The sequence below is a fragment of the Lagopus muta genome, chromosome 3 (assembly GCF_023343835.1).
Source record: "Lagopus muta isolate bLagMut1 chromosome 3, bLagMut1 primary, whole genome shotgun sequence".
Taxonomy (NCBI): Eukaryota; Metazoa; Chordata; class Aves; order Galliformes; family Phasianidae; genus Lagopus; species Lagopus muta.
Window position 1 is genome coordinate 4060169 of NC_064435.1, and position 288358 is coordinate 4348526.

The 288358-nt window shown below is 43.4% G+C and overlaps 3 protein-coding genes across 6 annotated transcripts; 2 read left to right on the forward strand and 1 right to left on the reverse strand.

The window, feature by feature from the left end:
* Positions 1–23858: 23858 nt before the first annotated feature.
* Positions 23859–46635, forward strand: GPR20 (G protein-coupled receptor 20). The gene is made up of 2 exons (XM_048939398.1): positions 23859–23948; positions 45165–46635. Exon 2 carries the CDS (start codon positions 45180–45182, stop codon positions 46245–46247), a length of 1068 nt encoding a protein of 355 aa, XP_048795355.1. The 5' UTR covers positions 23859–23948; positions 45165–45179; the 3' UTR covers positions 46248–46635.
* A 47353-nt stretch (positions 46636–93988) lies between these two features.
* Positions 93989–180376, forward strand: SLC45A4 (solute carrier family 45 member 4). Of its 4 annotated transcripts, XM_048940424.1 has the most exons (9): positions 114702–114874; positions 143703–144320; positions 164984–165172; positions 167558–167737; positions 170903–171978; positions 172077–172176; positions 173167–173378; positions 174071–174473; positions 175413–180376. In XM_048940424.1, the coding sequence occupies exons 2-8, from the start codon at positions 144077–144079 to the stop codon at positions 174431–174433; spliced, it is 2364 nt and encodes a 787-aa protein (XP_048796381.1). In that variant the 5' UTR covers positions 114702–114874; positions 143703–144076; the 3' UTR covers positions 174434–174473; positions 175413–180376. The 4 variants fall into 4 exon arrangements, with proteins under 4 accessions (XP_048796379.1, XP_048796381.1, XP_048796378.1 ...); XM_048940422.1 differs by lacking the exon at positions 114702–114874 and adding an exon at positions 93989–94224 and having other exon boundaries at positions 174071–180376; XM_048940421.1 differs by having other exon boundaries at positions 174071–180376.
* Positions 180377–183943: 3567 nt separating this feature from the next.
* Positions 183944–222859, reverse strand: DENND3 (DENN domain containing 3). The gene is made up of 23 exons (XM_048940395.1): positions 222686–222859; positions 217315–217591; positions 216489–216604; positions 215866–216005; positions 209752–209863; positions 208078–208197; positions 207335–207553; positions 205861–205982; positions 205524–205679; positions 202241–202337; positions 198941–199044; positions 198440–198621; positions 197294–197815; positions 195953–196215; positions 194748–194918; positions 193645–193774; positions 193146–193253; positions 191483–191622; positions 190146–190306; positions 188646–188779; positions 187524–187639; positions 187257–187394; positions 183944–185410 (listed from the first exon to the last, which is right to left on the reverse strand). Exons 1-23 carry the CDS (start codon positions 222767–222769, stop codon positions 185210–185212), a joined length of 3813 nt encoding a protein of 1270 aa, XP_048796352.1. The 5' UTR covers positions 222770–222859; the 3' UTR covers positions 183944–185209.
* Between the last annotated feature and the right edge of the window lie 65499 nt (positions 222860–288358).

Sequence of the window (288358 nt, forward strand, 5' to 3'; positions counted from 1 at the left end):
GGGAAACGGCTGGAAACTGCAGCATAGGAAGTTCCGCACAAACATGCGCAAGAACTTCTTTACAGTGAGGTGACGGAGCACTGGAACAGGCTGCCCAGGGAGGTGGTGGAGTCTCCTTCTCTGGAGATGTTCAAGACCTGCCTGGATGCCTACCTGTGTGACCTGCTGTAGGGAACCTGCTTTGGCAGGGGGGTTGGACTCGATGATCTCCGGAGGTCCCTTCCAACCCCTACAATTCTGTGATCCTGTGATTCTGTGATTCTGTGAACACACAAAGAAAAGTGAGTGCTGGAGGTGTGGGATTTGGGTATTAGTTCAACACACCACTTTGCTCTGATGCCCAGTTGCCTAGGTGAGGGAACAGAGCCCAGGCTCCAAGGTAAGCCTTCCAGGAAAGGATGCTGGAGTCTCTAGCTCTGGACAGTTCACTTGATGAAACGTCCTGAATTGTATTAATCACTGGTGAGGCTGCATCTTGAGTACACTTCTTAGTTTTGGGCCACTCACTACAAGAAAGACACTGAAACCCTGGAGTGTGCCCAAGGAAGGGCAGTGAAGCTGTGAAAAGTCTTGGGCACAAATCTTATGAGAAGCAACTGAGGGAACTGGGATTGTGTAGTCTGGAGAAAACTCTGGGAATACCTTATCAGTGGAGGTAGAGGTTGGCCTCTTTTCCCAGGTAACAATGATAGGGGGAGAGGTAATGGCCTCAAGTTGTGCCAGGGGATGTTAGGAAAGATTTATTTTCAGAATGAGTGATAATGCATTGGACTCACCATCCCCGTAGGTGATCAAGAAAGGAGTAGATATGGCACTGGGGGACATGGTTTAGTGGGCATGGTGGGGGTGAATCAACAATTGAACCGGATGATCTTAAAGGTCTTTTCCAACGTCCATGATTCTATGGTTCCGCAAAAATCCTGGTCTGCTCAGCAGCCTTCACACTAATCAGCAGAGAAATGTGGCAAGAACCAAGCAGACATGCACTGGTTCTACTTTGGCAGGAGTTTACCAGCCCAGCTTGGCCTGCTGGCTTGTTAGCACCATATGATACTCCACTGTATGGAGAGTAAATCTCAGCTGACGCATAACGATAATCACTCTTCATTTTCCTTCCTCTTCAGCTAATACGTATTTAGCCTGGTGGCACTGAAATGGTTTCCCATCTTGTGCAGTTGCAAACCTGGAAATCATACAGAAAAAAAATAGCACACAATAGTCTCCAATAGACTTGGAGATATAAATGTGTTCTTGGTGACATATGAATCTTTTTTCTTTATTTTCCCCTGGTGTTTGACAGCCTTCAAGGGGAAAGAGGAAGAAATATTTTTTTAAGTGGAAAGAGCAAGACAGGTGCAACACGAGTTCTTGTTTTACTGAGCTGTAGCTGTCAGGAGAAGTTGTAGGGTATTGAATTCTCTGGCATTTCTCTCCAGCTCTCTTGTATAAATAAAATTAGTCTGAACCATCAAGCAAAGGCTTTGTGTCCTAGGGAACTTTGCGTTTCTTTAGAGTACTCTTCACAGGGAAGGAATGCAGCTCCAGAGCTGGACAATTTGCTTTATACCATCCTTCTGGTTGACGTGACTGTGGATAAACAAAGTAACTCTGGAGCCAATAGTGAAAAAAGGGCAAATTCTTCTTTGAACAGTTGCACCACTAACTCATCTGCACTGAGGCTTCCTGCCAAACTCCTGTCCAGCTTACCAGTGGGCTCTTTAGAAAGTGGAAAAGACCCTGAAATGCCCACAGAGACCTAGCTCATCATCAACACTGTCACAAGACTCCCACTCCGTTGTTCTCAATAGGGCAGAAAAATCCCAAGACAATTGTACTTTAGGCCAGCTCTCATCATCCCTCACCATGCAAAGTGACAAATCTATATGATGGATCAGAAGTGGAGGCTAAGAATAGTAATGCTATACTGAATAATGAACGAATGTTGTGTTTTCTTATGGATTTGTCTGAGCGGAATGAAAAAGGATTAAATAGTTTGTATTCCATCTCCATCCTCCTGATTGAGCGGCCTAAAATGTAGTACAGACTGAGATTTCTAGATTAAAACATAGAAAGCTAGCTGCTCCCATGTAAGCTTAATATCTCAGGGTATTAACAACTCAGAGTATTAATTTGATATCAACACATCCCCTTCACCAATAAGCATTCAGACATGTTCTTTCTATGCATGTCTTCTAGGCATTTGAGAGCTATTTTTTAACTAATTCCTAAGTGGCCTTACTTGCAATGGTGGAACCTCCATTCATGCCCTGATCATCATGTTTGTTACAGGTTTCTTGGTCCTAGAAGGCTACATTTGAATGTTAGCCTCACATCTATGTTCAAAAAGAATGATATCAAGAGAGGAGTGAGTGGCCAGGCTGCCTAGCTACATCTGAGCCCATGGTCAGCATATCCTCAGTGCTATTGCATCTACATTTGATGTAGATGTCTCTACAGTGTCAGTTCCTTCAACATGGAGGGCGAGATGAAAACAAAAGATAATCGCATCCTTTTTTTCCACTCAAATAAAGCTTTCCTCGACTCCATCCAAAATGCTTTAGTTCCCCAAGCTATGTGTACACCAGTGTGTCTGGACACATCACACATCCCATGGGACTAGCAGGAGAACAAGCTGGGTGAGTCAGCATCCTGCCTTCACAAGTGGACGCCCAAGTAAGAACATGGGCTTAGGAAAAATACATAACAATATTTCCTTAAAACACTTCTCAGCATTCATCAGCCTGTGGGCTGGGAATTTCCCAGGTAAGAAGAGGGATTTCTGCACGTGAAATTTTCTTACAGCTTTTTCCAATTCGTTTATGAGCCTTCAGGTTGACAACATCCTGCAGCCAGGATCTCCACAGTTTTATGATGATATGTGAACAACCACCTGCTTGTTTTCTTCTTTGGTATCTTCTTCTGATGTCACCAAGTTCTTACACGGCAGAGTTTGTGAAGTCTCATCCCTGTTCTCCTTCACTGTGCTACTTGGGAGTAATATTGACGTATTTCCCCTCATTCTTGCTTTCCAGCCTAAGAAGTCCTAAAATTTGGCAACACTGGCACTTCTTGCCCCATCCCTGGAAGTGTTCAAGGCCGTGTTGGATGGGGCCCACGGGAGCCTGATCTAGTGGGTGGCAACCCTGCCCACGGCAGGGAGGTTGGAACTAGATGATCGTTAAGTTCCCTTCCACCACAAGCCATTGTGTGATTCTATGATTCTTTCCAGAGAAGGTCAGCAGAGGGAGCTGACGGTCCAAGCCTTTTCGGCAGCTCGTCTGTGCATTTCAGTTTCTAACAGTCTAAATATAAAACAATGCCCATTGTTTCTTCCAGCTGCATGTCTGCAAGATTCAAGAGAACACAATCAAATATCCAATTAAGGCAATGCACTCAAAAGGAAGAATAGCAGTACTTAGGAGTATGCTTTATTTTGAACAAAGGCAAATTTCAGGGCTTGTCATAAAAACAAGAGAATGAGATAGGCAAGACCCAAAATCCTGGTTCAGAATGACCCTTCGATCACTGCATGTTTTGGGGAAGTTTGGATTAACCTGAAAAATTAAAGAATGAAACAGCAGACAAGGATGCAATAGAGTTGACCATGGGAATGTAATGGGGTTGGGAACAAGAATGCAGTGGGGTTGAGGAAGGGGATATCATGGAGTTGGAGATGGGGATGTCATAGGGTTAGGCACAAGGATGCTCTGGCATTGGGGGTGGGATGCAATGAGGTTGAGAACAAGGATGGAATGTCTTGCCTTGAATATAAGATTGTGAGGACCTGCAGGAAGACAGCTTGTCTTTTGATTGAAACTGCTTTTAATTCTCGGAGAGGTCATCTGAGCTGGGAGTATTCCTTGCATTGGTGGTTAGAGAAAACTCCAGCTGACATGACCTGGACTTTACAACATTTTAGACTTGCCACATATTCTGCTAAGAGGAAAAAAAAAATAATCTAAAATTACCTCAGTTTCCCATGTGTTTCCCAGATTCTAGGGCATGTTTTCCCAACAGTTTTTCTTCACTGTGAGCAAATTTTGTCTTAGGGTGGACATCAGCTGGAGTACTGCATCCACATGTGGACCCCACAGTACAGGAGAGACATGGAGCTGTTGGAGCACATCCAGAGGAGGGCCATAAAAATGATCCAAGAAATGGATCCTCCAAGGACAGGCTGAGAGAGCTGGGGCTGTTCATCCTGGAGAAGGAAGGTTCCAGGAGACCAGAGAGTGATCTTTCAGTATATAAGGGGGGCTAAAATAAAGAAGGGGACAGACTTTAGCAAAAGCTGTTCTGATAGGACAAGGGTGCATTAAAAAGAGCATGGCCAGCAGGTCGAGGGAGGTGATCCTCCCCCTCTACTCTGCCCTGGTAAGGCCTCATCTGGAGTACTGCGTCCAGTTCTGGGCTCCCCAGTACAAAAAAGACAGGGATCTCTTGGAAAGAGTCCAGCGGAGGGCCACGAAGATGGTGAGGGGCCTGGAGCATCACTCCTATGAAGAAAGGCTGAGTGAACTGGGTCTGTTCAGCCTTGAGAAAAGAAGACTGAGAGGGGACCTGATCCAGGTCTATAAATATCTAAGGTGTGGGGGGCAGAATGGCGAGGCCGGACTCTTTTCAGTGGTGAGTGGAGACAGGACAAGGGGAAACGGCTGGAAACTGGAGCATAGGAAGTTCCGCACAAATGTGTGCAAGAACTTCTTTACGGTGAGGTGACGGAGCACTGGAACAGGCTGCCCAGGGAGGTGGTGGAGTCTCCTTCTCTGGAGATGTTCAAGACCTGCCTGGATGCCTACCTGTGCGACCTACTGTAGGGAACCTGCTTTGGCAGGGGGGTTGGACTCGATGATCTCTGGAGGTCCCTTCCAACCCCTACAATTCTGTGATTCTGTGATTCTGTGACAAGGGCAACTGGTTTCAAACTACAAGAGGGCAAATTTAGGTTGGATATAAGGGAAAAGATAATGATGCAATGGAATAGGTTATATAGAGAGGTACTGGAGACATTCAAAGTCAGTCTGGACCAGGCTCTCAGCAACCTGATCTTACTGTAGGTGTTTCTATTCATTGCAGGGAAGTTGGACTACCTGGTCTTCAAGGTACCCTTCCAACTCAAACAATTATATAATTCTATGACTCTGTAACTCAGCATCTGGTGGAGATTGCCCCATGACATGTGATGAGATTTTCATAGGGTCTACCATGAGAGTCAGAGCACAGAAAGCATTGGCTGCAAGTCCTGAGCTCCCCCCGTGTCCCCAGGCTGAGCCCTGGGCTCTGCGGGAAGCAGAATGCAGGAGGAGACCCAGGGCCTGACAGCTTCCAGTCCTCCGGAAACTTCAGGGAAATGAAAAAAAAAAGTCTGCTTTGGGTCTGCTTTGGGTCTGCTTTGGAGCCAAACCAGCTCATAAGGAAGAAATAAAATAAAATAAAAAAATAGAAATAAAAAATCCTTGATGACATTTCCCGCTAACCGGAAAGCCTGCTTTCTTTTCCAGCAAACTCTCACTCCCCCATCACCTCTGGTTCTGGCGTTCCCCAAGATGCACATGCTTTGGCTGGGTTTTATTTAATCCTCAATACTGAGGAGCCTCGCTTCTTGTTTCTGGCAGCTGGATTCCACCACTGGGTAATTCTGTGGCTAAACTGTTTAAATAATGTTAATGGCTTTACAAATTCACTTTCAAAACAGCCCGAAGTGTAAAGCCAGCACAGCTGAAGCAGCATGCTGGAGCTTAGGCATGTTTAGATAAGAGTGGGTGCAGTGTAAGCTGTCAGAGAGCTCCATGCAAACTATTCACAAGCCAAGAACCGGGTACTTCTGTCTATTAGATATATCTCCTGCACTGCAATGGAGTAGGTGCTTACTGCATCAGGGCAGGGTTTGATAGCCAGCACAACTTGGAGGCTTTGGAGTTTAGTGGTTTTGTTTTTCTTGGCAGCACACTCCCACTCTGTGACAGGTGCCACTGAAGGAAAAAATAGCATCTCCAGTGGCATTTTCTTCAGGTTTTTGAAACAGCAATAAGTAAGAAAAGGGAAAAGGGAAAAGGGAAAAAGGAAAAGGGGAAAGGGGAAAGGGAAAAGGGAAAAGGGAAAAAGGAAAAGGGAAGAGGGAAAAGGGAAAAGGGAAAAGGGAAAAGGGAAAAGGGAAAAGGGAAAAGGGAAAAGGGAAAGGGAAAAGGGAAGAGGGGAAAGGGAAAAGGGAAAAGGGGAAAGGGGAAAGGGAAAAGGGGAAAGCGGAAAGGGGAATTGGGAAGGGGAAGGGGAAGGGGAAAAGAGAGGGAGAGGGAGAGGGAGAGGAAAGGGAAAGGGAAAGGGAAAGGGAAAGGGAAAGGGAAAGGGAAAGGGAAAGGGAAAGGGAAAGGGAAAGGGAAAGGGAAAGGGAAAGGGAAAGGGAAAGGGAAAGGGAAAGGGAAAGAAAAAGAGGAAGAAAAAGAGGAAGAAAAAGAGGAAGAAAAAGAAGAAGAAAAAGAAAAAAAGGAAAAGGAAATGAAAATATGAGACTTCACAGAGGATACTGATTGTATGGTAAAACTTCAGAATTTAACGTGGGGTGAATATATGTTCCTTTATTTGAAGCAAAAATGGCAGCTGTCTGGAGCCATGCCATACCCTTAGCTTTTAGCCAGGATCTGCTCCAGCTAGGTTGATGAGGTTGAGAAATGCTGCTGGAGGGCAAGACTTGGCTACCCCAAATCTGCATTTCCACACCCAGACCCTTTCTGGATTGAACAGAGAAACTATCAGAGAACATCAGAGCTCCCTGTGTGTAACTGTATTTGCATATCTACGACTCCCTGGTGCCTGCATAGGCTTTGTGTCCACCACGCAGGTCATGCTGTCATCGTGGTAGTCATAACAGTATCGCTTAGGATTATCTGTGCCTCTCAGCAGCCCAGATTTCACAAGGGTCACACTGCTTTCACGTAATTGCAGTTGTGCTCAATAATCTCCCTTGGACAAATTAAAATAGGGTCAGGAGATGCTTGTGTTTTGATTTACATCAGGATAAATCAACAGTTCTGCCCTAGTGGTTGTCTGTGTACCAGCAAAGAAAAAGTGAGATAAGGTCAGTACAGACCTACAGAGATTTAATGTGTGTCAGCATAGCACAACTCAGCATTACGTGTTTAGGAAACCAAACAAATTCAAAAGAAAAATTAAGTGCATATTTCAGCAGTGTGGATGATAAACCACTGAAACAAGCCAGTACGGGAAGGGGTGAATTCAGTACTTTGTGATGCCTTCAAATCAAATGGTTCCTCCCAAAATTGTTTTGGGCAATTTAGTGAGCGATGATGTAAAACCTTGAAGCTGCTGAAGCCAGAAAGCCTGCCAGTGACTTTGAAGGTTTACAGCTTGGTTTTAGCTTTGATGAATGGGAAGGATCAAACAGGAAACAGGGTTTGGAAAGGGCCAGTTTTTGGTCAACACAGAAGGAAAACCAGTCATATGATATAGTGGTGTTTGTGGGGATTGCATAGTAGATGTTGGCCAATGAAGGATTTGAGGCCATGAGGTCAGGACTGGATGAAATGGGATCTCAAAGATGGTGTGTGTATAAAGGACAGGAAGGAAACGGCATCCATCCCTAGCGCTATTCCACATGGTATTTTGTGCCTGGCCCAGCAGTGACCTGGGACATGTCTAGCGCACGATGATGGACCTACGACAACATGTTGCCTGAGGTGGTCCTAGCCCATAACCTCCAGACGTCATGGGAAATTATCTTCAAGATATGAACCAGTCATTTTATCCAGCTTCTCCAGTCTAAACACATAGCCCTGCCTTCCCAAAGACAAGTGCCACTTTTTCACATTTGGACAGGTGGGCACAGGTATGCTAAAGCAACCCTAGAACCTCAGCTTCAAGTGCTGCATCATCCATTACCATAGACAACCTAAGCCACAAATATCATCAGTGTTGACAAATAGTTTCCTCCAGGCTAGACGGAAGGACTCTGACAGCTTCCCACAGGAGAAAGTTGAGAATGCCCAACCACAAAACATTAGACCTCACATTCCAGAGCATCGAAATAGGATTATGGGATCACTCTGGCTGGAAAGGACCTCAAAGCAGGCTCAGCTATGGGTATCAACACAGACTGCTGAGGGCTGAATCCAGTTTTCTCTCCCAGGATGGAGACTGGGCAACAAGGAGTGTTAGAGTCACACTGCCCAAAGTATGAGATGAATGATGGAGCAGGATTATGATTGCAGAAGCCAGACACAGCCTGCCAGCCTTCCTTCAGCTCATTCCAAGAGCCATAGATCCCATCTAGGGGGTGCAAGAGGTTTGCTCTTTCCCCATCCTCATTCCTCATCTCCTTGCAGACTCCCTCAAGCCACAGGAGCCCAAAAGCCCCTCATATTACTCCAGCTCTCTTGCATAAGTGCCCTGTGGTCGTTCCCCAGCTCACTGCCCTGCCGTGATTCATGGCTCCTCTCTTGCTCTTCCTTATATGGGAACTTTGCATTTCCTCACATTTCCTGCACTGGGAAAGCCAAGGCTGAAAAGTGCCTTTTTATATTTTCCGCTGCCAACCCCTTGCCTAGAGACAGTTCACATCCCACTGTGCCCCACGACACCCCCCCATGCAGGAATAGTTCTTTAAGGTTCCCCCATCCCACACCATATCCTGCCACCTGAGCCATCATAGATGCTTCAACTCTCAGAGCAAGGTGCCCAGCAGCACATCCAAATGGCTTTTGGAGAACCCACAGCCTTTCTGTGTCTCTATTTTAATTACACTTTCTCTTCAAGCATTGAAGGGAGCACTACTCAGCACTGAGAAATGTGGCAGCTTATTCTCTCTTTTTCCAACCTATTTTCCAGGTGGCTGAGAGACTGTAAAGTCAGAGCAGGGAGGAACATGGGGAGAGATGGACAGATGCCCATTTTCTTATGAAACCAGGCTAAAAATAGGGTGAGATTGGCCCTTGGAAGCCACGCGGTTCATCCTTTTGTGCTGATGTGGGACCACTTCTACGAAAGCAATTGCAACACAAACTATTTTAAGCCCACTCCAGTTCCTCCCACAGTAAGCATGCTAGATTTGCCCCCACTGCTTGCTCCCTTGTGTTATGGGCCATCATCAATCTGCAGAGCATTTCCCCATCCCTACACAGCAGCTGCCTGCACTCATAAGATTTCGTGGAGGTCATATGGCCTCATCTTCCTCTTTCTGCTCGTGTTTCCAAAAAATTTGTCAGAAACACAAATTCTGGTCTAGCTGTAGATGTATGTCTCTGTGCATTGCATGGAAGTTGGACTAGGTGACCTTCAAGTGTCCCTTCCAACTCAAACGATTCTATACTTCTATGATAATACTCAGGGCTGCAAGCTCTTGCACCTGGTCCACGTCAGCCACTGAAGCAGCACATCCCTCCTTAAGTGTTTTTTAAAAATAATGGACCTAAGTTTGTATTTAGTCCAACTCTTTCATTACAGTTAATTTCTGCCTCTTGACTTCATGACTGTTTTCTACAGCTCCCTAGACTTCCTGAGGAGGTGCTTCCCTGCAGTGAAAGCCATCTGCTCAATCCCCCGCACCAGATACATCCAGGTTTCCCCAGCTTTCTTGTTCTGCTATATGTGAAATGTTCCCATATCCAGGACAGACAAATCGAACCTGATGACCCACCGAGAAGAGATTCTGCAACCTTCTCCAACTCACATGGGCCACATCCCTGGGAAATGCCATCCCTTATGCTATATGCTTTGCACTGCTTATGTTCTTCATGGGAAGATTTTGATCTGTAACAATAATTTGTTTCCTCTTTAGCCCTTTCCCACTCAACAATTTCCAGTCCTCACTGAAGCATCCAGCTTAATAACTGTCTTTTTGCAGCCAGGGAAACTGAGAGATAGCAGAGGGAATGGTGTTGTAAGGAAGGCAATGCCCAGAAAAATTCATCTGGCTGGTGAAAAGAGCACAGAGAGTAAAATTCTCATGGGACAGAAAAGTCTGTGGAAGAGAGAAGAGGTGTTGCAGAGCTTCAGACACTCCAGTTCTGCCCAAGCAACTGATTCTCCTGAATATAAAGACTTAAATAAAGGAACACAAAGTGATAAACAAGTGTGGAGTAGGACAGAGCTGGACAGAAATTCAGGAGGAGCAAAAAGGAAAACAGATAGGAGATGAGAAGAGCATCCAAGCAAGCATGAACAGAAGCCCAGCAGGATGATGGTCAGTTGAACAGTTGCCCTTTAGCTCCCTGTGCAAGGCTGAGCACCACCTTTCCCTTCCCTTCCCTTCCCTTCCCTTCCCTTCCCTTCCCTTCCCTTCCCTTCCCTTCCCTTCCCTTCCCTTCCCTTCCCTTCCCTTCCCTTCCCTTCCCTTCCCTTCCCTTCCCTTCCCTTCCCTTCCCTTCCCTTCCCTTCCCTTCCCTTCCCTTCCCTTCCCTTCCCTTCCCTTCCCTTCCCTTCCCTTCCCTTCCCTTCCCTTCCCTTCCCTTCCCTTCCCTTCCCTTCCCTCAGAACTATAGGATCACAGAATGGCTGAGGTTGGCAGGGGTCCATCTGGTCCAACCCCTGCTCAAGCAGGGACATGCAGAGCATTGTGCTCAGTACCACATCCAGGAAGCTCCTCTCCAAGGAGGAGGTTTGTGAGCAAAAAAGTGTCAGGGAGTTATTGTAAATATTGCAAAGGGAAGAAAAGACTGAGCAAAGTTAAAATGGATCCTGCAACTTTCTGATCCAAAGGGTGAAATAAGCTGTTTGTTATTATTTATTCTTCATCCCTTTCTGTTTTACTGTCTCCAGCATTTTCCTCTGCTTTGTCTAAGTGTAGCTTTGGGTTGTTCTCAGCCCAACCGCTATCCCTTGGATGAGCCTTCCTCCCTCTCTATATAAAGCCAGCTTGTCCAGACCTCTGGGGACTGCCAAGGGCTGGAAGAGGCTGCAGAAATCCCCATGGTCCTTGTTGCAGAGTTGAGTTCCTGGAAGGAAGGGGCAGGGGTTAATTGGGGTGATTCAGAGATTTATCTGTGAAACCCTAGCTGTCATTTCAGATCCAACATTCCATGCTGCCTCCCTGCTTCTCCTTTTCCATGTCCCTGGCTGGTGAACAAAGAGAAGGTAACACATACTCTCCAGGGGCTTGGGTGATCATTCCTTTTGCTGCTTACATTTAACAGCCACATGTTCCCATTGATGACTTCTGTTCCTTCCCAGTATGATCGCATCTCTCTGCATAGGAAGTTCAGCTGCTCTAAGTAACAAGCTATGCTGCTTCTTCCATATGGGAAGGATCGGAAGCAGCTTAAGTGGAGGTTTCAAAATGCAGTTTGAAAGAATGGGCTGAAACTAGATCTCAGTTTGGAACCACCATGAAAACATCAGCTCTGGTTCCGACAAGCTGAAAGTTTGAATTGAGTTGCCTTCCAGGATTTTTCAGGCTGGAAAAGAAAAAAAAAAAAAAAAAGATGAGCAATAGGAGAGATGACAAGAGATTTATATAACCACAAAAAGCAGAGAAATGGTAAGCACAGTCTGACTTTTCATGGCCTATTTAATGCAGGAACAAAGCCTTTAATCAAACCAACACGAGGAAGCTGCAAAGCAAACACAAGACTGTTCCTCTTGTAATGTGTGGTCAAACTGTAAAATTCCTTGCCACAGGATTCTGTGGGTGCTAAAAGCTGCAGAAGCCAACAGGACAGCAGGTCATGGAGAGAAATCCACTGGGATTCCCTAAATATGTGAAACACATTTAGCTCCAAAAAAACTTCAGTGCACAAGTATTGGAGGCAGGGAGAGTACTTGAACAAAAAGCATCATGAGTATATGGCATGTATATGTAGAGACTATAAAGCTTTAACTCCTCTCTCGATTCCCAGTTCAGACAGACCCTATCCTGTAATACAAACGTAAGTGAAGGGAAAATCCCCATTCACCACCACCACTGTTTCCCTGAAATGGTCAAGTCCTAATTTCTACTCATACATGATCTATAGAATTATGGAATCATTAAGGTTGTATAAGACCTCTAAGATCATCCAGCCCAACTATTGACCCAGCATCACCATGTCCACTAAACCATGTCCCTCAGTACCACATTTTCCAGGGACAGTGATTCCACCTCTTCCCTTGGCAGATGAAGATCCTACATGTGATAAGACATCTTTTTGGTGTTTCACCACCAGACTCCCAGCACCTTTGGCTGTCCTTAATGTTGCCTTGATCATGGCAAATGGTCTGCAAAGGGACTGCAAAGTTCCCTTCTGACCTGAATTATCTAATCACCCTGTGATCCTTGGTGTTTATTTGTAGCCATTGTTGGATCCCTCCATCACTTCCTTGGCTGTAGATTGGTCTAGCCCCACAGGGCTGAACACACAACAGTGCAACACAGTGTTTTGGTGTGATCAAATTACAAGCATGATCTGTAAGTCTGTCCTTACATCAGCTGTATAGACCACATTCATAGAATTATAAAATTGTTGGAATTGGAAGGGACCTTTAAAGGTTGTCCCACTGCCCTGTAACAAATAGGGACATCTACAGCTAGGTCACTGAGCCCCATTCAGCCTGACTTGAATGTCTCCAGGGACGGGGTATCCACCATATCTTCGGGCAATCTGTCTGTCCCCTTCTTTTTATAGACTCCCTTTAGATACTGAAAGGCTGCTGTCAGGTCTCCCCAGAGCCTTCCTTCTTCAGACTGAAGAGCCACAGATCTCTTAGCCTGTCCTCGAAGGGGAGACGTTCCATTTCTTGGATCATTTTTGTGGCCCTCTTCTGGACGTGCTCTAACAGGTCTCCTGTACTGAGGACTCCACATCTGGACACAGGTACTCCAGTTGAGATTTCATCAGAATAGAGGGGCAGGGTCACCTCCCCTGATCTGCTGGCTTCTTTTGATGCAGCCCAAGATACACCTGGCTTTCTGGGCTACAAGGGCACATTCACGTCCCTGAGATGCCACTCTTTAAAGTAAATAAATAAAAAATGATCAAAACAGGCTCAAGACATTGGTGACATCAGGGTCCTCTGCAAGGTGTGTTGAAATGGTGACTTAAGGAACTCCCCACTTTTCATCATTGCCCATAGCTGTCTGGACACACAGGAAAACAATAACATTTTCCAACTGATCCAACCCAGCTGCTGATGCTCCCAAGCCTCACAATCATTCAACATCGATAAAATACTCCATTCCCTTGAATGTGTCTTGCAAGCTCAGTCTTGCCTTGAGGGAATTGCAGCACAACTCAGCTTTAACCAAAATAAACCGTTCTGGCACGAGTTCCTGTTTTTCAAGATACGGCTTTAAAATATACTCAGGAGCAATTTTTCCCCTTCCTTGCTCTTACAGACAGCATGGGCTCAGCTGTATAAGATTCAAAGATTGTCACCTCCAACACCATAGTGTCCCCAGAGCACCCATCTATTTATTTTCTCATGAGAGACACTTCCGTAGCCAATGGAGATTTATAAGTTGAAAACAGACAAGATTTTCCATGGCCTGTAAACTTGTGGAAAAATCAGAGGAACAAAGACAGCTCGGGGCTTCGGAGCTGTAAAACAACACTCAGCTCATGTGATTTTAAATGCTTCGGACTTTATATCAATATTGTTCTTCCATCAGGGAGTGTAGGAAGAGGGACTCATCAGCAAGAGAAGTCTTTCAGAAACAACAGAACCACAGGCCTGGGTAATCCCTGTGAATACAAACAAAGCTGGATCATAGGCTGTATGTACCAAATGAAATGGGGCAAACTTTATTCCCAAGGGGATATCAGAGTGGTCACAGATGTACTTTGGAAATTCCCCAAGTGCATCCTTTCATCGTCTTCTCTTTTCTCTTTCTCGGAGGAACAGAGCTCTGAGTACTATAACCCAAATTGCACCTCCCACTCCGCTTCTCCTGTTATTTTAACTTTAGGCACAGCAATCCTTTGAAAAAGTGCCCTGTTCCCACTGCCTGGGAGCTATGGGAAAAAGCTATCTTGGTCCTATCAGGAATGTGCCTCGCCTCTGCCCTGTGGTTGTGCTGCCTTCAGAGAAATTGGTGTCGCAAAGCAGCACAGAAGGACAGGCCACGACTTTCCCTCGGAAAAGGTGGGAATGACTGGGGATAAGTGGATCATGTTGTTCTGTCCCTTTGCTTTTCAGAGCTGGAGAACAGTTTGAGAGGGCTGGGTGTTATTTTTTTTTCCTGTTTCTTTGGGATGGGAATGTTTTAGAGATGCAGAAAATTTAGAACAACGGAACACAGGACTTCAGAAAACCCATGACGTGTGGAGCAGATGGAGATCAGCTGAGATGCTGGACAGCTGGAAACCTTCATCACCAACTGAATTAAGACCTCTCTTACTTGTCTCTTCTGCCTTGCTCTCCAGAGGCTACAAGGGAGCTCAGACACCCGGTACACAAGGAGATGTGGATATGGAGACTTCTGCATGCCTGGGTTTCCATCCATCATCAAATCCCATTCTGGAGCCAGTGAGATGAATTCCCACCAACGCAGACAAAGGTTTTGAAGAGAATCAGGACTATGGGTATTACACAGTAAGAGCTGAGTGAGGATTAGCAGGTTTTGTAACTTAAGTTTGCTGTGGAACCTAGCTGACACAGCTTCTGTGAAGTTCATCTCTATATCCACAGACCCTTCAAAAGTGAAAGAACTTAAGCCAAAAAAGAGGAGTCCAGTGAGCAAATATCAACCCCATGATGTGACATCTAGTACTTGCCTTTCAGGCAGGAGGGATTTTAAACTAGAGGATATTACATATTGAAAAGATATATCCAGCATGTTCAAAATAGGTCCCCTACCCATGGAAAATGAGAATATCCTGCACTAGACAGAGCTACAGGGAGTGACCAGGAAGGATGTGGTGAGTCATCAGGACATCAGTTCTCAGAGGAAGATTCTTCACAGAATGGACCCAAATTTAATTTCAGTTTCTAAGCCACTGTTTTGCTCTACCTGTGCTAATGCTGTCTGTCCTACAGCATCTACCATCTCCAGCCATTCAACTACTCAGTAGGTCTCATGCCATTCGACTTAACCCAGTGTAACTAACTGGGGATGGCAGATTTAATATCCCCTGTCAGAAGCTACAGGAGATCTATGGGATTAAGAATCAGTCAGCCAAGCAATATTCCTGAAGGCATCTCAAATGCTACTAAATGCATATTTAGCACCCTGACAGTGCTTGACCAGCCAAACTGTGTCTGATTGGCTTCTCATAGCCTCAAATACAACTACTCCATTTGATCTGGAGTCCACAGCAAAATTTTCATTGATCTCAAAGGAGAGGGCAATAAGTCATCGACTTTGGTGGTAGAGAAGGCACAGTCAGGTGATGAGGAGGGGAATCACAAAAAACAATTTACCCAAAATTCTCCTGAGCCATCGCCATGACCTGCTTCACATCAGCCTCCTCCTCAAGCATATGGGCTCCTATCTGTGAGTGAAACTTCCATGGTAATTGCTTTTGGCACCTGGTGTACAGCCCCCAAATACCACCAGCTGTGCAAAACACATTTGGCTCCAGTCCAGTAACATGAGGCCCCATAGGAAGAGTTCTTTCTTTTTGTTCACTTTAGTACTTTGGAAAATGTTATCAGTATTCTTGCTTCAGGCCAGAGCAAACTGATGGATAGGGAAAGAAGGCAGCATGCTGTGCTCTGGGCAGAGAAGATGAATTTATCATTGTAAGGCAGAAGAGATGTGTGATTCAGGACTGGATAGTCACTTGCCCTCTGCAGAAATCCACTTCCTATGCGTGATATGAAAGGTTTCACACTTTTCTACATTGTCTTGCCACTCTGGGAGATGCCTTCAGGCTTCCCAAGCAGCCCAACTCCACAACACAAGGACACCATAGAAAGCAAAGCAAGCAGTGAGTCAGGCAGGTGGTATGCTGCAGTAAATACACTGGCCACAGCTCAAAACCTGGCCAAAAAATGGTCTCAGTTCCTCCCACCTTTTGCCCATTTGAGGGACAATCCCACTTCTACACAGGTTCTGTGCATCCAGCACACGGCTTTTCACACCTGGTTTCAGGATGAAGATTTCCAGGGATCTTCCTTTTTCTGAAAATCTCCAGCTTTGTGCTGCCATGTCCCCATCCTCCTGCTGAGGGCAAGCAGAAAATTCTTCATAATTCCCATTGGTTCTGTTACCTGTTGCATGCTAGCTGACTCTTTGGAAACACAAAAGAAACTGCACAAAGGATGGTCTTTTGGTCTCCTATGGTCTCTGCCTTTCCAAAGGGAAGATGCATTTAGGTATAGCCCAAATTGATATGATTTTACCTACTTATGATTCTACCAACCACATCCCCCATAGATGCTCATCTCTTGGGCAGTAGATTCATCTCTTCACATGGTCATGCCTCCAGGAGTTGCCAAGGAGTATCTTGTTGATTCACCTAACAGATTCACTTATTAAACTGCCATAGGCAAGCATCATGGGTGTGGTCATAGCTTTTAAGATCAGGAATATCTTAGAAGGAGATTTAGGAGTTCTGAATGGGTAATTAACTGAAACTAAGAACAAAACTGAGCTGAATGTCTCTTCAAATAACCTTTTCCAAATACTGTGGTGTCAGAGGAGCCCTAATTAGAAGAGAGAAGACACAAAACCCAGGTCATGGCAAATATAGTCTAAATGAGAGGACAAGTTTGTCATTTGAACCCACACAAAGTGACCTCAAGTAACCTTGGAAGACCCCAGAACCACATGCCAGTTCTGAGAGCAGCACACAGCATACACACAACTCACATTTGTTCATCAATACTTGATATGGTTTTGCCTCAGAGCTGTGCTGGCAGCCAAAGATAATTAACAACATAATTTTCCCATTAATCTGTGACCCTCACAGCCCCTGGGTGCATGAAAGCAAAACAATGTGTTGCTGAGATCTACCCATGTCCCTCCTTTTTACAGTCACTTGTTATTTGCCAAAATCTCCAAAAGCCACCAATAAGAACAAATCAATAACAAGCCTGTAGTCACTTCCAGGAATGAAATGTGTGCCAACTCATAGGAAACTCTTAAAGGAAAGATATTGGCCTCATTGCTCAAACACACAGAAAGGCTTTATAGAGTGTGGACTGACATGCTGTAAAGTATATCAATAAACTAGCAGTTCCTTAAACATTTTACTGCTTCATTCTGTGTCAATACATCTTTTTTATGGGCCTGAGGCTGAAGGTAGACTTGATGAGTACCACCAGCTATGTATGTAGGTGGAGGGGGCTTAGCACTTTCTATTTAGAGGGCACCAACCAGGCTTACACCACACAGCCTTATAATAAGCTAGTACAGCAGGGCAGCTGGGGATGTTAGAGGTCATGTACACACCAGAAAATAAACATTTTTCTGAGCTAAGGAGAGTAAATCAAGGGACTACATCCTTACCAACAACTGAGTGTAGTTCTGTGGTCATATTCAGCCATTGTGAGCTCATGTTGCAGCAAGGACCAATTCTGTTTCACTCACGGGGGTGAAATCCCAACATGGGATTAAGAGATGTTCTATTTGTCAAAGACCCTTGCATATCACTTCTTTGAGTCATTTCCCAGGCATCCACTCCAATTTTTGTGCACTGTAAACACGGCACGAGAAATATGCAGCTGGTCAAGAGGGGAGGATGCATTTACTATAGAATTGTGACCAACACAGATGAAAACAACTGGACCTCCTTCACAGGTGAACCGCTCATCCAGAGACAGCAGAAGCTATTTCAGAGAGGCCACAGCCCTCTGTTCCCACCCAGCTCTTGTAGCTCAGCTCAAAAGCCAGTGAAAATGGGTTCTGCCAAATTTTCTCAGGGGTATGTGGCCTCCAGTCTGGAGAATGGTCAGCTGGAATAGACGACTTACAAAATCATAGAATCATAGAATAACCAAGGTTAGAAAAGACCTCCAAGATCATCCAGTCCAACTGTTCATCTATCACCAATATTTTCTCACTAAACCCTGTTCCTCAGTACAACATATAAGTGTTTCTTGAACAGCTCCAGGAATGGTGACTCAACCACCTCCCTGGGCAGCCCATTCCAGTGTTTTTGATACTACCATCAGAACTTCTTGAGCTTCTCTGTTCATATCTTTATTTGCCCCATGCCAGAGCAGACATGAACAAAAAGCACATTTTCATCCACTTTTAGGCTGTTCTGCATCTTCAGAGGAAACTTCATGTAATTCAGTATCAGGTTTAAAAGTAAATTTATCTCTACGAGCTCATCACTTGCACCTGAATCATAGCACATTAATAGTTTGGCCTATTTATACAAAAGCTTGACAGACCATTTTAAATTGTATTCAGAGCTAGATTAGAAAGATTATTTTGCAAGGCAGATTTCTGGAACCCTTATCTGGATGTAGACAAGGTCTCTCTTTAGACAGACCTCGAGATGGTGTTGATCATTCTTTTGGGTCTCTTCCTACTTGGGATATTCTTTCATTTAGGCCTTGACTTTTTTTTTTTTTTTTTTTAACAAATAGTTTGGGGAAATTTGTTTATTCAAAATTCTTCAGAAGCCAAAGAAAAGCTTCTAAAAGTCATGTAAATACATATGAAGTTTCATAACAGTTCATATATTCATGTCCCAGTACATGATACATAGACTGTAGATCCATATTATCTGGATATCTGGTCCTACATAAAAGTTGAGGTACAGAAGTGCAGAACTTCCATCAGTCTCATCAGGAGTAGAATTATCCCCAAAAGATTAACTCCTTTGATTGCATCATTAAAGTTCAAATTGTTTACATTTTTATTCCTCAAAAAGTTGAGATTTACACTGCCTGGGAGACTACCTAATACTAACAGGCTGACTTAGAACCAATAACATCCAAACTTTTCTTACATTAGCTCCACTACTTTACATAAAACAACTGTTATTTTCTTTCCAAACATCCCAGCTCATTCCTGCCACAAATCTTTTAGTTCACTTCACCCATAGAGCACGCTTGCCAAGGGACAGCAAGGACCCTTTCAGTGAGGGCAGGACTGGTAGGGCTTGAGTCAGTGGTGCTGGAAATTAAAAGCAATAGCTATTTTTTCCCTTTTTTCTGTTCTGGGATAAACAAATACCCCTAATGTCAAAGTTTAGCATTTATTACATAGCTATATAGTAAATGCATTTCACTTGTCAAACTCACTCTAACTAGCCAAGATGCAAGTGCATAAATAGCCAGCTTTGCAAGAAGGTGGTGTTCCCATAGTGCACAGCTTATGCTCACTCTTCATCTCAACACCCGACCAGCTGATGCTGGCATTGCTGCTTTGCTGCAGGGCACCTATTCCATGGCATTGCAAGGGTGGGAGCCTGTAGTTCCCTCAAGAACCCAATATTCTCCGTTAAAGATTAAACCATGGAAAATTCCAAAGAACCAGATCATCTGCTGTTTGCAAATCAGGCTGTTAGTTATAAGTTTACTTCTCTGTCCACTTGAACTAGGACCTATATGAGTTGTCCTGTTGACTAATGGAAAGTTATATGTCTTAAGGGCTCTGAAGGTTGGACCACTGAGCCTTAAAACTGTTGTGCTGTGCCAGTTTATGTGAAACACTTTGGGCAGTACAGAATGTTGTTGTTGTTGTTTTATTTTTAATCTTAACTTTAACAAGAATAGAAGAGCAAGATGATGGAAGAAATGTAGCAATGATATTTGAAATGAGCATGGAATTATACACAGGACAGAGCTACCAGAAATAGCTCTGCTTAAATATATATATATATATTAAATAACAGATTTTATTGGTGTTGGAAGGGTGATTTCTCAGAGCACTGTTTACAGAGACAAGCAAAGCTACAGAGGAAACATGTGTTCCTACATGGGAGACCAGGCTCTCCATGATATATGCGTTTAGAAAGTGGCACTCCTATGTTCAGTTATCAAAAATCTTTTGTAGATCTAAATGAAAAACTCCTAAAGATCTGCTCAGATTGCATGCACAGTACGTGACTTTTGTTATTTTGAGTCATGGAAGGTAAATATGCAGATCAGATGCAATCTGATACTTCATTTGGGCACTGAGAAAGAGAAAAAATCCAGGTACAAACTGCTGCGTGTTCATTTTGTAAGTACAATCCTTGATATGGTTTCACCTTTTTCCTAGGTCCAGGATGCCACCTAAATTTCCACAAAATGTGAAAGGAGGGAAAGAAAAAGCAAGTAGGGTAGTGAGCATGGCCTGAGTTCCCTCCATGGTTGCATTAAACTTCCTTTCACAGAGATCTGATAAATGTAAAGCAAAGTAAGTGGAGCCTCTGAGCACAACCTTCAGATCTGGTGAAAATGCACTGAGACAAATAATCACAAACCCGCCATTATGCCTTTATGAGCCACTGTTTTCCTTACCGATACATATCAGCTCTGATACACAAAAAGCTGCTTTTGCAAAGCAAGAGGAAAAAGAACACCTCTGGAAATCACAGTGAGGCATGGCGTAGGTTAGAGTATCATGGGTGCACTGTGAGAGCTCAAGTGTCATTTGAGCAGCTTTACGGACAGCATCCAAACATCTTTACGTACAAGTTTGTTCACTGTCTGATTCAGCTCACCCAGCTTGGGAGAGGGCTGAGATCCTTCTCATCCAGCACCAGGACTCAGTTCAGTTGTTCACTCAAGACACTGAGTTGGTAACTCGAGACACTGAAGTAGCTCAAAGCCCACCTACACTGGCTAGATCTGAAGTGACTGGAGCCAGTCTTTTTCTTTAGAGCCTGAAGACAACTGGTTATGCCTTGAATCTACTGTGTTCTCACATCCGGTCTGTTCATCAGATCTACCTCAAAAAGCCTATCAAAAGCCTATGGGTGAGAGTCAGATATCAGGGCAACAAAGGGAGCTCAGGTGTTACCATTACCCAATTATCTAGGACTGCCTTGGCTTTTCATTTAATTTCAGAGTTGAATATATATGGCTTTTAAGTTCCTTCAGCCAGGCATACTCTGTGTACTGGCTGATAGACCATACTCCCCAGACATCTCTGAGAGCTCTGGCCAGGATGACACAATTCTCTTTCAACTCAACACCTTCAGGATTAGAAGGTCTTCCTGAAGAACCCTTCATAGCCTTCAAAAGCTGTAGAAGACTGAAAAACTATAAAAATCCCTGCCAGGTAGGTAAATGGAGGGTTAATATTCTATCCATTTTGGAGGTTATCACCAAATTGGGACTCCTGCCCAGGAGTGATGGTTTATGGGCATAGCTCCACTATGAGGATCTCTTCAGAGTTAGTTTGTCTACCTTCTTTTGTTCAGGAAGTCCATGTGTAGTAAAAATCTATAAATAAGCTGATAGGTCTGGAGACAGAATGAAAAACAGCCACTGCAGGATTATTTAATGTATAGACAAACACATGTTCACTTGATCTGCCACGTAAACCTCAACTGTTCAAGTTTATCATTCACTGCCAAAAATGCCATTACAGCAGCTTGAGATTTCAAAGACAGTTTTATTCCTGTTTCTGACTGACCTTTGTATGGATTTTTTAACTTGGAAAAAAAAAAGAAAAAAATTTATGTGCTCTGAAATGGAGCTTAGAAGGTTTAACACATTTCTAAGTATAGACATGGTGATTTATGAGGACCACTTTTTCTGGTTTTTATAAGACTCTGTCTTTCTTCAGCAATGAACAATGTATTGGTTGTGACAAGAACACCGGGATTCTTTAAGACTTTAATATTATTTATGCTGTACAGTGTGTGATCCAATGGCCAAGAAACAGGACATATTATTCAACTCTGCCATAGATGTGCTGAACAACTCACAAGCTTTCCCTTTATATGTCTCTTATTCTCTGTAGTCATGATACACCATGGCACAAATTTATTTTCTCACTGTTTTCAAAGAGACCTGTACAACTTAGTCATTCTGGTGGTACCAGCTGATACTTACTTTTCAAAAATTCTCTGCAAGGTTTGACTACTACAGTTTCCAAGGGTTGACCAGTCCAATTGCAGTGATATAACCATATGGTTGAAGCTGTTATGATTGCTCATGCTTGCATTCATTCAGACTAATCCCAGCACCCGTTCCTGAGAGATTACAAGGAATGGTTTGCATCAAGGTATTGTATAGATGGCCAAAAAAAGGACGACAGACCAGTTGTGTTAAGAGCTGGACAAGTGCATCATAGAAAGGTAATCCAAAAACCAGGAAGACTACAGGGTTAAGTGTGGTTGTGCAATGGCACAGAGCCAAGCTTCACCCTTACATGTGTCTCTAACATCCAAGTGCTCGAGCATTTGCATCACACCACCCAAGTGAATAAGTATTCATGAATTTAACAAAAAACTATCAGCATTAAAGGCAAGAAAGCTTTATGTTGGAATTCCTGGAATTTGCTTGGCCACACACAAAAAATCTGGCTCCACTCCCAGGCAGAAAGAAGTCCTGAACATAGGTATGTTTAATTTGCTGTGAATAATCCAATAGTAGAGATCCTGTTCTTACGACCCAATTTCTGCTGGTATTCTCCAGATCTCTCATAAGCACTTGTGCCATGCACACCCCACACACATGTCCATGCACATGTCCACTGCACAGAGTGGGAGGAAGGATGTGCTCACCATACATCAAAAATCACAAGGTAAGTCTGAGCAGGATCTCCACAGAAGATGAGTGCTCTCCAAACTTATGAGGATCAGGTGCTTGAATCTGAATACAACAAAAAAGACGTACAGTGTAAAATGCTGTTTTGCATGCATATATAGATACATTCAAGTGTACAATCATCTACGACTTAATGACTCATGAAGCCTACATCTTTAGGGCCATCCTTTGTGATGGTCAAAGAGATTCAAACCTGTACCTCTTCTTCCCTTGGAGATAAGCACACAAACTTTGCCTGAGCACACAAAGATGGCTGCTGTGTTCATGTGGTATTGTGCAAGGGCCCAGAGCTCTCTCACTCCTTCTGACATCCTTCCTTCCCTCTCCCTTGAACCCAGCACAAACAGTTACTGAAGCTGGGAGAAGGCAGGACTCGTACTCCCTGGTGCAAGTAATAAACAAGTCTTTGTACAGATGCAGGATTCATGCCTCCAGCATCCCCTTATCCAGATTATCTATACATAGGTTCAACTTTCTTCTGTCATTCTATCTTAAACATCCCAAACAGGCTCAAGCAGTGGGCCCAGGAAAACCCATGAATTACAACAAAACCAAAGTACAAGGTCTTGCACCTGGGTCATGGCAAATTCCACTATCAGTACAAGCTGGGGGATGTAAAAGTGTATCCTGGGCTGCATCAAAAGAAGCGTAGCCAGCAGGCCAAAGGAGGTGAACCTCTCTACTCTGAGCTAGCAAGGCCTCACCTGGAGTACTGTGTCCAGATGTGGAGGGCTCAGTACAGGAGAGATGTGGACTTTCTCTCTGAGGATAAGCTAAGAGAGCTGGGACTGTTCAGCCTTTCAATCTCTGAAAGGGTCTATAAGAAGGAAGAAGAACAACTCTTCAGCAAGGTCTGCTGTGACAGGATATGGGGAAATTATTTCAATCTAAAGGAGGGAAGATTTAGATTGGATGCCAGGAAAAAAATTTTTACAATTAGGGTGATGATGCCCTGGTACTGGTTGCCCATAGAGGTGGTGGAAGCTCCACCCCTGGAGACATGATCCAACTGTAGGTGTCCCTATTCATTGCAGGGGAGTTGGACTAGATGGCCTTTAATGGTGCCCTGCAACTCAAATGATTCTATGATTCTATGCCTTCATCACGAAAACTCACCTCCAGTTCATCTTCACTCCTCTCCCTTCCCCACTCCTCCCCTTCACTCTGAAGACATCCTTTGACCAAAACAAGCTGCGGAGGCTAGGAAAGACACTGACGTCAATGTAAAAGTAAACCCAAGAGGTCTGGTTCCTGTATTGCTGTGCTGGGCTGAGTGCTGGAGAGCAAGTGCGCTCTCGCTCGGTCGAGGAATCCAGGAGCAGGCTCTGGGATCAGCAGCTGAGCTTTCTCATCCAAGCTATGTAAGTACCAGCGGGAATGTGCAGAAAGGGGGAGAGGGAGGGAGATTTACCAGCTGCAGCTCAGGAAGGCAGCGTGCTGCAATCCTGGCTGGACTGAGAGTTTGGAGGCATGAAGATTGGGATGGGAGCTCTGGAAAGCTGGGTTGAGAGCAAAGCACACGGGTTTGGGTGCAAGTGGGAACTGGATGAGGAGCATCTCCTGGGGAGCATCTCTTGCACCGGGTGCTGCATCTCATCAAGGGAAATGGTGCTTCTCATTATTGAACTCATCCATTTGGATGCCAGATTTGTACTGTTGTGAGAATGCACACTTGATATGCATGAAGCAGGCTGCAGACAAAACTGTCTGAATGATTCCATATGAAAAATTGAGTATTTCTGGTGTATCTCCATATCCTGACTACCTCTATCAAGCCCAGCAACATACGCATATACATGTTTCAGGTGACCCTGCATAGAGACACAGAGCTAGAAACAAAGCCCTTACACTCAGGACATGAAAAAGTGCTCTGAAAGGGCTCAAAATTATTTATGACTGAGAGCTAGGAAGCAGAAAACTTTCACCATGGAAATGGTAAAAAAGCACCCTTACTTTGGCTTCTCTTGAATGGGGAAAGCGATTGGTGCGTGAGATGAATGGTCAGCAAGCACAGCTGGCCGAGATGTGTCTGCCTGCAGTATATCATAAAGAGAGCATCTCCTGTCATTTACACAAACTATAGTCAGTGGCAGTGTGATGAATTAGAAATGCAGCTCTTTGGACTCGTTTCAGCTATGTTTTGGTAACACGAGGTGCTTTCTCTTCTAACATTTCTCACGTGCCAGAACCAATTTCTCTTTTTCAGCAAAAAGCCATTCCTTTTCCTGAAATGGCAGCTCCTTCAGCACAGCTGAAACTTCCCCATTCAGAAGCAAAAGGCAGCAGGCTTGCAAGTTCAATCCCTATTAATTATGCCTGACAGTCCCAATTGAAAACCACTGGTGCAAATGCCTCCATCACCCATGATTAGATGCAAAGGCTGCATCTCAGCTCATGATGCAATCCCTTTCCTGAGACAGCAGAAAGCTGGGTAGCCATGGAACAGAGGAGGCAGCAATGCCCACCATCTATATGGCACAGCATCCACAGGCACGAGGGAGGGATTGCCTTGGGTGGGAGCCTCTTTACTACGAAATAAGCTCTTCTATCTCCTTTGCATGTAGAGATGTCTGTCAACACACAAATAGGAAAGTAAATCCTATTCTTCCCCCTCTCTTCCTACAAGGATATGTGGCCAGTTAAAGTATTAATTAATTAATAATTTCAGCACGTTTTGCTTAGCTCCATTTAAGCCTCCTTTGCCTTCTCCACAGTGTGTCGAGATAAAAGAAAACAGAGAGAGTCATCTCTTCCCTCCCTTGCGTGCACCCTACAAGTTTTCCTTCCCTTGTTTTGAAAAAGGAGGTAAAGGCCAAGGAAGGAATTGTACATGAAACACCTCTCATGGCATGATCTCCCACAAGCAGCTCAAGCAGAATGGGGGAGGCTGCTGAGCAGAGCAATAAATCCCACCCTGCGCACATACAGTGCTTTTGTGGTTCTACTCCCTGCTATGCACATGAGGATGTGCCCTGGAGATGATGCAATTCATGCATGGCTCTCCTCCCACTATATGCCCCTTCATGGGGAAAGATCCGATCCTGCGCTCCAGCTTGTCAGAAGGGACTCTGGCTATCTGTGTTTTAATGAGCTGGAGACACGTAAACAGGGATTTTTATCAGGCAGGTACTCAGCACATTAGGAGAAACCTCACCCTTTAAAGGAGATGTGAGTCCCTGCATCTAAAAATGAAGACAGCCAAATTCCTGAACCCTTGTTAAATCAGGAGGCAGAACTCCCTGATGGGAGCATCGCAAACGCATAAAGTGCATATTGCTTGGACTTTCCTTTACACCAGGTACTGTCATAGGAGGTTCCTATGCATGCCCAGTTGTTAGGTTTAAAAGGAGGTGAAACCATTTATCACCTCAATGTGTATCTCAGTAAATATCCTTTAACATCTAGAGCAAAATCTACAGACCCCCCTGAGGAACACCTGCTGTTTCTTAGCAAGCCCTCCTGTAAATACTGTAAACATTCGAAGGATCTTGCCACCTCTTCGTGCTTTCTCATTCAACTCCCCTCCATTTTTCACACCTGTGTTTTAATTTATAGCACTTAACTCAAAACAACCAAGGATTCCCGTGAGAAAATCCTATTCATTGGTTAGTAGAGAAACTCTTCCCTTCCAGGAGGTCACAGCAGAGTCCAGCCAAGATTGATCAAACCCAGAGGTGGAAGAAAATGGGCTGACATGAAAGGTGAATCGTGGAAACTGAGAGACGAAGCTGTGGGTGAGCTGATCTGCGACACCCAAAGAAAAGATGTCAGCTGTCAGGATGACATTAACCAGGGAAACTGCCGTTAAATCTCATCATGATATTTACTAAGATCAACATGCCATTTATATCTAGACACAGAGGAACTGGATTTTTTATTACTTCTTACACATAATCCATAAAAGATGTGCAACTCATCTGTCAGTCTCAAAAGTGCCATCAGAGCCATTATCATACAACAGAAAGGGTGATGACGTCTGCACCCATACAAAAAGATTTGCTATCAAATGTCCCCTTTTCTTCACAGCTCCAGCTGCCTGCTGTATAAATATCTGCCAGAAAAAAAAAAAAAAAAAAAATGGGGCTCTATGAAATGCCCCTGAAGCTAACAAGCTGGAATATGGCTCTTGTTGACAGCACACCATCAACTGTATGTGCTGAGGTTGTCAGCTCTGTGATGGGGATGGTGGGAATCCATCACAGATCTCAGAGGTCTTTTCCAACATTTATGATTCTATGATTCTCTCTGGGATGCCCGCAGAGATGGATTCGGGTCTCTTTCGGGGGCTGCCCCATAGAGAAGCTGTCACAAGTAGGTTTTGGTCTTGGGGATGGAGATGGGGATGCTGTGAGGGTTTGCTGAAGTTCTCTGATTCATCCAGAGCATCTACAAATACCTCTATCTGAGTACCTTGTTCATAGAACCCTAGAATCATAGAATCATTAAGCCTGGAAAAGAACTGTAAGATCATATTGCCCAACCATCAGTTCAGCACCACCATGACACAGCTAGGCATTAGCAAGGTTAAACAACACAGAGCTCTGAGCATGCAGATCCCATACAGAGACCACAGCAAGTATTTGGAGCCCATCAGGGTCCTCTTGGAGCAATGATCCCAGAAGGACAGAGCAAAATGGGCACCTGGGCACAGCAGAAGGGAACACTAAGGTCCTCATCAGGCAGGATGCAGAGGGAAATCTGGGTGGTCACACAGAGATGCAATCCCTCAGCTAGCAGGCTGTTTTTTTGCCTTGGTTGAATATGCCAAGCAATATATCTGCAGGAAAAATCCAGGCTGTCAAGGCATGTTACACTGTCTTCAGCAACCAGTTATGTGGATAAATTGATTGTCATTAGAGTGATCAAGCAGCACAGCAAACAAGCTATCAGGAACAAGGCAGGCCATTCTTCACACAGCAGGCTCAAGGTTTCCCGCAGCTTTGATAAAATATACAGAAAATCATCTCCAGGCTGCACTGGTGTTAGGGACAGACTTGTGAGAGCTGAAAGAAGTTGGCAAAGGATAGACATTTCCAATAGGCTGATAACTCCACATCTGTGCAGGGTAAGCTGAACAGACGCTTGCAAGGCTGGGTCATAAGACCCTCATTATAAAAAGCATTAGGTTGGAAGGGACCTAAAAGATCATCTAGTTGTCATCCACAACTTTTCTTGGTCATGGTGGAAGGCTGAACAGGGCAGGTTTGCATGAAACAAGATTGCATAAAGAAGCATGCTGTTCCCAAGATACTCCTTCTCCTGCCACTCACAGATAAGTTCAGCATTGCTGGAAGAGAATCACAGAATCATAGAAACATAGAATATCCCAAGTTGGAAGGGACTCCATCATCCAACTCAAAGAAGTGAGTATGCTTTGCATATCTCAGCCACAAGGATTGAGGTCACTCAATTGTCATATCCTGCTGCAAGGAAATGCAGAGCTCGCTCTGACCAGCAGCCACCCCAGAGGATGCCCAGGACTGAAATAGCAAGGAGCAGACGTCAGGAGCCACTCACTGTTGGGACAGGGAGAGGAAGGGGAGCAGTGCTGCCTCTGGCCCCTGCTAGATTAGGGTTGTCTCATACCAGGGCTGCTCACCTCCCACTCACTGCAGTACTAAATTCACCCAAAGAATCAGAGCTACTAGGACACCAGCAGCAATAAATCCCAACTGTATGATTACTTGTGAGCTGCTTACCTAGGAAAGTGCATGATTATTTTACACGTGCTGATTTATTAATACACTCAGGATGGCTCGAGCCACTTGTTCTTGCCCAAGGCAGCTCTGCTCTGGAGCTCAGCATCTTGACTCACAGTGTTGGGACTGATATATGGCTGGCTGCGATCAGATGGCATATCTAAAAATACAGAGCCTGCAGTCTATTTTTCTTGGAAAATGGAAAGACACCCAAAGAAGCAGAGCCCAGTTTAGCAACCAAAGTAGGCTGGATTTTTTGTTTTAAAGAAGTCAGTGGAATTTGCCCAAAGGAAGGTGGATTGTATTACAGCCGTGGGATTAAAGTCTGCCTCCAGCACTGTGAGGTGATCCTACAGCTACCTAGACTTCTGCTGTCCTCTAAGGAAAGCTGCCCTAGGAGACACAAGCAGAAGTTGTCACAGAATCATGGAATCATAGAATCATAAAATGGCTGAGGATGCACTCGATCCCATCACCTATGTCACTGATAAAGATGTCAAAGAGTACTGATCCCAAGACAGACATCTGAGGGACCACTCATGACTGACCTCCATCTGGGCATAGACTCATTGACCACAGCCCTCTGGCTGAAGCAATCCAACCAATTCCTTATCCACCAAGTAGTCCACTCTTCAAATCCATCTGTCTCTGATTTAGAGATAAGGATGTGGTGTCGGATCAGGTCAAAGGCCTTGCACAAGCCCAGGTAGATGACATCAGTTTGACCCTAACCCAAGGAGATCTCTAGTTTTGGACCATCAGGATCTGGAACAGTCACTGAGTACATACCCATATTAATGAACTAAGCCTAATCCCTAGGAGCAGTACTTGCCTGCAGCAATGGAACTTCTGATTCCAAACTGCTGAAAACACAAAGAAAAATGCCCCCTGCAAAATAACAAAAACGAGAAAATGTACCAGCTCCTTCCAGAGGCAGCAATTTTAAGAATTGCTTGTAACCAGGCAGCAGAAACAGGGCTGCTTTTTGTTGTTTTTTTTTTTCTCTTGTTTTTTGTTTGTTGGTTGGTTTTTCATTTTTTCAAATGGGGCTCTTTCCTTTCTCCATGTTTCTATAGAGTTTTTCATCACTGTGGAATTTCCTATGATAATCTGCCAGATTTATGCTGCCCTGTTCCAGATCAGAACATTGCTGAGCTCTGTGTACATCTAACAAAAGCCAGCCCTGCCGTGAGCCTTCACAATCTCTACAAACCAGGCAAACAAAGGAGATGGGAGAGAAGGATTAGCATGCTCAGTTTGCAGAGAGAGAGCAGAGGCTATGTGATTTTCTCTAAAGCCATTTGAGGAGCATGGAGCCAAAAAGCAGATTTTCTGAGTTGGCGTCCTTCCTTGTGGTTGCTGTGACTCTGTATGGCATCAGGGTGTGTGTAAAGCTACATCTTGCTTGTATGGCGAAGAACCCCAGTGTTGAACAGATGGTCCTGGAAGCATCTCGCTGCTCTTTGCCAGGTCTGCTAAATCAGAGCAGGTGGAGGTAGCAGATTGGTCCCCTAAGGTCCCTGCTGCTTGCTTGCTGTGTCTGTGAACGTCCTTTCTGTCCACAGTACCCCACCTCTACAGCCTCATCTTGTGCTCACAAAATCACAGAATCACAGTATGGTTGAAACTGGAAGGGAACTCTAAGTCCATGTGGTCCAACCCCTGCTCAAGCAGGAGCACCTTCAGAAGAGAGCCCAGGACCACATCCAGGTAGCTTTTGGAAATCTCCAAGGATGCAAACCCCACAACCTGTCTGGATAACCCATTCCTTTGCTCAATTTGAGTTTTTCTGGTTCAGCCCTATCACACTGTGCTTCTCACCACTCCAAACACAAGAGTTGAGCACTGAGAGATACTCAGGGGCAGCCCTCAAGCTATTTCCCAGTGCAGGTATCCCTAATTTCCTACCGATTCCTGCTAGGAAAAAGCAACTCCATAGGGCCCAACCTCCTCAAGCACGTGTGCCCGAGAAATGCCAAAGCCCTGGCTGCCTGTGTAGCATTCCCCTCCAAGCACCAACATGCCTGTGTACCCAGTGACAAACAAATCCAGCAGGAATTACTTTGCTGGGAATGGGGTGAGGTTGTGATGCTGGACATCGTGTTCTTGGCAATTAGGCTTTGAAAAAAATAGCTGGAAGAAAAAAAATTCAAAAAGCAAGAAGTGGCTGCTGGCCAGAGGTGGGCTGGGGGGACACAAAGGTAGGAGTGGGACACTGTAAGGGATCCCAACTGGGTTGGATAGCAAGGGTTTGTTGAGACATGACATGCCTTGCTGGGCTGCCAAAGGGTCTCTCCAACTTATTTTGTTGATTAATTGATTGAGGATCCATGCTGGAAACCTCACTGGTGTGAACAAGGGAGAGAAATGCAGGGGGAGGCAATGGTCAGAAAACTCAATTCCTAAAAATGCAGCAGGCAGGCAGGAAACTGGCTCTTGCACTCTTTCTCTCCCATGCTTGACTCACCCAACAAGTGGCTCCTCTGAGAACCACTTGTCCTTCCCTGTTCCTCATCAAACAGACAAATCACAGCTGGATCCCATCAGCAGGAGCCCCCCATATGGCAACTGTCTGATCTCCCTCCCTGCCTAAAGACGCAGATGGAAGCCTGTTCAGTGGCAGGGCCATGGATAATGGTCCCTCTGACCTTTGCAATTCCCTGCAGATGGTAAGTGGGTTCTGGGAAGTGGCTGGATCTTGGAGTAGTGCCTTGGCATGGGAAACTGACTGCTCTTTGCTGAGCCTCTTGTGTCAGGTAGGTACAGCTGCCCCTACAAACTGTGGTTATAGGGCCAGCTGGGTTGTTTTTATAGCTCAACACAATCTCTGTTTCTCATGCTGAGAGTCATGCTATCAGCCCTGGGATGCTGAGCATGGCCAGGGGAAGCAGTTGGATGCTTTCTTTCTCTGGGCAGAGAAGGGCAGATGGTTGTGTTTTTCTGCTCCTTTTGTGCTTTTGTCCCCAGGCATTGCAGGAGAGGTACAAGTGCTGGGAGACAAAGGTTGTCTCTTCCCTATGGGTTTTGTCTAGAGTTCAGTGCAAAGAGCTCTTATCTTTCCCTACAGCCCTTCCAGCTACCACTTTAGGCTTAACTATCATGAACATTTCAGAGCTCAGATTCCAAGGGGATCTCTGATCTTCCAAACAGCCCTACACAGCATGCCTCAATTGCTATATCCAAGAATAGCAAAGAACGGCCTCTCAACAGCCCAGAAGCTAAAGGCACATCTCCCTCTGCTAGGCTTCAAAGAAAAAAATGCCATGAGCCCAAAGCTGGCTACCAACAATTTTGAATCCAGCTGTCATTAAGGTTGGAAAGGACCTCTAAGATCATTCTAGTCCAATCATTAACCTGTCATCACCACGCCTACTAACCGTGAGACTCAGTGCCAAATCTGCCCTTTTCTTTAATGCTTCCAGGGATGATGACTCCACCACTTCCCTGGGCAGCCTGTTCCAATGCATTACTGCTCTCGAGAATAACTTTTTCCTAATATCAAACCTGAACCTCTGCTAACATGTTTCCTAATGAAGGGGAAAGATTCTTGAGTGTTTCAAGTGGGCTTCCCATGGATTCTGCTAAAGTGTGCATGGAAAACCCCGATCCACACACTTGCCACAACTCCTTTTACTAAGCACCAGTTTGTGAGTTATGAAGAGGAGGGATTTTTCTCTTTCTGCATTGGTGATGGAGCAAGAATAAGGGAAGGGCACAGACTCCACCTGATCCCCTGTGCAATTCCATTTACCTTCTGATCCTGCTGTGTTTCCAACCCTTGTGCACAGAGTCAGAGCAGGGAATAGGATGAAGAGTCAGGTGTTCCTCCTGGTCCCTCTCACCCCCACCAAATCTGTGTAGCTACAAGTTGTTCCCACCAAATAGCTGCTTCTCTCCCCCCTTCTCATGTTAGTAAATGTTAGGGCAGGTGCTGTCATCCATCTGCCAGGAGCTTGGCACCTGTTAGACCCTGTTCTGCTCCATTATACTCTGCAGCAGGGCTGGGACAGAAGCCAGTGTTTTGTTCCTTGTCCTTTGACAATGTTCCCACACTGCTGTCCAAGGCTTTTCTTCCAGGGGAAAGGAACACACGTCTCACTCGTTAATGGTAAGGAAGCATGATGGGGTTAGCTGGGCCCCTTTGAAATGAAGGACATTCCTACACATTTTTTAGGAGTTTCAGTGTCTGCAGATTTTACCTAACCCAAATGCTATGTGGAGCTTTCTTGGCAATTGCCCTCTGTGAAAGGTGACTCCTTTCTACCCTTGGACCATCTGTGGGAATCAAACCAGTTCTCTGAGTCTTCAGTTCTGCATCTGATTCATAGCATCTCACAACAGCCATTTAGGCTGTAGTGAATTAAGAATCTTGTGTTCAGAGCTTGTGTTCAGCACATACCATAGGGATATACATGAGTGTTTTCCAGGGATTATTAAGGGCTCCGGGTATTCTGGGACAGATTAATTAGAGGGAAGAGCTGTTGTGGAGGGTAAAAGGAATGTCGACTCTCTTCCATGCAATTGACTTTTCCTGCTGTGATAACGGATTCACTCACATGGCAGGGAACAGACCGCATCCACTGTTGCCTCTTCATCAACCCTGCATCTATGAGCTGGGCAACCTTTCCTGCAAGCAGACTTGTGAAGATATGCTAAAGTTTGTGACCTTGGCCATTTCCTTGGCCACTTTCCTTTCTGATTCTTCTGCTGCCTGATAGAAGAGCAAGACAGTGGACAAACATTTCAGGAACATTTGTGTTGGTGGGAAAATCAGAAAATGTTCAATGGAGGTTGTGTATGGGCATGTGAGTTCATGTTCTTTGAAGTAGCTAATTAAAAGAGGATTCCCAGATAGATTAGATCCCATACTTCTTGGGCTCTCCGTATAGTGAGGATCCTATACTTCACTGTCCTCCATGACCACAGGTGAGGGCTCCTCAACTTTTGGAGCTCTGATTCTGCCAGGTCTGGGTTCAGGACCTTCTTGGGTAGAAGGTTCTCCTTCACCACTGGAAAATGAATTTCTAAGGATCTATTCAGTAAAATAGAGAGTAAATTCAACTTGACAAAAATAGGCATGTTCAGATACAAGTCTTGTTTGGGTCCTTACAGAGTTGGTCAACAGAAATATCTTGAGAGCTGATCCTGCCCATCTTGGCAGTTCAAAAATTCATCATACTGAGCCCAGTCTCAATCTTGAAGGGTAACTTGGCTCTGCTTTTTGAATACGACTGGAAAAGAATTCCCTTCTCCTGATAAAAACAGAGAAGATACCTCCCAGGGTGATGAATGGTATCAACTTCGTGATCCCCTCTTCCAGAGCTGCCTAGCCTCCTGCTTTGATATTCTGTGCTTTTAAATGGAGCCCCCCCGTCTCATCTCTATTTTATATGCTAATATTAATGGATTAGGAGGAATTATTATGGGCCAGCAGCAGCTTTCCTGTCCTGACCATTATTCCTTCTCCAACATGCTCATTTTAGCTGGTAAGTGCCGTCTTCCACTTACAACCACAAGACACCCACTGCAGTATTTAATATTGTTGCATATTCAGCCAGCAAGCTTGAAAATTTTCCACTTATTAAAGCTTTCCTTTTTTTTTTTTTTTCCTACCTTCCTTCTCCCCTTGGGAGCATCATAAAATCTGAAAAGAGAGACGATAGAAACTTCATCGGCTACAATTGCAACTCCTCCTGAAGTCAAGTGTGGGAACAGTGTCTGGGACAAAGTGTGGCCCAGAACCCGGATGTGCCTTCTCCACCTTAACAGCAGCATTTGCTTCCCAATATGGCATGTTCTGCTCTATCTCAGGCACAACTTGAAACTTTGCAGCTGTTGCCACTGTAAGTCTAGCTCTAAATTCGGCAAGGAGAGAGAGGCTGAGATAGTGGGGGAGTGCAGGCCACTCATTATCCCATGCACAAGGGATGGGAATAAAGCTCACATGCATTACACAGGAGAACAAATACAAACTAGTCCTCGTATAAGAATGACCAGGCACATGGACAGAGTATAGGTATCAATAACTCATTCTGGAGAAAGGTCTCCTTTCTTTTTACAGTCTTGTATTTGTACATCCAGAGAGCTCATCCTTAAGCATAACAGTTTTGTTAGCAGATTGGGGAAAACATAAATGTTTGTCACCACAGACAATAAGAACAATAGGGTCAAACAAACAAGTGGGTTCTTTTTCATTCTTCCCCTTGATAAATCCCCAAGAATGAAGGAAGTGAAAGCAAGTTTATTATCTAGAGATGACTCATGGAGGCCTTACAATCACACTCCCTTTCCAAATCATAAGAAAGTGAAAAGCAGATGAGATCCAAGGCACGTGGCTGAGCTGGAGGATAGTTGTGAAAGGCTGGATGTCTGGATCAGTGTGCACAGATGATCAAGCAGGATGTTCCTGAAACTGGAGGAAGAATCTGCTGCTCGTTGTGAGGAAACTCAAAATAGGAAATCAATAAAATATCCTGACAAAAAAGATCAGCTCAGCTTTTCTGGGAAAGATTCAAGGGTGAAAAACTAATTCCAGAAAATGAGGTCAACCTTCTCTAATATCCATAGCTACTGTTTGTGCTCCAGTGAGACACATGTGTGGAGTCTACCTCTCCTCTATTTATGGATTTGGCCTCTTGACCTGGAATTCGATGCCTCTCAGTTGATCCTGTTGTGTTGTTATGGGCCATATCCTGCATGTTTATTGTGTTGGCATCAGTGTTGTCTTTATCTAAATTAGCAAGGAAAAAAAACAGTTCAGAGCTGACACTAAAATCCTATCCATTCTCTCTGTCCTCTTAAATAACTAAATTTGCAATAATGTCTCTATTTTTTTCTGTCCTTTTTCCCAGGAGGGATCTCCAAATCTACTGCAAAGCTTCCTGGAAATAACATCTATGTAGGCCCCCTTAGATCCCTACCCCACCGAATATGGCTTTTTTGGTATCCTATTTAGACAGAAAAGCATCATCTTATGAGAGGGACTTTGGGGGCTTTAAGAGATCCGAGTCCTTACAGTACTGGTCAACAGGGACATCTTTAAAGAAGGTCCTTTACCTCGAGCCCATCTCAGCATAGTGATACTTTGCTATACTGTGCCTGGTTTCATACAATCACAGAGTGTCTGAGGTGAAAGGGATCCATAAGGATCATTGAGTCCAACTCCTGTCTCCATACTGCAGCCAGGGGTGTAAAAACACACAACTCTCTGCTATGATAACTACAATGATTCTACCACTAGTATGGAAGGGAAGGATGAGGATGGAAGAATGTGTTGGGGGTCTTCGTGGTGGAACCTCAACTCATCTACACTCAGCGGCTTCAATGTAGTCCATGGGCAGAGATGATCAACATCTCTTTGTAATGACTGGAGCCAGTAGTCATCAAAATATGTAAGGTCACACTTCATCTCCCCCTGCCAGGTCCTTTGTCATTGTCTGGACAGCTTGGTCCAAAGTGGCATTTGATTCTTTCTGAAAATACTGGGGACTTCTGTCCAATCCCAGATCATATAGAGAAGATGAAAAGAGAAGTATTTTTCTCCTGTGACATTGCTGTGGCCTTGAGCTGATAGTGTTCTCAGTAAGGAGATTTAATTCCCACAGAGACATAGGAAAATAGACCTGGGGAGGGGGCAGGTGGTGCAGCAACACCAATATTAGTTCAGTAGAGATGTTCACTGTGAGCAAGGCTGGAGCTCCCTTTAGTGTTTCCAACACTTCATAAATTTCAGAGAGATTTCAGGGCAAGGAGCCAGATGTTTCAGGAGAAATTCTGAACGCTAAAGACAAGTGGAAATTTTTTTTTTTTTTGGAGTGTGTATTTTTTCCCATTAGTTGCAAAGCTATATTTAGAAGAGAAGGGGGGAGAGAGAGAGAGAGAGACAGAGAGAGAGAGAGATAAGGCATTTCTTCATATTCTGTAGTCACTCCAGTTCTGCTTGTAGGAACAGATGTCTCTTTCCTGGGGCGATAGCATTCAGGTCCACAAGGAAACTTTCTTACCAGCAGCTCTTCAAACATAGAAGGGAGATCCGGCCAGAGGTAAGTCAGTCCTGGTGGAGGAATATATCAGAAGGATTGCAGCAGCAGATGCTTTGGGACAGTGGTCAAAGTGGTACAGGGGAGCATGATGTGGAAGAGGTAACAGTAAGGGGACAGGAGGGAGTCACTGAAGACCTGAGCCCAAACTTAGAATGGAAAGCATGGCTATCATGGAGCCCTGGAAGGTGGAATGGCACCTTGTCGAACACATGGAAGATGTCCATGGTTCTGTACTTGCTGCAGGTGTGGAAATTCACCAGGAGGTGCCCATTGGGACAGCGGGGCTGCAAGGAGGTTTCTGCATTGTGAGTTTTTCTGTTCTGGGGTTTGAGGGCAGTGCAATGCTATTTGTTTGTTCCCCAAGGAGATGGGGGTGATGAAAGATGTGTGAAGATGCTGACTTTCCCCCGGTGAAAAATACTATGCCAGCTCTTGTGAGGAGTGGGGTGATTTCTTGTTTGAGTATGTATTCTTTGACATGGTTTAGTGGACATAGTGGTGATGAGTTGACAGTTGGACTAGATGATCTTAGTGGTCTTTTTCAACCTCAGTGATTCTGATTCTATGATTCTATAATGACCTGTATGCAGGCTTCTGAAGCCAGAAAAGGAGACAGTGTATTGCTGGGAACAAGGTTGCCGGGGCTGGGGTTGTTTTATCTCTGGCTGTGCTGATTCTCATCCTAAGGAAAAGCAGATTCTCTCCAAGATCCTTAACAACACCTCTTAAGAAATGCTTTAATAGTAATACACCTGCTAACACCTCAACTTTTTCCAGGTTAATCTGTTTAATCCAAAACTCGCAAATCCCCAAAGGCACAGGGGCTTTCTATCTGCACAGTGCAGTGACTAAAGTGCCTAACGTGGGAAACCATAGCAACCAGCCTCCAAAAGGGTTAAGATCTGGTAATCTACCCTGGGATGCCTCCCTGCTCAATCCCCCTGGTTCCCACCTGCATTTGTATCACCTCCATTACCAGTGCTCTCTGGGGATTGAGCCCGGCTTTCTTGTGTTCTGGACCATACAGAGTCCCAGGTACTGCCTGACAGCAAAACTTCACCGCTGCTCTTCCCACACTGTCCTGCTCAGGCTTCTTGGCAAGGGATGGAGCCAGCAGACAGCTAAAAGCAGAAAGAGGGAAACGTGCTCACAGACAACTAAATTTGCAATTAAGAATTTCCTTTTCAAAAAGCAAGCAGCAACACACAGGCCTGATGTTGCTCGGTTTTAACTCCTGCAATGCTTTTGCACTTGTCTGTGAAGTTTTTCTGTGTGCCAATGTAGTAATTCTCACTGCAGGGTTCTCCTCGTGCACAGCCACAATCATTTTTATTCCAAACTGACATTTCTAGCACTGCGCCCCAGGCACCCTTGAAAGGCTAGATGGATTACTGTAATCCCCAAAAACTCAAATACATTTCTCTTGTAATGTTACAACCTCCCAAGAAGACAGGCACAATTCCATTTCTACTGGCTAGCCCTATGAAACTCCAATTCCATGAGTTTCTTTCCACATTTAGCTTTGAACCACTAAAAACCACTAGTAATTTTTTTTTTTCCAACAAGAATGTACTTTCCCTTCATATTACACCGATCCACAAAGGAGAGAGAGGGATACAAGAAGAAAGTCATGCTCTGATTTCTCTTAGATTCTAACGTGGAGACGTAGATGACAGATGGCACTTGGTACTAGTCCTGGCAGGCTATGAGATCACAGAATTATAGAATGGCCTGGGTTGAAAAGGACCACAATGATCATCTAGTTCAAACACCCTAGCTATGTGCAGGGTTGCCAACCACCAGACCAGGCTGCCCAGAGCCTTGAAATGCTAACATGATTTGTAGAGAATTCACCAGTACATTTAGGAATTCCATCACTCCAAGGCCAGGATCTGGTAGAGTAGAAAAGCAAGACACGGAAAATGCTACAGAATCTATAAGTCATTGTAGACATCTAAATGTTTCAGGAGGGACTTTATAACACAGTGAGACAGAAACAAGCAAGTGGAGGTGTAAATCCTCTATTAGCATTCCTAAGGTGATCCATACAAGCAAGCTTCATCTAAATGTGCTGAAGGACCTCTGGGTGCCCACTGTGAATGGTGCACATTAGTGGGTACAGAGAGGCAGACATACGACCTGCAACCTGTGCATACAATCCCACGTCTTTGTTCACTTTATACATACATCTAGGCTCCTTCTTTCAAAGACTGTGACATTACTGTGCAAAGGGACATAGAGGAGTTTTAAGCTCTGAAGAAATCTGCCAGCACATTAATTGCTTGCTCTGTGTACCTTTGGGAGCTTCCTCCCATATTTTTCATGCATGCTCAGGACAGGGTTGAAAGACGACCATGCAGCAGTTTTTGGATTTAAAATAGATTGTCTCTGGGGTGTCATGGACTGGTGATCCATCAGCTGGTGTTAAACAGCCAACTTAAGCCCAAATGCAGAGAGCAGACAGTTCAAGCCAAGCAACATCCCTCCCGGTCATTTTGCTCCATGAAGAAGAGGAATGCAGTTTGGAGGGTTACATTCCCCTTCTTCTAAGTGGAAGGGATCTTTCATGGACTTGGATGACCTGTTGGACTAAATTATTGCATAGCCACCCACAGGCTATTACTCATCCCCAGCCAAACCTGGAAGTTGGATTCTTTGTGCACAGAGGACCTGATTGTGACATTGGGTTTCCTAGAGAGCATGGAGTACACCTGTGTGCACAAAGCATTCAACAATGAACAAGGTGGGGTAGAAATCAAATTACAACTCATGGCAACACCCAAAGCAGTGTCTTGGGATGGAGAACCACATGCAGCCTCACTGGCACCATCAGACAGGAGGAAAATGGTTTAAAAGCAACATCAACCCCCAAACCAACATTGCATTTATCCCCCCAATACACATCCTTAGGCTGTGATTGCTTACATGGCCTGAAGGACAGCATCCAGACATTCCTTGGGACTGGACGTTTAAGTTTCTCCTTTGCCCAGATGGGATATCTGATTCTCAAACAAAACTAGAAAAATGTAAAAGTTTGGGTTGGTGGGTGTTAATCCCTCTTGCTGGCATGAGAAGTGTATTTACACCTTCCTCTAGGCTCCAGGCAAAGGCAGGAATTTAGCTCATGGTTCTTCTAACCATGGGACAAGGTGGGACATGCCGACCATCATGGTCTTCAGGCAGTTACCATCTATCCCCAGCTAGGCTGGTTCTGCCAGAAGTAACATATTATTTGGTATAAATCTGAAATTATTTAATGTTAGGCAAATAATGAAGAGAGCCAAGTTCTTTCTTTGAAAAGAAGACATCCAACATGTTTGCAGTGTTGCAATGCATTGAGACTGTGTAGGGAAGATCTAAATAAAAAAATGCGTTGAGGAAAGTTTTAGTAAACTTTTTGCAGGTTCATAATAGAGGAAACAAGGATAATCTGGGCTTGTTCAGTACTTATCTGTGTGTTTGTCAGCTCTGGCTTCCTGTGGCTTCCCAATGTTTTCCAATTTCTTGGCTAATTTATACCAAAAATTGGCAGAAGGAAAAGATCACCTTAATTTTCAGGAAATTAGGCAGAAATAAAGGATAAATCCAAACAAGTTCTGGAGCCAAGGAAAGAGTTGGAACGTAAGTCCTCATTAATACAACCAGATGTCCACATGGGGATAAGCTATTAATAACCATCTAAACCAGGGTAAAACATTGATCCAATGTTTTGATCAAGACACTGAATCATAAAAAGCCAGGTGTCATTTTGTCTGGCACCCACCATGTCAGATCTGTGTTTTGAGTATCCAAAACACCTGTTTGTTCCACTGCACTGCAGGAGAAGGAATAATCCTACCCTGGACTGAATCTGACAGTTTTCAACTGCAGTTCCCCCCAGTCAGGTGTTTCACATACTTTGTCTAGCCACCCTTAGTCCTGGAAGCTTCTAGCAGACATCATGTCCTGGAATCAAATGAGAGCATGAAGGTGTTCCAAGGGGTGGAGCACCTCTACTATGAAGATAGGCTGAAGGAACTGGACTTGTTCAGCCTGTAATAGAGAAGTCTGCAGGGAGACCTCATCTAGCCTTCCAATATTTAAAGGGAATTTACAAACTTGAGATAAATCAACTTCTTACACAGCTAGATAGTGATAGGACAAGGGGGAATGGTTTTAAAGTAAAGGAGTGGAGATGTGGATTAGATGTTAGGGGGAAGTTTTTACTGAGACAGTGGTGAGGTGCTGGTACAGTTTGCCCAGAGGGGCTGTGGATGCTCTGTCCCTGGAGGTGTTTAAGGCCAGGTTGGATGGGGCCCTGCACAACCTGATATAGTACTTGATCTAGTGATTGGGAAACCTGCCTTCGACAGAGGGGTTGGAACCTGATGACCCTTGAGGTCCCTTCCAACCCAAGCCATTCTACAATTCTGTGTTGCCCTCAAATATGGGGTCCTCCCTACCCTGGGAATAGCCCCATTTCTGCTTTGCAGTGGCATAATTCTCCACCCATACATAGCTCCCTTCTTACAGATGGGAACCTATCCCCTCTATCAGCTGGATTTGTTCCCCTTCTCTCCCTTTCTCTTTCTCCTTCAGTTCCCACGATCAGCAAACCCACCCTCCCCAGGCTGACAGAATGAGCTCTACTACATATAGGGCCAGTCCTCAACATGTAGAAAAACACCATATTTGGCCAGTTTGAGCCAGAGTTGAGTGAGAGCTTGCCAGGAGAATCATACAATTTAAACCGAAAGAGAGTAAGTTTAACCCTTCATTTATAAACAGGATGATAAATCACCTATGGAACTTTAAACACGGAGAGACTGCAAAACTAAACACAAGCTGCCTCCATGCCAGGCAGCAGAGCAAGGTTAGCAGACAGGACAGGGTGAGGGGGACAGGGAGATGAGAGAGGAGCCAGTTTGTCAGGTCAGATGTTCAGATTCAGGACAGGGAGATGAGAAAAGTTGAAGCTGTTTATACTAAATAACACTTATGAATGTCCTTTTCATCTTCCCAACCCAGTGCATGTCTCTTTTGTTCTCCTTCTGTGTGCAGAGATCCTATCAGTACGCACAATAAATAAACCTTTTGGAGAGTGCTCAGGACAAAGCTCAGTTGCCTGATCTGGCTTTTCTTTTCTATCCCATTACTCGAATTGCTGAGCTCAACCCAAAAGTACCATGGGTCAAGGAAGAAACTCCAGCTGACTTCAGCAAGCAGAGGGTGAAGCATAAGGCTAATACAGAGCTAAAAGTTGGGTGGAATGAAATACGAGATGGCCAAGGATATCCTCTAGGGGCAAGACGTAGCACTGAGTTGCCCATGCTAAAAGAACAAGTGGGATTCCAAGCATCAAAAGAAGAGATCACAGGCCCTGGTTTCAGCACAGTGACCATCTGTTTCCTATTTGGCCCAAGAACGATGGAATTGGTTGTGTCATGCAATGATAAGAAAGCATTTCAGAGCAAGTCCCTGTCTCCCAGTGCTGAGCAGGAACCTTTATCAAAACGAGGGAAACCAGCTCAACCTCCAGTCGCCCTCCCTCCCTATATCCCACTTCTACCCAGATGCCTGCTGTACTTTTAAGGAAATGCTACCCACAGCCTCTGAGCCAGACAGACAAAACCCAGCCTGAGAGGTATAGTATAACAGCATAGGTCAACTGGAGCATTCATACGGCGCTCAGAAGGGTACATGTTTACCAATCACAGCTTTTGCACACTACCAGCTCCATAAAACAGCATTTCCATTGAAACCTGGGGAAATGAGGAGTGAATTAGGCATGAAGAAAGCCCAGCTCCAATTCCCCTAGAGATTTTAGTCAGAGGGGTAGCACAAGGGCTGTTAATTCTGCAAGAAAAGGTGACTAGTTCATGAGCTCATGCTACAGCTGCAAGCCATAAATAGTGAGACCATAGCAAAACAGAGGTTTTCAGAGGCTGCAAAGCTTCTCACGACCTTCGCTGACTGCTCCATGGTTATGCATAGCTGAACTGACTCACTTTAACACCTGCATTAGTATTTCTGATAACAGAGAGAGACCTAGTTGGGGTAATTTTTGGACTCAGAAATGAGGGGAGTGAGGCAAAATTGGAAGGCTTTGGGAATGTTTGTCTCTCCTTGCACACGAGGTCAGCGTGCCTTTCTGTGCCTTGTTTAGCCTGCTGCAAAATGGGGCCATGTACCTTTGTCAAGTGCTTGGAGACCCATAATGGAAAAATACTTAGTAGCTGTTAACCAAGGGTTTGGTCTAGCTCCATCTCATTAAAAGCACTCAGAGGAATGTTGTTGCTTTGCCAGTCCAGCTCTCCATGCTTTCTGCTCGTGAGCCATGTAATAGGAGCAGTCCCACAAACTAAAAGGACATTTACCCAAACATTCATCAGAAACAATCTGATGAGAGGAAGACTTTTCCCCCTACAGCCCCAGAACAGTTTTACCATAGCTTGTATGAAAATCTTCAGAATTACTTAAATTTGTCAGCATTTCTTTCACGTTGTTGCTTGTATTGTGAGCCCAAACAGGGCAGCAGTAGAGTAGGAAGAGACACCAGCTCTAACATAGATCCTCCATTACAATGATAAAGTGCTTCCTGTTATTTGTTGGGTGATTGTAGTATTTGGAGTTTATTTCATTGCACATGGGATTCGGGGGAAGAGGGAACTTTTAAACCAGCACACTGTGTATGACAAGGATTGGACAGCGATCACAGGTGATACTTTCCTACTAGTCTAAAATGCTCTGCATACCTCACAAGTATTATGAGGATGAGACGCATTTGAATGCAGTTCAAGTTACTTGGAATAGCAAAGATAAATATCAGGTGTTCCTGATAACAGATCTGAGAGTGAAGAAATACTTTCTGTAAGAGGCAAGCTACCAAGAAGACATAAAATCAGAGAAAAAAGCCAATGCCTTACTATTACAATGGGATGAAGTGCCCTATAGACCACATGAGTTAAAAACCTCAAGGGTCTGCTAAGGGATGAGATAGCGATTTTTAATTCTCCCCTTGCTCACCTCTGTCTGTATGAACACAGATATACAAGCTCATGCCACATTCAAGAAGCAAAAATGTCTGTATTTCCTGGTTTGCACAGTGCAGTGCCTTCCACGGTGCTCCCCTTGACGTCATCTGCAAATGGAAACTTGGGAGCAGATCCAGGCATCTGCTCATTTCAGTTTGTTTTTGTAATTAAAGAGCCACACAAACAAACAGAGTAGATCAAATAGTGAGAATATTAGAAAATCATTTTAAAGTGATGCTAGCATTCTGCATCTTCCCCATGGGTGTTCCGCAGATGCCACACTTTGCAACTCCACTACCTTCAGTCAGCCTTGGGTCCCATTTTTCCTATTATTCCCTAACAGCATCCTTGGCACAAAATGTGAGACTTTCCCTGAGGAGTAGGCAGGGAAATACCATACAGATAAACCACAGTTGCGCTATGGCATCCCGTGAGGACTCTTGATCTTAAGGGTTGACAATTTATCAAACTTTAAAACCTTCTCCAAGCTGAGAAGGAGCAGAAGAGCACCCATTGTTTGGCAACTCAGTCCTGTACAGAAGCCTGTTTAGCAACATCCTATGACCCTATCACCAGCACAGGCTCAGAACTGCTCTGCTGGAAAAGACCTGGGCATCCTTGGCTGTGAGAAAAGCTATCAAGTATTGTGTTTTTACTGCAAACAAAGGGAAGCGAAGACAGGCTGAGAGACCTGGGACTGTTCAGCCTGAAGAAAAGAAAACTGAGTAGGGATCTCATCAATGAAATATATTCAAAGGGCAGGATGGATGCAGCCAGATTCTTTTCAGTGGTGCCCAGTAACAGAAAACAGGGCACAAACTGGAACATAAGAAGTTCCACATGAAAATGAGGAAAAAACTTCATGCAAGTGCTGGAAGATGTGTTTGCAGCTCCTTGTCTACCAGCCCTTTTGCACTTGGCTCTTTGGTAGCAAGGATTTCAAACCCTCATAACTCAAATCTTTCAGCATTAGTCTCTGCTGATTCAAGCTGATTTTTTTAACCTCACAGTCCTGTTCAGCTTCTTTTGAGATATTCCAGACATTTTTCAACCATTTATTTTTATTGAAACCAGCCAAGTCTCTGTATATATTGAGCTTTTTTTTTCTTTTTTTTTTTTATCTTCTAATATACAAATCAGTTTAAAATAGTGTGTAGGTCAGGAATGATTTGCAAATTAAACTGTCAAATCCTGGCAGGAATAGTGGCTGACACCCTTAGTTGAAATCTCCCAGCTGCTGTTGCTGTGAGTATAGATACCTAGAAAATGCCACACAATTTGCATGTGTTTTCCTGGAAAAAGCCATCCTTTGATTTTAGGAAAGCTTCACAATTCCTGAAAATGCTGCTGTGCACAGCTCTCTATGGGATCACCTGGCCAAGGGAAGGGATGCAATATTCTAGGAGTGAGATGATGGGGCTGTGGTTCTACCAATGACCATTTTCCATGTGGCTGACCCAAGCATGACCCACACACCTCGATTTTCCCTTCTCCTCTCTGCTCCCTTTGGCATAGCTTACTTCTTTGTCCTTGCACAGTTCTTAAAATCACTTTTAAACAGGAGCAACTTGAGGTGCAGATTGTACATTACCTCCAAAACTCCCATCTGGAACCACCAAACTAGAATTGTTATAAAAGCAGATATTTTCCTAGCAGTGAGGGACAATCCCAGCCTGCCACTTCATATATTGACAGTTAAGATGCCTATCGAGTACAGCAGTACATATAACTACTGAGGCTGGTTAAAATGTTCTTATATGACAAAATTCTGAGCTCTGCAGTGTGACATACACATCAGTATATCCCTGTATCTTTTCTTCCAGATTGCTGGAAAGCCAATGACCATGCCGACATCCTCCACCCAAGTGTCAGATCTTGACCATACCAACTCTACCCAGCAACCCAACTCCAGCATCTACATGTTCTCCAAGTTCATCCACCCTGACAGAGAATTGTACAAACAATTTTACAGCCTATGGATTGCACTGATAGTTGTCAATGCTATTATCTTCTTGGTGGGTGTTGTGCTGAACAGCTTGGCATTGTATGTGTTCTGCTTCCGTACTAAGACAAAAACCACCTCTGTTATTTACACCATCAACTTGATTGTTACCGATCTCTTGGTAGGCTTCTCCTTACCCATACGGATCATCATGTTCTATACTGCAGAGGACTGCCTGAATTGCTCCTTTGTTCACATCTTTGGCTACTTTGTCAACATGTACTGTAGCATCCTCTTCTTGACGTGCATCTGTGTTGACCGCTACCTGGCTATTGTACAGGTGCAAGCCTCACGAAAATGGAGGAATCCCACCTGTGCCAAGGGGATCTGTGTCTTCATTTGGATCTTTGCAACTGTAGTGACTTTCTCCATCCTCATCATGGCAATACAGTTTGCCCAGTGCTGCATCTCTGAGATTCTGGTCCTGATGGTCTGCGAGTACTTCTTCCCCCTCATCATAATCATCTTCTTCACCACCAGGATTATGTGTGCTCTGTCCAAGCCCAGCCTCATGCACCAGAGTCGGGAGAGGAGAATGAAGGCTGTGCAGCTCCTTGTCACCGTCCTCATCATCTTCATGATCTGCTTCACTCCTTTCCACGTGCAACAGGTAGCGATCTCCATCAATCCAGACATGTCCCACAATGTCAACGTTCTTGTCTACCATGTGACAGTGACTCTGAGTAGTCTCAACAGCTGCATGGACCCTATTGTCTACTGCTTTGTCACCAACAACTTCCAGTCAACCATGAAAAATATCTTCAGGAAAACCGAACCAGAGCAAACTACTGTGGACATCCTGGGTATGAACAAGAACACCAAGGGTTCCAATGCAATCATCACCTTCTCAAACACAATAGGAGGCCCTGTGAGCTTGCCGTCTCCAAGCAATGTCCAGATCTAACCCACTTCTGATGGGACGTGCTGCAGTAAACCAGTGTGATGATGCTGGAACCTTGGTAGGGTGCATGGTACCATTGTCTGACACCTTTGTTCTTTAGGGAGACTTTCAGAATGACAGTGGTGGAATTTATTCCTCAAAAACATTGTGGTCTGTTTGGAAAATTGAACTTACAGTGCTTTTATTACCAATACAAAAGAAGGTTTATTAATTACTGTTGCCCGCAGGAATGTTTTCTTTGTATTTTAATACAGACATTTTGCTAACAACAAATTCCATATTGTGGTTTTCTTTTCCTCTTTGACATTGTAATGCAACACTACTATGATGACTTAGAAAGCAGTAAATCCCTCTGTTTTCTATGAAAGCTTTCAGGCCTTGGATGTGTACTTAGGAGTGAAGGATAAGAGTCATGTTTCCAGGGATACCCACGACTTAAGATGCCAAAGGGATGAGACAGAAAGTATTGTAACACACGTATCACCAGCATCCACTCTGTTGTTTCTGAAAAGGTTGGAGCTTTTACAGGGTAGAGATTGTGAAGTCAAGCAGTACTATCTCCTCTATTTAAGCATAAGAGAAAAAATATTTGTGGGTATGTATGTTTTCATACACATTGTCTGGGTTTGGGGAAAGATTAAAGATATGTTCCACCATAATTTGGATCACTAAATCCCCTGAACTGCAGATGAGCTTACAAAGAGCTGTGAAAATGAATGTGCTTTCCAGCAAACTCTGCTGTTCGGCTCTCTCTCCCTGAAAAACAGCCAAGATGAAAAGCAGAACCAGACTATAATGCTATACTATCCTTGTCTGAGTTTTCTTCCTGTCACATTGCGAAATCAGGGCTTTCAGTCCTAATTCCCACCATCAGTTCATCCACTCAGTCATTCAAATGCTGATGTTTCCAGGGATAGAAAAACAATCTATCTCAAGCACCTAAGTCAAAATTCACCCCAGAACAAAGTCCCTAAAATGATTTAAGAACTATGTTTGGAAGATATGTAAGGATAATGATGCCAGGAGAGTCTGTCCACAACAGTGGGTACATGTCCTAGTTTGGACTGCAACAATTAAGCAATGCAAAAATAAAAAAAATCATTGAAGAAAAAGTGCATAACATGCAGCACAAATGGCAGTAACAATTGTTACTGCTCCATTTCTCCTCATCCATTATCATTCAGGACAGTAGGCTTTGTTGGTCTAAGCTGGGCTGGAATATTCAACTTCTCCCAGGTCCAACCATGGGACAGCCACCTTCACTTCACCAAGTGAACCAAAATGCAACCAATGCTTAAAAATATTTCCTGTGACTACATCTATGTTCCCCTTACTCTGTTTCCTTGACCAACACAAAGGTAATAAACAGTCAACACGACTGCAATACAGGGATCTGTCCAGAGATGAGCATAGGTGGTCTGCAGGACCGCTGTGTGCCCCAGGCAGTGGAATTCATGGAGTGTGATCTAGGTCATAAAATCAGAGACCTCCTCATTGCCTACATCTCCAGGGATACAAGAGGAGCCCAGACACTGCCTACACATGAAACACTTCCACGTGTGTGTCTTAATTGTCTATCAGAGTCCCTGGGGAAGGATTTAGCTGCCACTAGACCAGCGCCTAGTGCCATGGTAGGCACGATAGCATGTCCTCACTATAGACCCTGCTACACAAGGCTGTGGTTCTCCCGCAAGTCCTGCACTGTGCCAATAGCCTCAGTATCCCAGAGTATTCCCAGCCACAGACTCTTCTGCTTGAATAGCTGAGTCCTGTGTCCGAAATAAAAGTATGCATCTATACCCTACAAATGGGCAGTGTTCAGTCAGCTGCAGGGCTCCCCTCGAAGACCAGCATAACACTGACAGCTGCAACTGGACCGTTAACTCAGGCTCTTGTGGATCATGGAGCACAGAAGAGTGCTGTGGATGTGATTTATCTGGATTTCTCCTCAGTAATACCACAGACTCAATGCCATTACTTTGAATATATATTTTTTTCATTCCTAGAAGTTGGGATGACAGCCACCAACACTGTGGAACTACCTTTTGGGAATGTAAGACTTATCTTCATTATTGCTCCCCTTTCATGGCTATGAACCTAGCCCTAACCCTAACCCTAGACATGACCATGGTGAGCATTTGCAGAGTCTAGTTCTACTGTTTTCCTTTCACCTAATCTATTTCCTTACTCATTTGCAAATTATTAACTCTGATAAGGTGCCTAGCAGCCAAGGCCAGCCTCTTGGCAAATCTCTGTCAAATGATGCATCAGCACCCAGAACAGTCTCCCTTCTTGGTCAGAATACCAAATTCACATTTTTGCCACTATTTTTCACCAGCCCCTCATTTGGAGAAAATATACTGTGCCTCAAAGCTCTGCACTTCCATGTAGATCCCAAAAGTCATGCCCACCAACACACAACATGCTCACAGACATTTACAGCTAGCTCATTTGTAATGAAAATGTGTCTCTTGTATAAAGAGTTGTTAACAGTACTGTCTTTTGCCTTGACTGTTTCAGAGAGGAAGGAGCTAAAGTGCAGGCTCAGTGCATAGCTTATTTTAGTTTCTTTGTTCCAACAAGCTGCAGTTTTACACCTCCATTTAATTTGCTATCTACAGTGTTATTGCCATATACAGAAATGCTTTAATATCTTTCTTGGTGCAGTTATTCATTTGAGGCCAGTACAAAACCTCTAAGATCATTTGCTTAGATTTTTAAGTTCCTAAATAGTGTCTCAACTGAATCTCTCTGCTGTATACTTAACTGGTAGTTGTCTATATTCCCTTTACTGTCAGTATATTATTCACTCTTCATACAACCAATCTGAGATTGAACCGTTCTCTTTACTTGGCGATGTTTACTGCTTTATCCAGATTTCAATGCTCCTTTTTCCATTTTCTCCCAACTTCAAAGAAGGATCAGGTCCTTTATCGAGAATATAGTCTCCAAAAACTGGCAAGCTGCTAAATCTTTCACAAACTTGCCTATTTTTTTCAGTGACATTTTGTGCTATCTTTTTTTATCCATATTGTTTACAAGTGACATTTTTTTCTCAGGGTGCTTAACTTCTAATTGCTTAACTTCTGCCCTATTTAAAGCCATCCATTTATGCTCAGGGTGTAATGTTGAAAATCAGTACCAAAAAAGTCGGTCATCATCAGAAATAAACTTCCAATGGAAGTTTTGTTGGGCATTTTCACCTGCCAATTCCCATTGCTGCTGAAGATTCCCATTGCTGCCAAAGACTCTCTCAGTTCTCCTCATTTCTGGAGACAGGGACCAAGTCTCTTGCCCTTTACCTGCTCCACCTCTGCGCTCAGGTATCATCTTGGGTTGCCTCCTAGTGATGAGGTTGCCCAGAGAGGTTGTGGAGTCTCCTCCATGAGACCTTCAAAATCCATCTGGATGGGATCCTGCGCACCCTGCCATAGGTGTTCCTGCTTGATCAGGGCTTGGACCAGATGGATCCAGAGTTTCCTTCTAACCTCAACACATTCTGTGATCACAGACAGTCATTGCATTAGTCCTGTTCCTACCCCAACCTGACTTTTCTCTGATGTGAACAGCACAATTAAAGCTGCATGCAATACAGTAGGGAAGCCTCCATGGGCAACGAGTAACTCCACAGACCATTAAATTGACACTGAGGATGCTAAGGAAGAGTACCTACAAAGCAGCTTTGCAGGGCAGGCTTATATGCTGATTTAAAGATTTAGATGCCAAATTCCCAAGGAGTTTGAATAAAATCAGGTACTTATCTGCCTTTGAGGATCCCAGTCATTAGCCAAAGGCTGAAATATTAATAGGAATGAATGAGTATCACATAGCACACAATCACTGCCAAGTCCCTGGTAGACAGAATACAGTGTTCCCTAAAGAGCTTAACTGCAACAAAAGAGCTCTAGTAAGAAGCCCTGCCCTTTCAGGAGAATTAGAGCATTCATTGCCCTTTGATGTACTTTGGTGCTCTTTCACATCTAAAGTTCTGTAACGTGAATTAGAATATCTTCTTCTACCAGCAGCCAGAGGGTAGCAAAGAAATATCATTGAAAATCTCACATGTATTTCTTGGGATGTCTGTAAAGAGGAAGAGATATAGAATAGCCAGCCCTCTATCATACTGCAAATACGGCTGAACCCAGCAAAGAGTAAAATTTTCTATTTTGTGTCACTCCACACATGGGGTTATTGGCCAGACTGTCTTCCTCCTGGGCTCTGAGCAAGCTCTGTCCGCAGTCCACTACCATGTTGATAGCTGCAAAGTGGAAACAGCACAATGATGCTCTTCCTTCCTCCTCATCCCTTTGGGTTTTGCTTCCCCTCAGACGTGCTTAGGGCAGGGGAAGATAATGAAAACTTTACAGAGGAACCACAACCCAGATAAAGCAATAACAGAGGAAGGGAAGGAGAGGGAGCCAGTGGGTTAAAAAAGAAGAGCTCAGTGGTAGGAAAGGCTGGTGAGAACGGGGATGAAGAAGCTAATGGAGGGGAAAGCTGTCAGGGAATACAGATATCTGATATCCAGTGAAGATGACACGGAAAATCTAGGTAGGGCATGGCTTTCTTTTCCTGATCTGGGCATCACTAGTCCTGAAACAGGAGCTCTGGGGAGGATTCCAGTGCTTGGGTCAGATCTGAAAGGCACCCATTTAAGGAAGAAAAAGCTGAAAAGCAGAGCACTGTATTCCCTTCCCAAGGTGAGGCCCAGAAAAGGAAAAAGAGTGATCTCCCCACAGCAGTCTGAACTGTTGTGTTCTTGGGGCAGAAGACAAGAAGGTTTCTTGTGTGCTGGAAAAGTGGAAGAGGGCCTTTGACCCCCAAACATGCGGTGGGACATTGGACCAGTAAAGTCCTCTACCCTGGGCGAAGAACTGGCTTTGCTCACAGCCAGCTGTTGTATACCCAGCAGATACTGCAAAAAGCACCCAAACTTACCCGGCAGGGACAAGAGATCTCCTAAGTGTTTTTACAATCTGCCAATGCTGGCAGGATATCAAGGTCTTAATTCATGAAACTATTCTTCTTCAGGATGTTTGACTGTAGCATCATAGCTCAAATTAACTTAAGTATGTGTTTGACTTCATTGCAAGTGATTTTCCTTCACAGCTGTGTGTAGTAGAGCTAGCAGCACAACACAGGACTGTCCTTTCCAGCTGCTCATGTACCAAGAAAGAGCCTCTTAGATGAAATAAAGCTGAGTTTACGGGTAGCAGAAAGTCTTTCTTGGCCTCATGGCAATCTCAGCAAAAGTTCAGAGAGGAGCTTCAATCCCACCAACCCTTGTATTTGTTTTGTATTTGTCTTAATAAACCCAAATCTTTTCATTAGGAAGGGAAGAGTGCTCTCCATCACCTGTCAACACCAGGCCACAGAAATGCAAAGGTGCAGGATGGACTGCTGTGCCATGCCTTGAAGGGCAAATGTGAACCAGAGTTTGGTTTCCTTACTGATCTGACTCTCAGACATATGACGCCCCTTGAAGTTCTAGATCTGTTAGAACAGGTTTTATTTTGTGGGGGGAAAAAAAATCAAGAATTCTGATCCAAATACATCTCCTTCTCCAGCCATGGAGATTCCATGAAGAAAAGAAGGAAATGTACAGGCAGTGGAAGCAGAGGTAGGTGGCCTGGAACAAATACAGGCATGCCATCCGTATGTGCAAAGATGTGATCAGGAAAGCCAAGGCATGGACGGAACTGAACCTGGCAAGGGATGTTAAAAACAAGAAGAGGTTTTATAGATGCACTGATCAGAAGACACAGGACAAAGAGAGTATACTTGCTCTGATAAACAAGAAAGAAGAGGCCACAGCAGACGTGGAGACAGCTGAGGTACTCAACAAGTTATTTGCCTCAATCTTCACTGGCAGTCAGGCTTCCCATTTTTCTCACATCCCTGAACTGGGCACTCCTGTTTTCAAGAAAAGGAAAGAGAAAAACATGAAGCAGATCAGTGAGCCTCACATCTGTGGCTGAGAAGATCATGGGTGGTGGATCCTTTTGGAAGTTGTGTTAAGGCACATGTGAGAAGAGGTGATCTGAGACAGCTAGCATGGCTTCACCAAGGGCAGATCATGCCTGACTTATCTGGAGGCCTTCTAGAATGGAGTGATGGCATTGTGAACATAGGAAGAGCAACTGACGTCATCTACATGGACTTTAACGTGGTCCGGCACCACATCCTTATCTCTGAATTGGAGAGATGTGGATTTGAAGAGTGGACTATTCAGTGGATAAAGAATTGCCTGGGTGGCTGCTGTTGTAGGGTTGTGGTCAATAGCTTTATGCCGACCTCTCCATCTCCCACAGTTGCCAGTCACAAGTTGCATCTCCCAGGGGTCTGTCTTAGGACCAGTGCTCTTCAACATCTTTATCAATGACATAGAAAGTGGGATCAAGTGCATCCTCAGCAAGTTTGCTGGTGACACCAAGCTGAGTGGTTCAGTTGATGTAATAGAAGGAAGGATGCCATTCAGAGGGCGCTCGTAAACCTCATGAGATTCAGCAAGACCAAGTACAGAGTGTTACCCTTGGGTCAGGACATCGCAGATAAGAATAAAGACCAGCAGAATGACTCAAAGAACAGGAAATTATTTACTCAGAGAGTGATAAGGCACAGGAACAGACTGCCCAAGGAAGTTGTGGATGCCCTATCCCTGGAAGTGTTCAAGGCCAGGTTGGATGGGGCCCTGAGCAGCCTGACCTGGTGGGTGGCAACTCTGCCCATGTCAGGGGAGTTGGAACTAGATAGGCTTTAAGGTCCCTTCTAACCCAAGCCATTCTGTGATTCTATGGTTCTATGATTCTGTAAAAAGGAGCACCTCCTTTGCTCTTTTCAGTAGGAAGAGTCAAAGAGCAAGCAGTAGTCTGAGCTCCATACCCAGAAGAAGCATTTTTGGGAATGCCTTGAAGGCCTCTGCTCTCTCCCTTGCAGCAGACCCCTAGTACTCTCTTTGGTCCCTCAGAGAACACTCTGTTGACGTGAACTTAAAGCAAGAAAATAAAACTCCCTCTACCAGAAATATTTGTCTCTACAAGAAAGTGGAGAAAAACTGAGATTGTTGCAAGTCAGTTAAACAGATTCCCCCAAGAGATTTGCCTAGAGGAAGTCTATACTAGAGTACAAAATGACATAAAAGACTTGAGTCAAAGCCCAGTAGTTGGCTTATCCTTCCTCTGATCCCATCGCCTGTGAAGGACTCCTATAAATTCATTCAAGAAGCTCATCAGACAGCAACCTAAACCGAAGCCCTGTATCCAAACCCTTGACGTTTTGGATGGCTCAGAGACTGCCCGAACCCTAGCTTTCCAGGGCAGGCCTCGCTTGATTGATATTATTTAGAGTTGGAAATGCCGTTCTGCCAGCACCACTTAGAAAACATGGCAGTGTTGAAGACACCAGTCCAGACATAGTTCTCTATACAGCTGCCCATTTGCAGCACATGCAGTGGGAATCTGTTGATAGCTTCTTGACAGAAATTATGGCTTGTTTATCTGGTAGCTTTACTTTGTGCCTTCCAACCAACCCGGAAACTCTTCCTCTTCTAACCTCTTGGCCTTGTATTATACACAGACTAGTCTACGTGATAATTTTGGTAACCATGCTTCATCCTACGACAAACACTGCATAAAGCAAACAAATCGGTATTGTCATAATTAAAGCAAATTATTGGATGGTTTATCTATACAATCAAAACAGTTGTACCACTGCTAACACTTTACCTGGCTGAGTTTTATTAAGTATTGTAGGGTATATTAACTCATGCAACATCAAAATCAGGCACAGTAACCCTTCAGCCTCCCACAGCAGGCAGGACTGGGAAACCTGCAGGACTTCGTCCTAAGGTTACTGCATGCCTAACAGAGAAGAGAAAGCTTCACACAGTCAACTCATCATCATTTAAACTGGAATCCATTTTTCAGGAATTCTTCCCATTTTATGCCAGTGTTTCTTTGAGGATTACAGAAGATAAAGCACCTTCTTTGTCTCTGCAGTATCACATTCCAAGCCACGGATATTTGCTCTGTCTTTGTCTGACAGAATACTACACTCTGCAATGCCAGATATATATATTTTTTTTCTTCCAGCAAAGGTATTTGTAAACAGCAATCTATTCCTGCACTCTGAAAAATTAAATGACCCTGTCTCTTCCTATGAGGTATATTTCCATGCTGAGACTTTCTGGTGACTATTTTCTGAGCCTCTTTGGAAGTTTCAGCTGCCTTTTTCAGGTTGGACCATCAGAGAAAGATGGGAATAGAGAACAGAGAGATTTTAATCCATAGAATGATGGAAACATAGAATTGTTTGCGTTGGAAGGGATCCTCAAAGGTTGTCTAGTCCAAATCCCTTGGCAATGACTATGGAAATCTAAAGCTATATCAGGTTGCTCAGAGCCCCATCCAGCCTGATGTTCAATGTCACCAGGAATGGGGCATCCACCAGCAATCTGGGCAACCTGTGTCAGTGCTTCACTATCCTTATCGTAAAAAAAACTTCTTCCTCATATCCAGTATAAATCTCCCCTCTTGTAGTTTGAAACCATTTCCCCTTGTCTTATCACCACAGACCCTGCTAGAGTCTGTCCCCTTCTTTCTCATACCCCCCATTAGACACTGAAAGGTCACTCTTAGGTCACCTTGGAGCCTTCTCTTCTCCAGGCTGAACAGCCCCAGCTCTCTCAGCCTGTCCTCGCAGGGAAGGTGTTCCATTCATTGGCTCATTTTTGTGGCCCTCCTCTGGATACACTCTATCAGGACAATTTCTCTCCTGTACTGAGAAAATCAAATGATTTACTGTAGGTTAAAACCTTTTTTTTATATGGGGGTGATACAAATGCACTGAGGGACAAAGATGACACTCAAGGACCATGGTATCCTGGTTCCTCTCCATCCACCACCAAGAGCTCCTTGTCTCCCAGTACCAGTGTATATCCCTAACATTGTCACTGTCCATTCAGCCTCTGCACTATCCAGACTGTCCTGCTCAGCAAAGCCCACATACCCTGCATTTGGCCATTAGTGCAGCTCTTCCAAGCCCATGAGGATGGCAAGGGGCTGTTCTCTGCACATCGTCTCTGCAGCTGCCATGTTTGATATCAGCAGGAGCAGCTGCCAGTACAGAGGAGGTGGGTGTGCTCTTTGCAACATAGAGTTTGTTATCAATGGAGCAGCTGTTTGTCCTGCAAGCTCCTGGGGGCACGAGAAATCAATTTGTTCCACCAAAAGTATCCTGGAGGGTCATTTGACAGCAATGCTGAATGCAGGAGTGACAGATGCCAAAAGCAGAGCCACACAGAGCAGGGCAGGATGTCCCCAGAGAGGCATAGGTGTGCATGGCCAGGCAGAACAAGTCTGGGTGGCAGTGTATCACGTGTGTGAGCAGTTATAATGGTGTGATGGGAAAAAAAAAGGGGCAAGGAGCCTGGCAGAGACAGCTGCAGGGAACTCCTCTCCTCTGTGTCAGGCTGCAGGAGCCTGTGGGCTGTCAAACACACCAGCAAATTCCTGATATGTGATGCAAGTCAGACATCACCCAAACCTAAATCCAGCATCCACCAGCCACCATTTCAGTGGAGGCTTTTTGTTCTGTCCTCTGTTATTCCACCTGCAGCTCCAGCTGCATGCTATGGTGGGTGCCTTCACAAGAAAAAAAGCACTCCTGGTCCACTGCCCTTGGGTCTGAGAGATGAGCACCTGATTGAATACCTGAGGATGCCAGTACCATGAGAAGCACTGAAAACAAATGCGATATAAATCTAAAATAGACAAATCTGGGCAATGCTGTATGTGAAGAGAGAGAAAGAAGTGCTTGAACATGGACAGGGAGAGGACTTATAGTCCCTACTTTGAGAGCATAAATCCCTACTTTGAGAGCATGAACCCTAAGAGACCACAGGTCTCCACATAGGGAGGTGCGGGGTGAAAGCCACAGGGTAACTGAGGCACAGTCTCAGCATACATTCTCCAGTGAGAGGAGTTTATCCATATCACACCTGAGGATCACCCCAAGGGGTACCAAGTGGAACTCCATCCCCTGTGCCACCAGGGTGGTGGGACAGCAGCCAGCAGTTCAGGCACCACCAGATCAAAAACAAGATTTCTGGAGGAGACTTTTTAATGCAAGTCTAAAGGGGAAGGGGTTCCCTTTATGTTCTCTCCAGTCCCCTCGAGGGCACAATTTCCTTTCCTTTAATGGCAAGGTGATTCTTTTTCCCCTCACAATCAGCAAAACACCTTCATGGATGAAATATGCTTTCATAGCTCTCCAGAGGAGTCTCTTTGACCAGCTGGCAGTGCCTAAAATCACAGGAAACAGCCTGCCTGAGGCCTTTGCAGCAACAGGAGAGAAGAAAAAGCTGCCCAGACACAGCCATAAATACCCTATTGGCTCTTTTTAGACTTGGTCGGATCTTAGGAAGTGGCTCATCCCTTCTGCCTACAGCAGGAACAGAGGGCACTCAGCACCATTCAGGATCTGGCCCTGGCTATTACATCAGAATGGGCCTCTCATGCATCAGCAGCCCCTCTATCTTTAAGGGTTCTCACAGCTCTCCCCAGTTAATTTTTCCTGAGCCATTCATCATTACATGCCAAATAAATACATAGAAAAAATCACATTTATTTCAGCAAATGTGGGGAAGGGCATAGAAACGTAGCACACGGTAAGCAGAAGGGCCAGCATTAGGCAGGCTTAGCATGGCTAAGTGCTTGGTTTTATTTCTGAATCTCTTCACTCCTCCCAGACTGCCCAGTTTCCCACAGCTTTGTTCTGTCTTGAAGATGGTATCACAACCATTCTCCCATCTCCTCTCTTCCGTTCCTACTCACAACAGTGCATCCAGTGTCAGTAAACTGGAACCCAGCCCTCCTCACACAAAAGGTGGGATCCTAAAGCTGGGCTGCTCTGGCAACCCCAAGGCTGCTCTGCACGAACAGTTTTGATATCATGTCAGCTGTCATCAGCCCTATACAGAGCAACTGGCTCTGGGAATCCCCAGGCTTGGCCATCTTCCCACAGCAGCATCTCACATGCCAGCAGCCACAGGGGGATGTCACAGGAGTTGTCCCCCAGTTCCCTTCCCAGGCTTTTTGGAACAGCTCAGAGCAGCCCCACACACTTTATTTAGGTTTAAGTAACTTTCCCAAACCCACTTAGGAGTCACTTGATCAGTCCAGGTGGTTGGTATCCTTGTTTTGCAGAAATGTTTCCATTTTCTTGCGTTTCTTCCCACAGGAGCAGGATGCCCAGACGACAGGCTGCTACGTGGTACTCTTCGCTCACATGAGCAGTACTTATTACATATACTGTTTAGGGAGAAATTATAAACATAGGCAGCAGGTCTATGGTTTTTTTAGATTTCAATTAAACACTTGTGGATAATAAAATGCCATAAAAGCATCAGTAAATCAGTAGATTTAAGCCAGGCCAAGGCATATTTTTTTCATTGGAAATTCTTTTCTAGCTCTGTGGACTTAAACAGGGTGGGAAGGGTGGGAAGAGGGAGGTTTGCTAAATTTCCACAAGAGATTTCTCTGACCCACCGGCACTTCTGTTGCACCACACTGCTGCAAGGCAGGGAGGACCTGCTGCCAACATCCCCTTCTACACTTTTTTTGGATACTCTGCAGCAAAGACGTCAGCAAATAGCAAAGTCTCACAGAGAAACCAGTGCCCCTAAGGCTCCCTAAAGCAGGGATTTAAGAGGTCTGATGCTGCCAGCCAAGTTGTGACAAACCAACCACTGCCCTCTGCTGAACGCAGTCCGAATACCCACAGAGATACCAACGATCGAGCTAGCTGGAAAATTATGTCTGAAATCCTATTTTGCTGGGAGGATAGAGAAAACCAAACTCCTCTTATCTTAGATCGTGGATATCTCCTTCAGATCAGCTGCCAAAGCCCTACATTTTGTGTCTTGCACATTGCTGCTACAGGGTTGTATCTCTACACTACATTTAAGTGTACATTGCTACATAAGGCTGCGATTTTGTACTCACAATCAAATACATTTTTAATTCACATCTTTCCACCAGCCAACTTGGTTAAGGTTACTGGCAAATGCCTAAGAAAGAGAAGTTTCTGATGAAAATCATCACAGGAGTGCATCCAAATAGGCAAAGACATAGTGGACATATTACATCTGAAGGGAATCACAGAGTTGCAGAACTATAGAATGCACTGAGTTGGAAGGAGCCCACAAAGATCATCCAGTTCAGCTCTTGGCTCCACATAGGACCACCCAAAGAATCACCCACTGGAAGTGATTTCTAAGGGACCTTGGAAATCTCCATCACAAGACCCTCCTCAAAAGCACGCTAACATTTAACTACAGGCAGGGGGTGAAGCCTCTGGCCTCATTCAGATAAAGGCTACAGTCACCTCCTTCAACTTCAGAATGCTGTTCACTCACCAACATGCTTTGGGCTCAGTTTCCCTCACTGGAGAGTCTGAGAAGCCTTGAGGGTGGCTCATGCACACCACACCTTGGTGTTGTGGACCACACAGAAACCTCCTGGTGGATTCTTCCACGCACGGCCCAGAGAAGGATTTCTTGTTCCCCCCAGAGCTTTTTGTACCAGGTGCTGAGACCACCTGTCCCCAGATCTCTGAGGGTGAGGAGCTAGCCACCAGTGCCCCCAGAATGGATGGGTGTTTGCCCCATGCATTGTAATTTACTGTAGGGCAGCCAAGCCCCAGGGCAGAGCACTCTCGTAGATTCCTAGGGTTCTATTTATTAAGGTTGCCAGCTAGAGCTACCTTTGGCACCATCACTTGATTTATAACACACTTCTCAAAACATCCCAGCCAGCCTGGAGCCAGGAAAGGAGCAGAGACCCAACAGCACAGCTTCATGCCCTTCTTCTGGAACTGTTTCTTTCCTGCTGCTGAAAGCATGGATCTTCCCATCCAGCTATCAGACTAGTCCTGCTCCCACTTTACCCTTGGTGTCCTGTGCCATGCGCTGTGACTCTCTACTGCTGTTTTAGCCATCACCATGCTCCCAGCTCTCATATCTCAGCATCCTTATGGCCTCTCCTTTGGACACAGTGTCAGGAGTTCCTGAGATCTCACAGCCCAGAAAGCCAACTGTATCATGGGGTGCATCAAAAGAAGCGTGGCCAGCAGGACAAGAGAGGTGATCTTGTCCCTCTATTCTGTGCTGAGGGGGCCTCACCTGGAGAACTGCATCCACATGCAGAGTCCTCATTCCAGGAGAAACATGGACCTGTTGGTGTGCATCCATAGAAAGGCCACAGAAATGATCCAACAAATGGAACACCTTCCCTGTGAGGACAGGCTGAGAGAGCTGGGGCATTTCAGCCTAGGGAAGGGTGCAGGGAGACTTGACAGCAGCCTTTCAGTATCTAAAGGGGGGCTATAAGGAGGAAAGGGACAGATTTCAGCAGTCTGTGATGACAGGACAAGAGGAAATGGTCTCCAGCTAAAAGAGGGGAGATTTACATTGGATATAAGGGAAAGTTTTTTACAGTGAGAGTGGTGAGGCACTGGCACAGGTTGCCCAGAGAGCTGATAGATGCCCCATTCCTGGAGACATTCCATATCAGGCTGGATGGAGCTCTGAGCATCTGATGTAGCTGTAGGTGTCCCTGTTATTGCAGGAGAGTTGGACCACATGGCCTTTCAGACACTCCATGCCCATCACCTCAGCCACGGACTGGACCGTTCCCCCTCCTAAATTTCCTCTGCCAAAACTCACTGCACTCTCTACACCCCGTTCCTGGCGAAGCTGTAATAGTGCTTCAGAGGGAAGGACCTCTCCGCAGACGGGAAGGCTGAGGGGTGACGGGAGAGCGAAGCGAGACGGGAGAGGCGCCGCGCCGCCGCAAGATGGCGCTGCGGGAAAACCGAGGGCCGGCATGGCGGGGGAGGGGGGGGAAGAGGGGGGAATCAGCCTCTTCTCCCAGGTACCAGTGACAGGAGAAGAGGAAATGGTGTAAAGCTGCACTAGGGGAGGTTCAGTGTGGATATTAGGAAAAATATCTGCTCAGGGTGGTGAGGTATTGGAACAGGCTGCCCAGGGAGATGGTGTTGTTACCAGACCTGGAGGTGTTCAAGGAAAGGATAGATTCTGCACTGAGACGTGGTTTAGTGAGCATGGTGGTGGAGGTGGGTTGATGGTTGAACTAGAAGATCTTTTTGTTCTTTTCCAATCTTACTGATTCTATGATCCTACAGTTGATATCTGTCCTGGATGCACAATGGATCCAGGACTTGGAAATGCACTGGGTTATTTCTATCCCAAACAGCATGTATGGGAACCCTTCACATCCAGAGAAAACCTGCATATATTGTTTAGACTCTAGCATGTTCCTCTCTGAAGCTGTGGTTTGTTTGTCATCTTCTGGGATTGTGTTGTGGTTTAACCCAGGAGGCGGCTCAGCACCACACAGCCATTCACTCACTTCCCCCTTCCCAGTGGGATGAGGGAGGGAAAGGAGAACAGGGGAGGAGAGGAGAGGAGAGGAGAGGAGAGGAGAGGAGAGGAGAGGAGAGGAGAGGAGAGGAGAGGAGAGGAGAGGAGAGGAGAGGAGAGGAGAGGAGAGGAGAGGAGAGGAGAGGAGAGGAGAGGAGAGGAGAGGAGAGGAGAGGAGAGGGGAGGGGAGGGGAGGGGAGGGGAGGGGAGGGGAGGGGAAGTAGAACTCTACTTCCTTCCTGAAAAGGAAAGGGAAGTAGAACTCATGGGTTGATAAAACTATTTGCTAATATAGATAAAAGGAAAATAATAATAATTATGACATATATATATATGTAAAAGTATTTAACAAGTGATGCACAAGCAATTTCTCAACCCCCCCCTTCCTCCAAGTCGGTGCCCAGCTAGCCTCCTAAGCAACAGAAGAGAGAGTGATGAACCCCCACCCCCTTCAAAACTCCTTCCCCATGGTGCCATATGGTATGAAATACTCTTTTGGCCAGTTTAAGTCAGCCATCCTAATTTTCACAGAATCACAGAATCACAGAATTGTAGGGGTTGGAAGGGACCTCCAGAGATCATCGAGTCCAACCCCCCTGCCAAAGCAGATTCCCTACAAGAACATTTTGTTCCCTCCAAGCTCCTTGGGCCCTTTGCTGGGAATGGCCTTGGCTCAGTGCAACACTGCTCAGCAGCAACTATAAACATTGGTTTGTTATCTGCATTGTTTTTTCTTGTAGAAGCAAAACATAGCATCATACCAGACACTCTGAAGAATTTCCTTTGGATTACCAAGCCACTAAAGAAGGAAACAGTTCTGATGAAAATAAGTCACCACAAATCAATTCTGTAAACCACTTACTTTGGAGTGCATCTTCACACCAGCCACCTAGGTCACCTTGTGCACTTTCCCTAGGCATTGGCTGTATGACTGAAAGCTCTCCCAGGAAGCTTTCAAAGAATTCAAAGCCTTTTTCCACCACAGCTCTCCATATGCAATGCAAAATACAGTTCAGCATCCCAAGCAGTTCACAGTCAAGAAGACACTTCAGTGAGAAAGGGCTAAAAGCTTCCAATATGCCACCATCACAAAAAGGCAGGAGATAGCAAGTATGTTGCCAAGGTCCCTGTCAGATGATGTCACCCTTGGCATTACACAGAAGGAAGGACCCATCCCAGTTCCTCTCTGACATTAGATATGACTCTGAGATACATTTTGGGTGTGTAGACCATTCAGAACATTTCTCTTTCCTAAAAGTACAAGTGGAGTGCTTGCCCTGCCCTTAGCATGCTGTTTTAACTCAGGCTGACCCAGAGAGAGAGAGAAGAGCCCCCAAAATAAATAAAATGCAAAGCCAGGTTCTGCATTGAGCAGGAAAGGTTTCCTTCCTCCTAGTAGAAACCCTGAAACATGGAAATAATTCCATGCCATGAAAACAGTACATAAGTGAGAACAGTGGCAATCATCCCCTTCCAATGTTCTCCTGTGGATATCAGCAAATCTCACACCCTCTTTCAACCACTTTCCACCTCTGCCTGTAGGTTGGCACCTCTCCTGTGCCATCTCTTCCTTAGTTTCACCTGTTTGCATAGTGAAGCAGGTTTGGTGTCTGTCTTTGGAAACCTTTCATAAGGTGTTTTTGAAGCTTATGAGTATTATTGTTCCTCTTCAGCCAAATATGTTTATGTCCAGTATATTCCCATTTTTCCTCCATTAGTACTCTTAACATAAATACCTCCCATGTACCAGTGTGCTTGCAAAGAGGATCTTTCAGCCTTGCTTGACTAAATGATCCAATGTTCTTCTCCCAAAACAGATCTTTAGTTTTCCTGGTCATCAAAGGGACATCCAAACTCCCTGAGACTGTGTGCAGGACTCTGGGAACTAGCAGGTAACCCCTAGTGCTTAATTCCTCCTTGGTTTCTCTTAGGTATAGAAACCTTCATGGCTTAGAATGCAGCAAGGGAGCAAATATTCCTATTATATCCTCTCTACCCCTGGTTGCACATGCCTCTCCCCATGACACACAGCCTGCTGCAAGGCCACAAGGCATCCCTATGCTGGGAACATTTTATGACGTTCCTTTCCTAATCCCTTTGAAGCCTAACAATTTGACAGGTCAGGCAGACCTAACAGGTTTTGCTACCAGCTGTCGGAGCAGAATAGAGTAGCTCATCCCTCTTTAAGTAGGACCAAAAGGATGAGGAGGCCGTCCCAGCCTTCAGCCCCATGAAATGCAGAATTCAGTGGGCTGCTCAGAGAGACAATCATCAGTAATACTGGTGCCTTCCCTTCGCACTCACACGGACAGGGCATGGAACTTGCCTGTGATTCATCTTGTGGCAAATTGCCACACAGGAAGAACATTGAAAATGGCCCATAGTGACTCTTCACTGCTCTGCTCCAAACAAAACAAGAGAAGAAGCGGCAGCTGTCTATTTCAAAACACGGAGCCACGGTGAAATGGTGACACAGCAATTCACACAAGCCTAAAGCAGTGCAAGGCTCTGACATAAGCAGCCTGTTCTACAACCCAACCTACAGAGGCTAGGAACTCACCTGGCTGGAGATTTGACCTGAGTGACCAGTCAGTGCAGAAAAAAGGGGTGATGCATCACAGTCAGAAACAGTTGCACACAAAAGCCAGGCAACTCCAGAAATTGCCCCCTTTTCCCTTTAAGCAAATTTTTGCATTCTGAAGATTGCTGCTATAGTTTAGATTGGTTTTGGAAGAGCAAAGTCTGAAAGCCCCATCAGGAAGGATTAATATGGATAGTATTTGTAGGGTGCTGTCTACATCCTAGCTAGAGAAGATTTCAATATAAGTATTGACTATATCTTTCTTCCTCTGCATTTGCTATAATGGGATCCACCTAATCCTCTTCTTAATCACACCCATCTGAATGTAACCTTTTAGATCTGTGTTGATACCAAAGCAGTAGTACAGGAGAGATGAGAGACATATAAACAGGGCAAATACAGCTCCACCCACCCAGGGAAAGGAGCTGATACAGGCCAACAGGAGCAGAATGAATGGGGCAGAGTTGATACATAGATAGGGTGTCCCCAGAGGTGTGGGTTTTAATGGCAAATCTCAAGCCACAGCAGCTGAAAAATGATGGAGAATGCTAGCAGCTCAGACACTCATGGAGTAGGACATCTTAGATCAGCCTTCATTTGCACCTCTTTGTCTGTCATTTGTACAGACAGAAATGAGGTGGGAATTGATAAAAAATATCAGCTCCTTCACTCCCAGAGGATTCAAGATCCAACTCAGCCTCAACAGCTGAAGTCAGGAAGAGGAAAAGGCACAAGTGGCTTTTGTGTGGAAGACTGGCTGCATTCCCAAATGATTTTGCCTGCTGGCCATGCAGGACCCAACAATGCATAGCTTTATATGTAGGAAGCATGGTGGATGCCTGCAGGAGGACTATCAAGTATGTGAAAGGAAGCTCACAGTAAGGTAGAAGGAGATACTGTTGTTTTCTTTTTAATTGTAAATTATGCCTTTGCTTGTATGTACAGAACATATTTTCCATGGGCTGAAAACTTTGAATTCTCAGGAACTTCCGGGCTGATCTGTATCTCCATAAAAGTCCAGTTTTCATTAAACCAAGCATACGCTTTGTCTGAAGGAAGCCTTAGTGCATTCATCTCAAGGCACCCACTTCTGCATGGTCCTCCCAGTCAAAGTAGTTTGCTTGGAGAGTTCTCCCTTCTGCTGCAGTACAGACAGCCAGTGTGTTTCAGCTGACATCTACTTCTGGGAGAAGGTTCAAGTCCGCCCAAGGTTATAACCAATCAGTAAAATTAGCAGTGGCTTCATCACAGTTAACCTCAAATTGCCTGTGTCTACACAGACGCGCCTTGAAGCAATTGAACTCAAGCTTTTCTTTGGCACTAGATCAAGCACCATAAATTTGCGTTTGAGTTTTTAGTTCATACTGCACATAAATTTTATCCAGACAATGGACATATATGAGCATTTATGAGCTGCTTCCCTTCCTTCTTCCTATTTGCACAGAAAATTGCTGAAGTGTGTTCCTGACAGCCTCTTAAAGCACAACTTGACAAGATGTATAGGTATTATATTTATAGACAGCTAAGGCAGTACAAATAAAAATAAGAGTCTGCTGTGTTGCTACAAAGCTCAGATTCAGTCTACATTAAGTCATGCTGTTCACAAGCACCTCCAAGCACAGAACAAGACCCTGTCCTTGCAGAGAGGACATATTCACGTCAGTATAAGTATACTTGCAGATTGTCCCCTTCACCCTCATCATTTTCAGCACTTTGAGGCACAGAGATCATCGGGATCTGGCTCTGGCCAGTTAGTGCCTACTGCCTTACCCAATGGGAGAAAAAGGCAGATTGAAATAAATCAGCAGTGCTCCAGAGATCCTGGCAGTGTGTCTCATCACAACTAGGCACACAGCAGGAGCTGGTGATGCAGTTTGTTTGTATAAATTCTGCTCTTGGCATTGTCCCATGTTGCATCATGATATTGAGGAGAGTCTAATGGCACTTGCTAGATCAGATCCAAACAGTGAAGTTTTCAAAGACCTTGAGTACTATTTTAAGGTATTTTTATGGTCTTTGGGAGCATAGCATTACAAGATGCAAACCTCTCTCTAACTGATACATCTTGACTCATCTGCAGGTCAGTAGAGGCTAGACAAACTAGACAAAGTATAGAACATTTCTTCCTCTGTGCTGCAAAGGATGGAAGTCTGCTCAAGAACACTAGATCCCTCTCTGTGGACTATCTGCCCTCATTAAAACAGAAAGAGGTCTCCTCTAAGAGCATGCTTCCAATGTGAAAGACCATGAATTACACCTTTGTCATTGCTGCTACTGTGACTGTTACCACTGAGCATCTCTTCTTGTGGTGGATTAGGAATGGAATGAGAACCCACATGTCAGGTCACCCATCCTTCTACTCATTTCCTGACTTTGATGAGGTTTGATATGTTCCACAGGACATGAACAATCCTGTTATCACAAACCATAAAAGCAATTTGATCCAGCAATACAAACATTGGTGTGCAGGTGTTTCTGGCTCTGCATGCATTAGCGAGAGTAGATCATGCAGAGGAATGAATTAATGGCTAACATTCAGGGTTTCTGCGCAAACAGCAATGTCAACAATGCTTTACTCTTGCAAAATATAGTTGTGGTGTTTATTATGGTCAAATGTCTTCCATAGTGTCCTAAAAATGGCAGTGATCTTTTACTGAGATTGTGTGCATGTAAGAAAGCACACATGGAAAATCACAGAGCCTTAATGTAGCCAGATAAATGCATGGCAAGTCCTTCCCCATTGCTTTTTTAGTGGTACTGAGGTATGTGGCTTAGTGGGCCACAGTAGAGATGGGTTGATAGTTGGACCAGATGATCTTAGTGGTCTTTTCCAACCTTAATGATTCTATGATTCTGTATTTCCCACATCTCCAAGACTTTGCCTTGTTGTTTCATGCATTGCCATGCTTCACTCCTTGAAGCTCTGTAGGACAGCCTTGCCTTCAACAGTGATGTGCTACAAAACTTCAAAACCTCTGCAAGGCTCCAAGGCCTCCTTAGGATCTGGCTAGAGGAACTCAGACATGAGCCAAAGGTGGAAGTTTGTTTACATAGGACACCAGCCTTCAGGCTCCTCTTGTGGGGTTAACATCCACTGAGTAAAATTGAGTAGTCCATAAAAGTGAATGATGGCTGGAGGAGGTGGCAGAAACCTGGAGTGAAGGAGGGCACAGTTGAGCTGCAGCAGATGCCTGCTCAGACAGCCAGACAAAATCCTCTTTTGTCACTCCTGGAAGAACAGTCGTCCAACCTCCTTAAGGTCTTACAATGTTTGTGAAACACTCTGGAGTCTTGGCAGAAGACATGGTGAGATTTCTAGGACTTGATGGTCCATACATCTAGTTGAACTGCATTTCTTAGGTTAAAAGGAAAACCTAGATCTTCCAAAGTGCATGAGAGCTAAAATTCACAATTCCCTTCAACATTTCTTTTTCTTTTGCTGAAAACAGGTACAGAGACAAGAAAAAGCCACCAGCCAGGACAATTTCCTTGACTTGTTATATGGCCCCACAGCCAGTGACAGTCCCTGTTGTGTTAAAGATTATTTCACAGCAAAGAAAAGAAGGAGGATGGAAGAAAAAGACACTCATACAAACTTCCAGAGACTCAATTATTTCCCTAACACCTTCCCAGACCCTTATTGTTGTGATCAGAGCCATGCAGAGGCATCTGGAAAACATCTGTATCCTCAAGACCTTCAGAAGCCTTCTGCAATGTCTCTGTCTGGCCAAGCTCTCTTATTATACCTTGGGACAGAAGGAGCTGAACTGATTTCTGGGTCTCTAACAGATGTAAAGCACATGTTGCTTAGTGCCACATCTTTCTCCCTTGGCCTGCTTATAAAAAGGATATGTGTCACTCAGTCCTCAAGTCAGCATAGGGAAGATGCCAGTTTTGTGCCATTACATGTATAGGATGCTTGTTTTTCCCCTGCAAAACGATCCTGATCACATGAGCTGATTTGTAAGGTCTAAACCCCTGGTGGAATTTGCTGGGCTATTTTTTGAGCTGGTACGAATGGATGTAGCACTGCCTCAAGTGTTCAAGCTGCTGTAAATGAGGAAGGATCTGGATCCTCTGCCTCTGTTGCACTTCTGCATGTGTTGTAACTTAATAAGAAATAGCTAAGAATAACATTAAGTCTGCCAGCCTGAATGCTGTGCAGAATATCAAAGTGGTTCATCAGGAGTGCAGTAATGTGACTTTCCTTGTCCTTCACAATCATAAAAATGTCCTCACCTCCCACATCCAGGGGAACAGTGAAGTCACTTATCCCCTACACTACACTGAAGCCAACAGAAGCTGCAGAGTCCTTGTTTTACCTGCCATTCTGCTTGAAAAGAAGCAACGTGAGAGGCTCTGTCATGGCAACTGCTCATCCCTAGCAGACGAGCTGTCTCCAGGCCTCTCCGATTACATCTTTACCTTTATAATTCATATCCTGCACCTATTAGTGATAAGGTCGATAGGAGCAAATACAATGGCAGCTGCTGAGAAGTCTGTTGTTGCACATGCTCCCACCAACACTCACTGTACTACAGAGACCAAAAATAACTTCCTGGTCTCCCAGAGCAGCTTGGAAAATATTTCCCTGTATTTTCTGGGTTGTGTGATAACTTCCCTTCTTTAGGTTTATGGTAGCAGTTCCTCCAGGACAGCAGAGCAGAAATATTCCTCAGGGGTATGTGCCATTTTCACAGAATCATAGTATTGTTTGTGTAGGAAGGGACCCTTGGAGATCATCTAGGCCAATTCCCCTGCAATGAACAGAGACACCTACAGATAGATATTGATGACCCTTGCATGTCCTCCTTTACTTCCTCTGTCTCCTGCTAATGCATATGCAACTTTAACTCATTATTTCTCCCTTTCTTTCTTTTTTCTACAGCGTCCTCAGCTTTATCTTCTTACTACAGATCTCCTAACACTTCTGTAAGAGTGTGAGCTATCAATGCACACTCATAGCACAGAGTTTAGCATTGCTCATGCCTTTTTTATTCCTCTAAATTAAAATATATGCAAATCCTAAACGCCCAGAGGCTCTTTTCTACTAATTTTTAAAACTGGAAAAGGAAAAAGTGCTCCAGCAGCTCCGGTTCTTCTCTAAGAGCAACCACATCTGCAATTTCTAAACAGCACTACAGCAATGGACCATGAAAATAAGAGTTTGCCACGTATTTTAGGTGGGGAGTGGCTCCTTTTCTATATAAGATGTGGCTTCACTGCCTAGACTTTGACATCTTGTTTCCATCCCCTACAGGAGCTCTCTATAGGCTGTTCTTATTGAGATAAATCACAGTTCACCCAGGCAGGGACCTTCTTCCTGTTTCCTGAGTCCTGAAACCTGGGGCTTGTAGCGATTTCCACCATTCTTTCCAGCACCTGAGAGTCAGAAAAGCATGAGTCCAGCTGTGCCTCCACACCACACAACCCTGGGCCAGCCTCAGGACCAGCCTGTGGGCCACAAGGTCCTCTCTTTCGCCCCAGAGCAAAGTGGCCAGGATAGACTGTGTGCAGGCTCAGCTTATCATAGAATCAAAGAATCACCAGGGTTGGAAAAGATCTCCAAGATCATCCAGTCCAACCATGCACCTATCACTAATATTTCCCACTAAATCATGTCCCTCACTACAACATCTAAACATTTCTTGAACACCTCCAGGGACGGTGACTCCACCAAATCCCTGGGCAGCCTGTACACGTACCTGACCATTCTTTTGGAGAAGAAATTTTTCCAACATCCAAACTGAATCATCACTGGCACAGCTTGAGGCCATTCCCTCTCATCCTATCACTGGTTTTGTGGGAGAAGAGATCCACCGCCATCTTGCCACGATCTACTTTCAGGCAGCTGTAGACAGTGATAAGGTCACCCCTGAACCTCCTATTCTCCAAACTAAACAATCCCATTTCCCTCAGATGCTCCTCATAAGACTTGTGCCACAGCTTCAGTGGAAAGACCCTAAAAGGTCGAGGGTGAGCAAAACTGATATCCAGGGTCCTGTAGATAAGTCATCGTATCATAAAAGCCATTAGCATTGTTTTTTTCTAGCAGGAATCTCAGTCTCTTTCTGCCTGTGTATTTAAAAGTGTATTTAAAAGACAGCACATGCACACAAGGAGTGAACCTAGAACTGCTATTGCAGTCACATCTGGACACTTTAGAAGCCAGGAAGGTCCCATTGAGCTGTCTTACATTAATACATGTGGTAAGTCCTGATTGAACTATGTTAAACAGCAGGGACAGGCAAATTTATAACTGTATTGGCCTTGGAGAGGTACCCATTTGCTGGGGCTGATTGGTCTGGCTGTCCCCAGACTCCCACAGAAGCACATGAACTTTGCTGTTTTCATGCATGATAAAAGCTTTGACTATCTCCAATGCAGCTGCAAATACACCAGATTTCTTGACACTGTCTTAATGACTGATTGTCAGAGCAAACATCTGTGTCCCATCTAATATATGGGGAAGCACAAAAAGAGACCAAGTTATTATGTAAAGAAACCAGCAGTGACCTGCAGATCAGGCCAAGAGCAAGCAGGCTTCAAGCTGGTTTGCACCTCTCTGCAGTCTTCAGAGTACCTTTAAAGTATACAGGGGCATAAAGGACCTGGAACCAGGATCTCATGCACTGTTCTGACCTCACACACTTTTTTCATCTTAGACATGTTGAACTCCACAACATGTGAGCAGCCAGCTGTGTGAGGAAGCGCCTTAGAATCACTAGGAAGCACTGAAATTTGCAGGGTGAGAGTAAAGTCTCCTTTAAAAAGCAAATTTTGCAGCAGTCATATTACTAACCCTGCAAGAAGTCCAAGAGGTTTTGCACATCCAATTCTGTCAGCAAGAAGGCTTTCTAATTTTAACCTACCCTGTGGAAATATCAGTGACGCACAATGGTTGTGTGCAGAGAGGTGTGTTTGCTGTCTCCACTGAAGAAAGCAGAATGAGCAGGCAGTTACCTGCCTACTGAGATTCCACTCTATGTCCTTAAAGCTGAGTGACTCCATAGATCACACTGAGAAGATCTGTCCTCACCAAGCCGCTGGTGGTGGTGGTGGGCAGTCCATCTTCCCTGGAACATGATTTGAACACAACAACCAGTTCAGTGGGACATGAAGTGGAAGACCAAGTGCTTTGCTGCTTCATAGGTGTGTAATAAGCACAGGGTAGAGGACAGCTGAGGCCTCTGTCGCTGTGAGCTCAAGCCAAAACTGTGAGGTCATCCATAGAATGCAATTCAGGCAACCCTCCTGGATATGGAGCCCAGCCTCCAACGCGATCCTGATCACACCAGCTTTGGGGGTGAGTCTGAACTTGTCTATGGCCCAGCTAACTGCAAAACACCACGCTGGGGAGGGCTTAAGCCTAGGTGTCACCTTAACGTGATATTAAGCTTTTTGGTACCACAAGGCCTTGACTTTGCACCAAGTAAGTAGGGCAGTTGGCTTCAGGTCACCAACGTCAATGGGGACCTAGAGACAGTGAATGGCATCTCTTTGGGAAAACTGAGCATCCTACCATATTGTCACCAGTATGCCAGCACCCAGGCCCAACCTCCTCCTCAATGCAAACACTGCTATGGGAGTTAAGCCAGGTTATCAGGGCTTTACTCAGCCTGGTCTTGAAAACCTCAATGGAGACTGCACATTTGTCCTACTGTTTATCTTGTCCTCATAGGGAAAAGTCAGCCTGACATGGGAAGATATGCACTTTAAAAATTGGATTTTGAAGTAAACTGTCCTGTGCCACCTGTTCAGGAAAAAAAATTGATCTGTGATTCCCCCTGAGCAAACCCCTTTCTCCTTACTCCCATCAGTCCAGAAACTGAAGCCACAGGCGCAGTCTGTTGAACATGGGGGCTACCCAGCCACTAGATTTGAGCCCATAATGCCTACATCCAAGACCAAGGAAGACTGGTCCTGTACATGGGGAAGGCATGACCCTGTATGCAGGGAAAATCTGAAAGCATTCACAAGGCTAAAAGAGTCCGGTGTTCTTTTGCTGCCTCTGCTCATTGCCTTTCCAAGATCTCTAATTCCCCTGCTTGACAGCTTCCTTTTACTGGCAGAAGATCTGACTTCTCTTTGAATCAGTCAGAATCACAACACCATAGGCCAAACAGGAGCTCCCATCCCCAGGATGTGTTCATTTGGTGGCTTGGCCTCCTGTTCCAAGCTCTGAAGGAAGGATTTCTGAAAGCCTCATTATCCAGATTCTAAAGAAAAGACAATGCAGGAGCAGAAATTCCAGCTCCAAAAGGTGCCTCCACACTGACAACAAAAGAATCTTGGTGGTAAAGAATCTCCAAAGCTTACAGAGTGACATGAAGAGACCATCTCAGCTACTGAGGTTGGAAAAAGCTTGCCCCAGCTAAAGAGGAAACCAGTGCCTGGTTGCAGTGTCAGAGTCTTATGAGGCTGAATACTTCTGCTTTCACACACAGACATCACGTGCTTGTTTGCATTGTTCACTTTCGTGTCATTGTGGTTCATGTAGGTCCAAGATAGCTAGGAGTCTCCCTCAAGAAATGTGGTGATCACTGATCAGGACGGTAACATCTTTCCAGTTAACTTCAGCTCCAAGGCCCAACTGCAGTGTACTGCAAGTGAACAATCAGAAAGATCGCCAGACTGCTGGAAGCCAAGTTTGCTTTAAGAGAGAGACACATGGCCCAGGAGAACCTAAGGACTTCTGAGAATCCAGCAGAGCATTTAAATCTTGAATCCTAACTGCAGGCCTTGCTTTGGAGTCTTAGTGCTGAGTTGTCGCAACACCTGACCACCCCAGAGCCCACGTGAGCTGAGGGCTGTCATGCAGAAATCCCCCTGCCTTCCTCCCAGCCAGCTGTGCAATTGCTGCCCAAGTTTTAGGCAGTATTTCTGGGCTCTGCATCAGTCTCTCCCAACACACACCCTCTCACCTGCATCTTCATGACTCACATCCTTCGCTTCCTTAACTCCACACTCCCATCTGCTATCTGGACCACACCTTAATAATGCACATGAATGGCCACTTCTCACTCCCTATGGGCGGCCCACCTGTCTCCTCCTGCAGCTTTGTGCTCTGCCCTAGCAGGTCCTCACCAAGCCCATGGCCTCCTACCTTCTCCCTCTTACTTTCCTAAATGTGTACCTCAGCTCTTAGCTTCTGCTTTCTATCTCCTTATCGGTGTTCTCCATGCTTTCCTGCCTTCCTCAGAGAGAATTTTTCCTACATTCATCCCAGAAATCTTACCAGTCTCCTTTTTCTTTTTCCATGCCTTCTCCCTCTTCCATAACCAAGCTAATGGGTGTTTTAGAGCCAACCCACTCCCCTGTAGGGAACCAATTGGTTTACTCCTCTTACGGGATCAGATGTGACAGCAATGAACACAACAGAAAAGCTGTCACTTGAGGCAATATACAGAGACTGGACTTCAGATCTAATGACTGAGAATCATTTCATGTGTTAATCATTCTTCTTTGTTGTTCTTTATCCAAGTTGAAGTTAAATCTTAATCTCCTTAATCCCACTATTTCCATGTGAAAGGTCTCCAGGCAATGTGGGAGATAAACTCATTTATTTCCCTTAGAAGTTATGTCAAGGAGCAGGATAGGAAGATCTGCATAGGCAGGATTTTTTAGCAACAGTCCCCCAGGGTGCAAAAGCCGTGTTCTTTTTTCAAACCTGATTAATTCTGCATCAGTTGGGCACATTACAGGCACCACTTTCATGAAGTCTACAGTGTATTCCCTGGGCCACAGATGCTGCTTCTGCCACTACTTGCTATTTCTGGAGTGATTGCATCTGACAAATAGCAATGGGAGAGATTTCAGGAATGACTCAGAGGCAAAGACAATTTCAACTCCAATTTTAAATCCAAGGAAAGCTTTTTGCTGGCTACAGAGATGTGAATGAGTGAGGCTTCTTCCTGTCCTTACACCCTCTTGGGATATTGTTGAACATCACATTTCAGGCCATGGGCATTCCAAAGCCCTCCAGCTTTTCTCTGTGCCAGACACAAGGGACAATGACTGCCAAATCTTCATCACATTTCTTGGGTTTCTCCCCATTTGGAGACAATGAGCTGAGTCTGGATGTACCCTTTTGTACCTGGAGGAGCTGTCTGTGCTAGGTGTCACCATAATGTCCCACTTCTATGAGTCACCAGAATTTACTCACTGGCATTTATCTTCAAGTCTGAGTGTCCTGTGACAGTGAACATAATGCTGGGATTTTGTAAATTTGCTCATATAGGGGCCATTTACACCTATCATTTATGCAGCCTTTCCACTATTGGTCCTTTCTGGTGCTTCCACAGCGATTTTCATCCATTCTTGCCAGTCTCCACATTTCTAACAAATACCAAATGCCTTCTGCTGATAGCATAACCCAACCTTCAAAAGAGGGGAAAACACTGCCAACAGGAATCCACACACATAGATGACAACTAAAACAGCCTGCTCTGAACCTTGTCCCTTGTCCACTTCAGGCCCACAAAGGGCAAATCTGTGACCAACAGACTGTTGTGCCTTCCACCACCCAATTAAAACATGCACAAATAGAGGAAAATGGCATTGCTCAGAAACAGCACTATTCAGACAGGCAAAGATTTGCTGACTGCTTGATGGTGGCTTAGAAAAGTAACATATGTGCTCAGCAGCAAAGTGCGTCTGAGACATTTCTAACAGTTCCAGCCTCCTGTGGGAAATACTGCAGGATCAGCAAATTCACATTATCGGTCTTCAGATCCCTTAGCTAGAAACAGCTGTAAGGTTTTAATCGTTATAGTGCATCAGCCAAGCAACACACACTGAGCCAGAGTTGTATGGTCAACTGAGCTGTCCCAAGAGAAGTATTTCTCTTAGCTGATAGTGCATTGGTGTAGATTTATCTTGGAGAGCTCTAAGACAGCAACAATTCTCCCTTCCTCCTTCCAGCAGCGTTTAGCAGACCACACACACTTTCTTTCCCATCCTAAAGAGGCCTGTAAGACCTTTTCTCCTCTCTTCAGTCCTACAGCAACATCCAGTCTTGTTATACTCAAAACCAACCCATGCTTCCTTCAGAAACAAATTAGTATGTGTCATCATCAGAGATGTTGGCCAACCTACCAAGGTCAGCATGCGTGGCAGTGGTGTGAGCATCCTGTGGATGAAGTGATGAATTAGTGATAGCAAGCAGCCAGCCTGGTGAAAATAAGCCCCCAAACACCGTCAGGGTAATGAGAACTGAGGTTGCTCTCCTTCACCTCCAGTCCTTCCCCCAATGCTAGCCAAGTTCAGGAAGTTCAGCCAACTTCAGGATGCGAAGCAGTACATGGCAGATGTCAGTAGAGTTGCTTGCAAGCTGCAGTGTTACTAGGTTGCAGATACAATTCCAGAGCTGGCATAATCCACAAACAAATATGGATCAGGAGCGCTCGGTTTCCAAAGCACCAGGGTTAAAAATACTGACGACAGAACATCAAGCAGGGCCCCATTAGTGGAACAGTCATGACTCCTCTGCTACCTGCAGGATCTATTGCCCTGCTAATGGAGACCTAGAAAACCCTTGCCCTTTGCTGTGGCTAAGGTTGCCCTGTTATCCCAAGCCTGATAATTCTCCATCTCTGTTCTTGCTTCTGTAATACAAGGAGCATCATCTATATCATGAAATCACAGAATCATTAAGGTTGAAAAAGATCTCTAAGATCATCAAGTCCAACCATCAAACCATCACATTTTTGCCCACTAAACAATGTCTCTCACTGCCACATCTACATTCTTGACCACCGTCAAGGACAGAGACTCCACCACTTCCCTGGGCAGCCCGTTCCAATGCTTGACCACTCTTTCTGAGAAGAATTTTTTTCCTAATAACCAACCTGAACCCCCTCCTAGTGCAACTTGAGGCCGTTACTTCTCATCCGTAGCATTGCATACTATGGGAACACAGAGACGTGTGCAGAGTGTGCCTGAAATCCTGCCAAACCATGTGGATAAGAGCTGCTGTTGCTGCCAGGTTTAATTTTCTGAATCTGACTTTATTCCATGCTGGAACAGTACTCCAAATGTTGTTGGATTTTTTTTTTCCAAGGAGGAGGTATTTGTGGCAGGTGATATAGAGGAGGGTGAAAGAGAGATTTCTTTTTTGTGCTTGAGGCTCAATTTTGATGGCCTAGTTTTGTACTAAAACACCATTATTTCACAAGTTGCAGTCCTTCAAACAAAGACAACAACAACAACAACAAAAGTATTTGAGAAATGCTAAAATTCATCTTTGTCATCAGAAAGTGGGTGTAATTCCCCCAAGCCCCATGAAACTTCCACCTTGCAGTGCAGATATACTGAGCCCCCAGGGGACAATCTTCATATCTGTCCATGTACTGCTGTCTGATCAGGATGCTCTGTGGATGCAGGCAATGACACACAAAGCTGTAGCACAGAGTTGGAAATTCAGCTGAGAAAACATGGTGAACATGACAAAAGCCACTGAGTAGTGTCTCTCTGATGTACTGCCAATTGCCAACCTTGACTACTACCTCCTTCTCTAATTCTAATGCACTCCAAATATTCCTTATATTCCTGTTATAGCTCCCAAACTTGGAAATTACACATATGTGCATCTCTTCCACTTCTAGAATTTGCCTATTCTATGACTTCTCCTCAGGAGTAACCTTGAGCATCTTTGCAGACAGATGTGCAGCAGATCACTCTCACCTGTTTTTCGACAGTCTGACTCAGGCTGAGCCTTTTCTTTGTAGCCTTCTGAATGTAATAGCAGAACCAATAGCAGAAATTATAATCAATATGTTGGAGGATCAAAATTAGCTACCTGTCAATTTGAATAACTTCTACTACTGTCATTGTTATGAATGTTAATACTAGTATGATAGTAATTGTTGTGATTCTTCTGGCAATTACAAGGGTAATTTTATCACTGCTATTATTTTATGTTCTTGCCATTGACCTGCAACCCTGAAGCACCTCTGAGGTGATTCTAGAGGTCTTTACCAAACCTTAATGACTCTATGATTCTCTATGAGATGGGGACACGAGGTGGTGTTGTCAGCACACAGGCATGAGCAAACAGGAGCTGGTCTGCCAGCCCAGGAGTCAGGTGATCCAGAGGCGTTCCCTATCTCCACCACAACATCCCTATGCGGCCTCAAAGGAAGCATTTGGAAAGCTGTTGGGGAAAGGAGACAGTTGAGGGTTGTGACTCTTAATTGTGGACATCTCCATGGACACAGGTGACTGATTTCATGTTACAGCCATCAGGGACCAAAACAGCACTGCCCTATATGGAGGCTAAGAAGCAATTTAACTGGCTGAATTTTCATCTAAGCACACCATACATTATTTGAGATGCTCGAAGTATCTCCAGCTGAAACATACCCATGCTTTTCATTCCACTGTAACCACCAGTTATGTGGGGATGCTACATCTCACTTTTCTGCATCTGCATGTTTAGACATGCTGCCCTTTATGATAAGAACAGTCCAGATCTCTGTTCTTTACTGATAGGCATCAACTCAATGAATAATAACAAAGGAGGTTTGCTTGGTGGTGAAGCCGTGATGCTCAGCTTCTGATTCAAGTTACAAAGCTGGGCACTGGTATGAATCTAGTTCAGGTTTATCTTGGATGTAAGATCTCAAAATGGATGAATTAAACACTATATATATTGCATGGCTCACATTCTGCTATCTTTCCTCATTCAGTTCCAAAGGTAAAATAACTTGCTGTGTAACCTCTCTCCCCAGAATTTCAAAACACAGCAAAAAAGATATCCACATCAGTTCAGTGATCCAGCATTGCCAAGAAGCAGTCTTACTGTCACCAGGGAGGAGAAACTCAAACTTTAATGTAGGCTCAAAAGGAAAGGAACAAAGATGGGAATTTATTAAGCCAGTTTCACCACAAAGAAATAACGTCTTCTTACATGGTCCAGTATTGCTTCCTGCCTCTGAAGGCACTGTAAGGAGATCACAAGCCCTGCTTGCGCTAATGTTATCCTAATCCCAACATTAATAGCCTTGGTCAAGTGAAGGACCAGTATGGCAGTATCAGATTCAGAAGTATCTTCTCTTTCATATCATCAGATCAGACAGATCTTCATCTGAATACTGGGTATAGGAGTCAGGGCACTGCTGTGGATTTTAGTAACATTAAGGTGAAAGAACTCCAGTGTAAACAGCCCCATCAATGCACCTTATCCCTCTCTTGGCCTTGTTTAGCTTGGAGAAGAGAAGGCTCTGGGGACACCGCATTGCAGCCCCTCACTGCAGGAAGGGGACTGACAACACGATCTGATAGTGACAGAACAAGGGGGAATGTCTTTAAATGAAAAGAAGGGAAAATTAGGATAGATGTTAGGAAGAAAGTCTTTCCTCTGAGGGTAATGAGGCACTGGAACAGGCTGCCCAGAGAGGCTGTGAATGCACTGGCCCTGGAAGCATCTAAGGCCAGTTAACACAAAGCTCCACCCTGTCAGTACTGGTGAATACTTGCTAGATGGAGTCTGTGATTTCTGTTTGTAGCCTCCTCCTGGCCAAAGGCCATGGGGAGTGCTCTGTATTGCCCTGTTTAATCATTTACACCAGAGAAAGTCAAGGTGGCATGAATGCCATGTTCCAAAGATCTCAGTGCCATGGAAGGTGAAACACTGCCAGGAGCCCCAGCCTGCCCATCCCACCTGTGCAGCCCCAAGTGGACCCAGGGACTCCCACCAGGGCAAAGCCTTCCTAGAGGGCTGGATGATGTGGAAGGGTCCACATCCACCACAGATCTCCCAGATAGCACCATCACTGTGTGTATGTGACTTATACCCCGATCCTCACTCTTGTCACCCCAGGAGAAATTAACTCCTTCCCACCCACACCATCACGCCCAGGGAGCCCAGCTGTTACCTGGTGACCTGCTAACAAACATAACCACAAACAAACATGCATCACAATGCTAGCAGGCTGCCTGAGACACAAAGGGTGCCAGTGGGCAGGTTGGTCTCTTCTCTGAGTCAGGAGTACCTCTGCATTCCCCATCCCCAACTCCATGATTTGGAGGGACACATTTCAGTTGGATGAGTCCCTGGTCTTGTGCTTATAGGACAGTTTTGCAGAAGAAGTGATAGCACCTGATATAACACAGTGCAATGCTAACACTACCACAGTGTTAATCCATCAGTATTTTATACACATGCAAGAATCAACAGTGGGGCTTGGTCTGCAATGTAGTTCTCTTGACACAGTTCAAGGAGCTCAGTGTGTCCCATGCACTGAATAGCGTGCTCACAGTCCAGAGCCCCGAGCACTGAAAACACAGCCAGAATGAGGGCATCAGTAAGACATAAACAGGAAGAGTAAGAGAAATCTGTGTGTCACCGATGGGAGGGCCTTGTTTCCAAAGAAACTGGGTGGATCCTCAAGCCGCAGAGAGTGGGGTTGGGATAGAGGTGAAGAGGTGACCTCCTCCTTCCCTCTACCCCAAGGCAAGAGCAAGTGTGCCTGAACAGGTCCTTGGTTTTCTCAGTTTAATCTGCCCTTAAAACATCCCTGTTCACAACATTGGCTATCCCCAGCTCTGCTAAGTCTTTGCCTTTGTTTCCTTACCTGTAAAAGGGGAAACGACCAAAATGTGAGGATCCATTGCTGGGTTATTGGAGAGGAAGTGGGGAGAGGAACCTTTGACTAATGAATAGCATACATTAGGTGAAAAGCAAGAGCTAAGCAGGGAATATTGTGTACTTAGGGGTGTTCACACTTGCTGATGTTGGTTTGATACAGCTACAAAACATTATCAGCCTTATGCAAGTTGTCTAGGCACGTACACATGAGCATGTTTAGTTCTTCTTGTGCTCCTCCGAGCATAACATGAGTGTTTGCTTTGCAGAGCAGTTCCCAGTGCAGGAACTGCAACCAGATTACCTAGGGACATCATGTACCTCCTTTAAACTGCAGGCTGAAACATATTTTGTGGGCTTTTTATTATTGGGCATGGATAACAGTGCATATCACAGTGATGGGTTTCCTTAAAAAATCACTACTTGGTCACCTGGGCCAGCATCCTGCTTCATCATGCATAATGGCACTAAGCTTATTAATTTTGCTATACACTTCATACAGATGATGTTTATGTTAGAAATGGATCACAAATACATTCAAACGTGTTTGAAAAAGGGCTACACTTTTATAGCAGTAATTGTAATACCTTCAAGCTTTGGACTATATTGCTTAGGAAGTCATCATGGGCTTTCAAAGCAGCTGAATTTCAGGTCCAGACCAACATCAACCCAACAGTTTGCCTGAATCAGTTTCAATCTGAATCACAAGTTTCAATCTTGTGCAAAATCATGCTATCAACCTGAGCTTGAATATTCATATTGTATCCAAGCTCTGTAGGCAGCAGACATCTCAGAGACCTGCCCAGGAGATCCTAGTTTATAAGTATGATTCTCAACTGTGCCATATTAAACATAATAGCTTACTCCAATGCAAGCAACCTTACTTCCCACAGGTACCCAGAGACATGAGAGACAGGGAAATAGACTGCCTCTCCAGTAGGATGTTTCAGCCACAGCCAGTCTCTCAATGGCTAAGTTAGATGTAACTGAAAGCAACAAGAAAGCCTGTTTGGAGACAAGAGGTGTTGGAGGCTACAGGCTGTGGGTCTGTGTCCTCTTGGTGCTGTGGCTTTAGAGATACATTATTATTTGACCTATCTGAAACCTCTATCCAGGGTGGCCCATTTCTACTGGAAAATGTGGGAAATGAGAAACAAAATAAGACAGAAAACCGGGTTTTTTAGGGACATGGTTTAGTGAGCATGGTGGTAAAGGGTTGGTTGTTGGGCTGGATGATCTTAGTGATCTTTCCAACCTTAATGATTCAATGTTTTTCAAGCTCACAGACTCTCCTACACTGTAACAAGCATTTAAACTTATATCCGGTAAATCTCCAGTGATTCTAATTTGACCATTGCCAGAGTAGGGGGAAAAGGAAGGATGACAGGGAGTTTTTAATCAAATTTGGAGAATGGTTCTGGTACCTGTAGAACCAGAGCTAAAGGTGGTTTGATATCCCGTATGTTACTGTGTTTAGCTCTGAAGTCACTACTCCAGTCACTACTTAGAACACTAAAACTGTGTCATTAAATCATCTCACAGCTCACTGGAGGACAGTTAAGACGCAGGATGGCCTCTAGATACCACTGTGCAATTTAGCTGTGTTTAAATCCCCTTAGCTGAGAAATACGATGAAACTGTATCTAGGAGAGCAGGAGCAGCAATACAGCTTCTATTCTTGACAGATACTCAAGCCCAACTTTCCATTCACAGCAATTACTGAAAACTTGGACCTCATGATCTATCCAAGGCTCTAAAGAGCTTAATATTTGCTGTTCTTCCAGCATGGAAACTCAAAGTTTAAGTATGAAACCTGCCTTGAAAAGTTCTGTGCTATCCAGTCAGCCAGTAAATTTCGTACAGATGATAGCACACTGATCCTTGCATAATCCAATGTTTCATAAATGTCTTAAAAGATTAAGGCAGCATTTTCTGCCCAAGTGACAGAAGAGATTCGCATCTCTGCAGAGTAAACACTGGCAACAATATTGCATAAGAGCCAGCAATTTTGCTAAAATTCTCCTCTATGCTTCCTTACAAGGGCAATCACATAATCAGAAACCTTCATCTATCAAAAGCAACCCTACTCATTAAACAAGATGCTTCACTAAATGCACAAGCACACACCGAATAGGAAGAAAGGGAAGGTAGCTGAGCCGCATCGCCTGACTGACTTTGAAAGAGAATTTAACTTGTTAATGACTCAGCCTTGCTTTTTTTTCCCTTTTGTTCAATATCCAGCTGCAGTGCTGGGAGCATGAGTCTGGTAGTAACAACATCCCTTGCGCCTGTAACTTGCAAGGCTCTGTGCTGACACAGTTCATAGAATGACAGAATCATAGAACCATTAAGGTTGGAAAAGATCACTAAAATCATCCATCCCTACCCATCCCCGCTGTGACCACTAACCATGGCCCTCAGTGCCACATTTCCATGTTTTTTAAACACCTCCAGGGACACTGACTCCATCACCTCCCTGGACAGCCTGTTCCAGTGCTTTACCTCTCCTTAGGAAAAGAAATTTTTCCTTATCTCCAAGCAGAACTTCACCTGGCACAACTTGAAGCCACTTTCTCTCATCCTATCACTAGTTACCTGAGAGGTGTCCAACCCCCACCTCGCATGCCCCATCCTTTGTAAAAGAGAAGAATTATACATGCAAAGGAGAAAGGGCAGAGAAAGACTCAGCGACTGAAAGACCTGTGGTGCAGAACTGTCAACATAAGCTCACTTTGCTGAACCTTTGAAGAACTAAAGAATAGCTACACACGGTCCTGCTTAGCCACACTCCATTAGGGACACAGAATTGTTTGAGTTGGAAGGGACCCTCAAAAGCCATCTAGTTCAACTCCCCTGCAATGAACAGGGACACCTAGAGCTCAGTCAGGGTGCTCAGAGCCCTGTCCTGTCTGACCTTGAATGTCTACAGCGATTAGGCTTCTACCACTTCTCTGAACAGCCTGTGCCTCTGCCTCACCACCCTTATTGTAAAAACTTCCCTTATATCCAATGTAAATCTCCCCTCTTGTAGTTCGAAACCATTTCCCCGTGTTCTATCATGACAGACCCTGCTGAAGAGTCTGTCTCTTTCTTGTAGCCCCCCTTTAGATACTGGAAATCTGCTATCAGGACTCCCTGTAGCCTTGTGCTGCTCCTTCTTCCAGAGGGTCCCGTCTTTTCTAGCTTCTTGCAAGTCTCAACAGCAGCCAACAGTAACTACAGATGAAAGTCAGTACAGACAGTAGTGGGTCTGCATGTGAAATTATCATCTACATTCTGTGCCATCCCTGGAGAGACATCAACTAGGATAAGATCTCCCAGGCATCTCTCTGCCTCAGGGACGCTAAGGATTCCCATCTGGGTTTGGGATGGACTTTACAACTCAGTTCTTCTTACTGCCTTGTCATAGTGCATCTGGATAGGGAAATTAAGGGACCAGACTTACAGCAGGCAATCTCCACTAAGGCATCTGAGTGAGGTAAGTAATTCACTGCAGTACCTTCCCTCTGCAGGAGAAACCTTCCCAGCTGCTGCTAAAGAAAGAGCAGGAAAAAAATATTTTCCTGCTGAAAAGGCAAGTTAATTGCACAGAGAGGGCATTTTTGGCAGAGTTCCTCTAAGAGAGAACAAGATAACATGATAAGTGGATGAAAGCAAGTGGGAAGCAAAGAGAAGGAGACCGCAACAGCAAAGTGACTTGGGGAGAAGATCAGAATCTGTGAGACAGCTCAGGACAGAGTTATGGGCTGGAAAGGGAAATGAGCACAAGGAGAAAGAGCTGGAACAAAGAAGAAAAGGGACAGGAAGAGAGGGGCAGGGGGTGAGTGTCTCCAGGAAGTGCTTGCCTGGGGCAGACCTGGGAGAGTCCTGAGGTACAACACAGCTGTGACCTGACAAAGTTTCTGGGCCTCCTATAGGCACCATCTCCCCTGCAGAGCAAAAACATGAAACCAGATGCTTTCACTCAGACCTTTATATCTGAAAAGGTCCCCACGCTGTATTCAGGCTGATCCAGTAGTGATCTGAAAGTCCCATGTATTCTTTCACCACCATTTCTTTGACTTCCTTTCAGACCCCTTAGGTTTCAAAGCTGAAAGGATGAAACATCCCCATTGCCACCACTTACTCAAGTGAATTCTCCTCTAGTAAATAAATTCATGCCTCTGAAGCTTCAGCTGATTCCCCTGAGTAATAAAAATGTTCTTTACAATAAGGGTAGTGAAACACTGGCACAGGTTGCCTAGAGTGCTGGCAGATGCCCCATCTCCCTGAAGACATGCAGGATCAGGCTGGATGGGGCTCTGATCAACTGATCTATCTGTAGGTGTCCCCATTCATTGCAGGGGAGTTGAAGGCCTTTAAGAGTCTCTTCATGCTCAAACGATTCTATGATTCTATTATAGTTATTTTTTCAGAGCCTGGAAGTTTTTAAAGAATGGTTTTGGAGATCTTTAGAGACTTCTCCACAGTAATAAGTAGTGCAATCACTGCATTGTATTTCCATTAGTCAAGGCACTTGAGAGAGGCCTCTATCTAGCAAATGGTATTTGCAAAAGGGGTAAGAATTTTGGTATTTAGATCTTTAGTCCTTCACCTGACCTGGCTGCAATAAGTAATAGCTTCAAAGGCATGGATGAGCAAAGGGGGAACTGTCAGGGGGAACATTCACATTACAAGAAAGCAGGGCAGTATTTGCTTTGTATCTCCAGCAAACTGAAATCAGCATCCTTACCTACTGACTGTGATATGCATGGTCTATTTCTCTATCTGATCACAAAAAGCTCTGAAAAGATGGCTCAGATGGTTTTTTGCCACTTGCAGTGGAAAGCTGGGAACACACTGTGAGGAAGAGTGTAAACACAAGGCAGTTGTCTGACTAATTTTTTGACATACGTTCACACAGGTGGTCGTGCAGTGAATCGACTCACTGAAAATATGTTTCAAAGCCATACATGAGATTGGTTGCAGGAAACAAAAATTTTTATTGGAAAGCATTAATGCTGGAACTAAAAACCTGTCGTGTTCTGCCCATGGGAACACTGCAGCTTATCTGCTCAACAATGAGAAAGCAACCCAGCCGTGCCAGCAAGCCAGAAAACAGCAGCAAGAGTAATTAGTAGAGCTCACAAAAAAAAAAAAAAAAAAAAAAAAAAAAAAATAAGAGAGAGAGAAAGCTGGGGAACAAGCAATTTATTCCATACTCAAAGGACAGACCTGTTCTAGGAAGCCACTTCTAAATGTTCTAGGATGAGAGGAAACCAGGAAGCAAGGCTTTTAAGATCATTTAGTCTTTGCAAATGATGCCCTGCAATTTTGTTTCCAGGCCATACAAAGTTAGAACATGGGTTATGGTGGCAAATAGGGGCTCCCTTCTATCCTTCTGAGTCTCAGCAGGGTAAACATGATGCTAGGGTGGTAGAAATGTCAGAGCCTGTGCCAATCAGAAACAAAAATACATGGAAAACTGCTGATGTTGCTGCCAAGGAGATTGAAGAGCTGAACTAAGTTAGAGAAGGTCATTTCCAGAGCGCTTGAAAACTGCCTTCAAATTATCCGGTCAAATGAGCGTTCAATAAGCAGAGACTCCTTTTGGGCCTTCAGGGGAATTCAGACAAGAGGTTTATTCAGCTGTTGGGTGATGACTAAAACTTTCTGAATCACGTGAGGGATAAATTATTGCTGCCAAACCAAAGAGTCAGCAGGCTTGAAGGACAGGCTTGGAGGAAACCAGGGTATGAGCTGGGACAGGGTCCTTCCATGCTCTCTGGGGAAGCTGATTGCAAAAAGAGGGTTTTTTTGCTTGGGTTCATTTTCAGCCAGTTTCCCTGTGTGACTAGGAAATCCCCTTATGCAGTCACTGTGCATATCTGTTCCTCTCTCCCTGCCCACCCCAGGGCTCACAGAAGTACAAAGAATGGCTGTCCTGTGGATGCTGTGAAAATTGATTGGCAAAGAGAGCACAGTGAGTGGGATCAAAGTGTTTGAGCAAAGTGCCATGGGATCACAGTCCCTCTGCCCCCTCTATATTAATAAGGTAGATGGCCAGTCTCTGTCTAAAAGCTGGGGGATACTCACCCTCAGACACACATCAGGTTGTGGAGATGGGCAGGAGATGGAAGCCATTCCCATTTGGTGAGTACTCTCTATGCCCACTGTCAGCCAGGACTAAAGCTGTATTGTGACCCTATTGAGCAGACCACAGCTGTGCACACAGAAGGGATCTGGAGAGTTTCTGTAGTCTGTAGTCTGGCAGAGGACTATCAGAGGAGACAGAAGTAAGACATTAGTAATGTTAATGACATTTCATTAGACGAAAGGCTACACAGATAACATGTACCCATGGCATGAAGGGGAGCAAGTCAGCAAGATCCCAGAACATCTATGTGCACCATCTCAGGACACCTGGGCTGGGAGATAAAGGTGAGTGGGTAAATCCTGGTAGCCCACTGACAGGATGGAGAGAGACAACAATAGCAGATCCTCCAGGGACAAAAAAAAAAAAGCATATAAAACCAGCAAGCTGTCATCCACAAAGGAGGATCCCAAGAGACTGAATGTGACTCAGTAGATAGCATCCCTTGCATCCACAGTGTTGCAGGGAATCCTGGAGAGACAGGTTGGATACTGATGTTTCAGCACTGAATTGGTAGGTACGCATTTCTTGGTGCTTATACAATCATAGAATTGTTTGAGTTGGCAGGGACCTTTAAAGGTTATCCAGTACAACTCCCCTTCACTAAACAGGGGTCATCTACAGCTAGATTGGGGTGCTCAGAGCTCAGTCCAGCCTGATCTTGAATGTCTGCAAAGATGACACCTTCCTGTAGTAGTTCTCTATCTGTGCAGAGGTACTATTGAATTCCAAAAGGCAAAAGCAGCAGAAGTGTGAATGAATGTCTGCCTTCTTTATAGCCTTCGCATAAACAGTGGAAGAAAGAATCTATATATCCCTGAGCATCTGCTTTTCCAAAATGGCCAAACCCACCTCCATCAGCCTCTCCTCATGTGTTTCGTGCTCTCCACTGGACTTGGACCAATTTGTTGGTCTCTCTTTTACAGGAAGACTCAAAACTGAGTACAGTGCTTCAGTTTCAGATTGGTTATTAGGAGAAAATTCTTCTCGGAAAGGGAAGCATTGGAACAAGCTGCCCAGGGAAGTGGTGGAGTCACTGTCCCTGGAGGCATTCAAGAAAAGGTTAGATAGGGCCCTGGGAAACGTAGTTTAGTGGGCATGGTGGTGATGGGTCAGTGGTTGGACTAGATGATCTTAGCAGTCTTTTCCAACTTCAGTGAAATGATTCTGTATTCCAAATCCATGATTCTGATTCTATACTATAGAAGAGAATTACCACTTCCCGTAGCCTGCTGGCTTTGCAAGGGATGTGCTGGCACACATATGCTTCTTGCAAATGAACACCAACTCCCATTAAGTCCAGTAATGGATGAATCAAAGCCATCTCAGAAAAGCCAGATAGTCCTGCTTTCCCTCCCTGTAACATGCCTTTGGAAATCTCATTTGAGAATGAGCCCATGGATACATTTCTTGACAAATACCTGACTTTGAGCAACAAGAACAAGCATTTGCACCTTTGACAGAAAATCTTTATGTATTTCTTGTTGTGAACTAGCATTCCTTACTCCATTTTGATTTCTGTATCCACATTACACTGCCTGGTAAATGGTCTCGCACAACATCATGTCTGCTGAGCAAAATAGATTAGGAGCAAACATAGGAGAAATAAACAATAGATGGCTCCTGCCAGCTTGGAGATGAAAGGGTGCATTTAAGTCGTTAAGAAAATATGACTTTGTTGTTGTTGTTATTCCAAAGCAGGAGCTCAGATCAGCTTTTAATTATTTCCTCACCCCTACAGGCTCCATTAGCCTGTTATTCCCCAACTGACAGAGCTCATCATAGTCCAGAAGTGAGAGCTGTGAGACAGGACGCCTGGGTTGCCTCCTGAAGTCTGGCCCTGACCTGCTGTGGGAAATGCATCTCAGCCTGGCTCCTGACGGGTTGTGTTTGCAGATTTTGAGACCAAGTCTGCTCAAGTGGTGCTTTTGAGCAGCATGCGTCACTGCAGCTGTGGTTTCCACTGCACTTATCATTATGGCACTATAATGCTTCCTTGTCTTATAGAAGTGTCAGGAAGATTAGTTGATGTTTGCTCAGCACTGGACAGATGTGAGGAGAGGGGAAAGGTCCCCTGCCAGCTCTTCCTTCTCACTGAACAAATGTAATTCTCTCTCATGATGTTTTCAAGCTCTGCCAGGATCCCTCTGCTTGCCTTCGCCTCATCATTGTGACCCTTGCAGACCAAGGTCCCAGAGCACAGCTTCTCCACTCAGCACATCTGGGACTTTCCCACAGGAGATACTGAGGCTCTTAAAAAGCCCTTCTTCTTTTTCGGATTCGCTCTGGACAAACTGGGAAACATCCTCCTCCACTTTGTGTTTCTCCTCACTCTAATCCTTTCTCTATATGGCCCAAGGAGAGAATGCACTGCTCTGCTCCAAACTGCCTCTCGAAATAAAATGTGCCCATTAAATGTGCCAGGTTGGATATTAGGAAGAATGTCTTCTCAGAAGGAGTGGTGAGGCATTGGAACAGGCAGCCCAAGGATGATGGAGTCACCATCTGTGGAAGGTTTCAAGAAATGTGCAGATGTGGCACTGAGGGACTTGGCTTAGTGGGCATGGTTGTGATGGGTTTGCAGTTGGACTGGATGATCTTATTGGTCTTTCCAACCTTCATGATTCTATGGTTCTGTAATTATATGATTTTCCCAGACCAACACTGTCACAGTACAGTTCTAATTAGACCCATGGGTATGATTCACCACAAATGCAGAAAAGAAGCAGCCAAGCATCTTTGGGAGTGTGCTGAATTATCATTCAAGGAACAAAGGAAGAAATCTCTCCCTCTTTGCTGCTTGGAGGTAAGCGTTGCAATGAATTCATCCCCAGGAAAGACAGTCAGGTTACTTCTGAATCAGCTCTGCTTTCCCACACAGCCTAATACCTGCAAAAATCTCTGTTGCTCCCAGATGAACTTGCTGATACTGGGACTGTGGCAGGTCTCTGGGGCTCTGCTTTGTCAGCCCAGCACAGCTGCAGGGCAAGAGCACTCCAACAGCAGAGGGTAAGAAAGGGAAACAAAGTCATCATTCAGGACGGCAGAACACACCTGGCTGCAGTGGGGAAAAGGAGTGGAATAAATGCATTTACTTCCAGCTGTAAGTTGAATTCTGTGAACAGCAGTTGAATCGATGCCAACCTTAGAACAGACAGATGTTGCAGGCAAAAAAGCAACCCACCAGCAGAAATCCCCTCAGCAAAGCATCTCCTTAGTCCCCACTGGGGAGGATTTTATAAGGCCTCATCCCACAGAATTTTTTTTAAACCTTAACCTTTATAATAACCAAAAAGAGAACAGCTAGGAGAAAGAAACATCAGCAGCTCATGGGACATGTATCTGGCCACATTTTCAAACAGCCATGAAAACCTTCATGTGAAATCCCTGCAGGGCTGCTCCAGCCCTCAGCAGCCTCTCTCCATTACAGAGAGTCATTTGTGCCAAGCTGCCAGCTTTGATAGAGGCTGAGAGTACAAGACCTTGAGGCAGTGGGTCAAGACACGTCCATCTCTTAGAATCACAGTATCACTGAGGTTGGAAAAGGCTTCTAAGATCCACCTTGTACAACTGTCCACCTTACCACCAATGATATCCAGTAAACCATGTTCCTTAGTACCACATCTATACTCTCATTGAGCACATCCGGGGATGGTGACTCAACCATCCCCCGGGCAGCCCATTCCAGCACCTGACCACTCTTTGAGAGAAGAAGTTCTCCTAAAATCAAACTTGAACCTCCCCTGGTGCAACTTGAGGCCACTCTCTCTTGTCCTATCGCTGTTAGCCAGGAGAAGAGGCTGACCCCCACCTCACCACAGTTTCCTTTCAGGGAGTAGTAAAGGGCAGTAATGTCTCCCCTGAGCCTCCTCTTCTCCAGAATAAACAAGCCCAGTTCCCTCAGTTGCTCCTCATAAGACTTGTGCTCCAGTCCCCTCACCAGCTCTTGTGGTTAGAGATAAGACTGTTGGTATTGCAATGTCCAAAATCACAAAACAGGTGAGGTTGGGAAGAACCTCTGGGTCCATCTGGTCCAACCATTCTTAAGCAGGAACACCTACAGCAGGGTGCCCAGGACCACATCCAAGTGACCTCTAAAGATCTCTAAGGAGACCCCATAACCTCTCTGGGCAACATATGCCACTGCTCCCACACAGTAACTAAGTCTTCCCTGTTGCTCAGACTGAACCCAAATCCATTCACCAGGCTCAGCAGCACAGCCAAGTGGAGCAGCAAGTCAGGCTTCTACTTTGGAAAAGCATTTTTGCAATACACCATGGTGCCTGGCCAGGTTTTGCTAGTCAGCATGGGAGTGGTTGCCATGGTAGTAGGAAAATCTCTGAGCTGATTAGGATTAAGTGTTGGTTTCCCAAAGACCAAACGCTCTTCACTAAGCACTTCTCTGGTGTTTTTGCTGGGCCATGCTCTGCTCAATATGCGTGTGTGCGAGTGCAAAGGGACACACAAGTTGCCTCCTTTCAAGCATCTCTTTTGCTCAGCAGTCTGTCACTGGCTCAAACTCAGAATTTGACAGATGTGAGGACCTCATTTTAGTTTCTAATTCTCCCCACATTTATTTGCTAGAGAAGCAGAGATCTGAATGGAATGAGTTGCTGAGAGAAATTGTGGAGTCTCCTTTGAGATCTTCGAAAGCCACCTGGATACAACCTGCTCTGGACAACCTGCTCTGGGTGTCTTTGCTTGAGCAGATGGATCTAGAGGTCCCTTCCAACCTCAATCCTTTGATCCTACGATTTTGCAAGCAACATTGCTGTCCGTGTGATAAAGCCACAAGGGTTCTCAAATGACTCTAGCAAGGAGGGACTACAACCAGCTGCTGTTTCTCAGAGTCATGGGGCTTAAGATACGTGAGGTGTACAATGCTAAACAACCTGCCCTCTTGCAAAACTCAGCACTGATAATCTCTGCCAAGCCCAGAAATTTCCTTTGAGCAATAATTTTGCTGCCATGATGAAGTGATCTTCAGCCAAGAGGAACCTACTGTCCACCAGCTATTCCAAGTGGGCTCAAAACCTCCACTTGTTAAAAACAGGAGGACATCCAGCTAAGTTTGAGTTTTTCGAACCTCAGCTCCATATGGCTGGACACTGTTGGGTTTTCTCAGTGTGGATGTAACACTGTTTACTCCCTGGCATTTCCTTGCACTGACCTCATCCAGGTCAGCTCCTTCGCTTCTGTACTTACCACTGCTCTGGGCCACACAGAACACATCTGTGCCTGGTCATTCCCAGTGGCTGAAAAGAGTGCTGCTCTGTCCCCCGTTGTGATCACTTTGATTTCACTCAAGGCCACGTGTTATGAGATTGTTCCACATTGCACTGCACTGGTGCAATGACCTCTGAGACTAAGACCTTACCCTCAGTAATCTTGAGCATCTCCATGACCATGTTCTCTCCTCTCTGGTTATCTGTGCTGCTTTTCGTTTTAAGTCAAACCTCCTCCCTAGTGTTCAGCGCTGTCACAGAAGCCACCTTGCCCTCCCACTGCCGATTTTGTTGATATCCAAGATATAGCAGCTGCTGCCAGGTGGGACACAGTGGGATCAGAGCAGTGGGAAAGTCGTAGAGGTGATCCACACAGTGCCTGGGCTGCAGCTGTATCTCGAGAGAAGGAAAGCTAGCGTGTGAGATCTGACAGGCTTATAACAAGCCCAGCTGGCTGGCACACACACCTAGCCCAAAACACCCCAGGCCACCACCCTCCCACCCTCCTGATACCATCACAACCCTCTACATTTAATTAAAAAGGGATTAAAGCAGGCTGCAGGGACGTGGGCGATGGCTGAGGTCAGGGGGTGCCTTAAGAACAGATGCCAAGCCCTGCAGCTGGTGCTGTGACACTGGGCTATCTGCTGGCGATGCCGACATCTCCAGGATTTGGGCAGGTCTCATCTGAGATCCAGGCAATGCATCCAGGCTGTTTTTCTCTTGTAGAGCTGCTCTGGGAGGAAATCTGTGAGGCTAGGGCAGGATTAGTGATACAGGAGCCCACAGGGGACACTCATGCCATAGGTAAGGTACTGGACAAATAGGATCTTGGCACATCTCCAAAGCTTCTGCATCACAGTCACTACGTGTCACCACCACAGCCCCATCAGAGAAGTTCAGCTCAGGTAAGCAGCTCTGTTGCAACCCTGCAGTGCTGTTCCAGCCCCTCCTCAGTTCCCCAAATGGAATTATTTCAGCAAGAAGAGCTCTGAGGATTTTTCCACCCAGCTAGGTTCTTCCCAGATCGAGCCTCACAGAAATCTGTCTGTGGATGGGGCACAGTGCCAAGGAGTTCCCATCTCACTTCCATGGTTAGTAGCAAGTCACATCTGCAATGGTATTAACCAGGATTTAAAGTCCTAATATCAGTGGGTTTCACCTTTAAAGGAGTATCATATTCTTTACTTTGAGAGGGACATTTTTCATCTGTGCAGATGACTCCAGGAGCAAAGTTAGTGGTGTAAATGGGAAGATCCCACTATGGCAAATGACAGAGCTCAACAGGAAGGAATAGGGAGAAACAGAGGTACTGTGAAGGTTGGAATTAGCTATCACAGAAATGATTACATGGGTCCTTGCCTGATGCCCACCTCTGAGTGATGGGACATGGTGTGTGCTGGCAGGAGATGAGATGTCTCAGGCTGGTGGATGGACTGGACCATAGTAAGGTCCCCACTGTGAGCCCTCAAGCCTCTCAGGTTGCCTGATTCCACAAAGAACTCATCTGGAGGGCACAAGCTGATCCTCATCAGGTTGTGATGCCTACAAGATGTTCATCCAGGCCTACAAGGGGCCAGTCCCTGCAGGTAGGACAGACCAATCGATGGCAAGCAAGATCTCCCCATTTTACCAATGCCAGTCATACATTTTTGCTTCAAACATTGATCTTCCACAGTGGCTTGGCCTGATGAGCTCAGCAAAGCTCCTGCTGGCCTTTTAAGGTTTTTTCTGTTAGTTCATTGACCTTACCATCCATTCTGCTCAGGCTCTGACCTGTCTTTTAGGTCATAATAAATGCTCTCAGTCTCATCAGCCTCAGTAATTGCTGCCATCCCTACAGTCCTGTCACCCAGCCTTGGAAAGTTTTCTCCCTCCACACCTTGCACTTGCCAGAAATCAGCTGATTCATCACTCTCTGCCTCAGGCAACCCACGCAGCCACCGATGATTGAATTACTTAATGATTAAGCAGGGCCTTAAATCTTTGCAGCACTTAACATGTATTGACTAATTAATCGGAGCACCTACCTGAGGTAGGTTAGGTTCAGTCTTGCAAACAAACATGCCCACGGCTGCCTCCTGGGTTGAAGGCAGGTCTACCATCCCATTGCCCACATGCCCAAGGGACCTGCGTGGCACTGTGTAGGATCTGCTAGGACTTCAGAGGTCACAGCACCCAGAAGACCACGTCCAGGGCCTGTGTCCATCACAGAATCATAGAGACTAGAAAAGACTTCTTAAGATCATACAGACCAGTCATCACCCCACCACAATCACGCCCACTAAACCATGTCCTTCAGTGCCACATCTACCCTCTTCTTGAACAGTGGGACAGTGACTCCACCACCTCCCTGGGCAGCCTGTTCCAATGCCTCACCACTCTTTCTGAGAAGAAATTTTAACTAATATCCAACCTGAACATCCCCTGACACAACTTAAGGCCATTTCCTCTTGTCTTACCATTAGTTACTTGGGAAAAGAATCTGACCTCCACCTCGCTATAGCTTCCTCTCAGGGAATTCTAAAGTCTAAGCTTGACTAGCCTTTTCTCCTGCATTTTCTCTGGCCTTGAATGACTTTGTTCCATGACTCCCTCCATTCTCCTGCCACCAATGCTGATCAGGATTCACCAAGCTTACAGGCACTTCACAAGCAATGAGGTGCCCATGGAATCCTGTTGGCTTTGCTGATGCAGAACAAACCTGGTTTCCTACCCAACAAGCCTGGTGTCCTGATCCTGAGCAAACCCTTTTCTTCCAATGCACTCACTTTTCATCTCAGAAAGGATAAAGGAAAATGCAACCTTGTATTCTGCAGGTTCTCAACTGTTAACCAAGGCAGGCATCACCATAGAATCATAGAATGGCTTAGGTTGGAAGAGACCTTAAAGATCATCTAGTTCCAACCCTCGTCTGCAGGTTGATACTCACTAGATCAAGCTGCCCAGGAACCCATCCAACCAGCCTCGAACACCTCCAAGAATGGGGTATCCACAACTTCTCTGGGCAACCTGTTCTAGTGCCTCACCACTCTCTGAGTGAAGAATTTCTTCCTAACATCTAATCATTTAGACCTTGCACTTAGCCTTGTTGAATCTCATTTGGTTCAAGTGGTCCCACTTTTCAAGCCTGTCCATGTCCCTCTGGATGGCGTGATGTCTCTTTCTCCTCTTTCACCATCAAGTTCAGGATCCCCCAACACAAGGACAGATACCTTAGATGTATGCGACAACATTTTACTTCCTGCCCCCAGAAGGTTTTAGCTCCTATCCAAGTCCATCAAGCAGCTCATGCCCTTCCCCTGTCTCCCTGTCGGAGGCTTCAGGTAATGAGACTTGAGAGATGCTTGATGGAAAGGACCAGGCAGCAGAAAGGCACCCTGCAGATCTGCAGTGGTGTGAAGCAGCCATGCAGAAGAGAGCGTAATGTGAACAACCTTTCCTGGGAAAGATCAACAGAGTCAGGGTCCCTCTGCTCCAGCCATGTGGTGCCTGTAACAGGGAGCTATGGGCTTGAGCCAAAAGCATCAGTGTGCAGGTTGCAAAGGCTTCTCCACAGCTTGTGACAGTACCCTTCGTGTGTCCTACATCTCACATCTCACACTGCTGAGCACAGGGATCTTGCCTACCCTGTGGCTACAACATTTGCTTGCTTTTTTAACAGCAACGCTAAAGGGAGAAGAGAGACTTCCACCCTCACCATGAAATCTACCCCTGAAAATCCCGAGTCCTAAAGCAGAGGAACTTGTAAGCTAACACTTTACCTCTGGGTTAAAAAGCATCCCATATATTAGCAGGATTTTTTTTTTCCTTTCCTGAATATGTGCTGATCTCATTCATCTTGGGAAAAGCACTGGGTGTTCTCATCCAGGCTATACCTGGCAAGCTCCACATGCTGTGGCAGAGGGAGCGAACTTCTGAGCAGGCTCTGCAGTGGTGCTGCTGGGCTCCTTCTGCTTTCCTTCTGGAGCAAGAGCGTGGCTTCTTCACCCGGCATTCCTGGGAGAGATGAAGGGTAAGTCAGCGAATCAGCTCCGCGCGCCACGAGCATCCCCTGCTTTATGCCATTGGGTCGGGATTTATCAGCAGCCGGGCAAGAAGCGTCTGCAGGGCTTCCTCCCCCAGTCTCCTACACAGGGAGAAAACAAGCGAGTGTTTTTTCATGTGCCGTATGCAGGCAGGTTGCGAGCTGTGCTAGGAGAATAAATCAATGGGGAACGTTCCTGCTGCTATTTTAAACACTGAGAGAAACCACTAGCTAGCAATACCGAATTGCTGCATCAAGCCAAGAGCAGCAGCAGACGGATCAGCTGCCCCTTATAGCAGGGAACCCCCGCACTGCTGCCTGCACCGATGCGTGGGCTGCGTGGCTGCTTTGCTGTGTTGGTGCATTTGCTCACGGCGAAACTGCAGTGATAAGTCTGCTGCTGGATGCGCTGGTGCTTCATTTCAGTGCCGAGGTTAAACAAGAGTCGCAGCTGAGCTGCTCAAAGAGATCTGCACTGCTGCCATGTGAGTGCTGCACGCCTGGCTCCAAGGGGGGATGCAGCTCTTGCAGGGTGGCTGCTGAAAACTGTCTCTGTCCGGAGCACTGGAGTTGCTTGCCCAGGAGAGGATGGGAAAAGGGCACACTGCATCCGCTGGGTGCTGCTGGAGGCAGTGTGTGAGATGAAAGGTGGCATCTGAGAATACAGCACAGCAACTCCTTGCATGAAAATAATGGATATTGCAGATCTGGCTGCTGCAGGAAATGTTCCCTCTGGAAATTGTAGCATACAGAATGAGAAAAGCAATTATGTGGGTTCTGCTGCAGCTCTTTTTTGTGGGGTTAATGTGGGGTGAGGATGTCTGCTGGCAGTTAAATGAGGCAGCCTGGGAAGCCAGGTAAGAGGCAGAATTAGCAGATCAGGCTGCTGTTCGGAAATGTTATCTTCATCTCACAGCATCACACAGATCAATTTCATCTTGTCTTATTCAAAAAATAAAATAAAATAAATTCAGATATGGTACCCATTTTGAAAAGACCATAAACCACGGTGATGAGCACTACTGAATCCAGTGCTGGTTGAATGCCAGGCCCTTTACAGAAATGATGTTTATACAAGCAAAACTGCTGTTGGAGGAAAAGGCTTAGTTACAGGGAGTTTTTTTTGTGCATGAATTGGGGAGAAGAGGGATGAGAGGAGGTGAGAAATGTTCTCTATACCCCCAGGCTGACTGCAGCTGGTCAAATATAATGGTTTATCACAGCTGTGATGCCAGGCATAATGCAGGGCTGTGCTTTTAAAAACAGAAGCCCAGCTGGGTTTAACATGACAATTACTCCTGGTGCTGTCGGTGCTCCCCATCTCATATGTCTCATAGCTAAAACTACAGCTTGTTTCTAAAAATTCAGTGTTGGATGCCCAGTGCCACTATTGATGGATGTAGGATTGATCCTTCCATTGTCTGTGAATGGAGGGATCAATCCTGCGTGGTCACTACATGCTGCAGATCTGGCACAGCCCTTCCCTTCTCTCCCTTTCCTTCCCTTCTCACTGCCTTCCCTGGCACAAATGGTAGTGATGGGTCGACAGCTGAACTAGGTGTTCTCATTGGTCTTTTCCAACATTAATGATTCTGATTCCATGATTCTATATCAGTCCTTGTCCTTTGGGATGAAAGGTGAGGAAGTGAGGCCTCCAGCATGCTGTCTGAGGTCTGATCTCCAGGGAACAGGGGGGTCCAAGCTAACTGCAGTGATTCCCAGGGACCTTGATACTTGTGCTAAATGCATCAGGAGTGACCAGCACCAAAATATTCAGCAGTGGAAGGGTACTTATTCTGCGGCAGTAGCAGCCTGTCCCAGATTGCTACAATTTTTGCTTTTACTACATTTTTTTTTTTCACTAAATTCACAGTCTGGATTTTTTTTGTTTAATGTTGCTAAATTAAAGGGTTCTCTGTACTGAACAACCATACTAAAATCAGCCTTACTGCTCTCTACAACTCCACAAAAGGAGGTTGTGGTGAGGTGGGGGTTGGTGTCTTCTCCCAGGTAACTAGAAATAGATAAGAGGGCATGGCCTCAAGTTGCACCAGGGGATGTTAGATTGTTGGATATTAAGAAAAACTTCTCTAAAAGAGTGGTCAGGTGCTAGAACAGGCTGCCCAGGGAGGTGGTGGAGTCAGTGCTCCTGGAGGTGTTCACAAAAAATATAGATGTGGCACTGAGGGCCATGGCCTAGAGCAGTCATGAGTTGATGGCTGGACAAGATGATCTTCTGGTCTTTTCCAACCTCAATGATTCTAGTTGTAATTCTGTTAGACCTCGCATTTTAAACCAAAGGAGTTGAGTGCTACAGGCACTTGTAGCAATGGTTCTGATGATTTTAGCCTAGAATGGTAGGAGAATAACATTGGTACCTCCTATGGTAGGAGAATAACATTGGTACATAAGGGAAAGCTTGCAGCTCTCCAGCTTGCAGGAGCCATTCCTGGTGTGTTTTACTTTCAGTTTTCATCTGAGATAGAAATGGAGATGCAGCAAGGGCTGTCTCTTCGCAGCACCAGGCATGCAGATAATTCATCAGTTCATCAAGCAGTGCTTGGGAGGAGGTTCCAGCTAACATCTTGGTGTTCCTGCCATTTTTTTTCTTGAAAACTTAATGCTGTTTCCTTCTGAACATCCAGAAGCGCTTTTGTTCTGTGTAGGTGACAGAGCACTGGCACAGGTTGCCCAGTGAGGTTATGGGGTCTTCCCTTGGAGATCTTCAAAAGCTGCCTGGACATGGTCCTGGCACCCTGCTCTGAGTTGTCTCTGCTTGAGCAGAGGTTGGACCAGATAGACTAAGAGGGCCCTTCCAATTTCAGTCATTCTGAGCCTGTTAACAAATGATCTGGATGACAGTGAATCTCTTCATCCATCTCTGAAGCATAGTCACAGCTTTGATTAACAGGGATTGGAAACCTGTACCTAATGTGCCATGGAAGTGGGTATAATGTTTTGGCCCTGCCATCTTCCCACTGTGATTTATTCTGGCTGCAAAAAGTGATTGAGCACCAGAAACAAACTTCCCTTTGGATTCACTGCTTTCCTGGACTGATACCCACTGAATGCCCCTATCTACCCTGAAATCTCCAGCAAGTTGCTTTCAGACAGATCCAAACATCAAGTAATCAAAACTAGGTGAGGGCAAACATTTCCAGCATCCCAGAGCAACGGGAATTAGCACATGCACAACAAACACCTTGCTAGCAGCTGCACGCATGCAAGAAAACACTAACCTGAACAGCAGCCAGCCCATTTTTTTTCTATGCTAATGCACCGTTCCGGAGCAATTTTTCCAGCACATCCCACGCAAACAGGTTTTCCTTGAACACCGCACAGCAGCATTTGCCAGGTTTTCTTTTTCTAATTGTAAAGGCTCAGAGGACTCTCATGTACCACTTGGTGTCTCTGCTCTGGCTGGGAGTTATGTAGCCTCAGGGGGGTCAGGGACCAAAATTTGGCACTGAACCAGTGCAGGTTTCACTGACCCTATCTGATGTGATCAGTTCTGTCAAAGTCAAAGAATCACGAAAGGGCTGAGGATGGAAGGGAGATCTAAAGATCATCTGGCCCAAGCCCTGCTAACCTGCAGCAGGTTACTCAAGTCAAGATCCCAACGTTCCAGAGATCTCAGACCTTCAGTTTGGCACATACATAAAGGTCTACTAATGTGTCCTCCCTGTTCTCATCACAGGAATAGCCGCCCCAGGAAGGGCATCTTGATTCTTTGAAGTTGACATACACTCAAGTTATGCTCAGGTTCACTCAACATCAGCTATTAGTCCGTGGGATTGTCTGCTGGTTTAGCTAAGATCTTGGTGATCAAAGGGCCAAGGAGGAAGCACAGACAGTGTCTTTAAGGTTCTGGGTATAACTGAAGTCCCACATATTTCCCAACTGGCTCAATATAGCCATTCTGAATTTGAGGCACTGTGAAAACAGAGTTTTTAAGGTTTTATTTAACCCAATTTATCAACTTCAGCCATGTGATGGTACCTCAGGGACAGCCGGGATGCCAGCACATAACCTCAATTTGCCTTCAACCCCTTCAGCCCACAGGCAAACTCCAGGCACTAGATCCTTCTTCCTGGCCCTACAAAATCCTCCAGAGCATCTCTCCACCTGCTTATGGGATCTGAGAGTCACATGCAAGATCCCAGGGAAGGTTCAACCTACCCCAGTGCGCAGTCTCCAAAGGAGTTAGGCCATCTCCTCTGTCTGCCCTTTGGAACCTTTGGCCCAATTTGAAGATCAGGGGAAAAATAGTACTGAATCAAAAGAACCAAATAAAATTTTCCCATGTGGTTTCATTCTGTAAAAAAAAGAAAAAGAAAACTTCTAGTTATTCTTTGACCAAATTTGATCACCCTGAAAAGTTCATTAATTTTAACACACACACACACACACACAAAAAAAAAAGGTCTAGGTTATATAAAATCTGCTTTCTCCCTTTTTTTTTATCCAAATGTGACCTTCAGTTTGCTTGGTCATAACGAATCTTTCGCTTTTAACCTCTCTCAAACAAATTAATTTTGAGCCCCAAACAAATAAAGTGAGCAGAAATTGAGTGTTTCCCTTTATCCACAATGTGTCATGCTGAATGTTTGGAGAAGAAAAGGCTCTGGGGGGACCTGATAGCAACCTTTCAGTATCTGAATGAGGACTGTAAGAAGGGGACACATTATAACAGGGTCTTTTGTGACAGGACAAGGAGAAACGTTTCCAAACTAAAAGAGGAGAGATTTGGACATAAGGTAGAAGTTTCTTACATTAAAGGGAACACGTTGCCCAGAAAGGTGGTGGATGCCCCATCCTCTGAGACATTCAAGGTGGGACTGGAGGGGGCTTTGAGCAACATAGCCTAGATGTAGATGTCCCTGTTCATTGCGGGAGAGCTGGACTAAATGACCTTTAAGGGTCCCTTCTGACTCAAGTCTATGATTCTACAAAACCTGTTTCATAGTACAGTTTTACAACGGAGAGAAAAGCACACTCTGTAGTTAGGCACAGGCAGAAGGACCAGTATCTCTGTGCAATACTGGAAGCAGACGGATCAGCTTGATGCATCTCTTGTATACATTCTTTCAGACCTATTTTGGAGTATTTGACATTTTTAGCTAATTGTTAGGCACAGGAGAAGTTTCTGGTTGGGATCACAACCATGTCATTAGCTGGGGACTATTGTATTTGAACCCTGTGTTCACAAACCCTGAGCCTCAGGAGCGAAGAAACAGCGGCAGCTGTTAACATACTCCACAGTTTTCATCTAAATATCCCAAGCACTTGAATCTCTCCTCAGCACACAGCATTAGGCTGCAGAGCAGCCCACTATCAGGAAGCTTTGGCAGACACGGCGGGGAGACTGGAAGCTCTTGGCAACCGTTTTGACAAGTCCATTGTGCCGAGCAGAACAGTGGCCTCTTCTGCAGCCGGGCAAGAGCTGTGGCTCTCCACACGTTGCACAGGCACAAAGGCCTGTAAGTGAGGGAGCCAGGCCCACGTCGCTTCTTTGTGTGTAGTCTGGGCAGACACATCCAGGTCACTCACTCCAGACAGCATTTTTGCCATCTTCCAGTTGCCTGGAGGGGAGCTCGGTGCCTTGGCAGCAGATCCATTGCAGTCCCCAGGGTCCTTGGAGCACGGCCGGAGCGTGTGGCGGCTCAGGGACTTGGGATGGGGCCACCATGGCCCGCTTGGATGTGAGATGCCTCACGCACAACCGTGGTGCCTTTTGGGTTCATCTGCGCACAAAGCTCATTCCTCACTGGCTGAAGAGACATTCAAGGACAGGGTTTAGCTGCAGCTTACCCTCTCCTTCCTTCTCCTTGCTCCCTGTACTTCTGGCTTTGGCTGCATACAGTTAACTCCTAGGAGGAGCGGCTGCACAGGGAATGAAGGTCATCCACGGCCAAGTCTATAGTTATCTCTCCCCATGCCTTGGAATACAGTATTCAAACTCTGGGAGGTGTTTGAAAATGGGGTAATTGAGCAGGAAAGGCAGTATTTGGCAGCTGTGAAAAGGAAAGGCAAGCTTTATCCAAGCTTTATCCATGCCCTGGAGAAAAAAGGGGAAGGTTGGGGGAGTATGAGGAAGGAGACCCGGCCATACTTCTTGTTGGGCTAACAGGAAACACAATGGCTTGATGATGGCTTTCATGTTCACAGGGCAGCTCATAGTTCTGTACGCCCTTCCTGTGCTTACTTGTGTGGCATTTTTATGAGATGCCCCTTACACTTTTGAGAATGAATAAAAAAGCAGGTGAAAGTCCATTCTTCTAGAAGATCTTACCTGTTGTTGGCCAGCTATCTGTCCCCAAAAATACTTTTCTCTGCCACCCTGGAGAGAGAAAGAAAAGTAGAGGAACAGTTGAAAAAGATCAAGACGCTGCAGCAAACCCGACACCCTCTGAGACATCTGAGAGAGCAGAAACTTTGCTTGCTTTGTTTCTACACAACCGATCAATTGAAAGCAGTCAATGGAACTCAGTGGGTTAGCACGTTCCTGCAGGATGCTGGTGAGGCCAGAGCTGAACATGCACGCTTGACACACGCACACATAGACTGTCTGGTGAGACTTCAAGTCCTCCTGCTAGCTCATTTTGGTCTCAGTAAGGAAACACTCATTCAGAGCAATCAACTTGGATGGCAAAAAATGCTGTATAAAAAAATCCTCACAGCGTGCTCCCTGGGGACTGGGAGTCTCCTGTGGAGACATTTCATTGCTCTGACAGTGAAGAAAAACAAACTATGATATGCTCTGATATGATTAAAAATAATATAACGTCTCATTATCTTAGTCATGGATGGAGTGTAAATCAGGTCTGAACTTCCCACTCTAGAAACACTGCAGGTTCAGTCCAGGGTTAGAATCATAGAATCACAGAATCGTTTGAGTTGCAAGGAACCTTTAAAGGTCACCTAGACCAACTCCCCTGCAATGAACAGGGACATCTACAGCTAGGTTCCCCTCCTCCAGGCCCATTCAACATCTCCTTCTACAGTGCAGGGCTGCACATATTCCTAAAACTGAAAACCAGACTTGCCAGGCTGACACTTTGTTCCTGGACAAAGCTGATGATCATTCCCTCCCAGGCTTGTCAAGCTGCCTTTCTCATATTCAGACAAGCTTTTCCAATGAAATTTTGTCTTCCTGCAGCTTCTGCATCTTCTTCTGCTTTATTACCTTCCTCCCTCTTTATTTCTCTTTCATACACTTCCTTTATTCCCTCCTCTAGGGAATAAAGGGTCACACAGGCATGTGTGTTTGATTCTTTTTTCAGGGATCACTCATCCACACGAGCAAATTCAGCATCCTCACTGCTGATAAGAGCATCATTCTATTCCAGAGCAAATCTTTTGACACCTATTGCCCTACATACTCACTTAGACCTCTCTCTCCTACATCATCCCATGGGTGTTTAATTAGTATTTAAAGGTCAGCTTGGCTAAAACAGAGTTTTCATAGAATCACAGAATATCTTGAGTTGGAAGGGACCCACAAAGATAATCATGTCCAACTCCTCCACACCATTCCCACTAGTCCTGTTGCTGTCACAAGAGAGCAGAGCTTTCTAGTGCTGCTTTTGTGCTGATGATGCTCCAGCTACTGTTACTATAAGGAGAAAAAAAAAAAAAAACAAGGCAGAACTGTTCAAGTTTTGAATTCCTGAAAAATCTGTTTAAATCAGCTCAAAAAAAAAGCAAGGTTAGAACCTGGATGGAAAATCCTCTCCAGATATGATGCTGCAGAGTGGCATCAGTGCAGCATCAGATCTGCATCATACAGTGCACCTCTGCCAACCAGCATTGTATTTAATTACCTTAGGTGCTGCCTCTCCTCTGCTACCCTTACTACCTGTACCTTTCTACATAGCACTTCCCTGCCCATTGCTTCTGGCCAGAGGATAGAAAAAGGCTCAAACCAAGACAGAAGCTGCCCATGTCCTTATATGCGGGACAAGGAGCCATCAGAAGATGGAAGCTCAGGAGAGAATTTAGGAAGAGGCACCTGAGGGACAACTGAGACCCCAGCAGGACAACTGTGCCCTGAGGAAGCCTTAAAGTAGACAAGACCACAGAGCACTCGGGAACTTCATCTTCATGATCTTCATGCTGTCAAACCTATTCCATAGTCCTCACCCCCTAAAAACAAACAAACAAACAAAAAAAAAACAGTGAATACAATAATAGGGTGTTACAACTGGGAAGTGCTCATAGTGGGAGACCAGCGTGCTGTGCTACACAAGAGCTTCATGTCCTGGACTTCCTTTTAATGTAAATGTGTGAAATGACACATTTATTGCAAGACTAAAGTGTAGCCATGGCAACATGATTATCAAACGGTTGCATATGGAAGTGTAAATCCATATAGGTTTCTGGCTGGTGAGATCAAAATACCCAGGGACAGGGCTCAAGGCTCAGGCTCTCCATGTCCAAAAGGAATCAGCCCCAGCTTTGAGCCTGAGATATTTTCCTGTTTTGCATCCAAACTGTCTGTTACACCTCAAGCAATCGTCAGGCTGTATTCATAGGCTTACCACGTGAGAAAACAGGCTGTGCAGCCAACAGCACCATGCTCAGGGCATTCCCCCACCCACGGCACTCATGTGACAGCGATCCGGTGACATCCGAGGGGGAAGAGCAAAACTGGTAGGTTGGCACTCTTACAGCCTCTGAGCACTGATCTTCTTGGCTCTTCCTCACAAGCAGGGCACGTTGATTTTCCATAGCCACCAGCTAGGGGCAGAGTTGCAATACTGCAGGTAGGAAAATTCCATCTCATCTTCTGCCTTCCTTCCTGGGCACCAGGCAGGCACTGGAATAGGTTACCCAGATCTACATCCCTGGAGATCTCCAAAAGCCACCTGGACATTATCCTGGGCAGAGTGGTTATAGGTGTCCCTTCTTGAGCAGGGGGTGAACCAGATGGACCAACTACTTTTAGATTCTGTGATACTTAAGACAGGAGCCTCAGCATCCCTCTGTACACAGCAGGTACCTCCACAACAGCACAGCAAGCAGCTTCATTGAACAACAGACCTATTCTAAAATATTCAGTGAATTCCCCCTGCTGTCAGATAGGAATTCACATTCTCGATTGGATATTCCTGTAGTTAATTAACCTCTGATCCTTATTTCCAGTGGGAAGGTCTCTCATTTCTATCTCCAGCAAATGAGTCCTGCAGCTCTTCACACAGTAGATCAGGCAGCCTGCTAAGACCTGGCACCTGCTGCTGCTGCAGGTATTTCTGGGGACTGATCACATCCCTTTTAACCTTATCTCCTGTGAGCCAAACATACTGCAGCTCAAGAGGTTCACGTTGGCTATTAGGAAAAGTTTCTTCTCAGAAGGAGTGATGAGGTATTGGAACAGGCTGCTCAGGAAAGCGATGAGGTCACTGTCCTGTCCCTGGAGGTGTTCAAGAAGTGAGTATATGTGGCACTGAGGGACATGGTTTAGTGGGCACAGTGGTGATGGGTTGCTGGTTGGATTAGATGATCTTAGTGGTCTTTTCCAACCCTAATGATTTTATTCTACGGCAGACTGAGTGTCTGATTTTTGATTAGCCATGAATTATTGCTTAAAGAAAGGCACTGCCACCCTGCTGTTAGCACTGACTGACACAAGGCCCATGATGTGGGAGCATCACTGTGCTACCCGACCGCTCAGACCACGCCACGATGGCAGCTGCCTGCTCCCCAAACTCACTGTCTGCTGCAGAAAGGAGCGAAGCTGTTATCCGCATCCTCTCCACGTCACGCTGCTCTTTGCAGTCCCTTGATCTCCGTAACCGGAGTATACTAATGGGAGTGCCAGAGCCTGAAGTGGCTTAAAGCCATTTTGCTCACTGCTCAATGAGTGGATGAAATCTGCAGGCAAGCAAGTCAAGAGCTTTCCGCTTCCCGCAGCAATGAGTACACCAAGCGGCCTGCCTTGTTTAGCTGCTTTTATGAATGGAGCTAGAAAAAAGCAGATGCTGTGAAGTTGTTGCTAAGAAGATTTTTCTTTTTTTTTCCTGCTGCCCTGACTGCTCCAGCCAATGCAAGCACCAGTGGCCTGAGCACTGTGCAGCCTTGAAATGAAGGAAGTGAAGGGACAGAAAGCACAGGTTCCTGCACTGCACTCAGCAATTACACAATCCCATATCTGCAATTATTTCTGGCAAGGTTTATTCACCTTGTGGGAGACATTTGGAACAACATGGTGCTTTTCTAGGGAGTGTCAGTCATCAGGAGAATGTGCCTTCCAGAACTGCTTTTTTTTCTTTTTTTTTTTAATATCTAAGTAATTGTTTCTTTATACTTTGGTCTTTGCTCTTTAATGACTCACGCTTCTACCTTGTCAGCTTTCAATGCAGGCCCTGCCCTCCCTTACAGTGCTACAATCCTCCCAGCTCTCACTCACTGCACCAGGTCAGCCAGGGTAAAATGGGGAAAGACGAGAATTCCTTCTGCCTGCGCCATCCAGATGTAGAGCTTACCAGGGGCTGCTTCTGGGGGTCTGCAGTGAGCAAGCATTAAAAGCAAGGTGCAGGCACGCTTCTGATGCATGCAAGCAGAGGCTGGGCTGTGGTTTGGGATGTAGAATCCAGATGCATTTTTACAGAGACAGAGACAGGCTCCGATCCCCAGCTCAGCTTCTGTGCCAATTGTCTCCTTTCTGTTCCAGCCTCCCGCAGCGCAGAAGTGCTCTTCAAAATAAAGAGACACAAAGCTTAAACATTCATAAAATTACTTCTTTAGCTTTAATCTCCATGAAAAATGAGCGCACATTTAGTGAAGGGCTGAGGTGCGTGTGTGTATGTGTGTGTGTAATTTTTCCCCTTTTGCTCCCCTCTAAAAAGAAAAAAAAAAGAAAAACAACTCGAGGCAGAGAGCTATTATGGAAAATTTCAGGCTGAATGGTTAAAGCATGGCCAACTTGTAAAGTAATTGGAAACACAAGGGTAGAAAGGAAAGTGTTTGGCAACATGAGTATTGTGCTTTGGGATGAAAGGTGCTATGTAACTGGAGGACTCTTTTTTATTGCAAGCTCTCCTCTCTGATATGTTAATTGTGTTTTGCCTGATCCCTTGACAGTTCATTAATTTTTGCCCAATTGCAGGCTGTCGAGTGCAGATAAATTCCAGACTATTATGGGAACACCCTAGAAGTTTGTATAGAAAGGAAACTCGCTGTTTCCTGTATCATCCTTCTGGGGATCTTGAAAGAGTTCACAAAAAGCACTTAAGCGAACTTTCTTTGCTGGATAACGGAAGGAAAGGAAACTGTGAACAAGCAAACAACACTCAATTCCATGAGACAAGAGATACTAGTAGGTCACTGGGAGAAAGTGAAGTCAGTGACTGCAACACACACACACACAGGCAGACAGAAACTATCTAATGGTACTCCCAGAATAATGGGAATCTCTGCACTTGCGCAGTGGTTTTGATCTGTGGTGGAACATCTGTCCCAACAATGTGTGAATTCTTTTAGATGTATCTTGAAGTTCAAATAGCAGAGTTGGAAATGGACATGGACCAGCTGAATAGCTTCTCTTTTTTCCTGCCATGATCAGCACAGTGAGCAGAGGTCTGTTACCACCAGCTGCATGCTTTCCTATGGCTGGCTTCAAGTGCAGAATTCACATAGAGTTGGGGCTGGAGCCAAACAGCTTCAGGTGCACGAGTCTCCATCTCCAAGACTGAGAAATGCCCCATCCCTGGAGGCATTCAAGGCCAGGCTGGATGTGGCTCTGGGCAGCCTGGTCTGGAGGCTGGTGACCCTGCACATAGCAGGGGAGTTGAAACCAGATGATCATTGTGGTCCTTTTCAACCCAGGCCATTCTGTGATTCTCTGATTCTATGAAATACTGGGAAAAACGATTTATTAGCTTGTCTCCATCTCTGTATTTTAAGCCTAAAGACATGAGTTGGCGTGTTCTCATAAACTGTTGGACTGTATGCTCCTGTCCGTGATAACTTTCAAACTTCTGGGTTTCAGCAGCAATTCAGAGGGAGATCAAAATCACTGAGCAGATGAAATTCAATGAGTTTGTTAAATAAGTGCCTAGAGGTGGAGGTCTGCAAAGGGCTCTTCTGGGATATACACTTCGTGGCATTCAATATGCATCAACCCAAATGGTGGAGAGCCACCCTATCTGCTTAAACCCCAGGAAAACTGCTTGAATTTTGCAGTTTACAACAAGCCACAGAAATGTAAGAAGAAATGGTCCTGAGGAACTCTTGGTTAGCAGTAAGCAGAGCAGGGTGGGAGGAAGGGAGAGAAGGGAAGCTTTACAGCAGCATCTCATTTCTAGGAAGTGAAGCTCAAAACAAACCAGAGGAGACGACAGAAAGCCGATAACCCCTACAAAACAGAATCACTCCCTCAGAAGAGGGAGATTTTGTGCAGCAGAGTATTAAGGATCAATATCAAAGGGCAAAGCTGACAGGTCACTTCCAGGAGGAGAAAAGAATACAAACTGTTCATCCAGCACACTGTTCATCCAGCAGAAAAGTATTATTTTTATGTTGGTTTTTCCTACCAAATTAGCCAGATATTTCCTACCAAATTAGCTCATAAAGTCATAGAATAGCTTGAGCTGAACTCAGCTCTGTGTCCAAAGTTCCCAAATTCTTCACTGCACTTCTCCAGGCATGTTCTATCCACATCCCCACCAGATCACGCTGAAAGGATATGGGGAACACACCGCTTGCCTGATTTGCACTGCTGAAAAATAAACCTCCAAAGGGTTGTGAGACCTGTCAGAAGGGAGGTTAAGGACAGAATGAGTTGATAGAGCCAGCTGTAGATGGTAAGAACTGATGTCTGCTCAATACCTGTTGTAGAGCTTAAGAGAGGATTTCTGTCTCCAAGGATGCTGACTGGAAATTTTTGAAAGGCATTTATGAAAATATCAATTATGAAAACATTGTTTTTCTGGCAGGTTCTGTAACATGCGCTTCTGGTCTGACCAAAACCACTAACGGGAAAAAGAGAGGGGAAACTTTTGCCAGCTGGAAGAAAATATTTTGTTCACATTTAGAACAAACCATTCAAGCCAGTTCCTGTCTAACTGGGACTGGGGAGGGCCATTTTTGCAGAAATAGGGCTGATTACTTGATGACAAAAATCAAATCTTCCCCAAACCGTTTCTCCTGATCTGCTCTCAAAGTTCTGCACAGCATCAATGCTTCCTTAGGGAGCTCGTTAAAACACCCTTCTTGCTGCTAAGAACTTTCTCTCCTCTCAATTTCATTAACTTCTTTATCGTCATCTGCTCTGCATGTTATAAATCATCTCCATTCAAGCTGCCACCTTCTGAATTTCTGTCCCACAAGCACTGGAACCCCCATCCTCCTTTCCTACGTGGTTTAATCACCTCTGTTCTCTGGCCCAAGTGAATGCCAAAATATGCTTTTGGAGAGCATCTGTCTACACTCAGCATCAAGACATTGACAAGCCAGAAAAGAGGGCTGAGACCCATGTAGGGATAAAGGATCTTTATTTGTACTCTGAAATATTCAAAACAACTTCCTTGCCTGATTTGATTCACTAATCAGAGAAGAAAAAAAAGAAACTGCTGGAACAGGCTGCCCAGAGAGGCTGTGGATGCCCCGTCCCTGGAGGTGTTCAAGGCCAAGTTGGATGGGGCCCTGGGCAGTCTGGTCTGGTATTAAATGAGGAGGTTGTGGCCATGTCTGTGGCAGGGGGGATATTCATGATCCTTGAGGTCCCTTCCAACCCTGACCATTCTGCGATTCTGCAATTCTGTGAAGAAAAACTCAAGATTATTAAACTTTTGGTCCTACCAAAGCATTTCTTGGTATTTGAGGCATGTACGTTAGGATGTTAGTTGCCAGACCCCATTTACAAATAAAAGAAAAAGCTTTTGAATTCATAGGATTGCCCAAATAAAAGAAGCATCAAGGAAAGATACCTCTATAATCTTCCTGGTTTGCTTGCTGCTGACAGCATTCCAGAAAAGAGCAATGGCACCTCCAGGTGCCCCTCCAACAGGTTGCGTGGTGGTTCCAGGACGATGTGGGAAATGTTCAAGGAAAAGGAAAAAATTGCTCAGAATGAGCTGAAAAGAAACAGCTGTTTTTTCTTACAGAGATCAAAAGTGAGAGCTGGGGTGTGACTTACCCCAGGAAAGACAATACTAGGGGAAAGGACCATTATCTGTCAGCCCCTGCAGGCTGACACAAGGTGTAACAAGTGTGATACGAGTCAGTGCACACTGTTCATCCAGCAGAAAAGTATCCGTTTATTTTTACGTTGGTTTTTCCTACCAAATTAGCTAGATGCATTCATTGACTAATCCTGAGCAAATTTGATCAGCAGATGAAAAGGAGAGGAACGGGAGACCCCCTCTGGGGAGCAAATAGATTTTGAATCGTCACTGTAAGGTGAAACCAGAGCTTAAGAACAGCAGTGTGCAGCCTCCACACTGCTCTTCATGTAAAGGGACAACTTCCTTCCAAACACAACAAGAACATTCATGATTGGAATGATAGATGTTGTGTTGAGGGGCATGGTTTAGTCAAAACTATTGGTGAGTGGTGAATGGTTGGACTGGATGATCTTGTAGGTCTTTTCCAACCTTGGTGATTCTATGATTCTATATTCATTTATAGGGAAAAATCACTGAATGCAATTTAAGTGAACTATAGAATTTGTCATTTTTCACCCACCTTTTAGGAGTGGAAAGTAATTGAAATCACTTCTAAAACCTCAGTATTCTTCTGGGGATTTCAATTTCCACTCCTAACAACTCTGGACTTTGGAAACATATTGCATTTTTTTCCCTCAACGTTTAAAATGGCTTTATAAGAAATACTTTGGGATCTGCAATTATTCAGTAGTGTTTAGAAATTCAAGCAATTAGAATGAAAATTATTCATCCAATTCATATCAGTTTCCCTGTCACAACAACAACGGTCTGCTCAGGGTTATTCCTCAAACCTGGGTTGCTTAAGTCATTTAAATAGATTTCTATTTCAGAAACAAAATGAGAGCCAAGAATTTCACAATTAAAAGCTCGAGGGCTCTAAAACTTGGCTTCACCTAAGACTCTTAACATTGTTTTTATTATCTTAATCACTAGGTTTTCTTACATACTAATTTTCCATCCCATTACCAACCGGTGCCAATCCAACTTGCTTTTCCATCACCCAGGTGAGCGTTACTCATGTTTTCAGGGGAACGTTAAAAAGAACCTGGATATCATCAGGACGGCCGTGTCGATTTTTGTGACTGCTCGTGGACCTTTGCTAACACTGAGTCAGAGCTAGAGAAGCCATTAGCTTAGATGGAGCTCCTTGAGCTATACCCCAGAGTCCTCAAAAAATACAGAACACACTGCTGCTTTTCCAAATGAAGTTTTCGTGACACAGGACTAAACAATTTGAAATTCTGACCACGCTGGGACCCAGAATATTGCAAACACTGATTAGGTACAGTGCTGATTAGGCAAGGGAGAGATGAGATGAGATAAGTCACAACGTGTGGTTTTAACAGGCCCCAGCAAAGCAAAGAGCAAAGCAAGACCTCCAGGAAGGCTCTAGAGGCTTCAGGTCCCACCTTGGTGATCAAAACAAACGTGCCCAATAACACCTGCATAGTTCAAATTCAGCTGTAGCTAAAAGGCTGCGAGACAAGAAGACAGTATGAAAAACAATAAATGATGTTAAATGAAAGTGGTGTTTTCATGTCTAGATCTATAGATTGTGTTGTGATCAGAGGATGGTTGGACTAGATGATCTTAGTAGCCTTTTCCAACCTTAATGATTCTATGATTCAGATTAAAGGCAGCCTGCTCTGGTGGGTTGCGACCCTGCACATAGCAGGGGGGCTGAAACCAGATGATCATTGTGGTCCTTTTCAACCCAGGCCATTCTGTGATTCTATGATGATATGATTTTATTCTGTGCTAAACTAGATGAACTAAATTCAAAATTGTGTAAATTCAATCCAGGAAATCCACGTTTTGCTATGTGAAAGCATTAGGGAACAGACTTATATCTCAAGTGAGACTTCAGTTCAAAGACTGATTTTCATCAGCTTTCTGGTACACTGCCTGCAGAGGAACCTTCACAGAGAGGAAATTAACACAGCTCTCTGCTCTGGGCATTTTTCTGTATTCACCAGTGTAAACTGGCAATATTACTGAGCAGCTTTCACCATGGTGAAGCTAATGTGAATGAAGTCACTTGAAAATCATCTCAGTCTTAACCAACCTGCCGTATTACAGGAGTTACTTCAAGGTTTTGGTTCTTCGCAAACCAAACACGATGAAAACGTATCCATTTTTCAATTTGGCTCTGAGCAAAAATAGAGAGACCGAAGTACAAATATCCCGGTGCAGAAATGGAAACCTCATAAACATCATCGTCATGGTTTAATATGAGACGGCTCGGAAGGAATACTGACTAATCCCGGCTCATTGCCCAAGCAGAGAGAAAAAGAGCAAATAACATGCAAAAGGAGTTCTGGTGTCTCCATTGAGAGGGAAGAAGTGACTGAACTACCAAGTCATGCAGTTCTCAAATGCCGTCTAGCGGCACTTTAACTGCTCTTTGTGCTTATGTAAGGTTGGAAAGATGCTGTTCTTCAAGGCCTGTCGAGTCATTCCTTGTCAACTCTAAACTGCACTGGAGCTTAACGCCTCACAGTTTTATTGTGGAGATAATTATAGAGCACATAGATTAAAAAGGCAGGATAATTTTGCTGCTGTTAATAACATTTTTTAGCTGTGCAAACCAGGACAGTAATGAGAAGGAAACCTCATTTTTCAAGACACGAATGCTTCAGGGACCTCACAAGCAGCAGCGAGAGCAACACAGCTCATGAGCTCATATCAGGCAACACAACCTCTAGGAGCTTGGGACTCCACTACAAGTCATTTGTTTTTCCATCTGGGAAAGGTGTAGGATAGCTCCTGCTCTTACTCCAGGTTTCAGCCCAAGAGGTAGCTCTGCCTTGTTGGCTTAGGACTGTTGACATTGCTCAATGTCTCTAGGGTGACATGAGCCAATTGGCCTCAGATGGGTAAATTCTGGGCACAAAGTTTCTACACAAAGCTATCTGGCACTGAGAATTCAAGCTCATAGTCCAGTTTGGCTACCACAGGTAATCTCAGTGAGCCAGAAAATCTGCTTGACTGGTTCACTGCCATAAAATCGCACAGAGCATCCTTCCATCCGTGGGACCTTCTTGTAACTCGTCTGAGTTTTTAAAAAAATCTTTGGTTGGCTTGGCACAAATCTACAGCCTTTATCTGATAGGCAGAAACTGGAAGCATCCCAATGCTCTTAGGGGGGAAATAAAAGCATCAAGGGACATGAACGATTTTACACAGCTACTTAAAGTTCCAAATTAATGACAACGTATGTTGGGGATGGGTGGGAAGAAGGAAAAATGACAGTTTCAACTCAGAGCACTGTTTTCCCATCAGAAATGAACCAAGCACCCTTTTGTGAGAGATACCCCAGGGATAAGTTACAGGCCAAACATGTGAAAATCGAGACTCGTTTTTCATGTCATTTACAAGTATCCTGGCCAGGAGACCTCATCTCTGCTCAGGTCTCCCAAATTCATGGCCTCTCCTTACCAGGAGACACCTCTAAGAGCTGGCTGCATCACATGTCATGGAGTCTGAAAGCCAGTCCAAACAATCCTGAGGGTTTCTGTCCATCCAGAAGACAAATTACCTTGTTAAAGTCCTGGCTTTCAAAGGATTTGGGTGCAGCAGCAGTTTCAGGAGGTTCAGTTTAATCTAGGAATCCCTGCCTTTCATGTAAAGCAACACACTAGATCTGAACGCTGGCAAATAGTCAACTAAATCCATTATTGCATGATAATGCTCAAACATTTCATTAATTCCTAACCAGCTGTCCTCTGCCCCCTTACCCCTTTCATCACACAAACATTTCTTTAGCTGTCTGAGGGAGGGGAGAGGGAGGATCAGACACAGTCTTGTAAAATTCCTTCACCCGCACTGCCTGCGGCAAGTTATTTCTTTTGACACGCATGTAAAATAATATTGGGGAGTTGTTTGTTTGGCTTGGCTGCATGGCAAATTTTCGTAACAGTTTTGTAAGCCACGTACCTGCGAAATGGAGGAACTTGTTGATGATCCTGCTGGCTGGTTAATTAACATTGATCATTAAATAGGGAAGACCACTTGCTCCAATTTCTATGCCAAGACACAGGACATCGTCTAGAGAGCTGCAAGACTTTTAGGGAAGGATATTGCTCTCCAGTGTCCCATAGAATGTTTAGAAAATCCTTGGGTACTGCCTGCCAGACAGACCAGTGGGAGCAAGGATCAGCACCCTGGGGGTTTCTCCAGCTATGTGACCCACAAAATGGAAACCAAAAAGCATTATAAGGGTCAGTAGGGAGATTTGAAGGTCACTCCTGGATGTTTTCTACACAGAAGGCACTTGCTAAAGTGCCTCAGCCTACGTATTGCCTAGGGAGAAATAACCACTGAGGAACGGGAATTGACAAAAACCACCCCGTTGAGCAGGCATCTGCTGAAAGGCAGACCACATCAAATGCCAAGGACAGAAGCATGTCCCCAAACTCACTCTCAACCACGGCTTAGGGGCTTTTCTCACGTTCCCACAAACATCAGTCCCTCTCCCGCACAAAAGCAGCACATGCCTGGACCACGGCTCCGTGTATTGACAGTCGTGTCCAGCACACATCCACAGATCTCATTTCATTTCTCCTATGCCAAGACCTGAGGATGTGTTTATTTATTATGAATTAAATATTTGGAGTTGAACAAGAACCTCAGAGGGAAGAGGTGGGTCTGCTTCCTTGGATTTCTTTTTCCATCCCTTCACTCTCTATTTAACAATTTGGATTATTTTTTTAAAACAAAAATGTTTGCTTTATGGAAAATTACCCTCTCTGGCTCTCAGCTCAGCGAGTGGCTGAGAGTTAACAACGCTCAAGAGAAAATCACAAGGAAATAAAATGGAGAAATATCTGGACACGTCTGAACACGTCTGGACATAGCCTGAACACGTCTGAAACGTCAGGGCAAGGTAAGGAGCAAGAACAATAAAATGGCATCTGAAAGTGAGGTGTCTAAACATCACGTACCCTGGGTTGGCACAGTATATGGGGGAACAAAAACATTTCAGAAGGTGTGACTACACAACTTGAGATGGTACTGTCATTATAACATCTATAAACATCAGCAATAGCCAAAAAATAAAACAACCTCTCTTTGACTTTGTGACTCCTCACCGATCGTTAATTCAGTGCGCTGTGTATCACTGTGGTCACGCACGCTACCAAGTTCTTGGTCTGAATTAGTCTAAAAATACACTGAAAGTCGTATTCTAGAAAAAGAATGATGCTGGGTTTTTTTGTTCTTTGGGGGATGCAATGTTTTTGCCAGGCTCAAAATTAACATTGCCCTGTAACAGTGGATAGATGCATACGGCTCTTTCATTTTGCCTTCTGTGGGTTTCCTTTCCCCCCGAAGTCTGCTGCGCTTTGTGGTTTATTATTCACAATCTGCAGAGAAAGAAGTTCACAAGAGGGGGAGAAAAAAGAAAAAAAATTGTTTTGGAACATATACTTAACAGCGTGTCAAGGAACAGAAAACAACTACACTTATGCAATCTGATGTGCATTTATGCAATATAATGTGCATTTTGCAGGCTGCTCACACGCTGCCTCACACGTCCCATTTGTGTAATGAAAATCAGAGCTATGAAGGCTGGGGGGGCTGAAGTAATTCAGATTATATATATATGCCTATGGGACTGAAGTAATTCAGATTGTATATATATAAATATATACATGCCTATGGGACTGAAGTGATTTAGATTATATATGTATATATATATATAATATACCCCTGTAATTAAAAATAAATAAATAAATGTGGCTTTAAAAAGCAGTTTTAGGGCAGGTTTGCATTGGGGTCCCACAGTGTGGTGCGAACTTCAAGGCAGAGGCTTTTTTTCCCTCAAAATAAAGGTAAAACGTTTGGAATGTGGAGCAGAGAGGGGGAAGGCGCCCAGCCCAGCTCCTGTTGTGTTGTGTGGTTGCTCAGGTATTAGAACAGAACGGTCGAGCTGCAAAAACACAATCCGTGCGGCTTTTCTGTAGAAACCAAGGCCAGGCCTGCTGGCGGTCGGTCGCTCAGGCTCTCTCTGGAGCCCCGTTCCAGCCGCCAGCCCGGCCGTCCCTCAGCGCAGCACAAACGCCCGTACACCTGCTGCCGCACCTCCCTCAGGAGGTAACGACCCCCCGCCCCTGAGGGGGGACGTCAGGCGCCCCCGTAGCCCGCCCGCCCGTCGCCATAGCAACGCCCCCCCGACCCTGGAGCCCTTTGGCCACGCCCTCCTTATTGCATATTCATGACCCCCCAAGTGCAGGGGTGGGGGCGTGAAGGGGGCGGAAGCGGAAGCGGGAGCGGGTTTCCGAGGAGCCCGGTATAAAGCGGCCGCTGGTGCCCGGTGTCGCTCGCCGCGCTTGTGCCGCCGTGAGTGTGCTCACCCCTCCCTCCTCCTTCCCCCCCACCCCTCCCGCCGGCCGCCGCGGGTACCTCTCGGTACCGTCACAGCCTCCCCCGTCGCACGGAGCAGGACCCGGGTGCAGGGGGAGACCCGGGGGCAGGTAAGCGGGAGGTGGGGGGGGAGGGGAGAGTGAGGGAATGGGGCTGTGTGGGAATGGGGGGGGGGGAGGGGGGAGCGTGAAGGTGAGGGAAGGTTGGGCAGGGTGAGAGAGGTGTAGGATTGAGAAGATGGGGAAGGTGGAGCGGGGTGTTGGGGTGGCTGAGATACCGAGAGCCGTGAAGGTGTGGAAGGACTAGGGAGGTTTAGGGGTGGGGTGTCGGGGATGAGGGTTTCGGATGAGGGAGGTGGAGGACCCTGGAGGTGGGGAGGGGAGCGGAGCTGTGGGGGAAGGAGATGATGGGGATGGTGAAGATGAAGGTCTGATGGGTGGGAAGCTTAACATGAGCCAGCAGTGTGCACTTGCAGCTTGGAAAGCAAATGGTATCCTGGGCTCCATCAGAAGAGGGGTGGCCAGCAGGGACAGGGAGGTGGTTGTCCCCCTCTGCTCTTCTCTTGTGAGGCCCCATCTAGAGTGCTGTGTCCAGGTGTGGAGCTCCCAGTACAAAAAAAGACAGGGAGCTGTTGGAGAGGGTCCAGAGGAGAGCCACAAAGATGATTGGGGACTGGAGCACCTCCCCTATGAGACAGGAGATGGGCTTCAGCCTGGAGAAAAGAAGGCTGCAGGGTGACTTCATTGCAGCCTTTCAATACCTAAAGGGGGCATACAAACAAAAAAGATGAGGGGAATCAACTCTTTGAAAGGGTATGTAACAGCAGGACAAGGGGAAATGGTTTTAAGTCGAGGGAGGGAAATTTAGGTTGGATGTCAGGGGGAGCTCTTTACAGAGAGAGTAGTGAGGTGCTGGAACAGGCTGCCTGGAGGTTGTGGATGCCCCATCCCCTGGAGGTGTTCAAGGCCAGGTTGGATGGGGCCCTGGGCAGCCTGGTCTAGTATTAAATGGTTGGTGGCCCTGCCTGTGGTAGGGAGGGTTGGAGCTTTATGATCCTTGAGGTCCCTTCCAACCCTGGCCATTTTATGATTCTGTGAGCTGGGGAGGTTGTGAAGGTGATGAAGGAGATGTGAGGATTTGAGGAGATGGGGAGGATGTGGAGGTGGGGATGGGTGAGAGATCTGGAGGGCTAAGAAGGTGTGGGGTGAAGGGGGATATGGGACCATGAAGGTCAGGAGGGGTTGGTGAGATCTGGGCTGAGGGAGATGTAGGGCTGTGAAGGTGGAGTGAAGTCATCTGGGTGAGTCAGATGGAGCCATGAAGGTAAGGAAGGGTTATGGAGATCTAGGGTGAGAGATTAAGAGCTGTAAAGAGCATGGAGTGAGAAGTTGAGATGAGTGAGAGGATGAGAAGGTGAGGAAGGACTGGGGAGCTGTGGGGTGAGGATTTTGCATGAGGGAGATAAGGTGCTGTGAAGGTGTTGGGAAGGGTTAAGAATGCACAGGGTGAGGGAGATGTAGGGCTGTGAAGGTGAAGTGAGGGACTGGGATGACAGTTATGGAACCATGAAGGTGAGGAAAAGTTGGGGAGATTGGGGTGAGGAAGATGTGGGGTTGGGAAAGTGATGAATATGGAGTGAGGAATGGGGATGAAAGAAATGGAGCCATGGAGGGTTGGGAAGATGTGAGGCTGTGAAGGTCATGGATACAGGTTGAGGATTTGGAGTCATAAAGCCATGGAACTACAGAGATGGAGAGCTGGAGAGTTGTGATGTAGGGGTGTATGGGATCATGAAAGTAAGGAAGAGTTGATGAGCTGCAGGGAGAGGGATGAAGTGTTGTGAAGGTGAAGAAGGCAGAGGGAGGATTTGAGGTGGCAGAGATAGGAATCATGAAGGTCAGGAGGGGTTGGGGGATATGGGGTGGGGGAGATGCACCTCCTGTACACAACTGCAAAGGTGGAAAAAAAGTGTGAGAGTCTAGGCGGAGGGAAGTATGGTACCATGAGGGTGAAGAAGGATGAGAAGCTGCTATGTGATGATTTGGATGAGGGAGATAGGAGTCAAGGAGGGTTAGGGAGACTTAAGATGTGGGAGATGTAGTACTATGGGTGAATGAAATATGGAATCCGAAAGATGAGAGATGTGGTCTGGGGTGAGAGATTTGAGTTGGGAAGGTGAGGAATGCAGGGGGTGAAAGACACAGAACCATGAAGGGTTGAGGAGATCTGGGGTGACAGATGTGAGGGTGGGAAGGGTTGGGGAGCTGGGAGGTGAGGGAGATGTGGGGCTTTAAAGATGGGAAAGGTTAGTGAGATCTAGGGAGAGGGAAGTGTGGGGCTGTGAAACTGTAGGATAAATGTGTGTGACAGAAAGGTTGAGAAGCTTTGCGATGAATGAGATGCTGTCAGGATGAAGAGGGAATGAGGAATTATGGAATGTGTGAGGTTTTGAAGGTGTGAAAGGGTTGGGGAGCTTTGGGGTGACGGAGAAATGGGGTTGGAGATGGAGAAGGGGTGAACTCTGGCTGATGGAGATAGAGACTGGAAGAAGAGCTTGGGAGGATGAGCAGTGGGTGGCAGAGTGAGGGAAGGGTTGGAGAGGCTCATGTGGTGTTTCTGGGGTAGAGCACTGAGTCCTAATGAGGTGAGGATGGGGTGAGAAAGGTGGGTTTCTCTCTGGGGTTTTGCTGGAAAAGGTCTTGACAAAGGGGCTGAAAATGGAAGTCTGTTTAGTTTTCTAGGCTATTAAACTTAACTAGTCTGCCATCTGAATAATTCCATGTTTAATGTGTAACCTGATGGCGTGTGCCATAGAACAAGGGAGTCTCACCTCACCTAGTTTGATATGGTGGAGGGAGGAAGAAACGATTTAGCACTTAACTCTTAGAAATCTCCCCTGAAAGGAGTAGCTTTCTTTAAGATCACATTACCAGTGACTTTTAGCTCTGAGATGCTTGCATTTAGCACATCTAGCAGGTGTAGGAACTGCTTTTGACCTGGAAAAATTACTCTCCCTTTGGGACAGTGTTCCATTGTAGTAGGTCCTGTTTAAGTTGGCATCCTGTGGTCTTCTTAAATGGAGAAAGAAAAGGAAGGGTCAAGAAAATACCTAGCCAGGACTCCAGGATGCAGAATGAGTTAACATTGCTGGCGTTGGCTACTGCAGCTAATGGCAAATGAGAAGGGCTAGAAAAAACACTACAGGATGTTGTCTATTGGACAGAAGAGGTAATTTCTCCTCCTATTGCATGATGTGAAGCTGCAGTGGTAGGCAGCACTGAAAGTGGGGAGCACAGAAGGATAACTGCAGTGTTCTGAGAATTCAGAAGGAGAAATCAGTGTTACAGTGTGTATCCTTGCTGCTCTGTTAAAAAAATGCTCCAGTGTGATCCGCGTCATGTTTTGCTGCCTTGGTTCAGACAGTGCTACTAAAATATTTAATGAAATATGGCTCGAGCTGGTGCTTGAGGTCAAAGAAAGCACTGGTGAATACTTGCTGCTTGCCTGTAGAGCTTGAGCTTTTCAGTAAATGCTTGGCAGGAGTGGTTGCTGATGTGATTGCTCTGACACTTCTGCTGTTTAAATGCAGGACCTGCAGAGCTTGTGTGTGCTGTTTTGTTTTTTTTTTCTTTTCCCCCCACAACATTATTGCAAAAGATAAGGTCTTCCTTGTTTGGTTTGTTTAATGATTGTACTGAGTTGGTGAAATGTTCAACAGGCCTAAATGTTCCCCTCCTAAATAAGGGAAAGTGGTTTCAGATAAGAGATAAAGGTATTTAGTTGGCACTCTGGCTGTAAACACTTCCAGAAGTGTTTGGCTTTTCTTTTTTGCCACAAGGTAACAGTACCTTAAGCTGCTGAAGCTGCATCCTGTAGTCACTTAAAAGTGTCTGAAACTATCTGTGAGCTTGTCTGTAAGAGGTAGTGGCATCTGTTGTCTTGTGAGAGCTTTATTTCTCTATCAGCGAGATAGTTACTTTCTCATGAGAACTGTCCTTAATGCCTCGTTTGACTTCAGTGATGAATGGGATCTGTGGAACATCTATTTCTACTGTAACAGTGGAGACCAATTTACATGAGCTGGCTCATGTCTCACTGCAAAAACTGTCATCCTTTCCTTGCTCAAATATATATAGCTGAGACATTTCCAGTATAACTGAAAACGTATGCTTCTGGAGATAACCCTCTTGCGTAATGTGTGAACTCCTGCAGAAGCCTGCTGCTTCTTGAGAGTTGGTCTTTGAGAGAGGAGTGAGCACTATCTGCTGCTGTGATCATGTTTGGATGCTGTGGGGGCTGCTTGCACTGCAGTGCAGAACGCAGAGCTGAGATGTTCTTAATCGCTTGGTGTACACTTCACACTTGTCAACTTAAAGCAGTGCAGTGGTGTATGGGAGGATCTCTTTTGCACATGTCCTTCTTGGTGTAAATGTGCAGCAGAGTGAATGTGTGTTGCCCCGGAAAGCTCTTCATATAGGCTACTGCCTTTATTCTTGTTCAGGCTCTGAGGAGCTTAGAGAAAGCTGAGTTTGGACCCATCTTGTAGGGCTGTGATCTCAGAGGTTAATTACCTTTAAACTCACTTCAGTCTTGGCTTCACTGACAGCTAGAAAGTTAGGGCTTGGTAATTTAATATGGCTCTGCTTGTCTGCTGAGGCTGGAATGTGTAGGCTCTACCTCAGTATGAACTTTTCTAAATGGGTCATTCCTAAAAGCTGTGAGAATACAAACATTAGGTAGCATTTCACTAGGGAAACTGATTGGAGGGGGAGGGGAAAAAAAAACTTGATATTAAAGTGTGTTGCCAGTGGAGCAGCTTAGAAAACATGTTGTTGCTTTGAGAGGCATCTTGTTAAATGCTTAGGTGGGAGCTGACTGCTGAGCTGACCTGCCAGCTGACAACCAGTACCTTCAGCAGGCACTGAGCAATAGCCAGCTTTTAAGCACTAGTCCTTGATTATTATTTTTTTTTGTCTAGATTGAGCTTTAAATCCTGCCTATTATATACTACTGGTATTCCTAGTTGAACATGACTTCATGCTGCAATTCCTGGATTTTGAAGCTGGTTTTCTGCACGTATTGCTGCCCCTCTACTTGCATGCTGGGTGGAAGCAGTGAGATCCTTCACATCTCTCATCACAAGGAGCTGCAGCTGGCAGTTTTTTGAGCTTAGCTAACAGTCTGTACCTCTTCTGCTATTTCAAAGCCACCCTGGAATCCTCGCATCAAATTATCAGGCAATGCGTGTTGAGCAACAGTGCACACGCAGTGGTGTTGTCATGCTTCAGACAGAAAAAAAAGCTTCACTTGCAGTTCAGACTCACTCTAACTGGATGGTTGGTGTAAGAAGCGTGTGGAAAGGAGGCACAGCAACTTGGGTTGAAGTGGGACTTCCCAGCTGATCAGCCAAGAACACTGCTATGGATGTGGTGAGGCTGTTGAGTGGTGGAGGGGGAAGCTTTAGCAGCTTGCAGAGTAACTGGTAGCATGAGAAACAGCACTGTGCTGCATGTGGTCTTGCAGGGGTCTGTTGTACAAGATCTCATGCTGTGACCTATTCCATCTATAGGCATAAGATTAATCAGATCTATTCTGACAGTGGTATAGCATTCTGTACTGCTCTTTCCATTAGAGAAGGCTGAAACTGATAATTGTGCTACAGCTCCCAGTTCTTCCACATGCAACATGTAGGCAGACTTACTAAACCACTTCCATGGAGAAATGGTGATCCAGAGTGGAACGTTTTGCTTAGTACATAAGCATTAAACAGTGTTTGAAACAGTACTCTTAAGCAGTGTTACTCCCACCTAGTAAACTGTTTTAACAAATCCAGTAAATTTCCTAGCAGAGCAGTGTATATAACTCACCAAGAAGAGGCACAAAATAGAAATGATTCTGGCCCAGCTGCCAATGAATTGAAGCAGGATGTCTGTTGCCAGGATGAGTGACACCACATGTGGAGCTTGACACATCACTGGTGCTTCCCTCTGAGAACTGCCTTCCATATGGATTACCCTGGACAGCCCCAAACCGAGGCTGGAAGGAGGCGGTGTTAAGCTGTAGAGGTCTGTGTTGTGAGCTGAAGACTTTGTGCTTGCTGTAAGTAAGCTGCTGCTGGTCAGATGACTGTTCTGCAGTCTGCAGCTTATCAGCTACCCACACATCGTGCATTTGGGTCACAGCCCTGCTCAGAGTATGTTTAGTAACCACCCAAAACTTCAGGTGGTGGAGAATACTGCATCCTCCAACTGGGGCTGCTGTCTCTTGTATCTTAGTACTGAATAGTTACTGATATCCTGAATAAAGTGGCTTTGTTTTGCTTCTATATGATAGCTCGCTTTTCTGGGTGGAACAAAGTACTCAGCATTAAAAAGCTGAGTTATTGCTATTAAATGTAGGCCTCTGACAGTTACTGGAGACAGAACATGTCTCAAGTTAAAAGCAGATCTGCAGGCATCCAGCAGTGGTGCAGAGCGTGACAGTCACCAGGTGGTTTGTGTGCTGTGAACTGCCATCTTAGGGAAACTGGCACATGGGAGCTTAACTAAAGCCCCTTAGTGTTGGTATTTCCAAGTGCTGTAAAGTCAATTAGACTTTTAACTGGCATACTGCATTGTAACAACTCGGGGTAAGCAGCCAGGTTTTCTCATCAAACTTTTGGCAAGGGATCCTGGCAAGCTGTGGGACACGAGGCTCTCATTTGGTAATAATTTGGTTTGGCATGGGAGCTGCTTCTGACCTTAGGTTAGCTCTCACTGGCATGTGGCTTACTCAAGCATGAATTTCAGTGTATGGTTATGGGAAGATTGTCTTCACAATGTAGGCAAGTAAGGAAACTCTAAAAATGCAATTAAAGCTGGAGAGTTGCTTTCCAAGACTTGCATCCTTCAAGGGTATAACTTCAGCTGGCTTGACTCACTGTTTCCCTTGCACTGAGGACTGACTGACTTGGGGTCTGCAGTAGAGTGAGACCTGTGCTCGTTGCAGAACTGAAATTGGCCTTTCCTCACTGCTCCTGTAGTGAGGCAGACAGGAGGAGGCAGATAAAACTTCTTGGTGCTGAAGAGCAGGGTGAAAATGCTCTTAAAAATGTTAATTGTTTGTAAACAACAACAGATACAGGGAAGCATGACCCCAGGTTGTCTGAATAAGTGATGTCTGAAGTGAGTACTGTCAGTGTTGCAGGGAGGGCAAAACTGGTAATCTTAGAGCAGAGAGAGAACTAGCTTCCTCATCTTGTTTTAAATGAGAGCTCTAATGTTTTCATAGCTGAAACTGAAACCAGTGTTATGCTGACCCTGCATATTTTCTCTCCTCTGCTGGCTGGCCTGCACTACTTCTGCTTGAAGTATAGTTCATTTATTTTGGAGACTTGAAAACAAGCCATTATCACCCTTTAGTGCCAGATAAATAAATGATCTAACTGGGGGCTGAACCCAAAATGCTCTTTGACAAAAGCATGTCATGCTTATCTTCTGCATTCTGTCCTTGAATATATGATCGCTCTTCCTGGACTGCATCCAGAAATTGGTGGCTTAACCCAGCAAGTGTTGCCTGCAGAACATTTCCTGTCATCACTTACATGCAATAAGCAGTCTTTGAGAATAAACTCGGTCTGAATGCTGTTTAACCTACAACTTACCTATGATCATCTGGGGCTAGAGATGGGAGGAAAAGAACATTAAAGAAGGCTCAGTCCTGAATCTTTGCTTCCAGGTAACAGATTTGAGGTTGTGTGGTGTTATTTGGTTTTTGGTTTTTTCTTTTTGTGAGGTGGGAGAAGGCATGCATGTAGGGTAAAAATCCTCCTCCCCTTTCACAAGGGGAATATCTGGGCAAGTACACTGGGCTGTGCAGTCTGGCTCTAGGTATTCCCACAGGAGTGATTTGGCAGTTTGAACTGTTGCTCCTTGGAGTAGTGTGGCCGGCCAGCTAATTCCCAAAGGTTCAAAATAAAATAACCCAAAACAAATGTGCAATTAGTTTCACTGCTAACATATCCAATGCACATGTCCTGTTTGCTGTCTGAAACTTATTTGTGGGAGTCTCTTGATGTGGATTTGTTCTTGCCCTCTTTCTTGGCTCTTGTTCTGCTTAGAATCTCTGCATAGAGAAAGAAGGCTTAGGCTTCTTGGTGCAGGAGTTACCTGATTGTTTCCAATGTGTGGCTCAGGCTGTTGTTCATGGTGGTTGTCACAGCTGAAGTCAAAACACTTAATGCCTTCAATGAGCTAAAAAAGATCTGACAGTTACCTGTACCCTTCCTACTCCTACAGTTAGTGCTGCTTGAGCTGCCCATCTTGCTGCTTTGCTTTCATATTGCCTCGCCAGTTGGTGTTCATCCAGATGTGGTCTGTTCAAAAATCTCAGTATGCAGCTGTATGGTGGATGCTCTTTAGGCAGCCAGTACTGAGTGCAGTACAGAAGTGCTTCCTGATGGTCAGAGTGAACCTCCTGTGTTCCAGTTTGTGCCCATTGCCTCTTTGCCTGGCACCAGGCAAACCTGCCAAGAGTTGGGCTCTGTCCTCTTTGTGGCCTCCCTTCAGGTATGTATGGGCACTGATTTCTCCCTAAGCCTTCTCTTCTCCAGGATAAGCAGTCCCAGCTCTCAGTCTTTCATCATAGGAGGAATGCTTCAGTGTCTCATCCTGCTCTTTGAGTTGTGAGGAAGGTGAGTTTCCTTTATTCCCTCTGTGTGAGGAGTTTCCCTGATCTGCAGGGCCTTGCAGTTGGACTCATCCACTGCAATAACCCAGGGAATGTAGCAAGATTAAACAATCAGTGTATTCAATTTACTATCCTCAATATCCTATAACAGCAGGAGCTGTGCAAAGCCACAAGTTGAACAAATCTGATAAACAGTAAAAATTAAGCAAACAGTGATGAAACTAGGGGGAACCAGTATGAAAGCAATGCAAAACAAGGCAAATTGGGTAGCTGTAAGTTGAATGTACTAACAAAGCGTGGTGTATCCAATTGCTATTAACTATCCTGAGATAAATGAGAGAAAAATAGGAAAATGAAGAAATAGAGAAATGGGGGGGATGTCATTAGCCTGCTCACATCTTGATCTAATTGCTACTATATTTTCTAAAACTAATTTAATGACTGGGGGACCACAATCATAAAGGTTGGGGAAGACCTTAATGCTATGATGTACAATATAAACTTACCTCTGTTCTCCTCAAACAGATTACTTTTTTAGCTCCTTACCTCTGTGCAAGTGATAGAGAAGATATATTTAGTGTGAAAAATAAGCTGCCTTAACAGCAAACTGCTGAACCAGTGGTTCATCATGCCACAAACCTTCAGCTTGTTCCAGCTGCCCAACACTGCATAGCATTTCCCTGAGCTATGCTTAGCAGCTTTCTTTTTTTCCATCAACTATGCTCCTAAATTAACACTTCCTAAAGAAATCAGTTCCAGTTTTGTGTGAAGGCTGGTTACTGAGTAACTAATTGTAATTAATGCCTAAATTTAACATTGGTGCAATAATAGCCACACTGTTCCCTGAACTTCAGCCTCTTTCAGAAGCGTTTGGTCAACAGGCTCATTGTCTGGGTGGCTCTGGAAGGAGTCTGGAGGTATTTCTAAATGTCTCAAAGGATCCTTAACCTAATTGACAATAAACTGCCTTGATTGTGGATTGCAACTTCATTCTGCCTACTAGAATTTTGGTAATTTGTGTGTTCCTGATGACCTGCATGGATCTTTCATGTTCTAGGAGCTTTCCCTCTGCTTAAATTAGTGTGGTCAGGGTGAAAGCACTGCATAAATGAAAGCAACACCACTGTTTATCTCCAGTGGCAGAGTTTGGTTCATTAATATTGCATATCCATCTGCAGCTTGGAAAATGAAAGGAAACATGCCAAGTGACAAATATCAAATAAAAACTTGCTCCTTATTTCTGTTTTGACTGTCCAGCATCTCTTCTAGTTCTTTCCTAGTATGGTTATGTAAGTGCCCTTATTGTGCTTCATTTTCTTGCTCACTGTTGGTGTAGGAATGAAATAACTATCTCTGCTATAGATGTTTTCAGATGACACTAGAAATGCTGGCCAGTTTTTAGCTTTCGATAAACTAAAGTTTTTATAACCATTTGAATAGTCTGGAAGCCAACCAGGAATCCAAAGCTGGAAATTTCTCAGCTCCACCCTACGTGATAAAGCGCAAGTCCAGAACTCTTCATGAGCTTGTTGGCCTCCTAGAACAAACTCTGTTCGTGAGCAACCAAGACTACAACTAAATGTTTTTTTTGCATCTTGGAGGGTTTAAGCTTATTGCAATGCTGTTACTGTTCCAATTTCCCAGGGAAGAATGGGGAGATGTAAAGAGAAGGCTTAAAGACCAGTGAATAAATTTCAAGTTGTATGTATATGTAAGCGTGTTGTTCAATGGTAGATCTGTATTTCCAGTGCTTCTAAGCATGTTAAGCGTGGACTCTCTAAGCTGGAAGGGCCTACCTGTAAGTCTGAGTAGCTTTTCTGATCTACTGTGTGAACAGTTCCACTCACTATGTGGGGAAGATGCATTCAATGTGACAGACTGGTGTCACTGTTTCCAATCTAATGGGATTCAAAGGATGACTGTCAGTGTACTACTGCCAGCACCACTGAAATCAGCTTAATCATACCCAATGGTAGTCACAGCTGCTTCTAGTGGGAGAAATCTGCTCCAGTCTGGTATCTTACACCACTGAAAGCTTCAGTAATAAAAGAGTAACCAGCAAGTGGAAAACAATCCATGGTTCCTGGATTTTTAACCTCTGCATTTCTCTTCCATGTGGCTGTTGTAACTGGGTAATTAATGTGCATGTTTCTTTCATTCAGCTTTTGGCCATCCAGAGGCTGGGTTGTGTCACAGCTCAGTGATGGATGTAATGGCAGAGCAACTTCTGTCCCTCTGCATCTTTACAAGCTCAAAGGGAAGCCAAAGGCTTCTCAGGCTGGAGGATTCTCCAGAAGATGCTAGAGGACAACTTTGCCTGAACTTGACCAGCCTTTTTGCCAGCTTGTCACAAATAGTTGTCAAATTGACTTTTAATTGGTTTTAGGCTCAACCCAGTTATGATGAATGAAGTGTGCTCTTCCTTCTAGACGTGAGTAGCTGACGTTAGCTTCCCGGAGCTGAGCAGAGAATGAGCTTCGTCTCTGCCACCAGTAATTAAATAATATTTCAAAGCTGACACATCCTGGATCAGTGGCTTTTAGAACATCTTGAGGGAGAATGAGATGGCCAAGACCAATGATAAATAGACAGAGTACGGAGAGCTATCTACTTAAGGGATTTCATGTACCTTGGTGGAGCTACTGCATATAAAACTGTACTGAAAATATTGTTGAACTTGTGCTAGTTGCTAGACTTGAATTAGTGATCACTTTAATGAACAGACATTACTATATCTGGGGTTTGTTGAAATTAAATGACTCAAGTGGGAGAGGAGTCTGGTGCTGTGCAAATCCTCCCCTCTGTTTGAATCTTGGATTCTATGGTTCATCTATAAAGCAACTCCTCATCTCAATCAGCAACAGTGCAGGAGCTGTTCCTGAAAATGCCCAGCATGGCAAAAGATTAAGGCCTATGAAGAACTGCATTGACAAGATGAAGCAAAAAATGAAGAGGTGCATTTATCTTTCTTTCTGCTTGCACATACAGTATTGCTTCTGAGGTTGAGCTCAATGAAGGCCATGAATGTTGTAGTAAGAAAAAAAAGATGAGACTGAAGGTTTTCAGAGATTTGTTTGGAACAGTGTTGTGCCCATGCTTCTCAACTGCTCGGCCTGCTGGCTACGACCAAATGAAGTGTAGTTCCTTTGCTTTGCCAACTTCTTGATCTGATCATGTTTTATTAAACAGGGCAGAAAGCACATGTGTTCAGGTTATTCTCTATACAGTGAGGAAATCTGGGATCAGTAAACTTGAGCTGTTACCCAGCTGGCTGGTTGGGTTACCCAGCATCTGCCCTGGGTAAAGCACTGTCTCTGGCTGTGATGAGGGCACCCTTCAGCAGAAATCAACATGTTGTACTGGATCTGTGAAACTTGTTTGTGCTCAATTTCAGTTCTGTTTTTTGAAAGCTGCTGATATTAGCAAAAATATTGCATTCCCTGTGAGTGAAGGTTCCAGCCTGACTGAAGCTTATTATAGGACAAGTGTTCCTTCATCAGTGGAGTGTCATGCTTTATATTCATTTTGTTTTTCCAGACTTTGTGTATGAGTGGTAAGACAAGGATGTACTGTCTGGTTCCCCCAGAGGGAGGTGAGCCAAGACTCACTTATCTGCAGTAAGAGCAAACCACAGCATGTAAATTTGGAAGAACTTCACAGATGCAACAGGAATTCTGTTGCAGAATTTACTTTAAGGTCACCAGTGGAGTGTACATGCTGGGAGCATTACTTATTTTTTCCTCATAGATGAGTAACTTAGCCTTAACTCTCAATCCTAATTATATTAGCTTAGTTTCTACTGCCATTGACTAAAAGCCAGAATACAAGCTAAGGGTGGTAATGTCACAGAACCATTAAGAGTGGAAAAGACTAGCAGGATCATCTAGTTTATCCATCAACCCCTCACCACTATGCCCACTAAACCATGTCCCTCAGTGCCATGCCTGCATGTTTCTTGAAAACCCCCCAGGGTTCCACTGTTTCCTTGGGTAGCATGTTCTAATACATTAACACTTTCTCTGTCTAATGTGGAACTGCAACTTGGAAATGTATTTTCTGGCTTAAAGTTTCTTTTAAGTTTATTTTTTTAAGGTAGGTTGTTATAGTTTGTGATGACTTATGTTTTTCAGGAGAACTCCACTGGTCAACGGTCTGCCTGCTTATTTATCCAGAAACATCTTTATAAAGGAAGGAAGTCTGACTTTAAAATTTGCTTCTGGAAGAGCAGAACCTTATTACAGTAATGCAGGATAACAAATGCATTTCACTTCAAGGGGATAACAGGGAAGTGATGCCCCTGTTTTCTCTATTAAATTTTGGCTGCTATACAAAGCAGCATTAAGTGATATCAAATCAATTTAGGCTCTGAAGGCCCAGGCCACTTAAATATATATTATGTGTAACTACCCATTGCTTTATAATCAAATTTTAGTCCTCCCAAAAATCTGGCAGGTGATTTCCAAACAGTAAACACATTAGCTTATTACATAAGCCAGTACTGTAATTGGAAAACTAAAATGACTAAGCAGAGTTCTTAGCAAAGCTGACAGAATAAAACAGTCCAGGAAAACAAGCTACTTTTTGTTGAAATAAGCTTCAACCACCATGAAATCTTTCACCCTGAGGCTTCCCTCACTTTGGCAAGTGGCTAACGTGGAAAATGTCAAATTCCTCTGTGTGCTGACCAGTAACTTTCATCAACTTTATGATGTCTGTTAGCTGTGTACTAACTGTACTTATTCACAAGCTACAAGAACTGAGCTATTCTTGTGTTAAGTATCAAGATGAGCACCTAGACATGTGCATATATGTGTGACTGTGCTTGGCAGCTGTCTTTACAACTAGATGTACAAAGATTGCAAGGAGCAATTTCATCTTGTAGAGCCACAAGGAAGTTGTCACTGAGCGTGGTAAGGAGGGAGTGAACCTGCTCTGTCTTTCTTGCAATGAATAATAACACTTCTGTTACAAATGGCACATGGAGAATATGCTGTAATCCTCCTGGACACAATTTAAGCCAATCTTTTCTTCAAAGGAGAGGTGACAGTAATACTGTCTTTTCAACAGCTTTTGCATTTGTATCCCACAAAAAGTCTTACTTGATTTAAATGAGTGGAATGTTTTTGTGCCCTTCAGACTTTTAGTCATGTCTTCAGGCTCTTGTTCTTCCATTTCTTTCCCTTTTTCTACTTGGCTCATGTCTAAGTGTAACACTGGCTTTTTGCACTGAAGTGTTCAGGATGACTGCTGTTTTACTCTGAGATGCCATTAGTAGTGTGAAGAAATCTTTACCTCCAGAAGTACAGTAGGACAAAAGTAAGAGTATTTTATGGTAAGGTGACTAAGTTTAAATTCTTAGCTATGTGTCACCTAGAAAAAGATATGGAAGTTGGTAAATGTTCACTAAGTCTTGGTGTTATACCTACTTGGTTATTGTTTCTGCCGGAGCCTTGATGAGGGCATGCTCCATATGTAGTATGGCTTATTAATAAAGCATGTGAAACTTGTTTCACTAACTCAGTGAAACCTTCCTGTGTTTTACAATAGGATTCTTCCTGAAAGACCTCAAGTGACCAAATTCAGCTAATTCCTGTAACCTGGAATTGATTATAAAAGTCTAACTGTGACCCAACGGCCTGGGACAGACCATCCAAAAACACCAAAGCACTTCCAGCAGGCTTTTTAGAAGCTCTAGGCAAAATTCATGTCACTGCAGTCTGATCTGGGTAGGATGGGGTCTAATGGCATTAGGAAACGTTTAGAGTAGAAAAAATTCTTCACTATGAGGGTGATGAGGCACTGGAACAGGTTACCCAGAGAAGCTGTGGATGCCCCATCCCTAGAAGTGTTCAAGGCCAGGCTACACAGGGAGTTTGGGGCAACTTGTTCTAGTAAAAGGTGTCCTTGCCTGTAACGTGGGGTTAGAACTGGATGAACTTTGACGTCCCTTCCAACCCAGGCTGTACTATGGTCTCTGCTAGTTGCTCAAAGCACATTCATTCACTCATGTGCTTTTTTTGTTTGATGCCCACCTTTAATAGCCATATGGTTCAGTAGGTGTCACATTTTCTGTACTTAAAATTAAGTACATCACTGTATCATGGTAACATCTGTTTCCTCTTTGGGCACCAAAGCAAGGACTTGGCCAAGCATATATTATAAGGACGCTTAAAATTGTTCCTTAACTTGCATGATTAGCTTCTTAATTCTGACAAGCTTTTGTCTATAAACACCTTGTAAGCAATGAGTAGACTGGTTCAAAGCAATGAAATAATTCAGGGAAAATATTCTGTTTCATCTCAACTTCGTATTATAAAAGCATTTTGCTGGTTCTCGTGCTGGAGAAAGGAATCCTGTGTTAGCTATTTTCATGGGAACTGGGTTGGAAGCCAAGCTGCTATCTTGTACCAGAATAAACTGATAAGAGAAAGTATTCAGTTAAAAGTGGAACAGTTCTTTAAATAAATAGTCTGAAGAGAATAGGTAGCATTACACAGCTTTCATCCAAGAAACTGACTTTGGCTTCAGTTCATCACACTGTTCTTGGACTATTGACTGTTTTTTCCCCGCAGATGTAAGCCCATGGTTTGTTTCATCTGTGTCACAGAAATAAAGCTTCCCTTTTTAAAATGCACCTTGTCAGAAATACCTTGCAGCCTCAACTAGAGGTGCACCTGTGCTCACGTCATACTTTGTGACCTCTGCATGTGATTAGTGATGCTCCTTGCTCAGATTGCTGCTATTCCTTACCTGTGGGCAGTTGTCATCTCCTGTACGATCACCACCAAGTTGATTTTGAAAATGGAAATTAACCTATTAATTTAGGTGCCTGGCAGACTTATCTTAAAGACTTCTGTAGGGCTTTGCTATTCTTGATGCACTTCTGAACGAAAGAGCTCATGTATTTCTGAGTGTATTAGATAACTAAGTAGGATAAGTTGGCAAGTCAGCTGTTGCACTTCGGTGTCTTACTATTGTGTACTGAAATTCTAGCATTTCCCTCACTATTCAGCCTGCTTTTCCCATGTGCTACTTTCAGTGCCTTCAAGCACTGAAGCAGTTCTATGCAGCTAAGAAATGCCTGTGATACTATCTGACCGCAAATTCAGTCTGTCTCTGAGGCTGATGAAGGTGCTCTACCTGGTATGCGATTAGCTGTGCACAGAGAAGCAACCACTAGATAAGCTTTGTTTTCTGATCAGTTGTGCTTGTATAGGCTGAACTTCTCATTTCCAGGTTCTCTATGCCAACAAACCTGCACTTCTGTCGCTTTCTAGATGTAATCACATGAGTGAATCTTAAGCTAACGTTGGCTGTGACTTGCTGGCTTCAGATATTCCTTTCATGCAAAGAAGCCTGCCTGGTCCAGTAGAAACTAGTAGAACAGTATCATTTTTTCTTACCGATGAACATTCAAGAAAAGATGCTATGGAGCATATTTGTAATAGGGGCTTTTCAATCAGGGTTTGCTGTTTGAGAGGAGCATGTAATTCTTCATAAGGCTAACGATTTTCAAGCTAATTAAGGCTAGCATCCCTCCTGCCCATATGGCTGGCTGGTGACAGGCCCAGCTGGCTCATGATAAATGGTTATAGTGCAGCTGATGAAAACCATTATGTTGATTCCTCTTAACCACTGCCACTGGAAAGTGCTGCTGTGTGGTTTCAAAGGGACACAAGTTCACCTGTTTGTGCTGATGAATGCTAAATACATGCTTTAAAGTTTGGATCATCTGAGGATGGCTGTCGGCCCCATGGATTTGATCTGATTCCATCTGAATGCAGCTTCATCCTCATAGGCTTCTAGAGTGTCCTATGTAAAACTTCCCCTGAAGTGGGAAGAAGGCAGCTGCCTGTATTGCAGCTAGAAAGCATCTGAAAAAGGCTGATGGGCTGTCAGAGCACAGTCAAACTGTCTGAAAGTGACAGGACTAAACCTTGACTGTTGCATTTCCTTTTACCTCTTCAGGTCTCTGTGAGCTGTAAGATCTGCTCTAGTGACTGCACTGATGAGACAGCAGAGCATAAAAGCTTCTCAACTGCAAATTTCAGAGTGGTCCAGATATCTGCTGCTTGAAGTGATGTGGATGCTGAGGCTGTGCGTCCTGTAAAAGGAGAGTGACTGACAGTCATTTCCAAATTAAGTAAAAAGGCCAAATTCTGGCAAGCTTTTGCCAAGTGTTTCATAGTTCTGCAAAGTCACAAGTGATAGAGGTCTGAATGCTCTAAATATTTCCCTTCCAGCAGGTCTTTATGTATTGCATCCAACTGCCAAGCCTCTTGTTATTGCAGTATGCGTGTCAGTAAATATCTTATCTTGCCAGTTCTAATGGGGTATAACTTGGCAAAATGCATGACTAAAATAGCATTTGCTTTTAGTTAAAAGTCAAAATATGTAGATATCAAGCTGATCATAAATGTGTCCACCAGCTTTCTCTGTGCCTGCTTATAAAGCAGCTGCGTAAATCGTATTGCTTGAACTGTGTAAAGACACTATTGGCCACAATGTTGTTTATGAGCTATATTCCCTTCTCCTAGAAAGTGTCTATTAAACAGGTATATTTCGTAGAATCATTTGAGTTGCAAAGGACCCTTAAAGATCATCTAATTCAATTCCCCTGCAATAAACAGGGAAACCTACAGTTAGATCAGGTTGCTCACAGCCCCGTCCAGCCTGACCTTAATATCTCCAAGGACAGGGCATCGTGTTCCAGGAACACCTCATAGAAGAGGTGTTCCATCCCTTGGATTATTTCTGTGGTGCTCTTCTGGACACGTTCCAACAGGTCCATGTTTCTCCTGCACTGAGGACTCCGAATCAGGACACAGTACACCAGGTGAAGCCTCACCAAGGCAGAGTAGAGGGGCAGGATCACCTCCTTCACGCTGCAGGCTGCGCTTCTTTTGCTGCAGCCCATGGTGTGGTTGTCTTTCTGGACTCTGAGGGCACATGGTTGGCTCATGTCCAGCTTGCCATCCACCAGTACCCCCAGGTCCTTTTTGGCAGGGCTGTGCTCCATCCTTACCTTTCCCAGCTGATAGTGAAGGGGTTGCCATGATCCAGGTGCAAGACTTTGCAGTTTCTTGGCTTTGTTAACCCTCATGAGGTTCATTTGGGCCCTGTGCTCAAGCCTGTCTCGGTCTTTCTGGATGGCATCCCATCCCTCAGGTGTGTCAGCTGTACCACACAGCTTGGTGCCATCCTGCTGGGGGTGCACTGGCTCCCACTGTCAGTGTCGTTGGTGAAGGGCACTCATCCCAGTGCTGTCCCTGGAGGGACACCAATCTTGTCTCCATCCAGACACTGAGCCATTGACCACCAGTCTCTGCGTGTGATCTCACAATCTGTACCTCATCCATTGAACAGTCCATCAATCAAATCCATATCTTTTCAATTTGGTACTTGCAGAAGCTTTACTTCTTGGTCTTTGCGCCCCTTGCCAAGTCCTGTTTCCAGTTGGGACTTGGCCTTCCTAACCCCATCCCTACACAGCATAGTAGCATCCTTTTACTTCTCCCAGGCTACTTGATCCTGCTTCCACTAAATCTCCCTTCTTGTAGTTTGAAACAGTTTCCTCTTGTCCTATCACAGCAAACTCTGCTTAAGAGTCTGTCCCCTTCTTCTTACAGTTCCCCCTTTTATTTCTCCTACTTTCTTAAAATTGAATGTTAAAACACTGTTTGTTGGAACTATTACTTTTTTCCCAAATGCTAGCGATGTGGTCTGAAATCAGTGTGGTTGTGTAACCACAACCTTCCAGGCATTGATTTACCCATGTTATTGAAAGAACAGAGTTCTGGCATGCTTAAGATTTACTACTTTTGTTAATTGTTACTACTAAGAAAGGATTCTTTATGTTTGTTCTTTGTTATCCCTTTCTTAAAATGTATTGGCTATCCATCCCTGCTAGGTCAGTTAAAACATTTAATTATTCAGAAGCTAAATCAAATAGCTGCTCTTGATGGCAGTGAACGTAAACATGTCTGTCATGCTGGTCAAGTCAACATCAGCTTGGGATGGTCAACTCCAGAATGGTCAACTTCCAACATGAATGATTCTACGACGGTCTGAAAAATCAAATGGGATTCTGTTCAAGTGATACAGCAGCACTTTAAAGGAGTGTGCTTTCTCAGATCCTATTTGTAATCGCCTGTGTTTCAAAGGGGAGGCTCTGATGGTGCCTAAAGTTACTAAAGGTGCTGCTCCATAAGACTGATGCCCTAACCTGTAGTGTTCCTCAGTTAGCACCTCCCAACCCATGGCAGGCTTGAGGTTACGTGTCTGGGAAGCAGTAACCCACTGCACCTATTGCAGTGTGGTTGCATCAGAAGGAGGTAGGCATCATTGGATGGAAGTAAGAAATACAAACTTCTCCTAAAACACCTTTCAGTTTGCTCTGTAATACTTGATGTAGGGCAATTAAAGTATTCCAGCATCCCGTGTTGAAGGGAGCTTATGCAAAGCTGGTGTTGGATAGAGACAGGAGGGAAGGAATTTCTCTGCACTGACGAGAGACAGACTGTTTCTAGTCTAGATCGTGATGCATCAGTGCTGGCTCAGACTGCAGGTTGCTAAATAACTGCTTGTTAATTAGCAAGTTATCGCTGTAATAATGTACGAGTTTGATCTGTGAGTTCACATGAAGACAAAATGAGAATGTGAAGTGCAAGATGATACAAGCAGTTATATTTAGTTGTTTACCAACTCTTTGGAGAATTTGCAATGTGAGAAATCCTCACACTGGGAGGTGGTTCTGCAGGAGTATTTATTTACTCAGATTCAGTAGAAATTAGCCAGCTTTGTTCACCCTCCAACAGAGGTGGAAAAGTTCTCTGGGTGCTTTCGAAAGCTTGACTTTGAGTTTTCTGAGATTGAATGATGGTAATACACTTAGGGTCTGATAATTGGAGATAATTCTCATGAATTAGACTTTGCAGATGGTAACGATATGTGAGAGGAAGTCAACTGATGAGGATCCACGCCCTGTTTTTGTCTTGATCTACTGAATAGCTTCTGTAATTGTCTGATGCATATTCTGGCAGTATTTGGGTTTCTTAAGCATTTACAGCCTGAAGAAACTAGTTTGCACAGCCTGCAAATTCTCAGAGCAGTGAATTAGTAAGGTACCAGTATAGGAAAATAAAGGAAGTATTGTGCTGTTCGTTGTACATGCAATAACAAGGGAGGGAGTGTCTAACATTGCACATACAGGCTAACTAACCAGCCCTAGCTTAACTCACTTCTACAGATGCATATTCATGCACAATAGTAGTCTCTGCCTATTCTAGAGAACATTGCTCATTCTGGAGAGCAATTTGCAAAGATGGTTGCATTGCTACAACTCATTTCCCACACTGTGCAGTCAGGAGGACAGCCTTAATTAAAAAGAACTTGCAAAAAAATGCTGGTGGCAAAGACGTGCTGATAGTTAGGATTACTCTTGCACCACCAGCAATGCCAGGTTGGACACTGTCCTTTCTGCTGCAGGAAGGTAAGCTGGTTCCAGTTAATCCAGTTAGGGATATATGGAGATATTCTCTCATGATTGCCTTATGTTTGTTTTCGTCCACTGCCCGCACTGAGAGAGGCAATGAATCAGTGCTTGTCTGATGGAAGATAACTCTCATGTTCAACATACTGGCCTGGGAGAACTCAGTCCCAATGAGTTCTTCATGCTTATGTGGTGACTGGATTGTTATTTTTGCTGTTTGAATGCACTTGGCTATTAGTGCTTGCCATCATGCCTTTAACCTCTATCTAATTTGGGATGAGATCCTGCTACTTGGAGATCCAGCTGTTATGAGTAAGGCATGCTTGTGACATGGCCATACTGTGAAGGTGCTGCTCAGCATCATCAGTCCCAGCTGCTCTATATTCCACTTACTCAGCAGGATTCTCTCCTGATATTTAAATCAGTGCCTTCTTAGCAATCTACTTGTTTAATGCATCGCTATTAATAAACTCTAGGCTAATAGAAGCATAAATGAAGTTGGTTTTTCTTTAAATAGCAGTAAAACCAAAGAAGTTTAATCAGATAATATTACCTCCCCAGTTTAAAAAAAAAATACTGAAGTGTTTCCTAGTAAAAACAGCAGCAGCAGTGATTTAACAATGTAATCTGATCTAATATTAGTAACAAACAGCCTGTGCCTTTAGGGAGCAGTATAATATCCAATCCACTCACTAAAGTCTGTCTCACATTAAATTCTGGATCCGTTCTAAAAAGATGGCTTCCCAGAATTGTTTCCATTCAACTTCATAAAACCATGCTTTTGTCTTTCTCTTTGTAATATAATCAGTCTGGGGGAATCACACTGGCCCCCAAAACGTGAAGAATGAGGAAATAGGATCATAGGACGGCTTAGGTTGAAGGGAACAGAAGATCATTTAGTTCCAACCCCCTTTCTGTGGGCTGGTTGCCACCCATCAGCTCAGGCTTCCCATGGCCCCTTCCATCCTGGCCTTGAGCACCTCCAGGGATGGGGCATCCACAGCTTCTCTGGGTGATCTCAAGTGCTGCCTTGAGATGATGTTCTTGGTGTCATGAGGACATTCACATCTTTCTGTTCTTTCCTCCCTTCAGGGGAGCTTGTCGTGCTTTGGTACTGCATCACCATGTGCGTATTAGCCAAAATCTTACCCTTGGTCATTTTTTGAGTAAGCTGGAAATGGGTGGAAGCAAGAAGGCTACCAGTTTAGGCCATACCGTATGGAAAGAATCATAGAAGCATTAAGGTTGGAAAAGACAACTAAGATCATCTAGCCCAACCATCAACCCATCACCACCACGTCTACTAAACTGTAATGCCACATCTGCACAGCTTTCCAGCTGCTCTGCCCCAAGCCTGTGGCATTGCATGGGGTTGTTGTGACCAGAAGTTGTCAGGAAAACCCTCTGGGAGAGTTGGGGTTGGAAGCCTGTTTATGTCAGGGTTTGATAATTTTTGGTATTTTGCATGCATAGCAAGGAAAAGTTGCAGTAAGCATTCGTTAACAATTTCAAAACGTAGTGCCCCATTTAGTTGTTGGCGAGCCTTCCTGTGGCAGTGTGGTTGGAACTGGATGAACTTTTGAGGTCCCTTCCAACCCCAGCTGTTCTATGATTATTTGAAAGTGAAGTGGCACCCCCTCTTGTTCTTATTTCATCTGGATTTCTTGTGGGGCCTCAAGGTTGTCGGGGACGTAGCTTCACTGCTAGAAGAGCTGTCAGAATCATTTGCCCTTCCAAGTATTTGTTCAGTGTTTGCTGTAGAATTGCTTGGGCATGATACCCTTGTAAAGCAATCTGTCTTATGCTGTTCTGATTTGATGTCTTTGGTTACCTGAACGATGGATTCAACGTTAGGATATGTCATATGTGGTTTTGTATTGCACCTAGTTAGCCTTAACCTTTTTCTTTTGGCAAACCTCTAGTGATTAAAAAAATAAATTAGTCTGGTTTAATACAATTTTAAAATTAGAGGTTGATTTTTAGTGGCAGGAATGTTGCTCACATATGGACCATTATTAGGTAATATGCAGCATGACTGCATTTAAAAAAGTCCCGAGTGTGGCTTCCTCCTTCTGATAGGGTTCATGCAGTTCTGTCTCAAGAAAGCAGTACTGAAAATCATTATAAACACTGAAATAGGGGAGAAGACATTTAAGCAACTGTGTGACTTCAGCTGCTGCCCTTTTGCACCAAAGGAACTGCAACTCGGTTATATGACAGTGCTTCAGGAAGGTCACAGGGTTCTTGATTCTGAACTTCTAGGAAGGGCCAACGTGATTTGATAGTGGGAGGGTGCAGTCTCCTTGCTGAACTTCAGGTAGTTGAGTGCATTTGTACAGCTGGGCCAGAAACTTAAGGTATGTCCTCTTAGATGCTTTCCATCCTCCTGCTGTGGCTGAACACTTGAGTTTTGACATGGCCCAAAGAAACTTCCAGCTGCTGTCGTCGCTCCCCGTCCTCAGTAGTTTGCTGCAGATCAGTGCAATTGGCTAAAACCAGCCCCACTTTACAACACTTGTTTATCAAGTTGCTTTTGAACTTAGATCACTTTCTCTGTGTGGTGCACTTCACAGATGCTCGTGTGGTGGTGCAGGAAGGGGTGGGAATAAGGATGGGGGTGAAGAAGAACAGACCGCTGCTTTTAGAGGAAGTGCTTGTTTATGCTAACTTATAGTGATTGAGAAACCTTTGGTGTAAGCAGCATAATAGGCTGGTAGGGTATTTTCTGTGTACCTGTGCAAGCAGCAGACTGTCAGACCAAACTTCCCTTGCTAGCAGAACAAGTAATTCTAGCATAAGTACAGTTTGCTGTCAGATCTGGAGCAGTGCTAGTGATTTCCTTGGACAGGCACCATTTGGCTCTTGAAAAGGCACAAGTCCAAACAATGCATCATTTTGCAAGGCAGTCAAATGCTGAAGCAGAACCACTCTCCTTTTTGCATTTAATCAGAGAAGGAATAATAAGTGATGTTTTGTCTCCAGCACAGAGGTGGAAATGTTCAGTCCAATGTTTATTTACTCTGAGGGCCAGCCAGATATACTTGAATTGCTTTTCTCTCCAATACTAACATTAAAGCTATACTCACATTATTCTAGATAACTTTTAAAGTAACGTGGCCATCTTCTGAGAAGAACTTGGAAAAAAGAAATGAAGCTTGATAAATAAATGGAATGACTGGGCAATTATAGGCTTGCTAGCCAAAAAAATCTGCAATTGAAACAGCATGGCTAGTGGTGCCTATGTCCATGCAGTAACCTCAGCAAAGAATTGAAGGGGGGCAATGGAGAAAGCAGAAAGGTGCTGTTGCATTAAGCTCCTGCACTCTTGTTTGAACCTTGAACCTCATTTTTTTGTTGTTTATAGCTTTGTTGATGTCATGCATGATATTACAGTAGGATCTACTAGTGAACTAAGGATAACTGTGACCACAGTTGTTAAAGCCTAGGTAGATTCAGTCAGAACTGGTTCTTAGCTATCTTCCTTGTGAGATCAGTGATCTAGTGAGAAGGCAGATACATCTGTATGCATAGATGACTCAAGGTCTCTTCATCTTTTGGTTCAGAATGAAAAAGAAACTTCCTATAAACTGTAGAATCTCTGTCTGTGATAGAATGTGTATTAAATCTATAGAAAGCAAGTCCTGTGTAGCAAAATGCAGCTCTTCAGCATGATTTGTGAAAAGTCACAAGAAGGCTTTGATCCGACTGTATGCTTACATGTTAAAGAAGGCAATGGTAATGGAAGAGGCTGCTCTTCTTGGAGACACTGGATGGTGGATAAGTGACTGGAAGTTGACACAATAAACCCTGAAATTTGGGATGAGATGGGAGAATGCCTCAATTCCACTTCTTATTCCTTTAGTAATTTCATAGCTTTTGGGCAGAACAGTTTCCATTCTTTCCAATTTGCTCACTCAAATTTTCCTTAGACCAGGCTTATTTCTCCTTTAAAGACTAAGATTTTGTAATTAACACACGCCTACTCTGCTGAAATGAATATTTCTTACACTAATAAATGCTGCAGCAATTTCCTAGCAGCTTCAGAGGAGGCACTGGAATTTTCTCCTGGTATCCAATTGGGCCCATTTAACTCCATGTACTGGCTGGGCTTTATTACTGCTTAATAAACTGTGTGTGTCATTACCTGAATTGTGCTGCATGTTACATAGCTGAATTAAAGTCATCTGCTTTGGCAGTGGCTTGGGATATCTAGTTGCTTGTAGAACAGTACATTCCTGTTCCTTGTAAGCAAGAGATATCTGGAAACATGCATTAAAAATAGTTCGGTCTTAACAGATTTGAACAGAATGGCTGTTAACCCCATTTATGCTCTGTTTGGGGATTGATGGCTGTATTGCCCATCATCTGATCTCCAGTGTCACGAATGTGAAAGCACTGCTTGTCAGCCTCCAAGTCCTAAACGTGCTGGGAAACGTGATGGAAGTCATTTCCCCGAGGCATTGTGTTGTGTAATTATCTGGCTTGCACGCTCTGTGCTGCCCTTATCATCCTGCTCAAAAAGAGAACTGCCGAATGTTGTGGGCCTTGGACACGACCTACGTAACCAGTCCTCTGGTTTGGAAACCCAGGAGGAGGCAGTAATCTTCCTGTGCTGCTTGGGTAATTCACAAACTGTGAGCATGACCCGTCTGAAGCACGGGATTGATGTGGTATCACCTCGTCAGGCTGGTAGCACATCATTCTGTGCTTCATGCCGTTGCATTACGACCTACACCTAGGTGAGGGGTGGTAGAAGTGTGACAAGATAAGATTACAAGAAATCTGAGCAGCTTTTATGCGACTTTCCTTATGGATTAGTCCTCAGTATATTAGTTGCCTGGTTTGTTGATGTTAACTACTCCTCCTTAGGTTCTACTATTGTCGCAGTGTGACCAAAGTTCAAGTAAAACATGTGCAGTTAGGCTGAAGAAGAGCGTAATCAAATTCCCTCCTCCCATCTGCATTTTATGAGTACATACTTCTGTATTTGTACTTCTCTTTATACCCTGCCTCTGAGCAGTGTCCAACATTAACTCCTTTCTGAGGCTCAAACAATTCTGCTTTCTCTTTCCAGTATTCCTTGGGAGTCCTTGGCAGGACAAGAGGAAACGGTTTTAAGTTGAGGGAGGGGAGATTTAGGTAGGATGTCAGGGGGAAGTTCTTTACAGAGAGAGTGGTGAGGTGCTGGAACAGGCTGCCCAGAGAGGCTGTGGATGCCCCGTCCCTGGAGGTGTTCAATGACAGCTTGGATGGGGCCCTGGGCAGCCTGGTCTGGTATTAAATGGGGAGGTTGGTGGCCCTGCATGTGGCAGGGGGTTGGAGATTCATGATCCTTGAGGTCCCTCCCTGGCCATTCTGTGATTCTGTGGGAGTCCTGAAAATGACTTCTAAAACATCATCAAAAGTAGGGAGAACACATAGCAGAGGGAGGGAAATCATCTCCTCTTCTTATGGTGGTCCTGTGTGGATCCAGGAGGTGGACCTGATGATCCTTAAGGGTGCTTTCCAATGCACGATATTCTATTCTGTGACTTTTCCATAAATGCAGCTAAAATTTTTTATTTTGTTTGACTTCTATCTATGCTGCATGAATGACAGGTAAAATGTAAGCCTAATGCATCACTTTTCTTTTGGGAAAGATAATAATGCAAGAGTATTTTGTAGGTTGACCCTTTATGAAATGAAGCCATTAAACTCATGAGGAAAGACTGCTATATTAGAAATTCCTGTTGATATTCAGTGCTTCAATTTAGTAAAGTATTATCAGTGAAGTTTTGGTGTTACTAAACAGAGTTGTGCTGTATGCATTCATGGATGCACATCCTCCTCAGTATTTCAGTCCAGCTCCTCTGTGGATGCCATTTAGTTTGTATTTGGAGCTCTTTGTTAGATAAGAGCTTGTGGAATATTTACTTCCATCAGGTAAATGAATTTGCCTCCCTGTTCTTGTTACAAAAGAATGCTACCATTCAAGCTTGCTGAATTTGAAATGAGCTTTGAGGAAGAATGAGGATCTGTCTATAACACATCTGAACCCAGCCTAGGGGCTGGCAAAGGAGCTGAAGACCTTTCCAGAGGCTGTTGCTCTGCAGTTGATGTATTAGACACTCATCTGGAGTCAGATGTAAGTGCTGCAGGAAGAGTAGCGTAATGCTCACCACCAAATTGGCATAATGGAATAGTAATTCCCTGTTACTTTAGATAAAACCTGTCCATTGGGCCTTTTGATACTGCACTTGAATACTGCAACTGCTTTTTCTTTTTGAAGTGTTTAACATATACTGTTCTTTTTATGTGTCAGTTACAGCTTCAAAGTCTACCTGCATCATCTGTCATCCCTTATTCCTGTCTTTTAAATTACTGATCAGTGCCCATCATCTTCCACTTTGGGCATGACTTCATCAGTCATTGAACAGCCTTAACAGCCTTGCTCAAATGGCCCAAACCTCACCTCTGTTTCTTTCTGCTGCCTCTTTCCCCTTTGCCGTGAGAAATGCTCCCAGCCTGCTGCCATTCTGCTTGTGTATTCAGGCTGCCCCACTGCACTGTAAAACGTTCTGCCTTCCTATCCATGCTTCTGCTATCTTGTAACTACCTACTAAATGAGGTACGTAGAGGAATTGAGTCAAATCCCTCATTGCAGTGACACAAGGAGAAACTGAGCATGAGAAAAAGCAATAATCTTTAAACCCATGTAGTGCAGAAGTGTTATTTGTGACCCTTAGTCCACAATACCATGCGCGTGTACTGAAAGATTTCTGAGTAGGAAAACCAAATATGTAATCTTACTAATTCTACTGAAGGTAATTTTGCCTCAGTCTGCCAGCAATTAAATATTTTATTACTGTAATTAAAATAATCACTCCTACTCTGGAACCTGTGCTCTGCTGGGCTTTTTAACCCAAAACTTGTGTTACAAGCATGTGCGTTCTGCTGTTTTTTTCCCCTAATTTAATTTTAATTCCTATTTATGTTAAAGTAAAATAGCTATTCAAGGAGTGAGCTGGAACCTCGTATACTGAAGTAAGGTAAAAGAATCCCGTCCCTTCCTGATGCAGCTTCAACACAATGCTAATGCTGGAAGGTGGAAAGAGGTGTAATGGCTTTAAGGTCAGGCAAGGTTCAGGGTGGCTATGGGGAAAAAAATTCTTCTTCAGAAAGAGTGGTGAGGTATTGGAGCAGGTTGAGCAGGGATGTGGTGGAGTCACCGTCCCTGGCAGCTTTCAAGAAGGGATAAATATGGCACTGTGGGACGTGGTCAGTGGGCACGGTGGGGATGGGTTGATGGTTGGGCTAAGTGATCTTTGTGCTTTTTTCCCAACCTTAATGATTCTGTTCTGTGAAATGAACTCTACCATATGCAAATCCAAGGTGATGAGAAGGAAGTGCTTCAGAGAAACCAAGGAGCTTATGAAGAACTTGACCGATTACTTGTCTGGGCCTTGATTTAGTATCCCTAGGCAGTGCATCTCAACTCCTTTTAGTACAGAATGAGTGAAGAAATGCTTTCTTGAGACCTTTATGTAGTGAACTGTTTATTGCGAATGGGTTAAAACGCTTGAGAATTAAACCTTGCCCTATAACACGTGTTCAGTAATTTATTTGAACTTCTCTCACGTGATTTGACTAGCTCAGAAGGAAATTCTAGGCTTACATTGTTATTGCGGTCATTAGATCTCAAAATTTAAGTAATTTGGGGTAACTTGGGAGGGGAAAAACCCAGACTAATAAAAAAGAAAGCTGTTGGCTGGATGAACAAATTACGTACACAGAATCCTCTGGGGTACAGCTCTGAGGTAGGTATCAGCAGGAAGGAGCTCCTGAGATGCTCCTTTGCTATGCTTCCAGTAGATGGTGTGTTTGTAGGGTCACGGTAACAAGAGCTGCTGATGTCTCCATTTTCTTCAGTCTCTATTTTACATTCTCTGCCCAATGGTCTGGTTTATGCTAGAGCACACAAAGATTTGTCAGCTGGTTGGAATATATTTCAGAAATAATGTACAGTGGCACATTTTGTACCATTCTACTCGTAAAACTCTCCTTCCTTAGAGTATGAAGGTTTGCTCAGATCTTGTGTGCAGAAAGATGTGTATACTATGGATATCTCTTCATTGAAATTTTGAATATTTTAAATACTAATCTTTCAAATTATATTCCTAACAGCTTATTTCTGCTCGTGTTTGCTTGAGGAATATCATTCTGGTCTCAATTTACACAGTGATATGCTTCTCTATCAGTGCAGTTGACTTTCTAGTATTAATAAGGTCACGGGAGCTATGGGATCTTAGGTGCAAGGTAGCTGGCAACTTCCAAAAGACTGAACACAAGTCTGGGTGGCTAGGGAGCAAATGGCAATCTATGAATCATCTTCCTGGCATAGGAGTCATCTTCCTGGCTTAGTACTGGAATATCCTATGCTGATTCCGAAATGGAACCTGCCTTAATTTCCCAGAGTTTGTTAGCCCTGTGCTGGATGTTGTGAGGGTCTCAGGCAAACGTGATATGCTTGTTATATATTTATGTATGTACACTGATATATATATTCCTCTGTGGCTTTGTGCAGGACCACACAGGAGTACAGTTAGGCATCATTTAAACATGAAGAACAATGGCATTTCAATGGAAAGTTCAGGGGTAGGAGGGACCGTGGAATGAAAGACCCTACACGAGGCAAGGACAATGGAAAGCATGAAGCAGGAAACAGGGTATATGGTAAAGGGGGGGCACAATATCCTGAGAAAATACTATTGAAATTTTTAAACGCTTGCTTTTTGTTGCAGATTAATCAGCCACTCGATGGGGATTAACAGTGGAGCACCTCTTTGTGTCGCCTTTCCACCTCTCTGTAGCAAGAATAACAACTTCAGCACTTCTTCAATAATAATTATGAAACTGGTATTAACTGAATGGCAATTATGGATTTTTAACTCTAACTCACAGTAAACCAGCAAGCCATATGTTGAAATTCCTACCAAATAGCTTTCCATTCTTTATGTCTCGTATCTACACAAGAAGTTGCAAGATACTTGTTTGTACAAGAGGAATATAAGCATTACTTGCCTGAGGAACAGAAGGTGAAAGAGAAGACACCCTAACTTGTTTGTGGAGTTATGGTAGTATTATTTATATAGATATAACATATATATATATTTTTATGGTAATGAAAATGGCTCCCCAGAATGCTGACTCGGAATCTATGCAAGTTCAAGATCTACCTGTGGCACAGCTTCAGAAACCAGAAAACAAGGAGAATGAAAGTAGAGAGGAGACCATTAGTGAAGGATCCATAGACCGGATACCGATACGCCTGTGGGTGATGCATGGTGCAGTAATGTTTGGCAGGGAATTTTGTTATGCCATGGAGACAGCTTTGGTAACGCCTGTATTGTTACAAATTGGTAAGTAATTCTCATTTTTTGTTAATCAATATTTTAGACACCATTTCTCATTGAAATCAGAAGGAAGTGTGATCCAGTAGCTGCAAATGAGAATAAAAAGGGTTTTGTTTTTTCATCCTTGGCTGTGCCACGGATCCAGTATGTGACCATGTTCAAGTGGGGAGGACTTCTGTCTGCATTTGTCTTCTTTAATATTGCTTCTCACTGTAAACACTTAACCTGATCTGAATTCATATCTAAAACTCTTTATTAAAAGATAGACATCCTCAAAACTAGCAACATTAGACTATAAAAGACTTCAGTGAAGCTGTTTTTGATTTATGGAGAAATGCCTCAGGTTATAATGCTTCAGAATAACTGCTTACATGATTTTGCTTTTCCGAGTTCTAACCAAGTGCTATATTTCTTTTAAACTACTGGTGAGTCTTGTTTTATCTGGTTAGTGTCCATAGTTTGACCAAACAAACAAATATTAATAAAACATGACGTGAATAGCTTGAGGGAAAAAAAGAGAAAGAGAAATCGGAATAGGAGTAGATAGTGTTAGATTTTGTGGTGAGTACTGTAGTTAGATTGCCAATAAACTGTTTCCAGTATCCATAGTACCTTATCAAATCTAGGAAATCGTGTTCTCTGTCAGATATCAGAAAATATTACATGAGTGTGAATGAAAGCACTGCACGGAGCATGTGAATAAGTTGATGTGTTTACATTGTGTAGAAGTATGTACAATATATGAATAGTGTTTGTTTGCTTTGGCTTACACATGCAGTTGTTCCTTTACCACGCTCACTTGTAGGCAACGAGAAGCACCCAGCCACGTCTCTAAAATGTGCACTGAACAGCATTTACAACATTGTTTTAAAAATTCAAGGTCAGCTTTTGAAATGAAACATTTCATATGATAAAAAAGTATATATGAGATAAAATGTGTGAGCATGCCAATGCACATGTTCCTTCCTGCACTCTTCTTGCAGTTAAAAATGTGCTTTCACATGAAATTACTAGTGGATTTATTTTAGATCAGCAGATGAGTCAATAACCGATGCAGACAGAGCTGTGAGAGATCCTGGTGGGTTGCTGCTCCAAGATTTCCTCGAAACTTTCATTCCTGGAGCTCATGTGCCCCTCTTTTGATCTCTCAATGATAATTGGAATGGATTGTATGTGTTTTCTAAATAGAGGCTTTCTAATTGACTTGACTTGCTGAACAAAACATGTATTATCTTCATCTAAGAAAGCTCATAATGTCTGTAAGGTATCTTGGTTTTAGATAAGTCCAAATTCAGATGTCTAAGCTACTTGAGTTGTATTAGGATCTTTGATTCAATTACTGTCAACCATGCATGCAAAGTACTTGTGTCATGCTTAGCGTGGAGAAGACCCCACTTCTGTAAGTGACCTATACTTCTTGCTTGCTTTCTTGTTTGTGCTGGCACTTGGATGTTTAAAATGTATAGCTGGCTAAGTTGACTTTACCTTACCAATGATTAAGGTCAGACAGTATAAACAAACCATCCTTTTGATTACTGATCACTCCGCTAGTTTACATTTCTTTTGTGAGCTCTTCTAGCAAATCTGTTTCCTCCAGATAATTGGAAAAATATCTCTTCCCTTCCTTCCCTAACCCCAGTGATCAAAATAAAGCTGGGATTTGGGGGAAGGGAATGCAAGAATAGAGCACTTGTTTCTAGAAAAGCTGGCAAAACGACAGAAGACCGCAGGGATGCAGTGACGATGTTCACTGCTGCGTAGAGCTGAAATGGAGGTAGCTGGTTACAGGTGTTAGATTTTGGGCTCTCTGGCTCACATTCCCCTTCAGCAGAGGAATAAATAACACTGGCTGCACTGAAGGGTTAAGCTATTCATGGGTGACTTTATATACCTGTTTTGTAATTACCTCTTACACGGTTCTGTTTACTTTTATCAACCTCAACATCTGTCTGCTTTGTGATCTGGTAAATCATAGAATGAATCATTGAATGGCCTCAGTTGAACAGAATCTCAAAGATCATCTGGTTTCAACCCCCCTGCTACAGGCAGGGTCACCAACCACCAGACCAGGCTGGCTGCCCAGAGCCACATCCAGCCTGGCCTTGAATGCATCCAGCGATGGGGCATCCACAACCTCCCTGAGCAACAACATTCACTTGTTTTCAGTGTGAGGTTAGTATGGCTTGAGAAACTTTCTGAGAAGTGGCAAATGGAGAAGTGACTCAGCTGGCAAACTTCACACATGGTAAACTGAACAACCAGAAGCCTTTGGGAGTGTGCAAGACAGACTCCTCCTTTCAGATGTACATGAATTGTTAGGAATTAAGTTTTCTGGTTTGAACTTGTGTTCCACACCTCAAATAGACTTTCTGGTAGCTGAAATCATAGAATCATTCAAGTTGGAGAAGACCACTAAACTTACCTAACCGAACCATCAGCCCATCACCCACTTCCCACATCCCGCAGTGCCGCATCTACACGTTTGATGAACGCTTCCAGGGACGGTGACTCCATCTCCTCCTTGAGGAGCAGCCTGTTCAAGGCTTGTCTGCTCTGAGGAGAAACTTCTAGTATCCAGCACACACCTTCCAAGTTATGCTCCGGCAGGTCAACGACCTGTTGTTGTGTAAGCCAGACTCCAGCTGTAGGAGGTGTCCCTTGAGGTCCTTCCTTTCCAATTCAGTGGTTGGGTTGTAAATGTGTTTCAATTTCCAGAAGTTCTGAATTTGTAACAGAAGAGCTCCAGGCAGCAGTGGGAGCTGGTTGAGTCAGAGGACGCTGTAAATTAGAGAGCTCTGGAAGTCCTTGAATGCTGTACACCCACCAAAATGCCTTCAAGGATTGTAATCCTTGTCTTTATTGCCGTGTTCAGATTGATGCTACGTTGCGTTCTCAGAAGTGCAACTACAGCTTGTTAACAGTTTTGCCATAAAAGGGTTTTAGTAGCTTGGCAACAAGAGCAAGCCAGACACATCACAATTTATTCTAACTTGTTCGTTGACTTCTTACTGTCTGCAGCAGAGGAATTCAAAATTAAGAGGATAACTTGCTTAGAATACTTTGGAGAACATAAATATGCCAAATATGAGACCTAGCAAGCTGAGTTCAGGTGAAACAGTATTAGTTGGTACTTCTGTAAAAGTAGAAAGATTTCTCTAGAAATCTTCATCAACCTTTATTTGGAGGCTCATTCAGTCAGCAGTTCCTCTCACCCATTGTGAAAACTATGCAAGAAAATAAAGTGTCACACACTCTGGTGTGTGTACGTGTCGCTTCAGGGTTTTGGAGAAGCTGGATGATTTCATGCTGCTATTTAGGATGCTCTCTACATTAACACTGACTTATCCCAACTGCTGGTTGCTTCCTCTGTCTCATCTCAACCATGTTATAAATTACATACGAGCATGAGGAAACCTTTGTCTTCCGAAACATCTGGTACATAATACTGCTTATCAGCCAGAGGAGTTAAAATCCTGCTATTGTTTATGAATGGCAGTGTATTTTCTTCCATCGTTAATCTTGGCTTCGAGGGATTCAATCTCTGAACCTCCTTCCAGTTCATAATAGGTCGTGGAAAATTTGGGTGCCAAACCGTTTTGGAAATGATTTTGTATAGTAATTTCTGTGAATGAAAGTGAGGAGAAACTAATGACCAATGTGGCTTGACCTTGGAGAAAGGCAGCTTATTAAAGAAAGTTGTGCAATGAAATCAGGACGCAGAAGGTGAGATCTGTGACCGTTTCATTAAGGCTGCAGGACAGAAATCTGTGGCTTGTGGTGGCTTCTGCTTTCAGAAGAAATTCCCATGTGACAAATGAGCGGTGGTAGCTGTGAACACAAAGCTTCACATTTTGTGTTTAATACGATGAAAGCTTTGCCAAACCTTTGCTATTGCTTCAAAGGCTCTTTCCAATGCTAGCATTACCCTATAAATAGTTAATAGGCAGAGAAATGACTGTCAGCACCAAAACTGTTCCTCATTCCCCTGCGTAAATTATTAAGTACATTACATGAGCACATTTAGAAAGAAACAGTGTGCATTTACAGAAGGAAAAGCACGAGCAGTTTGTGTCCTGCTTACCTTTACAGTGTCATTAAGTTTACTGTAAAAAGTCTTTCATTGCTATGTTTTAACCTAAGGTGTGCATCGAATATGTGATATTGTAGAAACTGACTGAAATGTATCAGGTCTGAGAAGCAAGAATGGCTTTTTTTTAAATGTATTTTGTATTGGAGTGCCTGTCTGTGATGGCATTATTCTGTTATGCTGGGAGATTTAATGGGCTCTTGTAATGAATGTTAGCTGATCTAGCATTAAATGTTGAGGGTTTTGGTTTTAAGCTTAACCCTGAGCATGTGTCATTTAGGGCAATAACACAAAGGAATAGTATTCCTGGAAACTGAGTATTGCAGTGCTAGTTAATAGATACTAATATAAAGAAAGGCTGAGCTCAGCAGAGCAGAGTACAAAACGTGGCTCATTTCATTTGGAAAAGAAACTATTTATGTCATTGTGTGCTCTCAAAGTGACAGAAGGCTGTCATTACTGCTGTCTCCAATATGGGATAGCTGTTTTGGGGCTTGAACTGTCAGTCCTTGGCTACATTTTTTTCTCAACTGTTGTGACTAATTGCATTATCTTACACTGAAAATTCCTACAGCCTAAAGCTTAAGACTGTGCTTCCAGGGTCTTGAAATGTAGTTCATGTGAAATTGCCAGTATGGAAAAAGCGTGTCTAAGAGGTAACAGGAACTGCTGATCCTGAGAAATCTCAACGTGGTCGCTGGGAAGTCATTACCCCAGAAAGATTTAATGTGACGGGGTGAACTTTCATTACGAAGGAGTCAGTCTCCCAGTTGCAGTTCAGCGTTGGTACCTGTCAGAGAGGAATGAGTGCAGGTAAAGAGGAGATTATTGGAGGCAGAGTTAGAATCAAGCGGGAAATGTTAACGATAAGCTGGCCTTTAGGTACGTTTCTTCAAAGGAATTAAAGTATCAGTTGCTGACTCAATTCTGTGTGGAAGGAGATTGTCTCCCAAGGCTGAGCCTGAGATCAAAGGCAATCTCAAAACCTTAAAGATCTGGTGGGGGAGATGGAAACAAAGGGATGGATGAGCTTTTAGAGGCTGCCTGTCATTCAAGCGAAAAAACCTTGCAGATGGACGAGCTTCTTCAACAGAAAAGCTGTTAATTTCAGCTCAGCTCACTGTCACCTTTATTCCTCATCTCTGTCCCAGGATGCTGAGAGTGAATTGCAGATCTGTATTCCTCCTTGAAGCTGACCCGTGCTGAGGAGGAGGGCTGTTACACAGCTGACCTGTGGACAACAACTGAACTTACAGTGGCTCCAGAGAACCTGAATTAGTAAATTCTTAATTGAACACACGCTTTAGCCTTGGTAGCTTTGAAGATACTGTCCTTAAGGTCATGTGAAGTTGGAATTCAGATTTCAAATGGTGGAATGTATGAAACTGCGATATTGTGCCTTCGAGACAAGTGCTGATTGCCCTATAAAACCTCTCCACCCATCGTTTTTTAGTTATTGACTAACTTTGTGTCTACTGAAGAGTTGTGTAATACTAATTTTACTGTCTGTCTTCCTAACCAAAAGCAGGTCAATGAGACTTTCATATCATACATCGTGTTTCTCTTGCATAAAACACCTTCTGACCTTAAGTTTACACCAGCAGCAGTTTTTGAAAGTGCAGCCTTTTGTAAGAGGTTTGGGTAAGGATTTATTTAAGGCATTAAAAGAAGGTGCTGTGCAATTCTCCAGGGTTTTGAAAGATAGAGGCAGGGGCATGGGCTTTGATTTCCTATCAATGCAAATGCCAAGTATTTTGTAGGTTGTGCAGTAGCTGTTACTTATGGAGCTTTTATTTTACGTATATGTGTATATAAATAAAACTGTCCTGTTATTGTTTTCTCTTAAAGTGACACCGAATCTGTCCTTCAGAGGCACAAGTCTACCTAAAACCAGCCATACTTTGGCACTGTTTTCTTCCATTCTGAGTCTTAAGTGAAAGTCCCTGATCTTCTGTGGGAACATTAAAACAGAACTGGCTTATTTTTATTCCTTGCATAGAGAGTTTGCAGTGAAAATTCTGCATAAGAACACCTTGAACCTTCTCGTTTTCCTTTTGAAAGCTTTTGTAATCTGAAGGCAACGTGAGTAACAATATATCAGAGGAAACACTGACATCTGAGAGCTGTGGACAGAGAGAAAAATCACAATGTGCAAGACAAAGCAAATTGTGTGACAATGCACACTGTCAGCACTTGTGAGGGGATGAAAATTTAAAAGCAGTTCTTAATTTTGTTGCCATTTATGTTCTTCAAAGCCTTTATTTTTCTGCAGAGATTGACACTTCAGTCTGTGATATGTGGGAAGAGCTCAAGGCCTCCAGAAATAATCATCCCCCTAAGAAGGGAATGAATATCTCTTTTCTTCTGTAGCTGCTTCTATCTAATAGTAAATCCTTCGTGTTCAGCATGCTGCCTTCTCTTTACCTTCATTAGCCAAGGTTTAGGAGAGATCAGGCTTTTTGAAGAGATGTGGGAGAATCCTTTGACATCTATTGTGTCTTTTACTGAGAGCGGAAACAGATCTCCTGTTTCTGTGCATAGAGCAACGAGGATGGGAGATGAGAAGCTGGGGCAGATTCAGGTCTTGTGAGCACGTGCTAAAGTCCAGTGGCTTCAAACATGACCCTTTATGAACCTTTCTTCATAATCTGCCTCCAACCCACGTGTGATGGCAGCCAAATTGGCCAAATCTCTCAGCTTTTAGTACTCGTATCTAAACAGACTTCAGGACAGCACGGTGCCAGGTGAAGCCTCAAATACACATACAGCGCACACAGAACTTCCCGTACTGTCTGAAAAGAATTTGACCCTCACCTATGACTTAGAGGTAACTCTGTAGTGATAACAACGTAGTGATAACAGATGCAACACCATAGTGCTTCCTTCCTCTTTATTACCAAGTAATTGCGGGCGAGGCAGTTTTCCAATTGCCTTTTCCTTACTGTAGAAAGAAACCTTTCAACTTGTAGGATGAGTTCTGATGATAGAGACCTGTAAATGCAGAACTGCAATTTGCACGCCTGGCTGTGCCAGGTCTCAGATTGAGGGTTTTCTGTTGAACGTGGATTGTGAATCAAGTTATGAAAAGGGAGAAAAAGTACTCCTTAATGAACAAGAGTCTTTACTTTTCAAGGAAATAAAATTAAGGCCACTTCTGAAATGAAAAGAATGTCAACAGGCTGCTGCCAAATCACGTAATGCTTTAATAAAGCTTGCTTCAAGAGGATTGTCAAAGCTGCAACCCCTTAAGCTCAGTTCTCCTCTGAGTCTCCTGTGTGCTTGTTGCAATAGCATTTCTGCTGTGATGCACCCTCTGGGATTCAGTCTTAGTCATCCTCTTTTAACGAAACAACAGTTGAGAAGGTTTCAGATATGCTTCCTGCAGGCTATTTTGCAAGAAAGTAATGGAAAGGTTTTGAGCTGCTGATTCAGTCTGATGATAAAATTTAATACAAGTCTATTTAATTAAACATGGAAAAATCAGGTCGTAGATCTTATTTACATGGGTTTGGATACATCCCCAATAGCTCCTGTCACTCTCTGAACTCTTGAGTAGCAGTGGGTACAGGGCAGCACAGACACATCTTTTTCCATAAATGCATAAACCAGGCAATGTCCTCTTAACATTTGGTGATCATCTGCTGGAGGTTTATGGTGGGGTTTTTGCAGGGTAGTAAATTCAGAGCATTACAACTGAATACGAGCTGCTTTTGTACAGAAATAAATTGGATCGAAAAGAGCTCATCAGACGAGAAAGCCTTACTTGCCCCCAATCAGAACAACCTGAAATTCTAAACTGGGGAAAAAAGAATAAGGTGAGGTCTTGTAAATGACTGTTACCACTGTAACGTGTCTCACCTGTCCTTACACACATCACATCTTCAGAGATATCTCTCATGTTGACCTCAAGGAGCCTTAAAATAAAGCTATTTCCCCATAGAAGTGCTGCTTCCAGCGCTGCAGTCAGAGAACACCAGTCAGTGTGGCTCTGCCCTCAGCACTGTCTTTGCCAAGTGTCCCATCGTGACGCAGTGCAATTTCTCCTAATGCAATGATAAATTTTGTGTGCCTTATGTTGAAATTACCTTAAACTTGGATTTCTGTCCCCTGGATCCTGATTTCTTAGTCTCTCCCACTCAAGCAATAAACAGAGCCGGATCATTTTCTATGTGTTTTTTCATGTACAGACTGTTTAAAAACATGGATTTCCTCCTTTTATCAGTTGTCCTGCTCTGTCAACAATGGTTTTTCAATAATTCAGTCTATCAGAACTAAGCACCTGCCCTCAGGATAACCAGCAAATTCCCAGTGTATTTTGCTAGCTTTAAATGAGCTCTTGGTCTAGGGGTGTTTAATATCTCTTACAAATGTTTTGTCTGGATGCTTCTAGAAATTATTATTTAATTTTATTTTTTTGAGAGCAGAGATGGAGCTTGCACTCTTCAGAGTTTATGTGGTTGGCTAAAAAATTAAGTTTAAATTGCATATTGTAAAATCAGTGCTAAACATTGACGCTCTAGGATAAACCTTCACGAATCTAAAGGCAGCAGAGTGCCTCTGGTATTCAGATAAATGATTGTTTACAGGCATGGAGTAGTTGTAGTGGATACGGTTGCAGCATTCCCTGTGTTTTCTTTGCCTGATTTGGAAAGCTGGGAGTAAGCTCTCACCACGCCAGGCATTTTCTGGCAAGGAGGAGTCATTACAGGCATACCTGCTGTCTTACACGGGCTGCATCAGGTGACCTGAAAATGATTGTTTATCATACTGTGATGCAGATATGACAAATTATGTAGCGATGAGATGCCTCTGCAGCCTCAAAACATCTGATCTTGTCTTTTGTTCCAAGCTGTGGCACAAATGAAGAGCAGATGTACTCTTTTCTTTCTCCCTTTCTTTATTTTTCCAAGGAACTCAATGATGAAAGGTTGCTGCTTGTTGGAATTCAGTGTCTGTTTCTCTCCTCTGTAGTTCTGCCTATTTGGAATGATGCCATCTTGGTGGGTCCTCCTGTAACTCACGCATGGATTTCAGTGCCTATCTTTTGTAAGTTCAAACAGCAACACGAAGGTTACGGGCAGACTGATGTACAGCACAGCTGCTTTTCACAATGAGACAAATTTGCCTGGCTGTTTGGAAAAGAGTTCTGTGTTATCCGTACTGGGGCCTGATTTTCATCAATTGAGTATTTGGAAGGGAAGTGTTTGCTATCTTGTTGGGGTGCTCCATCAAGATATATATATAATTTATAATTTAGAGGACTTTGAAAGTACTGCAGGTCTGGGGCACCCAGTACAGGAAGGACGTGGAGCTCTTGGAGAGGGTCCAGAGGAGGGCAACTGAGATGATCAGTGGGCTGGAGCACCTCTCCTGTGAGGAAAGGTTGAGGGAACTGGGTATGTTTAGCTTGGAGAAGAGAAGGCTCTGGGGAGACCTCACTGTGGCCTTCCAGTGTTTGAAGGGAGTGTATCAACAGGAGGGGGAATGGTTGTTCATGAGGGTGGATAGTGATAGCACAAGGGGGAATGGTTTTAAACTGAGACAGGGGAGGTTTAGGTTAGATATTAGGAGGAGGTTTTTCACTCAGAGGGTGGTGATGCACTGGAACAGGTTGCCCAAGGAGGCTGTGGATGCCCCATCCCTGGAGGCATTCAAGGCCAGGCTGGATGTGGCTCTGGGCAGCCTGGTCTGCTGGTTGGTGACCTTGCACATAGCAGGGGGTAGAAACCAGATGATCACTGTGGTCCTTTTCAACCCAGGCCATTCTATGACTCTGAAATCAGCTATGCGTTTACGTCTCTCTGGAACACGTGTAGAACGTACTTCAGTTGCGTTAATGTTCAAGCCAAAACATGCAAGTTTATAGAAGGAGGTATTTCAGAAAGTTGGAGGCAGGCTGTATAAACACCAATGTCTCTTTTATCAGACCCCATAAATTTAATCTGTTGCTTTCGGCAGTACTTTAAAAGGCAGGCAGTTGGTGTGATGAGTAACCATAGAGGGGAGACCACTTTTGGGGGGCAAAAAAAGCCCTCAGTTGGTTAAAAAGCTTCATATGATAGTCCTGCTGTTAGCATTTGTATGTGTAGAGCTTGTTAAGACCCCTGGTGAAGGCTGTTTTCCTGGAGCAGGGATCTGAGCGAGTGAGGAACCAGGCCTCCAAACTGAAACGCGCAGTCCACTTGAAGCAAGTAGGCATAGCACTAACAGGATTTGTGTTTCACTCGATATAGCTACGTGAGGAATTAACCTCATTAAAGGCAACTGCGTAGAGGAACGTCGTTCTCTTTAGGAGCTTAGTGTGGTTTATTTTCAGAATTCCTCCTTTTTTTTCTTCTTAAATGCACAATGAATAACAAACGAGGAGAATTGGTGCGTTAAACACCGGTGTGTTTAATTCAGCACCAGCTTTAAAATAGCAAAGAACTGAACGGTGAGCAGTGTTACTGTGCTGTGCTGACCTTTTAGCTGGTTGGGCTGCCCAGTAGCACAGTTGTGACAGAAACGATCGCTGGCAGAGCGTTTATTCCCACCGCAAACAATCCAATAGTCCTAAAGGCTTTAGAAAGGGCAGAGGGTTGATTTTGCAGCATAGAAACAATTAGCAGTACCCTTTCAGTAAGGCTTTTATGGGGCTGCAGGCTTTTGGGGGAGCCTTTGAGACTTAAGAAGGGGAGAAAAGAGCTTCGGGGCTGCATGACATGAATGGCCCAAGGTACGACCAGCCCACCTCTCTTCCCCTCTGAGCAGCCTGGGTGTTTCCAGCTGGACAAATGTCTGCTAGAAATGAAGTTTGTACAAGATACCTGTCACGTGTGTTAGTTATTACATTTGCTCTGCTTTAAGTCAGCTGGGGTAACTCAGGAGGAGCTGCCTGCCCTGTTTACTGACCCTCACAAGGACTATGCAAATGTGATCCCAGCTGAAATTTAGAGATCAACTGTCCAGTCAGTAATCCCTGGGTGCTCACATGGCATCTGCAGGGGCCCACAAGCCAAAAAGCACCGTCTTGAGTTGCTGTTTTTGTGTGATTTCCAAGCATGGTCAAACCTAAAAACTGAAGAAGAAGCTGATTTCTGTCGATGTGCAAAGACAAGTTCCTTGTGTTTTACTCACACGTAGTGTGTTTACTACACCGTGTAACCTGAGGCTGGAAATGAGCTGTTTTCTTTGCTGCTTGCAGTGCAAGGACATGCATGGTGTGCTGATCATACTCTGCCTGGTTGCCTGCTTCACAAAAATACTTTTTTTTTGCCTGCCCTCAGATCTGTTTGCCTTCCTTTCTCCTTGTTCCTGACCAAATGCTGTGCTGGGCTGAGTATGCACCAGTCACTTGTTTGGCAGTGTCAACTTGTTTCCAGTGTCAACTGGAACCTTTCTGGTTTTTCAGGATTTTGAGGGTTGGTTGGGTAGAATTGGATGCTTCAGGAATAAACTAATGCTCTCATGAATGAGAATTTAACATCTAGGTGATTCTTTCCATTCCAGTGTTTACTTTGTGAGCATAATATTTTCAAATCCGTAACGCTGTGCTGCCAGTCTCATAAAATTTGGGACATCCTGGCCATGCTCTCTACACTGCTGTGGCTTATTTTTGTTACTTAGGGCAGTGATTGCGGCCCCAGGCTGCTGGAGTTCAAGGAGCATTTGGGCATCACTCTCAGACATAGGGTTTGGATTTGGGGCAATGCTGTGTGGAGCCAGGAGCTGAACTCAGTGATCCTTGTGGGTATCTTCCAACTCTGGATGTTGTATGATGCTGTAATCGTTTTGATCATTAACCAGACTTCTTATAGGGTGGAACAAGGTCACTTCAGTCTCCGTTGAGGTTTGGCTTGACGTGAAGGAAAAATAGGTGTCAGTGCTGCTTTTTGGTTAGGGTTTGGTACAGCTACGTAGTAGATGGCCTTAACCCAGGGTATTAATGTGTTAATCACTGCAACAAAAGCTCCATTGTTGATAACAGGCTTATGAGTGGTTCTAAAAGATTTTATATTGTGTATCTTAAGTCTCTTGAGTTTGGGGATTTGAGCTGAAGTGCCTTTGTTTATAAATTTGCCAATATTGTTGAAGCTGTGATGAAAAACAATCGAGCTTGGGATAAACTGGGATGCAGTATATCTTCAGGCAACACATGTCATTGTAGCTGATGTCTAATCTTGCAGCGAACGGAGCGGCAAAGTGCTGCAGTGTTACGTAATGCACAGAGAAGTGGGGCATCATGTACAGCTCATGCATTTTAATTACGGCCCATAAAGGAGAGGAAGGATTAGTGTGGCACAACAATTAATTGATTGCTGCATTCATATATGGGTTTGCATACATCTCTGTTATACCTTTGGACCTGCTCTTCAATGGAGGTTTAATAGGAATTGCTTTTATTACTGCTGGTTAAGCATGCTGGAAGTTGCTAGGCTTTTAATCTGTATTCCATTTCAGCTCGTTTAGCGCTGTGATGCAAATTCATTGTTGGTGTCCAAGTGATAGATTTCTGAATACTGGTTATTCTGAGGAAGACATGATAACAAGTTTCCTAAGAGCCAACGAAGATGGCCCAGGTAATCCAGAAAACCCCAGTGAATTGGTTTCAGCAATGGGTTTTTAGTATAATAAGGTCAACAACAGTAATTGATTCTTTGGTCTTTCTCTGAGCATATCATACGTCTGGCCTTTCATTCCTTGTCTTCAGGAGTAGCTAACATTGTCAGCTGTGTCTTGATTATGTTGGTTAAGAAAGTAGAAAGTTGGATTGTTACAAGGGTAGCAAGCTGGAAGTAATCTTTTACCTGAATTACTACAGGTTTACAAACTTACAAATCAATAGAGCTTGTAAAGCTTTACTTGGCAGCCCTTATAACCATGCTGAAAGGAAAACCATATTTTCCTGACTGCAGTTCAGTGCACGTGTTCTTTCTCTGATGCTTCAGAGCTCAGCTTTTCTCAGGATTTTGCTTCCCCTCTCCCCCTTTCACACATACCTTTGGCTCACTTCTCCTAACATATGCTTCTCTTTCCTGACACAGCACTGTAAAACTTTGCTGTAAAATAGAAATTGTCAGAGAAGTCATATAAACCTTTCTGCAACTTTGGCAGAATGGCTGCTGAGCCTAATGAAACACTGCTGACTCCCACAGTTGCCAAGTAAGAGATGGGGAGGACAGTTGTAGGAGGCTGAGAAGCAGTAATTGAACTGAGAAAGGAAATTGGAAAACTGGATGATGAAATCCTCTAAGAAGCCTGTCACTTGTTTCCTTAATCCCATCCTTCAGGTCTGTCATTTGACCCAACATACTTGCTGCTTGCAGACTGTTGCATGCGTAATACCAAAAGCTGTAACAAAAGGCAAAATAGCTTGGTCAGGAGGGATATTACTCTTCTAGAGCTTAAAAACATTCCAGGACTGTACGTGAAGCCACACAGTGATGCTTTGTACTGAAGCTACTGGAGAGCAAGAGCATCATTTTGTTGCCAGTTGGGCTGCTCAAACTGTTCTTTGGAAGTGGATGGCTCTTCTTCTCATCGTAGGCATGGCATGCAGCCAGTGGTATCAAGCAGGGCCTGCTGTCATCAGTGCCACATTTTCAGAAGTGGTTTCTGCTGTCAAAGCACGATTTGTTTGCATCCTAAGGAGACTAAGGGGACTTAAGATTTGAAGTCAAGGTTTTAAGAAAATGCTGTGTGCTTTTCCAGCATCTCTGAAGTAATTTGATCCTTCTAATATTCCTATTAATTATTTATTCACTTATCTCTATGTAGATCCATGGATCCTTTTGTCTATAGCCTCATCCTTTTGACACAGAGCAACTAAAGCAGCAATGCAGGTGCATTTTAAAAGCATGAAACTAATCTTTTGGATATCACAGTGGTGAAGGCAGTGGGAGAAGAATGCAGACATCTCTCCAGCCCTCTTTGCTCCTCAAATTTTTCCAGATGCGTTGAGGGCAGGCTGCAGGCTGTCCCTTTTGCTGATAGCTTTGGAGATCATTTTCTGTGTTTTGCTGTTGGAGATCAGGCCCTCAAACTACTGCGTTTTTATGTCCTCATAACATCCCTTCAATTATTTGTTCTCATGCTTGTCACTCCCTTCAAAGCTAATAACTCCATCCAAACAGTGGCGACGTGCTTTATCCATCCGCTCTCCTGGCCCACAGCTGATTCAAGCCAAGCAGACAGTTGTATCTTCACGGCCATGCTGAGCAGTGCAGTGAGCCCAGCCATCGTGCAGACATCCCTGCTGACAGGAGCTAAGCAGGAGGGGAAGGAGAGGATGGACTGCTTGCAACTGGGTGACAGTGTGCTCCAGAAAAGTATGTTCAGAATGCGGAGAGCACGTACTCCTGCCTGTAAGATGTATGTAACGTGCTGACAGCTTGTGAATGTTGCCAGCTAAGCAGAAAGGCTCATATTTGACAGGCGCAAAAGGAAATTCAGGATGTAAATTTTACCAGTGGAAAGACTTAAGCCACAGTTATGCTATTGCTCTATTTTATGGTCTGTTTATGGCAATGGGTCACTTCTGAGACCCTGAGCAAATACGAGATGCCTGAAGACTTGGTAGGCACTCAGGGAGAAAGCGAACAGCAATTAAAAACCTCAGGGTAACAGCATTGTTCTGAGTTTTCCCACCTGCATGCTTGCAATCGCAGTGAGCCCTGTGATCACAGTATACTGTAATATCAGAGATGCAGACTGGAGAGGTTCTCGCTTCCCATATGACATCAGGCTGTGATTTCCAGTAGTACTTGAAAGCATTTCCTTCTTAAAAGCTCATTCTCCCGTGTTGGGAAACTGTTCATTGTAGCAGTGGGCACCAGGAGAAATGGCTGCTTTTTCATAACTCTTCCCTGTTGCTTGGCTTTTTTCAGGCCAGAAGCCAGAAGGTTTCTCATAGGAGTTGCAACCTCAATATGAGTGCTTGCTGCACAGCAGTGGAGCGTTGAGACCACCAGTCAACATGTATTGCTTTGAATTGCTTTTTTGTCAGCACTGAGCCCCGTGAAGCTGTAAGCCATTTCAAGTCTTAAACCCAAGTCAAATAGCAAGAAGCAAAAAGATTTGTGATTAGATCCAGTTGTGATAGCTCTGTGTTGTAAATATTTAGAGAGCAGACATCTGGATGCAGTTCTGAAATGGCTGCAGCCTCATTCTGAAATCCCTACTCCTCATACAGAGACCCCAGTACTGAAAGTTCACACTGTCTTCTGCATTTCTTGGGTTGGAACTAGATGATCTTTGAGGTCCCTTCCAACCCAAGCCATCCTGTAATTCTTTTGTACCCAAATGGTGAGCAGATACTGAGGTTCTCACACTGTCACAGCTTTCTGATTACTCATTTTACTTGCTAATCCTTTAAAAATAAGGTCTACGTTTCAAACAGATCAATGTAAAAATATTTTTAGCAACATTTGGTGTTTTATACAGAAATGAAACCGCAGAATAAAAAGTATTTGCAAGGCATGACAGCTTCTTGTGCGAGCTCAGAAATTTGTATGGTGTTTACTTTAAATGTACAAACAAGTCTCTAGGTGATGATTTCTGACGAATGAAAATAGGCACTTAGCATCCTATTCCCATATCAGATCTTATTGTTAAACTTATAAAGAACTATTTTTCCCCCAATAGAACTTATCAAAAAGAGGTTTTGAATAGAAACTGCTGTATGGGAGTTAATCTTTCTTCCATGTAACTCGTGACCTCACGCAGCCCTTAGACTGATGGTGACACAGTGAGCATTTCCTGTGAACCGTGAGCAGTGCTGGTCCCACTATTGTTGGGCACTTTTTTGTCTGGGAAAAAACAAACCCTTATTTACTAGAAGCCAGTGTCCTGTTTGTTTGTAGCTGGCTGGGAAATGCCACATTACAAGGGTCTCAGTGGCAGTCAACGCTGCTAACAGAAGCTGTTGTTGTGTTTTGCTCTTTTTCTCACTGATTTGTATGGGACTTCTGCGTCTGACTTGTGACCTGCTCTGCATTCAGTTCATGGCACACAAATATTAACCTTGTTTATCCAGTATGGTTTTCTTTCTCAGTGTTTCCTCAGATTTGCCATCAACAGAACACTAAATGATAATGCTCCAGCTACTATTCCTCACTTTTTCCCCCAAGTTGATACACAGCAGTAGCTCTGTTGGAGCTACCATCCGACCAGGCAAGCACACTGGTGGAAAATGAAGGCTATGCTTTTATTTTCTCTTCAGTTGGTAATGGGATGCAGCTGCTTTGTCCTTCCAGTCCGCATGTGAGTCTCAGCAGCCTCCACTAACAGTGTTTGTTACACAGTATTGCTCTTGGCCATCCAAAATCAGTCCCAGCCTAGTTACAGCCTGTTCCAGGTGAGCACAGCAGCTCTCAGAGGTTGGGGCAGTTTACATTCCTCTGTAAGAGGCTGTGGCAAGGCAGACATTTGGATGCCAAGCTCACAGTGCAGAGCTGCCATAAAATCATAAAGTCCAAACTGCCATCCATGCATCTATTCTGCACATCAGAGGCTGGATGCTATGGGGCTGCTGGCCTGGCACCTCATCTTAGCCAAGTTTATTTTAAGCAAGTGCTGCATCTAAGCCCTTGCCACTAGAAGGGGACATTGGAAGGAAGTCCTAGGTGTCAAAATATTCCCTTTATCTATTCGTTTCTGCTCATTGTCATCTTGTCCTGGCCTGGATGCCTTCTAAGTGTCTTCATACTGTAAAATACTGTATTCAGTGGTTGTGTAGCTAAAGCATGGCAGCATACATATACAGAGAAAGGAACCATTAGGATTAGATTGAAGCACTGGGGTTGGATTTCTCCTTCCCCGTAGATCTTTCTCCTTTATATCAAAATGTGTAGCACTAAAGCAACCCAACTCTTGAAATGATGCAAGTCCTGTAGTCTGTCAGTATGAAGCATGAGTATTTTGAAGAATATCTACAGGGTACATCTTGAAGTCTCACCTGATGGAACAGTGTGGCTCTGTGCCTTGGGAAGCTCTTTCCTGGAAGCCCCATGGCAGAACATGGCTGTGAGCTTTACAGAAGCCTGGCTTCCCAGCAAACATCAGAGCAGATGACTAAGTCTGTATGGAGAGAGTAGGCTCTTCATGGCATGGAACATAATTCAGGCTTCTGCTTGATACAGACCAGAGGTTGGATTCACTGGGTAGGCCACGTCTTATCAATAGCATGTCTCAGCTTTGATAGATAGCTACCCAAAGCTCTCTCCTGTGTCACTTGAAAGTTATTCCTTTCCTCTTTATTTGGAGGAGCACTGAAAGCTCCTCCAGGGTGGAATTTTAGGAATTCTTCTATTTTTCTTGGCATGGGGCTATTCTTGTATAGATTGTTATCTTGGCCTCTTTTTCTTAAAGATGCATATTTTGGCAGCTAAAGTTCAATAAACAAATGTGAAGTGGTTTGTCTAAAGAAGGATCTCCAAATTTTACATACATGGTTAAGTATCCTTTTTTCCATAAAAGCTACTATACATCCCTAGCTCTATTTTGAAATCACTGAGATTCCTATCTTTTGCAAGCCATTTTCAATGCAAATATTTGGATTTAAGCTTTGATTTATTGTACATGATGGGAAGATCACCCTTTTCAATCAGTGGAAATAAAACCTTCTCAAGTAAGCACTTCAGTCTCTCTCCTCTGACTCATACAGGGAAAGATAAGACTAAATGTAACAGAGGTTGAGTAGAAGCCCTTTTTTCCTTTCGTTTACTGATCTGTAACATCAAACCAGAATGCAGGCCTTAACCTGCTTTTGAGTTATTACACGTAAAGTTACTTTGAAAGTACTGAAGTCAAAGTAATGCTAGCAGTAAAAATCACTGTGTTTTTTTAATAATCTCAGGACATCTTTATGCCAGCTGGTTAATTGTGTCTATAAAGCATGCCAAAAGGACCTCTTTCCAATTTAGAAATGTGCAGTTTTTATGGTTTGTAAATAGGTTTTAATTTGATGCAGAAGTAATTGTTTCAGATAGATTAAGGTAATGATTCAAGAACTCTTTTTTTGCTAAGATTTCCATCTAGCAGAGAAGTGCCACCGTGGTCTGGATACAAAGTGTGGCAGCAAGGACTGAGGGACAGTCATAGGAGCAAAGAATCATTTGTGTTGGAAAGGACCTTGAAAGGCCAGCTAGTCCAACTCCCCTGCAGTGCACAGGGACACCTACAGCTCCATCAGGTGCTCACAGTGCCATCCAGCCTGACTCTGACTGTCTCCAGGGATGGGGATTCCTCCATGTCTCTGGGCATCCTGTGCCAGTGCTTCACAACAAACTGTACAAGCCCCTGTGCCCACAGATGCTCACTCCTGTTACAGCTCCCTGCTGTACTAGCGTTCCTTTTTGTTACAGCTGGGTCTTCCTTCTCAAAGCCTTTTGGCTAAGTTAGTTGTCTCAATGGCTGTTGGAATATTAAAAAAAAGAAGCCTCTTGATTGCATCCATTTTCTTACATTGGCGTTTGCTTCCAGTTGGTTAAACACAGTGTGTGGACTTCTTTAAAACAGACTTGCTGCAGTGAGTTGTCACCACAGAATAGAAACCTCTGATGCGTAACTGCCTCTGAAAAGGATGGCCCTGCAGAAGCAAAAGGGGAAGAGTGTTTATGCATTGATGTGCCTTCCATGTCCTGCAAAAAAAATCATCCGCCTTAAGTATATCATAACCTGCGTAGCATTTAGTTTTACATGCCTTGAGCCACATGCCTCCACTTTGCTACAGTTAATTTTCTTTGGAGCAAGCCAGCTTCTGTACGCCAGTGCAGATGTGCATAAGTGGCAGCATCCAGGAGCAGGTGGGGTACCAGTTAAGCACAGATCCTGATCCTACTTGTGCTTTTGGGAAGGCTGTTGAGCTCAGTGAGGTTGAAGATGTTAAAATCACAGGGATTGGGAGGTTTCCTCTGCATTTCTCTTTGGATTGCTGACGTGTACCTGTGATTAGGAGAGCACTTGTAAAAGAAGCTCGGTGGTGGAACTGCAGTCAGGATCTGGAGGAACAGTGCAAGAACCATGGCTCATAGCTGAGGTGCTCCAGTCCCTTCATCATCTTTCTGTCCCTCCATTGCTCTCTCTCTGATATGTGCGTGTTCCTCTTGAACTGGGGCTGCAGAACTGGACACAGCACTCCAGGTGCAGCCTCACCAACACTGAGTAGAGGGAAAGGATTCCTTCCCTTGGCCTGCTAGTGATACTTTGCACTGTACTTTGCCTGATGTGACCAAGGTGCTGCCTGTACCAACACAGATTGTATTTCTTAGAGACCTAAAACCTGCTGCAGAAGAAGACAAGCTGTGTGGTAACTGCCCTGTGCAGGATTGGCCTCAGGTGCAGCCTCCAGCTGCCTTCAGACAGGGTTGGCAGTCAAATCATATGCTTTCTTCATTCCCCATGGGAAAGGCAGGGTGCTGAAGGGTATGTTTGGTCTAAAAGCATATGCCAGGCAGGCTTGGAACATGCAGATCTCTCCCCATAACTCGGTGCCCATCAAGGCAGCATTACTTGTTAGCTTGTGTGTAAGCCAAAGCTGAGTTAAATCATGTAGACTTTGGCCTTAGAATGGATTTTGAATCCGGATGGTTCTTTTTTATGGTAGCTTACGGGAAGAAAAAAAAAGAGAGAGAGAGAAAAAAAAATAAATTATTTTATTATTTTCCTGTAATATAATTACTGTTATCACTACAGCCTTGGCAAAATCTGATTTATCGTATGGAAAGTCAGCATCACTGGTCGGGATTTGATGACACTTTAAATAACAGGTGATTAGCCTTCCAGATTTACAGCCTAGGCTGTTCTGGGCAGGGATTGGTATAATCCTGCCTGCTAAGGGATGGCTCAGCACACTGAATGCAGAGCACGAGGTGCAGGTTGATCTCACCAGCAAAGGTTGCACGCTACTGCACTCACAGCATCCAGCTCTGAATAATGTATGGTTTTCCTCTATAGGGCACAGACACCGAGCTTTTCAACCCTGGCATCGCTTGGATTGCCAGCAACTGATTGTTTTGTTTGTAGTGCTTTGCTAAAGAGCCTGTCAGAGGGGTTACATGGCCTGTGCTGATAAACTGAGATGGGAACAGATGTCAGAGGACCACAGTGCGGCTCTTCTGGACCAGCCTGCCATCTGCAGGCCACTGCTTGCCGTGGTGGAGCGGTGCAGAGCAGCGCTTTGGGGTCTTCTTACCAGTCAGATGCTGTCCATCATCCTCAGCCCGTTCAGTCTTTAATAACTCGGTTACAAGGGATGGTCTTGGATGTTCAGTACCACTGTGATGTTCAGCTGCTGTCGAAGTTCAGCAAAAAAGTGATTTTTTTGGACGGTAGTAATTATTGTAGATTAGTGATTACACTGTTAGGTCACTCTTTATTGTGATTTGAGTAGCTTAAATATATTATTGTTGAATTAAAGGTATGTAATACATGACCTGTGCTTTTCCCGTCGATAAGAAATGTTAACTGAGTTGTTTGTTGGGAACAAAACATAAGTGAATGAACGATCAGTTCACAATTTTCAAAGGTATGATAAAATTCCCTGTGTAAAGTAAAACGTTTGGTGCATGCCACATAACTTTAATCCTTTTTGTCTTTGTTGTAGGTCTTCCTGAACAGTACTACAGCCTCACCTGGTTCCTTAGCCCAATCCTGGGCTTGATCTTCACTCCACTTATAGGTTCAGCTAGTGACCGCTGCACGCTGAGCTGGGGCCGCCGGCGGCCTTTCATCCTTGCTCTCTGCATCGGTGTCCTCTTTGGAGTTGCACTTTTCCTTAATGGCTCCGTTATAGGTAAATGACGAGGAAATCATCTGCATGTATCACCTGGTAGCATATCTGCATTCAGGTTTTTCTGTAAGAAGTGAATATTACAACCAGCAGCTGAATCACCATACTGTGTTCTGTGACAATCTTTGCAACGCTGCACTTGAGCTATCCATTTTAAATGCTTTTTACTTTCACTCAGAAGCTACAGTGCTGTGCTGAGTGTAGTGAGTATTGTGCAGTCATAGCTGTGACTGTTAACACGGCTTTATTCATACAATGGTTGCCAGCATGTTTGCAGTCGCTGAGACGAATTTCGTTGATCCTTGACATGGGAAAATTGTAGCAACCTGTTCACAGGGAAATGTTTCCTGTTGTGATCCGTTTTCCCTTTAATGCATATCTGACAACACATCCTGTTTCCAGCATTATTTCAAAAATTATCTTTTCACTTTTTCTTGTGCTTTTCTTAGATCCGGTATTGAAAAAGTCCAGAACACAGTTAATATTTGTTTATCAAAAACTATGTGGGAAAATAATTTTTCCAGAGCCCCCATCAAAGCTGGTAAAAATAGTTTTTCCGTGAGCAGGGTTTACTACAGAGCTTAATCTACAATCTAAGACTCTTTGTAAATATAGTGTAAGAGAGGTGACAGCAAGTACCTTTGGGGAAATGTTTACATCATGATGCAAATGAAAGGAACTTAGCACCTAATAATATCCTCTTGGCTCTCTGCTTTTGGGAAAGCTACAGCTCTATTGTGAAGAGGTTGTACTAATTGAGGAAATGAGGGGAACATTACCTTAGCTCAGCATGTTAGTTTTCAAAGCCAGGTTGGGATGACATACAATGGCTTTCAATTTCTTTTGCTGTGGACAAACTGATGAGCTAAATTCACCCAAGCAATAAGTATTAATTATTTGAATTGTGGTCATTAGTTGTACTTTGGCACTGTGTCTCCAAAATTTGCTCCCCCTCTAGATGTACACATAATAATAGACTGCAGCCCTATTACAAGATTGAAATTACATTCATAGAATCATTTAGGTAGGAAAAGTCCTCCAAGGTCATCAAGTCCAACCACTGTAATTGACAAGGAGCTCTTATTTCCACACCTCAGTTTCAAGTATTCTAGTGCTATTTTTGTGCAATAAAATTTCTTCAAAGAAGGGAGCCTGGAGCAAACTCAGCTGGAATGAGGGCCATTCCGTGGTCTTCTGCAGCCTGTTCCATACCGAAAGATAAAGACTTGATGCTGGCATTCAACTCATACCAGCCACCTAGTCTTTTATCGAGAGCAGCTTCATAATGAAACAATGTTAGCCTAACTGTAATGGTGGCCTGTATCACTTTTCAGAGAAAAAAAGGCAGTGAATACTGTACACCTCCCAGGAATACAGCTACATGTAGACAGTCCGTGCTTGTTCTCTCTACTGCCCTGTTGAGATTTGCAACAAATTGAAAGCACTGACACTGCTGGTGTTTCCTGCTGTAACTTTCAACCCAGTGTGGAACACAAAGAGACTTCTGTAGAATTCTAAGAACATAAGGCAATGAGGATGAGGTGTGCAGGAATCACAGCAGTCGAGATTTAGGTGGTTTTGGATGGCTTAGCCAGTTCATCTTTTTCCACCGTCATTTTCATCAGTTGCCAGACTGATAAAATCATTACTGTACGTGGAACAGCTAAATCCCTCTGATTCAAGTAATTCATGCTTTTGCCCATGATTAGTTTCATGAAAAATTCTCCAGCTGTGTAGTACTGCTGCCTTTCTGAGCAGACAAAACGTACTTCATCCCATGCTATCCACAGAAGCTGACTGATGCTTTTTGCAGTGACCTATAAATACCTTCATGTTGCTTTACCCTTAAATGTTTTGCACGTGAAAGTGGTGTAGAAAATACAAATGCTTAAGAAAAGCAGAGACAGAGGTGAGGAGATTAAATTCCGTTTAATCCCATTGTACTGCAACCATTATGTGCTAGGAGCCACATCAGGAATGCTGTCAGCTGTGCACTTACTTGCGTTTGTAATCAATAGATGAAGTTTGTCATTTTGCTCTTGGATGCTCTCCTCTTGCATCGTGGCTTGTCTGTAAAACAGCCTTCAGCATATGGAGGAAAACACACAAGGAATGTGAATTAATACCTGATGCAATCAGAGCTTTAAGAGAGACTTTCAAAATAGCATTTTGAAAAATAAATATCAGCCTCAAAAATGCAAAAACACAATCTTCTGTTCCAGACCTTCCATAAAGGTGTGCCAGAGAGTTGAAATTGCCATTTTATTCTGCAATAGAGTGTTTCCCATGAGTGTGTTAGCCACTTTTCTCTTAAGGAGATTAACCTTGCCCTTAGCAGTTTTTGCTGTTAGACTCATGTGCTCAGATTCCTCACCTGTTTTTCCTCAGGTCTGGCTATTGGCGATGTCCCCGACAGGCAGCCCATCGGTATCGTCCTCACGGTGCTCGGTGTTGTGGTGTTGGACTTCTGCGCTGATGCGACAGAAGGGCCGATTCGGGCGTACCTGTTGGACGTGGTGGACAGTGAAGAACAAGATATGGCCCTTAACATCCACGCCTTTTCAGCTGGTACGTAGTCGACTGATTTGTTGCTGACTGGCAGCTGCCGTCTCGTCCTGATGACCAAGTTGTGACTGAATTGATTTCTCACTGCTTATTTTTCATAATTTACCACTGCCACTTTCGTACCAGTCTTGAAGCTCACAGTGTAACTGCCTTGGAGAAAATACCTGTATGAACCACTAGGCAAAGAATAGAAAAAGTACTTATACTGTATAAAAGATGAATACAAAGGGTGCATATCTTGTGGCATAAAGCAATAATATAGTTGTTAGTATTATAAACCTTTTCAGTCACTTGATAAAAATTAGGTACTTGATGCTGTGTAGCCGAAATGATGGTGGGGGAGCCAAGGAGAAGGGCTGTGCTACTTGACCTTGTTTTTATTAGAAAGGCTGGTCAGGGATGTGATGGCTGGGGGAAGCTAGGGATGCAGCAATCACAATATGATGAGTTCAAGATCTTGTGTGGAAGAAGCAGAGCAATGAGTAGAATTGCTACCCAGGACTTTAGGAGAGCCACTTTGACTTCTTCAGAGACCTATTTGGGATGTTCAGCCTGGAGAAGAGAAGGCTCAGAGATAACCTGATAGTGGCTTTTCTATATGTGAAGGGGAGCTACAGGAAAAAAGGGGACAGACTCTTTAGCAGGGTCTGTGGTGATACAACAAGGGGAAATGGCTTCATGCTCAAGGAGGGCAGACTTACGTTACATATGAGGCAAAAATCTTTTACAGTGAGGGTGATGAGGCACTGGAACAGATTTCCTAGTAATGTGGTTGATGCCCCACACCTGGAGACTTTCAAGGCTGGATAAAGGCAACCTGATCTAGCTGTGGTTTCCCTGTTCACTGCAGGGGATTTGGATTAGATAGCCTTCAGAGGTCCCTTCCAACTCTAAGGATTCTGTGATTCTATGTCCCATGGGCTAGAGTGTTAGAAAGTAAGGGGGCCCATGAGAGCTGAATGGTGTTTAAACACCACTTCTTCCAAGCTCCAGATGGGCCCCGATGGGATGCACCCACATGTGCTGAGAGAACTGGCAGAGGTGATTGTGGAACTGCTCTCTTATCATCTTTGAAAGGTCCTGGCAAATGGGAGAGGTGCCTGAAGACTGGAAGACATAGCTGCTGCCACTCAGTCTTCAGAAAGCATAAGGAGGATCTGGGAAACTGCAGGCCAGTCAGTTTCACCTCTGTCCCTGGAAAGGTGATGGAATAGCTTGTTCTGGAGCCATCTCCAAGTGACTGGAAGAGAAGAAGGATATCAGGAGTAGTCAACATGGATTACCAAGAGGAAATCATGCTTGACTAACCCAATAGCCTTCTGTGATGTCACCACTGGCTGGGTAGATGAGGGGAGAGCAGTGGATGTTGTATACTTTGACTTCAGCAAGGCGTTTGATCCTGTCTCCCACAACATCCTCGTTGTGAAATTCACCTCACCAACCACTCATCTATCCCACATTCTCTGTGAGGTGGATTGAGAGCTGGCTGACTGGCAGAGCTCAGAGGGTGCTCATCAGTGGTGCACTGTATGGCTAGAGCCCTGTAACTAGCAGTGTTTCTCAGGGGTCAGTGCTGGGTTGGGTCTTGTTCAACATCTTCATCAACAAGCTGGATGAAGGGATAGAGTCCAACCTCAGCAAATTTGGTGGTGATACAAAGCTGGGAGGAGTGGCTGACACACCAGAAGGCTGTGCTACCATTCAGCAACACCTGGGCAGACTGGAGAGTTGAGCAGGGAGGAACCTAATGAGGTTTAACAAGAACAAGTGAGTTTTGCACCAGGAGAGGAGTAACTACAAGCATCAGTACAGGTGATGGCTCTATGGCTAGAGTCATGCAGCATTGCAACAGGCTGCCCAGAGAGGTTATGGTGTCTCCTTCTATAGAGATACTCAAAACTTGTCTGGATGCCTACCTGTGCAAACTACTATAGAGTACCTGCTTTAATGGGGGACTTGGATTCAGTGATCTCTTGAAGTCCTTTCCAACCCCTGCAATTCTGTGAAAATGGGATAGTCCCTGCTCTGAAGTTTATGCTGAACAGTCAAAACTGAGTAGTGGGAAACTGGAGCAAATTCAGGTGGTGTCTCTTGTTAATCCTGATTCCTTCTTGTCAGAGGAGAGAGTAACAGCAATTTAACCTGAAAGAGAATGTATCTTAATATATCTGTAAAGTGAAAATAGGTTTAAACCCAGGTACTGTACTTGTTAATGAGCCTTATATATGTAGAAATGAGAATAAGGCAGTAACTGACAGACAACTGAGTTACTGTTGCACCTTTCATTAGCAATATATGTTCATTTGTTGGGATTGTTTAGTATGGGATTGTTCAGTCTGGAGGAGATTCAAGAGACCATATTGATCTCTACAACTCCCTGAAAGAAGGCTGTGGTGAGATGAGGGTCAGCCTCTTCTAAGGCATAACTAGCAATAGGACGAGATGGAATAGAATCAAGCTGTGCCACAGGAGATTCAGGTTGGATGTTAGAAAAAATTTCTTCTCTGAAGGGTGGTCAGGTGCTGGAATGGGCAGCCCAGGGAGCTGGTGGAGTCGCTGTCCCTGGAGGTGTTCAAGGAATGTTCAGATGTACTAAGGATGTGATTCAGTGGGGAAGTATTGGTGATAGGTGGATGGTTGGACTGGATGAGCTTGGAGGCCTTTTCCAACCTCGGTGATTCTATGTCTCAGAGACAGCAATGTGAAGACACCTTCTGTAAACACAGTGCTGTATTTATTTTTTCCTGAACATGTGCACTTCAGGTACCTCTCATCCTTTGAGAATATGGGAGCAACTGCCTGCCTCCCGTGCAGTAGCAGCCGTACTGCCTCAAAAAACAGCTTTGCACAAAAGTGTCCTTTTTTCTTTTCTGTGTATTTATGGATGCATGAAAACCCTGAGGGCACAGGACATCAGAAATTAGTCCTGAAACTCCCTCCCATGTGGTCCTGAGTTAGAGTGTATCAGCATGTCACAAAGAAGACGCACTACTGAAGAAGTGCACTAATCTGCCATTTTCTTAACTTTTGAAACCAAAATCGAAGAAGCTTTCATTTAGATTTTGTTAAGGTTGTCTGGTGTAAGCAGCTCGTTTGTCAGATTGAGTGTGCCTTTTTGGTGATCTGAGGTTACTGCTTATTGACGAAACTCCTTTCTCTCTTGCACAGGTCTTGGAGGAGCAATCGGTTATATGTTAGGAGGACTGGACTGGACACAGACTTTCTTGGGTGGTATTTTTAAATCTCAAGAGCAAGTCCTTTTCTTCTTTGCAGCCATTATCTTCTCCGTGTCTGTTGCTCTCCACCTTTTTAGCATTGAAGAAGAGCAATATAACCCTCAGCAGGACAGGATTGATGAGGAAGGAGACACACTTTCTAGTGTCAAATTCAGTGGTAGTCTCCCCCCTCTGAATCGACTGAATGTAATTAGTGAGGAGGAGCCTTACGGAGCCTCCATGTTCCACGATGAGGTTCAGTCAGAGCATGATCTCAATATGGAGTTCCTCGAGGTGAACATTGTAAGAAGTAAGAGTGACTCCGTTCTGCATATGCCTGATGCTACGCTGGAAATTGAATCGGAGCTGCTTTTTCTGCATGACATCGAACCTTCCATTTTTCAGGATGCTTCGTATCCAAACACTCCCCACAACACCAGCCAAGAGATCATGAAGTCCAAACTCAACCACCTGTCTGCTTTCCTCAGGGACAATGAGAAAGAGGAGGAAATGTTGCTTGATAATCGCTTAAATGAAGATAAAGTCCCAAATATGAATGGCTCCCTACCAAAAGAGTTCCTCAATGGCCACGCTAGAATAGGCATGAAGCAATCCAGTACTTCAAACTCCATGCGGAGGCGGAGGCACATGTTCTACCGTCAGCCATCATACACCTTCTCCTACTATGGCAAAATAGGCTCTCACCGCTATCGCTTTCGTCGGGCCAATGCCATCGTCTTGATAAAGTCCTCACGCAGCATGAATGACATCTATGACATGCAGAAGCGGCAGCGGCAGAGGTACAGACACAGGAATCAGAGTGGCACAACAAACTCGAGTGGAGACACAGAGAGCGAGGAGGGGGAAACTGAAACAACTGTCAGACTTCTGTGGCTGTCGATGCTGAAGATGCCGAAAGAGCTGCTGAGGTTGTGCGTTTGTCACCTCTTAACTTGGTTTTCGATCATTGCTGAAGCTGTGTTCTATACAGATTTCATGGGCCAGGTCATCTTTCAGGGTGATCCAAAGGTAAGAAGACAGTTACCTTTAGCAAACCTGCTTACAGCTTCTCATTGCTGGGGCGTGCTCAGTAAAAGAAAGTGGCTTTGCATTTGTGTTTGTCGCAGGCCCCTTCTAATTCAACTGAGTTACATGCCTATAATGCTGGAGTTCAGATGGGATGCTGGGGACTGGTAATCTATGCTGCTACTGCTGCCGTTTGTTCAGGTAAGAGACTCTGCACAAGGCAGTGGAATGCACCTCATAAATGTGTTACAAGGTGAAAATTATTTCTGCTTCAGCTAACATCTGCCTCCTTGTTAGTGTGAAAGATATTTTGGAAAAGCATTTCAGGTGGTCATAAGCAGAGAGATTCCTTTAAGTATCAATAATTTTTAAAAATTCCTTTAAATGTAGAGGGGGAAATATGAAAAGATTGGGTAAGTGGCATATAGCACAAAATGGCATCAGAGGGTATTGAATTGCATCTATTTAGGCATAAAGAAACTGTAATTTTGCTTGTCAGAAGATTCAAGCATATGCAAAGTCTTTTATCACAATGAAAATTCAATATTTCTGAAAGTCTTCTTCTTGCTTTCCAATAACAGTTTACACTTGGAGACTCTGAAATTGAAAACTTTTGACAAACTTAAGTTCTGCCTTTGGCAGGACATGTGCAGGCACATCTGCACAGATGAATATCACGGCTGTTTACAAGGGTGGATAGTGATAGGACGAAGGGGAATGGTTTTAAACTGAGACAGGGGAGGTTTAGGTTAGATATTAGGAAGAAGTTTTTCACTCTGGGGGTGGTGACACACTGGAACAGGTTGCCCAAGGAGGCTGTGGATGCCCCATCCCTGGAGGCATTCAAGGCCAGGCTGGATGTGGCTCTGGGCAGCCTGGTCTGCTGGTTGGCGACCCTGCACATAGCAGGAGGTTGAAACCAGATGATCATTGTGGTCCTTTTCAACCCAGGCCATTCTGTGATTCTGTGATCATGGAGACTGCCTCTTTGTTGAGAAACATCAAATCAAAGCAGCTTGTGTCTGAACAGAGTCTGAGGAATTTGAGGCAGACACTGAGGACATTGAATCACAGAATGTCCCAAATTGGAGGGGACCCACAAGGATCAACGAGTCCAACTCCTGGCTCTACACAGGACCACCCAAAATTCAAACCCTGAGATGGCATTTGTTTTGTTCTTGATCTTTGCAGCCTTGTTACAGAAATACTTGGACAACTATGACCTTAGCATAAAAGTGATCTACATCCTGGGCACGCTGGGATTTTCTCTAGGCACTGCAGTGATGGCGATATTCCCCAACGTGTACGTCACCATGATAATGATCAGCACTATGGGAATAGTTTCTATGAGCATCTCCTACTGCCCCTACGCACTTTTGGGACAATACCATGATATTAAAGAGGTACGTGAAATATTTTGATCAAAGCAGGGCATGAACACTTTTCTGAAGATCAAAGTGACAGAGGAGATTTTCTAAAACCAGTAATTTGAGAAACCTGCTTGCAGCACAGATTTGTCCTTGGGAGCTGCTAATTAAGTCAGATGGAATTGGCATGAAGTTCTCTGTAGGGTTTTCTCACAGTTGCTTTATCCTGTGCTGAGGTGTGAGAGGATATGATAGATTCTTGGCAGTCTTAGATCTTGAGGTGAGTCTGAAAATGCAGCTATGGATGTGGGGAGATGTAATGTCCTCATTTTTGCTGGAATTGAGGACATCTTTACTTTCCAGATTTTAGAACTGTTACATTTGGATTACAGACCACATGAGCATCATATGTTTTAACACATTTCTGTGCTGGTATTGAGAGGGAGATTCTTTTTAAAATCACAGAAATAATTTTCACCAACAGTCTGATGTAAATTTCTTACAAAAACTAGTCCGGGAGTCAAGTTCATGTAGGAGTGCCCCAGTAAATATCTGCTTCAGTGTAAGGAGGAGATAAGGGGGCTGTTGCTTTGGACATGCGTAGTGTGGTGCCATAAGGATGGCATAAAGTTGATGGTGGCTGAGACATTCAGGGACGATACCAGTGTTGGAATATGCAGTTTCCTCCCTTGTTTTACCTCCTAACATATATTTGTTGTATTTTCCAGTACATTCACCACAGCCCTGGGAACTCGAAGCGAGGATTTGGCATAGACTGTGCTATTCTGTCGTGTCAGGTTTACATCTCCCAGATCCTTGTGGCCTCTGCCCTTGGTAGTGTGGTGGATGCGGTTGGCACAGTCAGAGTCATTCCCATGGTGGCTTCAGTGGGATCCTTCCTGGGGTTTTTGACAGCTACTTTCTTGGTGATTTATCCCGAAGTCAATGAAGAGCCAAAGGAAGAACAGAAAGGACTGGGTCCTCCGGAGACAACTGAGGGCAACAGCACAAGCACAGAGAAGCCAACCGTCCTGAAGCTCACACGCAAAGGAACCACCGCATCGGAGCTGCAGGGCGAGTCAGCTGTGTGAGGCCGCCGCTTGTTGCTCACCCACATTCCAGGGAGTGCAGGTGCAGGATCAAGAGCTCTTCTTTTTTTCTTTTTCTTTTTTTTTTTTCCAGGAAAACAAATTAGGATCTTCACTACTTGTAGCTAAAATTGCAGAAGAAAAGGCAGTTTCATGCAAAAATGTAAACGAAGTTCTGTAGTCCTTAATATAGGTTTGAACAGGTAGCTATGATGCTAATTGCTTTCCCTACAGCTTAGAAATGTCATTTCTGAACACTTTTCTATTACCAAACATTTAGATTTCAAGTAAGTTTTATTAATCTGCATGAGACAGTGTATACAATTAGCAGTTAGAAAAATTAAGTTTTCAGCTGATTTTTAACTAACTGAAAATGGAAGCTATCTTGACTTACAGTCTCCTGCTGTTTATTTGTCTGAACATTTCCAATTTCACTAGTGCAGTAGCTGAATGAAATGCTTAGACATCATGATCAGTTCTTTTCATATGCATATTATTGGTCTAACAGCTACAGTTCTTGAACGTTAATTTTAGAAGTCATATTTTTGTTAGTGCAATTACTACAGAATTGTTTCATTTTCAAGGAAAAAAGCAATTACTGCAGTTTCTGGGAAACTGCTGTGAATCCTTTCGGTCTTACTGCTCAACAATTACTCCCAAATCCGCTGCTTGTAGGTGACATTGAGTGAATGATGTGAACTGTAGGTGGAAGGACAGCAGCTGGGAGAGGTGATCAGCACTCACAGGTTTTTAATGCAAGTGCTGAATTTGATGAATGTCACTGGAATATGCTGTGACAGTTCTTAGCTGGGAGTTTGCGTACTGGTGAGCTCTGGGGCTTTCTTGGCATTTAAACTTAATCATCTTCATGCCGTGAAGGAGGGTGTCCCTGGGGTCAGCTTTGTGGGATGGGTGTGCAAATTCTCATTTGGTGGAAGGAAGTCATTGCTTACTTGCACTTTTTTGCTCCTTTAACCTCCAGGCTGGGAACGCAGCAGTCAGGTTAAAGCACAGAGTCAGTACAACAAGGTGAACCAAAGGCCTACCTCTGTAACTTTATGGCATAGTCTGGTTGTATACAAATTTGTGTCAGAAACAGTTTCTAGGCCTTAAAATCCAATCCACTCACGTGTTGCTGTTTCAGTCCCTGTCTCGGAGGAATTGTAGGCTGGAGCTCTTCTGAGCTGCTCTACCAATTTCGTCAGCGCAACCTCCGTGCCCCTTCCTTGATTCAGCACATAGCTGCAGTGCAAAGACGTTTTCTGTGAAGAGTTTAAAAGAGTTGAGCTAATCTGAGTTACAGTTTTATTTGGATTGCTGGCAGTGCCCTGGTCCGTGGGCAAAGCTCAGAGATCCGGCAGCCACTTAAAGCGACTTCAGAAACTGAACTTCCATCTGTCGTCTTCTAAGGAGCGTTTGTGATGCTGTTTCCTCATCTTGGTGTGGACCTACGGGCTGCAGTCAGTCCTCGTGCTATGAACAGACAAATCACAGCTCATCGTAAGATTTCTGCTGCCTCCAACTTGTGATACTACAGTACTTTTAACTGCATGTGTAAACCATGCTGCAATATAGTCACTCGAAAGAAATATATATATTTCAAAATGAAAAGCAGTTTTTAATAATAAATTACTTGAATTGTCGATGTATTTAAGAAATGTATGTTTTGGTATATTTGAAGCTGACACGCAGTTTTGGCTGGTGAGGAATTCCTGGTGGCATACGTGTGTTGTGAGCTGAAGGCTGTCAGTGCGATGTCCTCTGCTATCAAGAGTGACAGTGTTGTGCTTAGGCTGGTGGAATTCCGAGCACTAAAGTACATGGAATCGCATGGGACTTCTTTTTCTGTTTTTTTCCAAGTGTCTCAAAGAATCTTTTTTTTTTTAAGGTGAATATTATTTTTATCTAGAACACATACTGTGAACTGTGTTCTGACAGGGGAATAGTACTACTGAAGAATGTGAGACCTTACTGAAGAAAGCAGTTGTGAGAAATACTTTAACTGAACTTCTGCCGTGAATTTTATCATCTCAGTTACATTTAATATATTCTGGTGATATTCATATATATAGAAGAGATGCGTGTTATATTTCACCCTATAACTGGCATTCGTGTAAAATACATACTGAGTTAGACGTTTTAAAGTGGCTTTACTATTTTATTTTTAAAACTTCTTGAAGATTCTGCTTTTGTTTAAAGGAACACTGTCAAGTACTCCTTATGTGAACCTTGTTTCTTGCAAGGTTCTGCTACACTTTTTATAGCTCTTCTGGTCGCTGCCAGCCTTACCTATTTCCCCACCACTCACTAGTTCTTTGATGGTGAATGTAGCTTCCAACCACTACTGCTCTGCATAGCATCTTTGTAAGCCAAGGTTTCTTTCACAGCACAGTCGAGTCACCAAGGTCCAGCTGCAAGGAAGGAGGAGATGCTGAAGCTCCCTCTTGCAGACTGATGTTGCATGCGTTTATTTAGTTTTCTGTGTCGTGGCAAGCGGTGAGGATGACATCTCAAACCTAGAGCGTTTCAGTCAAAGGCAGAGCAGGTCCAGTTTGTCCCAGCCTCGTCTCTAGAAACTGACATTAAAATGGGATTGTTTATGGCATTGTTTAGTGTGTTTGTAACACATAAATATGCACACTGCTTTGTAACAGGAAGCTCTATTTCACTGCCCTACAAAACCGAAGGAAATAATTATCCATTGTAAACACGCCAAAGTATTTGTAGTATTGCCAGAAGAACTAACTTCGGGCAGCCCCTGCCAAAGCATCTCCTCCTGTCCCTCGGCCAGGCTGTGAAAGCACCGCGCTCGCTTCCCCTGCGCTCACAGGGATCATTTCTGACATCTGTTGATAGAATGCTTTCTCTTGAATTTGAGAACTTTCCTTTTCACCCCGGGGCATCTCAGGGTGGAGTGGGCACTCATTTATTTATAAATGCATCCTTCACCTTTTGATACGAACTTTCCTTTTTGTCACAATTAAAATATAAATTAGCATGATTTTACGTCTTCATTGCAGAAGAGAGAGTTGAAGGGGCTTTACTTAATTCCTGATGACAGCAAGTATCATTGTTACTTGCCAGTATTGCTGTACAGTCCAACTTATCCTGCGTGCTCCATCTCCTTCACTGCAGTAGGTTTGTGGTTTTGTGGTTTCACTCCAAGTTGCTCTATACTGTAAACAACGTTAATGAATTTTGCTGCAGTCTTGGGTGGCGCGCAGCGCCCCTACAAGAGACACTGATAGAGCTCAGATTGCTGAGCTTTTCACTAGGACTCTGCGGTCGGCAAGCTGCACGTCCTGAAGTATTTCACATGAAAGCAGAGCAGCTCAAACCGCACTGCTCCGAAAGGCACAGTGAGGATTGTGCACCATTGGATTATCACAAGAGTCTTATTGGGCTCAAACTGCTTGTGGCTGGCAATTACAGATTCCAGAAGCAATAATTTCTTAGGAATGTTTCCCTTCCTGCTGGTTAGATGACTTTCATAGAGATTTATGACCCAAACAGGCTTTTTATAATACAAATCTGGTTGTGTTGGCTAGCGCTGGCAGTAAGCAGTTGTGGTAAGATGTGGGTTGTTCATCATCAGGAGGGAGGAAGCCAGTAAATCCAGCAGAGGTTAGTGCTCCTTGAATCTCCTTGCCCTTTTCCCCTTTTATTTGGAGCCCTTCCCTGCAGTTTGAAATAATTCCTTCTCAGAGGGAAGCTGGCATTTACCCTCCCAGCTTCTACTGCAGAGCCCATGGTGAGCGGGGCTGAGCCTTCCTCATCTCTTTCCCATCTCATCCAAATCCCCTGAGCACTTGAATGACAACAGCACCAGTAACAATTATTGCCAGATACCTCAATAAAGCCTCAGTTCCATCTAAAAAATGCATCTGCCCACCCTGTGCTGAGCTTGGCCTTCATCACCCTTGTCACCATCACAGAAGGCAGGCTTTTCATGGCTATGGCTCATCTCTTGCAGTAATGTGGGTTGAGACCACACCTGCCAGTGAAGGAAGTTGTGGTTGATATCTGGGAAAGCTTCCTCCATGCTAGGCAGGCAGGCAGGCAGGCAGGCAGGCAGTCACGTCGCAGGGAGCAGCAGTTTTGGTGGTCACTCCTCTTTTCAGTAATTTCCTCTAAATGAGAAGCTGATTCGCCAGCCACTCTGCGGTTCGGTCTCTGCGATGAATTCTAGTTCAATCACTGAGAGTTTTTTAGGTGTGTGTGTGTATGTGTGTGTGCATGTGTCTGTGTGTATATAGCTTCATATACACACTGCTCGGGCCAAAATACCATTGGTGGTTGTGTGCTCTTTGTCACTGTACTCGACAATGTTTTCAACTGAGTTCTTCCAGGCTTTCCCTCATCCTTGTCTGACGCGAGATGAGCTCAGCTATAAATATATATCCTATTTAAGTGAGTAAGTGAACTCCTGCATGATATTCCAAGCACATGTAGCAGCTTCGGCATCTGCAGTATCCGTTGCGAAAGAGAAGTTGGTTTTATTTGCAGCTGTTTTGTTCTTGCTTCCTTTTAATAGGCCAAATAAATGTAATGAACACCAAATGTTGCACAGAAATGTTATGAATGACTGTGTAGAAGAGATACCAAATTTTATTTTTCTTTGCAGAAACTTTATGGTAACAGAGAGTCCTCTAGCTGTTATTGTTAAATGACAAACTGAACGTTTGTGAAGTGCGTTGGAAATGGTCATTTTAAGACATGATGCTACCCAAAGTTTTCTGTTTCTCATGTTGCATCAAGAAAAAGCGGCTCCCAGAGGCAAGCTGCAGGAGCTCAGGTACCAACTGCTGTTTGGCTTTAGAGGTTCAGCAGCCTGGGCAGTTCAGAAATTACATTAGGTAACTTTCTCAAGGCTTAGTTGTCCTTCTGTAATATGGCAGTAGCACATGGCTTCAGTCTGCTCGAGCAGCAGGGTCTGCTTGTTCACATATTCAGTTTGTTATGTGATTTCAATTGCATTTCCAGGGGGGTGGTCTGCACTTGGCTTCTCCCTGTCCTTTAGCCTTGCTGTTCCTCACCATAGCGAGGTCTGACATGGATGAAAATTATGGCTGTTTAGCGGCAAATATTTTCCCTCAAAAAAAAACACAACAAAGTTTCTTCTTAAATTCAAAGGCTTTTGCTGTGTTTGTGGCCTGCTAAAGCTTTACAGAAAGGCCAGGACGCAGCCTCAGTTCAGCATTCTCTGACATGTTCTTAAAATTTGGAGCTGGGGGTAGAGCTCTGGAAGCAAAGCCTTCCTTGAGCAAGTCATCCCCTGAGCCTGCACCTGCTCACTACTCAGTGGTAGCCAAATTGTAGTAAACAGCCCCAAACCCAGAAAGACTGAACTATTAACAAATTGGCAGTTCTCAATTATTACTCTGATGTAACATGAACGCTAAGCCCTTTTGGTAGCCCAATGACCAGCTTATTTTAAATGCCTCATATTAATAGAAAGCTGCATATAGGCATCTCATAGCAGAAAAAATAAAAAAGAGAATATTTAGTTCCTGTGTGAACTGGCCATACGACAACTACTTTTTTATCAACTTATTAAGTTGGGGCACTATAATAGCTCTTGCTGAGTTTAGCAATGTTTATAAGCATGTGTTAAACACATAACGTTAAGTTTTATGAGGAAAAAGGAATAAAGAAAAGTAATGTCACAGATGAATGTTTGAGTGCGTAGACGGCATAATGTATGTATGTTTTTTATTTCTACACTGTTGAGCTTATTTTCTGTTTTAAGGTTAAAAGAAAAAGAGTTGTTGCATGAGAACTGTTTTATTGTGTTCTGCACTTTCTGTTCTTTTTGTATAATCTTGTTTTGTTTTTTTTCATTTATGCATAGAAAACAAAAATCAATTTAGAGATATTCTACTCCACAAGACATTGTGTTCCAATCCGTTGTTCTGAATTTCGATCTTAATAAACATTTCAGTAAGAGTTTGTGGTTTGCATTCCTGTGTTGTTTGTAGGGAGCTTGGGTGGAGGCACTTAGCGATGGAGCCGACACTTGGAACATTTGGGTTTATCAGGGGAGGGAATACAGACAGAAGAGCAAACTGCTGCAGCCCAGGAGGGGCGCACATACCTGAATACAGATTCTGCTTTTGCCCTAGTTGTTCTGACCCGTTTCCAGGTGGAGGTAAGAGGGAGCTGTCACCTGCTCAGCCAGCAAATGCTATCGCTGAGAATACGAGGGGCAGTTCAGGGTTTTCTCTCCAAGCCTCACCCCTCCTTTGCCAGCCTATCAGCCTCTTTCTGCTCTCCTTTTCCATGATGTGACACCCTGTGCAGTGGAGGGCTTAGGAGAGTTTCTGGAAGAAACAGGGTCATTTGAAACTGGTTTATTTGGGTTACAAATAAACCAGTTTACAGCAAAACTGGTTAACCACTCAGACTCTGCCGGGAAAGCAAAAGGGACACCTTTATCAGATTACCCATGCCAGCTGCCTGGTTGAATTTAGAGCACAAAGAGCTCTGTTTTGTTAGTTGAATTTCCATTTACTTACTTGATGGATTTGGTCTGTGAATTCTCCTTAGGCAATCTGTCAGGCCCTGTGGCATCAGCTCAGAGAAATCAATGCCCGTGCAGCATTTGGTTCATTCATCTCCACCCAAGCATCCATGTACCAACTCTGTCCACCATGCCAAAAAAGGGGAAGATGGGAAACCTCACTGCATCCTTTCCAGTAACAAGGCAGGATCGTTTCAGGGAAGAGCAATGGGACCTAAAAAAGAGAAAAGCAAACTGCTGTCACTTCACCAACCCCCAGTGGGGGTCAGTCCCGGCTTCCCTTGGGCTCTCCACAACCCCCCCACATCCACCTTTCCCATCTGGGGTGGTGGGTGGTAACACAGTCCCCATGCCCATCACCAGCCTGCAATGCTTGATGGAGAGGTAATGCCACTTGCCAAAAAAGGAACAGGGATTTAGCAATCCCACACAACAGGCTGGGGTGCTCAGGCAGCTGTGCCTGGCAGGATTTGTGTGCACTGTGTGGTTGGCCACACGCAGGCTAAGACAGAGAATCACAGAATCACCAAGGTTGGGAAAAGCCTCTATGATCATCCAGTCCAATCATCCACCTGCTACTAGTATTTCTCCATTAAAGTAGTGAAATTGTAGGATCACCAAGAATTTCACACTGTCACATCCAGCCTTGTGACATGAAACTCTTGCAGGCACAGAGGTAAACAGGCAGAAGGGGACAAGGGCACATCAAAGAGAGCAGGGAGCTCAGGACAGGAAAAACAGGCAGAGGGCATCCATCCCACAGGGAAACACTCCCCGAGGGGCTTCAGTGATGAAAGAGGCATCACTGCAGGAGAAAATGAACCAAATCCTAGTGCCAGGGGTGATGGGCAGTGGGGAAAACCAGGTGGGCAATCCTTCAGCATACATCCAGCATCATCTACTTTGTCCTCAGCCCCTAAATGGAATCTGATCCAATCACAGACAAGAACAACACTGCAGCCATGCAGCAAGTGACAGCCAGCACCTGTGCTGCATCCTGGAGCAGTCATGGGGGGAGTGCTGGAAAGGAAAGTAGATTCTTCAGGCAAGAGTGACAGAGGCAAGTCAAGTAACAGCAGCAGTGCTAAAATGGGTTTCTGCTTTCCTCCCCTGCTCTAAACAGATGAGAGTGAAAGGCAAGGGTCATTCAGTACTGACAAAAAAGACGCCTATCCCTACAACACTCCTACAGCAGCCCATGACTACAGGCTGAAAGGCAAAAGAAGCTGTTTCCTACCTCGCTGCACAGCCCACAGGGGGGATCACAGCCAGCACACAACAGCCGGACTTTTCAAGCAGCTCCTGTCCCCGTGGTTAATGCGGCTCATTTCTGGAAGCAAACACTGCCACCCCTCGGCCTGAAAAATCAACAGCAGAAAGGAATCAAAAGTCAACCTTCAACTGCAAGAAGCAAGCAGCGCTCCAAAGAAGCAGAAAAGGAAGGAATGGCAGCACAGGGAGACTTGGGAGATTCAAGTTACAGCTGACCAGTCCTAACAGCAGCTCAGCAGCTGGGCAAGAGAGCTCAGAGTGCTGCATCTGTTCCAAAAGTGGCTTCCTGAAGCTTGGAAGGTCTTTATCCCCACTCAGGAAAGCAGTTACTTGGTGTTGAGTGGAGGGAGATAGAGAAGTACCCAAATCTCTCCAGACAAGTGAAAACTGAAATACTGGCTGTAATACAGGTTGGCAGGATGCAGCGACTTTTTTTTCTGGCTTATCTATACATTATTTATAAATATTTATACATCACTTTGAGGAGAAGGCAATCTCCAGTAGAACATAGAACTTTCCCACTGCTGTTTGGCAGCCCGTTTTGAGCCCTGAGAATTTGCCTTTGATTTGAAAAGCTCAGCTGGTTTTACAAAATCCAAGCATTCAAGCAGTAGCATTTATAACATCAACATCTGCAGGAGTCCTTGCTAAGTGCCAACACAGTGTTGTGTCATGAACACAACTGGAAGGTGCTCTCACCTCAAACAGCTTACTGCAAGCTCACAAGAGAGATGAACAGAGAACATATGAATGAAGAGGCATCCATCAGCAGGATTAGTGTGTGCTGCTCGCTGGCAGCTTAACTTGCCAGACTCTTCGTAGGCAGCATGGCAAAGAGCAGCTCTAAGGGTATCTGGGTCTGAGAATCCCTCCCCACCACCAAGAGGCCCAGCAAACAGCAGGAAAAGAACAAGCAGAATAAAAACTGAGCTAAACCCCAAAGCCCTATTCCTGCAGGTTCACTGTCATGTCTGTAACACTGGAGCAAAGCAGAAATAGTAAGTAAACACATACCTGAGCTTTCTCGTCTCATAGGAAAGTCAAAACAACATTGTGCCCCCAAATCAGTCACATTTGTATCGCTGCTACTCCTGCCCTTAGGGATGACTGTTGAAGGATCTGTGTTTCACATGGTTTTACCAGCTGTGGTTAAATTGCACTCCTATATGCTTGTGTTCAACAGCCATAGCAACAGATGGTATTAGAGAGCAGTGTTCTGAAAAGGAGCCATCTAATCAATAAATTATGTTGCTACTCAATCAATACATCATAAAATTTCTAGACGAGTTCAAGCATAAAAATTGGCATTCACACAAGCAGGGTACCATTAGAGACAGCAAAGCAAGGTCCAAGGAGTCCAGCAGGAATCAGACAGGCACCGGCAAACAGGCTGCAGTAGCTGGGTACATCTCTGCAACAACTGACATCTCCTCAGCACCTCAGCTCCCGTGTGTCTCTGCAGACAGAACATAATCACTTCCACCTACCACCAGCAGCCAGACAGCTGCCTGGGGAGGAAATGAGGAGTCTGGAAGCTACAGATGAAGGGCTCAGAAGGAGGACACATGAGCAGCAGAAGCTGGTTTTAGAAAGGAGAATATGCAGAGAGAAACACAGGCAATTATTCTTAGCACAAAGAGGTGAATGTAAGTCAATGTAAAAAAAAAAATACAGTTCTTGTATTGTGCACTACATTACACAGGAAAAAGGAACAAAGAAAAGCCAGAGTATCAATATAGTGTTTAATATTCTTCAATTGAAAAACACTAAAAAGGTAAAATTACAGTTATCATCACATAAAACCTTTCATCTGAAAGATTTACAGATGGAGTATACTTTTAGTAGTTTACATTTCTAGCAGGCCTACAGTTTCAGCTTATATTTGTTGAAAAAGTAGCAGCCCATTTGTTCCTTCTGTTTGTAATAATTTAAGCATTGTATTCCACTTCACTCAGCACTGATACAAGTAAAACTGTTCTGCAAAGATTTACTTGCAGATGATTTTGTTATCAATGGAAAAAGAGTACATTAGGAAGTGATTAGGAAATGCTGCTTGACAGAACCCTTCAGAAGGCAATTTGATGATGCCCACCTCAGCAGTTAAGGCATAGTTTGACGACTTTGAAGGTTCTATATTGAATGTCAGCAGTTCCTCTGATTACAGAAATGTTGGCTGAAGGGAGGACCGGCAGAGATTCTTTGTACAGTTACTAAGAGGTTGCTTCCAAAAGCAAATGTAATGCGTACAGTAGTTAAATAAAGTATTTCAGATGGGGAAAATAATGTCAGTTTCATAAATGCCAAGTGCTGTGCATTGTTTTTAGGAGAAGAACAGTTACTGACACTATGCAAGTATCCTGTTTTAGCAGCAGGAAGTTTCCAGTGCTATCAAGAAGAGTCTGCCTGTATCTACCTTTTAAATAATACAGCACCATAAATATATACATACAGTGATCATGGGCAGTCTTCCCAGCTAATTCTAGCTGATAGTTCAGAAAGATAAATACTCAGCATTTACATTAACTCAATGAATCAAACAAATCCATTGGGTGTTTTGTTTTTGCTTTCATTCTGGGATTTGTTGTTTCCTTGTTTGATTTCAGTGAACATTTCCAGCTACTATATGCACTGCTGAGAAAGAGCTCCTGTGAAATTACTGAGCTTATCCTCAGCAGCTTCAGCTAATTTAATGTAGCCTGCATAACAGACCTGGCCTGCAACTCAGATCCTTCACAATAAAATATGGTTAAGTTTAAGCCAGTGATCCCTCTACTCACATTTCCATTTCTTTATCAAATGTGCAGGTGCAGTACAAGGTGAAAGGAGAGAATCATTTCAAAGCTGATTTTCAACAACAATGCAGCTACTGAAAATAGCTGAATAAATACAAAAATAACACTGACAGGTGGCTGAAAAAGAAGTAGCTAGAGTAACCAAGGTCTGAGGTCTTTTTTCCAGCACAGGTAGACATATTTTGAATAGCTTCGCTATTCAACTTTCCAAATGGCAATTTTCCCTTCTTCCTTTCCAGCACCACTGAGGACGTATCTGTCCTCTGCAGAGCAAAGAGCCTTTACTGTATCAGCGTGACCAAACAATTCTTTCTCCACAGTCTTCTTCTCAGCACTGATCACGTAGATCTTCCCTTTGATTTTGCCTTGTGATGTTCCAGTGCTGCCAACCCACATCTGGAGGAAAAACAAAACAATATTTTTTTGACTCATGAAATTTTAAGACATAGTTGAGATCGGGTTTTCCTTTGCTAAGCTGGAAAATGGCAACGAGTGAGAATTTCCTTTATATGCATTTGTTGCAGTAAATGGCTTCCCCTCCACACAAAGAGGTTCCAAAGAGATCTCTGGGGAAAAGAAAATAATCAGACTGTTGTGTCTGATTTCCATTCCTGGAAAAAAAGCGAAGGTCATAACAGAGAAAAAGATCACTGAGTACACGAAGAAACACTACCAGGAACAAGTCAGCAGAGCTCCTGCAAAAAGGTAAACTGCCTCAGTGACTGGCAGAGCAGCAGGAGGGGAGTAATTGCCATGTAGACATGGAGCACAAGGATTCTGATCCATAGAAGCACCGAATCATTGAATGGCTTGGGTTGGAAGGGACCCCAAGGATCATTAAGTTCCAACTCCTCTGCCACAGGCAGGGCCATCAATCTCCAGATCTCGTACTGGACCAGGTTGCCCAGGCTCCCATCCAAAAGCCCTCAGCTTGCCTTAAGTTTCACAGGTACAGTGCAGACAGAAGCTGTCACTTCACCACTGTACAAAAACCACAGCCTGCTCATATACTGAGTGCTATGACTAGTTCTAATCACACTCTGCAAGGACATTGAGAAGATTCAGAGAAAAAGAACTGAAACTATCAAGGGCAAGGAGCAGCAGTCGTAAGTGAAGATGAAAATAAAAATTAAGAAGGCTGAGTTTGTGCATTCCCCCTCCATGGTATTGCTACTGCCACCATAAGACATAGGGCATGGTGAGAGGCACCTGGTCTGGCCTGCTAGAACAGAGCTGTGGTCTTCACATGGATAGTTTTGTACAGGGCGAGTTCAGGCTCCCAGAGGCATGTAGGTAAGAGGAATATGTGATAAGGTAGTAAGGTGATATTCAAGGTGTAAGGTGAGGAGAAGGCTCTGGGAAACCTCATGCTCTCTCATCCATGACACACCCAGAGCATACATTGCACCAGGCAGCAGCGTGAGTGGGAGGAAGCCCTAAAATAAGAATTAAACATACCCAGCTCTACTTGGGGGAGTGCTGTATCTAAAGCTATATTTCATTTCTGTTCACAAACTTAGCCAAAGGCTGGATACACAAAAAGCTTTTCCTATCTCGTAAGATACTTCCTGAAAAAAAAAATGTCATTCTACAAGATGGATTCTCATCTTGTGGAAAACCTGAGGGGAAAATGAAAATATTTTTCCTTTATATTAGCTATTTACTTGTAATTTAACCCTAAACACACCCATGTCGTATCACAGCTACAGTCATTTACACAGCTACTGATACTACCCAGAAACAGCAGGTACAGCTAGAGGCCAAAAATGACAGGCACTCAAGATAGCTAGGTAGGAAGCGTTGGCCCTTTTGTCTCTGTTCAGTTAGACATGCAGTAACTAAACAAGAAAAAGGTCATCTACAAAAACAGACAAACAATAAATGCCAAGCAGCATGGCTATTAACCTTTTCCAAGGTTTAGTCTTAGGAGCCCTGAGATTAAATATCAAGGGACCTAAACTTTCAGCTTCTACCATTCCCTGAAAATGTCAATGGCTAATAAAAGTCACCAGGCTTTTAATTACTTGTGAGATTTTTTTGGCCTGACATGTATTTTGGGCTACAGTCATAGCAGCCAGTTGTGGTGGGCTATGATTTAAAAGAAAAATCAATGTTTTAAACTAATACATTGGCAAACAGTCTGTAAGGAAGCTAACTAATAAAAGCCTGTGAGAGCTGTAAACAAACAAAGCTTTGGTAAAGAAGTCTACAACAAATGAAAATCAGTCCAAATGTCTCTCACCTGATTTTTGACTTGTATCATGCAGGTAATCTCAGAGCAATCCTGAAGATGAATTTTTTGAGGTGTGCTTGCAAAGTCTTTGGTGTTCCAAATATACAGGTCACTACTCCCTGAGTAAGATGCCCACACTTCATTTCTCTGAAGCACAGAAAGTTATGTTTAACCTTAGCACTGCTGACAGCAAGCATACTGCAATAAGTAACTACACAGTTGCTGGCGTGTCGCGACAGCTTTCTTCACACCATATTAGCAGTTCAAATGTAATACCTCAGGAAAGAGCTGGAAGCAGAGGAAATAGGAACACACATCCTTCAGGTGATGCTCAATCTTCATTTGTAGTCGAAATTCGTAAGTTGACATTACAAATATGCAACTTCCAGTGCCTTCAATATCAGATAAAGGGTTATTAGCAGAAGTGCCAACTCCTTTCACATCCATAAGCCCTGAGCAAAACTGGCAAAATAAAATGGGTGCACCTAACAGCTGTCTTATTTCTCAATCAACAATGACATCTTAGAGGCTTTTCCTGTTTTTTATAGTATCTATTTCTTACTTCTATTTTCTTCAAATGCTGGCTACTATTTTTGCAGTACAAACACCTGTTAAAGTCCAAAAATAGTGAGAGAAGAGATTCCTTTACATTAAGAGATCCCACAGTTAGGTTCCCTAGTACACAGTTCTTTCAATCTACAGAACTGAGATGAAGTGTTTGTGCTACAAAGTTAATCTTTAACCCACCAAAGCACTGCTACTACTTGCTGCACAAATTCCCAAAGACTGCACCTGCTTTCTGTTTCCCCTGTTGTTCTGTTAAGGTGTGCTTAGATACAGGCTCCTGAGTACGGCAGTACTTACTATCAGTGCAGTCTTGAACACACCACCATTTATGCAATTACTTCAAGTAATTTATTAAATTACTTCAAGGGAAAAGATGTTTAACATAAATGCTGGCTTTATTCACCTGGACTCTTGCAGAAGGGATGACAAGTTCTAAACGTGCCCAGTTTGAGGATTACCAACTGAGATCAATACCATACAATCAAAATTAAAAAGTCAAAATACCAAAAGCAACTTGCAGATGTTTACCCCTTCAGACTTTAAAACAACTTCCTCTAAGCTTTCCATTCCAATCTATAGGTGTGGCCAGGAGGGGTCAGGCAAACAGTGCAGCCAGAGGCCACCTCCTGTAGCAGAGGCAGTATTCTCAGGAGAGACTCAAGCTAGCTAATTAAGACTTTTGGAGGCCTCACTTACAGAAGGCTACTTAAACACACCAAGTGGGAACTGAGGGTAGAACATCACGCATACAAAGTCAGAGCGTGAATTTAATGTATTGGTCTGACTAATAAAACAGCTTTTTTATTTTTAATTTTTGAGGAATTAACTTACAGCACCACAGTTGGCCATTATGAAGTTTAATAGAAGTTAGGTTTTGGCAGGGCAGCTGAAAAGCACGGTTAACCTTCAGAGTGCTGATGTTCCAAGCAATCACTGTTCCATCTAAGCTGCTTGAGTATGCTTCACTGTTGACACAGACAAAAAAAAAAACAAAAAAAACCCAGTATGTTGTACATTCACATTCAGAACAAAATTCATACAGAAGGACCTGCAAAATCACAAGTTTTACAATAAGCCAAAGCCCAAGAGGCTTCAGGGCCAGATACTATAATTTTAACAGTAAGCAGTCAGCTGTATTCAGCCATTTCAAACAGTGACTGGAGTTTTGAAAGGATGGGAGCACACTCATTCTGTGTGAGCACCAAATACTTGAGGAAGGACCTACACTTTTTCCCTACCTATGTTTGTTTTACACTGCTGGTTCTAAACAGTTCTATTTTGCTCATCACAACTGGTTTAGGTCATGTTTTGGAGTGTCCAATTCCATTATTTCAGTGTAATTTAATTATTTGAGTGTGCATTATTTCAGTGTGCATTTAAGCAGCCAACAGCAACTTCTGAGTTACAGCCAAGCATCCATCCTTCTAGCTGTTTGTCTCCTGTTAGAACTAATGTATTCTGGCACAGATACTTTTTTCTTTGTCACAGATTATACTCCAAGACCTTACCTCACTAGCAGCATTGCAGGCTAATTCAGGCCTCTAAGTGAACTAGAGCATGGAATACATCATGGTTGAAGAGCTAAATACAACAAAAACATCCCCTGTAGTTTTCCTGAACACTGTTGCCTTTCCGATTTTCTCTTTTCCTCTCAAGGCAGGACCAAAACATCTCAAGATCTTTTTTTTCTTTGCTACTGCACCTGAGAAAACCAATCATGCAATCCCTTCTACCTTTGACATTTGTTTTCTTCAGATAAGAAAACCTTTTCCAGTAGGCCCTAATGACACCTGAGCAAATTCCCCCTCAAAACCTAGGAGAACTGAGGCTTGTCTCTGGTCTGTCACTCTAAGTTAACCAGTTCATGCCTTCAGTTACACCCTTCCCAATGCTACCAAAAGATTAAAAGCATTTTCTCTGAACAAAATGAGGAATGTACTATTTCCTTTAAAAACATGCAGGATAAACTCTGAAGCATGTTGTAAAAATCAACGATGAAGTGCTCAAAGCAAAAATGAAATGGTCTTTAAATTGCATCTCTACTGATTCGTACAGAGCCACCAACTTCCAGCTGCTCTACATCTCGCCTGAAGAAAATATTCCCTTATCATCTTTGTTCCAAAGTACATAATGATTTTTCATTAGGAAGGAAATAGTTTGCAATACACAATAATGGGAGCTACAATACTAGACACAGTGATGTCTGACAGTAGTAGAATGGCTTTCTATTTAACCACAGGAAGATTCTCCTTAACACTCGTGACTTTTCCAGACTCTCAACATTTTGTTGCAGATGCATTTTTAAGAAGAAAACATTGTAATTAAATATACCTGGGTATTCCATTCTTCTTCTCCACAACTATGTCTGTAATATCAGAATGGTGATCATTTAGTTGCTTATTACAAGACATACTGTGAGTGTTGATTATATAAATAATGGAGTCTTGAGAACCAATCCATACTTGACTCTGTTCTACCATTACCATACAAGTCTGGGGAGAAAAAAACAGGATTAAATACTAAAAACAAAACAAAACAAAACAACACTTTTTAATATAAAGGAAAAAGGCTACGTTACAAGTCACAGCTTTCTGGTGATTACAGTAAGGGATTAAAACTCAGCACTCCAGTATTTATCCTTTGCTCAGCTGGAGGGAGCAGAAGGACAGATCTCTTTGCTGAGTTTAACTTTCAGTAAACAAGATTAATTATGTATTTTGGTAATTGGTTCAAAGTTGCGTTTCCTGGCTTAAACAAAGCAGAAGTTACAGAGGGCACTGGGGAAACCACAGAATTTGGTGTATTTCTGTCTTCTGGGTTGGAAGCTGTACTCACCATCTGATATAAACACCACTCCTACTTTACTTAAAGTGGTGCCTAGGAAAACACCACTTTCTCCTTTATTGTGCCTGGAACATCCCGCCCCCATTCAGAAATTCTTAATTTCTCCCTGCTGAGCCCCACAAGACCCAGGTCTTCCTCTTCTTCTCTTCCTCCTCTTCAGAATAGGTGAGCATCCAGCTCTTCTCCAAGATTTCTATTTTTCCTCTACCATCAGCTTTGTCCCCCCCCCTTTTCAATTTTTTTCCCCGCATTCATCCACAGAAATGTTTCTCAACTTCCACACAAGTCACCTATGAAGCCCTTTGCTACGTGTTCCCTCTTCCGTATGTTTTTCACTTGGTCCAAAGCCTGTTTCAGCCCTCCCTTTCACTGAGTTTTTCAATTCAAATTCCCACAAGTAACTCTCTTTGATCTGTTGTCTGAGTCTTCTTTTAGAACTATCTGTATCACCCACTAGTTTCCTTACACATTTCTCCAGTTTTTAGCTCTTCAGCACAGATGACTTTCCAACTGTGCTCAGGGCTATCTCTGTTCTCTTTTTATAGAGATTCTTTCCACTCAGCTGTTTCCAACCAGCCTTCCTGCTCCAAGAACCCACTAGGCTAGCATGCCATCTCCTCAGTCAATCCATCACTTCCTACCAGTTGACTTGTTTTGTTACAAAACCTTTTTCTCTCAATCTTCCATTTCTCCATGTTAACTGCAGCATAACTCAAATATCCTTCAACTTCTAAGGGATGACTGTCTGGCCCAGTGTTAATTAGGCTATCAGCAACAGAAAAAACAAGCTAAATCATCAGTCATGGTATGAGTGTTAGTCTTACCAGTTTACAGCGGCCCATTCTGAAACAGTGCTGCTGAATAGTCCAGGTAGATGCATCAAAGACCACAACTTTCCCTTCGTTTAAAGCACACCACAGTTTTGGATGAGCATTGTCAGGTCTTTCTGAAATGTCAAGATGCCCTAGAAACAAAGCAGAGAAGATGAGAGAAGAAAATAAAACACTTCTGAGACACATGGAAAAAACATTATCAGAGGCAGAGCAATGAAATGCTTCTCTGTTCTGGAACTTACATCACCAGTTAACAAATGACACAGTTCACACTGAATTTGTGCTCCTTATCTAATTGGTGATTTCACCTGATGGTTTAACCTCACACTTCAATGTTATTCAGAGCAGAGATGATCTTTTTCACTGACAGATGTTTAGATAACTGGAATTGCAGGGAGGCTTGTAAGCCCTATGAAATAAATCTAGTGACTCCATTCATTCCATCTGCCACATGACTGTCTCATTTAGAAGAAAGCAAGCTCCATTCAAAGGAAGAAAAGCACAACCAAACCCTCCACCACCACCACACACAGATTCTCCATCCAACTTTCTGAACTGTGGAATTCACTTTGTGCTTTTGTCTCAGGAATTACACGTGAACTTAAGTCAGGAGATGAGCAAGGTTATGAAATAAACTCAGAATTAACACCTCTCAACTCAGATTCATATCTACTGTGAACATCCCAAGACAAAAGTGCTTTTTTTTTTTTTATTCCTTGTTGTTGTTTTAAGTATTGTGATGTATTTGTTCCCTCACAGATCATTTGCTCTTGAAATAAATCAGGATCATGTAACAAAGGATATTTATTTCTAGGATTTCTTCTCTGCCTTTTGGCCAAATGCACGTTTTGAGCAAGACATACACTAAGATCCAGTGAGTTCTTAGTGCCTCTGAATCACAATCCCCATGCAAGTCATTTCTCACAAGTACACACTAACAGCACGCTCCTCACTTCCAGGTGTGAAACCTGAGGTGAAAACCTTAGTTTATGTTCAGGCTGAAATTTCATTAAGTGCACATATGACTGTTCTGAAAAATCCAAGACTATCCAAATTAAGCAGCTAAAATGAGATGAAGCTTTTGCCCCGACTTCTTTTTTTCCAGTGCATTTTTAATTAATGAGATATAAGTGTGCCAAATATCACACAGAAGATCACAGGGAAAATAATACTGCATTCTTCAGGCATGGACTTAAATCACATGGGATGAATTAGATATCAGAACACATACAGTGAGAGTCACAGGAATATAGATCTGGCTGGGATTTCTGCACTGGGGTTCAACTAACCACTCCTATATGACTACTGAAAATGAGTAGTGACTATGAAAATGAGCAGTGAACACTGGTCAGTGCTGGAACATCATTTTTCCACCCTGCTCAATAAGCAAGGTAGAAAACTTAATGGCAAACTGACACATTAACATACAATTGAAGACAATTAAAACACATACACACATAGGATGGCAAATTAAGACTGTGAAAGCTACGTTAATATATCACTATTCTTTTTCAGTAATCTTCTGTTTTAGTAGTCTATACACAACCAAGGCCTGTCAGAATGTGAACAAAATCAGGCAGTCATAATACCAGGTGCTAGGAGATAACATTTTATAGGTTAATTGAGGCAACTATAAAGAAATACATCACCTTACCTGGAGTATAAAGCAAGACATCTATTGCCTGTGGAAATGTCTCACCAGCTGATGGGTTGATCTTATGCTTTAACGTCTCTGAGGTTGTTTTGGGGATCATCATAGGCACTAAAATAGGTTTTTAAAAGGTCATGAATTGCATAGTTGAGCCTGAAGCAGATCTACAATCCTCGTGAAAGAATAATTATGTACCACTTATTCCCATTTCTTCTTCTAACTTTAGCTGACTGTGAAAGCCCAGTACTTTAATAAAAGAAGCAGGCATTTATCCAAAAAACAAACACAAGAAAAACCCACCCAACACAGTATACTGATATCAGTATAGTTTCTAACTAAACAAAAATAAATATTTAATAAAGAATGGCAACCAAAGAGCAACAAGGCTATCATCATCTTATATCTCTACAGATAACCAGTTTGAAAAACAAACTGTAAACAAAAAAGGCTGAAATAGACGATGAGATACCAGCAGGCTTCATAGCACTGTTACATGACTGACCTTCATTCTTCATCCTGTCAAAATAAGACAGTTTAGAGGCTGCATATATGGCTTTGGAGGACTGCAGTGCACCAACGACAGCATCCATCAGAAGAACGTTTGTCAGTGCTTGCTGAATATACTGAGGATCCTAAAGAAAAAAGTCTTACTGTAGTTTACCCACAACTCATCATTCTTGCATGTCTCCATATTCAACCATCACAATGCAAGTCGCACTTCAGCACAAGCACTAGCCAGCTGCTTTTCTGGAGCATAACCCATGCTACCTGCAAGCAAACCTCACTATCACATGAGATTTCACCCCAAAGCAAGGGCATAAAGCAAAGAACCAAGAGCTACAGTTAATTCATTGCACTGAAAGAGGTACTTTGGATCTGGCACAATTTTGATTCAGAATGCACAACTGAAACTGTGTGAACTGCACTGATGGAAGACACACAGCACACACAGGACAGACACCAATTTCCATCCTGGACCTGTCTGCATAGTAGAGAAGCACACTTTTCTTGACCTCATCTAATACTACCCAAATCCTTCCTAAAAAAATCACCAAAATGCCTTTTCACTATTAAATTCATCACTCATGATGAATTTAATCTTTTGGCTGGGAACCATTCTCATATGATCCTTCTTCTTCCTCAAAGGTTTTGTGGCAGAAGAACACATCTTGCTCTATTTATTCAAAGGATCTACAGCTACCAAGATTCCAGCACGGCAAAGAAAAAAAAAATAATCCCTCTAAACATTACACTTTGTGTAAGGGAAGTAAGGCATGGTAAGCTTCTTTTAGGATCACTGCTCTCGTTTCGTAAGCTTAAGCTACCAGTGTAATTCACAAAACTGGTAACTAAACAGAAAGGTCCAAATTAATGGAGAAAAAAAATTCCTTATTTTTAAATGCAGTATTTAATTATATTTAAGTGTACCATTTTGCTAGTATTCTGGATGTATTATATTTAGAAGCAACATCAGAAACAACATCTTATTACTTAGATATCACATGCTAAAACCAAGAAATTCCAAGACTGATATAGAAATTATTTAGAACAGAAACAGAAAGCACATATTTCACATTATTTAGTTGGCTGTGCCCATTTTTATACCTTGTGATCATCTGCCATTTTCTTTCCAGCCCACATTTCTTTCACTATCAGGTACCAGAGATCACACTCAGTTTTCAGGTTAGCTTCAAATACTTGTTTTTTATATATCGTTTCAATCCTCAGAGTAGGTATTCTCAAAAGAAGGAAAGCTACAGTTGTGTTCTTAACATCCTGGAAACAAGAAAAGCAAGGAAGGTGTACCATGCAGTCACAACTAAGATGCAGTATTAATCCTACAGGATAACCTTTATCTAACTACAATTAATATTTCAGTTGTTCATACATACACTAAGCAGAAACGGTCTGTTAACAGGTTTTGTGAAAATGATCATTGCTAACAGTACCACCCAGGCTTCACTATAGAGCAGATACAGATTGGTGCTGATTTTGTAGTCAAAAATATACATTTACATTCATGTTACTATATTCCTCTGGCTCTGTGTACCAAGCCTTGTGTCCTGTAAATCTAAATTACAGCCTTTCAGTATCTAAAGGGAGCCTACTAACAGGAGGGGAGTCAATTCTTTGAAAGGATAGATAACAGCAGGACAAAGGAAATGAAGGAGAGAAGATTTAGGTAGAACGTCAGGGGGAAGTTCTTCACAGAGAGAGTGGTGAGGTGCTGGAACAGGCTGCCCAGAGAGGCTGTGGATGCCCCGTCCCTGGAGGTGTTCAATGACAGCTTGGATGGGGCTCTGGGCAGCCTGGTCTGGTATTAAATGGGGAGGTTGGCGACCACATTAAATGTGGCAGGGGATTGGAGCTTCATGATCCTTGAGTTCCCCTCCAACCCGGGCCATTCTATGATCTAGATGTTAAGGACTCCAGATTATTTTTAAACCACACCATCCCAGCACCTAGCACACATCCACCTCTTCAAGACCTCTTATCCTTTGTGAGTTTCTGATTTCAGAGCTATTCATTACAGCTCTTACTGAGACAGTCTGAGGTAGGTCTTTCAGCAGAATGGAACATTGCCTGTCATCCACAGAACTGCAGGGATTGGAAGGGACCACTGGAGACAATCTACTCCAACCCTCTCCTGCTGCTAAAGCAAGTTCCCAAGAGCAAATTGCACAGGAAAGTGTCCAGGTCAGTTCTGCAAACCTCCAGAGAAGGAGACTTCATAACCTCTCTGAGCAGCTGATTGCAGGGCTCTGTCACCCTCAAAGTGGAATTTTTCAAGAAAATGACTCAATGCTCACCTCTATATCCCTGAAAGCAGCAATATGGACATAGCCAGGACGTCCTCCTTCAGTCAAAAGGAATAAACGCTTTTGGGTCAGTGCTATTTTTCCTACACCATAGTTAGTTTTAACTGAGCAGGATAACTTGTAGACACATTCATTCTTATCCAGATGTTCTATTACTGCTGGTGGCAGATTCACCTCTTGAGCTTCTGCTTCAGTTTCTTTCCAGTAGTTGTAGAAATCTCTGAATGTTTCAGGATCAATTTGTTTCTGCTGCCCTAAAAATTTTAAAACCTGTTTACTATGAGAAATTATTATACAGATTTAAATAGAAAGATAGTTTTAAAAGATATTGGCTTCCAGATTGCATTTCTAACAGTAAAATGGATAAGCAGAACTGGGTAAGCACTACTGAACTGAATACTTCTCACGATGGCCTTTCAGTTCTTGGTTCCACAGAATGCAAATATACAACATATGTACCAACCCAGGATAAAAGCCAGTTAATTAATTAATTTAAAGACTTCAGCAACAGTTATTCCAAGTACTTAATTAATTATTCTAAGAATTCAAGTGAGCTTGGACAGCAGAATATCGAGTTCTTGTGAGATGTATGCTACTTTTGGCATTAAAAAATTTGCATTTTTAACTGACGTTTAATCTCTGTGGCCACAAAATATAACAATGACTGCAGTAAGAAGGTATAGAAATAGAATTGAATAGTATTCTATAAAAGCAGTCTTAGTGTATGTTTTCAGAAATCTATCACAAGATTCAGATCTCATTCACAAGAGAAAACAGTTTTCTCAAACATAAGCTCTCCATTTGCTATGATAATGATTCAAGAGGAATCTAACTGTAGCCACTTGAACTCCGTATTTTGCTAGTTCTTTTCAAAGGTCTGCCACCTTGCCAGATTACTTACTGGTTTTATAAGACATTACCCATTAGCAATTAGGACAGGCTTATAGTCACTTGACTCATCTTAGCCAAAGCAGAACTGTACACCATTAAAACACAAAATGAATAAAAACCAGCCCATGAATTCAATCTGAAAAATTTTAAGTTGTATGCTTAAATAGGTGAGAGGACCCTTCATCTCTTATTGTGGACACAGATACATCCATGTACCTGTGCATACATGTGCAGACGTACACGTGTACATCCTGTATACATCCATCTACTCTCCACACTTACTTCAATTAAATGAAAGCTCCAATATTGAGTTGACTATTAATTAAGAAGAGAAACAACTGGAGACACATTTTCTTTTATCCTAGTTCCCAAAAACAAAACCAGCTTTAAATTGTCACTGTGTCAGTGTAGATGATCAGTAAAAACGTACCCTCTACCCACCTACGGTTAAGGCATCAAACAGCCGATGTATGGTGTCTGTGTCTCTGACAATCCCAGACTCCTGGATTCGCTTCACAAAATCATCCAGCTGCATGTGTGTTTTTGGCAATTCAAAGTGTTTCACGTGGTCATCTGTTTTTGTCATTTCCCTTTGTTGTTCCATCACTAGGCTTATCAGCCTCTTCAGCTCAGGCTTGCGGTCAGCTTGAAAACGCTCAGAAGGAGGCAAGGTTTCCACAATTTTTCTTACAAGTTCAGTAGGGAAAATTCTTAAGTCTGTTTTATCTAGGTTCTGAAAGTCAGAAAGTGCATTTAGTAGTTTCCCTTGCATCAAGCTAATAAGTCCCCGGAGGTAGAAGTACCTTGCCAGCAATGCTGAGTTATCAGGTGGTAAGGTATTTATAGCTCTGCTGAGATGGTTGAAGAATTCTGTATAGTAGGAGTGAACACAGTGGCTCATCAGAGGAAAGTGAATTTCTGGGATTTTGAATGTACTAACTGATTTGGAGGGCTTTCTCACAGCTAGAAGTGAAAAAAAAGGTGGTACAGGAATTAGTAAAAGCATGAATTTCTCTGCAACCAGCAGTACTACAAACAAAAAGAATCCCACCATGACAATTTCTTCAATTAAAATGCATAAAATTCCTTAAGGTAAAAGTTATGCTATACAAATGTATTTCTATATACATCCTTCTTAATATCAGAACATTCCCCATTCTGGTCATTTCCTTTCTAGAGAATACATGTTTTAAAGATGTATATATTCACATTATTCATATATCTCTTTATGTAATACACTAAAATATGCAAGTAAAATTACACATGTGAGTAAATCCATATCTGCCGTTTGGAAAGGCCTTGCTTAGTTACACACAAGTAAACCTAAGCAAATATTTAAATGCAGTGGAGAAATGGACATAAGGTCGGTAAGGACAGTAATCATGTCCCTATCCTCTGGTACAGCAGAACTTAATGCAGAATACAAGCTGATTTAACATGCAAAGAGAAGCACAGATGGGGCCCCAGCAGAAAATGACCCAGCTCACCAGACCTTTCAGCATCTGACACTGTTTTTGTGGAAATCTTTCAGTGATATCATACAAAACGAAAAGAACACTGCATTCATTCAGCACATTCTTCACTCACCAATGTCTGTCTCTATTCTTCGAAGTGAGGATTTTCTAGCAGGACTCTCTGGTAGTTTGATATCTTGCAGATTGGGCATACTGATAACCATACGCCTGTTAATGATGTTCTGTGAATTAAATCTTTTAGAAGCCATTTTCTCCATAGTAAGTCTTCTCGGAGTACGAAACATCAAGTTGAATCTGAAAAACAAAAAATTATATAATTAGGTTTAAAATTCTGCATATATACACAAACTAAATAACTACTTAGTACTATGAAACAGCAAGAAGAAAAAAATCAAGCGATAATCATAGTGTCAATTTACAGTTTTCACAGCCATGACTGGACACATCCATATCGCTCCTTCACAGTAAGCTTAATAAATTGGCCCATTAATTAGTCACAATCTTATTCACAGGTAACCTGATCTCGTACCAGTACAGTCAAAAGGTCTTTTAGCACTCATACATTTATCTCTGATAAAGTTCAAAACCACAACAAGCAAGGTGAAAAAGTTACCTATCCTCTTCAGACTGGGTGCTCAATTCAAGTCGAGCAAAAGCATCCATCTTTCTGTTCAAACGAGCTTTAAGAAAAGAGTGAAACATGTAGGTCTCTAAAACCTGTGAGAGACAGACTGGTCAGCTGTGGATCATTTACAAGTTAGCAGCATGTTTTGAGCATTTTTATCATCTTTCAAGACATACCACTGAAAACATTCATTTTAGCAATCACAAAAACCAGAAGTACCTGACTTCAGCAACAGAACTAACTCAGCTTTCAGTCACCTTCCACGTTTGCTTAGAGGCAAACAGTAACCTCAGACCACCTTCCAAAAGATGAAAGCAAACCAAAAATGGGAAATACTGAGCAAAAGAGGCCGATTTAGCTACTGAAGTTTAAACATACCACTAATGCACTAACAGAAAAACATCTGTACGTTTAAATGTAAGCTTAAAAAAAAAAAAAAACCTTTACATTAATGACATATTCCAAAAGCTTGCCTAAAATACCCTTGCTAGTCCTGCAGTTACTATTTTTTTCACTTCATAAGTTACTGCTTATGTATCCATGCTTTGCTATGATGTTTTAAAAATGCAGATGAGAAAGATTTGTAATTAATACTGATATGCTGAAATTAATGGAAACATTATATCAACAGTTAGACAGTCCATACTCAAGACACCACTTATCTGTCCGTTCTCACCTCTTACACATCCCTTAACAATGCATCCTTAGTGCCTCCATAGATGCTATTGCACAAATTTCTGCTTTACGTATTCTCCAGTAGATGGCATATTTTGTTCCCTGTTGTATGCACAGGAATCACAGAATGGCCAGGGTTGGAAGGGACCTCAAGGATCATGAAGCTCCAACCCCCTGCCACATGCAGGGCCACCAACCTCCCCATTTAATACCAGACCAGGCTGCCCAGGGCCCCATCCAACCTGGCCTTGAACACCTCCAGGGATGGAGCATCCACAGCCTCTCTAGGCAGCCTGTTCCAGCACCTCACCATTCTCAATCTGTAAAGAACTTCCCCCTGACATCCAACCTAAATCTCCCCTCCCTCAATTTAAAACCATTTCCCCTTGTCCTGCAGTTATCAACCCTTTCAAAGAGTTGATTCACCTCCTGTTTGTAGGCTCCCTTTAGGTATGAAAGGCTGCAATGAGGTCACCCCGCAGCCTTCTTTTCTCCAAGCTGAACAAGCCCAGCTCCCTTAGCCTGTCTTCATAGGGGAGGTGCTCCAGTGCCCTGATCATCTTTGTGGCTCTCCTCTGGACCCTCTCCAACAGCTCCATGTCTTTCTTATACTGGGGGCTCCACACCTGGACACAGTACTGCAGATGGGGCCTCACAAGAGCAGAGTAGAGGGGGACAATCACCTTCCTGTCCCTGCTGGCCACCCCTCTTGTGATGGAGCCCAGGATACCATTTGCTTTCTGAGCTGCAAGAGCACACTGCTGGCTCATGTTAAGCTTTTCATCTATCAAGACCCCCAGGTCCTTCTCTGCAGGGCTGCCCTCATGAACTGACATGCTGCAGGAATGGAGTCCTTTCTAAAGGTTTTTAAAGATAACTAATTGAGATAACACTATCTATCACTAGATAACACTAACACTGCCAGTAACATTATATATCAAAAGCAATTACTCTGTATTTTGCTACCTTGTGAGATTTACTTGAAAGCAAGCCTATCACTATGCTGTGTTTAATTTCTGTTTAACCCACAGCTTACTGAAGAACTTACAGTTTCACCAAGAAAAGTGACAAGCACACAACTTTATAATTTTTAAGAAAGTAGGCTGGGATAAGAACCCACTTTAAGTATCTGTTAAAAACTATGGAGAAATTAATTAATTGTTATTTGGAGAATAACACACAGCGCTTCATAAATCAGGTACTCACAGATCAGGTAAGTCTTGAAATCATTTTTTACTTAACTTATAGATGCTTTTGATTGGTTAATAACCCAGCTATTTAAAAATTATGAGTTGAAAATCCTGGGACATTGGCTTGCTTTGTTGCAACAGAATTCTCCTAGAACACTGTAAATGATTAGACGCAAACCTTAAGAAGATGTAAATTCTGCTTCTCAGATATGCAACAGTTCAATTAATTGGAGGTTAATATTAAACTAATTAACTGTGCAAACAGTTTAATGTAAAAATACTAGTCTCAATTGCAAGGATGAAAATCTCAACTTAGCTTCCAAGCTAAGTACTCCAGCACTGCGAGAAACTCCGGCACAAATCTGTCTATTCTCAGCCTCTTTCTCCCTTATCCTCTCTTTTTTCTGTTCTCACTTCCCTCCTCATTACTTCCTCTCCTCACCCAAAGGATCTCCAGCCTTTGATGATCAGTGAGTCTTCCACCAAAGGTACTGAGAACTGCTCTACATCTCACAGTCCTGTGATCAAGCCACTCTCTCTTTAACAAGGAAATCATACCCATTCCATCTCCTTCAGATACATTAAGCCATTATTTTAAAAGCATACTCCTGCAACAGTGCTCCAAAGGAAAACACATCTGTATTCTTCACAGACATCTGTCTCACCACACACACTGACAAAAACTAAACTTGGGAACTTCAGAGGGCCTAAATCAAGCTTACTCTAACAGCAGGATCAAGGCAATGATGGCAGTAATGAAAAGAACTTCTACAAACAAAATCCACACAGCTGGAGGGTTTTATATTCCAATATGTACTAATGTTGTGTGTTAGCAGGCGGGCTAGGAAAAACTACTTGGGGATTTTAGGCCTGAGGGGCTGTAGCCTATGAGCCTGGCACAAGGCCATGCACTGTTCATGTCTTATTTCATGGGCTTCATAAAAGTAAGACACAGTCAGAATACCCGGTAAATCACGTCAGCTGTCTCAACTCAGACCCCACATGCATCAGAATGCCACAGGCTGTAAAGACACAGGTCATCTGACATCGTACACATCCTATAACCCAACATGAGCAAAGTGGCACTCAGTGTCCACAGCATGCTTTCACTGCCGTGCATTGTGGGAAATGGGTTCGTGGCCTGGAGCCAAACAGGCATCATCAACTGCTTGCCATGGTGCTCAGGATTCAGATAAAGCAGGTACTCCGACTTGAGTCGCTCATTCTTCTGCCATGCTTCTGTAATTTGCTCTGAAACTACATATCTTGCTCTCCAAAAATGCTGCTTATAGTAAATAAGTGTGAAATCTAGTGGGTCAATAACACTACACAGACCAAACCACGACCATTTCACTAATTTCTGACATTAATTCTCAAGTACAGATTAATAACAGAATTACAACATATTTAATACTGAACTTACTTTTCCATAAAATGGCTGGTCTCCTATTGCCCTTGTTTTCAGAAATTCTTCACTGTTAAACACTCTGTGTTCATAATTTAGGTGGTCTTTTACCTCCCTGGGGATAAAATAAATGAAAAGATAAATACAACTGGAGATTTGTGTTGTAAGTTTTGCAGCAGCAGCCCACTAGCACTACTAGCAATGTGTTGCAGTATCAGAAGGCAAACTGAGTTTTAATGAGCAAGTCTGAGTTTCTGAAACAGAGGAAAAGAATACAGACTCTTACAGGAAGACAGGCTACCTGCTGTGACTGCCATTTCCAATCAGCAAATTCACTTAAGGGGGATCAATTTCAACAACACATGGAGAGGAATCTTTATATTTAAGTCATAACCTGTCTCAGGTCTTGAAACAGTATTAATGTACTGAATCACAGACAAACAATTTTAAGCATGATGGCAAGCATTCACAGGGACAATCTGAAATACGTGACCTGGCCTCACGTTGTCCCACTGCACTGCATCTCTAAGGTGCGTGAGATAACAGATAACTTCTTCCTGCACTCTAAAACTCTGATCGTCGAGCCAGCAATAACTGACGATTGTGTGATGTTTAAAGAAACAGAATTATTGAAATAAAACAGGAAGCTTTATGAAAAAACAGATGCGATTCTTAGTATATGCATGATCACAGCAGACAGAGGCCCTATGCCATCCCTGGAAAACCAGACTGCTGTGTCACACATCTTTCACAGATCAGTGATGTAAGCCTATAAACAGCTTATCGAGCCATATGGGGTCAGGTCAATGGTGGTTATCACAAGTACATATTTCTATACAATTATATATAATTTATCATTGTTTTCTTCAAACACAAAACTTCCATGCACACAAAAATACTACAGTGCTTCACTGAAGACAGTAGCAACTGGCAGCAGAATAGCATCAGAGATTTACTTTCCTTCACTCCTGGGCGGTGGCAGATACATAGTTTTAGAAGATAGAAGAAACAATGCTGGAAAAAAAAAGAAAAGAACAAAGAGAAAGTTTGAAGGAAAGGAGAAAGAAAGCAAGAAAGGAATCAATTCCTTTGCAAAAATGTTATTATATCAAATAGCAAAGTATCTGTTCATTTTTTGTAGCCAAAAGTGTGTCAGTTATGCTGAAATCCACCAAACCCCATAGCCATGACACATTAGGCTGTAAACACATTTTATTCTCCAGACCCAGCTGTGCTATCTGTAACCTGCTGTTTCCTTCACAATCAGCAGCTACTGTCCTTGTGCGAGGCCCAGCTGTTTGTATGAATGCTACCTAAGCCGATCCAACAAATGCAAGCAGGTTAACAAAGACCTGGTATTTGCACTGTATCTCCTTAGTGAAAGCATTAAGAGAGCATTCATGCGAGCAGTGCAGTAGCTGAGCCATCAGGAACTTCACCTCCAACATGAGGCAGTGAGAAACAGATGGAGGCAGTTATCTGCAGTAAGATTTTTCAGAAATGCCAGGCAAGCAGTTTTGTTCTCATGCTTGAGTATGTTACCATCTATGCAAAAGAAATCAAGCTTAGGCACATCAACCAGCAATTTTCTGCATGTTTTTAGAAATGACCTACCATACCACCACAACTGCCCCAAAGACAAGAAAATAATAGCAGGATCGACAATGGGTACCCTGGTAAGATGTGTATCCATACATTAGATGAGCTTAAGAACAAGGAATAGTAATATAACTAGACCTCTTTGCTAGCGGAAAAAATCAAAACCCTACTCTACATCATTATTAAAATACCACCACAAAACTATTGTGCCAATACTGCACTTGAGTTTCAACAGCTCTTCTCCTTCCCTTACTCTCACTCACACGGTTACTATCTCTGAATGTCTCAAACCTTCTCAGCATTTTTTCCATCTAGCCAGTTCAGGAGTCCTTCAGCTCCCAAAGCTGTTTCTAGCTCTTCTACTGTCTCAGTTTGAATTCACATCCTCAGCAAGTTTGTGGATGACACCAAGCTGCGTAGTGCAGCTGACATGCTCAAGGGACAGGATGCCATCCAGAAAGAACTATAGATTCAAGTAGTGGGCCCAAGAAAACATCACTAGATTCAACAAAGTACAAGGGCTTGCATCTGGGTCACAGCAACCCTCACTATCAGTACAAGCAGCACGATATGGAAGTATGGAGCACAGCCCTGCCAAAAAGGACCTGAAGGTGCTGGTGGATGGGAAGCAGAACACGAGCCAGCAACGTGCCCTCACAGTCCAGAAAGTCAATCATATCCTGGGCTGCATTGGAAAAAGTGTGGCCAGCAGGATGAGGGAACTGATCTTGCCCCTCTACTTCGCAATGGTGTGACCTCATATGGAGTGTGTTCAGGTGTGGAGTCCTCAACACAGAAGAGACCTGGACTTGTTAAAGTACATCCAGAGGAAGGCCACTAAAAGTGATTCAAGGGATGGAACACCTGCCCTAAGAGGACAGGCTGAGAGAGCTGGGGCTATTTAGCCTGGAGAAGGCTGCAGGGAGACCTGAGAATGGCCTTTCGGTATTTAAAGTGGGGGGCTATAAGAAGGAAGAGGACAGACTCTTTTGCAGGGCCTGCTGTGATTGGACAAGGGGAGACAGTTTCAAATTAAAGGAGGGGATGTTTAGATTGAACGTAAGGAAAAAGTACTTTATAGTAAGGGTGGTGAAGCATTGGAAAAGGTTGCCTAGAGAGGTCCCCCATCTTTGGAGGCATTCAAGGTCAGGCTGGATAAGGCTCTGAGCATCCTGATGTAGATGTCCCAGTTCACTGCAGGAGAGTTGGACTAGATGACCTTCAAGAGTACCTTCCAACTCAAAAGATCCTATGATTCATTTTTCTGTAGCATGACTGACCAATATGGTATTCATTTACAAATTAATATCCCTGGGCTTTAATCTGTTCTTAATTCTGAGAGCTGCACTCCTCTTTATGAAATCTTTGCCTAAGAGACATGCAAATTCAGGAATTAGAACAGCTTTATGCAAGATTTCCTAGCCACACATATCTAAAACGTAGAGACTGGAACAGACTTCTAGAGTTCATCTGGTTCAACTCCCCTACTGAAGCAGGGCCACCTAGAGGAGACGCTGTATGTACCAGAACACATTTATTATTCATATTCTAAGCAGGACCACATTCTCATATTTCCTCACAAAACATCAGAGATATACAGAACACCTAGGAAGTAAGACAAATTAAGAGCATTCTCAATGACAGGGGAAGCATCTCAACTGCAACCATACGCTGTCATAATAAAAATACGATATCCACTGACCTGAAGATATTAACAATTAACTGCAAAGTCATTTGCTGAACTTCTGTGTTCAGTTTCTGCTGCCAAGCCCTTCTGCGCATCTGAAGTTCACCAAGGTCTGTGGTGGCACGGAGATGACACAGCTCTAAATCATAATGCAGCTGAAGACTCTCCGCTCTACAGAGAGAAGAAAAGTATCAAGGTGCATCCAAACACCATATCTTGATATTTGTTAGGGAAAAAGTCACTTAGACTTAATATTACATAATACAAAACAATTTATTTTTTAATTTCTCAAATTATGTTGGACCCTCTTTCTATGCCCTATGATAAACACAGCTTCAACACATCTTTTCACCTCTTTTTGAAAGTTTCTGCTGCTCGTGCTGGAACATCTGGAATTTCAGGTTCCTCTTCAACCATTTTTGAATGTGAAATATTCCCGTCATCGATATTAATTAGAATTAAATCTTCAGCTTCCTTTTAAGAAACAAAAAGTAAAATTATGGAAAACATGTTGCTAGTTCTCCTTAATCTAACTCAGGCAATGGATTATTTCAGCCAGAAGATAAATCAGAAAAGGATTTTTTTTTTCCCAAACTAGAAGACCACATGTATATCTAAGCTTACAAGATACGTATCATTAATTCTGCAGACATTAATCTTAGTTCACAAACATTTGTTAACTAGTATGCTCTTTATGTGGCATTAAATTAATACTGAGTGTTAAAGCCACACCTTGAAAAAGTACACACGCAAAGATAAGTACAAAACCACACCTATGTATGGAAAAAAGTTCTACAAAAGCTTTATATGTTCAGCATTTATTCCTGTATTTACCATGCGGTGTGTCAGAAGAGCCTCAAACACTGAAACACGTGCTAATGCACAAGAAGTTATATGGAGTTGTAAGTCCAGGCAGATCCATCAGTTTGCAATTTTAACAGTCTTAAAGACCTGACTGTAATGCAGCATCTATAAGCACACAACAATCTTTCAAATGATATCAAAGTGTGCTCTCTAATCTGAAGATACTTCTGATAGTGAGATCATCTTATCTGTGAAAATGAATTGTTATTAAAAAGGTCTAATACTTAGATTTAAATTGGACTTAACTAGACATAAGGTTACATTTGGCTTATAACCAGATGGATTAATACAATACAAACTTTCACAAATTTTTCCATGTTAGGTCTTCTGTGAGTATTCAAAACAGATGCAACACACTCAAAAAAGAATATTCTCATTAGTGCAGCACTACGATGCCGAGTCTTTCTTAAATCTTTTGGGGCAACCAAGATTGTTATTACCCACTGAAAGAAACTTACTTAAATAAGAGCCTGAAAGATGAGGACAAAAACAAATCTTCAGAATAAGAGAGAAATTGTATTCTTTATATTGCTTTTTTTTTTTTTTAATTAATTAATTACTCAACTCCATCATAAGGAACAGCAGCACTACTAGAGCATTTTCAAGTGCATGCTCACCTCTTAACCTGGAAAAGGCATCTAATTCATCCCACACAAATCTTTAAGCAAAAAAAAAAAAATCTCACTGATCTGAAGGGAAACTACTTATACACAACACATAGGTGGAATTTTTCCTGAATTGAAAACAGAACTCCCAGAAGTCACGTTTTTTATTCTTCAAATAAATGAAAGGTAAGGGGTATAAGGAGGAGTTGCTTCCATGGCTTCATTACTTTCAGTTTCTTCATTTCTTATATATCTAATTAAAAAATGTTCCAAGCTACATCTGAAAGAAGCAAGGAAATAAATGCATGGAAACTGAGCAGCAAGAATGGTATCAATGCTATCAGTCAAAAAACGTACTGTGCTAACTACTTCAAAATGATCAGCATGACATCCCATAAGAAAAGATGTTGGAGCCATTACAAAATCCAGCATATGACGAGACAGAAGAGGCACAAAGGTGTGTTGCCACTGAAGGGGATGAAGGTATAACATAAAGCACTCAGCCACAAGTGTCAGCAGGGCCCAGTCAGAAGAGAAGAACACCATTTTCCGCTCAGTCAAAATACAGGTAATAATCTGAAAACAACAAGAAGCTAAATGTTCGTGAAGAGTTATACTCAGAAAATACAATACATACACAAATACTTCATCTGCTTCCAAAACAGCCTCAATAGTTACCTTAGATCTTTTTAAATTGAAATAACATACACTTAGGGATTGACACCAAGAACAGACAAAAACAGTGACAGTGGATGTCAGCAAGAGTTGTGCCATCAGTGTCAGTGAAGATAAGGCTCAGCTGAAACACGTGGGTTATCTCACAAAGGTAAAACAAACCCCATGCTCAAGAACAGCATACCTGAATTCTAGGGTTTGTAATATTCTTTTGGGTAATTAAAACATCTTGTTTCCTTTTAAAACCACAAATTCCCACTACAGCCAATCTCAAATACATTTGAAAGTTGACTGGGTTTATCACAGAACCACAGAATCACAGAACGGCTGGAGTTGGAAGGGACCTCAAGGATCATGAATCTCCAACCTCTCTGCCACATGCAGGGCCACCAACCTCCCCATTTAATAACATTTAATCATTTTACCTGCAGCACCTGCTCTGGCTTGAAGCACAGCAATGGAAGATGAAGATCCAAGTCAATAACTGGACTGTCTGGATCCTCTCGTGAAGGAATAATTATTTGAAGTGGTTTCATATTAAATACCTGTTGAAACAGATGTTTTCTATTTCTTAGTGAAAGTGTTTCCACACCACATTTAAGTCAGAACTTTATTTCCAATTACACAATGTTAAAATCAACTGACTGCAAGACAACAGATATTCACATACTGAAGAAAATGGAAATAGAAATAATGGGAAGCATGAAAGGGCATAGCATCTAGTTTGAAAGACTAAAATGAACTTTGTCTTCTGTCATAATTGTACGATCTTCAGCCAATAAAACTTGAATTATTTTAACAGACTTTTAAAACCTTATTTGCTCTAATTTCAATAAAATAATGCAATTTATATTTGTAGAAAAACTTCAGATTTCCCAATCGTAGATAAAATTCATATAGGAAATAGGAAAAGTATGAACAAAAGTACTGAGCATGAACTGAAATGCAGATGACAAAACAAACAGAACCAAACAACACCTTTCCATGTTTCAGATATTCCTGTTCAAACGTCAGGGGGGTGAATACTGTATGTGCTGCATCTCTCAGCTCTTGGCAGCTGGTTTAGCCAAACTTTCAGCTATGCTATCTGTTTCTGCTTTAGCCCCTCATCCCTGGGTCAAGGAAATCAGCTAAGGAGAAGCATACAGCTGAAGCACTGCCTCCTTGGAACTATTTCAGCTCTATGAAAGGTAACGTGCTGAAACCATCAACTCAGCTGACATCCAGCTTGACTCAAAGGGTTGTAAAGAGATACAACCCAGGCATCTTAGCTTCCACACAGAATACAAACATTTACGTGAGTTTCTCTTCTCAGCTAGGTCTTTTCCACACAGCAGCAAATCCACCCTACCCATAACATTTAATTCACTATATACTGCTCTGCTTCCCCAGAGCCACTCAGACAAGATACAAACAAGTCCAGAACCATATGTGTTGTCCTAGCAACTTACTTCTTTAGTCTCATTTTTTTTCCACAGGGGCTGCATTACTTCTTAGTCACATAGCTGCACATCAATCCAACACACAATCAAGATGACAGCCATGATGACATACGCATCAGGCCCAAGACAGGGAACTCCCACACTTTGGCCAAGTGACACAGCTACATAATTTACTCGTGTTCAGTCATGTGTGTTTAGTGAGATGGCAGTGGCATATTGTAGAAGTGAAAGGTAAACTTCCTTTCGTATAGAGCAGGTGCAGACTGGAGCTTCCAGCTGCTTTTAGTAGAAATTATATGGGCTGACTCTCAGCAAACCAGAAGTTGGATTATGCTGTGCCCAGATGTACCCATGGCATCATCTCATATAGTAACTATCTGGGATGAACCTAATCTTTCCATGCAAAGTATTAAAAGTTAAACAGTATGACTAACAAGCATGCCAGTGTTCCAGCCTGCACCCTGGTCACACGATTTCTTGTACTTATAATACACAGCCTTAATTTCAGAGCATAGGTATTGACATCAATTATACACCAGCAGGTGAAATCTCTGATTTGATACTAAAGAACTTTCTCCAATTTTTACAAGAGCAACATCTTAGAGCTTTATAACATGTCATGTTAAAATAATGATGAAATTCAGCATCAGTAATTACCAAGTGCAGTGGTCCTGGTGGCGGGCTGGGTATCAAAAATAATTTTGCTGCAAACTCTTTTATGTGATCATCAACATCTAAGCCCTTGAAAGATCGCAGTTGCACTAATAAGCTGGAATGAAATGATAGACAATTATTTTTAAAGAATAACACACAAACAGGAAAGAAACTTTTCTGCTGGTAACCTAAAACTAAAAAACATTATTAGCAGCAATGAAGTTATTATACCAAATTATTTGTTTCTAGTTTACCACATATTCAGTAGTTCCATTCAATTTTTATGATGATGTACAACAGAAGCAGAAGTTTTTTTGTTTGTGGGGCTTTTTGTTTTCTTTCATAAAATAATGCTACATCATATACCAGAGCTAACACATTTTGTCTCACCATGGCAGAAGAAACCTAGAGGGGAGATATAGCTATACTAAGTGGCCTATACAGACTGCTTCAAAAACAACACACCAACAGTTGCAGCACTTGATGGTCATCTCATCCCAAGCATCAGACATCAACTCTGGAAAGGAACGTAGTGTCTCAGGAATAGAGAAGTTGTAGATAAAAAAAAGAGAAATAAAGACACGGGCTAAATTGCATGGAAATCTGAAGCAAGAGGCATATTTAGCATAAGAATCAATCATAGAATCATAGAATCATAGAATCACTAAGGTTGGAAAAGACCTAAAAGATCACCCAGTCCAACCGTTCACCTATTCCCAATAGCTCCCACTAAACCATGTCCCTCAACACAACATCCAGTCTTTCCTTGAACACCCCCAGGGTCGGTGATTCCACCACCTCCCTGGGCAGTCCATTACAGTGCCTGACCATAAGGTCTAGGCCTGCTTGGACACTGCTTACTGTTACCAGTCCTAAACACAAAATGAATAAACACAGCTGTGCAAACTTGTCAAATATCTGTTTTAGAACTGTGGTACTTCAGCTGTTCCAAGGCTACAAAGACGATGTGGTTTGTATTACGCGCCAACAACTCATGAATGTTTAAACATGATAGTAAGACCACAAACAAGAACGTCCAACAGAATTAACAAAATATAATTACTAGAAACTAAAAACCTAAAATGTAAGCCTGCAGAGGTTTATGTACAAAAATTAGGAACTTCGTGTGGTTATATTCTCCACTGAGGTTTTATTCTGCTTGGTACCTTTACTGGCTTCTTGTAGAATACTGGTTCTTGAGCAAGAAAGTCTACAAAGCAACTGAATAAATCAGGTGATATATTAGAAATCAGGACATGATATTTGTACATGGAATTAAGATTCTGGAATAAAAACACTGTCCTATATTATCGAGCTTTTTGTTGTATTAGCATAGCATTTAATAAATTCACATTTGGAAACAGTCCTGGCCTCAGCAGCTACTGCAGGGTGTGGAGGATGGGAAATTAAAATTTCTCAAAGAAAATCAGGGAGTAGAATCATTTTGAATAATTACACTGTAATATGTCAGCTGCTTATTATTATTTGAAACTGAAAAGTTTGCAGCAACATATTCAGTAAATGCTATAACAGAATCAACCTGATCTGGTGGTGAGGAGGAGACATACAGAAGGGATAGCAGGAATTTCCTGATCAGTACACCGTGCCCATTAATGCAATGTAATAGCAGCTGACAGCTCTGCTACTGCAAACATCTACTGAAATAAATGAGATAATCTCTGAAATATTAAAGAGAGACCTAAGGAGTTTATGAACCTTCCATTAACTATTAACTGCCTTCAAACAGATATTTCATCTAACAAGAACACGTAAGAATAGGCCCTTTGTACTGCCTCAGTGCTGTGAGCAATTTGTACACTGCTCTCAAGGCAGCTGAAAAGACCAATACATAGGCTGGAAGATTTACTATCTGAATGGAGTCTATTCATCCATCCTAGACAGGAGCTCATCCAGGAGCAGACTACTGGTAGGGATGTTTCATTTTACACGTAGAGTAACAGACTGTGGTAAAAAACAGATCGTGTGAAGTGCTCAAACCTCTCCATTTAAAAACAAACCTTTTCAAATAACACAGAAAAATGCAATGACTGCAGTGTTGTGAACCCATCTCGATGCACATCCGCGTGCTTTAGGAAGAGGTGCAGAGTCCATTTCAACTGCTTTAGATCTGGAATTACTGCACACTGGTAACATGAAAACTAGCTGTAAAATTAATTTAACAGAACTTTGATGAAAGTTAGCAAGTTCATCTTGCAGTTCAAAGCACTTACATGGATCTAATGTTTGACACTGACTTCGAATCTGAGATTGATCTCTGTTCTTAGTTGTTATTTCTACAACACTTGGCCATATGAGAAAGGTTAGAAGCCCAAGTTTTATTTAGGAATGCTTACAATGATAAAACACCTCTGAGGGCTCTTCTACTTGAAAGCAAGTATCACCCCACCTATGTGCAACCCTTTGCATTGCATGTCATGGAAACAACCAGTTGTACATAGGAGAATTCTGGTGAAAAACAAAATCTTCACAGAATCACAGAATGGCCTGGGTTGAAAAGGACCACAGTGATCATCTGGTTTCAACCCCCTGCTATGTGCAGGGTCGCCAACCACCAGACCAGGCTGCCCAGAGCCACAGCCAGCCTGGCCTTGAATGCCTCCAGGGATGGGGCATCCACAACCTCCTTGGGCAACCTGTTCCAGTGCATCACCACCCTCTGTGTGAAAAACTTCCTCCTAATATCTGACCTAAACCTCTCCTGTCTCAGTTTAAAAACATTCCCCCTTGTCCTATCACTATCTACCCTTGTGAACAGCTGTTCCCTCTCCTGTTGATACACTCCCTTCAAGTACTGGAAGGCTGCAATAAAGTTTCCCTGGAGCCTTCTCTTCTTTAAGCTAAACAAGCCCAGAACCTTTTGCTATAACAGGATCCAGAACAGAAACAGAATCTGTTTAGATGCTACTTCAACATCAGGCCTTCATCAACAACAGCAAATAGTATTTTTACACTAGTTATTACCAGGAAAGGGTTACATACTAGAACTGATGGCTTAAGGTCCATCAGAAATTGTTTTCATATCCCCAGGCTAGTAGAAAAAAACAAAAACAAGAAGAAAAAAAACCACGAAGCATCCAGCAAAACAACACTGAAGCATCACTGAAGCATAACAAAAACACTCTTCTAATCTGCTGCTATTACTTGTTAAGTATATAAGGCACCACTACTTGAGAACATCTGCTCAGCGAAAACATTAAATTAAATATTTAACCCATAGGCCACCTGATTGCACTTAAGGCACCTGAAATGAAAAAAAACTTCATTTCTGTGTTTCAGGAAAAGACAAAGTTTTGAAATGTTACAAACACCTGAAACAACTCCAGCTGTACAGAGAACTATGCTCAAAATGTATCACTGAGGTCCTGTTTGCTATAATTGCTTATATTCAGAACAACCACACATCCCAGCAACTGTTTTATTCCTGATGCTGGAAAAAACAAAGATCACTAATACAAAGTAACAACAATAATGATAATGTTATCTCTCCACTCCTTCCTCCCCACCCACTGAAGAATGCAAGAGGTATTTTACAAGAGCAAAAAAATAAAAAGAACAGAATACTCTGAATTTGTCTATCAAATGCAATCAAGGAAAACAAGCAGCGATTACAAGCTTAAAAAAGAGTTCCAAAAGAACATATCATGGAAACATAAGCAGTTGAGTTTCCAGTCCAGCAGGAAAAGTCAGCCTCGCCACTTCCCCTCTCCTTGCAGCTCCACACAATAGTATCTTACAGCCAGGTGACCCAGCAATATGGAAGGAGAGATGTGCAACTGAATGACAAATACCTATTATAAGATCAGGACAGCACATAGTTTTATTAACCTGTGGAATTTCCATATAATTATTCACGTGTTTATTCATCAATTAAAGCTTAAACGGTAGGTTGAAGATAAATTTGAACTCCCTCTAAAAAGCAGTACAGCTTAAATGATAAAACTATCTAAAGCTAGCCTAAAGGCTAATGCTTTAAGTAGGTGCAGAAATCTACTATGTATGATTAGGACAGAAATGTTTAATTACAGTGCTTGAAATACCCAGCCAGAGGCAGGAGCTTGCATTTCTTAAGAGCTGACTCTACCTGCAAGTTTCTTCCTGCACGTGGAGAGACTCCACCTGAAAGCTGGCTCCTGTCTGCTCTGAACAAATACAAGAGACCCAGAAATATTTTTGCAACCTCTGGAATTTTCCATGGCTTTCCTGAATATTTTCCCACTGCTTCTTTAGTGGACTATTTAGAAATCCATTCACATTGACTGCTTCTCCCAGCTCAGTATTATCTCACATCAGAGAACAAATGACTCATTCATGAATTTACTATATAAACTACTGGAAAAGCTGAATCTGTGCTACTTCCCAGGCAGCAGAAAGCTATTGTGTACTATGCCCCTATGAAGGTTGAGCTCACAAAATATTATAAGAACAAAATACTATAAATATTTAAAAAGATAAATGGGAAAGCATCACACCTCAGGAACACAGCTGTAACAGTTACACAGATGACCATTCACTTGAGATCTGAAAGTAAAAAAAAGGCAGCCATGAATCAGCTCCAGCAGCACTGACAGCTGGTGCAACTTCAGTGGAAGGAATGGAAAAAGTGATCAAGGCAGGAAAATAGAAAGGGAAAGAAAGGTTTCCTTTCTGTTTTAGTGATCATCTCAATTTTGCACTACCCTCTGAACACCCAGCAAGTTTGCTGACAACACCAAGATGAGTGGTGCGGTTGACACGGTGGAAGGAAGGGATGCCACTCAGAGGGACCTCAACAGACTTGAAAGGTGGGCCTGGGTGAACCTGATGGGGTTCAACACAGCAAAGTGCAGAGTTTTGCACTTGGGCCGGAGGAATCCCAGGCATCCATACAGACTGGAAGGAGGGGTCCTAAAGAGCAGCCCTGCAGAGAAGGACCTGGGGGTCCTGATGGGTGAAAAGCTTAACATGAGCCAGCAGTGTGCTCTTGCAGCTCAGAAAGCAAATGGTATCCTGGGCTCCATCAGAAGAGGGGTGGCCAGCAGGGACAGGGAGGTGATTGTCCCCCTCTACTCTGCTCTTGTGAGGCCCCATCTGCAGTACTGTGTCCAGGTCCGGAGCCCCCAGTATAAGAAAGACAGGGAGCTGTTGGAGAGGGTCCAGAGGAGAGCCACAAAGATGATCAGGAGACTGGAGCACCTCCCCTACGAAAACAGGCTGAGGGAGCTGGGCTTGTTCAGCTTGGAGAAAAGAAGGCTGCGGGGTGACCTCATGGCAGCCTTTCAGTACCTAAAGGGAGCCTACAAACAGGAGGGGAATCAACTCTTGGAAAGGGTTGATAACTGCAGGACAGGGGGAAATGGTTTTAAGTTGAGGGAGGGGAGACTTAGGTAGGATGTCAGGGGGAAGTTCTTTAAAGAGAGAGTGGTGAGGTGCTGGAACAGGCTGCCCAGAGAGGCTGTGGATGCTCCATCCCTGGAGGTGTTCAAGGCCAGGTTGGATGGGGCCCTGGGCAGCCTGCTCTGGTATTAAATGGGGAGACTGGTAACCCTGCATGTGGCAGGGGGTTGGAGCTTGAAGATCCTTGAGGTCCCTTCCAACCCTGGCCATTCTGTGATACCCAGTTGCCATCATCTCTAGGTCCCACAATTAATATCTTTACATATGCTTTGAAAATGGCAGGATAGATCTAGCACAAACAAAGGCAGTGGGGTTATGACCTCAAAATAAGTTACTGAAAAAAGACAAACCCATGATTACTTATCTTGTAACCCATCTGTGCTGCATAATATTTTGCCTCTTTCAACCTGTAATGTACTCTGTATGCTGCAATGCTGTCTCCTGCTTTTATGACAGCCAAGTAAGCACTGCACTTCCTCACATAACTTGAATTATTTAGTTAAAAATAAATAAATAGTGTGATGATTTATACCAGCATGACAGAATTGCAGTCTGTCTTCCTTATATCCAAGTAACATTCGCTTTACATTTCTTCTTTTCCACTCCCCTACAACTCATAACTTAAAACTAACAGCTGTTTTAGTATCATGCAAACTCACATATTAATACATTAAGACCTGCATAATTATTTCCAGTAGAGACAAACAGGATAGCAAGTCTTACCATGAGAGACAATCCTTGAGGGCATTAAAATATGGATATCTGGATATAACACAAATAGCAAGCGGTACAAAACAGCCAGGCTTCTTCCCTGCCCGCAGAGATTCCCACTGGGCCTGTCCATTGGAGGCAATACAGCCATCCTACAAAGAAACTACAGATTAATGTGTTTATGTTAATCAGGAATTTATGGCTGGCATTTTCTTAAGAACCCAAGAGAGTTGATACCCCAATTCCCTCAAATTTTAAAGGGATTTGGATGTCTATCTCCCTTGAGCTCTTCAGAAAAATGTCAGCCTACAACACTGCAACACACTTATTAAATGAATCTTAGGAGAGAAGATGTTTATAAAGAACACAGAGTATACACACACACAAAACATGCCTGAGGGAAAAGACTTCATTTAAATATTCAGAACTCCTAATTGAAATCATAACAGTTTCTTCAGAGATTTACATTAGAACAGCACTGAATTAAATGACAACAGCATTATAAAATTTGATTTGTTCTGATTCCTACTAACAAAAATTATCAGATAACTAAATTTCAAAAACACACCTGCCATTACTTTCAAAGTGTTTATCTCTTAATATATTTCAATAAGAGCATGAGTTAAAGAACATACTTGCATTGGCTGATAGTACTGTGCAACAACACCATATGTTCTGTTACCACAGACATCTGTGAAGACCAGGAAGTGAATGTGGTCCTCTCTTGGTTCTGAAGTCATATAAAGTCCTCCTGCAATGAAGACAGAAACTTTTTTTTTTTTAATAGTCTATACACATATTTGCAACTGCTTGAAAAATGATTACTGATAACAAATACTGCTCATTTCTACCTAATTTCAAGAGAAATGTCTCGTTTGAAGCGTTTAGAATGCACATATTGCATTTTATTTAACAGTTATTAGAAAGGTTGTAAGCCACACAGTACTGAAGGAGCAAAGATATTACATAGTTATTTTGCATTTTAAATGGCAAAATACAACAGATGAGTTTTGTTCACTTTTTTTTTTTTTCTTCCCTCCAAGATATTTGCAAGGTCTGCAATTCCAATATGCCTGTTAAAATTGTTGCGATTAAGCCTAGAGGAAATAGTCATGACTTCATGGATATCTTAAGAGCCAATGAAAAGTGAAGTGAAAAGTACTCAGTTGTTTAAGACAAACAACAAAAAAAAAAAGTTAAAGAGAAAATATATGTTCATTTAAACCAGGATTTACCAACAATAGAAAGGGATTTCTGGTCTCCCCCTCTTGGAACTGTTGCAACAACCAGCACCGATGGATCTGCTCACACTGAACAGCCCTGCACATAACAGCTGCTCTCAACACCGACTTGCTCACAAGCAGACCCATTTATTTATTCATCAATATAGTAAAGATGCTTTTATAATGGATCAACAAATATTAAAACAGTTCTCATTTAGAAGTGGGAAGACTGCAGTACCTGGGAAGCACAGCTGTGGCAAACCAATGAGATCGATGTCCTTTGGAACTGTAACATCTTCAGTGCCAGGTGCTTTCTGATCCCCATTGAGAGTCCTGGCATTTTCCAACTTTGGTCTCTCTTTCTTTTTTCGGAAAGACCGGCGTTTACCTCTGTTGAAGTTGTTACCACTTGTGTTAGTCGAGTGAGTATCATCTCTGCTGATAAACGGAGGCACAAACACAGAAAGAACTTCTGGATCCAGGGGAAGAAGACTTCTGGGCTTTCTTTGAGCGTCCTTTAAAAAAGAAATAGCAACAAAAAAATAAACTGACCCTTATCCCCCTAGGTTGTTTTCTTTTGAAGCATTTTTAGCTCTATTTTCTCTCTTCTTCTAAAATTGTGCTTTCATAATACACTTTCTCTTAATAACTCATCTTTCATTTAGTTTCTTGATTTAAATAAGTTAATGCAAGGGGATTACACAGCTCATTTTTAATTGGCAATAAATCATTCTTCATCATTCAAAACATACCTTATCAATAAATCCCTTTGCATAGAAAAGGAACAAATCCTAAGTAAGTTATTTTCTCCTTCCAAGCATTTAGAATAAGCATAAGCTGTATTTAAAATAAAAATTTGCTAACAGAAAACAGGCAGCAAGTAAATAAAAGCAAACAAAAAAAGAAGTGGAGCTGAACTCCCTAGGTAAGTCTTTGTTCAATTTTAGGGAAAACCTGGGAGCACTTTTTGTATTCTTGACCATATTACGGATACAAGTAGTTACATTTTCAATCGTTTCATGGTAATTTTAATTCCTTCTGCACAACCAAAACAGCAAAGTGAAAGCTTTGTTCAGTGAACGGATATTTGGAAACAGGAAAGGCAAGCCTCGCTGCGGTCGAGAAGCTGTTCCATTTCAACTCATTGCCAACTGATAAACGAAGTACACAGGCAACTTCTAACTTTTAACATGCAGCACTAACACTTATTTAAAATATTCCTTGAGTACCAATAATGACATCTTTCATTATTTCCCCCACTTCTTAAAATACTTATAAAGGCAAGTTCTTTTGTTTCACTAAAGCAAATCTTCTTTCATCAAGGTTTTGGCTTATAGGTTTGAGCAGCTGAGTCCATGTCCTGGTTTCAGCTGAGGTACAGTTAATTTTCTTCCTCATGCTGTACGGTGCTGCGTCATGGCTTTAGGATCAAAGTCATGTTGTCAGCACACTGATGTTTTCGTTACTGCTGAGCAGTGTTTACACAGTGCCAAGGGCATCTCAGCTTCTCACAGTGCTGTTCCAGCAAGGAGATGGAGTGCACAAGGAGTTGGGAGGGGACAGAACCAGGACGGGTGAGCAAGTGTGGCCAAAAGCACATCCCATAGCATATGGTGTCAGGCTGAGCAATAACACTGAGGAGATTTGGACAGTAATGCAGCCGATGCTCAGGGACTGGCTGGGCATCAGTCAACAGGTGGTTAGCAACTGCACTATGCATCAACTGCTTTGTGTATTCTTCTGCCATCATTATTTTCCCTTCCCTTTTCATCCTATTGAATTATCTTTATCTCAACCCATGAGTTCTACCTTTTTTTTCTACCTGACTCACCCCCATTCCACTGGGGCAGTGAGCAAACAGCTCTGTGGTGCTTAGCTGCCTGCTGGGTTAATCTACAAAGTGCACCATCAGTCTTCCTCACATTTGAAGCATCACAGCAAAAATGAGAAGAAATACTTACCTTTATGACATATTAGTACGTATCTTAAGCTCCACAGTATTGTAGAATAGTATAACTGGGATACTAAAAGATATATTGATGACTTAAAGGAGCATGCTACAAACTGGAATACTGGCTGCCATACCTGCCAAGCTAAGAACTTAATTGTTCTAGTTGGCAATTGACACCCACTCCAAGTCAAAAAACTCTGAACAGAGATAAATCCAACATGATGAGCCTCAAAAAACATGCTGCAGAATTTTACAGATGGAAATTCAGAATTAAAGCTTAGCCCTACGGCTGTTATGCCAGGGAAACACACACCTACTTCAGCAGTAGCAATCTATCTCAACACGGCAGATCTGCCCCACAGAGTTTTTCATACAAGGTTGCTTTGACAAGGAATCCCTGACTTGCACTGAAGGCATCTCTGTGCTACAAAATACTGGATGACAGCCGGAAATTTAACGGCCTCACAGTGTCACAGTTTCTGACACAGTAGTCCTGGATGTCTGAGACTGCAAGAGAGGCACTAGACACCAGGTTTCATTCACAGAACAGCTTTGTCAGTGCTGTCACTGACCCAGTGACCTACCCACCAGCATTCACATCAGCTCTTATTAATGTCCGTGGTCAGAGTCATATTTTCTTACCCTCTCAGTTCAGAGGGAGTGGATAGGCAGCAACAGAACAATACTGACGTTCTCCTACTATTCATTTCTTACTCTCTTCTCCTACCGTCACTCCTTTGTTTTGGAGCACTCTACTGACTGGTTTTTTTCACTACCAAATGCCCCACAGCATACCTAGTTTATTACAAAGACTAAAGCCTTTTCTTTCCTATAACTCTGCAAGATTCCTCATTAAGATGACTTCTACTCCTGTGAAAATAGTACCATATATGACATAGAGAAGAAACAGTCTTTTTTTCAGTGACCACTATTCTAAACACGAGAAGTAGAACGTTGAAATCACAGAACAGAGTGTAATATCAGCCACGTGATACCTCCTTGATCTCATTTTCCTCTTTCTATCACTGAAGAAGTTCATTGCATCCCAAATGTCATGAAAGAACTGGCTTCTTTACAGAAAAGCTGGGCAGGGAAAGTCACGAAGCTTTAGAAGAGTTAGTTTGGAAGGGTCCTCTGGAGTAGAAACTTTTACTCAAAGCAACAAGTAAAGATAGATCAGGCTGCTCTGGATCTTATCCAGACATCACCTGGTCTAAGGAGCCTGCTTTGATAGGGGATTGGACAAGATGATCTCTAGAGGTCCCTTCCAGCACCTACAATTCTGAGAGTCTCAGAAATCCATTAAGAAGCAAATTTTCATCACTTGCACTCCAGCTCTCATAAAATTCAGACATCTACTTCTGTTGGTAAGCAATTGCCTTTATTGAGCTCTACAAAGCTGGGATATATTCCAAACAGGTATCTACCTCTGTGCTGAATTATGACGATGACAATGGCCAGCATTTACCTTCAACCTGCTTGCTATGGCTCTGATAATGCAAGCCATTACATGCTCAGCTTTCACTGCCACAAGAGCACATCAGTGACTAATAATCAACTTGATAATATATGGCTTCTTGCACAAGACACCTCATTTCCAGAAGGCTATTACAGAAAAAGGCAAAAAAAAAAAAAAAAAAAGGGGGGGGGGGGGTTTGAAGGTAGGGCTTGGGGGCTATGCCTGAATTAAGATAGCCGGAAAGCATAACACAGCCATTGTCAGAGCAACATCTGTATCACTGGGAGTGGTAGGCAGATACAGAAATCAACAACTGAGGCAACTGGAAGATGCCAGACATCTTGCAGACTGCTCACGTGTCACATTTGTCATAACAAAACCCAGCTTTACATCTGACAATGACTTGGGGAAAAGAAGTCGGCTGTATGACCTTCATTATTGTACATCTCAGCCCTACAAAATATACACTGCCAACACCAAAAATGTCATATGTATTTGAAAAGCTGTCTTTGATCTCTTCAAACTGAAGCCTCAGAGTGACAACCACATTGCCAGTAAGGAGGATCCATGGATGACAGCACAGAAACTTCAGCTGCAGAGCTTCAGTACAAAATTTTATCGTTGTTCCCGGAATCTCCACTGTCGACAGGTCAATAATACAAAGCTTCTCTTACTTTGGGAGTGGTTTAACTATCATGCTCCCACTGATTTTATTACTTTATAACCCCGTACTGCAATAAAATAACTGCATAAACACACTTTCAAGACCAAGATTTGAAGGTTACACCTGCAAATACCACCTGAGCCCAGCACTTCACAGTAAAGTTCTCTTTTTCGCTCATCTTTGTCGATCAGTTCTCTTCTTTCTGCATTCACTGTAATTGCACAAAACATATCCTATCATTTCTTCACATAGATAGCACTGTGGAAAGAAGAGGAAGTGGAATAACCCTACAAACACTCCCCCAGACAGCGACTGAAATCCCTGCAGTTCAACAGCTTGAAGAGATGTTACTATAGTAATATTAACACCCAGAGAGACTACTTTCCTTTCTGACACTGCATTCTGTATTTTGAGCAAACAGAGGATTCAAAACCTGTGGCGTAAGCAAAGCAATTGAATGGCTCCATTTATTATTTTTTTTTAAATCCAATTTCCTATGTATTGTTCTACAGGTTTTTTTGGAAGCAATGAGATCACACTGACTGGATGCCAGTGGACTGAAAAAAGAAATTCACCCATTCTAAGTTTACTTCTCAAACAAATACCAAAACAACACGTACATGCCAGTTACAAAAGTCTGGTGATAAGATTTATGGCACATCTACTTCCCCAATATCAACGTACGCGTGAATGAGGTCCTGGAATTTGAACCTCACTGTAACCAATATCACTTAAGAAGCCAACATTTGCAAAGCTGTCTCCTGAGTGAGCAACAAGAAAGACTTTTTTATCTAATGCTATTAGACTGCACAAAGTCAAGTTCAAGGCAGACAGCAGAGATCCGTGGGAGCAGAAGTTTTGGCTTTCAGCATGTGCCAGCATCACCACCTCTCCCTCAGCAGGACAGTATCAGACACTGCCACCAGCACACCTTAACAAAGCAAAATCAGGAAGAGAGTCGAACTGTTAAGTCACATGGGAAACAACAGGTGAGCAACAAGTTATAAACCAAATACTCAAAGCAGAACACAAGCTAGCAACTTCTGCTGCACCTGAATAGAACAGGTTGTAAGAAATCAGAGCACTTGTGACTCCAAGCTTAATCTCCATGCAGGGATTTACACCCTCATGTTCTCCTAGTGGTGCTTTATTCCCCTATAATCCAGAAGATGGAAAATGGGATGTTAAACTGTGAAGGATACACACCATTGAAACATCCTGCTGCTCCAGCTTACAGAAACCCATTGTGTTCTTCACATACATCCAAAAAGTGTCATTGCTTAACATCGCTATGGAATAACCCCTACTTTGTTGATACTCTCTTACCAAAACAACTGCTTTTAAAGCATTTCTGCCGCATGCAATGACAACACCGAGGCAAAGCAGCAGTTTTGCTGATCGGTGGAAAGAAGCCGAGCCAGGGGGGTGGGAGAGCGGCTGATTTCGTCCAAGCCCGAGTTAAACCTCCAGGAGAGCCACGCAGACAGGAGGAGCCCCATAGACAACCGAGTCCGGCACCCACCGACCCCCCTCACCTGCAGCTGAGCCCTCAACTGCTCCCTGGGCACGCCGACCAGCAAGCAGACCTCCAACAGGCCCGAAGGCAGCGCATCCTCCATGGCACAGCGAGGCAAAGCGGACGGGACACGGCAACCCTCCGGCGGCGCCGTTCCTCAGGGCCTCTCCGCTCCTCCCAGTCGGCCGCCTCGGTGGGGAGGGGGCGGAGCGCTGCCTCACCCGGCTCTGAGAGCCCGCCTCTCCCCCCCCCTTAGGCGTTTTGATTGGCTTTCCGTCCTGTCGCTCTTGACTGTGACCAATCAGAGCCATAAGCGGTGACCTGGCGGGCAGGGTGAGGGCGGGACCTCACCGCCTCAGAGCGGCTGGCGACCGGCGGTGAGGTATTTCCCCCACTCGCTGCGAAGGTCACGCTCTTCGCACCTCTTCTCCACCGGGAGAGTCCCTGGAAAAGCCATTTTTCTTCCCAAAAGGAAGCTTAAGCCAGTTTCCCGGAGGGTCTGATGGCACGAAAAGGCTGAGGTGCCTCAAGCTTGCCCCAGTGCCTCTGAGAAGCGGGTGAAGTCATAGCCTAGTGCTTTGATAAGAGGTGCTGTCCTCCTCCTGTTTGCTTCAGGTGACTCAGCAGTAGTATGTGACTGGCATTAATAGTGTCACGTTTACGTAACGCGTCATAGTTTCGACAAGCTGTAACCACAGGGCTGATGGCAGTCTGTGGGGTGTTTTCATCTCAGAAGCTTCCCAATCGGGGCTGCCCACGCAGCAGAGAAACAACTGAAGGGACTCTGCTTTCTTTTTGAGCTGCTTTATACACAATGAGTCACTCCCTATTGCCCACAAGCTTTTACGGTTTCACCATGATTTATATGAGGACTAAAGGAATTTCCTTTTGAAAATTAATATAGACGTTGTTTGTATTCTGCAGGTTTATTCATACGATGCTCAGTTCACTGTCTTCTCTTTCATTTACAGTTCAGATGATTGCACGCCTGTATCATTGTTGCACAGCCATATCTTTCTTTCATTGAGTACTAAAACTCAGACCACTGCTTCCTTCCACTAACTGGACCACAAGAACACCCATTTCTGTGCCCATGTTAATGACAGGTCTTTATTTAAGTCTTTATTCTGTCTGGTAAAAACTATGTGCTCTAGGCAAAGAAAAGTATGGCGTGAAGTATGCTGTTCTAAAGTGCGTCATACTAACTCTTTGCAGTCTAAAGATCCATGAAAAAACAGCATCTCAAGTGTTTAAACACTTAGGTTGTAAAATCTTAGTACAAATTCTTGGGTAGATGAAAGCATTTATTTAAACAAAACTCAGAGAGGTCAGGTTGTAATATCCTTTCCGACTTCAGCGTACCTCTGCTTTGTATTCCTTCTTCCAGAAGGAATGAAGCAGAAGAATTCCATGGATGTGTTTTATTGGTGCATTGTGTCATTTCTTTCATTGCCAGGCAATGCAAATTTACACCTACATTAGAAACCATGCAACCACTTGGTAACTGACTATGCAAATTGAATTATTACTTTCAACCAAGGGTCCTGCACAGTCTTGAGATGTCTTTCTCAGGGTTTCAGATATTTATTCCCATTCTTAATATTGCTACAAAAACCTCTTTATTGTTTTCTCCAACTGAGTACAGTGACTCTGAGCTCAATATTATTCTGTGGGAGCACACTGGGTTCAGCAGAAAGGCATCAAGGAGAGAGGAGGGCAGCTTAGGGATGTCAGCATGTATTAACTGCTCCATTTGCATCTTCTTTCCTTTTTACTTAGTTTGTCTGGTTTGCGCTAGCACTGTTTATGGTACAAAAGAAAATTCATTACAACATTAACTACGATTTACCACATGTACCTTTAGCAGTTCATAGATAAGTTTCACTGACATTAGAAATACGCTACCTCAGGATCAGCTTTGACAAAGTACCTCCAGATTTGTACTCTCCACTAATTGTACCTACTCATCTATTAAAGAAGTCAGCTATCATCTGCTGTTTCCTCACAGTTCTCCAGCTATGAAGATCTGCTCCTAATTTAAACTTTTGTAGGGAAACACGCCCCTTAACGTGCAGTGTTCTTTGATTTGTAGTGTTTCACCACCACCTCTGAATAAGCTAGTGCAAGTGCAAAAAAAAGGAGAAAGTGGTGTCTATCATTTTTCCCTGGGAAGGCTCTTACAGTACCTGAGCTAGTACTTTGACACTGCACTACAGCGTGAAGTATGGACAGATCCCAGAACTGTCAATAGCAATCTTTTAACCTGCAAGAATATCTAATTTAGTATGTTATATACAGAATACTTTTCAGACTGTATAATGGTTGTAATTAATTACCTTAATGTCTGTCGTCTCTTTTGAAACATAAAGGTAAACCAAGCTACACTAAATGAGAGTAGGATATGGTAGGGGAGAAGAGTGCCATACCAGACACTTGTGCAGCAATGCGGTCTGACTTCATATTTGTGCCTCACCAGGGAGTGACAGAGTGATAATGAGGCAAGTAAAATCTCATCAGCCTCACTGTAATCCCCCAACTTAATAAAAGCAGAGGGCTGTGGGTAATGTGGAGTGCAAGACTGGTAGACATTGGTAAACTGTAACAAATTCAGCAGACTTGCCGAGATGGTCAGGGCTGGAGACTTTGAGAGGGGAGGCTACAAGAACAGGGCTGGGGAAGAGATGGGTTGAAGGGAACTAATAGCAGGCCTGGGACCTCCAGGGAGGTCATCAATAAGACAGCCAGGCTCTTAACTGAGGTGCACAACAGGAAATGCAGCAACAGAGGCCATACACTGAAATCAGGAAAGTACTGAATGTGCCTGAGGAAACTACTTTTCATTCTCAGAACAGTTAAGCACTGGAACAAGGGCCTAAAGATGTGCCATGTCCATCTCTGGAGGTTTTCAAGAAAAGACGGAATCGAGCCACAAGCAAATGGATCTGACCTGACAGCTAACCCTGCTTTGAGCTGGAGTTTGGGCTAGAAACCTCCTTCCAACCTACATGATACTGTCATTCTCAGTGATTCTCTGTATACAAATACAGCAAGAAGGTTAAGAATTCTTTGTATAAAGGAAACAAAATGCTAGAATTCCAGTAAACAGGGAATATCCTCAGCCAATTTTACAGTCAGTGATCTTTCAGTTCAACACAAATTGTTTTGTGACAGGGTAACTGAGCCCCAAGGAAACAGCTTTCGGTGTCAATGCAACATTTATTCCTCATCATCTCTATATTTCTCTTAAATAGACTGGTCATAATTTCAGTTTTCTACTCAAAAAAGATCTGTTGAAAATTCTTGAAGGAAAAAAAGCCAGCTTTGAGCTTTATCACATATAATAACATTACCTTGTCCTGGCAAAAGAACTGGACTAACATGAGTGCCCTGAATACTAGAAATATTTTGCATTGCAGATATTGTGAGATGTTCCTGAGGCTACAGCAGAGCTTCTTCCTCAATCTAATCACTGCAGGGTCAGTTTTAGCAGTGTTTTGTTTACATGGAACGTATAACATGTCCCTCAAAACTGACTTGATTAACATGATGTTTATTGTTCCAGTTATTTACCATCTGGCACAGTCTCAGACAGCCAATGGTCTTGGTAGTTTAACAATTTTTTTTTTAATAGAAGCATTAAAATTTCATAACATTTGTCTTTTTACCAGAATGCTGTAAAGGAAGCTCAGATTCAGAATTACAGAAGTGGTGAGAAAAAAAAAGAAGAGGTCAAAAGTGCAGAGAGACAGAAACTCAGATGTTAAACTTTCGGGTAATTTTTTGTGTACTAAATTCTTGTGTACATCAACCTACGAAATCCTAACATACATAAGTACAGGTACCTTAATTCATAACTATGAACTGCTTTTTTTGTAAACAAAAATACTTTCTGTCTCTGAAATCTAAAGAACCTCTCAGGATGCTCCACTTTGTTAAGGTCTATCAGCAGTTCCTAGCTTGACAAAAGCACGACACAGTGAACTCCTTTATCAATAGTTAATGCTAACTTAGTGAAACACGTATTGAAAGCCAAACACATTCCCTCTTGATCTATTTATATCTGCCCCTGCATCTCTCAGTATGAAAAAATAGCACATACAGTTAAAATGAACTTTGCTGTGCATAAACAAATTTTCTCTGGCCTTGGGGACTGTTTAAGTACAACATTGTTCATTTTTAAATATTCACACTATAGCATTTTTACAGAAGATTAATTTGGGTTAAAACAGAAACCAAACAATTGCATTTTCCATATGAAATAAATAGCTTCCAGGTGAACTCATTTTATCTCTAGATAAGAATTGTATCAAGAAAAACCACAATAAGGCAGCAAGTCTCCTTTATTGCAGTTGAGTGTAGAACAAAACAAAGATTATCTGTAGGCGTTAGCCAGTATGTTTATGTATAACATGAGATCACATTAGTATCACGGCACTTCATGCTGGTCTTCCTGGTTTGCTAGCATGCAAAGCATCACTGTGGAGCACGGCCTTGTGAAAGACATTAATCAGCACAGTAGGGATGGAAGGTGCTTAGAATTGGTGAGCAAAAGTTTATCGAGGGCGATTGTGCTTTACCAACCGAATTGCCTTCCCTTTCCTTTGTGTAGGAAGTGGAAGAAGTAGGTGCCCAAAGAGGCTGTGGCTGCCTCATCCCTGGAGGCGTTCAAGGCCAGGTTGGATGGGGCCCTGGGCAGCCTGCTCTGGTATTAAATGGGGAGATTGGTAACCCTGCATGTGGCAGGGGGTTGGAGCTTGAAGATCCTTGAGGTCCCTTCCAACCCTCGCCATTCTGTGATTCTATGATGTAGCTTACATTCTTGCAAGGCTTTGATAGTCTCCCAAAGAATCCTTGAAGCCAAGCTGTAGAGATATGGACTACATAGGTGGACCTCAAGCTGAAAATTGGCTGAACCACTGAGTTCAAAGGGTTGCAGTGACCAGCATGAAATCTGAATCTGGTCATGAGTAGCATTCATCAGCATTGGATATTGCAGCAAGTAATACTTAACATCTTCATTGCTAACGCTGTCCATGGGATGAAGGACAATGTCAGCAAGCTTGTGAAATGCCCCTATGGAGACAGAGGTTGTAAGACAGAAGGGCTCAGCTGCCAGAAAAGAAGGCTAAGAAGAGATCTAACTGAACCTACCTGAAGAAAGGTTATAAAGACAAGCAACACAGGCTTGTTGAGAGGCAAACAATGGCAGGATGGGAGGCAACAGCCAAAAGTTGCAGCAAGACGTTCTGCTTGAATATAAGGAAAAAAGTTTTCATCATGACTGAGATTAAACAATAACCCAAGTTCCCCAGGGAGGCAATGTAACCTCCTTGCTTTGAGATTTTTGAAACTTGGCTAAATAAGGAGCAGAGCAACCTAATCCAGACTTGAGGTTATCGCTGTTTTGAGCAATGAGACCAGTAACTTCCAGTGGTCCTCCTTTCTAAACAACATTTGTCTTTGATTCTATATTTAACTAAGCCTGTATTGCTTTATTTGCATCCAAGGGTCCACAGAGAGTTGAAAGTGCAGCAGACAGAGAACAAAGTTCCAACATTTGCATAGCTAGACATATCAGGTACTTTCAGGTGTACTTCTACATCACTATAAAAGGGCTATATTTAAATATTGCCCAACACGCCAAATATAGCAGTTAGATACATATTGCTACATCACACCTGACTAAAAAAGGACACATAACCTCCTGTAAATAAGTAACTGCAGCTTACTGCATCAAACTCCCTGATTTGCATGAGGACGTAGTGTGGCAACATCTAGCATGAGAGCAGGCAGCCTGTACTGTACTGTACTCCCAGGGCCAAGGAGGATTCTATGCACAGCTGGTGGCACAGAAAGAAATGACTGTAGTACAAACAATGCCCAATAGTCTGTGTTTGTTTTCCATGTTCCATTTTTCCTGATATTAAAATAGCACAGCCATATTATGGGTTGTCAAACTCACCTGACATTGTGCCCCCACTGCCTTATTTTCTACAGTTCTTGTTTATTCCTCCATAACAACACTTACAGTTTTCGGCAGGGTATCCTGTAAGTTAAAGTACAGAGACAATATTTACTTAGGTGAATTATTCATCAAAGGTAACAGGCTTTCTTTTTTGGCACAGCTGAATCTGTTGCCATCTTTCCTTACTTCAATTTGTCTGTCTTTACCTCAAAAATTCCAAGAGCAGAAAACCATCTGAATACAATATTTTCCTCAGTGAAATAATATAATCTGACATAAGTGGAAATGATTGAACATTATAAAAGAAGGGTCATACTTCACAAAGATGAACCTTACTTAGTTTTCTGTGTTTTTACAGCATATACAACCTTAGGATTTGAGTCTGGTCACTGATGAGTATTATAATAACGAACAGAAGTGCTCGTGATATACTCAGGCTTGAGTAGAAGCTAATTTATTAATACATTCACAGAGGACAGATTTATTTTTAAATCCTAGCTGAAAGATCCAGACTTCTTTTGAGTTCTCAGATTATGTAGACCAAAGGCTTCAGCAACTTTCTTACTAGTTTTGTTCTCATCCACATGTTTTACATATTGGTAAGCTCACTTGCTGATCTTTCTTAGAATTAAGTCTTCAGCCCTCAGTTTCTTCAGGATCAAGCCCACACAACTCATGATAGCATTGCAACCTTAGACTGTAAATGACTCAGGGTAGAAGGCATTTTTCTGAGTTTAGTAGAGTTATCCAGCAGAGCAGGGCACTGATCCAGGGCACGTGGATAATAGCAGTAACTAATTGCTTTCTGGTATTTCTTTGTTAAAATTCTGCTATTGTTTTAAAAGGAAGCTGGTTTACATCTTTCAGCAGATTGCACTTCGGCCCCTTCACCAAACATCTGGAAGATGCATTAATATAAATTGTAAAATATATTATTCTTCAGTGTCCTGCGTTGAACCAAAAGAGAGGTTGTTGTTAAAGCATGCTGGGAATACGGCACACACATGGCACTGCCTTGTGAGACACTCTTTCACACCTTTCTTAAGGCAGTGCAAGTAGATCTGTGATCAAGAAGTGGAAGGTGTGCTGATAGAATCCATACATCTTTCATGAACAGAGTACCTGCTTGTAGAGAGAGCTGGTTCAACTACATTGGTTGTGTCTTTCCTGTCTTTCCATGGTTAAAATTACAAGAAAGCAGCATCGTTTAATTGAGAAAGCACGATAGTGGAGTTCAGAAATAAATCTATGAACAGGTTTTCCTGCTAGGTCTGTTCTTTAATTCATATTTCCCTGGATTTAACATGATTCTTGTTCACAGAAACCTTCTTACAGGGATTTGCTGCCAGTGTATTGCAGTGCCAGTGCAGTGTTGATTGACTTGAACAAGATACAATCACCTTTTTATAATGACATGCATGATTACCCCTGCAAATAACATCATTATGATAAAGACTTCAAAAGGAAAGAAGGTAATTTACTTATGTACTGTCCAGAAACATTCAGTTTCCTGAAATGAAGCAAAACCTGAAGCTCAATATGGAAGTCTTCAGAGTTACTGCAGCAAGACCAATCTGAATTAACCAGGGATGGATCAAAGAGGACATTAATAAAGCAATGACTAAAAGAGTGCTGCAGGGCACTGTACACAGAGTATATTTGTATGTTATAAAGGCTGCATTTATTTTAAATATATATATATATATATCTTTAAAAAGCAGTATATTTTCTTTCGGAGAAAGCAGCTCTCAAATTGAGTTGCCAAGTGATTCTAACTTATCTAAATCTTGTAAAATAACAACAGCCAAACCCTCTGTTCTTCAGTACAACCACTAGCAATCCTTAAAGGTAAATAGCACAAAAGCTTTGGCACTAAGCAGAGTTTGTAATTCAGCACTAAGCCAGCTGTCGGATCTCCCATGCAATATTTTTGTGCTCTACTTTATTTTTTCTAAGTACATTAGGGGGCCTTAAACACCCTTGATGCTAAGTGTCCTATAGACCTATGGCATAGTCTCTTCTCTGAAGAGCTTAAAAAACAAAGAGCTAAACAGTGTGAGTTTGTTTTGTCTTTATTCTCTGAGTACAGGTGGTGTTCGGTTCTTACTAAGTTAAAATAAATACCAGAGCTTATATATAGCAGCTACATCCTCCAGAAAAATGATTGCATAAATATGCAAAATTTGCAGCCTGCTTTACATATTAATACTAACCACTTCTCACCCACTTCGTCAGGCAATGTTTTCCCCTGATTATCTTTCACTACTCTCATTTCAGAAAGCAAAGCCTGTTCTAGACACACAAGCAACTTTCTGATCGCAAACCATCCATGGCTCTGGCTACTTCAGTAGCATATGACAGAGCTCAGAAAAGCTGTGCTTACCCCTCCAGCTGCCAGTAAGGAAAAGGTGTGTGAGATGAAGAGTCAGAGATGGCTACTGCCTAAGTAACAGCTACTGATTTCTTCTTTCCTATTCTCTTCAAGCTACGAAGAGCAAACCCAGCTCTTTGCAACTTCCGTCTGAGCTTTCTTGCTTAGATCTTCATAAAATCATTTGAGTTGAAAGGAAGCCTTAAAAAGTCATCTAGTCCAACTCCCCTGCAATGAACAGGGACACCTGCAGCTACATGAGATGCTCAGAGCCCTGTCCAGTCTGATCCTGAATGTCTCTAAGGATGGGGCATCCACCACCCTTCCGGGTGATTTGTGTCAGTGCCTCACTACCTCATCGTAGAACACGTTTTCCTTATATCCCATCTAAATGTCTCTTCATTTAGTTTGAAACCATTCTGCCTTGTCTTATCACAACACACCCTTATAAAGAATCTGCCTCCTTTGTTCTTGTAGCCCCACTTTAGATATTGAAAAGCTGCTCTCAGGTCACCCCAGAGACTTCTCTTCTCCAGGCTGAACAACCCCAGCTCTCTCAGCCTTTCCTCGTAGGAAAGGTGTTCCATCCTTTGGATCATTTTCCTTTATGGCCCTCTTTCTTCCTCTGTGCATCCTGGTTGCCACACCAGGAGGCAAAAAGGCTCAGCCAGGCGTCTGTCTTCACTCTATAGGATGACAGTATTCAGATTTCTTACAATGACATTGAGCATATATTTGAAAATGAAGGTTTTTATAGGTATCCTCTGCTTTCAGTGCTTAGTATATTTGTTAATACTGTTTGCACCCTAATGCACCACTCAAAAGCCAATAAATTATTTTTCCCTTTTGTCATATAATGAGACATTTTCTGATTTGTAGCAGGGAGGCATGCAAGGTTTGTATAGAAGATACAGGCCAGGAAGGAGGCTGAGATCCCGTGCAATCTGATTTTTTTCTCTGATTTCTTCTCTTTATAGAAGCAGATGGACTGAGTGCTTTGGTAGCAGGACAGCTTCAGGGCTTGGCCTACCTGAGGTGAGACCTCCATCTCCAGCAGAGCCTCTGAAATTCACCTGCTGCAGAATGAAATTGAGCCCATGGAGAGGAACCCACAAAAGAGTGAAGTGGACTCTGGGAAACAGAGGGATATTATGGGAATGTGTTTTTATTTTTAACTAGCAGCAAATTAAATCAACAAATTATTGGCATTAGGAAACAATGATAAAACTTTAAGTTGTCAGTTTTGGATCTTTGCTGTGAGGGTTGATCTTTTGAGTGCATAAAAACAAGCATGATACATAAATGCTTTTCTCACTTTTTCTCAATTTTTCTCAACTTTTTCTCAAATTTTTCTCAACAGGATTAAGAAAAAAAAACCCCACAGCATTAATGCAATACTAAGTAATGGTGAAACAGAGTTGCTTAATTTAAACTGAAGGAATGGCTCACTTTCCCACACAAAAGCAAGGTTACCTCCCTCCACTGCATGTATTATCTTTCCTAAAAATCTTAATCCTCTGCCTTCACTAGTGTTTGCTTTTCTCCAGAACAAAAAGAAATATCTTCCTGGCAGCACTGAGTATGAAAGGAATAAGGAAAGTAACAGGGAGAAAGCTGCACGCATTTATTAGTGAGTACTCTGAAAAATAATAAAGTAGTGGCTAAGCTTTTATCCTATTTGTGTTGATAAATCCTGCTTTGAATGGTTCAGAACTTGCAGATCAAGAGAAGCAAAGCTCCAAACACTTAGCAGCTGCTTAAAGCTGAGTTACAGACCCAGGTGACAGCTGGAATTAGCTAGAATAAGTGAAGTATGTCACATTAGATTCGCAACATCAAATCTAGCCACCCTGCTTGCAATCTATACCACAAAGAATAAGGAGAAAGAAAAAAAAAACAGGAGATGAGTTTATAAACAAAAAAGCTTTCTCCTGGGGAGGAGAGAGAAGATGCTATATTATTACTGATTGTTTTAATGTCACAGTTCTTTATGGCACATTATAGACATGCATGGTCATACTAGAAGGAATCTGTCTTTATAAGTGTGTGCAGACATTCAGGATGCAGACCATTGAATTGTAAACAAAGGTATGGTGTATTTTTGACTAAGTAGTGGTGTGGATTAATATGAGAAATAATCACAGCCCTGTAACTAGAAGTTCTTTACCTCCAGGACTACTCCAAGCATCCAGAAGCTGCTGCAGTTGAATTTCTCAGTGCTACTGCCATTTACTTCATGCATTAGCAGACCAAAGCAAATCTTTTCCCTCCAGCCTGTCTTTTAGATATTGCTTAGACAGAGGAGTGTGTAAAAATTACCAGTTTTAATGGAAGGTGTTACTGTTACTGGTCATAACAACTGTGGAACAACTTAGACCAGGATTCAAACAGACAGTGGGATGTGGACATTGCTGAGAATAGAGGGAGTTCAGGGTGGATTTCAGCTCAGATACTTCACTTGGTACCTGAAGACAGATGTGATAACCCCCAGCATAACTGTTCCAGTAACAGTACAGAAATAAATACAGATTGGAAGTTGCAAATTTCTAAAGAAGAATTTGCATATCTGCATCTTTTCAGTTACAACTGAGGGAAAAAAAGAAATCACAGTGTCATTCATGCATTCAGTACTTAGGCTGTCAGAATGACAAACAAAAAGCTAAATTGTCTAACTTTTGTCACCCATTTTTAATTGCTAACAAAAAGTTACTAAGAGTAGCAAATGGCTGTCTAAAAGTCCTAAGTTTATATTCTGGTATATAGCAAAATGGATTTCCTTTCCCTGCCAGCCCACTGATGTTGAGTAGTACCAGCTAGGTATTTTCTCTATGATTAATAATAATGCAGTTGTCACTAAGTTTATAAATAAAATACATGTATCTGCATAGCTGTTTGCCCTGACTCACCTCTGTATGATAACATGAGGAAAAAACATGCATTGCTTTCATTTTTATCAGGCAAACAGCACTGGTTGTAGATGAACTATATCATGCCTTGACATTCAGAACCTGAGCTGTTGTCTTCTATGTTCTGTCTTCTGTGAAGAAGAAAACATGTAACAGCACCATGGATTTATTTTTAGCCAACTTATTTACCTTGTTCCGTCTGTTCAAAGCAAAAACATCACAATCAGGACAGGTAAGAGGCTGAGCCAGATGTTCAGGGGTGGTTACCTTTCCTCTATTTCATGCAATTTTTCATCTTCAGATTTAATAAATGAGGACTTCCTGTTTTTACACTCTGTACAAGCATTGGCACAAATACACGCCCATGAAAGAGCAGATAAGAAGCGTTTCACAATTTCACCATTTCACAAACAAGACAACTCAAAATTTGTCAGTTCTTAGAGAAAAAAAAATCAGTTCTTAACTGAAGTTGCCGTAAGTATGGCAGCTGAGGCTTTTAGCTCAGTTAAATGAAAGCTTCAAAAGGACATGTGAGTATAAAACCCAGACCCTTCTGTCTACTAAAATCCAGCTGACTTATCTTCATCTTTGCACAAAGTAGGAGTATGTTTTCTTCCATCTTTGGAACATATGCGCATCCTAAATAGAGACAGGGGATTTCCAAAGCAGCTGCTGATTTTTATTATGCTTTTATACGTTGACTTTGAAGTACCTAAATGAAATTTTCCAAAATTTTGTCTTTCAAACTGCAGTTGTATTCAGTATAAACTGGAGTTTTATGGCCATCGCAACTTCTCAGAAACCAAAGATACCTCTGAGGAAACTCAGGGGTGAATTACCCTTTCTCTGAAAAACAGAAGTTAGATAAAATTTGGGTGAAGTGTGGACTTCCCTTTCCCCATACTGTTGGTAACAGAAACAAAAAAAGCTTAAATTTTGCGTCCTGTGCTGGCACGTGTACTGACTGAATTCAAAGTCTTGTTTTCTCCTAAGAGCATACTTGGAGTCAACTGTCCTACAAATGAGGTCAGGATTTCCCCTACCACAAACTGCTCCTTTTATCTTCCTTATTACGTGCAGTATCTTCTAGCTAAGAAAACCCCAGCTCCTTTTCTCTGCTTCTTTTTAACTCTTGCTAGGCCTACTTCCATATTTTCTGAAAGCAAAACTAAACAAGAATTTGATTTTTACTGTGACTTAATCCTGTTCAGGTTTCACAGAGACTCGGAAAATTTTGATGATAAAATACCCCAACAAATGTTCCTACAGCCACCGAATGAGCTCATATCTGAGCCAGCCTGAAACTGGAGCCCAGGACTTGTTAAATTAGTTCCCTATAATATCTAACAGATCTGACTAAACACCTCCCTTCAAGAGCAAGGAAATACTTCCCAGATCAGACTTCCAATTGTCCTAAAAAAAAAGAATGCTGTTTTCTAGCTCTGAAGGTCATGAGGAGGTGGCAGGAGTTATTTCAATTGGTAATGACAGAAAATATTCATTCAAATACATTCAGCATATCAAGTGGCGTTTTAAAGCCCCTTTAAGGATGAGATGGACACAGCTGCAGGCAACTGCTTTTGTCTAGTCAAGAGTGGGGCATGGAGAGGTCACATTTGCTCCAGCCTGCATTATCTTACACAAATCATACTAGAAAAAAATATTTCTAAAGGCTTCTTGAAAAGATTAGATTTGACAACCTAAAATTCAACTATAAAAATTAAGGCATAGAAAATCCTGGATGTTAGAAAATAATAATAATTAAAAATATTGGCATCCATTCCAAAGAATAAAGATTTGGAGTATCTATGTTTCAGGAAAGTCATCGTGGCTGCTGTCACATGTCATGAATAACTGTGGCTTCATACAAAGTCTGTTTCACAATGGTCCTCCCAGTTTTGTCTCTGCTGCAGGCAGCAAACAAAAAGCATTCAGAGCCAATGGGCTCCATCAGGAATTGGCTCCAAGGAGTTTTGTGAGATTAAAAGCAGAGTTCTTTTAAAAGCTATTGTGTTTCCCAAATAATAGCTTTAAAATCTAATTGTAAGTATTAATGAGACATGTTTAAGAGAAACACTGGTTTTAGGTATGACACTTCCTTCACTGTAGCTACATCAATCTTGCTGAGATAGGCTAACTTCCTTGACAGCAACGTGCTGACTGTAGACTTGCTGTTTATAGAACTTCTTTTATCCCAATATGTATTATCTCACCCTAAGTGAAATGTCTTTTCCTAAAATAAACACACACCAGCTCTAAATTCAGAACAACCACAACCATATTTTAGCCATTGCAAATGAAAACAGAAGCCAACCTGATATAGCAGAGTCTGCAATGGCTAAAAAATCCCTTTGTCGGTTTTCGTGTTAATAACCTCTGCTCATACCAGAAGGTTATGGCCCAGCAGCTTCCAATTTCTTTGCTTATCGCCCGCCTAAAATCACACAGCCTTTCCTTAACATGATTCTAAGACTTTTCTCTGGAATTATTAGCTTGACAATCCTCCACTCTGCAGTGGTATTTAAACACACTTAGGCATGCTCGTGAATTACCCTTCATAACCTCCATTATGAAGTCATGGCTATCATACTACACAAATTAGTTACTGTTAGACATTCAAACAATCAATTTCATGCTTTCTCTCATGCTCTGGGCTTACAAAAATATTTACAGAGCTCCCTCATTAGCTTTTGTCAAATCCTTCCTTTTTTTTTTCTTTTTTTTTTTCCTTCTTTGCCACAATACAAAAGCCTTGGCAACAGCTTACATCCTGTGCTGCCTGCCTATCACACTGATCAGTACTGCCTCAATGCTTCTTCTAATTCCCCTCAGTGACCGTCTCCATCTGTTGTTTCTTGTCATGCATCTCAAAAGCAATTTGGAGCAGGATTACCTTTTCGTTTTAGATTTTTATTGTTTCAGTTGCAATGGGATCAGGTTTTTTGGTGATGAAATTCCAACATATAACATCCACAGTAGTGAGGAAAAGGAGAGACAGACAGGAAAGTGCCTAAAAAACGCTGTGATGGGCGGAAGTCAGAGTGCTGACCATCCTTCTCTGTTTATGTCCTTTTTCTTGCAGTTATCATCCTCCTTGCTATAGAGGAAGTCCAAGCATTCTAGGAAGGATGAAAATCCAATTTAAAACAGGAAGGAAATTCTGGGGGGGGGGAAGAAGTTACTTATCCAATTTGGCGTGAGCTTCAAAATTCTAGCAAAGCACGTGCAAAACATGTCATGGCTGCTTTTAACCACTAGGAGACGTATTCAGACCACCTCCCGTCTGTAACAGACATGGCACATCTTAGCTTTCACCGAGGGAATGGTAACGATCTTCTCTCATCCAGACCATCCATCTTCGTGCTTGGGATTCCCAAACTCTGGGACACCCAGGAATGCTCAGTGCGTCTTGATCTGGGCTGAGACATGAACTCCAATACAATACAAACTCAGATTTCTTCATTGTCCCAGACTTTTGAGTGCAATCAGCAATGCCAGACATATTAACAGAGCTCCAAATTAACCAGGAAGTCACTTCAGCTGAAGAGTCCGTTGTTATTAATGACCCATCCTATTTTCACAAAGCTCTGTGCTCTTCTGCAAGGAGGAGCAGAAGTGGCTTGGCTAGGATTGTTACTTGCCATGGATTAATGTGTTTCATTGCCTGCAGCTGCCATAAAACCTGATGACATTGGGTGTTTGACTGTTGTAAATATTAATTCGTGCAAAGCTCCAAAATGTCTTTGGGAAATTTTGCACATGATGATAATCATAATTTCAAGGCTCAGATATCACAAATTTCTTTAGGAAAATAGTTGCAGAAAGACTGGACTCTCTTTATCCAATTTCAGTTTGACCAAACAGGCTTCAGAGGGGAAGAGCTTAAACAGTGGGGGGGGGGGAACCTTAACAAAGCTTTTCCTTCATCAGTTGTTCCTCAATTAAGTTCTGTCCAATGTATCAAGTTTGCACACACAGATGTTTGCAGGACAAATTCACAAAATTGTTATATAATTGCAAAGCTCAGAAAATTATACAGAAAGTAGACCTTTTGATAACTTTTTCATTATCCTAAGAAGAATATAACAGATAAATCCATATTTAAAATGCACATGGAATTTTTGCAATACACCCTTGAGAGCAGAAGGTTGTCTCAGTATTTCCTCACCCATTACAGATGCGAATGGGGAGATTTAACTGGTTGATGCTTTGAGAGTTATTTAATTTCCGTATGGTGCAACAGGATTGTCCAGTGATATGTAAAGAATGAGTGAATAATATATAAAGAAGCACTGAATAAACACATAAATAATCCACAGATGAAATTTAGTTATATGAGGTTTAGCATTCAACAGCCAAATGCCATTTGCTACAATTGCAGGAATGTTGAAAGGCAGCATTTGGACACTGTCTAGCCTGGGGAAGGAACTCTCACCCTCCAGAGACTGAGCCACATCCTACTGTGGAAAGGAAGAACTTTAGTGATAGGCTTCTTTTTTTTTTCTTAGTCTTTAAAAAGTGCATGAAACTGCTGTAGTAACTATTTCATAGGAAAGAAGAAAAAAAAAAAGCACCAAAGTAGTCTTTAATGAAGTGCTTGGCAGCAAAGAGGTCAGTGTGTTATGCTTTGGACATAGGTTTGAATGTTTGAATAGGCTTGGCTAAGAAGCTGAAAGTCAGCTGGTTCAGCTCTCAGTTGTACCCATTTGGTCAAACAAACAGGTGAGGCAGCAATGCCACAGATGCACACTGGCCAAAAAGCCCTGTGGTCACTGCCACACTCCCACACTCCCAGTGTGTCTACAGGGCTGGACCTCATTTCCCAGCTTTCTGTGTAACCCCAAGGTGAATCATTTCACCTGCCAGCCACACATTTCTCCCATGTGAAACCTTCCCTTATCCATGGGGAATTGCTTTGTAACATATGCAGAGTGCTTTTAGAAACTCTGATTAAAGGGGTAAATTTAGACGTTTAGAAATAGTACATGAATAATCTCAGAGATCAGACTACGTTTGTAGCACGTGATATTGACACACTGACAGCTTTTTCTAAAAGGAAGTAGTATCATAACCATGGATTGTGGGTTTGGGTTTGTTTGTTTATTTAAAGATAGCTACATGCAGAAATCTTTCCAGCAACATGCAATCATTTGTACAAATAATTTTGGAGCAATAGCAAAACATGATTTCCTAGACTTGCACTGCTTTCCACAGCGAAAGAAGAGAAAGAATAAGAAAATCATAGAATATGATTGACTTTGAGTTGGAAAGGACCCTTAAAGGTCATCTAGTCAACTCCCCTGCAATGAACAGGGACACCTGCAGCTACATCAGGGCGCTCAGATCCCCGTGCAGCCTGACCCATCCATCACCTCTCTGGGCAATGCATGCCAGTGCCTCACCACCCTTATTATACAAAACTTTTTACTTACATTCAGTCTAAAACTCCCCTCTTTTAGTTTGAAACTATTTCCCCTTGTCCTATCAAAAAGCACCCAGTGAAGCTTTTCCCACAGCAGCAGCACCTATGAGATGTCCATCACACGATGAGTCTCAAACAAGGAATAATTTGATAGCCTTTACTTTGGTAAGGAGGGTTGCCTTTATTTTCGTACGGATGCTTACAGGTGTTTTCTCTTCAACCCACCTGCCTGTTTTCACAAAGGTGGCATATTTCTGTTCAAAATTTTGCCTTTCTCATTGAAAACATTTAAAAATTATTAGCAAGAAGGAAACCAGTCAGAAATCATGCAATTAATTTAGCCAGCATCAAAGAGAGGTGGGAAAACAGCTCTCATCAGACAGGGTGAAAATGCTCTGAGTCAAAAATAACAATTTTGTGTGAAAGTTGCTTTCCAAGCAGTGCAGAACATCCAAGCCCAACCTTTTCCTCTGGCATCCAGCCTTGAATGGATTTTTTGCTCAGCTCATATATGCTGTTGCCATTTGCAGGAAGCACCTACTGCCTTTATCTGATCTCCATTACAAAAAGCAAGAATAGATGGGTAAATTTGGTTTTCATTTCCCCGCTTAGAGAAATTCTGTAGGAAGGGCACAGAGAAGGGCTGACAGCTTCCTGAAGACAAAATAGCCTCCTCTGGCTCCTCTCCCAGTAGAAAAACATTCATTGTCATGCTGCTAATTGCGCCACACACATCTGTACCTTTTTGTGCTTTTCAGGGAGTTGATAGCTGCTGCCACAGATCCAGCTCTTGTGCAACTGCTCTCCTTGCTCTGCAGGATTGATGTTTGCAAACAAGTACACAATCGTTTCTTTATGCTCAGCTGCATGGACAATACAGACACAGTTATGTGCAAACAACACCTCGCCTTGTAGGCAGCAAGTCACATTGTGTGCCTGATCTGAAGTGTAAGTCATTTGCAAATACATCTCTGGCCTACGCCCAAACCTCGGCTACCTTCCCAAGTATGAACATACAATGTTAGATAGCACCAGATACCTAAATCAACCCCCTTCTTAGTTTTCTTGAAGGACTGCAGCTCCCTTTGGTCTCTCCTGGCTCACAGGTTGGAACAGCCATCCTGCTTCCAAGCTACATTAGAAGGCAGCACACTCAGGCTATAACTATAGCATCAGAAACGGCTTCTGACAGCGGTTCAGAGACTTCCTCCAGATTTGGCAGAGCCTGGCCCCCCAGCCTCACAGTCATGGGTAGCAGGTGGCCTGAATTGCTCTCATGAATTCACTATGCCATATTACTCCATCTGTCACAGGCACCATAAGGTATGCCCACCCCACATACTAAGCCTGCCACACAGGGTGGGCTGCCCAGCTGGGGTTGTGTCTGCCTGTGAGTTCCTCCAAGGCCCTCGTTTCCCCACCTCCTGGACCACTGAGCAGAGCTGACAACTTGAGGAGCTCCCAGCTGAGCAGCTCAGTGCTATCCCAGCTCACCCCATTAAACTTTGACTTTTTGGTCTTCTAAAGACTCAGACCCCATGGCTTGCAGGTAGAAATTTTACAGGGTTATCAGCAGTCCCATGCAATTTGTTGTGAATCCTCTTAATTTTGCTCTGTGCTTTCTGCTCTGATGAATTTCCCTGAGAGTGATCATTATCAAGCGAAATTATGTGTGTAGAAGTACTTAAGCACACAACAAGAACTTAAAAATTATATGCATTTAGATCTGTAGAAGAAGGGAAAGGAAAAGATAAGGAAGAGAGAAAGAAAAATAAAGGAAGAAATAGAAGAGAGAAATAGAAGAAAAGAGAAGAAGGAAGAAAGAAAGGAAGAAGAAAGGATGGAAAGAAGGAAGGAAACAAAAAGATTGAAGGAATGAAGGAAAGAGAGAAGGAAGAGATGGAGGAATGGAGGACAGAAGAACGAAAGACAGAAAGATAGAAGAAGGAAGGAACAAAGGAACTTACCATGATTAAGTGTATCTTCCAAACTGTACATACCATTACCACTAGTCTGAGACTCAGAATGAGGGAGATTCACACTGCTCAGAGCATGAGGGTGTCTGAGCATCATCCCCTCATTTGACGGGCTTAGAAATGTTATTGCAATTTGAATATCCTGGCTCAAGGTTGCAGCACTTCAGATGCACTTTTTAACTTCAAAAAAGGCAGACCTAGCAGTGCAAATTAGTCACAGCTATGGAACGCCTAAGAAAACGTATTAAAATTAGAGCAAAGCTTTAGCTTCGATACAGTTTTTTCATTAGTTGCAAAACTGCAGATAACGTTTTTTATCTGTTACCTATTTATGTTCTGAGAGACAGACTGCTGGATATCCTCTTCAACCAGAAGCACCTGAGTGCTTCATCCCAAGTTGTTCTCAGTGATTTCCTTGACAATCATTTCTCTCCTTGAAAATCTAGTTCAAACTCCATATCCACTTCTAATCATCAAATCACAAAATCGTAGAATGGCTTGGATTGGAAGGGACCTTAAAGATTATTTCGTTCTAATTTAGGGAATATTCTAGAATCTGAGCTATATTCTTTTTTTCATCCGTTGATGTTCATGTTATCATCAGTGTTTTCCTTCTGTGTGAGCCTGCAGCAAAGTCCTTGCTATTAAACTCTTACCTTGAAGGGTACAATAGGGGAGGAAATGTGAAGGGAAATGCCCTTTTTCTGATCACATGGAGGCCTTGAGAGCTGAGGCAGAACCAAGCTGAAATGCAGATGAAGTCAAAAGGATGCACACAAATGCCAGACCTGTCTCCTCTCATTGCAGCTGGAGCAGGATATTTGGGCAGGAAGGAAGCCACCCCCTTGCCCCAGTGGGATTTCCCTATTCTGCAGAGAGTTCCACTGGGATGTCCACCGCCCCCACCACCACCAGCAGTAGCTGAAATTGCTCTTGAGTTTTATGGGGAGCTAATCACAGCAAAGAATGTTGGGCAAATATACCAGCCTGGGCAGCATCTGGCTGGGATAGGCAAGGTGTGCCTGCAATATGGAGTGCAGGACCCCTGGTTTGTTGTTCAGCCTTAGCACTATGCTAAGGGAGGATTTCTTCAGGCCTCTCTAGGCGATGGTAATTAGACCATATCCAGATGTTGCCCAGTGATGAACTCTGAAGGAGAAAAGAAAATGGTTGCTTGGTTTTTTTTTCATTAAAGGAAGAAGTTTCTTTTCTGACAGCTGGACTTGGTTTAAACAACATTACATCAGTTTTAAAGACACGTTTTTCTCATGAAGAGATCGTTTGAGCTAATTCCCCTGAATGTGTTCAAGAAACGCACTGATGTGGCACTGAGGGACATGGTTAGTGGGTATGGAGGTGATGGGCTGATGATGACTTGATGATCTTGGTGGTCTTTCCCGACCTTAATGATTCCATAATTCCATGATAATTCCACTTGGAATGCGTCTACCAAGTGCAGTGCTGGTGGATTTGCTCAAATTCAGGGCTGAAACCAGAAACTCTGTGGTCATACAGTTAATGAGAGCCAACAGCTCTCCATGTTTTACACTTCAGGAGAGGTGACAAGCAGTGTCTGTAGCAGCTTTAAGTTGCTTAAACTTCATAGTTATATACATTGGAAATATGAGGTGGGGCGTGACAAGAATGAATGACCGTCAGTTAAAGGGTCTGAGCAAAATGACTGAAAGTAAGGATTTGAGCTAGAGATGCTGAAAAGAAGCTGGAACAAGACAAGACCTCAGAGATTTCCTTCCTCCTAGTCCAGCTAAGCCTGACTATCATCCCACTACAGCTGAAATATCCTGATTGAGCTATTGCTGTAAGAATGTTAGCTCACTCCTGTTTCGCAGATGTGCTTCTTCCTGCCCCTTCCATGAACAATTCCCTTCTGACGATGCCCTGCATCATGTCTCATATGGCTTCTAGCCAGGCTGTGGAAGACACAGCACTAGGTGCTTCTTGTTATGATTCTGGGGGAACTCGAGGACATTTGGAATTTTTCTGACAGCATTATCACAGTTCCAACTTCAGCCTTCATTGTCCTCCATGGAGGCTTTCCTCTGGGCAGGAGAGATGCTGGAGCACTGTGAGCAAAAGCTGGGAGGTTACCAGGAGAGGAAATGCTTTGAAAATGAGATCTCCTACTTCTGTGCAGTGCAGCGGGCTATTTTAGGGCCAGATTGTGTCAGAGATACGGCTGGGACAGGATTACTGCAGCTGCCAAAGGAAATGCTGTTGTATCCAAAGCTCAGCACATAAGACATCGTGCACAGACAGAAACCCTCCAGGCTCATTGGTTTCTCTCCTTCCCATTTGACACAGCCTTTGGGCTCAGAAACCAGGAGTTTCTGCAACCACAGGCATCGGTTTACAGCAACACAAAGGAGCAAGCCCACCACTTGCTCCTACCTAGACAAGTAAGGATTGTACTTTCCCGGATGAGCAATGATTTCCCCAAAAACTCTGAACTGTAGCAAGAAGAAAATGTTGAAGGAGCAGACAAAACTCCATCGGTCCTGTGTGCATTTAGCAACATCACTTTGAAAACATCAGCTCCATGGATATCGCACCCACTTGTCTGCATCAGATTCAATGATTACTACACCTAGCTGCAGCTCTGCAGCTATTTAAATGATGTCAGATAATCAAACGTACTATGAAAGTTGCTACAGCACGTGTCACAGCTCTGCTGAGTTTCACCAGAGACAATTCCACTGAAATCCTCAGTTCTTAATTTTTCTCCTGAGCGATCTGTTGGGACTGACAGGCTGCATGCATCACCCAGACTTTCAGTGCGGAGGTCACGTCTGCAGAAGTATCAGCCTTCAGCATGCAGTGCCCAAAAGCAATGGCAGCAGTGTGACTCCTCCAAGCTGTGTCTTCATGCTACAAGCTGAAAAAGCTGCAAGCCACACGGCAGGGCCTGCAGACCTTTGTCAGTCAGTACGCTGAATGGTCTCTCCAAGAATTACCTGTGGATTTATTACCCTTCAACATAATTTGAGAAGAATGTTGCCTTTTCTATTCTTGTAGAGATTTACAGCTGCCTAGAAACTGGCCCTTTTTCTTTTTTAATTGAGTGATCTGTCTTTTGGGGAAATATTTTATTTTGTGCTGCATGTTTCAAGGTCTTTGACTGTGTCACTTTCACTTTATTTAGCTGTGCTGTCACAGCAGCCTTGTGTACTCCCAGCTCCACTATCCCTGGCAACCTTCATGGCTCATATGCTCATCTTTCCTTTTATGCATCTCCACGATTCTTCCCAAACTGCCTCCTGAGACTAGTACATGGCCCTAAACCAGGACTTATCTGTGTGGGAGACTGTTCCAAAGATTTTGGGATAACTTCTCTCTGTAGACAGACTTCCTGCAGAACACATCCACAGCTGGGAGTTAGAACGGTTACAGTTCATTGTGCCGTTGTGCCACTGTGAATCAGTGCAAGTACTGACTCAGAGAATGTCCTTGGTTACTGGAGAAGGGTAAGGGCAGAACTGCATTGGAGGTACGATCACAACCAACAACCAAATATTTACGAGGCTTAGAAGAGATGGGATGGGATAGGATATGATGCGATGGAATGCAATGGGATGCAATGGGGTAAAATTTCATAGAATCATTACGGTAACCACCAACCCACCACCACCATGCCCACTAAACCATGTTCCTCTGTGCTACACCTCCCCTTTTCTTAAAACCTCCACAGGTGGTGACTCCACCAGCTCCACGGGCAGTTTGTTCCAATACCTCATCGCTCTTTCTGGAAATGATTTTTTCCTAATATCCAACCCAAACACCCCCTGGTGCAACTGGGATGGGAGGTTATTTAATACTATCACAATACGTGTGATTGCAGTCACTGGCAGACTGACTTCAGTGCTTATTATGGTGTTTCAAATATAAATAACAGGGCTGTGGAGTTCAGGGACAAGCAGTGTTCTTACAGTGAATGGAAGAAAAACTAACAGAATTGGAGCCATTTATCTGGGAAGGATAAGATGCAATAAATCAGATAATACGTGGTCTAGGACACATGGATTAGAAGTGCCCGTTTCCTCTTTAATATAATAAAAGAACAAAGTATTGCTCAAAGAGATGAGAAAATAGCAAATTGTAACTTTAAAACAGAAGCAGTTGATCAGTGTAATTGCAAAACATGGAGCTGTGGTATTCTCTTAAACCAAAAAGAGAGAAATCTTGATGTGGTAACAGATACAGGTATGTATACACTTGCAGTCCTGAAAGCTAAAAAAAACCAAAAAACAAAAAACAAAAAAAAAAACCCAACTCTTTTAGAAGAGAGATAAACACTTCAGTATCTATTATATATAGGCAACTAATACTCCTCCATCAAGGAGAAGAGCTATCAGAGCCTGTTTACACACTCTACAGATGTCTCCATTCCAGAAAGCAGCTACCCCACCAAATGGCTATGCATCCTCCAGTACAGTGAAGTCTGTGTTCCTAAGGAATAATAACAGCACTGAAGGCAGCAGAGCCGTCTCTTATTTCCAGAATGTATTTCCTACTGTGCTCTTGGTGGTACTCAGCATGGCTGTGCACACTAGAGCTACTGTTTAGAAAGGATTTTCAATGATGCCAGTTCAGCGAGTGAAAAATATTATGTCTGAAAGAGCTTGGATTTGGTGAACTTTCATCAGAGCTGACTTCCAGCTCTGGTTGCCCTGGAAACACTGGGATGGCGAAGACGCCGTACCTCAGGGCAGCTTTGTCCTTGGGATTTGCTTGGCACCAGGAGCATCAGCCAATGCAACCCTTCCTGAGACATCAATGAAGGCGTCAACTTTGCATCACAGAAAGGCTTCTACAGAATCATAGAATCATTTGAGTTGCAAGGAACCCTTAAAGATCATGTACTCTAGCTCCCCTGCAATGGACAGGGACATCTACAGCTAGGTCAGGTTACTGATCTCAATTCAGGTGAGTGATTCTTCTTCCTGGAATTACTATCAGTTTGTATCCAGCCCAGTCCTTTTGAGCTGAGTTTTCTTAGCTCAAATGTACATTGTGCCATCAGGCAGCTGCTCGTGGCTGTGACTCACTCATTCCCCTAGGTGGGTGCAGACACGGAGTCTCTTATTTGCCCTGACAAAGCTGTAGAGGGAGCTCAGGCAGCTCAGACATATCCTAAAAGAAAGCTTGCAGTGACTTTATTCTTCTAGATGAGGGATGACACTGCTACCCAGCACACAGCTGTTCTCCAGCTGCATAGCAAGATGGAGCCAGACCAACTGTTCTATTACCATCTTTCCACCAATGTTCTCAGCTCTGTGTCCTCAATGCTACATGAAGCTGAGAAACTCTGAATTTACAGTTTTTGGTCAGAGTTATGTGTGCTCAGCTCCTCCCAGACCTGGAGTCTGTTTTGTTATGCTCTATAGGGAGATGTTTATGGCCACGTTCCTCCCTCAGTTCTAAGGATTTACAAAATTCAAATACAAATGTTATTTTCAACCAGAAATCTACAGATTACGATGCAGTCGAAGAACTAATGAGAGTGTCTTTGCTGCAGAGCTCTGCATCTGCTGTGACACTGAAGTGATGAGCACACACCAGAATTATGACCAGGACCTAGCCATAACTGGTATGTGTTTGTTTTTAAAAGAAAGAAGTGTTTAATCTTTAGTATAATTAATTATGATAATTGTTCTCTGAGGAGTACTTTCCACTTAGGAATCTCTGTGATCTTTTTCTGCACTGGTTTGATTGATGGCCTCATTCTGTGAGATATGTGGTATCTCTGACCATGGGCAGGTCACTTAGTAGCTCTTTAACTACTCTGTTCAATAATGAGGTTAAAGATAACACCCTATTTCACCAGCATGGAGATGCTATTCAAGGTCATGGGATGTTCTACTTAGAAGAAGGTGGAGTCCATATAAATAGCCATTGAAAGAGACCCATGGAGAAAACCCATGGAGAGGTAGAGGAAAGCACTATAGGTAGAAAATAAATCTTGACAATCCTCCATGCTTGCTGTCAGACAACACCAGAGGCATATTGGCTTCAAGCAGTCCAGTGTCAAAGTGGATTTGGAGATTTGGCTATCAGTAAGGTTTCCATGGATATATTTCTGGTAAATGCATCCAGGCTAAGTAACCACTAGGATTAATCACAAGCTTTGAGTTAGAGTTTTATTCTCTCAAAATTGGTTCCTATTTGTTTTGTTATTAACAAGTACATATGGCAGAAATACATTCAACATCATTATGCATGAGGTAAACAACTCACAATTAAAGGAAGTTATAACAGTAACCAGTATCTACCTGATTTTGAACAACAGCCTTAGAGACATGGTTTAATTTTTAGGTATAATACGATATCTTGGGTTGGAAGACCTTAAAGCTGATCCAGTCCCAAGTCCATACCACAGGCAGAGTTGCCACCCACCAGATCAGGCCTCATTCAACCTGGCCTTCAACACCTCCAGGGATGGCGCATCCACAACCACTCTTGGCTGCCTGTGCCAGTGCCTCACCACCTGCCGACCAAAAATTTCTTCATAACATCTAACCTAAATCTTAGTCCTTTTAGTTCTAAGCCATTTTAAACTGGTACACCTGCATGGAGCTAGGAGTTGGACTCAGTGAACTACATGGGTCCCTTTCACCTTAGGATTTTCTATGATCTAGGGGAAAAAGCATCAGAATTTCATCAATTTATACTGATTCTTCTACATATATTGGAGTAGGTGTCTGTGGACAAGAAATCATGAACCTAGCAGCTCCACTACAAGTTTATTGTCTAGATAGAGAAAGAAGCAATTATAGTTATTGGAACACTGTGAAAAAACAACTGCTGCTGAATATTTCTTTCCAATTTTAGTCGATAAGAGATCTAACAGTGGGAAATTTAGTGTTTATATTTAGTGTCTGAGTCCATAACTCTGCATATTAGAAACTTCATTTAGATGAAAGTATTGGCAAGGAGCAACTTCTTGCTCAGACTGAATGGTTGAAAAAAGTTTCATTTGCAGACAAATATTCATGCCTGATCTTGAATATGCAGGAAATAGAAGCAGTATCACATTACTTCTGCTAAGCGGAAATAACACAGACCTAATATCGAATCAATTTACAGAATAAACCCTGCTGCTGAACATGTCACTGTGAAAAGACAGTGAACTGAAAATTGCTGTACAAAGAAAACAAGTAAAAAAAATAAATTGCAGCAGTCCTTCTTCAATATCTCTGAAAAGTCTGGACCTAAAAGTCTGTTTGTTGCCCTACTCCTGTCTAGATGAACAAATTCATTGAGAAGGAAAGAAGAAGAAAGGAACGAAGGAAAGAAATACAAATTAAAGAAGAAGAATAATGATTGGGGGAAGCTGGATGGGCACAGGTAAGCGGTAGCATGGATGGGTGAGGGGAGAAGGGTCAAGTGTAGGAACTATTCAAAAGGAGAAAGGATGGAAATAGGAAGTGGAATACAGCAGGTAGCACAGAGGAAAAGCTCAACCTTTTTCTTTCTGATCCAATGCTGGAGCACCAGCAGGGAGTCTCCTGTAAGAGAAGAAAACTGCCAGATGAAGAGATCAGGTGGAAAAAGCAAGATACCAGAAATGGAGCCGGGTGTGACTGTTGGATTTGATGTACTGTGCAGCACAACCCTTATGTTTCACTCTGCTGCCCTCTCCCTTTCTGACAAATGGTAGATTTCCCCTAAGAGAAGCAAAGGGTTGGAAAATGATCTTGGATGGCTCTGAGCCTTTCAGTGACAGAGGAAGGATTGCTGGGCTTGATCTTCCATCTTGTGATATTCTACGATTCTACATAAAGAAGGCCAAAGATAACAGAAGGAAAATGGTTGAAAGGAGATTGTGTGACGGGAGGGTCTGAAAAGAGAGAAATGGTGTAGATAAGGAAGAAAAACAGAGTGTAAATAAAACACTATGCCAGTGAGAGGAGGAATGGAGTGAAGAAAGGGAAAGGGAAGACAAGTGTTCTGATGAGGATGTCATCAGAAAAACTGTGCATCGATGGTGACTCAGCAATGAGTTTGCTCAGGCTAGAAATAGCTAATTTATATCATCCTTTGGGAGCTGCTGTGCATCAAAGGCCTTTAGCATAACTCTAGAGACCACAGTCTCTCTTTGTCCTTAATCTGTTTTAAAGGAGCACTTTTCATGCTTCTTCCTGTATTATTTTTTGTGACTCCTCACAACTTTTTTTTATTCCCAGCAATTTTAGCAAGTGATAAGCTGCTGTAACCTTGTTTGCAATTTGCACTTCATTAGAAGTTCAGGCAGAGGCAGGGCAGCACATGTGGATCCAAGTTGCACAGCCAAAAACTGGTCCCTAATGATGTTTGCGTTTGTTCTCATACTTCATACAGATCCAGAGTTTTATGCTGACATGCTGTATACATAGATCAATCCTGAGGACTTCATCTTCATACACTGAAATGATAAAGTCTGAAATAAAGCTAATAATCATAGAATCACAGAATCATTTGAGTTGGAAGGGACCCTGAAATGTTATGTAGTCCAACTCCCCTGCAATAAACAGGGACACCTACAGCTACATCAGGTTTCTCAGTCCTGTCCAGCCTGATCTTGACTATCTACGGACAAGGCATCCACCACCTGTCTGAGCAACCTATTCCAGTACCTCACTACCCTTATTGTAATAACACCTTCTATATGTCCAGTCTAACCTCTCCTCTTTCAATTTGAAACCATTTCCCCTGTTCCTATCACAGCAGTCCATGCTGAAGAGTCTGTTCCTTCTTTCCTGTTGCCCCTGTTTAGATACTGAAAGGCCACTCTGAGGACTCTTCAGAGTCTTCTCTTTTCCAGGCTTAACAGTTCCATCTCCCCCAGCCTGTCCTCAGAGCAAAAGGTTTTCCATCCCTAATAATTTAAGTGACTCTTTTTTCTCCCTCTGCTGTTCAGTATGTTCATACAATAGATGCCCCAAGGAAACCTAAGCATCTGCTATCCTGTCAGCTGCTGGGTGCTTTCAGAGTCTCGTATCTCCATTATCTGCTCTTCTTTTTTCTCTGATCTGCTGGGTGGAGGTAATGAAGATTTAAGTACTATGAGAAAACCCATCTGTCCTCATAGAGTCACAGAGAGCTGCAGAGCTAAGGATCTCTGTAATCACCTCCATGGCTGCTTCTGCCTGCAACCAAATGGATTCCATATGGGAGGTCATCTGTCATGCAGAAGGCACCATTGTTAGCTGCCTTTCTAAGAAATTTTTCTTCTCTCCTAGATGAAATACACTGCCACATGCTGACTTGCCACAAAAGTGACATTACGGAGAGAGTTCTTCGGTGATTTCCAGAAGTGCTATGGCCCCATTCATTTTGTTTCTTGGACTATAGACAGCAAATGTTGCTATTTTATTTATTTTCCTCTTGATGTATTTTTCTCTATGTGAAGGTGATTCCAGTGCCTGGATACCTCTGAGGAACATCATCTGAATGAGAAGAGTAGTTTGGAAGATATGCCACACCTGAGTGCAGCATCTGATGCATGGGCTCAGATGTGAACAATCCAAATCCCTCATTACAAGTGCTCACATCACTTATATACCTTCACAAGTTTTCTTTTTTTTTAGCTTTCCCATCTGCCCCTACAACTTTCCCATCCATCTTTCCATGCCAACAGAGCGTTCTACAAACTCTCTTCAACCGTTCCTGCAGGCGCTCATCCAATCAGAGCCGTGAGATGTCCTTCCTTCTTCTAGAGGTGTCCTTGGTTCTCATGCTGTTTATCTTGCTTCACAGCTGCTGCTCTGTATTTCTGCTTCTCTTGTATTCCCACACCTTAGCTTTTAATTGTAGGCTCAGGTCACAATCCAAGCAAGCTTCCACACTGCACACCCGTGCAACTGCTCTTCATGTCCCTTGGGGGGCAGTCAGGTGTAACGAATTTAAAGTAAAAAGGGAGAGAGAAATTATAGATGACAAGCAACTTTTTCTTAGAGAGGACATTAGTTTTGAGATGCCTAGGAAGACTGTAAAACCTCTAGCACTGGCAGTTTGTCCAACCTGTTTCTCATCTCCCAGAAATAGATGGGGATTAGTTCATCTGGATTTTTTTTTTTTTACTAGGCAGCTTTTCAGCTCTAATTTCTACTGTTTAGTAGCAGCAGATGTTCAGAATCTGAACATTCTGGGTATTTTCCAAAGCTCCCCAATTAACAGTGGATGTAATTAGCACCACAATCATTAATCCATATGCCTGGTTTAGGTGGGATCCAGTCCTAGTGTATTTCACAGAATCACAAGCATTGGAAGAGATCTCTGGAGATCATCACCTGCTGAAGTATGTTCCCTGCAGTAGGTTATAAAATATATCATCAGTGTGAACATCAAGTCTTTGAAAAGCAAAACAACAGCCTTAGCTCCCTGTCTTTCCCTGTGAGGTACAGACATAATTTCAGAGCACACAGAACAAGGAATGCTACTAGAACGTGGGGCTGCTTGCTACAATAGGAACACACCTTAATTCTTACAAACTCTCCAGAATTATTAGTCCCTGATGAATGACATAGACACATATCTAAGCTCAAATGTTCAGGAAAGTGATTAATATTACTCAGAACTACTAGCTGATGGATCACTGTCTGTAATCAGGTTGTGGTAGGTCGGTGAGATGCACATTTCCTGTAGCTGACAATGGATTATTCACATAGGATGTGTGGCATAATTGAGTTAAGGTTATGGAAGCAAACACTTTCTGGAATTTACCCAGTTTGAGTCACAGTGTTTGGAAAGATGCAGATGCGTAATTCAGGGATATTTTTATGTGTTTGCACAAACCAAAAATCATGATTATGTGTGCTGATGAGCTACAACAATGTGATAGGAATGGTCCTGGTTTTCACTAGGATCTGGTTACCTAAATGATAAGTGCAGGTCAGTGTTTGGGAGATACCAGTTTTGAAGCTATTTCAAGAAACCCGTGTGGAATTCTCTGAACCATGCAGCTGCAATGTGTGCAGGCAAACAGGATGCTGTTCTGTCACCAAAGGAATAACAAACAATTCCAAAAGAGGGGGTAATTGAGTTAAATATAACACTTGAAAAAATATACTAAGAATTCATGTTTTTTTGTGATGATTCTACCTTTTTTATGGATAATAGCAAAATTCTTATGTTAATGACTGCAAATGCATTCCCACAACAGAAGAAATGGAAAGTTGGGCATAACAATTGAAGAACAAAAGGGCAACACAGGCTCTAGGAAATGAGATAAAAGAAAAAGGCAACTGAATGTTTAACATCATTGCTTTGTCTAATTCCTAGACCAGATCCTTGAGGTGTTAAATGCACTGCAATGCTGAGAAAAACATACACTGCTTCCTATCACCATGAAGGTCTTCAGGTTGTGGGTTTGGTCTGTGCATGAGCTTATTCCCTTACTCCCAATCCATTGCTTGCAAGAATCCTTCTCTGACAGCAACAAAAGAGGATTCCTAAAGAAGATGGTAAGAAATGGAGAGAAGCATGTTTTCAAAGCAGCCTCCCCTTTTGCCATAAGAACATTTCAGGGACTTCCTGAAAAGATCGGGTCTGTGTATTAATAACCCTCAATCTCTGTCTTCCTTGAAGAGGCTGCTTGAACAAATGCTTTTGAAGCCACATAAGCTTTTAGTTCCCACAGCACAAAGTGGCAGGAAGTTCCCAAGTTTAACTACAGGTGTGGAGAGTCACTTCCTTCTGTTTGCTTTGAGCTTGACCTTTCCTATCTTAATTTGCTACTTCCTCATTCTTTTATTAGAAGAAACAATGAAAAACCACTCTCTTTCACCTTCTGCATCATATTCTTGATGTTACAGATTTCTCCTCTCTATTTCTCAGATGGAAGAGGTGGACCAGTTGAGTACTTCCTTATTCCCCTATGAATCTTTTTAGCTCTACTGTTTCCTTTTTGAATGAGAGGACCAGAGCTGCACATGGGGTTCAAGCTGAGAGTTCATGCAGCTGCACAACAACATGCTTTATCCCCTTCCTGTCGATTCACAGTACCACAGAATCTCAGAATGGGTTGGAAGGCAGCTTAAAGATCACCTGGTTCCAACCCCCTGCCACAGGCAGGGTTTCTGACTGTTAGATCAAGCACTAGGTCAGAACCATACATTTGGTTTGCTTTATTGACTTGCTTTATTGATTTGCTTCATTGACTGCTTTAAATGTTTAGCTGACATCGTCATGGAACTGGCATCACCCAGGGTTCTCACTCCAGGCTGGTAATGGCCAATTCAGGGGCACCACTTTATATGAGTTGAAGGCTACTGTTCCCCCTGGGCGCCATTTCACTGCTCAGTGGGTGAGAGCTACCAAGTACTTCTGCAGTCATTCTCTGTATCCTCATTTTAACACCTAGACTAGTTTTGCAGCGTGCCTACTGTCACTGCATTGTGTGTGCTGGACAGAACACATCTCCAGGAGATACCACCGCTGATCAGTGGACCATACATTGAGTCCTGACTGTGCATTTCCCCTCTGTTCTCTAGGTTTTAATGTTATTTTTTATTCATTCGTGGCCCTTCCCATGTATGCCTTGACATTCCTTAAAAGCCTTTGGTGAGAGATGCTGTCTGCAGCCCGTAGGAAATAAAAGTTGCTTATATCAACAGGATATCCTTTATCCAAAGGCTTGTTGACACCTTCAGAGAACTCCAGTGGGACCACGTTGCAGGACTTCCCTTTATAAAAGCCAAGTGGACTCTTCCTTAACACATCACATTTATCCATTCATCCACTAATTCTTTTTTTTCTCTGCTAGCTGCTGTAAAGCAGCAGCACAGCACCAATCTGAACGTAACTTCAGGAACTTCAGACTGTAGTCTGAAAGACTCTGGCAAAGGCTCTTGCTGGATCTGTATTTTCCAGATGCAACTTTCAGGTGCTGGAAGAGTAGGAGCTGGGATATTTTCCCCAGAATTCCCTCCTAGTGTTTGTTGCTGTTTTCAGTCACATATACAAGTGGACTCACAACACCGAGAGCACAGCATCATTTCTCCATATCAGGATTCATCTATATAAACCCAAACATTGCAAGCAAAATTACTGCAAGATGAGCACTTGCCTCCACTCAGTTCCATCTCTGAGGGGCAGGAAATGCCTCTTTCTCATCCTGTTCCCTAAAATCCTAGGCTGTGAGCCCTGCCAAATGAGAGAAGGAAGCACCAGACAAGTTCATTGCTGCCAGCTGCAGCTTCATCCCAGAGGGAAAGTGATTGTTTAGTGAGCACTGAAATGATTCTGTGCAGTGGATCAGGAGCACATTTATGGCTCCCCATGGCAGCCAAACCTTCCCCTCCCTTTCAAGAGGAAAATTTGTGCAGGAGAGAATTCGACTTCATTGAATAAACCGGTGCAAATTATTTTCTGATCATTTAAAAGATGATTTGAGGGCCTAAGGTGCAAACTGATGATTTTTTTCAGCAGTGATTGCATGGCAGAGCAGAGGACAGCCTAAATCATCTAGCCAGCTCCAGCCAGGTTCAAGCTGCTGTGCTTCTGGGTTGTTTACAAACCAGTTATGACTTCTTTGAATTTCAGAAAATATAGAAAGCAAAATAAATGACAGAAAAATGAGCAGCTGCTAAACAGCTCAAGTAGAGCCTTGTGGCCATTTCTGCAAAAATAAACAACTGAAAGGTAAACAATCATGCTTCCCTCTCGTGAGGAGTACATTTCATCCTTTCTAGTTTTTAATGACTTTTGAATGAAGCAAACCACCAGCAGCTCTGAGCCTTGTATTGATTGCAGATATCTTTCTGCAGCCTTGAGCCCTGAGGAATGTATTGCTGACTCTTTTCACAAAACCCATTCCCATAGAATCACAGAATCATTTGAGTTGGAAGGGACCCTTACAGACCACGTAGCCCAACTCCATATGTTGCACAGGGCTACTTGTACAAAGCTGACCTCTTGGCAGGCTTGGAGATATGAGAAGGTTTCTGCAGACACTGGTAGGAACCAGCTGTTACACCTCAGTGACTCATGGCACAGGGTACATGAAGACAGCCTTTGTCAGACTGAGTAACCAGGCGAGCAGTGGCGCGACACCTGAAGGCACGTACGTGTTTGGTGTGACGCAACCCCGTGTGCCTTCATGTACATGAGTTCAGGGCTCTGTGTTTTGAATGTGAGTCACACTGTTCCCCCTCTCACGGTGTCCACTTCACTGCATGGCGTGCTCCTGCCTCAGCAGCCGTGGGATGCTCTCAGATTGTGTGACCTGATGGAGGGAGCCTGCTTTGGCAGGGGGTTGGACTCAGTGGTCTCTGAAGGTCCCTTCCAACCCCTATGATTCTGTGATTTTGTGATTACCAAATCTTGACTTAATTTACAGAGGTTCTGAGATCACCTATAATGAAGGGAGATGGAATCTGTAGTCTGGCAGTTTATTCCATTCCCTTAGGAAGGGCAGAGAGAAAGTAAATTCCTTCTGATTTACCAGGACTTGGACACTTCATTCCCATTGACTTCATAGAATCATAGAATCCGTAGAGTTGGAAGGGACCTTTAAATGTCATCTAGTCCAACTCCCCTGCAGTGAACAGGGACATCCACAGCTAGATCAGGGTGCTCAGTAAGTTACTTCAATATTCTTAGCAGAATAACCTCTTAGCAGAGCTTTCTCAGGGAGTTCTTCCCCCATCTGTAAGTATATCTGGGATTGCATCACCCCACCTTGCACTTGGCCTTGCTGAATCTTGGTAGGTTGTGTCTAGGAAGTTTTGAACACAAAGCTTTGAGATGCTTTGGTCCAGTTCCTTCCCACTACATAAAGATGTAGCCATAAAGCAAAAATAAGGGATTGAGGAAAATTTTAAATGAAAACTTAGGCGTTATAAACTTAGAAGACCAAGATCTACCTACATCTTTGACTGTAGGTGAATGATGGTGAGAATAAAATAAGTCATTTTCATATAGTTTTTAGAGCAAATGAAAAAGCAGTTAAGATAACATGGACGGTCATCTAAAATACCAGTACAGGCACAGAGCAGCTGCCGTGAAATAGCCACAGTAAATGGTTGTGCACACTGAAATGTGAGCTCTCAGCAAAACATGGAAGATGTTGATATCTATCTCCAGAGAAACAGAAGTAACACACATCCTTAATCTCCTTTGGGCACTCTTCTCAGAAGCTGGCCCTATAGTTGTTGTAAAGGTAACAATTATAAAGTGATACCTAAGAGAAATCAGTGACTCATCCATTTGTTCCAGAAGATGCCCAGCAAAGGATGACCTAGATGAACCTCCTAATAGGTGAAAGCCTATAGGTAGACATGAGAAGGAGCTTGATAAATTAACAAAATGCCTTGGCAGTCATGACTGTCCTACTTAGGAGAATATCAGATGAATTCAATTTCCTGTTTTAGACTTCTCTGCTTGTCTGTTACTCGGTGTATGTTGGACCTGTACAAAGCATACATTTTATGCACTGATTTGTTGACAGTAAAAGGAAAATTTGACATATAGCTGCTATGAAGATTTCCTGTGCTCAACCTGTTCTTTTCTTCCAGATATCTATTGAGATACATTCCAATATGCAGAGCAGACTCTTCTTTGCCGTGCAAAGGGCTGTCCATGTTAATCACACATGGAAATACACCTTGAAAGTAACAGTGTTCCCCTATGGGAGACCTATTTGTCTTCAGAGCTTCTTCTCCACTTCTTCTCCAGCTGTGGAGATGGCTGCTCATCTAAGGGAGCAACCAAACTAAAATCACACTGTCTCCATTTGTTTCCAGCTCATGTTTGCTTTTTTTTTTTTCCTTTGGCTTGGTTCGCAGCAATGCTCATATAAACAGAAATTTGAAGGAAATGCCTAGGGAGTAGCTACCCAGGATGGAAATGAGCTTAGAGGTCATTTGTGAATATCTGCAAAGGACACTTAGCTCTGAATTTACTTCTCCAGCCAGAGAAGATAAATCTGATGTGTGATTCATGTGTCCAGTCAAAATTGACAGCACGCTTCACTGTGAGCTGAAGCTCATTACCATGAGCAGCTAATGGATAAGTGATAAGCCACGGCTTACTGGATTGTGTGAGAAATAAGGAATGTATGTGATAAAAGTAATAGCCCAATAGCTCCTGAATAAGAAAAGAGGTTGCATTTGTTGAACAGATTTCAGTACATCTCACACTGCTGCTGGAGGGATACACAGCTCTGCAGGGTTGGAGCTAGCTGTGATTCCATTGCACAGCAAAGCCAACACTTTAAGCACTGCCAAGAAGGAAGTCTGGCTCCCCCATGCCATCTCTGACCCCAGTGTGCATCCTGAAACTTCCATTTCATCGCATGCAGCAGCATCAGCCCAAGGATGCAGTGGAAACTGCACTGAGCCTGGCCCCCCTCACCTTCAACAGCTACCCACACAAAATAGGGTAAAATCTCATTTTCAGCCTCCTAATGCCACCATGGAGTTACTGTGCTCAAGAAAGGGGTAGATGTGGCACTGAGGGATATGGTGTAGTGGGCATGGCAGTGAGGGGTCAACAGCTGGACTAGATAAATGCAGAGGTCTTTTCCAACCTTTATGATTCTACACCACAGAGAGAACAGTGATGGATGCCAGAGCTAAAGCAAAGGGATACAAGGGGAAGAAACTTGGAGTCGTGAATGACCGTGATAATTAATTTCTGCCATAAAATACAGCTTATACTATGAAATGTCTGAGAACCAACTCAAAGCTGTGTCGTCTAGCAGTTAATTTTAAAAGCATTAGCTATGGCTTAAAATCACCTGTAAGTACATGAATGCCTCGCAGGCCAGATCAGCTGGCAGGGTGCAGCCCTGTGAACCTGCAAGCTGATTAATTAGTGCTAGGCAGCACAACAGCTGCTGTCAATAAAACAAAACTAAAAGGGCACTGGATGAAGCTCTGGTGTGGTGTATAGCCATGGGCTAAGCTCTGCTGGACAGGGAGGAAGGAGAGCCCCCAGCATCTGATAGTGAAGGTGCCGGGGGAATAGCTGACCAACACTGCTGTGAATTTTCCTGGAAGTTTTTTGTATTGATTAGCCCTATGGAGGTAAATGGGAGGGAGGTGAAGGAGAGGGGCTGTGCTGCTCTCCCTGCTCTCAACGTTTGACTTTGCGCTGCTGCGGGCATCGATGTGGAAAGGAAGGCTCCTGATTTACTGTGTGTGAGCAGGGTGTGATATGGATGCTTCTGCTGCCTGCAATACTGACCTGGGGGGGCAGGGAGATATGAGCAACTGTGTTTGTGAGCACGTATTGTATTGATCAGCAACAATTGCAACTGTTTTAGTCAGTTATGGAGACACACTTCAATTAAGAGAGAAACCAGTAACAGAAGAACCTTCGTTTGTTAGAAGCACTGACAGAAATGGGTTAAATCTCAATCACTGCCCTCACTGAGTTATGTTGTTCATAGATGATCTTGGTCTGAACCAGAGCTCGGGAGCTGACAACAGCAAAGCCAGCGTTCCTCTGTGATGAGGCAGGCCCTATCACAGATGGAAGGGTCTAAAGAAAAGCCAAGTGTGGGAGAAAGGGTGAGGACAGTGCCTTGGTGACCTGCTTCCATCAGGCATGGTGCCACACCAGCAACTTTGTGTGGCAATACAAACAATCATAGAATCATAAAATCATTGAATTGGAAGGGGTCCTTAAAGGTCACGTAGTCCAACTCCCTTGCAGTGAACAGGGATGCCTACACTCAGCGCAGGCAGAGCGGCACTGCCTCTTCTCATGCAGAACATTGTGTTTTCTTCACGTGCTGCATCTTCTCCCCAGCTGCAGGAGTGTTAGTTCTGTTAGTTCAATCCCCAACCTAAACTACTCAGATTTCTCCTGGTTACTCCTAGGGATTAGGATTAGAAATAATACACCGCTTGGCACTTTTATTTCTCAGTTCTCACAGCATTCCCAAGATGCTTGTATTTTTGGTTGTCTTTCAGTCCATGTTTATGTCCTTTTAGGCTCTTACATAAGCTGTTTTATATTGACTTTCTCTAAACTGAACCCAGAAATGCTTACTAGACTGAAAAAAGCAGCACCAGATGGCTTCAACATCATCAGTCTAGAAGGATTTCTGTTCTTCAACAGGCACTAAATGTGGCTGAAAAATCAGCAGGCTGCTTAGTCAAATCACCTCTAAGAAGCTTTGTAATTGCATTCAGTTCTGCAGCGATGAAAAATGAGGATAATAAGCTCAATGTATTACACTTAAACTGGAGCTAGACTCCATAAATAGAGGCAATAAGAAACACTGGCTGATGGCTTAAAGGCAGTGCTTTGGGACTCAGCACTCTGCTCAGTGGAAAAGGGGATGACAAGCTACCCGAGCTCACCTGGTATCTCATCCATGAACTCCTACATTTCCAAAAATGCCTGGAGGCAGAGGATCCTCTATCTAAGAAGGTGTGAAAGAGCCCAGTTCTCAGAAGTCACGTTTTGTGCACACGTACAATTTAATAAGGCTCTCCTAATGACACTAGGGTGAAAATCTAGACTTGCACATATGAAGGCATTAGGCCATTTCTTTTGACATGCAGATCCAAAGTAGCTGTTGTGTTAGAGTAATTACTTTCAGATCATAATATTCTTTTTGATACTGAAGCTTTAGTAATTTTTAAAGTATTTAGTTCTTTCTTGCTTTGTGTCACTTTCATTCCTAGCTAGTCTCATTTGCTAGCTCTGTGCACAGAAACTGATCTGAGGAGTTCCCTCACTCCTTCTGTACTACCTACCAAAAAATTCTTGAGCACATTTCCATGCATATCTCTGTGCCTCAAGTTGTTTTCAATGAAATCTAAAAAGACATGACTTTCTGCTGTCTTTTGTATTTTTTTTTCTGTGCTGATAGAGTCATTGCACTAGGTTTTGCTTTTTTTTAACTGTACTTCCCTTTATCTGAGCTAATGGTCTGGCTGCCCGTCATGGTTGGAAGAGGTCTGATCATCAGCATCCACTTCAGAGCACCATTCCTTCCAAATGCAGCTGTCCTCTCGGGGAGAAGGTGAATTACACTGTGTTATCTGACTGGTGACTCTACTTATTACAAAGATGACCTGAGAGAGGTCTCAGGATCCGTGTCATAGATCCACATCTGGTCAAATGAACCTCATGCCCAGGAGATCTCAGGACCCAGTAGATGCTAAGGCAAGGTTGACTGGATTGCACTGGTACCAGGTTCACTTCTTTAAACAAGAAGAATTTATTGGCTCGATCTTTTGGGCCTTTTCCTGTCACAGACGATCACCAGGTGTAAAGACAACAAAAGTGGGTGCATTTTTTGTAATGGTTTTCAAAGCACTTTATGAAGATCACTAAAACAAGACGTCTTGCTCAAAACCAGTCTGAACTGACCTGCAACCCACTAGCACGCGTAGGGCATTCTGAGGCAAAAATCAGAAACAGTGTTTGCATCTCAATTGTCTGCAGCTGAATGCCAACCACTTGTTCTTAATTGGCAGGCTCCCAGCCACTCGTTTTTTCTGTTGTTCAGTGTTTTCCCCAAGTTAGCTGGATGTTTCTGTATAAAACGGTCACTGGACTGTGAGTCCCTGCCCAGAACACGTTGAGTGCTATTACACAGCTGGCATTGCTCATTTGCTCGGCTCGCTCAAGACGAATCAAAAGGCTGGGTATGTCCTCCTGCTGTCTGCAACTTAAGTTAGAAAGAATAGACCACAAGAACAACTGCAGTGGTAGGAAAAGCGACTATAAATAAGGAAACAAAAATGTTTCTTTTAGAAACCCTCATTCCACAAAGGGAAATTGTAAAAGTAGTACAGGATAATTTTTGTTACTGCTTTTTAATTTGAAATTTCATCACTGAAAACATTTGTGGACCTAGAGCAAAGTTTTTTGCTGCAGTGTGGTGATTCCTAAAATTAGCACAGTAACAAATCTCTCCAGAGTAAACTGCATATAATTAATAGGAAGCCAGAGGAAGAAGGAATAACTGCACATTTATCTAAATACAAGTTCAGTCCTGGAACGAGCACTGAGGCCACACTGAAGAGAGGCATTTCTATTCTTTCCAGCTGAGTAATGAACAGTAACCACGTGCCCGTATTGCAAGTTCTGATTTCCAATCTGATACGAGTTTTGCCTAAGTGCAGGGAGGTACGAGAGGCCTGATAGGATGATAGGTAACATCCTTAAGTTGCACCAGGGGAGGATCAGATTGGATATTAGGAAGAATTTCTGCTCAGAAGGAGCGGTTATGCATTGGAACAGGCTGCATGGGGGGGTGCAGTCACCATCGCTGGAGGCTTTCAAGAAACGTGGAGATGTGGCACTGAGGGACGTGGCTGGTGGATGTGGTGGGGGTGGGTTGGTGGTTGGGGTAGGTGACCTTAGTGGTCTTTTTTACCTTTAATGATTCTGTGATTCAATGATATGGAAATGGAATTTGATTCCAGCCTTTACTGTGGCACTGAAGATTATTGCTTTGCGCTTCTGGCTTGCTTCCATCCAATGCCAAAACATTTTATAGACTTTAACTTTTCCTTGTGAAGGAGCTGCATGAAAGCTATGCTACACTTAACTTAAATTTTTACCCACTTTAAGAGAAGTCGCGATTTCTAAAGTGAGGTTTCAACACTGATTGGAGGAAGGAGCAATTCTTGTCCAGGTGGATACAGATAAAGCATCAGGACAAAGCCTCCTACGCTCCAGGCAGGGTTTGTGTGTGTTGTGCATGGCGTGATGAGTTCTCATCTTCCATCTCACTGAAGCCACCAAATTTCTTACGTGCAGCAAGGGGGAAGAACAAGTCCCCACTTGTACTTTCATGCAGCGTTTCTCAGCCTTTTGCTTCTCCATACACCCAGTGTGTTAGAGCCTCACAATATTGCCAGATGCACAGCTTAACAGAAGTACCAAAATAAATTATGGAAGCCAACGTTTACTTAGCTGCTATTATTAATCATTAGCAGTAGCTATTGCTAATTAATGTCATTACACATCTTGACTATTAATCATAATCTACTGACACAAGGCATATGGTCAAGAAAGAGTAAAAAAAAAAAAGTGAGCAAACTTTAAAATGATGCCAGGCAGCATGTGCAAATCACATAGAATCATAGAATCATTAAGGTTGGCCATCTAGACCAGCCATCCCCCCATCCTCATCACCACCACCACCACCAAGCCATTCATCGTCACACTGCAAACTTCATTCTGAAAGTAAGCCAATGTTGGTGTCTCAGTGGGCTGCATCTCCTCGCTTGTGGTTAAGCAGTGCCACCTGATACAAAACCATGTACCACAAAGCTGAGCGTACAGACTTAAGAGACTGCATAGTATAGGACTTACTGTAATGACAGCTTCTAACCATATGGGAAACAGATTTCAGCTAAACTCATTGTCCTTCCTACAGCACTGCCCTGCTTCCCATCAAGAACACCCCGTACTGCTGCCTTTACATCAAAGAAGATTTTTAAAAAACATTAAGCTATTTTGTTTAAATACAAGCTGTTAGACTGTATTCAGAAATCACAGAGAAAATGACCATGACCTGTGTTGGACTCAATGATCCTTATGGGTCCCTTCCAACTTCGGATATTCTCTGATTGATTGTTAGGTAGAAGGTGCTACTAGCTGACTCTAATGATTTTTCAGACCACAAAGACTGCAAAATGCTACAGTGCAGAAAACTGACACCAGAATTTCTGCATTGTTAGGATGTGTTTGTCATTAGGATCCCAACTTTCATTGTCTTTTTTTTTTTTTTCCTTTAATAAGGAAGGACAGGAAGATATCCTTTGTTATGTATTTTAATCTCAAGTGGAAATCTAAATGCAGGTGTCTGAAGGTGGAATCAGTTCTGTAGCTCAGAGAGTTGAGTTGAACAGAGCTGAATCTTCAGTGCAGCCCCTCAGTCAGGCAGCAGGGAGCCGTGAGCACTCTGCATTCCCTGCAGCGTGTGAGGGCTCATGTACACCTTGCCTTCACACTGATGAACCTGGACAGTGCCAGCCTCCTCGCTGGGAGATATTGGTAGTGGTTTATACAGACATTCACCGTGACAGAAAACTCAGGAAGGCTCGATGTGAGGAACAAGATGTATCAGCTGGCTTTGGGCCTGCAGATATGGGGACAACAAGGTGCCAAAGAGAGTCATACAGAGAAGGCGTCACCTCTCTGATCTAAAACAACGGCTGCTGCGTGTTCAGATGGCCACATCTCCATCTGCTGTGAGAGAAAGGTTGTTGGTCACAGTGGTGAGCTCATTAAAATGAGATCAATAGAGATTTCATCTAATTCTGAGGATTATTAGAAGTGGAATGCTCAGTTAAGTGCAGAGAAAAAAGAAAAGTAACATGGCAGATGAATCGCCAGCTGATTCCCCCTGCTTCCTTGGAATTTAGCCTCATATCCAGGAGGGCTGATAAGCTAAGGCAGAACTCTGAAGAACAGCCGATGCTGGGCAAGGATGTCAGCAAACACAGGTTAAATGTGCCACAGCACTGCTGAAAACAGAACAGGCTGCCCTGGGAGGTAACAAAGTCACCATCCCTGGAGGTATTCAGGAAAAGCGTAGATATGGCACTGAGGCACATGGTTAGTGGGCATGGTGGTGATGGGTTGGTGGTTGGACTAGATGATCTTTTAGTAGTCTTTTCCAAATTTAATGATTCTGTGAAAAATTTTGCAGCCAACTCTGAAGGTACATAGCATGTAGCTGGGGTTATAAACCTGCCAGTTGTTGCTCCTATGCACAACAGTGGCTGTAAGAAAAATAGAACGCTTTTAAGGTGAGGATTTGCATAAATAGGATTTACTGCAGCTCTTGGGAAAGAAACAGTGTTAAGTGAGAAGGGTGCTGCAAAACTGGCCTGTTCACAGAATCATAAAATCATTAAAGTTGGAGAGGATCACCAAGACCATCTAGTCTGACTGTCAGCCCATCCCCACCATGCCCACTAAAACATATTTTTCTCTATTCATCTGTAATCCTTCCTCCTCCTTCCCCAAAATCAAACCCGCTGCCTCCTCCTCGCACCTCTCCAAGCAGCAGCCACAAGGAGGTCAAGGAGGATCCTGCTTTGAATGAAACATTTTATTCTCCAGGCACAAAAAATGCAGCGCCAGGCAGTAAGCCAAGAAGTAAGAAAAGGGAAACATCGTTCATTAATTAAAACAAGCATTGCTTGCTTTGAACGAACAAAATGATGTTGGAAAATATCGTAGTGATGACTGCTCATTCTCTTGAAGAGAAGAACGTGCTCCAGCCTGACCAAAGGCACAGCAAGGGCTGTATGGCTGCAGGAGAGGAGAGGCAGCAAACGATGCACTCCCCAATTTTGCTAATTGGAAGGCTTGGGGCCCCGTGCCGCATGCAGAGAGAGGAATTAATCATAACATGAGCAGCTCTGTGGCCTGTTGGCACAATATCACAGCTTTTTTTTTCCAGCGAGCAGCATTTAATCCTTGCCCAGACATTTCAAGGCAGAGCTGTCTTATTTCTCCCACATGGCAGGACACCTTCCCACGCTGTTCCCTAAAGTCATCATTTGTAGGAGCCTGGCAGCTTCAGGTCCAGCCAATCCCAGTATCCCACACACGTTTTCTCCAGCAGTTCATCTAAAATCCTCTCCATCCCTACAGCTTACAAATGATTCTAACAAGTCCAGCAATTCACCATCCTGAATCCTGAACACGTCCCAAAGCAACACATTGTTAGCAGCTCATGGAACAGCACTGCCCTAGAGGTTCTCACTTGTTACTTTACACCTTGAGCTGAGAAGGGCCAAGCACAGTTATCTTCCTCTGCCTGATACAACCTACCCATGGCTCTGCTTTTTCACTTTTATTGCTATTACCTTCATTATTTATCATTAACCATAGAATCATAGAATTATTTGAGTTGGAAGGGATCCTTAAAGGTCATCTAGTCCAATCCCCCTGCAATGAACAGGGACGCCTACAGCTACACCATGTGCTCTGAGCCCTGTCCAGCCTGACCTTGAGTGTCTCCAAGGATCCACCACCCTCTGGGCAACCTGTGCCAGTGCTTCACTGCTCTTACTGTAAAGAACTTTCCTTATATCCAGTCTAATTCTCCCCTCTTTCAATTTGAAGCCATTTTCCCTTTGTCCTTTCACAACAGACCCTGCTAAAATGTCTGTCTCCTTCTTTCTTATCAATGGTCTGGGATATGTAGCAGTTTCCCTCCCATTGCTCAACACCCCTAAAGAGAGGATAGGTTTTACAGAAGTGGTCCAGGATGGTTTGTGGTGGGCTGTGAAACTGTAAGCCTGGGAAATTAAAGACCAAGCAGTACCTGTGATGGCAGATTTCTCAAAACAACCCACTTTGGTACATTTTGTGGCAACTACTCACTGAGTGGGAGCATTGTTCTGCACAGTCCCCAGCAGCAATTCCTCTGCCATCCATCCTTCTGGACTCAGGGTGACAAAGCCACTGGGTTGCATTACCCCATCCATTGCCCAGAACATTCACAGTCCCTCTTGTTCCATCCCCATCGTGCTGTTAACCTGCGGCTGCCGATGGAAAGCAGCATCAGAGCCATTGTCAGCATGTGGTCTGCCAAGTGCCAAGATCAATATCATAGAATCACAGGATCATAAAGTCATTAAGGTTGGAAAAGACCTCTAATATCGTCCAGTCCAGCCATGCTCCTACCACCAGTATTGCTCACTAAACCATCTCCCTCAGTACCACATCTACACATTTTATGAACACCTCCAGGGACGGTGACTCCACCACCTCCCAGAGCAGCCTGCTCCAATGCCCAAACACTCTCTCACACAGAGAACACGTTTTTCTTAATATGCAACCTGAAATATCTCCATGAAGAGACCATGTGCTGACCAAACTCTCTTTGAGTGACTGAGCTGCAGCAAATGCTTCAGCTTGCAGTATCTTTGCAACAACCAGAGTCAGGAGAAGCTTTAGCAAATGAAGATAAATGCCCAGGCTATAAAGTTTCAAGAGCAAGAAGCAGAATTCAATCCAGAACTGGTGCATCCCCAAGCACCCCTCTTTGTCACTATTCATGCAGCTCCTTAAAAACGAGCCACTTATTGCAATTTGCTGGCATTGCATGAAACACAATGCCCCCTTCCATTCTTTCTTTCTGGACTTTTTATTGAAACCAGACAGTCAAAAATATGTGGTTTTATTGAAAACAGGACATGAGGACGGTTTTTGTGTGGCAATATTCTCATTGTGATCTGCTCCCAGTGGCAGCTCATTCTTCTCCAGGGCATAAACAATGAAGTTCTCAAACAAAGATGGGTCGCACAGCAGGAGAAAGGATGTTGGAGGTCAGGGCTCCTTCCTTAACCCCCAGTAAGGTCAGGAAGAGGAGACACTGCTGTCCTGCTTTTCTGGGGGAGCTTCACCAAACCCAAGGAGATGGATGGAGAAGCAAGGTGGGGCTCACAAAGCCATACAACTTTGGGCTTCAGCCCACCGAGCTGCATAGAAGCTGTCCCAACGAGGTCCAGGTCAGCTCTGGGTTGAGGGGCTTTTCCATCTCCATGCTCCCCCAATTTAAAGAGTTATTTTCTTAGACCCATTCTTTTTTAAGCCTCAGTTATCGCCTTCCTACCTGTTTTCTTCTCTTTTTTTTTTGTTCTGTTGGTTGTTTTTCTTTTACATTCTGAGCCCTGTCCATCAATCTAAGAAAACTCACACATACAGAAATACAAAAATATATACTCTGCATGCAGCTCTGTAGTGTGTTATGACACATCTTTTTACCCTTTGGACCTCATGCCCTCTGTAACCCAGGTAATCCATTTGTCTGCCTTGCTGGATAGTGAGTGGATAAATACCTCAAATACTTTGAAGCACATTGGCTTGCTTTCTTTCTAGCTACGATGGCAACGTAGAGGAGAGGGTCCATGTGCTACAGAACATCCCGAAACCAAGGAATTAGTACAGCTCTGTTTCCCTCTGGAGGTATGCATCTTTGGGTATTTGAATACATTTTTCTCAGTGGGAAATATTGGTGTAAGTGGACTGTTAGATTAGATGATCTTAGAGGTCTTTTCCAACCTTTGTGATTCTATTGTTCTGTTGTATATCCACATCACAACTACACAGGAAGACCAGTGAGCCATGTAAACCATAGCACCATAAGGAGATAGAGCTGAGCTGATGGTCAGTTCATACAAATCCCACGTGGTCATTCAAAACTCAGAGTGGAAGAGAAACTGATGACAGGGTCCAGTAAATTTGGCATGGTGCAGTGTATCAGTGAATGCAAACTTGCATTTTCCTGTCTCTGTTGACTGCTTTTATTCCATTACTGCCAAACAATGCCAAAATAGCCTTTTTATTGTTGGAAATGTTTCTTTCTCCGTTTCATAGGCTGTACCTGGGGCTTTTCTGCTGCCTCCCCGATGGCTCTGGAGCCTTTTTGCCTCCCTTTCCCAGGTGCAGACATTTTCATAAAACAGTGGCCAGCAAAACCCCCAAACCAACCACAACAAGCTGAACCAACCTTTTGCCCTTGTAATTTGTATTCAGAGTCACAGAATCATTTTGTTTGGAAAAGAACTTCAAGATCATTAAGAGCCAACATCAACCCCACCTACCACATCCTTAAAGCCACGTCCACATGTCTCCTGAATACTTCCAGGGATGGGGACTCCATCACTTCCCAGGGCAGCATGTTCCATTGCCTAACTACACTCTCCATGATGAAATTCTTCATAATGTCCTATCTAAACCTCCCATTAAGTTATACTTTCTAGGTTTGAATTAATTAGAGAAGATCATTTCTTTTCTTTCCACTGCAGAACAGTTGACACCGGGGAGCTCTCTGACTTGCGGATCTAATTTGCTCCAAGCATAGGATGGAAAGATATTTCATTTCCGGATGGGTGATTAAACACAACCTGAAATCCAAAGGATCCCTTCTGCTTCTGCCATCACCACCAGCAGCAAAACCCCTGCAGCTGTTACTCCACTAACAGCAGCCTGATGCTGAGCCCAGCTCCATTCGCCTGTGGGGCAGCTTTTGCTCACTAAAGCACCAAAACCTGACACAAGAGTAGAGACACCCAGCAAGAAGATGACAGTTTTATACAGCCACTGTTCTCTCTGCAACAGCATTTTAAGATACTAATATAGTTGAAAATGTGTGACTTTACACCTCCAGGACTATCATATTATCTTTATCAATGAAATAAACGATGGCATCAAGTGCATCCCCAGCAAGTTGGCAGATGACACCAAGCTGAGCAGTGCAGTCACTACATTGGAGGGAAGGGAAGCCATCCAGAGGGACCTGGACAGGCTGGAGAAGTAAGCCCATGTGAACCTAATAAGATTCAACAATGCCAAGTGCAGGGTGTTACACTTGGGCCAGGACAATCAAGGCCAGGCTGGATGTGGCTCTGGGCAGCCTGGTCTGATGGTTGGCGACCCTGTGCACAGCATGGAATTGAAACTAGATGATCATTGTGGTCCTTTACAACCCAGGCCATTCTGTGATTCTGTGATATAGTTCTATGATTTCAGTCCCTTGAGTCCTGCATGATGGGAGTTTGTGCAACAGCGATGCAAAAGTAGGCGTTTCTTTTTGTCCCCAGGGCTCCTGTGTTTTTCCTTATTCCTTTTTAGTCTTGGCTTCAGCCCTGGCAAAAAATCCCCCACACCCACACCAGGCAGCGGCTGGCCGTTACAGCTGAAACGTTATTAGCAGATTATCCATGGTGTGGCCTCACTTGGAGGTTGATCAAGGACATTCCCAGATCTAAGAACTGTTCTTGGTAAAACTGTCATTTTGAAACCATGTGGCAATGCAGGTGTTCCCCAAAGGCAATTTCTTAATGAGTCTGGCTGTTTGGTTTTGTTGGCTTTGCTGAGGTAAAATAATGGTGGTTTCCCTTCTCTGGCACTTTCCATATTCTTTTACAACCAATTTGTAATTTTAAAAGAGCAGCATAGGAGATTTTGCTTTAGAACTGAGCTATTTAGCGACTTCAACTCAGTCATGTGGCTCAGGTATGCCTTGGAGAAGAACCTTGTGGATTCCTTTGGTATCAGATTTCTCTAATATCTACATTTTAATGATCTATAGAGGAGCCTTTGGCCAAAGATGTACTCCTACATCTCCCACTATTTTAGGCTTGTGTTATCTGAAATGACTCCTTCTGAGTGCAAGTAGAGCTCAGCAGCTGAAGGATTCCAAATCCAAACAGTGATGTTGTTCCCCATACCTAAAGTAGTGCCTACATCTACGTGTCCTGTTCCCAGTGAACCACTTGATGCCATAAAGGAGTTAGTTGAGAAGGGGGTATACATCGGGTGTGAGACTGCAAACTTGGACTGACAACAACCTCATGAAGTCCAACAAGGAGAATGTTGGAGTTCTGCATTTAGGAAGGAACAACCCCAGGCATCAGGACATGCTAGGGGCACCCAGCTGGAAGCTGCCCTGCAGAAAAGGACCTGGGATGAACGCGAGCCACCAGTGCCCTTGTCACAAAGGAGGCTAACAGTATTATTGTTTGCACTGGGCAATACAGAATCACAGGATGATTAAGGTTGGAAAAGACCACATGGATCGTCTAGTCCAACCATCAACCACCAAGCCCACTGACCATGTCCCTCAGTACCACGTCTACTCTTTTCCTGAAAATCTGCAGGGGTGGTAACTCCACAAGTTCCCTGGAAAATCTGTTCTAATGCATTACCACTGTTTCACAAAGTAAATTCTTCCTTATATCAAACCTGCAGGTCAAAAGAGCTGATTCTGCTCCTCGGCTCAGCAGTGGTGAGGTTGAAGCTGGAGTGCTGTATCCAGTTCTGGCCCCCCAGTACAAGAGAGACCTGGAGATGCTAGAGGAAATCCAACGTAGAGTCACCAAGATGATGAAGGGTCTGGAGAATCTTTGTTATGAGGAAAGGCCAAGAGAGCTGAGACTATTTAGCCTGGAGCAGGAGGGGCTCAGGGAGATCTCATCAATGTACATAAATACCTGAAGGGAGGGCACAAAGGGGATGGAATTGGAGTCTTGTCAGTGCCGGGGCAAGGAGGCAATGGGCACAAAATGAAGCTCAGGAGCCCTCTGAATGTCAGGAAGCATTTCTGTGCTGTGCCAGAGATGGAGCAGGTTACCCAGAGAGGTTGTGGAGTCTCCTCCTTGGAGATCTTAGAATTGGAATCCATGATCTTTATGGGTCCCTTCCAACTTGGGATATTCTATGATTCTGTGATCTTCAAACTCACCCAGATGTGGCCCTGGGCACTCTGCCGTGGGTGTCCCTGCTTGAGAAGGGGCTGGACCAGATGATCCCAGAGGGCCCTTCCAACATCTTTGACTTCATGATCCTGTGAAAAAACAAGCTTTGGTCTATGCTGATGCATAATGATGGCCAGCCTGTGTGAGAACGGACAAGAAATATTGAACCACTGAGCAGAAAAATCATCTTTGCCTACAAGGACAGCATCCCCAGTGCCTCGATTTGATTGTGAGAGGCCCCAAACAGGTGGCAGCCGAGAGGGGCAAGCACAGGGCCACTTCTCTTTTTACAAAGAGGAACATAAAATGCAGTTGCTTAAGCTGGTTGGGGGCCGTCTGGTACTGTTAAATTTTTTAATAACCTTCTCGGCTGGAGCCAGTGCTCCTTTTGATGTGGTGCTGGTTTCATTAGTGCTCGTTCAAGGTGAATACCTGATTAGCTATGGGGAGCAGAATGGTTTTTTCTTTCCCTTTTTCTTCTGATTTCTCATAATACTCAATACAAACAAAAGGCACCTGTGTCCTTAACGTGTAGAAACACAGTGAGCAATGTCAGACCGTAATGAAGTGAGTTTGTGTATGTTTGGCGGTTCAAATGTTCTAATTCACACAGCCTCAGCCGAGCTTTTTCAGCTAGCTATTTCCATGCTGCACACTGTGTTGTTTTCAGTCGTTTGCGTCTCTCCTGAACTCAGGTAGCAGCAGGATGGCTGCTCACAAGAATCTCATCACCCTGCAAAGCAACTGCTCCTCTGCACAACAGCCACGAGGGATGTGTGAGCACACGAGGTCTGGCCACGGGTCTGATTTCTGCACCTGTATAAATACAGCAGAGCTATGCAGATGGATGAGTGTCAGCAAGATTACAAGATTAAGCTCCCCCCACCCCCGTTGGTTTTTTGTTGTTTTTTTTTTCATTTTCTGCTGAAATACACCTATTGACTCACTTGTATTTCATCCTTCTGAAATGCTGGGTATATCCTAAATGTATCTCTTCCTTCCCTGGGAAAGTGCAGTCATGAATAGCATAGGTTATTCAGGATTATACGGGAGATCAATAGCAGGGCTGCAATTTGAGAGGAATAAAAAAGAAAACTTTGCCTGAGAAAGAAAGAAAGAAATTCACCTGTCTGCTTACAAAATTCTTCAGGTTTCTCTTTTTGCCTTCTTCCCTGATTTTGAAGGCAGAAGACATGGTAATAACCACACAGAAGGCTTCCCAGAGATGCTACGAGTTGCTGACTGAATTTCAGGCCAGTTTAGACATTGTTCCCACTCCTTTCCAGAACCCATCGATTTGTTACTCTGGGATAAGTTCAATTATCAGTGCAAAGGGCAAACAGAGCAGATGGAACTCCTAAATCTGTGGGACATTTTTGGTGGGCCTCAACTCAAGTCTTGCTTTTCCTTCCCAACATCACAAGCTCAGCCCAGTTTCCAATGTTTTCTAAGCACAAACATGCAAATGTGATGTTGCAGTTCAGCAACCAAAGTTCAAAGCTCACTACTGCTCTCCATCCACCCTGGCTATTTGGTCATGTTTGACACTGAAACTGTCTCCTCAAAGGTAGATCTTATTTGCCTCAATCAGCTTATTAAGTCATTTACCTCATGCTTTGTGACATTCCCCCTCTTTAGCAGTATGGGATTTTAATCAAAACTGTCCTCTCGCATCACAGTGAAATCAAGGTGCTGATCAGCTCAAGAAATCCTCTCATACAAAGCCAGCTTTCATCCTTTGCTATTCTGCTTCAGCACTGGGAAATTACCCCCTTTGAACACAATATATTCATTACCACACTGAGCCTCCTCTGCCTCCATTAAAACAGGGTCTCAGCCACATGTTCCTAAGATACTGTCATCATCTTCCAATGCACAGACCGATCTGTCAGGATGAAATCTGAAATGTTGTTATCTCATGTTGGATGTAATATTTTCTGTGCTAGAAAATGATCACACATCATTTGAGAAACTTCAAAGAGATTTATTTCTGGTTATATGAGACTCCCAGCATATATCTTTATGATTGAAATCTCCCATTACTTGGTATTTCTTTCCATATATTACAGATAAAAGCTCAAGGAGCAACTCACCTCTTAATGTGAGCTCGTGCTCTTTAATCCCCTTTACAGCTCATACAACTTGCCCCACATTAAACCCCTAGCTTTGTTAGTTAAAGCTCTAATATCAATATATTGAACAACAAAGCAGTTCAAAGGCTTCCTCTGTATCGTCTCACCCATCCATTTCTCTTGGGCACACACTGCTCTTCATACACATCTTCTTGTCGGCAGTTTTAATGTTCCAGTTAATGTTCCAGTCATAGAATCATAGAATCACAGAATCTTTAGAGTTGGAAGAGACCATTAAAGGTCATCTAGTCTAACTCACCTGCAGTGAACAGGGACATCTACACAGAAGTGAGCCTCCAGTTTTAACAACTATACCAAACTTTAACTAACAAGTTAAATAGGATAAAGGTGGAGAGCTGCAGGGGACTCTACAGCATCCTCAGAAGATGCTCGAAGCCAGCAGTGTGCTCTTGCAGCCTGAAAGGCCAATAGTACCCTGGGCTGCATCAAAAGAGGGGTGGCCAGCAGAGAAAGGGAGGGGATTGTCCCACTTTGCTGTGCCTTTGTCAGTTTCCATGTGGAGTACTGCATCCAGGCCTGGGGCCCCCAGTACAGAAAGGATGTGGAGCTGTTGGAGTGGGTCCAGTTTAGGGCCGCAAGGAGGCTCAGAGATCTGGAGCACCTCACTATGAAGGCAGGCTGAGGAAGTCAGTCTTGTTTAGCTTGGAGAAAAGGCAGCTCCCAGGAGATCTCAGTGCATCCTTCCAATACTTGAAAGGTGCTTACAAGTAGGAGGGGGACCAACTTTTTACATGGTCTGATAGTGATAGGACAAATGGGAATGGCTTTAAACTAAAAGAGACATTTTGGTTAGTGGATAGGAATTGTACTGAGAGAGTGGTGAGGCACAGGGTACCCAGAGAAACTGCAGATGCCCCATCCCTGGAGGCATTCAAGGATGGGGCCTGGGCAACCCCTCATGGCAGGGGGCTGGAACTGGATGGGCTTAAAGGTCCCGTCCAACCAAAGCCATTCTATGATTTTATGGACTTCACAGCATACTGCTGTGGGAAGGAGATTCAGCTTTGTTTGGACCTGAGCAGGAAGGGATGTTTATAGGTTGTGTCTTTTAAAGTACACCATGACTGAGTCAGAGGGTGTGTTTATGTTTGGCCATTGGGTCCTTTTAACATCAGCACAAATCCCAAAGAATAAATCACTGCTGTGAGAAAATAAGGTGAAGTCACATTGTACTGATTTGACATGTTTTAGCAGTGGAAAGATAATGAGTAATGATAATGAGGTAAGTCATAAAGCCGAGCATTGGCAGACTCAAGGGATTTAGATGGAGAGACGCGTGTGACAGCACAAAACACCCTCCTGATGGCAGCCTTTTGGTCCAGGCACGTGTAATCAGGGCAGAGAGGAGGTGCAGCAGTCATTACTTCAGAAGTAGGAGGCAACCATTCCTGACATTATCAGAACTTCCTCAAAATCTCCAAAAACTGTAAGAAGAAAATGGGATGGATTCAAGCCAACATTGCACAATGTAATGGGAATCCTCTCCCTAATGGAATCATAGAATCATAGCATCATAGAACGGCTTGGGAGCCCAAGGATCATCAAGTTCCAACCCCCCTGCCACAGGCAGCACCACCAGTCAGTGGGTGGGACGAATGGGAACCTTTCCTTCTTGGCACTGCAAAATCTCCCCCTGTTGGCCCAGGAAGATTAAAATCTCCCAGCCAACATTTAGCCCAGACCGAAAGAAAATAAATTATTTCATATCAAGCCATAAAAATCAGCACAATCAGTGCTCTGGGAGGGAAACAGAACCGTCTCCAACCATCACAACGTGGTGTTATTCTAGAGTAGACGGTTCCAGGACATTTTGGACCGTGGTGATCGTTACTGATCAGTTCCCCAAAGCGAACCTCGGTGCAAACAGGAAGAATACCTCCATTTTCTCCTAACCAGCTGCTAAGAACCTGAGCCCAACTCTAAATTTGTCTCTGCTCAGCAAAGAGGCTTGCAGATGTGTGACATCCAAATGAATGGGAAGCAAAGGTGGGTAAGAGGATTTGAGCTGAGATCTTTAAACAAGCTGTCTCAATGTTTCCACCAGGAGGGGTTTGTGCCCTGTTTAAAATGATTTTCTTTCATTCTGTTAGCTTCATTCTGTACGTTTTTTTACACCCCTGATATGGTGGAGTCCTGCCAAAACTGGACGTTAAAATGCCAAGAAGAAGGGGAGGCTCTGCTGGAGCCTTTCTGAGTCAATAGGAGCCAGGAAGCAGGGGAAGCCACAGGCACTTCTGTTCAAGCACAAGTTCCAGCCCTGTACTGCAGGCTCCGGAAGCTGGATTTTAGCTAATCATCTGAACTAACCCCTAATGATCTGCTGTGGCTTGCAGGCAGGTGCATTTTTTGGGGGATACTAATTGCCCTGGAGAAAACTCAGAGAGCTCCACAGCCCAGAATCCCCAGAAAGCCTGAATCCCGATGTGAAGCACTAGCACACAGTATTAATTCTGCACAGAAGACCTTTTTTTGTTTGGTTTTAACATGAATACCGTCCTTGGCATCCTATAAGACACACTACATTCCTGTGGGGAATAAAAGGAGGTTTGTTGGAGCTGTGACTGGTCTCTTGTCAGGCACACAAGATCCGATTCACTCTGGTATTTCTACTCGTCCCACTCTGGTTGGACATACGCACTCCCACCATCACCCTTCTCCTTTAGCTGTGTGAGAGCTCACATCGTTGTCTCTTGCTCTGGCTGCCATAATGCAGAGAAAGGGGCAGTCTTAGAGACCAGCATGTTGCTCAGCCCCAAGGTGGAGGCAGTGTATCTCAAGGGACCTTTACATTTAATATAATCAGAGAATCATGGAATTGCTCAGGTTGGAGGGGACCTTAAAGCTCATCCAACCCCTCTGCCACTGGCAGAGCTGCCACCCCCCCAGATCAGCCTCCATTCAATCTGGCCCTGAACGCCTCCAGGGATGCTTACAGTTTGATATAGTAGGGTTTGCTCACAAGAAGCTTTCTCTCTCTGGGTTGCCACCCCAACGGGTAATAGCCAAATTAATTTGAACTATAGGTGTCTACATCTGGGCTTGTTTCATATTATTTCCTTTAAAGCAGTGGAGAAGAGCAGGTACCTGAAGGATGCAGTTCAGCTCATCTTAATTTTGGTGAAGTGCCCCCAGGATGCCTCTTCGCCCCATAAATGAGAAGAGGAATCTAGATGGTCAGTTCCCATTGAAGGGACTCACTTTAAGGTTACATATAAGGAAAAATATAGAGACCTTCTGCCCTCCAATCATCCTTGCCGAGCTGGGAAAGAAACAGTCTCAGACAAAGAGTATAAAACATTTCCCTTCCCACAGCCTTTTTCTCCCTTGCCATTGAGAAGACAACATTTATATTTGTGTAGTGTTTAGCACGAGGGACCCTCACTTTCGTTTTATCCCTGGGCGCCACTGTAGTAACAAAAATAAACAGCAGAACGTGGTGGGGGGAGAGGGGGGGGGGTTGGGAATGATGCCAGCTAACATTCAAAGCACGGGCCTGGTTATTTCCTGATGAATAACAGTGTTTACAGAAGGCCTTTCACCCTGAGGTGCTTCACAAATTACGAACATGCAGCCCCACATCACAGCGCGGGCAGAACAGCCAACTTCAAAGCTTTTCCAAGTTTTGGCTGAGAAAATCCCACACGCAGTCCGTGGCAGGGAGCAACCCACCTTCCAGATATCAGAAGGCAAGGCAGTTCCAGGAATGAAGCCTGCGTCCAGCCTCAAGGTACATCCACACTGCAAAGTAGGCCATATGCCTTGCTCTGCTCTGGAGAAGACTTGAATGCTCTTTTGGTGTCTCCATTTAAATAACTTCATTCCCTCAGTGCCAAAGTTGAAACCACTTGTTTTTCGTATTGTGTTTCAACTTGTTTACAAGGCCCATGTGATCGTTCACCTTTATTTTAACCCCATTTCACCTCAATTTCCTTCAGCTATCTGTCTATGCCAGCCACAACCAACGATCCTGCAGCCCAAAACAGTGCAAACATGAGAAGGAGAAACAAGGAAGATGAAGGCGAACGTTTCAGACATTGCACATCTGTACAAAAATGACAGCTAAGCAATCCCCCAAAATAAATGATTTGGGACTTTTGGCTGAGAGCATTCCAGGGAAGTTCAGCTGCTGCAATTTATTTCTGTAACTTCTGAAAACCTCAAATGGTGGAAGAGCTTGAAACAGAGCATGGACACAAGGAGCAGGCCTTGAAGGCAGGCCTGGAGGGACTTCCAGCTGTTTGACTTCTTTCACTCTAAAAGCAGGAGTCCAGGTACAGAGAGAATCATAGAATCATAGAATCATAGAATCATAGAATATCCCGAGCTGGAAGAGACACACAAAGATCACAAGTCCAACCCCTGGCTCCACAAAGGACCACCCAAATGCAAATGGTCCTTAATTTAATCCTGATTAAATTACACTTTTACAGAGAAATCCCAGGATTTGGTGTGTCCACAAAGTTGATGCTCCAGAAGAACTGAAGAAGTGTAACTGGAATCCTTTAATTCTCTTTCACCAGTACATACTGGGACTTTCTGCTTTTTCCAGTGCTCATCTGTCCCCTTGAAGATGACGGTCAATGCTGGCGGTGAGTAGGGAGGTTTTGTAACCAAGATTTTTCCGCTCACATAGGCAGTGCAATGCAGATTCATTCATTAATGTTCATTAGTAGGCTGCCCAGGGAGATGGTGGAGTCATTGTCCACGGTGGTGTCCAAGAAACATGGGGATGTGGCACTGAGGGACATGGCTTAGTGGGCATGGTGGGGATGGGCTGGGGTTGGACTAGAGGATCTTATTGGTCTTTGCCAGCCTTAATGATTCTATGATGCCAGGATTCTTGAATCAGCAGTTACATGGTACAGTAGAAGGACACCATTACAGTAATCTATGAGAGCTGAATGGAGCTGGAAATAATAAATTGGAGTATTCAAATATCATTGTCCAAAGGAAAATGCAGATTGTGCAAAAAGAAAAGCTGTTCAACAGTGTAATTTATTAGACTGCGAAATAATCACAACAAGCAAAATATAGGAAACCCCAAATTAGAGACATTTGAGCATCCAGGCAGCAGCCAAATACTTTTCTTCCTCCTCTCGACTTCCCCAGTTGGCTCTGCAAGGCCAGCTTTGTTTTCAGAGTGATTAACGATTAGCAGCAGCAACAATTATTTTTGATCCCTTCTGCAGAACAAAAAATGCAGCTGAGACAGAATTTCTGCCTCGCGCTTCCTGCTCACTGTAGGTCTGAACTCTCTGAGCAGCAAAGGCAGCCTACAGGTGGTCACAGCACTAAAATTACCAGGAGAATATCTGCTAATAACTGACCCACCCAGTCATCCTTTCATTACTGATGTTCCTTTTCTTTTATTTATATTAATGAACTCCACCCCAAGCAGCTTGCTCCACGGTAAGCATTCAGATAATCTATTAACTACCCCTCTTCGGGTGGCTGCCCCCATTGAAATGAGATTTGCATGTCATCAGGCACGCATTCCTGCAATTCAGAGCCTTCCCTAATTGCATTCTCGTGCATATTAACATGAATTAAACCTTGGTTGCAGAGATCTCGCCTTCCTATTTTGTTCTTTTAATGGTTTTTGTTCTGGCTGTTGCTGCTGAATAATCCCCGCTTTGGCAATCAAACCAAACCCAAAAGCATTTTTCAAACAGTAGATAAAGTTTCCAGTGGAACATCATTGCCCTTGATGAGTTAACCTCCCTGTGCTTCACTGTTTCCTGTTTTTCATTGTCCTTCAAGCTATATACTTATTTATAAGCCTGAAATTGGATTTTATGTACACAGAGAAACATTGAGATTATAAATAACCTTATTCTAATAAGTGCATGGTTATAAACAGATATGAAATACTGAAAAGGTATCATTGGAGTTTATTCTAGAAGATCTCATTATGCATTCTTATGCCAAGAAGTGAGATGGTATCACACCTAGACATTATCTCATTAACACCCTGTTCATTCCAAAACCTAAATCCAAATTGTTTGATTTTGTCTGCATACATAATTTGTGGGTTGTCTGCCTTTCAGAAAAGTCAAGAGATCTGAAGCTATTACAAGTATTTTTATTTCCATTCATCCAAAATTCTAGCATAGTCCACAGGTCCTTCTGTGAGCTGAGAAGGGTCTTTGAAAAGGCCAGCTCCTTTAGTTGCCCTCTTCACACCCAAAAGAAATGACAACAATGTACTGACCACAAGAAAGTAAGTAAAGCTGTGTGCCATGAGCTCAACCCGCTCCATTCATCACAGGACACATCTGGTAGGAGCATATCATGCAAAGTTCTGCTACAGCTGGAAAAAAATGAGCAAGGCAATCTGACTGCCTCATTCCTTAAACAGGTATCACACCGGACACTCTGGGAGAAGAGGATAAACATTACGGTTTTGTTCCACCCACTTTGCCCTCCAAGTGCTTGAGAAAGCGGACAGATGCCGTGCTGTGTTGGCTGAGGTTGCCTCCAACACGACAGAAACTCATTTTAAACACCTCCAGCTTACAAAGCCTTTATGGAATTATAAACACGAGAGCCTCTGGTTCCAATGGGGTGGCAGTGGGGAAAACAGACTCTCCTCCAATATGAGAATGTTGGATAACGGCTTTCTGAAGGACTGAAGCATCAGCACTGCTGGCAGCAGGGTTTTACCTTGCTGAGATCACACTCATCCTCCAAAAATGGTACCTTTAACTTATACATATTTATATTATATGATATATATGATATGAATTTATATAACCGTAGTGTTATACCTACCTCCCTAGTGATACCCAAACCAGGAAATTGGATGTTCTTTTGGGTCTCTCCACGCTAGGCTGCAGTTCCTGCTGTGAATATGGGGCAGATATATCCCACAGCTATTTTTTACACCACTTTTTAACACTGATCAGGGAAAGTTTGCTTTAGATTACACACTTGGCTGATGAGGGAATGGATATTAGGCTTCTGTAAGAAATGTGCCTTGTAACAGTACAGCAGGTTGATGGAGTAACTAAAACAATACAAAATCACTGGGAAACACATTAAATGGATTAAGAGTTGGCTAACTTCTGGCCTCAAATATAATTATAAACAGAGAAACTTTCTTTGAGTGGGTGTGTGCTTGGAAAGATCCCGCAGGGATCGGTTCTTGGCTCTACGCTAATGCAGTTTATCAGCAGCTAAGGATAAAAAAACACCTTTAAGTCATTACCAACAGATTTTTCAGATGAGCCAAAGGTTGGGAAAATGGCAAAGAGAAGGAGTAGAGGTCAGTGATACAAATGAGTAATTGGTAATCTGGAGGCAAGGAAGTACTGCCAAATCAAGTCACAAGATCAGAGAAAGAAGACAGTATTTTCTTGGTGTGATCGCAGTAGTGGAAAGCCTTGACTAACAAATACTTGCGAGTCAGAGTGAGCAACCAACTGACCACGAACTGATCTGATCTGTAAATGTAGAAACAGAGGCAATCCAGGGAGAGGAGGAGGGTTTTGCTGCCTGAATATCCCTTCTCTCCCCAAACTGCTGCCAACGCATCGTGCGCGGCTTTGGCATCCACAAAACAACAGGAGGTTGAAAAGCTGGAGGTGATTGGAGAAAGAGACACAAGAATGTACACAGGGAAAAGAAGGATGTCTTCCAGGGAGAAATTAAGAAGTTTACTCTGTTTAGTGAGTCAAAAGAAAGCAAATGGGTGGCTGGATGCTGTTCCAAGTGCCTCTGGGGAGAAATACACTCTCAGAAGTCATCTTGGTACTATCAAATAGAAATAGAGGGCCATAAAAATGATCCAAAGGATGGAACACCTCTCCTGCAAGGACAGGCAGAGAGAGCTGGGGCTGTTCAGCCTGCAGAAGAGAAGGCTCTGGGGAGGCCTGAGAGCGACCTTTCAGTACCTAAAAGGGGTCTATAAGAAAGAAGGGGACAGACTCTTCAGCAGGGTCTATTGTGATAGAGCAAAAGGAATTGCTTTCAAATTTAAAGAGAGGAAAGTTAAACTGGATAGAAGGAAGAAGCTTTTTACAATAAGGGTAGTGAGGCACTGGCACAGTTGCTCAGAGAGGTGGTGGATGCCCCAACCCTGGAGATATTCAAGGTCAGGCTGGAGGAGGCTCTGAGCACCATGATGTAGCTGTAGGTGTCCCTGTTCATCGCAGGGGGAGTTGGACCAGATGGCCTCTAAGGATCCCTTCCTATTCAAATAATTCCATGATTCTATGAAATATCTCATGCCACCAGATCTGGGACTTCTTAGTTCCCATGCTAGGTGCCTGCTTTGGCCACATCCTACATCCACAGCTGCAAGTTGATCTTTCTCTCACAGAGAAATTCCAGTGCCTGGTGAAAGCAAAATCTGCAGCATTCACTGGCATGTCCTTCCCTCTGTTTGAGCTGGGGACCAGAGATTGAACACTGCAAAACAACCTGGCTTTGAGCTCAAAAGTGGTCAAAAAATTTAGGTCCAACATCCTCCAGTTCTGTTTTCATTCTGTGGTTTTCATCTTTGTTCTGATCCCAGGCCAAAGACATTTTGCACTGTTTGAGAGATCTGAATCTGGTTGCCCAAACCAGAGACAAGGGTAGCAGGCTCAGGCAAGAAAACTTGCTGTGCCTCTTCCACAAAAACAATGCATTGACCGGTTTGAGCAAGAGAAAATGGAAGGGCTGAGGAGCAGCAGCACTTCAGACTGTAGTGCGTAAGAAAGATGCCCCATCTCTGGAGGTGTTCAAGGCCAGGTTGGATGGGCAGCCTGGTGTAGCATTAAATGGGGAGGTTGGTGGCCCTGCCTGTGGTGGAGGTTGGAGATTCATGATCCTTGAGGTCCCTTCCAATCCTAACCATTCTGTGATTCTGTGATTGCATGGAAGATGTTAATAAATAATGGTCTTCTACTGAGCCCATATCTCAGCAGCACTGATTTCCATCTCCCTACCTCCTCCTTTTGGAGACCTTTTATCCTACACATCCAAGGCCAGTAAGTGAACATGACAGTTTAAAGAATTATAAAATCATTAAGATTGGAAAAGACCTTCAAGATCATCTAGTTCAACTGCCTACCACCAATACTGCCCACTAAGCCCTGTCCCCAGGTACCACATCTACACGTTTCTTGAACACAAAGGAAGGCCAGCTAGGGGTGGTTAAAATCAGACAGAATCCATCTGGCTGCAGATCCTGCTTTCAGTGCAATCCCTCATTTTTCATCTGTTTGTTTTGTGTGTGTGTGCTTTTTTTTTTTCCTTCAGCTCTTCTGGGAGATGGTTGGAAGTACAAAGAGGGGAAAAATAACCGGTGAATACGTAACAGGAACAACTCGTTCTTGGATTCAGAGCTGTCTGTGGACAATCTGTAAGCCAGTGTTTTAAGTAAAATATGTGACTAATGATCCCTACAAGGAGCATGAAGTAATTAATACCTGGAGTGATATACAAGGCTGTGGGAAAGTGGGACGAAGGTGTAACAACATGGGAGAACGGCAGTGTTTGAGAAAAGCCTACAGCTCTGGAGGCGGCTTCTCATGGGGGAGCAAGCTGTGAAGAAAGTACATGAAGAACACAGACACATTTTAAGTGCCTTTGACACATCATAAGAATGTGTGAAGGACCATGTTCCCATATTTCATGAGCAGTCACAATGCTAGCTGCTTTTTTTTTTTTAACTGCAGCAAATTATTGACTTGCTTGAGCTTTTCAAAACTGGTGAAACTCATTATACTTAAGAATAATTGCATAAACTAATATTCAAACACTTGAATAAACATCTATTCTGTGCTAAGTTTTCAACAAACTGTTGCTTTTGCTGGTTGAACCTTGCGTTCACTGTAAAGATGACTTCCCTACGGCACTTCTGAAAGTTAATATGCAAGTGCAACGTATAATTTGAGGTCCTTTCAGTTAATTGCCCACACTGCTGAATTCTGCAAAACTGCTCAATTACTAAAAGGCAAAATCGGAGCTGTTTGTTTATTTTCCCTTCAGTGGGAACTCAGCTTTCTGCTAATCAGTGACTGCAACTGAAATGAATTCATCATCACAACGGTAAAACAAGTAGTGCATTCATTTAGCGGCATGTTAAACTGTGCATGCATTTTAGTCCCTTTGCAATGTGGTTGCCATGGCATTTGTGGGTGGTGATGAAGATGACAGGAGATTCTCAACATAAATGCCAAACCACACTGTAATATATGTCGTGCTGACCTGCTATTCATTAGGTGGCTGCTCTTTTATCATAAAGAACGCATTGGTTCAACTTTCCCTTCAGTAAGCGATGTGAAATCTGAACCAGCAGTGGCTATAAGAAAGTAAACCATATGACCAACTTTAAAGGTTGGGTTTCTGTGTTACTGAGGTTTTCCAAAACTGTACAGGCATTATGGGCAAATGGCAATAAGGTGACAGTCTGCATGGAAAGGTTGGGCTGTGCACCTGACTACAGACTTCATTCTGGCAATTCAGCCTTGTCATAAAGTGTAATGGTTGTTAGGAATGTGTATTAATGAAAATATGAAGTTGTAGTTCCCTAAGGGTTCTTAATATGGGGCAGTGAAAGCTGTAGCACAAATGGGTATTTTTTCAGTTCCCATATTCCTTATTTGCAAACAATCTGGAAGCTTGTTTTCCCTAACTTTTTAAAGAATTAAGCAATGAAAAATATCTTTTGGGATCCTTTTCCTTGGTACTATGTCATTTGTGTGCCAAGGGTTGGGGCTTCTTCCACTAAATAGTAGCCATTCTCCATAGATGTATTCATACATTTTCCATACATGTGTTCTGCACATGTCTTTGCTTGGTCATGGACATATAACTGTTGTGTGAAGCTTCTGCTATTGCTTCAATTAGCTGTGCCTTAAGAAGAACACAGAATCGTAGACTATTTCAAGTTGGAATAAACCCATAAGGATCACTGAGTCCAACTCCTGTCTCCACACAGGACAAACAGAGTTTACTGTTTAGTTGCAGTTGTTCTAACTCTTACCCAGCTCTAGGAGAGCCTTGTGAAATAAAACATAATTTTATACAATGAAGAAGGTATGGATTTGTGTTTTCTACTTCAGCAACGCAAGAAACATCCTGGCTGGGACCATCTCACTGGCTGGTGCCTTTTTGCTCTGTGGAAAGATGCCCATCTTCCTGCTGGGCACACATTTCTGTAACTGCTCTGTAATCATACAATCATTGAAGTTGGAAAAGATCTCTAAGATCATACAGTCCAATCATTCACCTATCAGTACTGCCCACTAAACCATGTCCCTAAACTACATCTACCCTTTCCTTCAACACTTCCAGGGACGGTGACACCACCACTTCTCTAGGCAACCTGTTCAAATGTCTCACCATTCTTTCTGAGAATAAATTCTTCCTAATATCCAACCTGAACCTCCCCTAGGGCAATTTGAGGCCATTCCCTCTCATCCTACCACTATCATCTGGGATAAGAGGCCAATCCCCACCTTGCCACAACCTCTCCAGGAGTTGTAGAGAAGCCTCCCCTTCTTCAGATTAAACAATCTCAGTTCCCTTGGCCACTTCTCATAAGACTTGTCCTTCAGATCCTTCACAGCTTCATTACCCTTCACTGGACACGGTCCAGGGCCTCGATGTCTTTCTTGTACTGAGGGACCCAAAACTGAACACAGTACTCAGGCTACAGCCTCACCAGGCGACCTGTTGCTGATACAAACCAGGATATCATTGGCCTTCTTGGCCACCTGGGCACACTGCTGGCTCACATTCACTCGAGCATCAACCAACATCCCCAAATCCTTTTCCTCCACGTAGCTTTCCAGCCATACTGCCCCAAGTCTGTTGTGTTGCCTGGTGTTGTTGTGACCAAAGTGCAGGACCTGGCATTTGGTCTTGTTGAACTTGGAAGTGATTATCAACGGGAATTTAGAGTGTGTTGGCACCAGGCTCTGAAAACTGTGCTTCTGTGATGCTTGTGACAGGCTGTTCTACAGTGAGAAATGTGATGATTAAGATGTTGCCTGCTGATCACATTGGCAAGAAAAATGCTGCCAGGAATAAGTTCAGCAGAGGATACAAAGCCAGTTTTCAGGTGCCAAGTGTTGTCTTCTCATCTTCCCTGGACTGATTTTTGCCATACAGGTCCTGACAAAGGTTACACTTGGCTATTTCCGTCAGCCCCCAGCCATATAACGAGCCTGAGCAGGGAATACTGGGGCTATTTACTGGGCACACAAGGGCAGCCAGAGCTTCTCTTGTTCTCTATAGCAATTTCAGCTCATCAGGCATTTTTCATTCAAGAGCATTAACCTACAGTCTAACATTATGCACTATATGCTCTTAAATTTTTATTTAGTTACATGCACTTGAAAGCAAATGGTCTCCTTTTCCCCTGGTATACCCACATAACTCCTTTCAGCTCTAATGGGATTTACATGGGTTTATCAAGTGATAATCAAAGTCTATTCTTCAGCCCTTGCTAACATTTACCATGTAATTTCCTGCTCTCCTAATGCACAGGGAGTATAACTTTGTGCTGCTAAGTGCAATGCAACAGGGGAAAAAAAATTAAGGTCAGAGCTCAGCTTTACCCATGGAAATCTGTTTCTCATACAGCTCTTTTTAAAGTGTTGTGCTAAATCATACAGAATTAAGTGAATCAAAGTGAAAACTATTTTAAAAGTCAATGTCCTTCCAGCTTTACCCTGCCCTTTGTGGTATCTGAGTCTAGTTGAGCCTAAGTCTTTGCAGAGTCCCACAAGTGACATGTTGGTGTAATCCAAGGGGTGGAACACCTCTGCTATGATAACAGGCTGAGTGGAGGAGAAGGCTCCAGGAGATCTGAGAGAAGCCTTTCAGTATCCAAAGCGGGTCTATAAGAAGGAAGGGGACAGACTCTTTAGCAGGGTCTACTGTGATAGGAAAAGGGAAAATGGTTTCAAACTAAAAAAGGGGAGATCTAGACCGAATATAAGGAAAAAGTGTTTTATGAGAAGGGTAGTGAGGCACTGGAACAAGTTCCCTAGAGATGTGGTGGATACTCTGAGCCTGGATTCAAGATCAGGCTGAACTGGGCTCTGAGCACCACGATGTAGATGTAGGTGTCCCTGTTCATTGCAGGGGAGTTGGACCAGATGGCCTTCAAGAATCCCTTCCCATTCAAATAATTCCATGATTCTATGAAATATCTCATGCCACCAGATCTGGGACTTCTTAGTTCCCATGCTAGGTGCCTGCTTTGGCCACATCCTACATCCACAGCTGCAAGTTGATCTTTCTCTCACAGAGAAATTCCAGTGCCTGGTGAAAGCAAAATCTGCAGCATTCACTGACACATCTTTCCCTCTGCTTGAAGTGGGGACTGGGTCACTGCAGGGGGGTTGGACTTGATGGTCTTCAAGGGTCCAACTCAAACAATTCTGTAATTCAGCGATTCTATATTGGAGCGGGCAGTAGGCCAGGAGGGACCATGCTGTCTGTTGGAGAGGAATATAAAGAATCAGAGAATCATAGGATGCCCCAAGTTGGAAGAGATCGCCAAAGATCACTGAGTCCAACTCCTGGCTCCACACAGGACCATCCAAAAATCAGACCCTATGTCTGAGAGCACTGTCCAAACGGCTCTCCGGCAAGCTCAGTGCTGTGACCCTTGGGAGGCCCAACCACCCTCTTGTGACAAATCTTTTCCCAGTATCCAATCTGAACCTCCCCTGTTGCTCCTTCATGCCATTCCCTCAGCTCCTATCTCCATTATCAGAGAGCAGAACTCAGCGCTGTCGCTCTGTTCGCTACGAGGAGTTGTAGGCCACCATGAGGCCTCCTTTCAGCCTCTGCTCTATGCTGAACAAAGCCAGGGACCTCAGCTGCTTCTCACACATCTTGCCTCCCAGGCCCTCAGGTGCCTGCAGCCTCCCACCAGGCAGGCATGAAGCAACAAGCCCTTCAAGCACCGCTGTCTCAGCAGTTCAGTGCCCAGAGGAACCCAGTGCGAGTGGCTGCGCGCGGGGCTCCTCTCAGCACCTGCCTTCAGGGCAGAAAAGTCCACTTCATAACTGATATCACCGAGCCACAGCCAGTTCTGCAGTTTTTTCCAAAACAAATCATTTTTTACATCTCTGTTTTGTAATGTTCAGAGGGCCAAATTTTGCACCACGTTTTTCTTTGCATGAAACATACACGGAAACACAGAGCCCGAGCACATTTTATACATATTTTCAGTCTCGAATCTCAGTATTGCCCTCCACCACAGCAGAAGAGACTTGTGAAAGAGGAAGCTGAGCAGAAGGAAGTATGGAAAGGCACGCAACTTTAATAACCACTAACACAAAGTCTAGCCACTCGCCCAACCACCTCCCAGGGAAAATCAGATTAGCTTCCACAATACCACACAGATTTCAGTTCACTGGAAAAATCGAAAAGGAAAGCCACACGGGGTGGCTGCTTCGGGGTGAATTTGTGCCAGATGATCACCACCAGCTCACGGCAGCTCGAGGGACTGGCGCGTGTTTGCTGGGGTACTGTAACACAGACAGCTTGCTGGGGAAGCAGTGTGATCTGCTTTTATCCAGCAACTGAAAGAAAGCAGAGGAATGGGTTGGGTTTTTCACATTTGTATTGGAAAACACGCTTGCTCTAAGGGGAATGTCACACAGGCTCAGCTGCAGGCAGATACAGCCGGCGGCATCCCACACACATACCAACACATACACAGGGAGCACACACAGTATGCAAACACCCTGCGAGCCCAAGTAAATACCTCAAAAATCAGTTGTGCTGCAGGGGATAGAAAGTGCCTGCCCACACACAAAATTAAGAAGCTCATTAGTGTTTAAATATTTCCTTGCAGCTTTGGTACTACTGCTGCTTCAGTGAGTAAAAAACTAGCAAGAACTAGGGATGGAATGGGAGAAGAATGGCAATGGTTTTGAGAGCTAAGATAAATGATAAACACAAATCATAGAATCGTGGAATCATTGGGGTTGGAAAAAAATGCGAAGATCTGATAGTCCAACCATCAGCCCATCGTCACTGTGCCACTAAACCACCCTCAGTCCCTCAGTGCCACATCTCCACGTTTCTTGATCACCTCCAGGGATGGTGACTCCACCACCTTCTTGGGCAGCTTGTTCCAATACTTCACAGCTCCTTGTGAGAAGAATTTTTCCTAATATCCAACCTGAACCTCCCCTGGCACAACTTAAAGCCACTCCCCCTCACCTTATCTCTGTCATCTGGTAGAAAAGGCTGACCCTCCACCTCAACACAGCCACCTTTCAGGCACTTACAGAGACCTATAATGTCTCTCTTGAGCTTCTCCTCTCCAGACTAAACAATCCCACTCCTTCTGCTGATCCCCGTAAGACTTGTGTTCCAGATCCTTCACAGCTTTGTTGCCCTTCTCTGGACACACTCCAGGGCCTCATTATCTTTCTTGTAGTGAGAGACCCAAAACTGAACACAGTATGTGAGGTGCAGCCTCACCGGCGCTGAGTACAGAGCAGTGATGACTTTATTCTGACCCAGCAGCAACCTTACTCGGGTCCCTGTATGTGGAAGAGCTACTTGTGGTCTTCAGTAAGAAAGGATAAAGGAAAAGATCAGAGAAAAATAAGGCCATAGGAAAACATGTTTTCACTCTCTGAAGTATGTCATCGGAATTGATGACCTATTTTGATACATCCACCTCAAGGTGCAGTGCGTTTCCTGGGGTTTGTCAGGAACGCTCAGCAATCACCTATAGTTAGAGA

What these genes read in the sequence shown, in the direction of transcription:
- SLC45A4 (XM_048940422.1), top strand. Translation starts at nt 144,077, where the DNA reads ATGGTAATGAAAATGGCTCCCCAGAATGCTGACTCGGAATCTATGCAA. An exon ending in CCTTAATGGCTCCGTTATAG is followed by an intron (nt 165,173 to 167,557) that starts GTAAATGACGAG and finishes GTTTTTCCTCAG; the next exon opens with GTCTGGCTATTGGCGATGTC. An exon ending in CATCCACGCCTTTTCAGCTG is followed by an intron (nt 167,738 to 170,902) that starts GTACGTAGTCGA and finishes TCTCTTGCACAG; the next exon opens with GTCTTGGAGGAGCAATCGGT.
- DENND3 (XM_048940395.1), bottom strand. Translation starts at nt 222,769, where the DNA reads ATGGAGGATGCGCTGCCTTCGGGCCTGTTGGAGGTCTGCTTGCTGGTC. An exon ending in CACCAGGACCACTGCACTTG is followed by an intron (nt 208,198 to 209,751) that starts GTAATTACTGAT and finishes CTGTTTCAACAG; the next exon opens with GTATTTAATATGAAACCACT. An exon ending in AAATGGCAGATGATCACAAG is followed by an intron (nt 193,775 to 194,747) that starts GTATAAAAATGG and finishes TTTTTTCTTTAG; the next exon opens with GATCCTCAGTATATTCAGCA.
- GPR20 (XM_048939398.1), top strand. Translation starts at nt 45,180, where the DNA reads ATGACCATGCCGACATCCTCCACCCAAGTGTCAGATCTTGACCATACC.